The 243,793-nt window shown below is 40.9% G+C and overlaps 4 protein-coding genes across 13 annotated transcripts; 2 read left to right on the top strand and 2 right to left on the bottom strand.

Annotated features, from left to right (window-relative positions):
• Positions 1-1,493: 1,493 nt before the first annotated feature.
• On the top strand, positions 1,494-68,255 carry epx (eosinophil peroxidase). Its single transcript, XM_072592141.1, has 16 exons — positions 1,494-1,588; positions 10,090-10,180; positions 14,172-14,265; positions 22,970-23,145; positions 29,731-29,863; positions 33,058-33,187; positions 33,294-33,500; positions 33,592-33,952; positions 36,990-37,150; positions 43,333-43,591; positions 45,031-45,201; positions 51,377-51,614; positions 55,494-55,705; positions 61,469-61,633; positions 62,654-62,747; positions 65,165-68,255. The coding sequence occupies exons 1-16, from the start codon at positions 1,586-1,588 to the stop codon at positions 65,298-65,300; spliced, it is 2,631 nt and encodes an 876-aa protein (XP_072448242.1). The 5' UTR covers positions 1,494-1,585; the 3' UTR covers positions 65,301-68,255.
• Positions 68,256-71,446: 3,191 nt separating this feature from the next.
• On the bottom strand, positions 71,447-137,661 carry rab3il1 (RAB3A interacting protein (rabin3)-like 1). 9 transcript variants are annotated; one of them, XM_072592133.1, is made up of 12 exons: positions 137,235-137,656; positions 87,009-87,264; positions 85,371-85,466; positions 84,829-84,906; positions 82,531-82,746; positions 81,663-81,779; positions 80,393-80,521; positions 79,534-79,646; positions 79,414-79,437; positions 73,712-73,811; positions 72,581-72,647; positions 71,447-71,935 (listed from the first exon to the last, which is right to left on the bottom strand). In XM_072592133.1, exons 1-12 carry the CDS (start codon positions 137,387-137,389, stop codon positions 71,853-71,855), a joined length of 1,434 nt encoding a protein of 477 aa, XP_072448234.1. In that variant the 5' UTR covers positions 137,390-137,656; the 3' UTR covers positions 71,447-71,852. The 9 variants fall into 9 exon arrangements, 8 of the variants coding, with proteins under 8 accessions (XP_072448234.1, XP_072448240.1, XP_072448241.1 ...); XM_072592139.1 differs by lacking the exon at positions 137,235-137,656 and adding an exon at positions 123,095-123,221; XM_072592140.1 differs by lacking the exon at positions 137,235-137,656 and adding an exon at positions 122,121-122,239.
• A 9,382-nt stretch (positions 137,662-147,043) lies between these two features.
• Positions 147,044-191,490, top strand: LOC140493566 (bestrophin-4-like). Of its 2 annotated transcripts, XM_072592131.1 has the most exons (10): positions 147,044-147,436; positions 150,841-151,000; positions 155,270-155,364; positions 158,602-158,835; positions 159,876-160,030; positions 165,846-165,923; positions 166,972-167,124; positions 168,594-168,674; positions 171,119-171,270; positions 184,344-191,490. In XM_072592131.1, the coding sequence occupies exons 2-10, from the start codon at positions 150,849-150,851 to the stop codon at positions 185,662-185,664; spliced, it is 2,421 nt and encodes an 806-aa protein (XP_072448232.1). In that variant the 5' UTR covers positions 147,044-147,436; positions 150,841-150,848; the 3' UTR covers positions 185,665-191,490. The 2 variants fall into 2 exon arrangements, with proteins under 2 accessions (XP_072448232.1, XP_072448233.1); XM_072592132.1 differs by lacking the exons at positions 147,044-147,436; positions 150,841-151,000; positions 155,270-155,364 and adding an exon at positions 158,274-158,360.
• Positions 191,491-209,127: 17,637 nt separating this feature from the next.
• LOC140493564 (ferritin heavy chain) lies at positions 209,128-220,080 on the bottom strand. Its single transcript, XM_072592130.1, has 4 exons — positions 219,798-220,080; positions 216,615-216,761; positions 212,561-212,686; positions 209,128-209,492 (listed from the first exon to the last, which is right to left on the bottom strand). The coding sequence occupies exons 1-4, from the start codon at positions 219,897-219,899 to the stop codon at positions 209,334-209,336; spliced, it is 534 nt and encodes a 177-aa protein (XP_072448231.1). The 5' UTR covers positions 219,900-220,080; the 3' UTR covers positions 209,128-209,333.
• Between the last annotated feature and the right edge of the window lie 23,713 nt (positions 220,081-243,793).

The raw sequence follows: 243,793 nt of genomic DNA, 5'->3' as shown, positions 1-243,793 counted from the left end.
TTCAATGATGACTATTCACAGGGTTCACTGAGATAATCTCATTGGCTTGTCTAGACTTGCTGCTCCCCGACCATCCTCCCCCAGGTACTTGTACTTGGTAGTAGGAGGCAAACAATTAACAGTTCACGTTTATAAAGTCTCTGATTTAATGATTAAAACCTACAGCTTTCAGAAAATGATGTGGAAAATAAACTGGCTATCTTCAGGCTTGGTTTTTGCTGTAGAAAAAGGCCAGCTCCCTTCTTTCCAAATGTCCAGTGACTTGTAATCCAAACACTCACATTTACATGCTGTTCAACTGCCTGGGAGCCAATCACACAGTTGGTGGCAGGCAGATGGCTGTTTTCATCAACAACAGGTCACCATTGCACAGACCTACCAGCTACTTGCTGCCAGCCAAATCTCCATCCATGCAACCATTGGGGCTCCAGCTCATCTCTAACTTGCCTTCCTCCTACTGCTTGAACAAACAGCCATGTAAACAGCACTTACAATGAGTTTCAGGTAACTTGCCCTTAAAAAGGGCAGTAATCCTTTCCACAATCCTTGTTTTTTTTAAACCGTCCTTATCCCATTTTCCTCTACAATTAAAAATACTGAAAAATAAAAAGATCCAGTCTTTATCTTGTCTACAAATGCAAGTTCATAATGTTTTGCCTCATTGACTGCTGTAGGTCTATGATGACTACTGTTGAATTTCTTCTTCACAAAACCTTCTGTTGTCATTTTAATTTTTTTCAACAGTTACCATTCTAAATTAACTTTAGAAATTTTAGATACCAATTATCACAATTTAGTTTCAGTCTGTGGCCATTTGTTGGTTTTGTTGAGTGAGTTTCCAAAGTTTCTTTCTCATTTTAGATGGAAGAGAAATTTTCAACTATCAAGGGACTACTGACAATGAAGTATAATTATCAATGTACTTAAACATTTGCAACACGTGGGGGAGAAAAACATTACATTGCACAATAGGAATAAATCTTAATTTGATTGTTGCTTTGTGAATTATCACACAGTACTCAAAAATACTCTGCCATCATTTTCAAATGCGTGGAATCCCCAACAACATCCCTTATCCCTTATCAGAAGGGGAAAAGGCATCACTTTGACCTTCGTTGATGAATTCTGACAGAAGTTATGTTCTCCATTTTGATACAGATACTGTCTATCAATGCCCAAACCACAAATTTGAATATTTAGAGCTAGAAATCTTTTTGAAGTTTGTATGAATGAGACTATTATTTAGGAGTAGTTGATGCTTTGTTCTGAAGTAATGAATTCTGCCAATGCAACAGCTAAATCCAACAGATAAAAAGAGAACTGAACCTTATTGAACAAACACACAGGGATAAGTCACGAGTTATGAACACTGGTCTCGAATTAAACTACAGCAGGGGGAATCGTCACAGGAATCGAGATACAGAGCTGGAAATGCTGCTTCAAAACTGAGTTTCAGCTTCAAACTAAAAAATCAAAACACAGAACTGGGATCATTAGCTTCACCAGTGAGAATTCAGGCACCAAAAATTCAAGCTTTGGGAATCCTACTGAATAGCAAGAAACTGCAGCATCTCATATTAACAGAATGGTAAGGAATAAATTCTTTAATCTAATTATAACAAAGTTTCAAATAAACTAATGAAGAACTAAAGATTAGTTTGGCACTTCATACTGGAACAACAAATGACATGGAATTGGGATTCCACGTCTCATTCCTCGTTTTCCAGTCTATTGTAGCCTTCTCTTTCTTCATGTCCTTGTCAGTTTCTGTCTCATACCACCTTTCCTCGTTTCTCCACATGTTAATTTTCTAATTTGTTCAGAGTTGATCTGTTTGACGGAATGGGCTCAGGTCTTAGAGTCTGTGAAACAAAAGTGCCATCAAAGACTATTGTGGTTCAATCCACTTATACAGATACAGAATTGCTTAGATCGCTGATCACAAACCTACGATAGCTGTCAGTGCCTATTCCCACTCTCCATGTGTCGCTGTGTTGCTCATCCCAGTATATTCATTCTTTGAAAGTTTGTGACATCTCTGTAAAGGTTTCTGCCATTATAGCTGATACCTGCTTATAATATTTAAATCTCATCTTGTCGTTCTGTTATGTTGATTATTACGTGTTATTTCCACTCGAAATTTGTAAATGTTTCACAACCAAATGTTTATTTTTAAAAGGAACAAATAATACAGGTGGATGCAATATAAAATTGAAGAAATATAAAGTTAAATTAATTAGATTGTTAAAAATTAGCAGTCACAAAATGCTTCAAAATTGTAAGAATTATGAATCAATTTTCAGGATTTTACTTAGGAGATTTTATTTCCATGGTCTAATTTGTATGTTTTAGTTGTCCTTCAAAAAAAAGTTGAAAATATCTAGCCACAACTTTGTGACCAGTAGGAACTAAACAGACCCATTGGTTAAGTTCTATTTAAGGCATAGCTCACTTTAAAAGCAAGATTTATTTTGATACTTTAATCATAACTAATGTGAACAGCTTAACTACAATAAAGGAGAGTAAAATTGATAATCATCACAATCCTTGGCTTCAGAATTAGAAAAACTCAAAAATAAAAGGGCTCAGTCTAACATTTTGTAATTTAATTCAGAATTACAATTTTTTAGCTTCAACTCAGTTCAGTTTAATGTAGAATAACAGTGGTATATAACTTCATGGAATACCATACCTGCTTGGCAAAGTGTTCGCTTGCAGTTTATATTGTGAAGAAACAGGTGGCTTTCAGACTGTTTCTGTTTCAATCCATGTTGTAGACAATGATTTTAAAAAAGTACTCCACACTTTACCTACATAAAATCTTAAATACATTGTCACCTCTTAAATTGTTCAATGTAAATCAGCTCAATTTAAAAACCTGCAGCCACAGTTAGTCATTAACAAAGCTTTTGTTAAGCAATACTTAATTCATTTATGTCATCTAGAAATAAAAAACACTGAACAGGACACCACATGTAATGTATTTTTGCAAACTTTTCATGGCTGCATTAGATATGTTTGTGAAGTCTTTGTCTTACAGAACTTAGCTATTAAAAAAAGCAAAGGTTTATTAAAATATAAATATGGAACCTCAATGATGCATGATAAGCTTCAATATAGACTAATGAATTATTATTAGTCTGTTACTACTTCAACTATGTGTATATTAAATTTCTACAGTCACTCACCTTCTTTCCTAGGTGAATCAACTGTATTACTTACTTCACTTATTTAATTACTTTGATTACTGACCTTTTTCTTTCATCCTAATTCCATAGACCTAGCCAATTCTTAGATTTTGACTGTCAGTGACTTTCTTACTGAAATAACAGTGATCTTACAAGCAGTATTCAGAATGGCCTGCCAAACAGCATCAGGAGGTGAAGTCAACAATTCCCTCGTGAAGAAGGATTAATACCCGAAACATTGACTTCTCTACCTTCCAATGTCACCTGGCTTGCTGTGTTCTCCCAGCCTCCTGTTTGTCTACTTTGGATTCTGGCATTTGCAGTTATTTTTGTCTCTAAATCAGAACAGTGTGCTCAGTACTCGAATGATTTAAATTGCTGGAATTTAGTTTAATCTCAATTATAATTGATACATGAGTAACCACCCCTTTAATTGAAATTGTCTTGGGGATGATTCACATCTTGTGTTAAAGTGTATATATCATCTGCTGACCTATTAATAAGTTTATTGTATGAATCTGCCACACTCCCTACTTTGTTACAAGCTGAAATAGATCAAGAAATCTCCCCTTATTTGGAATCAGTGTTTCTCTTGAAAATTCATAAGCAAATTCATGAGAAGCACTTTAATAAATTCTTTATTAACTTCTCCAACATCCCTTTCTGTAAAGAATATGTATCATGGCTTCTAGCAAAAGGTATTCATCTCTGTCTGTCAATGCTAATATAGTGAATAGTGAAAACATCCTTCACATTTGCTCCTGACTATGTGATGGACATCTTAGTTCTTAATTTTTCGATTACATTTTTTAATTACAGCTTTTAAATATGCTTCTGCCTCCTCGTTTAGATTTTTTTTCACTTTTTCACTGAAGTTCAGCATTTTGTTTTATCAAATTCTCTATCCTTTTATTTCATTTTCACATTCAACAAACTTCTGACCAGGTGAGCTACTTTGACTGTCTGTTTGTTCTAACTTCTTTTTCATCTGTTCATATTCTGACTTCCTGTCGGAACTTGACTTCCTTCTTCTTCATTCTATTAACTTAAGGTTCTGTGCTAATGCTACTGTTCTTTAAGCACTGTTCAAGGTCGTTCATTTCCTTCTGTCTCAGCTTTTTTTTTCTATTACAAGTATCATGATGGGTAGGTTTTATGAATTTGTACTCTAAGCTGAGAGCTGTGTGCAATGGAATCAACTGTGTAGGCATTCAGATAGAAAATCATGCAAGTGCACGGATTTGTAAAATCTAGGTCAATACTTTCAAGTGTTCATTGTCTCACTTCCAGAATTTTATGACAGTAACAATACTACACTTTTGTGCATTTTTAATGATCTATATTCCCCAGTCATTAACTCTTCCTTTTGCATTTATGTGCCATCAGCATAGGAACATGGAACAGTTTATAAAGTTGGGGAGATAATAATCCCATCTGAGGAATGTGGGTGGGTGTAGATGTATCAGCTGTAGCAGCACAATGCTCTCTTATTCATATTCTGTACATGTAATGTTTAACATTGTAATTGAAGTCACTGCTCATTGAGATCCACCCCCCACCCCCAACCCCCGGTTAGTCTCCATCATCCAGCACCTTGAGTATGGTGGGTATTGCCTCATCTACATTATCTTCCTATCTATTAAATCTTCTAATTGTTTCCCTTTAGTTTGCTCTTTTCATAAATATCATGTCCTCCAATTTACTGACTGCTACTATCATTTACAAAGTTTTGTGCCCTTCTCTCTCATTAGCATTTTTGCATTTCTGTGCCCCATCTTCATGTTTTGTTTTTGTTTTTCTTTCCTGGCCTTCAATTTTGCTATCCCCATTTCCTAGTTGAATTCTAATGAGAAAGTTAATTCTGGGTCAGAGGTCACTATTATAATATGCATAGGTAGTGATGCCTGGGTATGTGATGTGGTTGGGTGGGGTTGCTGCCACCAAAGCCCCTGCCAATTCAAAGAGTCAGTTCAGTAGACAGGTAGAGGATGGACTACAAATAAGTCTCACAGAAGAGGCCCAGCAAGGTGTAGTTTACTGCTTAACAGTAACTATACACAGATTACATTAAATCCTAGCAATATGAACTATTACTAACAAGAAATAGAAAAAACATGTCTCCAACAGAGACTGTGCTAAACTCTGACTTATTCTCCAGCCTGTGGCTGAGTCAGTGTGACGAAGTCAGAAGTTATAGTCCAACAAGTTTACTTGAAATCACAAGCTTTCAGAGCATTCCTCCGTCAGGTGAAGGAGCAGCATTCTGAAAGCTTGTGATTTCAAATAAAGCTGTTGGACTATAACTTAGTGTCGTGTGACATCTGACTTGGCCCACCCAGCCCAACACTGACACCTCCACATCATCTTCTAACTAGTCAGAGCTCAAGATAAAATGATTCTGAAAGAATTATTGTCTTATCCAACAGTCTCCAACTTTATAATTAGTTTGCTATCACAAATCCTCTGAGAGCACAATCTGCTCCTTACTAGCCTCACAGCACTTAACCTCCTCTTAATGTTATGCAGATTCAACCAAATTGATTGGACAGTGCTAATTATGGTAGTGAGTCATCAACAAAAGGCCAAATAGGAGGACTTGGCTTCACTTTTAGCTGAAGATGCTGGACATTCTTGCATTCACATGCTGGTTTCACCATAGTTGAGAACAGGGCTGTTCCTTGAGCCGAGTGATACATTTCTTCGCTACCATGTTAGGTGCAGATTAGTAGAAAGTTTTGTTTTGATCAATTAGCTATGGATTGATTTGCTATCTACAGAAAGTGCTACATTTGGGTGTTTAGATTATGGGCAGCCTTGAGTTGCAGTTTCACAGGTTAGTGTCCAAGTCTGCATTATGGGTGCTACTGCTTCTGGGGCACCTTCTGTAATCCCCAATGAAACAAAGGTTGATTTTCCTTACTCACCATTAAACAAGAAAGAGAGGAGAAGTGGGCATTGTGCTAACTTACATAGTGGTATAACAGTCAGCTGACATTTGGTGGAAGCCCAGTTCATAGAATCATAAAATCCCGACAATGTGGATACAGCCATTTGGCCCATCAAGTCCCTGAAAAGAGCATCCCACCCAGACCTCTCTCCCTACCCTATCCCCGTAACCCTATATTTCCCATGTCTAACCCACCTAGACTGCATATCCCTGGACACTTTGGGTAATTTAATGGCCAGTCCACCTAACCTGCACACTTTTGGACTGCAAGATAAAACTGAAGCACCCAAAAGGAAACCCAGGGCACAGACAGAATGTGCAAACTCCACACAGACAATCATCCAAAGGAATCAAACCTGATGTCACACTACTATGTAAAATGCTTTGATCAATTAGACATGGGATGATTTTAACTAGTCACTTAGGTATTATCTGGAGTCAATTGAAATGAAAATACATGTGGATTATCTATTAACCAACTGTTCCCTATCCAGTGGGAATTATCTAAATCAACACTCCTGTTGTCACAAGCAGTGTAATTTGATCAACTCCTGTAAGTACTATCATGGACTGCGACACATTAGGGTGGTCAGAGGTCAAATAGGTTCCTTCCACAAATTGCTTACCTCACTCATTCAGAAACCAACCAACCCTGACAGTGGGGTTTACCTGGGCCTTTCATATTGGGAGACCCTGAAGTCACTGAGCCAGAGTACAATCTGCTTTCTCCAGGATGCTCAGAATGGGCAAGTTACTGATTAATCAGTTGATTGCGGACAAGAACTGATGACATTCAATTTAATTCAAAGTTTGGGAGAAGATTTGTAGCTCGGGTGCTCGTTGTTGTGGTTCTGTTCGCCGAGCTGGGAATTTGTCTTGCAAACATTTCGTCCCCTGTCTAGGTGACATCCTCAGTGCTTGGGAGCCTCCTGTGAAGCTTTCACAGGAGGCTCCCAAGCACTGAGGATGTCACCTAGACAGGGGACGAAACGTTTGCAAGACAAATTCCCAGCTCGGCGAACAGAACCACAACATTCAATTATTAGATCTATCTGATCTTTTCCTAATATTAAACTTTGTACTAGTTGATTATAACTGGTCACTTCAGAAGCTATTAAACACCTACTATGTAGCATAAGCCAGACATGTCGACCAGACCAACTCAAAGAGGTGGGTTTTAAGGAGCATTTTAAAGAGGAGAGAAACGTAAGTTGATAGTGAGACTCAGAGAGGGAATTTCAGAGCTTAGGCAGCTGCAGGTACAGATATGCAGGTTTCTTAATGTTGTCTTTAAGGTGTCAAATTTTGATACACAATACTGCAGCGAAGCACCTTGGGTCATGTTGTTACATTAAAAGCATTATATAAATGTAAATATTTGCTCTTATTGTTGGAGTGACTACCACACAAACTTTGTAGAGAAGTGGTGTCATCTTTACACTGAGAATATCCCGCATTATATCATGCTCCCCCCAGGCTGAATGAAATACATTCAGAACAAATCTAGCAATTTAAAACAAAGCATTCGTGAGGTTGTGTGAGCCATTGGGAACAGCAGAATTGTACTCCATCACAATCTGTAACCTCATGACCAGGCATATCCCTCAATTTACAGTTACCATAAAACCAGCGGATAAGCACTGGTTCAATGAAGAGTGCAAGAGGGCATCCCAGGAGTAGCACCAGGCATAAATAAATGAGGTGTCAACATATGACTACCTGCATACTTGACAGCAGAAGAAATAGGAGATGGGCAGAGCTAAACAACCCCAGATTTAGTGGATCAGATCAAATATCTACCACAGCCAATTGTGAATACTGAAGTACAATTAAACAACTAACGTAGGAATTTTCTGCATAAACACCCTCAACCTTAGCATATGTGCTGGCCAGTATGTGTGTGCATACAATATATTGGAAACATCTGCAACGGTCTTCAGCCAGAAGTGCCAAGTGAATGATTCATCTCAGCCTCCTCCTGAGCATTCAGTTCATTCAACTCACACCAAGTGGTATCAAGGAAGGGCTGAAGGTACTGGATATAGCAATGGCTGTGGGCCATGAGGACATCCCAGCTCCTAAGCTGAAGGCCTGTGCCAATCTCTGTTCCAATACATTCAGAATACCGTCGTTTATCTGATAAGGTGGAAAATGGCCCTACATTGTGCTGTTCACAAAAAGCAGAATAAATTCAATCCAGCCATCAATCATCAAAAACATGAGGGAAGATGTCATTGACAGTGCTATCAAGCATCACTTGCTCAACAATGACCTGCTGACTAATGATCAGATTGGATTCCATCAGGACAACTTGGATCCAGTCCAAGCATAGGGCGGCATGGTGGCTCAGTGGTTAGTATTGCTGCCTCACAGCGCCAAGGACCTAGGTTTGGTTCCAGCCTCAGGCCACTGTCTGTGTGGAGTTTGCACATTCTCCCCATGTCTGCGTGGGTTTCATCCGGGTACTCTGGTTTCCTCCCACAACCCAAAGATGTGCAACTTAGGTGAATTGGCCATGCTAAATTGCCCATAGTGTTCAGGGATGTGTAGGTTAGATGCGTTAGTCAGGGGTAAATGTAGACTAATATGGTAGGGGAATGGGTCTGGATGGGTTACTCTTCAGAGGGTCAGTGTGGACTTGTTGGGCTTAACGGCCTGTTTCCACACTGTAGGGATTCTTTGATTCAATGATAGATAAAAGCATGAAATTCCAAAGGTGAGGCAATAGTGAGTAGACTTAACATCAATGATTCATAACTGAGTGTGACACCAAGGGGTCCTAGCAAAACTGAAGTCGGTGAGGATTAGGGTGGAATCTCTCCTTTGGCTGGAGTTATATCTAGCACAAGAGAAGATGGTTTGCTATTAGAAGGTAAATTGTTGGCAGCTCACCACAACCATCTTAAGGACAATTTTGAATGGTCAATAAATACTGGCCTTGCCTTCCTGTGAAATGATTGAATACCACTTCATTGGGGGACATGCTTGCTCAGATATTTAGAAGTTAAAATGCACCTTGATGTGTTGGTTTCAAATAAAAGGTCAATCGCTCTTTGTTCCATCTTGGAAGCTCTCATATAACATTGGGTTGGATTTTCAAACCTGAATCTCTGTCAGAATGGAGGCAGGCAGGATTTCAGAAGGGTGCTTGGGATCCAACTCTGGGATTGTTGATCCCCATTCACATTTTTATGGCACAGGATAACAATCTGGCAACATGAAGTACTGCTGCCCTTACCTACATCATTTGAGACATAAGAATTTTAGGCCCCACTGCTATTTTCATGGAGTTAGACGCATTTTGATACTGGACATAGTTCACAGCATCTCATAGGAACTGTGAACCATCATGGAACCTAATCCGGAATCAAGGGCTTGGGCTGAGTGAGGGTTGAGGGCTTTTGTGGGTGAGAGTTAGGGTACCTCACACTCATATAAAGTGACCTTCTAAACTGCCAGCCTCAACCTCCATATGCCTCTGTTCCAATCTTGCACATGGTTCTAAAGGGGGAAGCCACACCTCCAGTCCATTTCTGTTACCTTATAATGAAATTTATTTCTGCTCACACCGCCCGGCAAGAGACAGGATCACAACACCAGCAACTTACAATTCCTGCCTCAAGGATAAGAATCCAGGTCATGTTCCAAATGATCTTATGCTTAAAGACTCATTTACATATGCAGTTCTAATCTTTTTCAGAGCACTTATAACTGAAAAACTGAGACACTCACCCACAAATCCACTAAAGTCTGCACATTAATGTTCGAAATGTTACTGTACAAATGTTTTATATACAGTATTTATAGGATTGTTCTCTGTCCACTATTTTAGTTCGTACAATCAACCTAATTTTAAAATGAGCCTGCTAATTAATTCATCATTCTTTATAGGCTAACATGCAATGAAATTACAGTGCTAGTACGGTGCTAACTGTTTATTTTTTTCACATGTAGGTACTAAACACAGGAATCCACCAGTTCCTGCTCCTGCTTAGCTGCCTGAGCTCCACATGCACATCAGCAGAAATGCACCCCAAAGTACCAGGTAAATGAGACTGTAAGTCATGTGTTTAACAACTTTGCTACCCATAGAGTTTTCATCGCAAGAGAGTTTCGTAGACATAATACTAAAGTTTGGAATTTGATGCGAATGGGAATTCAGTGCAAAGAAGGGATTTTACATTTATTATTTTTGAGTTCTTCCAGTTGCTTATGTTAAATAATCAAAAACGATAACCTTTTAAAATCTTAAATTCGTAACTAATCAAATAAATATAACTTAGGCTATATTGATGTGGCAGATTAGGTGGTGTGGCATAGCTTCATCATGTGATAGTTTGTGAAGTGAATTGGAATCTCCAACAACCATATCTACAGTTAAATGTTGACACTTTGATGAACTTCAGCTCAGACGTGTTGCGTTGAACTCAGAGCTGCAGCTAATGCTGGGCATTTTGAGCAGGAGAGCTACCACGACACATTATTCCAGAAGCCAGTTACATTAGGTCAAGTAGGACATTAGGATTGGTCAATAGACAGGGACTGGAGGTGTATAACTGTTAGTCAGGCAGGCAAAGACTCTACAAAGAGCCTTTATGTTTAGAATTAACCATTAGACACAAGATACTCTCTATACTCTCTGCCTGTTTGGATGAGAACAAAGACTGCAGTATGAATGATCAAATTAATCCTAACACTATAGTGTCAGAGTTCTGAATCATGTATCATCATCTAGGAGCTACAAAGATATTAGTTAGGGATCTGACCAGTCATGTCTAGGGGTTGCTTATTGAAGTTGTCCAGAGGCCTTGAGTAAATACAGTCTGGGATTGGGGGTGGGATGGGGAGCGGTCGGTGTCCATCCATTCATCTTGCAGGAAGGTTCAAAGAGGGGTGCCATAGGGGCAGCAAGGGGAATCACTTTCAGGAGGGATGGTGAGTCAAGGGTGTGGGGTGTGGAAACCAAGGTGTTGGTGGAGGTAGGGACAAGGATGATGGTGAGGGAGAATTCAAGGTGAAAAGGGAAGGGGGGGGTTAGGTAGGCAGAACAGCTTCAGCGGGAATAGTTGTGTGAGCTAAAAGGGAACATGGAGGGTTTGGTCTGGTACCTAGTGGCCAGATGAAGTCTGCTGCTGACAGTGTCCACCTCAAGCTACATGCTCTGCCATAACTTTCTATTGCCTAGATGCAAAGTGTTTCTAGAAAATGGCTGGGACAATGCCTAGGGTGGACTGAGTCAGTGTCAATTTGTTGTGTGAAAATGTGGGACCATATTTGTTAGACTCTAAGACATTGAAGATGCAAATACATAAAGCAGCCATTTGTAAAACCCCAGATACATTTAATTTGCAATCACTTCATCATCCATGAGCTGTGTATGTAGAGAGAAGATGCTTAGGCATCAGCTACAAATTGAACTTGGGTATCTCAATAATGGTGAAGTTAGCAGTAATGATATTAAAAAGGCCAATACTGGCCAAATGGGATTCATTATTCATGCAACTTCCAAGGTATTATATGAGCCCCAAACCATTACTTCATCATCTGTCACATAAATGTAATGATGGTTCTTACTGAATACAGGGAGAAACTGAGTGACCAATATAGGTCTGAGATAAGAAGGGTCTGAGAGAACAGAAGGCACTCCCTTTTTGAGGCAATGTGGTGGTCACTCATCCAGTGTGGCTCCTTCATCAAGTTGCTGCATGTGATGAAGCTGGATGAATGATAGAGACTTGGTCTCGTAATTGGTCTGCAGCATAACTCATCGTATGGTGAAGTGTTCTCAGTCCTTATTAGCAGAGTATGGAACTGATCACCCTGCTGAGATCCAAGAATCTCTTTCACACTTTCTGTTTCCAATGAAGGTCATTTCCACCAACAGCCCTGTACCCAGCTGCTGGAGGGACATTTCTTCCGATGGCTACCTTCCTAAGACGGTGAAGGTGCACATAGCAGGACCAGGGCCAACAGCAAGTCCAGGAGCAGCAGTAGGTTACAACAGAGGAGAAGGAGAACCCAGTTCAGGGAGAGGTTGCAGCTGTAGGGGTCCTCAGGATGCATGGGGTGTGTAAGTGGTTTAGATCCTTCTGGAGATGAATGAGACACAGTGCAGAGGGTCTACGTGTCCCAGGACACTGCGAGGAAACTGCTGAAATGGGACCTGAGAGCTGCAGAAATGCAAGGCCATCTTCTCCCAAGAGCTGTGAAGATGACAACCACTCGGAGTATCTGTGCATCTGGCTCCTTTTGGGAGTGACAGGTGACCTGTGTGGGATCTCTTGGTCATGCTCCTACAGATACATCAGGGCAGTAACCAAGGCTGGCTATGAAAGGTCACAGCCTTTCATTTTGATCTCCCATGATGAGATCAGTAGGATTTGGTAACATTGGCTTCCCCCATGAGTGCGCCACTATGGTTGTGACATGTGGCAGTGAGAGGGGACTGCACACTTTTCACACTGAGAGGACCAAGCCACTATGTTGTGGAATTCTAAAGGAATGGGTTCCATTCAATTAATGTCCAGGTGATTGGTGATCACTGTTTCCCCTTCCCAAAGAAGAGTACCTACTAACCTGGCAGCTGCCACATCTCCTCTATCCTGGAGCAGTGTGATGTACCTGCTCTGATTGAGGATGCAGGTGCCTTACAAGGCTGGATACTGGTGAAGGAGGGCTACTTCCACAACCATGACACCATCGTACAAGTCCCACTCAACTGTCACAGAGCTTGGGTTTAATGCAGCCCATGCATTAACGAGGCCATGAGGAAGCAGAGTGCAGGGCTCCTGAAGATGCAGTTCTGCTGTTTGTCCAAGTTCAGACAAAATGTGTCACATCACCCTGGCATGCTGTACTCTGCACAATTGGAGCAGGTAATGGGGCATTTCCTGGATGCTCAGGTACTGGGGCAATTGTAGCATTCTTCCAAGGATGAGGAGGAGGATGAGAACATATGGGAGAAGGAAGCCTGCATCCAGTGGCTTTTGATAAAATCCCATAGAAGAAGGAAGTAAACAAAATTAAAACCCAAGGGATTAAAGGTAATATACAAACATGGATTGAGGATCGGTTAACAGGCAGAATAAGAGGAGAAATAAATGGATCGTTCACAGGTTGGCAAGCTATGACCAGTGGGGTACCACAGGAATCAGTACTTGGACCCTGGTTTTTCACAAGCTCTGATTTAGATGTGAGGTCAATTATAACATTTTCAAGTTTGAGAATTATACAGAACTTAATGGGAATATGAATTAAGTGCAGCATGCAAAGAGACTTCAAGGGGATTTATGCATGTTGAATGAATGGGCCAGGTCATGGAGATGGAAAATAATGTGGCTAAGTGTGAGGTTATCCACTTTTGGTAGGAGTTGAATAACTCAATTATTAGCCGTTAACTAAAAAACCTGACTGACTTGTTCCAAATATTGAATCTGACACAGTCAGAGATAAATATAAATATCTACATCACCAACTGTGTTAAATTTAATAAAACAAAGAACTCCAGATGCTGGTGATGTGAAACAAACTAAAACAGAAATTGCTGGAGAAATTCAGCAGTGAACAGTCTAGAATCTCTGGTTCACTTTCTTTTACCTTGAGGGCAGAAACCTTTGTTAAACACATACCTGATATCAACCAGGTGTCAAGTTAACTCAATGCAGACACCACAAACAAACTTGTGCCTTTCTGGTTCATAGACCTCAGTTCCCACTGGCTTTACCAGCCTAGCCACCAGAAACACTTGAGATTTTTATGCAGTTTAATTCCATATCACTGACATGGAAACATGGACAAGCTTTCTGCTCAGACTAAAGCAGAGAGGATGCATTTTCAGCTGAGAATTCAACAGAAGATCACATTTCTATGTTTGGATGACCTAGTGTCTAAGGATAGCTTCCCAGAAATGGAATATACGGAACTAAATAGGACTTTAAAAATAATTAATGTAAATCTACAGTTTCTCCAAAAATAATACTATTGAATCTATTGCTTCACTCTTTAAACCATATACCAATTCCTTTCTGCTCTTGCAGGATTGGTGACTCAGCGTGGGAGCGGGCTTGTCAATGACGCAATTCAGCGAGCACTTGATCTTGTCAATGCAGCATATAAAAGATCAAGAGACAGGTAAAATGTTAAATAAAAGGGGCAAGTTCAGTTTTCTTTTATACTGCAAAACCAGTTCATGTGTCAGAGCCCACCAACAAAAAACTCCACATCAAAACGTGGAAAAGAATAGGCAGCAGGTTGAAATGAATCTAGTGTAATGCATTTGAAATTAATTTTACAAGAAACTGTAGAAGATAGAGACTCTAGGAGTTCTGAGCTCCAATAATGAGGCCACAGGGAGTGGAGAACAATTTGATAGACAATTGTGTTATTGTGAGGAACCAGATACACTGTAAATTACACACAAATTTCATTCAGAAAGTTCTCAAAGATTAGATTACTTACAGTGTGGAAACAGGCCCTTCGGCCCAACAAGTCCACACTGACCCGCTGAAGCGTAACCCACCCATTCCCCTACAATTACCCCTTTACCTAACACTACGGGCAATTTAGCATGGCCAATTCACCTGACCTGCACATCTTTTGGACTGTGGGAGGAAACCAGAGCACCCGGAGGAAACCCACGCAGACACGGGGAGAATGTGGAAACTCCACACAGTCAGTCGCCTGAGTCGGGAATTGAACCTGGGTCTCTGGCGCTGTGAGGCAGCAGTGCTAACCACTGTGCCACCGTGCCGCCCACCATCAGATAGCTGATGCAAGAAAGTAAAATGTTACTGGGTGAGATTTGCTATAAGGTATGTCATTGACAGACTACGCAAGGAGATTTACCTGATTTTCAAATATTGACTCAGTAGGTAGTGATTTTATCTCTGAAACAGTAATTTGTGAGCTGTAAGGCCACAGAACAGGACTCCCTAATCTAAGTGATACATTTAAAATATCTTACATTTTATGTAGGACCTTTAAATTATTGGAAGGTGTCCTATGGCATTTCATGCTCGATGCATCAGATAAAGTGCTGTCTTGCTGGAGGTGTAATTCTTTGAATTAGACTCTTAATTGGTGCCAAGAGTGTGGTGCTGGAAAAATACAGCGTCAGGCAGCATCCGAGGAGCAGGAGAATCAACGCTCTGGGCAAGAGGCCTTCATCTTGCCCAAAACGTCGATTCTCCTGTTCCTCGGATGCTGCCTGACTTGCTGTGCTTTTCCAGCACCACACTCTCAACTCTGATCTCCTCACTTTGTGCCACCTACCTCTTTATGCCAAGAAGTTATCCTGGTTAATATACTTTGCTCCGTCAGTACAGTTTAATTTGTCTTTAATCTTGCTGGGCTCTGAATTTATCTAAATAAATAACAATGACCACACTTCAAAGTTAATTATCATGTGAAATGATTGTTGATATTTCAGAGATCTAGCATCGCACTGCATATTTGCATGTCAGTTTGCTATCCAGATGGCGTTGTAAACTTGTCTCAATGGAGGGGGGGGCTGTGGGGCGGGGGTGATGTGGTAATGAGAAGTTTGCTTTGTACATACCTCATCCTGTACCTGAACTAGATGCGTTCAATAGGATCTGTGTGCTACTTGCTCCCAAGTATATCCTCGTTTACTGAACTTTGAACAACGGAAAATAAATTACAAGATATGAATGAAACTATACTAACTATAAACATGCAAACACGCACAACCATATGCAAATTCAGGCCACCCGCCACTTCCGTATCTCATTCGAGTCTCGATAACGCATCAGCAATCATGTTATCGCGACCTGTCAAATGTACAATAGTCAAATTGAATGGCTCTAATAACAAGCTCCATCTAAACAGTCTGGCATTTTTGTCCTTAAATGTTTCCACAAAATGTCAATGGGTTATGATCAGTGTATACGATTGTCTCAGATGAATTGCTGGTCATATAACCACTGAAATGTTGTAAGGCCAACACCAAGCTTAAAGTCCCTTTCTCTGTTGATGAATGTTCAGCTTCCTGGACAAATACCCAATGGGTCTTTCTATTCCCTCGTCATCCTCCTGCAGGAACACTGCATCAACACCCACATCACTGGCATCGATAGCCACCCTGAAACGTTTCGTGTAATCCGGTGTGGTGGATGCTGGGGCAGTGGTTAACACAAGTTTTAGGCGGTCAAATGCCTTTTGACAGTCCGCTATCCACTGAAACGTCTTGCCCTTTTTAACAATTCAGTGGGTGGAGCAGTCACACTGCTAAAGTTCAGCACAAACTTTCAGGAAAATCCACTCAATCCCACGAACCGTAGTACTGCTTTTTTCATTGACGATGTGGGAAATTCCCCAATTACTTCCATTTTTGCATCCTGTGGTGTCATTTGTCCATGTTCAATAACATGGTCCAGGAAGGTGACTTGGGCTTGGCAAATTCACTTCTAACGAGATTTACGACCAAGCCTGCCTTCTAAAGTTGATCAAACAAATCCGATAAATGCTGTAAATTTCCTTCCACAAGTGACTAAAAATCACCAGGTCATCAATATACACCACACAGTTGGGTAATCTGGCAATGATCTTATTAGTCAGTCTCTGAAATGTGGCGGAAGGGTTTTTCATACCAAATGGCATGACTTTGATCTGATATAGTCCATTTGGTGTTACACATGCCAAAACTGCCTTTGCTCTCTCTGACAGGGGTACTTGGCAGTAGCATCTGAGCAAGTCCAACTTAGAAATGTAAGTTGCTTATCACATTTTTTTGACACAGTCCTCCAACTGTGGAATTGGATATGCATCAGTCTTTGTGATAGTCCACACATAACCATTGAGCACCATTTGGCTTTGGCACCATGACTATGGGTGAGTTCTAATCATTGTAACTCACTTCAATTATACCATCTTGGAGCATGTGCTTGATCTCCTTCTGAACCTGTGTCAACTTTAGAGGGTTATGCTTATAAGGATGTTGCTTAATTGGAACAGCATCTCCTATATCTATATCATGATCAATTAGGTTAGTACTTCCCAGTTTATTTCTGCACACCTCCCCATGAAATAGTAATAACTCTCCAGGTCATTTTGATTTTCTTGTGGAAGGTAACTCAATAATTTATCCCAATTTTTGATAACTTCTTCATTGTCCAATTTGATTTGAGGAATGCCCAATTCGGAATCCTCCAAACTTGGTTCTTCCTTCTGTGCTGTAATCATTAATACCTTCTCCTCTTACTTTCCTCCCCTATCAAAATACCTTTTGAGTACATTCACATGACACACTCTGTGAGATTTCTTCCTGTCTGGAGTCCTTATCAAGTAGTTCACCTCACTCAATTTCATCACAATTTGATGTGATCTACTAAACCTGGCTTTTAAAGGCTCACCTGTTACTGGAAGTAACACCAATATCTTATCACCAATTTCAAAACTGCAAATTTGTGATTTGTTATCTGCTTCCTGTTTCATTGTATGCTGTGATACTTTTAAATGCTGTCTACCAACTCTCCAGCTCTATACAATCATTCTCTAAAATTTGACACATAGTCCAAATGGGTGATCTCTGAATTCTGACATATTTGTTTCTCCTTAATAAATTTTAATGGTCCTTTTACTTCATGCCCAAAAGTTAATTCAAATGGACTGAATTTGGTTGATTCATTCGGTGCATCTCTGATCACAAAAACTAAAAATGGCACTCCCTTATCTCAATCATCTGGATAATCCTGACTATAAGTCCTCAACATGATCTTTAATGTTTGATGCCATCTCTCTAGCGCTCCCTGCATTTCCAGATTGTTTTGCCAGTGGGATATAGAAAGGAGATGCTGCGAGTGGTGCATGAGGTACCATTTGGAGGTCATTTAGGGGTGAAAAAACACAGGCTAAAATTTGAATTGCTTTATTCCCAAGTTTTTCATAATTTGGATAAGTTTGGATGTGAAGTTTGATCATTGATCTGACTGGATCTCTATTGGCACTCCGTATCTAGTTAAAAAACTTAAGTAATTCTTCTAACCCTTTTAGCTATGATGTTGCATAATGGGATTGCTTCTGGAAATCTAGTCAACACATTCATTATTGTTAATAAATCCTTATTCCCACTTTTTGTTTGATGTAGAGGACCTACGCAATCAATCAAGAGTCTTGTGAAAGGTTCCTCAAATGCTAGAATATGTATTAAATGTGCAGGTTTTATTACTGTCTGTGGTTTTCTGATTAGCTGACATGTATGACATGTCTAGCAAAATTCAACTCCATCCTTGTGTAGTCCAGGCCAGTAAAAATGTCTTTGTATTTTAGCTTGTTTTCCTCACCCCTAAATGACCTCCAAGTGGTAGCTCATGTGCCACTCACAGCACCTCCTTTCTTTACCCTCCTGGCAAAACAATTTAATGAATCTCTGCCCATTTCTCATCTGCTTGAATGTGTGATGGTCTCCGTTTCTTCAATAAGAAATCATTTGTTAAGATAACACATAGAGATGCATTCAGTTTCCTTCTCTGTAAATGCCTTTTGATATACCGGTTTTAACTCTTCACCTTTCTGCTGTAATTCAATCAGCTTAGCAGAGCTAAAGATATTTGCATGTATACCTATTTGTACCTGCTCTGTTCTACTTATCTGATCAAAAAAGGTATTGGATAATGCAATGTCAGCTTCCTTTTTTGTGCCGTTTGATCTCTCCTACTTCAACTTGTGCCTCTGTGATCTTGTGACCATACAATCGGGGAAAGTTCCTGCATAAACATTCTTCATATTTTCAGTTGCCTGTGTCTCCACTAGCTTTTCAACAAGAGTAGGCAGCATGCCTACCAGTGAATCAGCTATATAATTTACAAGGACAAATTGGATTCCTGGAGCTGAGAATTTGTCCAGTACTCTTACCAAAAATTCTCCACTCTTCTCTGGACTCTCTAGCCTCACTTTACATAAGTGAGCACTTTTTGTCTCACCATGAATTCCTGTTACCAGTACCTTTTCTGGAAATAGTCCCTCAGGAGTACATATCTCCTCATCCTTCAGCATTACTGACTGAGAGGATCCTGTGTCCCTTAATATTGTAACTTCTTTACCTGCTACTCCTAGCCTATGTGAATAAACTTTACCCTTGCATGTATATTTTTTAAGTAGATCTGGCACTTCCTCTTTAACCAGATTCTGATCATCTTAAACAGTCTGAGGCAATTGTCTAACTTCCCTTGTGCTTTTTGTTACTAGTTCAACAAAACTCCCAGGCTTGTCAGATTTTCCTACATCTGTCTTTCCCCTAGCCCACCAACACTATGATTTTGTGTGGCCCTCTTAATTACAATGAAAACACTGGAGCTTTTTAACTCCTTTGTCCCCCTCAAGGGTTTCCTTTTTACCCTGTGGTAATTATCCTTATGATCTTCACTGAGATCTATCTTTCCCTTTCCACGTGAGGATTTCTCTTTGCCCCAGTTTCTATCCCTCATGGACTGAAAATGATTCTGGAAGCCAAACCGAGTTTTATGAACTAGCTCATAATCATCAGCCACTTCAGCTGCTAACCTTGCTGTTTGAACTCTCTGCTCTTCCACATGAGTTCACACTACTTTAGGCAGTGAATTTCTGAATTCCTCCAAAATAATTACCTCTCTAAGGGCATCATAGTTTTGCTCGATTTTTAAAACTCTTATTTATCTACTGAAATTACTCTGTTTGATCCTTTCAAATTCAATACAGGTTTGACCAGGGTCCCTCCTTAGATTCTGGAAACATTGTCTATAGGCTTCTGGTACAAGCTCATAAGCACTTAAACTGGCTTTTTTCACCTCCTCATACTCCTTGATACCTCCTCTGATAGGGATGTCAACACCTTACTCGCCCTACCTATAGGTTTCATTTGGATCAACAAAACACCATTGCAAGTGGCCACTGCATTTGTTTAGCCACCCTTTCAAATGAGATGAAAAAGACTTCTCATTAAATTTAGGCAATGCTTGAACATACTTAAACAGTTTCTCACTTGGGTGTCTGATGACCAGGGGCTTGCTCATCCTCACGCTCTTCCTCACTCAGCCTTTATCTCCAGCCTTTTAAGCTGACTCTCCTTTTTAAGTGTAAGTTTTTAAAGTTCAAAAGCTCTTTTTTTCTTTCTGTTCTGCTGCTCTTTCTTTCCCTCTCTTCTGCTTTTAATTGTATATCAAACGGTTTCATTTCTGTTGCCCTTTCTTTACCTCTCACCTCTAACTCAAGCTGCATCATTTGAAATTGAATTCTTGCCATCTCTATAGATTCTGATGGTTTCTCCAACAAGTTTAAATGCTGAGCTACTTCTGTAATTATCTCTCCTTTCATCATAGAAACAGGCAGCTCCAATTCCAGTTTCTCTGCTAATTCCTGCAGCTTGGACTTTTTCACCTTTTGCAAAACTTCCAAAGTCACCACATCTACATCGAGAGAACTTTTGGTGGCTGAAAGAGCCATTCTTATCCCAAGCTTTGTCTACCCAACCAAACCAACACCCAAAATAAAGACATTGGCATCTACCACTTGCTGTTTAAAATCCCACAAAGAGACCTCAGTCTGTTATGGTCTAGGCCAGACTACTCAAAACATTCTTATGCAGACAGCCCCGACCATAACTTTGCAATTTGTTTCATTAAGTGCACCATGAAAATTACCTGGATTAAGTTAGCGAGGTTGACTACCAGGTTTTAAAACAGAAAAATAATTATTCACAAAATTACACAATGAAACATAAAGAACAGAATAAAGAACCCCTACAGAACTCACTCTATCCAAACTAGACTTAATTATGCTGTTCCAAATATACACAACAGTCCCAATAAGCAAATCTTCTTGAAACACAGTTAAGAAACGGAACAGATGCTTACAGGTTGGTTAGAAGGGCAGAGAAAGAGAGAGAGAGAGACAGAGAGAGAGAGAGTGAGTGTTTGTTTCCACACAGATCACTGTTGAACTCGCAAACAGTTCTGTACTGAACTAAACTGCTCAGCTAGAGAGCTCACCACTCCCCTTTCACTATATGGATCACTTCCAAAACATGACCATTTTGGCCTGAAGTCTCATCTGTTTACATATAAACAAAAAGACCTCTCAATACCTTTTAATCTCTGTTCCAAACCAGTCTAATCAGCACCAAAGTGGTTTATTACTCCTCTGAAAAAAACCAAGGACAAAATACTCTTGAGAAAAGGAACAACTTTTAGAAAAAAGAAACCAGCTTTGTGACAGTACATCCAGCTGTCACTGTGCATCTGTGGTAGACTGAAGGTTTAAAGTAGTGCTTATGGCTCCAATCAAGTGTGTGCCTTGGTTATGTGACCACGATGCCATTCGAAACTAATCCCATCTGCCCGCACCTTGTCTGTATTCCTCTATTCCCTGTTTGTTCATGTGTCTGTCTATATCTCCCTCAAACATAGCTAATGAATCGACTTCTATATTCTCCCCTGGCAGTGTGTTCCAGGCACCTACCACCGTCTGTGTAAAAACCTTGCCTCGCACATCTCCTTTCCCCTGCTCATTTTAAATCCTTGTCCCTCATCAATTATCTACATCACTTGCACAAAAATTCTCAAACAAGACCTCCCCTAAACAAAGCCATGCAGACTATCCCTAATAAGTCCATTCTTTTCCAAATGTAAGTAAATCCTGTCCCTAAATGTCCTACCATTAATTTCCTGGATTATGCCTGTTACTTTCTCTACAAAGGAGTGACATTTGATAATCTCTGATCTTCTAGGGCCTTTCTACTTTAATATTTTTCAAGACATCCAACACCACCTCCTTCTTAATATTGACACACTCCAGAATATCAGCATACCCTTCCCAGATCTTATAATCTATTTACTTCTACTTGGTGAATACCAATGCAAAGCACTCTTTAGGGACCCTTGCCCATTTCTTCTAGCTCAATGCATAAATTCTCTCCTTTGTCCTTGAGTGGACTTAGCCTTTCTCTAGCTACATTGAATATTGTTAAAAATCACACAACACCAGGTTATAGTCCAACAGGTTTATTTGGAAGCACTAGCTTTCAGAGTGCTGCTTCTTCATCAGGTGAGCAGTGCTCCAAAAGCTAGTGCTTCCAAATACACCTATTGGACTATAACCTGGTGTTGTGTGATTTTTCACTTTGTACATTTCAGTCCAACATCAGCACCTTCAAATCTTGAATATTGTTGGAACCATTGTCAAATGGAGTTTCGTAAAATGATGCCTCAAGCGATTTCTGGTTGGCTGGACAATGGCATCAGAAAGTGGCCAAAGCCATTTGTCAAAACATCCCAACTTGTCATTTGCCCAAAGTAGATTGGGCAGCCCCTAGTGGCCAAATAGCAATTTCTTGCTATTGCTTCATGTCATTGATGACAACTTTGAGTTGGAAATTAGGGAGTGTTGAGATTTTCTTCTCTCCAACTAACTCAGTAGAATCCCTTCAAATAAAGGACTGGAGGTTCGACAGGATGATGAGTCAAACTCGTGGACTGATTTATACATTTTATCTCCCTACTTTGTACACATTCTGTTGGGAAGGGTTCATACAAGATTTACACCACCGTGTGTAAACTATTTATTAGTCTAAGATAAAACAAAAAACTGTGAACATTGGAGATCTGAAACAAAAACAGAAAGTGCTGGAGAAACTTAGCAGGTCTGTAGAGAGAAAACAGTTAATGTTTCAAGTCCAGTGACTCTTCATCTGAACTGGACTGGTCAGAAGCTCAGTTCTTACAAAGGACCACTGGACTCGAAATGCTAACTCTGTTTTTCTCCCTACAGATGCTACCAGACCTGAGTTTCTCCAACATTTTCTGCTTTTATTAAATTGCTCTAAGATGTGTTCTTTGATTTCTAGGAGTAAAGCAATGCTGGCCGAAGGCTTCGTTAGTGCCAGTGACCTGCTAGGCTTCTTCAAACATCCAGTAGCAGAGACTCGCACAGCAGTGAGAGCAGCTGAGTTGATGGAAACTGCCATAGAACTCATTCGGCAGATGGTGTACACTCAGGAGAAGATATTCATGAATGTAACAGGTAAACAACAACAACTTATTTTTAGATAACAGCTTTGAAGTTAAAGTATTCTGCTGCATTTTACAAAATAACAAGAAATCCCATGTGGAAGACAGAAACAGAGATGGACTGGGGAGCAGATATTAAAATCAGTCTCGTTTTGCATCACATTCTGATAATATCATTTTTGGCCTTCTTATAGTCACTCAAAGATTTTGGTAAAGTTAAAACCTCACAAGAGACAAAGGAAGACTGAAATCAGATCTAGATATAATAGCAGAACAGGCCCACATCTAAAAGCTGGTATTTGGATGGATAAATGTAGTATTACACATAAGACTGATCTAACTGTAATATATTGCAATAATCGAGGATTTTGATATACTGAGCTCTCTGATGCCCTCTCTGTTGGGGAGGTGTAACTAAAGTTTGTTCAATAATGGCTATCTGCTGTGAGCTCACATACAATACAACATACACCACTAAGGGTTGTTATGGACCAGGCCAGACACTTTCAAAACATTAAGAAAGTGATCCAGACCCTAACATTGTTAGTTGTTTTAAGCAGGTGTAACGTGGATATTCCAGGAATGTTGCAGCTTAGTTGTAAACAAAACAGTTTATTTACAAGATTACCGCTTGTAACACAAACAACAGAGAACAGAATACTGAATAGCTTAATCTATCCAAAAATCCAACAGGTCATCCTAACTTGATGATGCTGTTCCAAATACTTGCAACAATTTCATGAACACCCCTTGGCACAAAAGGTAAAATCAAACACAGGGTCTTACAGGAGAGACATCAAAGAGAGACCAGCATGGACCTGCTTCTTTGAGTCCAGAAGCTTTCTCCACACTTCTGTTAAAACCCAAACCAAACCAGAGAAAAGCTCACCTGGGAGAACTGGCCACTCCCCTTTCATTGTACAACTGTGTATTTTAACTTGAAAGCTTTCTGTCTGAGGCAGTATCTGTTAGCTATAATCAAATTGGCCCTAAATTCCTTTAACCCCAGACTTTCAGAGTACGTGTCACTTATGACCTCTCTGAGAAAAAAGCCAAGGACATCATAATCTTGTTAAAGGAGTGGCTTCATCTCAGGTTTCAATACTAAAATCTTTTAGGCAGCAAGGACACCTAGATGTTATCATGAATGAGTCCTTAAAAGTATATGCCAATGTTATAAGGTTATCATGAAAGCAAATTGAAAACTAGGAGCCATTCCGACGAAGGGTTACTGGACTGAAAACATTAATTCTGGTTTTCTCTCTACAGGTGCTGCCAGACCTGCTGAGTTTCTCCAGCACTTTCTGGTTTTGTTTAAATCACCAGTATCCACAGTTCTTGATTTTATTATAGAAAAGTAGGAGCTATTGCTGGAAAGGTACGAAGCATAAATCAAGTTTACTTTCTTTATATAAGACCTTGATTAGGCCTCTATTTGCAATATTGTGTTTTGCTTGATCAACTAGAATGATATCTTATTTAAAGACTCTTACATGTTTATATAACCATGGTCCACTTAGTCGAGAAAAGCACAGTCAATGAGTTAACATCATGTCACATGATTTTACAGTTCTTAGATACCAAGTCATTTATTGCATGATAGCAATAATTACAGGTACATTTGGCCAAAACTACTCAGACCTGAGGGAGCTGGTACAGACAAATCTGCTCACTCCAGAAGCTGGAATAGAACTCCTCGTCTTCACGCTCACAGTGTGGTGTGACATAATAGAATATTGGAGTCAATGTTATAAGAACAGTAACTTCTTCAGAATAGTTACCTCATGCAGTACCTCCACACAAGATTTCTTTCCTCCTAGTTAACCCATTATATATTCATGTAAGGAATTATCATGCAAGATATCAATAAGTGCAATTACATTTAGTGAGGCATAATTATTAGGAATTTAGGGAGCTGTTATAGATACAGTTCCCTTCAAAACCTAAAGCAGAATAACCTGTCTCCATTCACAGACTGTGTGTGACCATCACTTGATTGGATGGAATAGTAAATTGGTGATTGATTAGCTCAGTCGCCTGGATACTGGCTTGCAATGCATAATGATGCCTACAGTGTGTATTCAATTCAAATATCAGCTGAGGTTAGCATGAATGTCCTACTTTCTCAACCTTTCCCCTTTCCTGGGTTGTGGTGACTCTCGGGGTAAACCACTAGCAGTTATCTCTGATGAAAACATGGGACTATAAGGATATTCCTTTACTTCTACAGATGAAGCAAATGTAACATGAACATCAACACCTTTGGAACAATTACTTTATATGACAGATTATTTCAATGTTGGTATTCTACGTAGAGTACTGTAAAGAAAGAACTTTAGGATTTTGTCCCAGTGATGATGAAGGCTCTAAGTCAGGATGCCTGTGCCTTGGAGGGGAACTTGCAGGAGATTGTCCCCACGTGGGAACATTGTCATGGTTTTGGAGGGGTTTGTTCTGTCCAGCTGCTGAAAGAATCAACTCGGTTACTAATCCATTTAATCTCTTAAAGAAACATTCAATGATTTTTGTTTCTTGACCAAATTAAAAATCTGTATTCATTAATATTATGCTTTTAAAGATCAGATATTTTCCTTGGCACTGCATTTTTAGCGACACAAAGATCATCAAATCCACTGTTTAAGCATTAGAATCATAGCTTTAATATAACTACATAACTGACCTTCGTTTATAGTACATGGAACAGCAAGATTTTTACCGATGTTTTGGGAAGTAGATTTGTCTCTTTTCTTGTGAAAACAGCAACATAGTAGATTCAGACAGAACCCTAAACCCCAGTTTTAATCAGACATTCATCTGGCTGTCTTTGCCCAGCGAAGCATTAGCTGTCGGACCTGCGAAACTGCTTATTGTTAGAGCGGAAAAGATCAAAGAACAAAGAAAATTTACAGCCCAGGGACAGGCCCTTTGGCCCTCCAAGCCTGAGCCGATCCAAATGTACTGTCTAAACCTGTCAGTCAATTCCTAAGCATTTGTATCTCTCTGCTCCCCACCTACTCATGCATCTATCCAGACGCCTGCCTCAACCATCTCTGCTGGCAACGCGTTCCAGACGCCCACCAACACCTGTGTGAAATACTTGCCACATGTATTCCCCTTAAACTTTCCACCTCTCACCTTGAAAGTCTGTCCTCTCGTTATTGAATCCTTCACCCTGGGAAAAAGCTTGTCTCTATCCACCCTGTCTATACCCTTCATGATTTTGTAAACCTCAAATCAGATCCCCCCCCCATCTTCTCTTTTCTAGTGAAAATAAATCTAACCTACTCAACCTTTCTTCATAGCTAACACCTTCCATACCAGGCAACATCCTCGTAAACCTTCTCTTCACCCTCTCCAAAGCGTCCACATCCTTTTGGTTATGTGGCGCCCCGAACTGTACACAGTATTCTAAATGCAGCCGAACCAATGTCTTGTACAATTTTAACATGACTTGCCAGCTCTTAGATTCAATACCCCGTCCAATGAAGGCAAGCATACTATATGCCTTCTTGCCCACTTGATCCACCTGTGCAGCAACCTTCGGGGTACAATGGATCTGCGCTCCCAGATCTCTCTGCCCATCAACTTTTCCCAAGGCTCTTCTGTTCATTGTATAATTCGCTCCAGAATTAGACTTGCCTAAATGCATCACCTCACATTTGTCTGGACTGAAAGCTACCTGCCACTTTTCCGCCCAACTCTCCAGTCTATCTATATCCTCCTGTATTCTCTGATAGTCCCTTATGCTTTCTGCTACTCCACCAATCTTTGTGTCATCTGCAAACTTGCTGATCATACCAACAGTGCCCCCTTCTAGATCATTTATGTATATTACAAACAACAGTGGCCCCAATACTGACCCCTGTGGAACACCACTGGTCACCTTTCTCCACTTCGAGAAACTCCCTTCAACTACTACTCTCTGTCTCCTGTTGCTCAACCAGTTCTTTATCCACCTAGCTAGAACACCCTGCACACCATGTGACTTCACTTTCTCCATTAGTCTACAATGGGGAACCTTATCAAATGCCTGACTAAAGTCCACGTCTATGACATCAACAGCCCTTCCTTCATCTAACAACTTGGTCACTTCCTTGAAGAACTCTATCAAGTTGGTAAGGTATGATCTCCCCTGCACAAAACCATGTTGCCCATCACCAATAAGCTCATTCCTTTCCAAATATAAATAGATCCTATCTCTCAGTACCCTCTCCAGCAACTTCCCCACCACCGATGTCAGGCTCACTGTCTGTAGTTACCCGGAATATTCCTACTACCCTTCTTGTACAGGGGAACAACATGAGCAACCTTCCAGTCCTCCAGCGCCTCACCTGTATTTAAGGATGCCACAAAGATATTTCCTCTCTCGCCTCCCTCAGCAACCTGGGATAGATCCCATCTGGTCCTGGGGATTTGTCCACCTTAATAACCTCTAGCATACCCAACACATCTTCCCTACTTATGCCAACGTGATCCAGACTAGTCACACATGAGAGAAAGATGATGAATCTTGAAATTAGAGATAGAAGATTCTTACAGTCTCAAGTCTCCACCTGGCTGCCTATTTGTTTTCTCTTCTGGTTCCCAGTCTTCTGCCACATTAGTTTAAAACCTCCCCAACAGCAGTAGCAAAAACTCCCACAAGGACATTGGTTCCGGTCTGGTTCAGATGTAGACCGTCCCTTTTATAATAGTCCCTCCTTCCTCAGAACCGGTCCCAATGTCCAACAAATCTGAACCCCTCACTCCTACACCATCTCTCAAGCCACATGTTCATCCTGCCTATTTTTTCATTTCTACGCTGGCTAGCACGTGGCACTGGTAGTGATTCAGAGATCACTACCTTTGAGGTCCTCTTCTTTAACTTCTCTCCTAGCTCCCTGAATTCTTCTTTCAGGACCTCATTTTAGATTAGATTAGATTACTTACAGTGTGGAAACAGGCCCTTCGCCCCAACAAGTCCACACCGCACCCGCCGAAGCGTAACCCACCCATACCCCTACATTTACCCCTTACCTAACACTACAGGCAATTTAGCATGGCCAATTCACCTGACCTGCACATCTTTGGACTGTGGGAGGAAACTGGAGCACCCGGAGGAAACCCATGCAGACACGGGGAGAATGTGCAAACTCCACACAGTCAGTCACCTGAGGTGGGAAATGAAGCCAGGTCTCTGGCGCTGTGAGGCATCAGTGCTAACCACTGTGCCACCGTGCCGCCCACAACTCGCTTTCTACTTGTATTTTTGGTGCCTATATGCACCAAGACAACTGGCTGTTCACCCTCCCCTTTTAGAATGCTCTGCAGCCGATCAGTGACATCCCTGACCCGAGCACCTGGGAGGCAACATACTATCCAGGAGTCCCGTTTTTGGCCACAGAACCACCTATTTACTCTCCTCACAATAGAATCACCTATGACTATGGCCCTACAAATCTTTTTCCTGCCCTTCTGAACATCAGTGGCCGCCACAGTGCCACGATCTTGACAACTGCTGCCCTCTCCCGGTGAGCCATATCCCCCAACAGTATCCAAAACGGTATACCTGTTTAGAGGAAGATGACCGCAGGGGACACTTGCATTGCCTTCCTACTCTTTTTCTGTCTTTTGGTCACCCATTCACTGTCTCCCTCAGCAATCCTAACCTGCGGTGTGACCAGTTCACTAAACGTTCTATCCACGATCTCCTCAGCATCATGGATGCGCCACAGTAAGTCCATTCGCAGCTCCAGAGCTGTCATGCAGTCAAACAACAGCTGCAGCTGGACACACTTCTTGCAAGTGTAAAAGTCAGGAACATCAGACATGTTCCTAAGCTCCCACATCAAGCAAGAGTCATATGCCACGGGTCTGAGGTCCCCTGCCATTGTAAGCTTAGCTTTATATGAACTAACTAAAATCAAACAATGCACTTAAATAAATGAAGAAATAAAAGCCTTACCTTACAGGGTCTTTTTCTTCCAGTTAGAGGAGGGGGGCCACTGCCCAAATATAAATTAAGCCCTTACCTTCCCAGCATCCCTCGCTTCACTCCTCCTTCTCTCCTTGCCACGCTGGCAAAATGGAGGAGTATCAGTCCAAATAAAAGTCTTACTTGACATGTTCATTGTTTACTCCCGACCTTTGACTTATAGCACAATTCCAGATCAATTATTTTAATATCTCAGTGGATAGCAGATGCACTGGTGAAACAACATTGGCCCAACCCCCTTTCAATACCAGTTACCTGTGGCACTGCATTTGGGGTGCAATGTCCAAATCCCTGTGACCCTAAAATGGAAGAAAGAAGACAGATTCACAACTCCTGAAGCTCTACTAGAAAATGAACATGTGGACATCAGATTAGTGCAGGAATGGAGGTCAGCTCTGATGCCCTTACTAGCGGATAAGTTTCCCAAATCTCCTGTCTCGATCCATATGAAAAGAATGATCACTCAGACAAGGAGTGAGATTTTGAATAGGAGTCAATGCCTTCGGGGCAAATGAGGAGAAGGGTTGCAATTAACAGAGGAAAAGACTTCAAATATCTTGCTGTTTCCCTGACTGAAATCAGACCTTGCTGTCTCTGATGAGAGAGTGTTTATTCCCCTTGCAGATCTGCTCAGCAAGCTCGATCTTCAGGTGCTGGCTGAGGCAACTGGTTGTACCAGCCAGTTGCGGTCGGTGACTTGCTCCAATTCCTGTCTACTGAACAAATATCGAACCATAACTGGCATCTGCAATAACAGGTATTGTACCCACTGGAATAAGTGTGTTGGTGATTTAATCAGATCTATCTGTTGCTAGGACAGTCCATCAATCTTGGTTGCTTCTTCTTAAGTTGATGATCTTAGCTGAAAGTCAATGGCACAAGAATACCAGCAGGTTTGAAGGGAACAGGACAGTTGAAGATGTATTGTTGAGGTGAAACCAAGCTTAGATTCAAAGAGCCAGTAAGGAGATAAGAAATTGTATAATTTCAAAGGGAAATATTGCTTTTTGTCATTTATATGGCAATGATTTGGATGTGAACATAGGGGGTATAGTTAGTAAGTACACAGATAACACCAAAATTGGAGGTGTAGTAGATAGCGAAGAAGGTTACCTCAGACTATAACAGGATATTGATCCAATGGGCCAATTGGCTGAGGAGTGGCAGATGGAGTTTAATTTAGGTAAATGTGAGGTGCTGCATTTTGGAAAGGCAAATCAGGGCAGGATTTATACACTTAATGGTAAGGTCCTGAGGAGTGTTGCTGAACAAAGAGACCTTGGAATGCAGGTTCATAGCTCCTTAAAAGTGGAGTCACAGGTAAATAGGATAGTGAAGAAGGCATTTGGTATGCTTTGCTTTAGTGGTCACAGCATTGAATAAAGGTGTTGGGAAGTCATGTTGTGCTATACAGGACATTTGTTAGGCCACTTTTGGAATACTGTGTGCAGTTCTGGTCTCCCTGCTATAGGAAGGATGTTATGAAACTTGAAAGGTTTCAGAAAAGATTTACAAGCATGTTGCCAAGGTTGAAGAGTTTGAACTACAAAGAGAAGCTAAATACACTGGAGCAGTTTTCCCTGGAGCATCGGAGGCAGGCGGTGACCTTATAGAGGTTTATAAAATCATAAGGGGTATGGATAGGGTAAATAGGCAAAGTCTTTTCCTGGACTGGGGAGTCCAGAACTAGAGAGCAGTGAGACGGAAAAGATTTAAAAAAGGACAGAAGGGGCACCATTTTCACGCAAAAGAGTGTATGGAATGAGCTGCCAGAGGTAATGGTGGAGGCTGGTACAATTACAACATTTAAAAGGCATCCAAATAGGAAGGGTTTAGAGGGATATGGGTGAAGTGCCGGCAAATGGGACTAAGTTAATTTAAGATATCTGGTTAGCATGGACGAGTTAGACTGAACGGTCTGTTTCCATTTCGATATGTACATTTGTATGGCTCCATGGCACTACTATTGTCTGGACTCCTTGCCTGATTTAATTCAAGGAAAGCAATTCAAACTAATTGATTCCAAAGCCAGATTTCAGGCAAGTAGTCTTGTGCGGTGGTCAACAGTTTGCAAAAGGAGCAATGTATTCTCAGAGGATTCACCTTGCTGGTGAGATGTTAAACTGAGGCTCTCTCTGTCAACATTATAAAACAAAACTACCATAGACATTTCTCCAAGAGTGAGGGCTTCTCACAGTATCCATTCATTCCCTAACCACTACCACCAAAGTAAATTCATTGGTCATCCTTCTCACTGTAGTTTCCACACCTCCCTATGTACAAATTGACTGACAAATTTGCATAAAACTTTTGAAATAATTAATTAACTGAGAAATATTATGAACAATCCACAGGTGATGTTCCCCAAGTTATAACATATCCAAATGGTATACATCAAATTGTTAAACTCCTGGAATAGGGGAGATGAGCTGATTCCCTTTCTTTATTCACCCACTTCCTTGGCTGGCCACAGCAAGGTTAATTAATATGGATCCCTTCACTTATGGATATCTTCTCCCTTACCCAATCAAGTTAGGTTTTAAAAGGAGCCAATTTATCTCAGCTTTCTGAGTTAGCCAAATAATTAGTTGGAAATGAAAAGTGAATCTAAAAAAGATAAAAGTTAAAAAGATACATAAATCAGCCTTTGGGTTATTTCTAACAGTACATGGTGGAACACAGCTGATAGTTGAACATGGATTTCTAGAGTCCTGGCTTTTCAGGTCATTTGAAATTGCCTTGTCCAGTTGTCTTTTGAACTGGCTTGCTGACCGGTTTCCAGCATTCCAAAATGAGGAAATCCCTTACCTGCAATACAGGGGTGACTTGTAGAAAGCTCCTTGACTGTGATTTTCACTGCACACTAGCACTTGAACCCAAGGTAGTACATCGGTGCCTCAGCTCACGAGCACAAACAGATCATGGTTGAAACTCCCTTTTAACTTCTGTCTTTGTGTATTTTTGAAGAGGAGCAAATACAAACTTGACTCCTTCCCAGCCTGTCATCTTTTCTACCATCGTGTTCACAGCCTGAGATACACACAGGAGACTACAGTTTGGTTTGTAGTGCATTTCTCTCTGAAGCTTCCTTGAGACCTTTCAGCGGTGACATTTCAGGGTTCGTCTATAGAACTTAGATGTGCAGCTAACTTTTGGCTGTATTACTACTTTTTAAGAAATGCTTTGGGACATCTTGAAGATGAGAATATAATAATAAGATGCAATCTGTCTTATTTCTTATTTTCTTCACAAAGATGCAATTGAAGGGTTATTTAAAAAAAACAAGAGCTGACAGGGTATAAAGTGTGAATGGAACGGGAAATGCAATGAATGAATTAGTTTGTCTCCTCAAAAGGAGACCATACCCATGGATTGGTCTACCAACATGTAAGCAAATTTACAGAGAGGAGAAGTGATACATAGTGACCCTATTATTTGAACAAGGAATAACTTTCAGGTGGATAGCTCTTTGTAAATCTGGGACAGCCTCTACATCGATGGATGGTGATCCTTTGAGATGCTGCCCAGCAGAACAGTCTCCTGTATACGAACCACTATCTTCACCACAGTACATAGCACACAGTATATGAGCTATGCCACTCTGTTCACTCGGGTTTTGGCATGTGCTTACTGCCAGTGGAATCTTGTAGAATCTGACCCACACTCTGGAGATCTGGCCGGATACATGTTCAATTAGAAATTGTCTTACTGACTTTATCAGTTGCTTAGATGTCATTAATGTTATAGCCTTACTTCCAGCAAATTAAGATTTCACAAAATCTCTTAGTAGCAGGTATACATTTGTCCCATCAATAGACGTACTACAATTTACTTCACACGTAGAGATTGATTAGAGTCAACATTACTACCTTGTCTAACCCCTTTTGGAATCCTTCAAATGTCTGCTCACCAATAATAAATTATGATTTGTTGTACTTTCTCTAACTATAGACAGCATTCCTGGTGGGGAGCAGCTAATGTCCCGTATACTCGATGGTTACTGCCAGAGTACGATGATGGATTCTCACTTCCGAAAGGATGGGTCAAAAGCAAAGTATATAACAGGTTCCCCTTGCCACTGGTATGTAGTGGGGCACACTGAGACAAGGTAGTTATATACAGTTAGTCAAGCTGTAACAGTAATGAGACAGTTTTCTGAGCTTCACCATTGCATTGGTTATTTCCAGGCCAGGACAGTGTCTACTGCAATCCTGTATACTGGCAATGAGAATATTTCTCTGGACAGCAGGTATGCTCACATACTGGTGGAGTGGGGACAGTGGATTGACCATGATATGGACCTGACACCACAAACTGCCAGTTCTTCTTCCTTTTTTGATAGCAGTGACTGCTCATCATCATGTGACAACAGAGGCCCATGCTTCCCAATACAGGCAAGTCTCTGTTCTACATCACTGATACATACCAGACGTAACATTTCAAATCCTATCCATTTTCCAATGATAAAATCTTGTTGTTTCACAGATCCCTGATGGTGATCCACGTGCCTGTGAAAGTGAGAAATGCATGCCCTTCTTCCGTTCAGCTCCAGCATGTGGGAGTGGCAAGTCTGGTGTCTTCTCCGGACAGCTCCATCCCAGGGAACAAATGAACAGTATCACTTCCTTTGTGGATGCCAGCATGGTTTACGGGAGCACAGACTCCCTGGCACGGAAACTGAGGAATCTTACCAATGATCTCGGATACCTAGCCGTGAACCAGGAATACTCTGACAAAGGCCTGGCCTATCTGCCCTTCATGAGCAAGACACTTCAAAATCCCTGTGAACTGACCAGAGACCAATCTCTCAACACAAAAAGGTCAAATGTTCCTTGTTTTCTGGCAGGTAAAACAATATCAAAGGTGTAAATGCCACAAATTTATCATTATACTGTGAAAGAGAAAGGGGCTGAAAGTAAAGAAAGGCCTTTGAACTTGGACCCAAGTCATCCCATGCATTTTAGACTTGCCAGATGTCTTGTCCAAGAAGTGATAATTCCTCATTTTGAATGCATTGCTGACTTGGTGCCTTCAATCTTTAAATATATTTCAATGCACATTACACTATTGCTGCTAATTGGATGGATCTTTCTACATTTGGCAAACATTGCATTTAGATTAAGCAAAAAAATGTCAAAGTTGCATCTCCTATTTCTTTCCTTTCTTTAAGTACTATCATCACAACCAGTTTGTTTTCTGGCTATAGAGGCTAATAGATAAAATCCCAACCTCTAAGTCTGGACCAAAGGATTTTGCTCAATAACAATATGGCTAACTGATGCCAAAATGCTATCTCCTGAACACAGGAGAACCCCCCTACACTGTACCACACATTGTTAACTGGTTCTATCCTTTACTTCCCATTGTTTAATAATTAAGCAGTACCTTTGTAACCTATAGACTTTTATTTCAGCCATTTGCAGTGTCTCCCTGGATGGTCACAGATCAATGTACGGAAAGCATCCCTTTCTCGTGGTCTCTGAGTCCCTCACTAATGATGGTATCCAGCAAGCAATTATTTCACCTAATACTGTCCTTCTGCTGCATTTATCTCAAGGTGCTCTTAGGTTCTTTACTGCTGGCATCTACTCAAAAACCCTATTTTATCATTATCTTGTGCACATTATTTTGAAGAATGGCTTGTTAAAGCTTTAGCAGGATTTTCCACTTAACCCAAGAGCCTGAAAGCCATTTAGTCCAGTAACTAAGTAATTAATCCAGTGCACTGAATTTCTGCAATAACTTGGTAGATAAAAGTAATGTGTGAAATTCACCCTTAAAGCTTAGAACACTCTAATCCATGACTTAATCTGTACGAAGTTATTTGGTCAAAATTGGATTATCTGTTGAAGTGCTCTGTTTGGCCTTAGTGCTTGAAGGGAAGGGGGAAACAAAAATCAATCCTGTGCCTGATCAGTGATCTCCGCTGGGATCATGTGTGGATGTCAGATTAAGACAGGTCTGCAGTTGCCTGTAACTCTAAGCGAATGTTCACAGTGAAAAATCTGCCATGGGCCAAGGCCGCACTTTCTCTTCTGAATTGGGATTGTACAGTAATAAAAATTCCAGACTCCTCAGACTCAATTCAGGCAGAAGTGTTCGGAGAGGATTTTTGTTCCAGATGGAAGGATCAACTGGAGTTGGGCATATCGCCACCAGAAAGAATATAGGAGTAGCCACAAGTCCAAGATTGAATTAGACTTTATTTCAGTTGTAAAACAAATCAGTTGATCTAACACCAATTCTCACACATTCACACCCATGTGCACGTGCACGGACACACACATATCCCCACCCCATGACTCTTCATGATCTGTGTCCCAATACTTAGCAAGCCATAATCCCACCCACCACCATTTGCACTTAATTCTTCCATGCCATATCCACCAACAGCTGGCCTCAGGAACCCATAGTGAGATAAATTAAAATAATGTTTTCGTATCTATTATAGAAGTAATTATATTTTAATGGAAACACATTCATTAATAAAGCCCATTCAATAAGTATAAAATACCTTCAAGTAGTTACCAAACATAGAATTTGCGTTCATTGTCCCACATCAAATATTGCTAATCTCTTCATAACCATCAAACTGAACTTGTTGTGATAATGATAGACTGTGGGTTGGGTCCAGTAACATTAATCCTCATGTCACTAAATGGTGAAATTGGCAAGCACATTTCTTTTCAACTGCAGATTGGATAGTTCCCCTTTTCAAAATATTATAGAGTTTGAAGAACTTGAATTACTTGAAAATGTAATTAATCTGCAGAAATTATCCATTTAATATGTATGTTCACGTTTTCTTTTAACAGTTGCAAAGGATACTGATCTCTCCCAAAGAGGCAACTGACATTCCCAAAAGAAGAGAACTTTACCTTTGCTCAGATTCTTTTCTCAAATGCCAAAAGCCCACATGGCATGTTTTGGAAATTCCAAGAATGAAAATTGCCCCTATTTGAAAGCAGATGCATACCACTGAGATGTGAAATATGTCCTGCCCAATTACCCTTAACACCATTCCCAGCTAAAATGGTAGTTGCTCAGACTGGGGAGAGACTTTTGGAATTAAGATGAGGGTAGCATGGTGGCTCAGTGGTTAGTACTGCAGCCTCACAGCACCAGGAATCCAGGTCCGATTCCAGCCTCGGGCAACTGTCTGTGTGGAGTTTGCACATTCTCCCTGCTTCTGCATGGGTTTCCTCCGGGTGCTCCAGTTTCCTTCCACAATCACAAAGATGTGCAGGTCAGCTGGATTGGCCATGCTCAATTGCCCATAGTATTAGCTGCATTAGTCAGATGTAAATGGGTCTGGCTGGTTTACTCTTTGGAGGGTCAGTGTGCATTTATTGGGCCAAATGGCCTGTTTCCATACTGTAGGAAATCTAATCAATTGAGTCCTTTATGGCTAAACAAATCCCCCATATTCCAGGAAACAGGAAGAGAAGATTAACATGCAAACAGTATGCAAAATAGTAGCTGACCTCTGTGATACCATTACCTTTCAGAAAAGACAATGGAAGAGACAAACAGTTCTCTCAGGTCAGACCAGTACATACTGGAGTTGAGACCAGTTCTTTATAAACTAACAACCAACTGTGAGAAATTAGTTACCTTGCATTCATTAACAGCAGAGTTAGTTTATAGATTTGAAAAAGGCCCCAGAATTTATAACTATAAAGTTAATGTGAAACATTAAAACGTGTGAACTTTATTGCTCAGAAAATGAACACTTTCCATTTGAGGCACTGGTACCAAGACAAGAGAAACAAAGGTTATTGCAGTAACCATTATGGCCAGTTTCTGTACCAATAAAATAGAAACATTACAGCAAGACTGGCCAGTTTGTCCAAAACCTGAGAATTTGAGAATTTGTCTTGCAGGAGATTCCCGAGCAAATGAACATTTAGGGATGCAGGTACTGCACACAATCTTCTTAAGAGAGCACAATCGAATAGCCTCAGAATTGCACCAACTAAATCCACACTGGAGTGGAGAGATTGTGTACCAGGAAGCACGGAAAATAATTGGAGCATACCATCAGGTAATGAAGAGAATTACTATTGGCAAGATAGGGACCTCTGTATATTCCAAGCAATTTCTTTACGTCTGCATTCAGATCCTTTTAGGCAAAGCACTGTGTTAGGAGATTGTGGCTGTGTGATTTTCTTCAATGCTTACATCTAAACTGCATTTTATCCAGGCTTTAAGAAATGCATGATAGATGCCTTAGTGAAGACATTTTGTTCAATGACAAAACAAATATATTTGTAGATAATAATCATGTCAAGTCTGTGTTTTTTAAATTAACTTGCCACAGTTTGTGTTTATAAATGGAGTTCAATGACCCAGTTATTAAGCATATGAACAAAGAGCAAGAGTAGGCCTTTCAGCTCCTCAAGCCTGCTCCACCATTCAACTGATTCATAGCAGATCTGACTGTAACCTCAAATCTGCATTCCCACCTACCCTGTTAAATATTTAGCTTTTTCCTGAACAAGGATCTACCGACCTCTGCCTTAAAATATTTAAAGGACCCTGCTTCCATCAACTTTTCAAGAAAAAACTTCTAAAGATTTATATCAGTTTGAAATGAGAAAAATGCCTAGTGTTGTTTTAAACATGTCTCTCCTGGTTCTTAAACAATCACCTTTAGTCTAGATTCTCCCATAAGAGGAGGCAACCTCTCCACAACTAACTTCTCAAGACTACATAGGATTTTACATGTCTCAATCAAGTTGCCTGTTAATCTCCTAAACTCAAGTAGAGCCTAACCTATCCAACTTTTCCTCATAAGATAACACACTCATACCAGGTATTAATTTGTCAACCTTCTCTGAGCTGCTTCCATCACATTTCCACCTTTTTCTTAGTAAAATGACCAATAGTGTGCACAGTACTCCAGCTGTGGTCTCACCAATGCCCTGTAATCCTAAAATGTAACCTTTCTACTTCAGTATTCAATTCCTCTCCCAGTAAAGGATAAAATTCTCTTAGCTTTTGAACTACGTGCTGTGTTTCATACAAATCTTTTGGGATTCATGTATACGGTCATCCAGATGCCTCTGCATCTCAGCACTTTCCAAAAAACTTTCATCATTAATAAAACATTTTTTTTTATTCTTCCTGCAAAACTAGACATTAGTTGTTACAAAGTAATGGCAATTCCATTTACACAACATCTGTCATGACATCCTGCATCTGAAGCACAATTGCCAACAATCTGTGGTTTTGCAGGGAACAATACATACACAATAAAGAGAGTTTGGCTCTTTTCTCGGAGTCTGGACGGGATTTGCAGTGCACATCCAAATGAAGCTATGACAAGAAAAGCAGCTCATAGGAAATTCTCATCCCATGTTCCTTAGACTAAGATTTTCCCAGACAATTTTCACATGAAAACCACAATGGTATGAATTTTATCACAAGAAATATTCAAAATTAAGAAGCCACAGGGTGATGATAACAACATACTATAGGTAAAAGAAAGGATTCTACAAATACCTCCTCCTTCAAGTATAGCTCTATAAAGAGGCTAAGACCTTTTGTGCACAAACTTGCTTTCCTGTGATGTGTTGCAAAATGTTTTACTCAACAACTACCAAGTATTTTCTTTAAATATTTGTGATTATTCATTCACCAGGCACAAGTCTGCAGTGTGATGGAATACTCTCCACCAGCCTGGATGAATGCCTCTCCAACAAATAATGCTGACCCTAACGCTGATCTCTTTTGCATGCCCTGTGCAATGTTACCTGTACTCTTCATTCTAAATCTTTTCTTCTGTACGTTTCTGCTTACTATGAACTGCCTGTACTGCTCGTAAACAAACCTTTTCACTGTACTTTGGTACAAATGACAATAATCACATCAATCAATTAACACCATTCTGGACAAAGCATTTCTTCTGATCCATTGACTACCTTAAATATTCATTCCCTCCACCAATAGCATACAGTGGAAGCAGTATGTAACATCTACAACTGCACAACAGCAATTTGCTAAGGCTTCTGCAAAAGTACTTTCCAAACCCACAACCTCAACCATCGGGAATAACTAGGGCACAGATAAATGGGAGTATCAATACCTGCAAGTACCCCTCTCAACCACACATCATCCTGACTTTGTAAATATCACAGGGGTCAAAATCCTAGAACTCCCTTCCTATGTGCACTGTAGCAATTCATCACAAAGACCAAAGTGGATTCAAAACATAGCTCATTGCCACCTTCTCAAGGATAATGAAAGGCCGTCAATAACTGCTGGCCTTGCTAGTAATATCTGGACCCATGAATGAAAAGTAGGAGTGTACACTGTAAATTAGTACAAGTGAATCAACCTGCCTTTCAGATTCCAGAGCTTGCCTGTATTGATTTTTGTCATCATTAAAAACCACGTTTCTATTGTCATTATTCTAAGGAGCTCCCTTTTTAACGATAGATTAATGATGATAAGCTGAATACTCTATCTCATCTTCAGCTCTGTGCAATTTTGTGAAAGCACACTTAACAGCTACCACCTCTGAAAGGCAAGGTGTATTGAGAGCATAACAATGCTGGAAGTGGTGCAAATTATTGGGCAGTTGGAAACTTGTAAAATGGTGGAACCGACCAAAGGATGTGACAAGGTTCTCTAATGTATGTGCTGGGCACCATGGCGCAAGAAATGCAATGGAGGAGAGGGAACTTCTTCCCTACTGGAAGAAGATACTGACAAGGCAGTGACAAGACAGTCAATTTCTGCCATGAACTGGATATGAAGTGAAATTTGTAATGATCTCATACGAGTGGTCAAGATCAGTAAATACATCCTTAGTCACTATTTCATTCCATCATTGTCCAGTACTCTAACCCAGGGTCAGTTTCTGTGTAATCCTCAATGTCTGGTACCCTAACCCACGGTTTGTTTCAATGTCACCCTCATTGTCTGATATTCTAATTATTCAAACAGGCAAAATATAGTTTAAAAGACTAATATTTCAAACTTAAGTGTAACAATTTGGCAGTCTGACAATTCATCCTAATACCCAGGATATCCATCTGGGGAGGTATGCAATGTTCTCTGTTGCAGTTGTCCGAGAATTCAGCTGTCTTGCTTTTCGTTTTTGCTTTGTCTTGCTCAGCCACTGAACAATCATAGTCATTGGAGTATTTTCCTCTCTTTTGTGTATGAGTGGTCTGCAGTTTATTAGTCTGAGCTGGTTTTCTTCACTGCAGATTCATGATCAATAATCATTTTGTTTTATCTGGATTGGTGGCATATTTTCAGAAACATTTGCACATATGCAAGTTATATTTGTATTTATAACTTATATTCTCTGTCTGGTGTGCATTTCTAGTAGATCTCCACCTGCTTACTCATTGTGTATCTCTTTCATTCTCTTCTTTCTTTGAAGAAGAATGTCCTCTCTCATAGAATGTTTGGACAAGTAGTTGCTGGATAAGGTTGCTCATACTTGCCTTCCAAGTCTAGTTTGTGCCTGCACTAGTAATTCTTTCACAATTGAGGCTGCATGAAAACTCAGCAATATAATGTGAAAGTCTTGTTTTGTTGCTCAACAATTAATGACTATTTGTTTAAAAGTATATATCATTTGAATGTGGATAGTGGGGTGATGACACGATATGGGTCACTCCCCACTTATTACATTACTGGAAATGGTATGCCGGTATATTGTGGTCCTTTGCCAGACACATACTGATCTAGGCCAGTGAATATGCTGAAATAGCATTCAACACGTCAGCAACAGTCATGCTCATTATTGCTAAGTTGTCAAACATTGGGAAAGTTAAAGAAGTAATCTGTCAAAAAGATGTAATCTTCTCCATAAATTGGGAATATGTTTGTTGCCAATTTAGTTCAAGGTTTAGATGGAACATTGTGTGGATGTACGCACCCCCCCCCCCAACACCCCACACCCACCCCCTCCATTGCTGGGTTGAACGAACTCCCAGAGGAAGTGGTCGCAGTGATATCGAAAAGATATTTGGACATGAATAGGAAAGGTTTAGAGGGATATGGGCCAAATGAAGGCAAATGGGGCTAGTTCAGATTAGGAACCTAGTCAGCATGGACAAGTTGGTTCAAAGTTGTATTGTATGACTATTTGTTGTGCCTCACATGGGATATCCTGATTTATCCCACCACCACATGCTAGCCTTCATGTGGATCAATACTTGTGATATACCAAGTTCACCTTTGTATGCCCAAAATAAACAAATCTTTTTAGGTATTTCTTTTATACTTTCAGGCCACCACAGAAAGCTGTGCTCATATGTAGCCCTACTACTGCATAGGTATCTACCAGGTAGAAGATTTCAGGACATGAAGGCAAGATTGTATATTGGCACTGCAGTGTGATTCTGCCAATGCACAGAATTGCTGATTTGTTAAGGTGTGAGATGGCCTTTCAAATGTTGTACCTCAGCAATGGAACTCAATGGCACATCTTTCAGGATGCATAGTGGCGACATATTGGTTTCCATCTTAATTTTAGCTTTTAGTGAGTGTGTTATCCTACCTTTGGATATCAATGGTAATAAAAGTTTCTGATCACCTTATACCATCTTCTGACATTTGCCATTTCCTTGGCAGTCTCTGAATCTGATATGTCTGCATTGGTATACCTTGTAAAATAAAAGATTAAAAACATCCTTGACGACCAGCTCAAATTAAGAATTAACTCAGGATTAACAGATTCCCACTGAAGTCATACAATTAATAACCCAACAGCCTACTGACCCGGTTTCTGTGACATGTCACCAGGAAAAGTTAGGAGTATGAATTTTTTTTCCAGAAACAACTGACAGAGGATGAAAGAGCAATTTCCTTGATGCCAGTGTTGTGGCATTGTTCCATATTATTGGTTACTGATTACTTGCTGGGAATTGTCTTGGCTTTTGGAACCTGACTTATAATATATCGGCGAAAGTGAGGACTGCAGATGCTGGAGATCAGAGTCTAGATTAGAGTGGTGTTGGAAAAGCACAGCAGTCAGGCAGCATCTGAGGATCAGGAAAATTGACATATTTCAGGCAAAAACCCTTCATCAGGAGTGAGAAATAAACGCCTAATATGCCTTGACACCACTTTCTTATAGATATCAAGAAAAGCTGGACAGTCTTCAGGTACATGTAGCAAACTGCATCTGTTACAGATTTTGTTAGTTTAGTATCCACAGTAATGATGCTGGCTGCACCTAAAGCATTTAATTTTGTTGGCCTCCCTCTTTGGCCTCATACTTGCATCTATCCTCAAATAGTGTATTAATATTGTTTATTAATTAATTTTCTTGCCTAAAGATCCTTTCTCAAGATTGAATTAATGCAGACAACTAAATGACTAACTCAGTGAGCCTCTCAGAGTTCTTCTTTGGAAGAATCGCACTCATACCCTATGCCGAAGCATCTTCCAATAAGCTGGTCAATAAACTCTTGAGGTTGCTAACTATATTGCCTAAATTGAAGCCCACTAATCCTCAAGTCAATTCGTACTTTGAGCTGGCCTTTGAGAATCTTCCAGGTCTTTATATGGATCTTTCTGATCATCTATAGAAAGGCTGGGTGGGTTACCTTTGTAAAGCCCCTCCATGCCACTGCACTGATACTTTTAGAGCAAATTTTCATAGGATCACCGATCACTCGATCTGTAAAGTAGAACTATATATGTTGTTTGAACAATTATAATTCAGTCGGGGTGTCACTGATTGCCCAATCCATAATAACGTTTCTGTTATCCAATAATTCTGTTTTAACAATATTACATTATGTCACCATAAGCCATGTGTCCCTGTCTGTGTATCAATTCAAGTTAAAAATGTCCTTTAGAGAAGGAAACCTGCCATCTTTACCTGGTCTGGTCTCCATGTGACACCAGCCCCTCAGTACTATGGCTGCTTTTTAACTGCTGCCTGGGCAATTAGGGGTGATCAACAAATACTGGCCTAACCAGCAACACTCACCTCATAAACTAATTAAAAATGGTCAGCAAGAACAGAGATTGTGACAAGGCAAATAAAAAAAAGGTGAAGACAAAAATTGAAGTACATACAGAGAGATGGAAGTCATTATTAATGGAGACACAGGGCAAGACTGATCATTACTGAATTTCAAATCTATATACTAACAGTGTTGAGATGCCATTTTGCTTTCAGCATCTAAGATTTATGCTGGTCAATGGGCTGAGGAGAAGGAAATGTAACTGGAGCTTCCCTTCCCGTTCCGACAGGTTATAAACTGGAAGGAATATATACCTAAAATACTCGGGCCAGATGCCACAAAGCAGCAGCTGCCTCCTTATAAGGGTTACGATGAAACAGTTGACCCTCGGATTTCTAATGTATTTGCCACAGCAGCATTTCGTTTTGCTCATGTTACCATCCACCCAACAGTGTTTCGACTAGATGAAAATTACAGAGAGAGCCCAGTCTACCCCAGCATCTCTCTGCACAAGTCATTCTTCTCTCCCTGGAGAATTATTGAAGAAGGTAAGAACTAAAAGTTACACATTTTAACATGTATAGTATCAGGAGCAAAATCCATTAATGTTGGGTTTATCACATACCTACTATTTGGTTCCAGAGATTTGTAATTCTTTACTCAAACCATCATGTTCGTCTGTAAATCTGACCAGAGAGTGTTAGTCAGCCAATGCAATCCTCTTCTCATCCTGTATGCAAACTTATTGGGTTAGAATTTTCTTTTGGGAAGGAATCCCGATGTTGGATGATATTCCAAATCCACTCGCTGCCTCATATCAGTACCAGTCACCAAATACAATTTGACCAAGAGGTGAGGATGTAGGGAATATGTTTTCCCAGCACCTGAACTGGAAAGTCCAAATGCAGTAAGAGGACACCTTGCTATGGAGGTACTTCTGAAGAAAGGTAGAAAATTGACAAGGTAAGAAAGGCCACAGGTGCCAGATCATCTCCCCTCCTGCCACTGGTTGGCAAACAGCCATGACAGTTGTCGGCTTATCTTCCCAGCAGTGTGGACAGATGTTGTTTACAATTGGAGGCTAATCTGCTACCACCTGTGATCTGGAAGGGGAACAAAGGGAAAATTCACCCCCACACTCTGTTTCAGTGTCACCCTCATTGTTCAATCCTCTAACACAGTGTCTGTTTCAGTGTCACCCTTTTGTCCAGTGCTCTAACGCAGGGACTATTTCACTGTCACTGCCATTCTCCAGTTCTCTAACGCAGGGACTGTTTCATTGTCACCGCCATTGTCCAGTGTTCTAACGCAGGGACTTTTTCACTATCACTGCTATTGTCCAGTGTTCTTACACAGGGACTGTTTCACTGTCATTACCATTGTCCAGTGCTCTAACGCAGAGACTGTTTCACTGTCACCGACATTGTCTAGTGTTCTAACACAAGGACTGTTTCACTGTCACTGCCATTGTCCAGTGCTCTAATATAGGGGTTGTTTCACTGTCACTGCCATTGTCCAGTGTTCTAACACAAGAACTGTTTCACTGTCACCAGCATTGTCCAGTGCTCTAATATAGGGGTTGTTTCACTGTCGCCCCCCATTATCCAGTGTTCTAACACAAGAACTGTTTCACTATCACCCCCATTGTCCAGTGTTCAAACACAGGGGCTATTTCACTGTCACCCCCCATTGTCCAGTGTTCTAACACTGGAGCTGTATCACTGTCATCCCCATTGTCCAGTGCGCTAACACAGGGGCTGTTTCACTGTCACCCCCATTGTCCATTGTTGTAGCACAAGGAGCTGTTTCAGTGTCACTCTCATTATGCAGTGCTCTAACCCAGAGTCTGTCACTGCCATTGCTATGTGGTCTAGCTCAGGGGCTGTTCAAGTATCTGCCACATTGTCTGGTACTCTAAACAAGTGTCTATTTCAGTGCCATTCTCAATGTCTGGTACTCTAATTGAGGGTGTTGCATTAAACTGCAGGAGGTATTGACCCTATCATTCGAGGAATTATACTGAACTCTGCCAAGCTTCAAACACAAACACAGATGATGCCAGAAGAGCTGACAGAAAAGTTGTTTCAGCCCAAGGAATCCTTAGCATTGGATCTGGCAGCACTGAACGTCCAGCGAGGGAGAGATCATGGACTACCAAGTGAGTATCAGCAGGTAAACCAAGTTCACAGACAGCATGACCAATAACATTGCAAAGCAATAACTTTACAATAACATTGCAAAGCAACAGCTATCTTTATGTTGGCTTCCAACTTATTCCAGTAAACTGTTTAGATGTGGGGCAGTCCTTTGTTGACTCAAAGTATCATCCTTTGGAGAAGTATAGAATTACCAATGTAGCTTTGCATTTTCACATTTAACTGCACACGTGCAGACTCCAGAAACAGAAGCTGACTTCAGAACAGTAAAGAAAAGAATAGAATAGAATTGGCTTTATTGTCATGTGGAGTCGAATGAGTGCAGTGAAACTTTTGCAATGTCGCCACATATGGCCCTATGGTAGGTACAGAATACTGAGGTACAAATACTCAAGTATTGTTCCAGAATTGAAAAAATAATGAATAAAAGTCCAGCATAGGAATACAGAGATTTTTATTTAAAAAACCCAAATTGCATTCCTTTTCACAAGCCCATGCCAGCACTGAGCTCCAGACCACACCAGACTTCAAAACACTAGGCCTCACTGCCAATCCACAAGGGCCTCATTTCCCCTTGAGGCCTCCAGGCCACGACTCGCCTCCTGGCATTCACCCCCCACCTCCCCCCACCTCCCCCCCCTCCCCACCTCCCCGCCACTGCAGCCAGCCTCCCGTTCCAGGACTCACCCTCCCCACTATCTCCCCATTCCCACCCCACCCACCACAGCCAGATTCCTGCTCCAGGAGTTGCTACCCCCCACCACCACAGCCGGGCTCACACTGTGGAGCTCTCCCAGACAGCAGAGACAGCAAAATCTAACCATCACAAAGAATACATTACATGGGTGGGTAAAAAGACATAAAGAAATCTGGGAGTCAGTTGGGGAGGGAGGTACATGTGATTCAGATTACTGCTGATATGGGAATAAAGACTAACAGAGACTGGTTTCATCAAACAACTACTTTTTGTCTAAGTTCCATTTAATTCTCCAGCAACCAATCACATTAACAAATGGCTAAAGTGTGCCACAAAAAGGATAATATATAATCTGACATGTGTAACAATTAGGAACTCTTTGGATGATATGAATGAGATTGTTCTATTTTAGTAAGATTCTTTCTCTTCCTGTTTGGAACCTGGAATTGCCTGTCTGCCAGCAACATTCCTTTTGGCCATTTACTGCAGCTCAAGGAAAGAACAGCACTGACTCACTCAGTGTTCAACCTTCAGGAAAAGTCATGCATAAAAATATACCTACTTCATTCTCAAAGGCTAACTGGTAAAGCAGGTATGAAATGAATATTCTGAGAATAGGGACTTGTAAAGAGTTATCTTGCAATTCGAGGAGCAGTGATAATGTCGAACCTTAACGATGCCTCAGGCCTGGAGATATCAAACCACAGGTCAACACAGAAACACAGAAAATAGGAGCAGGACTTAGGCCATGCAGCCATTCATCCTGCTCTGCTATCTATTATGGTCATGGCTGATCATCCAAATCAGGAACATGTCTCCTGCATCTACACTGTCCCATCATAACATCATACAGCACGGAAACAGACACTTTGGTCCAACTCATCTGCATCGAGCAGATATCCCACAGTCTGACCTGTCCCATTTTCCAGCACTTGGCCCGTATCCCTCCAAACCCTTCCTCTTTCCACACTTGCACCACCCACTGTATGAAAAAGTTACCCCTCAGGTCCTTTTTATATCTTTCCCCTCTCATCTTAAATCTACACCCTCTAGTTCTGGACTCCCCCACACCGCGGAAAAGAACCTGGCTCTTTACCCTATCCATGCCCCTCATGATTTTTCAAACCTCTATAAAGACTCCCTCAGCCTTTGATGGTCCAGGGATAAAAACCCTAGCCTGTTCAGCTTCTTCCTATAACTCTCTTCCAATCCTGGCGACATCCTTATAAATTGTTTCTGCACCCTCAAGTTTAACAACATCCTTCCTATAGGAGGGCGACCAGAATTGCACGCAATATTCTAAAAGTGGCCAAATCAATGTCCTGTACATCCACAACATGATGTCCCAACTCCTATATTCAATGTTCTGATCAATAAAGGCAAGTATACCAAGCGCTTTCTTCACTTTCAAGGAAATGTGCATACGCACATGTACCTCTCTGTTCATCAACACTCCCAGGGCCCTACCATAAACTGTACAAGTCCTGCCCTGACGGAGGTTTCAGTTTCTAAATGATATCCTCTCATTCTTCCTAAATCCAGTGACTATAATCTTTAATGCATTAAGCTCACCACATTCATCAGTCCTGCCATTTTGGTAAGTACCAATGGAGCAGAAAATATGAAAAGAAGTAATTGCATTGATTTAACACATTACATGATCTTACAGGCAATTAAGTACTTGTTTGAAGTGATGTCACTATTGTAACAGAAAATATGACAGTCAGAGTGCACACAGCAAGCTGCCTCAACAGCAATGTGACAAGAGTCTTGGGTCTCCTATTAGCATTCAAACAATACAATTAGGTGGTAAAAGGAAGCGTGAAACCAATTAGGGATTATAAAAGGAACTTATACACAATGGCTGGAGACAACTTGAAAGACTAATTTACTATTTTCCATCTGCATTTACCAAAGTAACTTCATGGTGAAAGAGGAAGCAATGTAGGCACCTGATGGGCATGAAATTAGAGTCAAAGAGATGCATAGAATGGTAACAGACCCTTCATCTATGCTGACCATATATCCTAAATAAATCTAGTACCATTTTCCAGCACTTGGCCCATATCCCTCTAAACCCATTCTCTTCATATATCCATCCTGATGCTTTTTGGCAGCACAGTGGCTCAGTGGTTAGCACTGCTGCCTCACAGCACCAGGGACCCAGATTCAATTCCTGCCTCGGGTGACTGTCTCTGTGGAATTTGCACATTCTCTTCGTGTCTGCGTGGGTTTCTTCCCAGTGCTCTGGTTTCCTCCCATAGTCCAAAGATGTGCAGCTCAGGTAAATTGGCCATGCTGAATTGCCTATTGTGTTAGGTGCATTAATCAGGGGTAAAATGTAGGGGAATGGTCTGGATAAGTTACTCTTTGAAGAGTTGGTGTGACTTGTTGGGCTGAAGGGCCTGTTCCACACTGTAGGGAATCTAATCAAATGCTGTAGTTGTACCAGCCTCCACCACTTCCTCGGGCATCTCATTCCATACACACACCACCCTCTGTGTGAAACAGTTGCCACTTAGATCCCTTTTAAATCTTTCCTCTCTTATCTTAAACCCATGCCCTCTAGTTTTGGATTCCCCACCCTGGGGGAAAGACCTTGTCTATTATCCTATCCATGCCCCTCATGACTTTATAAACCTGGATAAGGTCACTCCTCAACCTCCAATGCTCCAGGGACAATAGCCCTTGTCTATTCAGCTTCTCCATATACTTCAAGCCCTCCAACCCTGGCAACATCCTTACAAAACTTTTCTGGACTGTTTCAAGTTTCACCACATCCTTCCTGTAGGAGGGAGATCAAAATTGCATGCAGTATTCCAATAGTGGCCTAACCAATGTCCTATATATCCGCAAAATGACCACCTAATTCCTATACTCAACACACTGACAAATAAAGGCAAGCATACCAAATATCTTCTTCTCTATCCTATCTACCCGTGACTCCACTCTCAAGGAAATATGAACCTGCACTCCAAGTCGCTTCTTTCAGCAACACTCCCCAGGACCTTACCATTAAGTGAATAACTCCTGCCCTGATTTGTCTTTCCAAAATGCAGCACCTCACATTAATCTAAATTAACTTCAACTCCCACTCCTCGGCCCATTGGCCTATCTGATCAAGATCACATTGTATTCTGAGGTAACGGTTTTCCCTGTCCAATATAGCTCCAATTATGATGTCACCTGCAGATTTATTAACTATACTTCCTATGCTGACATCTAAATCATAAAAATTGAAAGAGAAGCAATATTAGATCAGTTTCTGTGCAGTATTCAAAGTCGATAAGATGCTGCATAAGAAGATGCATTTAAACTTGATGAGGGAAGTAGAGTTGAAAATTGAGGAGGCATACTCTATAATATTCTGAAATCAAGTATCATCAATACATAAATGAAAGATAATTAGGGAAAATCTGCACCAATATGCTAAGGACAAATAACATTTAACTAGGGTGTTCAGGTTTTTTTAAAAAGGTTACTCAGAAAGCAGAACCTTCACAGCCTATCAATATGGTCATTAGTTAGGCCACTGTTCAAATATTGCATGCAATTCTGGTCTCCTTCCTATCGGAAAGATGTTGAGAAACTTGAAAGAGTTCAGAAAAGATTTACAAGGATTTTGCCATAGTTGGAGGAGTTGAGCTATAAGCAGAGGCTGAACAGGCTGGGGCTGTTTTCCCTGGAGCATTGGAGGCTGAGGGGTGACCATATAGAGATTTACAAAATTATGAGGGGCATGGATAGGATAAATAGACAAAGTCTTTTCCCTGGGGTCGGGGAGTCCAGAACTAGAGGGCATAGGTTTAGGGTGAGAGGGGAAAGATATAAAAGAGACCTAAGGGGCAACCTTTTCACACAGAGGGTGGTACGTGCATGGAATGAGCTGCCAGAGGAAGTGATGGAGGCTGGTACAATTGCAACATTTAAGAGGCATTTGGTTGGGTATATGAATAGGAAGGGTTTGGAGGGATATGGGCCGGGTGCTGGCAGGTGGGACTAGATTGGTTTGGGATATCTGGTTGGCATGGACGGGTTGGACCGAAGGGTCTGTTTTCATGCTGTACATCTCTATGACTCTATAACTATGGCAAAAGAGTTAGGAGAATCATGAGATCGAGAATGAGTGCTTCACACCATTGAGAACAAGAAGTCCTAATTTCCAAGTGTTGTTTGGCAAGATGAGATTCTAGCTGATGACTGGCAAGAGGTCTATTTGAATGTATGGGTTTGTATTTACATGATTAATTATGTAAACTCGCCTCAATATAGTTTCACATTCTCCGACCTACCACATAGAAAGTAAATGGTAACAATCCCAGTGTGAAAATCAGAACAGTTATTTGGTGACTCCAGCTCACTGTTTGCCCCTCCAGACCTCTATCAATTACCAACATCTCAGGACACACTCCATGGGCAGTAACAACGTGCACCTCCATGAAAAGGAAACACTCCATCAAACTAGTCACAATCGATATTTATTTAATTTTTGGTAAGATTGGACCACGTGTTAATTGGCTTAATGTCATTAATGTTGTGTATATGGACTTCCAAAATTATTTGATAAATTAATGTAGAACAGACTTCTGAAAAAGGTTAGAACTCATGGAATTTAAGAAACTATAGCAACTTATTGTGAGCAACAGAAAATTGAGAGTAGTAGTTAGGGCAGTCCTTTTTCATACTAAAGGGAGGTTTATAGTCAGGATTCAGCATTGAGACCCCTGCACTTCCTAACATATTAAGTATCCAGACTGTGATGCACAAAGCACAATTTCAAAATTTCCACATAAAGCAATATTTGGAAGAAATGTGAACTCTTGAATAATATAATGGTTCTGAAGGAGTTAATGTTCTTGTTTCATTGAGTTCCACACATTACAGTAGCCAATTCAACAGTGTTGCATGGGCCTGGCTACTACACCCACACTCAAGAGGTCCATCATAATATGTATTGATTCAACATATTTTAAATCATTAACAAGAGAAATTTACCCTTTGTTTACCCTCAATAAGAATTTTGCCAAATTGTCTAAAAATATTTTTGCTAATCAAATCTGATGCCAACAGTCGGTTCTGAGAGGAGCAAGACTACTTACGATATTTTTCACATTATTTAGGAGATTTTTTTCGAAGATTGCCATTTGATCATCTCAGCACCAGAAATCTTCAAACTTTCTATTTCCAATACATCAAAAGTATTAGTTGGGGTAATATGCCACACGAATGGCTTATTGATACACAGGAACCAGTCTAGTGTCCATACGGTTTTGAAACGCTTTCTGGCCAATAGGCATACCCTCAATGACAAATGTGAATTTTCAAAGGAACGTATTTGCTTCCTGGGCCATATTGTTGACAAAGATGGGGTAAGGCTGGAAATTAGTGCATTATGCCTGCAGAGCATTATGCAAATGACACAGAATGTGGTTCTTTTTTGTTCCAAAGAACAATTTGAACATTCTTTATTTTCTGGATAGGTTACAGTGCTTGGAGACAATTCTGTGGACTACAGGAAGCCAGAAACCTCTCCGAATTGATACAAATATTTAACAGCACATTCTTGGCCAAGAAGCTCCTATCAGTGTACAAGACACCTGCCAATATCGATGTGTGGGTCGGTGCAATAGCAGAGCCATTACTGCCCAAAGCTCGGGTTGGAGAACTCCTGGCCTGCCTTCTCGGAAAACAATTCCAAGTTTTGAGGGATGGAGACAGGTTTGTATAGGAATTCCCAGTGCTCCCCTAACCAAAACAGACTGGTTAGGTTAGAGTGAGTCAGAGACTAATTTCAATGATCTGCAAAGTTTTTAAACATTTTATGCTCGTTAATGTGTTTATTTGTTTTCACCCTAGCTGCGTCTAAGTCAAGTTACACATATACTCTTGATGGCTTGATACAAAGTCTACACACAGACTCTCCATGAGGATGCTCCATACTTTCCTAAATCCAATGACTGGCATACACCAACTGGGTTGGGAAATCAAATAACAGAAGGGCAAATTTCAGAATATATAGGATAATTGTGAAACTGGTTGCCAGGATCCATGTTTTAGATGTCCTCAGAAGTATTCAAGCGTTGTGCTAGAGTTTAAAAAGCAAACACTTTGTCCAGCTCATCTATACATTCAACAAGGATCACCAAATCATTCTGAGCATTGATCTTCTTGATTATTGGAAGCTGAAGGGAAGAATCCCAAACCTTAGTGACAGGCACACCCTCTGATGCCTGAACTCCTGCAGGGATTATGTATTCTCTATATGTTTCGCACTAGAGCCCCATTCGTTCCTCTGGGTCCAATTAGTTCATAAACTAAGCTCATGAGTAGTCAATGCTATAAAGAGTTAAATGTCCTAATGCCCTCAAAGTTACTGAGCTTGGGCAAAAGGAAGTATGTCATGGTGATGTCAAATCACATGGTCAGAGATTTGACAGAAGAAAGCACCAGAAAATCTCTAGTTATGTATTTGATAATAAACATTAAAAGTTTATCCCAGGCTTGTGTTCAGTCAAAACACCTTAAAAATATTCCAGCATAGAGGCAAGTGGTAACCAACAACTTTCCCTCTAAGCTGGACATGCTACACTATCCCTGGTATTGACTTCTGGCTTTGGAAACTGTTGCTGCATATGGATGGTGGAGAAAAAAGAAGAAAAGAACACTGGGGAGCTTTGGTAACCAGATCCAGAGAAAATGGTGGTAAGCAATGAGGAGAAGCCTGCAGAAAAAGCCAATGTTAACAAAGAGCAGCAGGCTGACCTCAAGGCCACGCCAACAATAAGAGTGCAAGAAGGAAACCCTGCCAGTATGCCCAGCAACCAGCACAGACAGCACCAAAGAAGACATGGCCTTCAATTCAGGTGAGCAATGAACTCACCCAGAAATATCCAGCCACTTTCCTGATTGTAGGTAGCCCCAGACAGTGAAGCCAAGGGCAAAGTGCTTTGAAGATTATACATCTCAGTGGGGACAAAACCAAAAGCACACCAGAACAACATTATTGGAACCATCCTGAAAAAGCACCAAACGTCATTTTGCAAAGTTGTCATGGCTTCAGGATGCCCACAGGCAAAAAGCTTACTCCCACACTATCAGAACCCATGGCTATAACATTAGCAGTTGTTTTAAAACAACAGATTGCTTCAAAAAGTTTGTGTTTATAAACCACTAGGCAGAAGCTATTAAAGAAAGCCCTGTACTAAAAATCACATTTAATGGGGACATCACAAAGAATAAATAACAATATTAGAGGGCTAAAATTAAATTCAATGGACATCATACCAATTTTAAATTAAACACAAGTGTGATACTTACTGTTCTGTTGAATGGGCTTGAACAGTTGCAAATTATCTAGCAGTCTTCCCCTGGCAAAACTTCAAGGTCCAGAAGGAATCAGCCTCAAAGTAAGAGATTAGTTTCAGGTGATATTAAAGGCAAAAAGACAGAGAAATCGCTGAAACTCAATTAGTTATCCACACAACCAGTTAAGTAAGTCTGTAAGGGTTTGTCCTCATTCCCAATGTGGTAGAAATCAACAAACAATTAAAGTGAATTTAAATGACAATTTCCAAAATATTTCCAATGCCTTAGAAACGTAAATGCTGCATACAACGCAACACCGAAAGAAAATATCATGACGCATCTGTTTGTTTACACCCAGGAAGGTTTACAATTATTTCTACAAAAGGGGAAGAAGTGGGATTGAGATGATGCTTCTGAGCAGGTTATTTCACTAGTCACAGAACCCACAAAGCCTTGTGATCAGCTATTGCCAGTTCCCAAACTGGATAGATCTACTAGAGATTACATTAATTTAACGCATTTGAACAAGACAGAACCATGAGAAATGCACCTAATAGCATCTGGTTCACAAACAGCACAACTTTCACTAAGCTGAATACAAACATTAGATTCTGGTAATTTCCATTAAATGAGGAGTCCAAACTCTAGTCACCTTCATTGGGGTGGCATGGTGGCTCAGTGGTTAGCACTGCTGCCTTACTGTGCCAGGGACCCAGGTTCAATTCCTGCCTTGGGTGACTGTCTGTGTGCAGTTTGCATATGCACCCAGTGTCTGCGTGGGTTTACGGTGGTTTCCTCCCACAATCCAAAGATGCCAGGTGAATTGACCATGATAAACTGCCCATAGTGATAGATGCATTAGGGAGGGGAATAGGTCTGGGTGGGTTACTCTTCAGAGGATCAGTGTGGACTTGTTGGGCCAAAAGGCCTGTTTCCATACTGTAGGGAATCTAATCTATAACACTCTTTAGATGTTGTTATTTCAAAGGTCTTACTTTTGCAACCACATCCTCACTGGGGATTCTGGAAAGACAAATGTTTAAAATAGTTGATGTGGAAGGTGTCACATGCCACATGAATGACAGACTCATCCATGGATCCACCAATGAACAACATAACAATAGACAACATGGAGTGTTGAAAATATTACAAGATACCGGATTAAAACTTAATGACAACAGTCAATGTTCAAGGCCCACCACAAACATTTGAGCCATAATGTCCTGGCAAAAGAGAATATGTTGCACCCTCAGAAAGTAAAATTCTCTGGGAATTTCTACCACCCAGGAATATTATTCATCACCAAAGATTTATGGATCTGTGAACTAAGTGGAAAAACTCCAGCCTTAGGGAGTCAAAGTAAACAAACTTTGAGGCAAGGCTTCCCAAACAATGGGTCATTAGCTCCAATGTAATGATGACTACCACAGAGCTCTGACCAATGACTAAAAGCTGTATGGTCTAACCACTGAACCTTGAGGCATGAATGCAGCATTTAAAAATCATGAGAGAAGAATGTGCTCTTCTAAATTAAAAACTATGAATGGAACTCCTGGCCCCTTCACTTCAACTAGGCTCAGTTTCATCGCCCTTCCCCAAACCACCAAACACCCACCACCATCAGGGCACCCTCCCCAATGTGACTGCCAGTGCCACTGCTCCCCACCCGATTCCCATAGGTCTGGGGTCACAGCAATTGTAAAGCACCAAAAAGGGGTCATAATGGCAAAACATCTGTGAAACACTATTCCAGGCAGCTTTTGAAACAAGGTCAGCTAACTTATTGGACTGAACATCACCAGCAACTATTTGACTTAATCAAAGAAATGCTGATTTCTTCAAATTATGAATTCTGACAAATTATGAACCTGAGCTTCACATGTAATTTTATTTTTCCTCATTTTTCTCTCCACACAGCAGCACATATATTCTCGGCACATTTTTTGCTGCTTTTTTTGTCTCATCACCAATCCCTTTGTTCTGTAAGGCTAACATTCTGTCATTTCATCTCTTCTGTCTTGTGCTGTATTATAGATCTTCCTTTGTCCTTGTCCCACCCACTCCTTGCACAAAATCAGTTAATGTTTCTCACTTTTCTCAGTTCTGATGAAAGGTCATTCACCTCAAACATTCTGTTTCTCTCTCCAGACATGCTGTCAGAGCTGCTGAATACTTCAGCATTTTCTGTTTCTACTTTTTTTTCAGATTTCCAGCATCTGATAGTACTCTACTTTCCAATTTTGTGCTTTCTTCTCAGTCCTGCACCTTACTCTGCTGTATTTTTCTCCTCAGGTTTTGGTGGGAAAGTGATGGCATGTTTACCAGCCAGCAGAGAGAAGAGCTGAGCAAAGTCATCCTGTCCAGAATCATATGTGACAACACCAGGATTCAGAGAATTCCAGTGGATGTCTTCTCACGCAATGAATATCCCGATGACTTTGTATACTGTAACAGTTCAGCTATTCCCTCACTCAATCTGTCTCTATGGAGAGAGAACGTCACCGGTAGGTAAAAGCTACCTGTCAATTCTAAAACCAGATTAGAATCTGGTGAGACTTGGGTGCCGGGGGAAACATGGCAGAAAGACTGGGAGAAGGAGAAAGGCGAAGAAAAGGGATAAGGAAGAGGACGGGGAGGGGGAGACAAGACCATGCAGGAAGAGGATGGGATCAGGACAGCACAGGATTGGACAGAGAAGATAAGAGAGAGTTAGCATAGGGAAATGGCCTGGGATAAGGTCAATAGAGATCAAAGTGAGTGCTGGGCAGGAGTACCAGGAATGGAAGTGGTTGGAATAAAAGGAAAATAGTGAGTGAACTCAAATAAGGGAGGGATGAGATTACAAGATGTGTACTGTTGTTTGGTTTTGTAATGAAAATATTTTCAATAGCCTATTCTAACCTCAGTATCAACACATATGCATCAAGAGACAGAGAAATAAAACCGAGGTACTGCATAATATAATCTCCAGCCCAATATCCACCAACACAAAATAGCCTCTAAAATAAGCCCAAGTCTGATATACTCTGTCCCATGATATCTCCCTGACAGATGTACCCCTTTGCCCAATATGCTGCTGCTTGTAGTTAGTCCTGCCAGGAGATCTGCTGGCATGCTGTGTCACACCCATTTGTCTTGGCCCATCCTCTCACACACACACTGTAGCTCTTCTGCAACCAGTGACATTCCCCCATCCAACAATGCTTCAATTAATGTCTTCATCTATTACCCTGCACATTTCTGTACCTTTTCAGATCTAATCAAATGATCAACATTTTCTAAATGTCACTTTTGTGGAGTTCTTTTTGATCTTGCAATATTAAGCATCCTTATATTTGTCTAATGGACTGTGTTTGGAACTTTTAGTGTACAACTTAGTATCCATATTTCAAAGACAGCTTTCTTCCACAGATCTTTATCTATTATCCGAGTTTCTGAGGCATACAGAAAGGTGAATAGAATGTATCATCTTCTGAGTCATTCCTTTGTTACAAAGTGGAGTAAAACATCCTTGATCTTCAAAAATTTATTTCCGGCTATTTCTGTCCTTCTAACCTTTGCATTACATATAAAATACTTACCTCATATATCAGCAGACTCCGTTTCAGCAGCAGGTGTTGAGAGAGCACAAGCCAGGTGGCAGCCAGGAAGGTGTTGAATATAAAATACTTACCTCGGGAATCAGCAGAGCACAGGCTGAACAGGAGTGGAAGCAGATACAAGGACTGCTGGGTTACTGAACTCATATATTCGGGCTGTGGCGAAACTCAAATACTATACATGTAGTGTCTCCCACCCGTCCTCCTCCTCTAACCAAATTAAAGACTCTGTGTAGAGGGTTGGTACGGTAAGTATTTTTTAAAAATCTCTTTTGGTAATTTAGAGCAGAGAGGATGGAAGCTCAGGCAGTTACATGCTCCTCTTGCAGGATGTGGGAGGTAAAGGTCACCACGGGTGTCCCTGCTGACTTCACCTGCGAGAAGTGCATCCAATTCCAGCTCCTCACAGACCATGTTAGGGAACCAGAGATTGAGCTGGATGAACTTCAGATCGTTCAGGAGGCTGACAGGATGGTAGCGAGGAGTTATAGGGAGATAGTCTCACCTAAGTTACAGGATATGGGTAGCTGGGTGAGCATCAGTAGAAGGAAAGGGAATAGGCAGCTAGTGCAGGGACTGTGTGTGACCGTTCCCCTCAGTAAGAAGCTTACCGTTTTGGATACTGCTGAAGGGGTGAGGGAATGACTGACCAGGGGAAAAGCCACGATGGCCAAGTCTCTGGCACTGAGCCTGGCTCTATGGCTCAGAAGGCAAGTTGGGAAGGGGGGGGGGGGGGGGGGGGGGTTGTGGAAGGAAGAATAGGAGAGTGATAGTGAAAGGAGATTCAATGGCTAGAGGACAGCCTGAAACAGGCTGATATGCTCAAACATGATGGTGAGGAGGAGACCATGCTGGTTATTTTGAAAACATGAGGATAAATAAGTCCCCTAGGCCAGATGGAATATATTCAAGGTTCGTATGAGAAGCAAGGGAAGAGATTGTTGTGCCTTTAGTGATGATCTTTAAGTCCTCACTGTCCACTGGAGTAGTACCAGTTGATTAGAGGGTGGCACATGTCATTCATTATATTTATCCTTGATCAAGAAAAGGAATAGGGATAATTATGGGAATTATAGAGTAGTCAGTCTTATGTCAGTGGTGGGCAAAGTATTGGAGAGGATTATGAGAAACAGGATTTATGATTATTTGGAAAAGCATAGCTTGATTAGTGATAGTCAGCATGGCTTTGTGAGGGGTAGAGCATGACTCACAAGCCTTATTGAATTCTTTGAGGATGTGACAAAACACATTGATAAAGTGGATGTGGTGTGTATGGATTTGAGCAAGGCATTGATAAGATTCCCCATGGTAGGCTCATTCAGAAAGTAGCTGAAAATGTGTTGCTGGAAAAGCACAGCAGGTCAGGCAGCATCCAAGGAACAGGAGAATCGACGTTTCGGACATAAGCCCTTCTTCAGGAATGCCTCATTCAGAAAGTAAGGAGGCATGGGATGCAGGGAGATCTGGATGCCTGGATACAGAATTGGCTGGCTCACAGAAGGTGGTAGTAGATGGAAAGTATTCACCCTGGAGCTCAGTGACCAGTGATGTTCCACAGGGATCTGTTCTGAAACTTCTGGTCTTCGAACCTTTTATAAATGATTTGGAGGAGGAAATGGAAAGGTAGTTTAGTAAATTTGCTGATCACAGAGTTTGGAGGAGTTGTGGACAGTGTGAAGGCTGTTGTAGGTTGCAATGGAACATTGACAGGATGCAGAACTGAGCTGAGAAGTGGCAGGTAGGGTTTAACCTGGAAATGACTCATTTTGGAAAGTCAAATTTGAATGCAGAATACAAGGTTAAAGGCAGGATTCTTGGCAGTGTGAAGGAACAGAGGGACCTTGAGGTCTTTCATAGATCCCTCAAAAGTTGCCACCCAACTTTATAGAGTTGTTAAGAAGGCATATGGTGTGTTGGTCTTCATTAGCAGAGGAATTGAGTTTAAGAACCACAAGGTTATGCTGCAGCTCTATCAAGCCCTTGTTAGACCATACTTGGAGTATTGTATTCAGTTCTGGTCACCTCAATGTAGGAAGGATGTGAAAACTTTAGAGATGGTGCAGAGGAGATTTACCAGGATTCGGTCTGTGGTGGAGGGCATGCCTTAAGGAGAAAAGTTGAGGGAGCGGAGGCTTTCCTCATTGGAGCGAAGAAAGATGAGAGGTGACTTGATAGAAGTGTATGAGATGATGAGAGGTATAAATAGAATGGATAACCAGAACATTATCCAATGGATAATGGAACACTTTATTCCAGGGTGGAAATGGCCCTGGAGGCATCATTTTAGGGTGATTGGAGGAAGGTTTAGGGGAGATGTCAGAGGTAGGTTCTTTCACAGAGTGATGGGTGCATGGAATGCATTGCTAGCAGTGGTAGTAGAGGCAGATAAATTATGGACATTTAAGTGACTCTTAGATAGGCACATGGATGATAGGAAAATGTTGGGTATGTAGGTTAGGTTGATCTCAAAGTAGGATAAAAGGTCAGCACAACAGGGGGCTGAAGGGCCTGTTCTATATTCTATGATGAAGAGCATTCCTGATGAAAAGCTTGTGCTCGAAACGTCGACTCTCCTGCTCCACAGATGCTGCTTTTTCAGTGCCACACTTTTTGATTCTGATCTCTAGCATTTTTAGCCCACACTTTCTCCAGTTCTATATACATTTGTTGTTATCATGTTCCTAAAACAGACAAACTCTAATTTGCTCCAGTGTGACACCATCCACTCCATTCTTCACACTGGATTCTTCTAATTAGAATTGTTTTGGTCTTTTGTTGGTCTTCTAATCTTTTCAATTTTACTTTAACAGTAGGTTGTAGAGCCTTCTCTAATTCTGTAAGTAATGTTGTATCTTCACTGTAGTACAAGTTCGTATTTGCTCTTGCCTCCAATTTCTAGATTTAATTGTGTGTAGATGGAATAATTTTGATTAGTTATCGAGATTTATAAATCATGAGGGGCATAGATAAGGAAAAGGCCCTTCCTATTCACCTTAAGGTGGGAGAATTCAAAACTCAGAGTCATACTTTCAAGGTGAGAGCTGGAAGATTTAGAAAGGACATGAAGGGCAACCTTTTTCAAAGCAGAGAGTGCGCTTCGTGTATGGAATGAACTGCCAGAGAAAGTGATGGATATAGGTAATTAGAACTTCTAAATGACATTTGGATAAGTTCATGAACAGGAAAGGTTTTAAGGGATATAGGCCAATGACAGGCAAGAAGGACTAGTTTAGTATGGGAACATGGTTGGCCTGGGCCGGTTGGACCAAAAGGTTTATTTCTATACTGTATGTCTCTCTGACTCTACAACTATATGACTGTACGATTTTACTCTTACCTTCACGTATAGAGTCATAGAGATATACAGCATGGAAACAGACCCTTCGGTCCAACCCATCCATGCAGACCAGATATCCCAAACCAATCTAGTCCCACCTGCCAGCACCCGTCCCATATCCCTCCATACCCTCCCTATTCAAATACCCATCCAAATGCCTTTTAAATGTTGCAATTGTAGCAGCCTCCACCACTTCCTCTGGCAGCTCATTCTATACACGTACCAGCCTCTGTGTGAAAAAGTTGCCCCTTAAGTCTCTCTCATATCTTTCCCCTCTCACCCTAAACCTATTCCCTCTAGTTCTGGACTCCCCAACCCCAGGTAAAAGACTTTGCCTATTTACCCTATCCATGCCCCTCAATTTTGTAAATCTCTATAAAGGTCACCCCTCAGCCTCCAACGCTCCAGGGAAAACAGCCCCCAGCCTGTTCAACCCCTCTCTATAGCTCAAATCCTCCAACCTTGGCAACATCCTTGCAAATCTTTTCTGAACCCTTTCAAGTTTCATAACATCTTTCCAATAGGAAGGAGACCAGAATTGCACGCAATATTTCAACAGTGGCCTAACCAATGTCCTGTACAGCCGCAACATGACCTCCCAACTCCTGTACTCAATACTTTGACCAATAAAAGAAAGCATACTAAACGCCTTCTTCACTATCCTATCTACCTATGACTCCACTTTCAAGAAGCTACGGACCTGCACTCCAAAAGGTCTTTTTGTTCAGCAATACTCCCCAGGACCTTACCATTAAGTGTATCAGTCCTGCTAAGATTTGTTTTCCCAAAATGCAGCACCTCACGTTTATCGGAATTAAACTCTATCTGCCACTTCTCAGCCCATTGGCCCATCTGCTCAAGATCCTGTTGTAATCGGAGGTAACCCTCTTCACTGTCCACTACACCTCCAAGTTTGGTGTCATAATTTTCCTTCTTCTGGTCTGATGCTTGCTGTTTGGTCCTAGTATACGCTCTGGATAAATCTCACATCTTTACTGAGCTGCACAATTCAGAAGTGCACCAGCTGACCAATAAAGCGGGGATTGTTTTGTTGGAGTTATTCAAATATAATAAGAATGAGCTGGCACAAAGATGAACTGACCTGGCAGAACAGCTCAGACACTTTTTAATCATTATGATTGTCAGCGAGGCATTTAAATAACCGAAGCCCTACAGGAATTATTTACCAGGTCAGCCAGATGCTCAAAAACAAAATGGTTAAAATCCCAATAAATCCTAGATTACTCCCATTCCATTCTCTTTATTCCACTGCCAAAAGAATATCTGCATTTCAGGAGTTGGTTAAAGTTGTATCTTCTGATTTTTGACAGATACTCCTTGTGGAGAGGTTCCTAAAGCAGAAGGAGCACACTACTTCTTTTGTAACACCTCCATCCATTTTGAATGTTACATGGGGCTTACACTCATTGGACCTTCTTCGCTAACCTGTGACCTCCCGACTGGAGCATGGAGCTCTACAGCACCTATATGCCAAGGTACCTAGGGATTTGTTGTCTTAGGTCTGAGCAGTGACAGTGCACAGATATATTAAAAAAAAACTGGTTAGTGGGAATACCAAATACACCAATGATTTCCTCCAGTGGAGGATCCGCCCCCACTTCTAGGTGCAAGTTCCCTATCAATTCTGAATAGCCATTAATATCTTCAGTTGTCAGCTTAGTTAACAGTGTCAGTCCATGTCACGTTACAACGAACAGTGATTTTTGATCATTTGCATAGTGTTTTTTTTTAATTCTTGTTGTTAGAGAATTTGAGGCTTATTTTACAGGGCACCACAAAGTTTGGAAAAAAGTGGAAGCCAAATCAACAGCTCATATTTAAGCGATGGCAAGCTCAGTTTGTACAAAACCTATAGATTTAGGAGCAAGGAAGGACATGGGGGATGGTAAGAAATTCTGATGTCCAGTGTAAAAACCAATGCAATTTGTATTATTTCAATATTAAAGGATAGTGAGAAGAGGAATGGGAGACAGATTAGATGTAACAGGAGAGTTTTTAAAAAGCGCTGACATTAGTAGTTTAAATAGTAGTATGACAGATTGTAATGGTAATAGTGTTCTTAGCCTTAAGTTGAGAGATAGGCCTTTGGTCTTTTCATATATTCTATGCAGGGGTCTGACAGAGACTGCAGAAGCTCCCTCAACATTGCCTAGCAGTTATTTTGCAAAAAAAAAGTGACCATGGCTGACTATAGTATTGGGGAAATGGACTCCATTTAAAGCAAAATAAAAGCGGAATCATAATGGAAGCTGAATCAAACATACATAAACTCATTGTGTTAGAGCACCTTCTGTACTTACCGTAAGATAGATAGAGCCATAATTGTTCAACCAGCAAGTTGCAACTCAACATTCCTTCTGTAACATCATTGATGGCTATTAATATACAGAAATCTGATTCACTAATAGATAGAGGTCCTCCTGTAATTTCACTTATTTTTAAAAAAAACTTGTGAAATAGTAACTAACAAACTTATTTTAAAATCTATCAAATAGATACCATCTCAAAGAGTCCAAGTCTTATCAAAATGGTGGTCATTGTCTGTGGCTGTGTTTTCAGCATCATTCTTATGGTTACCTGTTTCCAAAGGTAAGATTCTACTGGTAAATAGCTGTTCATCCATCAGCATTGACTATGGTGAGGTGAACATAGGCACACGCACATTTCAGCACTATCCAAAATTCCGCATCTTACCCCACCTTACCTAAAAGATGACTCATGATAAGACATGAAAATCATTTATACAGTCAGTCTGTATTTTGCCAAAGCTGAAAGTCTAGATAACTGAGTGCCCATGAGGTGTTTATTATGGAGACCCGCAAAGCCAAGCCCTTTCCTCGTTTAACATCCATTCACATGCACCTATTACTTAATCTTTATCAGAAATGAGTCCCACTTTCCAGTGCTTAGCATTTCAAGTGGATTTCTCAAATCCTTCTAAATCTTCTGCCTGTCTCATTAAAGTTATGACACCTTGTTACTGACCCTTCAACTAAGGCAAACAGCTGCATTATATCCACCTTGTCCACTGTTCTATCCCAAGCAATCTCCTCTGCAGCCTCTCTAGTGTAGTCACATCCTTCCTATCGCATGTGGACCAGAACTGTACACAGTACTCCACTATGGCCTAACCAAAGTCCAATACAACTTCACCATAATTTCCCTGCTCTTACGATCAATGCCACAACTGATAAAGGCAGCGATCTGTAGGTCTTATTAACCATTCTATTAACCTGTTCAGCTTCCTTCAGGGATCTGTGGACAAGCATTGCAAGATCCTTCTGTTCCTCATGTCCTGCCATTCATCGAGTACTCCTTTGCCAGAGTTAAATTCCATCTGCCTCTGATCTGCCCATCTGACCAAGACCTTACACCCTCCTGTACCCGAAGGCCTCCTTCCTCACTGTCAACCACTCAGATAATTTTGTCATCCACAAATTTATTTGCATCCCACCCACACTGGCCTCCAGTCAGATTACTACTGTTTCTGTCTAGCTCCTACCACTAAGCCAAATTTTGGATCTAACTTTAAGTTATCCTGGATCTTACAGGTTTTTTATCTTACTAGTCTCCCTTGTGGGAACTAGTCAAAAACTTGCTAAAATCCATTATCCTCAATGACATACCTGGTCATCACCCCAGAAAATTTAATTAAATTTGTAGGCATTATCTCCCTCTGAAAAAGCTTGCTGATCAAATCTTGCCTCAAGTGAAAGTTAAGTGCATATCTTCAGAATTTTCTCCAATAGTTGGATTTTTAAAAAAAATTTCATTGCTAGCCAGAACAACTACAGCTAATGTGTGTGGTATTGCAAACTGTGAGGAGGATTATGATAAATTTCAAAAGGATAGTCAGTCTGGTGGAATAGGTGAACAAGTAACAGAAGATAATGCAGAAATGCTTGAGGTGATTGATTTTAGTTGGAGATTAAGGAAAGACAATAAAAACATAACTCTAAAGAAAATGCAAGACCAATGGGACATATGTGCACAAATCATTGAGTGTGGTAGGGCAATTCAAGAAAGCTATTAATAAAGCAGATAGAGTCCTAGACTTTATAAATACAGGCATAAGGTAGAAGAGGCAATTATAATAAACCTGTGTAAAACACTGTTCATTCTCAACTAATTCTTATTAAATGACACAGCAGACTCAAAAGGCTTGATGCCCTACACAGCTTCTAACTTGTATGTTCATTTTTAAGAATGCAATATTCATGTATGATGCCCATCTGTACTTAAATTTGGTAAACCTAATTAGCACAAATCCTGTGGAGTATGAATTTCTGGAATGCATGCAAGATGTTTTCTAGAATAGTATGCTGAGAAACCAAATCAAGAACAAGTTATTTTAAATCTAGTAATGCAATAACAATGCACTGATTAATTGCAAAAGGGGATGTAGGGATAGAGTGAACATTCGTAGAATTTTACATTAAGTTTGAAAGTAATGTAGGTCAGTCCAAATGGATCTTAAATCTAGAGAAAAGGAAACTATAAAGTTATGAAAGGCTGGTTGATTGTGGGGAATCTGCAGTAAAACATGAGACAATTAAATATTTACAGCACTTGTGCATTCCTTTTGTGCCGGTCTTAAACGTGCCTACCTTAGCATGCCTACACAGTACAGACTCTGACTGCATATGGAAACAGAGCAGGTCAAATAGAGAAACAAAAAGGTGATCCAGATGAGCTACAAATTGGAATGGTTGAAACGTTGTTTCATTACCATTTCCTCCTTCAAAGGTCATCCTTTGTTATTTAATCTCTCTCATCTTCCACCCTAATCACAGACCTTCTCTTTTGTTCTTTTCCATTCATCCTCCACTTACTCTATACAGGTTTAAAACCAATTTAATCTCCACATTTTTCAACTTCTGACAAGAGGCTTGACTTTGTTTCTTTCTTTCACCAGGCTACTGCCTGACTGGAGTATTTTATAACAAAAACAACTTTGGGTTTTTAAAAACTAGGGGAATGCTGTAAATGTTTTTCTTTCTGTCTAGATATCGGCAGAAACACCAGGATAGGGGTGAGACAGTGATTAAATGCGAATTATGCATCAAATACTTCTCATCTGATGATACCAGACAAGGCACTAGCATTGGACACAACACAAAAGCTAATTCAGCATCCACATGACTCAGCAATTCCATTTGCTAATTCATTGCTGCACTAATTCATCATATGGACTTCCTTTCCTGCAAAACCTGTCTATTCAAGGGCTACAGCTTTTTCCACGTGACCATGATACTGTCACAGCCTGAAGCCACTGAATCCCAGAGGCAAGTGTTCTGAGAACCTATTTCAGCCTCCCCTTTATTGGAACCTCCAGTCACTTCCTGACGGATATCTACTATAACTCCAGAAGATGAAACCATTTGAGGTTGTGCAGACAAAAAAAAATGTAAGTAGTCAGATAGAATCTGCCTCTGCTGCTGGAAAATATATTGATTTTGTTGGGTGTCATTCTTGCTCTCTTTGTAAGTAGTGTTGGGATTTCTCTCTTTCTTTCTATATAGTGTACTGGGATGGAGGAGAAAAACTTACTTCATTCCCTCTGACCCTTATACTCGAAAACATACAGTACAGAGTTTCAGGAAAAAAAACTATTGTGTACCTTTATGGATTAGAATATGTCTCAAACAGAGCAGTTGGATTCCCAATAGCTTGAATGGGGCTGTGGAATTTTGGGAGTATTTTGCTGGCTTTTTAAAAATCAAACCAAAGTCAGTAATGTTATAGCATCACTGCTTGCGAATCTAGTTACACAGCCAGTCATCTGGCTGCCAGGACTAACACCACAGATTCAACAAGTACCTCACTTATACAGCAACATCTAAGTAATTACACAATGAATAATCCTGGGCAGGAGAATATCCATTAGTGCTTAGCCATTACATTCAAATTGCACCAGCAATTTTGCCTGTAAGAATGAAAAGGACATCATTTAAGATTTACCATTTAAAATGTTGTAAATATATATGCATTAAAAAGTAGCACATCTTAGAGAATTCACAAGAAACAAAGTCAGTCTTAACAGGGGTAATTCACATATAACATTTGGTTTATTTTAATCTCATCACCTTATCACAATCAATCAGTGTCCCACAATTCCAACTAATGTCTGGGATGAGGAGCTCTATCACAAAGTGAATCAGTGCTCTACAAGTCCCCTCACATCTCTCGGCATTAGTGTGTGGATTACTGGCATTTTCCAGACAAGAAGAAGAAAAATAAAGAGGCAAATAACTGAATGGTTAATAGTTTGAATGAATACTTATATTTTAATAGGGCCCTTTCACTCAATGTACAGAAGCTTGGATATCTGTGCCTCCAAAGACCACTGTTGTTATTCTGAGGTGCAAAGGGAACCACTCTGAATTGAAGCTCAGTCAATATCCCCCACAGTCCAACCTGCATGAAGGCAATAAATCATTACAAAGATGAATATTCAAATAGGCACAGGCGAGTGGGAACCTAACAACCTAATCACCTTTTAAGATATAAATTACCTTAAATTTCTGGATACATAATTTATACTATTTCCAACCTGGAGAGTTATTTGCTAAATTAACAGAAAACACTGAATAAAGTTCAAGATTTATTCAAACCCCAATAGCCATCAATAGGCTGCTTCCCATGGGACAAACTGTGGCTGGATTATAAATAGCTGAGCATTTAAAACAGAATAACGATTGTTACAATGATCTTGGGATCAAAATTTTCACAAAGCAACAGTAAACATGATGGTAACGTCCAAGAGAATACTAAGTTCATTCTCTCCAAAGTCAATGTCGAATGACAAAAGTAGATGGGAATGAGGTGAGCCTATTGAAATCTTCCAGAATAGGAGGTAGTTTTACTTATTACTTTCGCAACTGATGGTGGCATTTGTTAATTTATTTGTAAACAATTTCACTCAAAAATTCAGATTTCAACAAAACTTGGTACACAGCTGTTGTATGACCTAAGGAAGATTAAATTTTTTTGGATGATATGGCTCCAAATCAGAATCTTTGGATTTAAAAAAAAAATCCATTGACATTGGGAAAAGGACAAATTGACATCGTTTTTTTTTTAACAAAAAAAGATTAAGACTGTTACGATTACTTTGGAATGCTGCGGATGATGGAATTCATCACTACTATCAAAATCAATGCTGAGTTTTCAGAGCAGGTTGGTGGATGTAAATTGGCTGAAGTCTCCTCAGGAGAGATGAAAACTCTGGATAAAAGATTTTTTTTCAGTCAAGTCACTCAAGGTGGTAGGGAAAATTGTCAAGGAAGAAACAATGGCCACAACATTGAGTAAACAGTACAGCTGTGCTGGAACAAAATACAGTGGGTTTCAACAGGACGGAGATTTTATCTTGGTTTTAGCATAAAGGGTAATTGAAACAGATTATCCTAATTGGTACAGAAATAAAATGAAGTGAGATATTGAGATGTCAAAGTGTAGTTGTAGCACCTGTATAATCACAAGAATTGCAATTGTGTAATTATCAAAATCTGCATAGTCATCCTGTAAGGGTGTTAGATGATATAGCAAGTCTAAAATAAAATATTCAGATATTCAGAATCCCTACTTAGCATTATATATTCTTCCCACTGCAATAGTTTATTCCATATGTGTTTATATACTCCAATAAAACTTTCAAAAACATATCTTGCAACTAGGCTTGTTTCATATAAAATTATTCACGTTAGGAAATAACGCAAGCTACCATTAAGAATGTTTCAACACGCCAACATTGTCTTTATATTAAAGTCCCATGTTATGACCTGTTGAGTCAGAAGATACTTTCACCTGATTTGTCAGGTGATGTTTCTTCAATAGTAGAAACATTTCACTTACTGTCATCAACTCACATTGTATCCTGCCCAATAGTTTAATGCAATTAGTCAACTATCAAGGTGCTATATAACTGCAAACTGATGTACTAAAACATCACAAACCTTTACAGGAGTATCAATAACCAACAAAATGTGACAAAGTATGATTAAGATAGGGAAAATCAATTATTTAAACCTTTAGCTAATTAGCAAGATTCAAAACAAATAAACATTGAAAGTTTCATTTGACTACAATAACAAAATGAAAAGGTCACGCTTTAATTCATCTTACTCAGAATATTGAAGATAAATTAATATCTGATGCTACCTAATTAATTTAAATGAGATGTAAGGTGAGCAAATTTATCCATATTTTAACTTTTTTTTAAAACAAAGTCTTTAGGTTGAGAGAGAAGTTTTACTGGTTAAATTGTACTTTCTGGCCACAGTGATTTTAAAGCACGAGTGTCCTTTTATGGGGTTTTAATCATAGAAAGAACTTTGAAAAAATGAACAAAGTAAGCAATTGTATATTAGGCTTTAAGTTTAGAGGGTCAGAGATCAAATTCTCCAAACTCGAAAATCAACACAGCCAAGTCAAACCCTCTGTGACACAAAGTAATTCTCTATAATGTTTGGGTACTATAAAAAGTAGTGTTGTTGGTAAATGATTGAAATTCAGAGCTTTTCCAAATCTTTTAACTTGTGTAAATAGTTTGGTCCATTCTTAACTTCTTCTGTATAATGAATTTTTATTTTATTTCAACGAAAACTGCAGCATTGCATGCTTGCAATTCTGTGAAAGGCTACATCATTTAAAATCAAAAATAAACATGATCTATCAAGCCAGATTTCAGTCTAACATCAAACATGTCCATTAAGTCTCAGTTGGGAATCATAGCTTGTGGAGTTGGCACCCTTAATATGAACACTTTAGTGATGGCTGACCTATTTAAAATGAAAAGCTCCAAAAAGCATTAACTGCTGCTCAACAATTTTGAACAATGCCAATAGTCTCCTCGTGTACCAGGGACATCAGAAAAGCAGCAAACGGAAGTGATATAGATTGTGCACATAAGATAGTGCTATGCTAATATTAGAGACATCCAATATTTTTACAATAAGAAAGTTATGATACTAGAAGACAGAGAGTCTTGATTGGAAGTACAGCAGCTTTGCGTCCGTGACTTTTGTTCTATTCCACTGGAAGGTTCGGGTTTCTGATCACATCAAGTAAAGAAACTCCTTCCAGATTCAGACTGGAGTCCAAGGGAATACGTAGAACATCAATGCAAGTCAAAGAGTTAAATGAGCACAGTATGTTCCATGCATAACTTTTGCAGCAAAAAACGTACAGAATAGGAAGACACCCTAACATTGTAACTAAAATAACGTAGATTATTTACTTCTATAAGCCATCTGGAGCTCCGAATTAACGCCAGTCTACAATTCACATTGCAAAAACATTTCCTTCAAATATGCCCATCAACATCACTTTGTTCAAAGAAGCTAGTTGTCAGTTTTATAATTAGTATTTATTCATACATTGTAGAAACGTACTAGACATTTATACAACTATGCAGTCAGTCCAGCCCATTGAAGGAAAGTTCCAACTGATTTTCAGGGAGGCATGGATCCCCCACGTCCAATAATCATTAGATTGGCAAGTGGTGAACAATTCCCCACAATAAACACTGGAATTAATGATACCTGAAAAAAAGTCATTAAAAAAATTTTAAGCATGCACCATGCAGTTTAAAGGAGCACAACCTTTAGGAAAGGTGTGTGGCAAACACCTCTTTTGCAGGGTATGGAAAAGGGGAAAGGAAATACTGCGTCATTTTTGGGCATTTGAGCTCTCACACAATTAGATATTTTTACAACAACAAAAAAAACAACTGGATGCTGGAAATCAAACAAAAAAAACAAACTGCTGGAGAAACTCAGCAGGTTTGGTAGCATCTGTGGAGAGAAAACAGAGTTGGTGTTTCGGGTCAAGCGACCTTTCTTCAGAACTGATTGGACAGCCATGAGTCCTGTCTCCCTATTACTATCCAGCAACCCCCGCTGGAAAGTATATCTGTGGTTAAGAGGAGGAGAGCAGGCCACTTGTGAACCTTGACATTTGAACTGCCTGACAGCAATCACTCATTAGTCACTTAGGTCCAATGCTGACGGCAACAATTGCTGCTCACCCTGGCAGGAGACTTCACTTTGAAGACAAGGATGAAAATTGGCATAGATTAATTTTCAGATTAATGTTTGCCAAACATTTGATGGTGCTCCTTTAACAGTAATGTATGGATTATAAGGAATTTTGTAGTGATTATAATACTCTAGTACAAGTTAAACATGTAGAAGAATGATACTTGGCTCAAGCCAGTTTGTAATCAAAGATTAAGAGCTGAAAGTCTAGGCTCCCATCCTCAGAATTCTGTGCCGCACAATGAGGCATTTGGAGACATTACTTAGTCACAACATTTATTGCTTAGGAGACTAGTCATCATGGCGACAGTGCATCCAAAAAGGAAGGAATGCAAAAACATCATTGTATGGTTATGGAAGAGGAGATACACACTGTGGAATGTGAACGGAAGAGTATGGATGGTTAGTGTACAGTCCATGTTTGTATAGGGCCAAGGCTTACAGACGTACAGAAGCAGAGTCAATGCTTCCAAACATCACTGAGTATCAGCTGGTAGTTTAAACTGTCCAACACAATAAATACTAAAAATGGAGTAGTCTGTGTACAATAATGGAATGCACTGCACATAAACAAACCAACAGGTCATAGCCGAATGGCTCTCAGCTGGAAGATGACAGCATGGACAGTTGAAGATGTATTTTGTGGGACTGTGTAAAGGAACAGTGACAAAGAGTTGCAGGAGCTGGCAGAAAGCACGATGGCCATCTCAATGATTCATGGAATTGATAGGATCAGATCATTGACTGAGATACTTCATAGTCATGGTAATCCATGAAACCTTCATCCAATTAAGCATCCCTTGCACTAGCACAAGTGCAACATAGATGACATTTCATGCACCTATCACCACCAACCCCACATCCCACCCACACCCCCCCCTTCCCCACCCCACCCAAATCCCTCCTTCCCAGTTTGTTGAGGAACTCTTCTGTAGGAGTAAGTGGCCTTTCCACTATCTAGTTGGGAGAGGAGGCAGTGGGTGGTTTAGGAATCAATCTCTATACTTGTACTGTAGATCACTGCCACATCATTGCTGCTATCTGATGTGATGTAACAGGACTATTTCAACCAACTCAACACTGGCCCTACCCATGTATTCCTTCCAAAACAAAAAGTAGTTGGCGAATAGCACCTCAGAGAAGGGAAATAAAAAAAAAATCAAATTGCTGCAATCATGGCTGGGCTTAATGCCCTAGCTTGAAGTCCAATTTTTCCGCTATTATTACATTGAAAAGGAAGAAACTTACTTTTCCTTCAAAATGGTCCTCCAAGAACCACTTTTCTCCATTTTATACCAGTTTACCAAAAGGAATTAAGCCGCTGAGGCCTAACAGGCACAAAGGTTTGTGGTGGTTTTACAATTCTTGGTTGTTGCAACAAAGATCCAAATTACGAGACCTTTGATCAATGGCTAATGAGATAAGATTACCCTGTATATTATCCATAGTCATGCCTTGGCATTTAAACATAACTTTTAATATAGCCCAGGTCACGGAGGCAGTCATTCATCCACCCTAGGAACATCACCATCCTTCCTGTTCATTTCCTGCTCTTATTTGTGATGGCATTTTCCATATTGTTTAAATCCATTGTTTAAATGAATGGCCCCTTGACTTGAAGCTTAATTCTGAATCTGGGGCATCAACCCAGAGATTAAGACTCCTCGGTGTAGTATCCTAGTTTAGCATTAGACATTTCCTTCCTCAGCTTCATCACTTCCCAGTACATCTGTTCCACTGCAAAAGGGAAGAAAATAAATTAGAGTGAAAGACTTGCAGTTATCTAATACCTTTCCCTAACTCAGATGTTCCAAAACACGTTATAGCCAAGGAAGTACTTTTGAAGTGTGGTCATTGTTCCAGTTTGGAAAAGGCAGCACCACCCAATCTGCACACAGTAAGCTTCCACATACCACAAGTGATAACAACTAGACTTTAACAATTATTGCTGTGGCTGGGGGATACATACTAGTCAAGATACCGGGGATAACTTCCACAGCCCTTGAGGAGTCTGTCATGGGATCGTTTACAGCTACCTCAGTGAGGACACTGGACCTTTGTTTAAATGCCTCACCCAGACCACAATACAAACAGAGAACTGCATTCCCTCAGTATTACAATAAGTGGCAGCCTTGTTTTCCTGTGGACACAAGTCTCTGCAATACGATCAAATCTCAATTTTTTTTATTCAGACCAATCCTGGTTCACCCAGTACCCACTCAATCACTGTGGTAATCCTATTGCTATAGGAACTCTACATATCCCTTCAGCTTATAATCAAGTTGCTATTAAAAATTGCTTCTATTCTAATGTTAATCCCAGAAATGCTGAAAAGGCCACTATGAACTTTGAACATTCATAAGCGATGCTTTATAATCTTACCATCTTGTCGGACTAAACCTTGTTGGATATAACGAATATACGTGAAGAAATTGCAAACAGCAGTAATCTGTGAAACAGACAATATCACAATTACAAATGTCAAATCCACAATCACAAAAGAGCCCAGCCTCCTCTTACCCTCCCATCCCCTCCATACCCAAAAACTGACTCCATGTCCTCTTACATCCCATCATTCCATTTCCATACCCATTCAAATCAGTAACCACGAGGAACAGAATTCATGAGCCCTTTGAAACTCTCACAAACTTAAAGAGAAGAGCTTTCGAACTCCAGTTGAGAAAAAAAACTGTCCCTTTGGGAAACTCAATTAGCAAGCATAACCATTGAAACACCACTTGGGGAAAAAAATACACTTTCCTTGACTGCTTATAAATCTGACAAAATAAGAGATACTGTCATTTAAAAAACTTGCTCAAACATTTAATCCAGCTAGTTGCTCAAAAAGTCAAATTAAACAGACCCTCCATTGTCATGTAAACAGCTATGGAGTTAAATCCATGAGCAGGGATTGGAACTCAGTCTGTTGCACAACTGAACAGACAAATCCTCCAGAGCACAATGCAATCTTTGACTGAGTCTTTGAAGTTGACTGCTGAAAATGTGTTGCTGGAAAAGCACAGCAGGTCAGGCAGCATCCAAGGAGCAGAAGAATAGACGTTTCGGGCATGAGCCCTTCTTCAGGAATGAGCCATTCCTGAAGAAGGGCTCATGCCCGAAACATTGATTCTCCTGCTCCTTGGATGCTGCCTGATCTGCTGCGCTTTTCCAGCAACACATTTTCAGCTCTGATCCCCAGCATCGACAGTCCTCACTTCCTCTTTGAAGTTGACCGTTCAGTTTTCTTTCAAAAGGTTCAACTGTGTCTGGACAACAGATCAAAGAAAACAAAAAAAGGGGGAAAAAAAAATCTATGTTGTCCAGATGATCAATTTAAATCAGATTCTTCTTTAAAATACATACTTTTTGTTTTTCCAAAAAAAAAGTATTTATATCGGTTATTGGGCAATGCAAAAAAGTTATCCTTCACATCCTGAAATTCAAACAACTGTGTGTTAAATCCTGTTTGCAACACACCATAACACAAGTCTTCTCCTTCTGAGTTATACATACCCTGGACCTGCAGGATGGTGAAATGTAGAAATAATTTCCAGAGTCCCCCAGTTTGATGCGATGCTTACAGGTTCTGGATAGGCCACTCAGTGCACATTTCCTGAGGAGAAGGAACAAAGAGTTGCACAGTAAAACACCAAACTAGCTGACAAGTGGATTATCCTGGCAGGAAGTTAACAACAGTGTGCACACTATTTAAATAGGCAAGGATCCACCAGAGTCTAAACTCGGCCTTTTCAAATTTGGGCAAGACTTGAATACAGGAATTAATGATGGCATAAATCTCAAAAGTACATTTCTAATGGATAATGGTCAAGCATCTCCAAGGTAGGCAGCAATGCTTTCTACAGTTTGGCTCAGGTTCCTGAGAGCAAAAGGTTCAAATTTCTTTAGAGCAGAGGCAGTAGAGGGAAAACCTAGATGAGACGCATGAAGTTCTAGGAGGTTTGAGAGCGCAGCATGGTGGCTCAGTGGTTAGCACTGCCACCTCATAACACTAGGGAACTCAGGTTCAATTCCACCCTCAGGATACTATGTAGAGTTTGCACAGTCACCCTCTGTCTGAGTGGGTTTCTTCCTGGTGCTCTGGGTCTTTTTCCACCCCCCCACCTCAGTCCAAAGATCTCTTGGCCATAAGAAATGTAGGGTTACTGGGATGAGGTTGTGTCTGGGTGGGATCCTCTTGAGGGTTAATGTAGATTTGATGGGCCAAATGGCCTGCATCCACACTGTGGGGATTCTATAGAATACATACTCTATTCCTCTTGTTGAGCGATCCATAGCCAGTCCACAGATTTAGAGTGATAGGCAAGAGATTGAGAGGACATTTGACATTAACCTTCTCAAACCAGAGGCTAACTGGGGGCCTGGAAATCACTGCCAGAGATGGTAGAGGCAAAACTGTCATAACATTTAAAGACTACTTTAAAAGTGCAGTAACCTTCGAGGCTATGATCTAAGAGCTGGAAAACAGAATTAGTTTGGGTGGCCATAACAGCAGCATGATGAGGACCAAAATGGCCTCCTCCTGTGCTGTAAATGTGATCTGTAACCTCACTTGCCCTCAAAATGACTGCATTCCACACACCCCCTCCAAACCTACCTTGGCAAGCAACATATTAACCTATTTTCTTCTGTACTTCCCATAACTTGCCACAAGTGTCACTTGTGAAGCTACCTATCTCTCCAATAACTTGCCCTTTTAATACTTCAGGAAATTAATCCAACACTTTTGCCTTCCAGAACTCTCTTCAGCTTCAGTAATTGCATGCAAATTGATTTCAATATCCACCAGTATGAGGATAACATGATACAAGAGGTTTGATTCTATTGTGTCAAAGTTAAATGAGTTTAACAGGATTGAAATCAAAGTTTCTTTCTATCAAAGTCAATTGGGCACAGCGCAAAACTGGCTAGAAAAAGCAATTGCTGGGCTTGCGCTTCCTGGTCAGCAGATTTCTGTACATTCTGCCTTGACTGAAAAAAAGAGTGACAGTTGATGTATATTCTTCCACAACAGAAGAAACATCTGACCTGTACTAACTCCAGGTGTAGGATTTCTCATCCTGAACCATACCTAGGACGGACTATTAAAGTGACTATAGTGTTGAAGTAAAGTGGCCAACTGTGTGTGTCTGTTATCTACGTCAAGGAATCAAGTACTTTCAACATATACTTCTACCCTCCATCTTCCTCTTCCAGTATGTTTATTTTCCTGTACTTCTCTTCTACATTTCACAGCCTGCCTGACTGTATGGTGCGCAAAAGCATTCTTTTATTTCTTCCTCTACTGTTGTGGTATCATCTTTCTTATCTGGCATCATGTCCCTGGGGTACAGTACTTCCTTCTTGTACAATCATGGAAAATATTCCAACAATCTCCAGCCCCGTCAGATACAAAGAGGCCCCTCCATTAATCCTTCGAGCAGCACATTCCTGAAGCAGAGATTTTACACAATTTTAATTTATGCTGAAGGTGTTGATTTATAAGGGGTTGCAGTCATGCTCACTCCCAGCAGTCCTCTTGTACTTTCCTTGATTAGTTAAACCCCCACTCTGGCATGTAAGTGTATTGTGCACACGTGTAGGTAAGCATCCGTGTTTTAATCTCTATCTCCATTAAAAAAAAACTTCCAAATAAAATGTAATTTCCCAGTGGTTAAATCTCTTTCCTTCCCGAGCCACGGACAAGGACAAATGCAGAAGCACCTTGACCTGCTCCATACTGCAACAGTCCTGGTTCACTGAACCTAGATAGAACAAATCTTTGGTACTAAAGGGATTGATCAGTTTCTTCTAGTTCCAGGAAAAGGATAAGTGGGGACAGTACACCACGTAACCAGTTTTGGTTTCAAATACTGAAGTAGCAAGCAGGGATGAACATACCAGATCCCTTGGGTAGACTGAGCTGAAGGGTGACCTGAAAAGGTAGTGACAGTTTGGATTACGCGGGCGAGCACAGAGACAGAGATAACATTGCTCACAGGGTCATCATGTACTGCTGTTGCAGGCTGTGTCTCCTACACTTGTCTGTCCACACACTAGCAGAGGAAGAGAAGGTGTAATAGCTAGAGATAACTGTTTTGTGCTGATGTGATATCACTGAATATTTGCCAGCTTTGATAGATTTTTTTATAACCTTAATTTCAACTCCAGTAGAAACATCACAATATAATACAAGGTTTCAAATTTGAGAAATTACTTGCATTTATGTTATGCCTTTGGCAACACTGGCAATATTTTTCAGCCGCTAAACTTACTGAAGTACTCTCCGAAATGCTGCAGCGATTTTGTACGAAGTAAGACCCCAGAACAGCAAAAAGTGACTAGTTAAATCTGACCTGGGTGGTGGAGTTCTACATTGAAGATACTGGGAGAACATGGTCCTCTTTCAAATAGAGGCAATGGGATTTCTTCCAATCAAATCAATTCAAAAGATGGTACCACCCTCAGTACTGCACTGAAGTGTCAGCCTAAGTTTGAACACAGCAATTGAGCGTGCTCCCATCAAACCAAACTTGTAAAAAAAAAGATTGTTGACTATTGTTTTAAAAAGTCAAATAAAAAAAAGTGCCTGTTCCTTTTTCACCAAAACCATTAAGCAGTTTCAAAAGAATTATAATTTTATTAAAAGTCAAAAGAAATCCTAATTTAAACTAAATTGCGTTGGAATGAAGAGAGTTGGAAAGAGGAACGTTCATTGGGACACTTCACACAAAGTACAACACAGATAGGAGGATATTAATCCAAGATCACGAAAATGAACTGTAAAAGCATCAAAAAGATGCGTTTGAGAAAGAGAAGGAATGAGATATACAGTGAGAAAATGTGTAGTTGAGGTAGATTTCTGAATAAGGAATATTATGTTTAAAAGCTTTTCCTAAATCATTAGAAGTGTACATACAACACATGCTCAGCATGTTTATCTGTCTGCATGTGAGTGCCTCTGGGAATAGTCTAATTTAGAAATCATACATTTAACAAATTTCATGAAGCTGGGCATTTACCACCCTCTGCAGAACACTGTCAGAACTGCAGTCATAATTAGAGGAGAGAACAGTGAAATGAAGACCGTTCAATCCACACAATTTCAATTTAGAATTAGGAATCTGGCCCCTGGTTCATCCTTACTCCAGGGATCAACAGGGATTTATTAAAGGACTAGGACAATTAATGACAGGGACCAGATTTACCATATTAGTAAGTACAGTGGGCAGTGCCCTGGGACTGGAAGGCCAATAGGAGACCCTCCAGAGACAGACTGGCAGCCCAATGGACTAAGCTGGAAGCTGATGAGCAAGGGAGGAGGAGGAAAAGGAAAAAGGAAAAGGCAGGTCAACAATTTTAAAACTTCAAATAGCCACAGCTACCTGGCCATGATCATGAGGGACAGCCTGTCTAATGAGGTAGCTAACAGTCACACCTCTGGCCTGGCCACCATTATGGGTCATGGGGGAGGGGCAGATCCTTTCTTGATCCATCACCACTGTCTCCCACCATTGTTTGCTCCAAGTCCATCCTGTTGACCTGGACAACTCAGGATTTGGGATTGTGGCAGTGAGCCAGCACACAGAGGCTAGCCACAAAGTCATACCCCTGACAGCCTCCAATCCAGACCCCGCACCATTTAAAAATTCAGCCCAATAGCTATAGACATCCCCCCCACACACATTTTCTACGAGAGATATACTGCATAATAAACACTCCCAAATCCTCAGATAACCAAAAAGTCCATTAAACACCGATTGAATTATCTCCATGTGCAAGATGCCCACCCATTGCTCACATCAGTAGACTACATGCCAAATGTTCCCTTGCAACCTACTGATATGCCCAACCCCTCATACAGGTAACTGTGGCTGTCCTAGGTTTAAAATTGTTGACATGCCTTCTCCTTCTCCCTTACTCACCGCTTCGTCAACTGGACTGCCTGTCTGTCTCTGGACAGTCTTCTGTTGGCCTTCCAGCCCCAGGGCACTGCCCACTGTACTTACTAGCATGGTAAACTGGTCCATCATTAATTGTCCTAGTCCTTTAATAAATCCCTGTCGATCTCTGAAATAGACCACGTGAGGGCAGAACCTGGGGTGAACCAGGTGCCAGATTCCCAACTCTAAATTGAAATTGCGTGAATCAAAACGGCCTTCATTTCATGACCAGCCTCACTGTTCCAGTAACATGCAGAAGAAATAATTATCTTCATTATAGATCCATAGGCCACACCTCTGCAGCTACAGGAAAACAAACACAGGGTTCCCCTCCACCCACCACCTCATCAAATAACGTTGATGGGCTCAAGTCATTGCTAATGCTGTCTTTCAGAAGCAATGCAAAGAGTATTATAATTGCTGAAAACAGGTTTCATACAAAAGAGGGAAGCCAACAAATACATACAATTACAGAAGCCATGCAACAAGCAGACAAAGAGGAGTCTTCTATCCATTTATGGGAATGAGTGTTACTGGCAAGGTGAGAATTTATTCCCCATTGCCTGGGGAGAAGGTGGAAGTGAGCTACATTCTTGAACTTTTACAGTCCCTGGGAAGATGATACTCTCACAATGCTATTAGGAGCAAAAAAGGCCAGGATTTTAACCCAACGACAGAAAACCAATATGTTTCTACACCAGGATGGTCTGTGACTTAAAGGAGATTGGTCTTGCAGGTTGTGGTATTCTTGTGTGCTTGCTGCATGTTCTGCAAAAACAAACAGTCTGACCCAAACATATCTAGTACATTTGCATATGGGTCCCAAAGGTCCTTGAAACAAGTTTGAATACATATATGCTTCTGTGTTAGCTATATAGATCAGCACCACCCAGGGGAGAGAGAGTCATCTGCTGCACAAATTCGGGATTATCCATTTTCCCAAAAAATATCCTGTAGCTAGCTCTGTCAGGGTTAGCGGACTTGAAAGCCTGCTATATAGCTAGGACAATAGCCAATAAAGATTTAATTGAAAAAGCGTCCCCTACATTTCACACTGGGAGATTAGCTGCCTGCTGGTTTCAATGTGTTTACTGCACCAATACAACTCCGAGCCAGAATCCAGAAAAGTACAGATTGCAAGACCATATAGCCCCAGTAGGAATAGATTTCAGCGGCACTATGGAGTTTACAGAAGCTGTATTAATACTGTGAGTAAAGGGTGATTAAAAAAAGTTAGTGTTTATTAGGATCAGGAATATCCATGTAAACACTTACGTCAACACTTCAGCCCGCCACCCACTAAAAGAGAGAAAGAACATTAAATCAAGAGGAGAATCAGACCAAATTAACAATAAATCAGATCAAAGGCTATAAGAGTGAAGAATGTGCTCTTACTTTGGTCCTCCACACTCTATTGCTGAGGCCTTGACGACTGGTAATGCCTGGGCAGCAGCTGGCTCAATACTCAAAGTATTGTTCTCCACAGCAGCTTGGACTGCTTCAGTCAGCTGTGAGAGACAGGGAGAGAGAGAGCACGCAAACAAAAAAAAGACACAGATCGTGGGAGAGCAGAGGCAAAAGTAAACAGGACATATAGCAAGGTAGAGTGCAAGACAAAATCAGAGCATGCAAGTCAAGCAGGACAGCAAGAAAGAGAAACAGAATAAACATTATTAAATACAAGCGCAATTCAATATTTGTTCACAAGAGTTTTATTTTACCTGTAAACCAATTGAAGTTAATAAAAAGTCAATCATGTTGCTCATTCTCTGGTCCCATCCCCAATGCAGACAGTCTCTCTAGGCAGGGAGCAAAAGCAGCCCACAGTCTCCCTCCAGTTTATTTGCCTCACTTGTTAGACTTCTTTGCCATCCTGCTGCTGAAGTGCTCCAGTCAACACAAACAGTGCTTTTGAAAAGTTGAACCACCAAACACTGGGAAGAAGTTTGGAAGCAAAAAGCGGGATAAAGTATGTGTTAAATAACTCTCAACTGCAGTCATCAGGAACTCCCAGAAGTGGTAAACAGAAATCAGGTACAAAAAAAACCTCAAAAAACAAGGAACTCATTCTCATACACCATGAGCACCAAGCTGCCCCTTAAAGGCACCAGTCCAGGCACAACGTGAGGTCTATGGGCTTTCCAGAAGCTAAAAATTCATCCTCCAGAACTCTATTTGCCATCAGGCAATCATTGTGCTCTGTCTAACATCAGCTCATTCCAAATAGTTATCTACTTTCAGCCACTAAGCTCACCTCATGTTTGGCAAAGGAGAGGCATGGGCTGATATCTTCCTGGTAAATCCTCTCCAGAAATGGACAAGCCTTATCCAGGGTTGGATCCTCCTTCCACAATTGGAACTCCTCGAATAAAATCAGGTCGATCTGCAAGGAGCAAGACACGAGCATCAGTAACAGCAGTATTACCTTGAAACCAGAGGTCAGGCAGGTAAGCAAGCATCTCCTTCTAATCCCTTAGTGCCAAGGCTACTTGTATTCTCCCTACTCCCCAAACATTAACCCTCAATGACTCCATGAGCACCAAGCACACACTCCTTCAGTCTCATCACTTTTTGTAAGTATGGATGTGGAATGGCAGTAAACCGTCAATGGCTTCACATTACTAATGGGTAAATGAAATGATAAGGCTTTTGCCCGAAACATTGATTTCGCTGCTCGTTGGATGCTGCCTGAACTGCTGTGCTCTTCCAGCACCACTAATCCAGTATTTGGTTTTCAGCATCTGCAGTCATTGATTTTACCTTGTTGATTTTAACCCTACTGCGAATCCTCTTGCAAGGATGCCTGCCTTGAAGAAGTTTTCCTCCTCTCTCTACAAGAATCTCAGGGAGTCCCTCTCCCACTGCAACTCCCAGGTCATTTCCTCTGCTCTGAAGCTCTTCACTCAGTTACTGTCTCCTTGACTTGTCAGACCTGCCTATCTTCTTTTCCACCTATCCACTCCACCCTCTCCTCCTTGACCTATCACCTTCATCTCCTACCCCACTCACCCATTGTACTCTGTGCTACTCTCTCCCCACCCCCACCCTCCTCTAGCTTATCTCTCCATGCTTCAGGCTCACTGCCTTTATTCCTGATGAAGGGCTTTTGCCCGAAACGTTGATTTCACTGCTCATTGGATGCTGCCTGAACTGCTGTGCTCTTCCAGCACCACTAATCCAGTAATGAAATGATAAACCTGTTCTGACTCCAATAAGTCACTTACAACACAATTATTCTAGATGCACATTTTTCATTCTTCTAGTGGCATTCCAAAGTCGTGCCCTTGCTTATATTGTACCATAAATCACACTGGGAAACAAAATAAAGAAACCCTAACTCCTTTCAGCTCATTTCTGTCTCCGAGATAGCAGAATAAGCATTAGCCATTAGCCTGGGCTGGAGGGTTTAATTCGCCACAACACTCTGTCCTTCAATTCTTTTTAACCCTAGTTTAACATCAAGAGGAGTAAACACAAAGTACATCGCTATGACAGGACAATTGGGGCACAAGCGACAACTGTACCTGATGCTCCTGCATTGACGATGGCTTGGTAAGATGCCCATACGGCTCAGGTGTGACATAAATCGCCCTCCCAGGTACGATGCAGAGCAGCAGAGAGAGGAGAGTAGGCACCCCTGCCTTCAGGAGCACCATGAAAAATCAGTGTTAGCAGAGTTAGAATATTAGAACAGACAGACAGGGAATTGACCATAAACCAATAGTCTCAAGGAGCACTTCTTGTGAGTTCAACTCAGCATGCCTTTTAAGATAGCATCAGGTCCCAGTTGATGAATAAATTTAGTCGTTAATTGATTGTTCACCCATTTTTAAATTCTAAATCAAACACTATTCTCTCAAAGTGCCAAACGCGTTCAGGGGTCACTAACAACTCTTGAGCATTTTTGTGGACAGTTACAAGTATATGTTGTTGTACACTTCCCTTAACCCTCCCCTAATCAGGGCTGACAAGGGGCTTCCACCACTTGCTTTTGAGCGAGGCCAGGTATTAGGTCAATAAACATGATGCCAACCCTCCAAAATCAATTTAGTACCGAGGTTCAGGTTTACCAGTGGCAGAGCCATTAGAGAGTTATAGCAGACAGATTCAAGGCCCCAGCTATCTCAATCTCTGCAAACCTACAGAATTGCCCCAGTGGTGGGTTGGTGGAGTTAAAATTACCCAGGATTTGTTCTGCTGATGTCACATTTAATCAAACAAGGTACTGAATCACATTCCCACTGAGGGGCACATATCTCGACCCAGACAGGTAGAATGAGAAACAAGCAGACAAGACAGCAAGGCAAGCAAGCCAGGAGAAGCAGACAGGAGAAGACTGCTAATGAGACAGACAAGTGGACAGAGAGTGATCAGAATAGTTTCCACACTCACCTCCCTACCATCTTTGCTGATTGGTTTTAACTGGGTATTCTGCGTCGCTGCTGTCACAATGGCACTACTCAAGCTTTTGTTGCGACTATGGCCCTTCTTAAAGACCACCTTAGAGGGGCTCTGGAGCTGGGGGTGCAGCTCCCTATTTGGAGAAGATGGTGTAGATGTAATCACAAGGGTCTTCAGTGCTGTTACCTCAGCCAAAAGCATGTCAATCTAAGATGGGGTGGGTGGGGAGAGGAAACAGAGAAAGTCAAACATTACCCAGCCAATCACTTGAATATGGTAGTGGATGCTAATCCTGAAGAACAAACCAATTAATTTCAGACACCCAAGAATTGATTGTAACAAGACCTGCAATATGGAAACTGAGCAGATGGGGTTGGGACTCAGTTTAAAATTGCTCAGAGGATCCGTGCCAATGTCCTGCTCCTATCCCACATTTTCCCCCAATTTAAATGTACTTTTCTGAGCACATGCATTAGACACTTGTAGGGAACTGCAGGATATGTCTTCGTGTCAATTAGATTCTGATGACTTCATTGAGCTGAATTTGTTATTTTAACTACTGATCCACAGGAGGAAAATATCCCCATCGAGTGAATCAGGCAGGTTAAATGAAAAAAGAGAGTCTGGACTGAGAGGCATCCAAAGAAAGTTAACTTATATTTACATTTTCATATAGGAACAGGACCATCGACAATCTACAAAAGGACCATTAGAAATCAGAGATTTGTTGATACAGCAAAGATGGCCATTAGTTCCACTGTGCTTGCACCTCTTAAAAGAGCTATCCTCCTCTTCCCTCACAAACCAGCAAATGCTTTCCCTTCCAAAAAAAAGGTGTTAGTGAATTACTTTTTGAACACGGACATTTATTCAAATCAGCCTTCCCGATAATACATCCCAGACCATCATGACTCATTCAGCTGAAATGTCATAGCCAACGTTGTATTTGGCTTTTGTTTGACAATCACCTTACATCTGTGCCCAATGATTGTCAAATCTTCTGCCACTTGAAACAGTTTATTTACTCTACCAAAACTACTCAAGATGTTGAATACCTTCAAATTGTCCGCAGTCTCTCCACATACAAATCTTTAAATCACTGATACCATTCTAATAAACCCCCTGTAAACCATCTCCAAGCCCATCCTATTCTTCATGTGTGGGACGGAGAGTTGGCCATAATCTCCAGCTGTGAGCTAATTAGCATTTTGTAAAAAAAAGATTAGCACAGCTGCCTTCCTTTCACACACCAATCTTTCCAATGAAAAAGCCTGCATTAGATTTTTTTAAGGAAATGGCCATCTCATCTTGCCATGTCACCTTTGAAGGATTTGTCTCTTCATATCTAGATCTCTATCTTCTTGCACTATTTTAATAGTGTCTCATTTCCCTCATTGCCTCTTCTCATTCTTAATGAAATTAATCACTTCACACTTTTCCCTGCCAGGTGCTTATTTATTTCACCAGTTTGTTTATCTCCTCAAGTTACTGCCCCCTCACCACCTGCTTTAATTTCTAAGTTTCATGACATTTGCAATCCTTAAAATTATAGCACATTCCTAAATCCAGGTCATTACTTTTATATAAAAGAAAGCAGTGGACCCAACTGTGACTTCTCAGGTCTACCATTGCACACATGCTTTCTCTAGTCTGAAAAACAACTATGCATGGCAGTTTGTGGTCTCTTAGGTAATTTCACATTCACTCAGCCACTGTCCTTTTAAACCCACTGTTTTGCTACAAAATTTTACCACAAAATAAATTCTAAGTTTGAGATCCAGAAAATGGTATAAAGAATCCTGGAACATCTTGCATGTACTCAATGACACCCAAACGTTATTTGAACTTTTAACAAGCAGAAATATAGAAAATAAAAGTAGGCCATTTGACCCTTCAAGCCTACTCCACTATTCAATATGATCATGGTTGATCATCCAACTCACTACTACATTTCCACTTTTTCTCCATAGCTCCAAAGTAAACATATGACTCCTTGAAAGCATTCAATATTTTGCTGTCAACTACTTTGTGGAAAATAATTCTATAGGCTCACCACTCTGGGTGAAGAGATTTCTCATCTCAGTTCCCTCTTCCTTTAATCACCTCAACCACTCAGGAGACTACACAACAAACTATGGTCAATATTGAAGATCAGGGTCAGCTCCTTCTGAAAAAGATGTTGCTATAACTTGAAGCTTTAATGCTACAGATCGTTCTGAATCACCCTACAAGTCATCAGGTAGCTTGTGGGACACATGTCTGACCACATGGTGGGGAGAAGTTACCTACCTTGCCTTGGGCTTCTCTGAGTTGCTTCTCAGCTGTGGCCTGTTTAGTGTTTGCTTCCCGCACCATCTTATGCGCTTCCTGTTCATAAGAAACAGTAACAATTACTGACCATGAGCAAAGAGCATGGGTTAGATGACAGGGTCAAAGGACAACAGCTCAAGAATATATGGGCATCAAACACCCAGGTTTGAAGCCCCAGAAATCACAGACCAGCTCAAAGGACGCAGCTCCTTTGTCAGTGAGAGTCCACTCAAAACCTACAAGTCAAACCTGATCCTTCTACTCTCCAAGTAGTCAAGTGGAGGGGAAGAACTTTATAATATAGAAAATCATGAAGGAGTCAGGGAGGCCAACAGAAGTTAATTACAGGAATTAATCCCAAATGAGTATTTGCCCATTTTAGAGTTTTGTTTTTAAAAACTACAGTTTTCTTCCAATAGTCAACGTAGCAAACAGCATGAAGTAAACCTATCCGATTAGGAGGAAAGTACATTGCACAGGCGCCATTTTCCTGACTGACTGAAGCCTAGAGTTGGCAATACCTCAAAGAGACTGGCTGTCAGCTCCTCCAGTTCCTGCTCCAATTGCTCCCGCACTTTAGATAGTTTCTCACATTCTTCATCCTTGAGCTTCAGCTCCTAAAACAAGGAACAAAGACATGTCAGTCACATCAATGGCTTAGGAGAATAAATGGAGCGTCCAATGCAGTACAGAACCAGGAATGGCTCCAAGCTTAATATCAATTTGGTGATAATTTCACCCAGGATGGAAGTAAATTTGGCAATAGTCAGCCATTCTCTGGGTGGACTAAGAAGTCACATGACACCAGGTTATCATCCAATGGACTTACTTGAAATAACAAGCTTTTGGAACACTGCTTCTTTGGTACCTGACAAAGGGGCAGAGCTCCAAAAACTCGTCATTTCAAATAAACCTGTTGGTCAATACTCTGTATTCTCAGAAGTCACACGACACCAAGTTTACAAGAACAGTACCTGGACTTCAGGGGTTAAGTTAGGAGGACAGATTATATAAAATATGCCTGTTTTCTCTAGAATTTAGAAGGTTAGGGGTTAAGCAAAATCTCCAAGCTACTGACAGGAAAGGACATGTAGATAAAGATCAACTGTTTCCATTAGTTGGAGACTTTAGAACAATGGGGCTTAGTCTGAGAATTTAGGCTCAGACCATTTAGGAGAGATGGTAAGAAGCACTTCAAAGAGTAGTCAAGGTTTGGAACTTTATTCCACAAATTGCAGTTCATTTTTAAAATTGGAAACAGATAATTTTTTGTAAAGCCAAGGTCTGAAGAGGTACAGGCCAAAGTAGGTATATAGAGTTAGATCACAGATCAGCCATGATCTCATTAAGCAGCAGGAAAAGTCAGGGGCTTCTGTTCCTTGGCACCATTTCTCTCATCCTTACCCTGTACCCCACATATAATCACCCCTGTCATGCTCCAAATCCCTGTCCAGATGCACTTATTCGTAAATGCTTATGTGCGTGAACATCAGATGTGAGCTAAGAATGGAAAGATGACAGGACTGTGAGGTGTAGTCCATAATAGCTTTAACAGGCGAAGACTGCTAAAAAGATGGAATGAGTTCTAAAACAAAGGGTGGCTAAAATACACAATGATAACAATGCTACTGTATAGGAGTATCAGCTGTGTCAAAAGTTGACGGTAAGGTGATTTGATGCAATGCAGACCAAGAGGCTACACAGTCTAGTCAACTCTATGCTGTTCAGCTGTCAAGGTAGAGGTGTGTTTCACATCCCAAAGTGGAATCCTCAAAAATAACCAACCAGCTCAATTAACGGATGCTTCCTGCTGCATGGTAATGTTTATCCATAGATGGGTTAAAAAAAAAGGGGTAAATTATCAGATGGTCAGCTCTAGCTTTTATATCGTCTTTACTACATATCTAAAGTGCAAGATGTCTCCATCATATTCAGTTATAAATATTTGATGCTCAGGAATGATGTGCTAACATTTCATTTGCCACAATCAAAAATGTAGAGCAGACAGTAAACTCCAGATTCCTTTAACCCAGTTTTATTCTATCTACTTGTACCCTCTCAAGTAAGCATCATTCAACAAAATACATGAATATTTAGACTAAAACATTAAGCAGAACTAGAAAGCTTTTGAAGTCATACACTGCAACCTGCACTCTTACCCTCTGTGCCTTTGCCAGCTCCTCCTTCAGCCGTTCTGATCCTTTCTCCCGTATTTCCACAGAAGAACTCCGCAGCCGGGAGAGGTGGTACGCATTGCGAAGCATCTCCTCGCTCATGGGTTCAGAGGCTTCCTGCTGAGCTTTTGCTGCATGCTGCTCAGATCCTGCTTCATCGTCCCCAGGCATTGCCTCCTTCCAGGTGCTGAGCACAGTTTTACTGGCCAAACACTGGCTCCCAGCAGTTAGCTTCTGATCCCTGATGAGACGAACAAATTAGGACCATCAGGAGTAGGTATAACTCAGTCAAAGCAACACAGCACAGCTTCAATCTTTCACAAAGAGAAACAAACTCAGCTGGTCTGGCAGCATCTGTGGAGACAGAAACAGTCAACATGGAAGCCAGTGACCCTTCCTCAGATTTCTGTTTTTCTCTTCAAAGATTAGTCAGATCAGCCAAGTTCTCTTGAAACTTTTATTTATCATTTGTCTGAGATCTCCAGCATCTGCAGTTTTGTTGTTTCATTTTAGTGTTAAATCTTTAACTGGGTACAAAATGAGAGGAGAGGAAAGAAAAACGATACAGGAAGGACAAGAGAAAGGATGGAAAAAGAGGTAAAGACTCCGAGAATGAGCAAGGGTGAAAGAATAAGAAAAATAAAGGGATTAAAAGTAAAAGTAAAAGAGGCATTGAGACCAAAAGATTGAGAATAAAGATCTACAGTGGAAAGAAAAAGAGTAGCAGAGCTGAATAGGAAAATGACACAAGGACAAGTAATTGAAAAAAAAACTTCAAATGGTGAACAGGGACAGAGTTGTGAATCCACACATTTATAAAACATTACAAGTTGTGAAGATAAAAGTCAACTGCAGGCCACAGCCTGTAACTGAAAAATCAGAATTTAAGAAACACTAGATGGCGACCACACTCCATTGGGAAGACTGGGCATTTATCCTCAAATTTTCTTCCCTTACGGGAATTGGTAGGGTGCAGAGTGAAGCCATTTGGCCGATTGTGTTTGCATCTTCTCGTCCATCTGCACAGATGACAGGATTGAGATGGAAAACCTGGCAAGAGATTTCCGAGCTTCTAAAGCTGGAGTCATTAATCATTTTGTGCTGCAGGATTTGCATATTGCAGAGAAAAAAAAAACTTTTTCAAAGCTTTTCATCAGGACAATTTGCAATAAATAGCAATGTAAAAGGAAATCAATTCTTTCATTTCACGCTGTTACTATGCAGTAGCACTGAGTGGAGAGCACCACTAACAAGATGTAGACATCAAACTAATCACGTGTGCTGCATGAATTTCAGCATCATGGAGATATTAGGTACACCACAAAGACTGGCAGATTACATTAAACAGTTTATTCCTACTGTCGTTTGCAACTAAACTACCCAACCAGGCAATGCTTGCAAAACTCCCAATGAACAACATTTACTAAATAAAGTCTGTGCACACAAAAACCTACACAAACAATTGGGAGATTGCCAGTCCCATTTGCAGTGTGGTACACCTTCACATACATAGCACCCTAACTTTTGCAGACAGAAAGAATGTGTACTCACTGCATCCATTTCAACTCAAAACCGGTGACCGCTTATTCCCTGGTTCATTTCCCAGGGGACTGCCTTTAATGAGCATCAACCCGACTGTTTAAATTTAAGCAAGTTTGTCAATTAATGATCAGTCATTATCTAGGAAAAAGCTTATTCACTGAACAGATTAATTTCTAAATGAATTAATAACGTCAAAAACAAGAAAAAAGGTGAATAAGATCAGCTTCAAAAAAAACAGATTGGTCTCCAAAATTATTCATAAAAGAGCAGATGATTGAACATAGCAGCTATTGTAGTGGACATCTTATAGGTAGCACGGATGTTGACAGTTGATTTCAATATCCTTAGTTTTGCAGAATAGTTACAATTCTATAGGTCTTATCCCTTTTGACCATGACTGAATTCCATATGCAGGGTAAGGGAGAGTCAATTTATTGTCCTGTTTCCTTTAGTTTAAACTAGTTTGCGGCACCCAGATTTTAAATCTACAACACAGGAGTGACTCAGGAGTAGATCTTGGACTGTAAAAAACGCTCACACCCAAGCTAGTACAGACAACATTCACTCCTACTAGTACACTCCAGTAGAGTTGAAACTGGTTTTCTAAGCCTTGTTCTTATGTTCTTCAAAAGGAACAACATTTCTGCAGTTTGAGACCTAATCCACAGGGGGGTGGCTTGCTTTTGAGCACAGGATCATCAGCCCCTTTGATTACTTCTGACTACAAAGACAACATGTCCAGTCCATTTGAAGTTTCTAGCTATTGCATCCTATCAGTCCCACACAATTTTTCACATTTGCAGTTACTTGGTCTCTGTAGATGCCCTTATTTAGAAACAAAAAACACATTTTAGAACCAAACGCTAAACATTCCAGTTTTACTTTGGGGGTTCCAACCACCAACTGGCATTACATCATACAGAGAAACAGAATGCAAAGTGTTCATGGAACAACAGGAAAAGCAGTGCTTTCAGGGCGAAATAGAGGGCAGAAAGCCAGCCAGGCCAAATAAAAAGCCACACACCAACACGGAGACTTAAAGAACCATCCCTGGGCTGCGACCCACAGGAATGAAGAATCAACATAGGAATCACTCCATTCCCCAGACATTTGGACTGAGGGGGTTGCCAGTGTCAGTATCAATTGCTGCTATCTGCTGGAACTACAGTAGACTCAGGCCTATTGCAGCTGCTTTATAGCCAGGCCAATAGTTTGTTCAGCTCTCAGAGGGACATTGTTACTTAGGCCACACAGCAACAAAATTACACAGGTAATCTCCCAACTAAATATCCATGGGTGCGCATACACATTGGTCTCACCCAAGGACATTCTTACGGGGCATAAAATGCCCCAGTTATCATATTCCAAACTAAGTAGAATTTACATATAGTGGACTTTTTTAAAAAGTGATTCACTTGCAGAAGGGATGGCTATCAGGTGGTGATCTTTTGTGGTTTCTATACAGGAAGGTTTAACTCAAAATTTTTAGGATCTATGTGATTTGAATTGATGTCTCAGGACACTAACCTGGAGTTCTGGACAGCTACCTCAGTGACATGACCACTACTGCACCACCCCCCACCTCCCCCTCCGAGGAGGGGTGTCTGTTATGGCACTTACACTTTTGGGAATGTGTGTGAATAACGATCTTTTTTCCTTTGGATTTAAAAATACCAGTAGCTTACCTTCAAGTCTATTCCTAAAAGTCAAAATACCAGGCAATTTTAAAAGATTCACTTTAAAATAAACATTTTATGAATGTATAAGAGATTTTGTAAGACAAATCAGAGCAGGACTTATCTACTTAAATGGTAGGGTCCTGGGGAGTGTTGCTAAACAAAGAAACCTAAGAGTGGAGGTTCATAGGAGAGCGAAGGCAGTGTGTCAGGTACACTTGTTTTTGTTGGTCAATGCTTTGACTATAGGAGTTGGGACGTCATGTTGCAGCTATTCAGTACATAGGTTTGGCCATTATTGGAATAGTGCACGCAATTCTGGTCTCCCTCCTATAAAAAGGATGTTGTGAAATTTGAAAGGGTTCAGAAAAGATTTACAAGGACTTTGCCAGGATTGGAAGATTTGAGCTATAGGGAGAGGCTGAATAGGCTGTGGCTATTTTCCCTGGAGCATTAGAGGCTAAGGGGTGACCTTTTAAAGGTTTGTAAAATCATGAGGGGGCGTGGATAGTCTAAATAGACAAAATGATTTTCCCCAGGGAAGGAGAATCCCAAACTACAGTGCATATGTTTAAGGTGAGGAGGGAAAAATTTAAGAAGGGACCCAAGGGGCAACCTTTTCACAGAGTGTGGTGAGTGTGTGGAATGAGCAGGCAGAGGAAGTCGTGGAGGCTGGTACAATTACAAAATTTAAAAAAGCATCTGGATGGGCATATGAACAGGAAGGAAGGGTTTAATAGTGATATGGGCCAAAAACTGGCAATTAGGGCTAAGCTCATTTTGGATATCTGGTCCAAATGGGGTCTGGTTCCATTGCTGATGATGTGCAACGGGGGAATGTTACCCCACCACCTCTCTCCTATTAATAGACATTCTATTTGTACTCCATAAACCCAATTCACAAGTTTAGTCAGCAGGAATACAAGTTATGTAAAGTGAACATTTCAGTATCAAGTGAGGAAGAGATCAGGGTTTGATCAGGCATGCAAAGGTGCCATTTGAGGTGTCCCACTGTCACTGCAAGATTGCTGGCAGCGATAGAATTGCAGTCAAACAAGAGTCAGTGCCTGCTGCAGTGCAGACAGAAAAATGGAAAGAAATGGAATGGAAGCAAGCCAAAAGCATGGGATGTGTTTCAGATTAGTAAGTGAAATGGCTGCTTATGCTGGCCACATTTTAAGTGGTGTAAGCAACTTCTTTGAAAAACACGTACCCTCCCATTTTAGGAACAAAATGGGATTGTAAACTGGTGAAAGATTCATTAAGTGCAGTCAGTTTCGTACAAGACCATTAGACCGATTCTTCCTGCTTCAAAAAACATTAGGTGAGAGGACAAACTAATCACAAGACAGGCACTCACTCAACGTACAACATCCCTATACAGGCCAGTCTGGATAACAGGAAAAAGCTCAAAGAGTTTTGAAAAGCTAACATAATAATACTTAATATGTGAAAACAAGTAATTCAATAGTACATGCAAAGCAATGGGATCGCCAACCCATGACCTTTACTGTCATTTGGCACTTGCTAACAAGTATGATTAACCAGCGACAGGGAATTTCCTTGGTGGACATGGGCTCTGGCGGCCCCCATGTGGCTGATGAATTTGATCCTAGATGAGCATCTCTGACCATGAATTTGGCACGTGATTCAAGGAGCTAGAATTGGTCCTTGGCCTGGAGACCATTGGAATTCCTTTTTCCCAGTTCATTTCCTGCATTTCCTCTTGCTGCCCTATGTTCTTAAGAATTGCCCCTTCACACAGGAGTTTCCTCTAAGTCAGTCTCTTCTGAATGTTAGTGTCCCATGGATTGACATCTATGCTCTATTTCTTGAGTGAAGCCTTCAAGGAATCTTGGAAACACTTCCTTTGTTCACCTCTCACATTCGAGTATCTTTCTTGAGCAGCTGAATGAAGATGGTTTTGTTTTGGCAGTTGGAACTTGGGCAACCGAAACACATGGCCAGTTTATTCCAGATGATCATATTCTTGATGCTGGTGTTGTCAGCTGCTTCAAGGATGTTGTTGTTAGTATGGCTGTCCTCCTGCTGATGTGAAGAACCCATCACAAACAAATCATGTTGCTGGTACCTCAAAAAAGGCCTTGATGTGACATCTATATCCAAGTAGTCAGAGTCATACAGAACAGTCAGAAAGATGACCACCTTGTATAAAAGGATCTGGTACTAGCACAGACGTCAGTGGAAGATTCTCATCCTTCGGCAGCACATGCAGACTGGATAAAATGTTGAATTACCCCATTGATGGCAAGTGAGGACTTTGTCAATCTTAAAAAGGAGGTGAACTTGAAACTGACCTGGCATGAGTCGCAAAGGACGCATGATTTCCTGAGACGGAGGCTAATTCTTCCATAACTTTCCGTGAAAGCTGTAAGTGAGGCTTGAAGATTCCATTCAGACAGAGAGCAAAGGTGATATTTTCATCTGCATACTGAAGTTCCACAAATGAGGTCAATGCTGTTTTCTACTGGGATTTCAACTGGTTGGAGGTTGAAAAGTTCTCTGTCCATCCTGTAGACAATGCCCACATCACTATGAAGCTTGTTCTTGACAAAGATGAGGAATGATGGCAGTGAAGATGAAGAAATGGTTGGGAAGGGGTGATGATGCATCTCTGCTTGATCTCAAAAAAAAGTGTTATATAACCACTGGTGAGGATCACTGACATAGTGCCATGGATGAGATAAAGGATGTGGGTGGTCATCCAGCCTTTGATAGGACCTTAAATACCACTTCCTGATTGGAGTGAAAATGGTTGGTCAAGTTGATCAAGACCATGTAAAGAGTGGTTAGTATTGGCCCTGGCATTTCTCTTGGAGTTGCTGAGTAGTGAAAAATCATATCGGTAATTCCATGGTTTGTTCAAAAGTCACAATGGCTTTCAGGAAGGATTTCTATCGGAATTATGATAAGGTGCCTAACAAGAATTTTGGTGATGATCTTCCCAGTATTACAGAGTCGCGATTCCTCTATAATTCCCATAGACTGTCTTATCTTCTTTCTTGAAAAAAAAAGAGGTGCTGATGGTGGCGTCCCAGAGATCGACAAGGATTTCGGCCTTGTCCCAGATTTTCAGGAACAGTTGTTGTGGATGAAAGGTAAGCTCAGCTCCTTCAAGTTTGAAATTCACCATCAGAAATCCAACTACTCCTGCAGCTTTTCTATTCTTCCTGTGTCTAATAGAGGCTTTAATGTCCGCCACACTGGGTGAGAGTCCAAGATCATCTTTGATAGGGGATTTCCTAAAAAAAAATGTCCTCATTGATGACTGCATGACTGTTTCAAATATCTAAAACTGTCTCTCCCTCGGAGACCGATGTTTTGTCTAACAAAGTGTTCCATTCTTACTCTGCACTGGTTTGAGGCCAAGGGAGTTGAAAGGAATCATCAGGAATGTGCTTTGGCAAGCTTATGCCCAAAACATTGATTTTCCTACTCCTCAGATGCTGCCTGACCTGCTGTGCTTTTCCAGCATCACACTTCTAATCTCCAGCCCTCACTTTCTCCTTGAGGCCAAGAGACCTGGGTTTGTATATCACCTTGGTGACACTGAAAAAAAAAAACCCAGGTAAAGTCAGAGGAGGAACAACCAGACAAAACACAACCCAACCCAAAACAGGTCCTCAACTGGCAGAAGATATTTGAGATATAAAATCAACCTTTGCTGTCAGACACAAAGTACAGTTCACTTCACTGAAGGGGGAACCAAGCAGCGAATATGCAGAGTGCGTTCTGGGAAAGTCTGCTCTTTTCCCTCCTAAAGAATTCTGGGCTCTTAGCTTGAATTTACCAGCATCTTGAACCTGCCATAACTCAAAGTAGTTCCTGAAAACAATTTGTTGTTTCAAAAATGTAAATGAAGTAGCTGCACAGACTTCAATGAAATTTTACAGGAAGCTCATTCCCACACTGCGCTAAATATGGGTTTTTTAAAAAAAATCTCAGCCCATATCTACAACCATCCTAGGAGCAGTGCTTTCAGAATGCAAAAATCACAATGTCAGTTCCAGCCATTGGTCAAGATCTATCAAAGGGCTGATCAGGCTCAACGGCTAAATGGCTAAACTCTGTTCCCAAGTTTAGGGCAGATGACAAACTGAAAGAGGGGGCATAAAATGGCTTAGATTTATAAAATGCAGGATACCTCAAAAGTTCTTTTCCAAAAACAAAACTGAAAGAAGTCCAGAGGCAAGTGGCTGATTAGAGTCATACAAAATACTTATTTAACTAATTAAAATGTATTTTAAGGACAAATTAATGTCACAAAAATGATAAAAAGGTTCACTATATATTTTTTCCTCTTTCATGAAGTTGATGAACCATAAAATATTCTTTGGCTTTACAACATTGTAAACACATGTTTTTCATCCTTTCAAAGCACTTAGGTCGGGGTTTCTTTTGATGCACCGTACAAGACTGGATAAGAACCTCTATCTAACAGTCTAGGAAGTTTGGCCAGAACCTGGAGACATCACTGGCTACCAGAGGTATCCAGGTGTACCTGCTGTTGTTGCTCTAGCACTATATAAAGGAAAGCAGATAGTTTCAAAAAAGGGCCATAAAGGCCTCAAAAACTGAAGCAAATTAATTTACTGAAGGCTTCACCATGGCAGAGCCAAAATGATCACAGTTCCAGTCTAATGGCTGGCATAGAGATGTTACTGCACAGTTGTATGGAGCAAGGGTTTGCAATCCATAGCACTGAAAAAGGCCTGGAATGCTGCATATAGAATCACAGACTCAAACAGATGCAGATGTATCCTTGCCTTGTTCTGGCGTGATAGTTGACTCTTCAAAAATCAAGTCACAACACAGAAGACGAATTGCCACCATTGAGCTCTTTCATAAATTTAAGAGAAACGGCATCAGAAATCCCACTTTATGTGTTATCTTCCCGGGGTTGTACCACTGGCTGGCCAGTTACAGCAAGTGAAGGAATTTAAGAATTCAGAATTAAGTGTCACTGTCATGTGTACTCATAGGGATACTGGAGTAGCAAAGAGTGTACAAAGTTGCCACTTGGAGCACCATTTTAGCTACAAGGTAGTTAACTACAAAAAGAAAACATTACGTACATTATTGACTTTGAACTTAGCTTTACAGTTCTTCTCAATATAAAATGAGGGGAAGATTCCCCAACAGCTGTTCACTCAAAGCTTTACTGCAGACTAAAATCCTGAAAATATTGAAGACTCAAACCAGCAGTATGGGATTGTAGCTTAATAATGCTACCAACTGATTCAAACTAAAACAAGAAATTGCATATTTATCTTCATGCAATATTTAATGTTCCTTTCAATACCATTACTGGAAAAAAAACTGTAAATCAACATTCCAATGAGAATTCAGAGTATTGTTTTATTCTTCAGAGAATGTCTTTGAAAAGTCAAAGCCAGAATCCCATTTGGTTAGAATTAAGGAAAATAAAATAAAATGAGCCTTTGCATTACTTGGTGCATTTTTTAAGCCACCAAATAGCAGGAGAAACAGAGGGAAGCAAAAGATAAGGAGTTGCTTAAGGTGTGCAAAAACTACACGTTCATAGCAAAAGACTTCAACTAACGCAATACTGAATTCAATTTCCTGACACAAAAAGTGAAGAAGAATTTCAGAAATGTGTGCCCAGTGGCAAAGAAGTTATTATATGTAGCCCTGGGAAATGAAAGGAGTCAAGTGTAAAATGTCAGTTGGCAGCACATTAAAAATATAATGTTCATAGCATCAAATTTTAGATTAACAAAGAAATTGAATACAAAATTGGCTTGAAGGCAGAAAGTAGAGGGGGTGGTGGTGGTGGAGGGCTGCTTTTCAGACTAGAGGCCTGTGACCAGCATATGCCACAACGATCAGTGCTGGGCTCACTTTTGTCTGTCACTCAAATGTTGTGGATGTGAATATAGGAGGTGTGGTTAGTAAGTTTGCAGATAAAACCAAGGTGGTGTAGTGGACAGTGAAGATGAATATCTTAGAGTACAATGGAACTTAATCAGAAGGGCTAATAGGCTGAGGAATGGAAGATAGAGTTTAATTTAGACAAATGTGAGGTGTTACATTATTGATAAGTCAAATAAGGACAGGACTTATACAGTTAAATGCTAGAGCCCTGGGAAGTGTTGACGAATGATGAGACCCAGGTGTATACATGCATGGTTCCTTGTAAGTGGAGTCATGGTTAGACAAGTTAGTGAAGGTGATTGGCACACTTGTCAGATCATTAGTCAGAACATCGAGTACAGGAGCTAGAATGTCACGTTACGGCTGTGTAAGACATTGATGAGGTTACCTATAATACTGCATATTATTCTGGCCTCCCTTCCACTGAAAGGATGTTGTTAAATTGGAGAGGATGCAGGAAATATTTACAAGGATGTTGCTGGGACTGAAGGGTTTGAGTTTAAAGTGAGACGATGAACAGGCTGAACATGGAGAAAGAGGCTGAGGGGTGATCTTTTAAAATCATGGATAGGTTAACAAGCCAAGGTTTTATTCCTCGGGCAGGGAGTCCAAAACTAGAGGGCATAGGCTTAAGGGGAGGGGAAAGATTAAAAAAAACAAAAACCTGAAGGGTAACTTTTCCACAGAGGATGATGCATGTCTGGAATAAGTTGCTAGAGGAAGGGATGTTGCAGGCTGATACAACTGCAACATTTAAAAAGGCATCTGGATGGGCATATGATTAGGAAGGGCTTGAGAGTGATATGGGCCAAGTGCTGGCAAATGGGACAAGGTCAGATTGGGAATGTCTAGTCAGCACAGATGAACTGGACCAACGGGTCTGTTTCTGTGCTATGACTAAGTCAGCTGCAATTAAATTCCAATTATTTAATCTAAAATTATGATGGCATGGATTGGTTTGATCAGCTCCAACACTACAGGTGGGAGAATGGAATAACTATGTTCAAGCTATATAATTCAAAAGATAAGCAATGTTGTAGGGTTGGTTCAGTTATGTTTACAACCATCAGCTCCTTTAAAATTCAGTTGTCAGTTATTTAAAATCATGGGCTCCAGCACCTGTGTGTCAGAATATTTCAAAGAACCAAACATTTGAAATCAGAGACAGTCAGAATAGAAATTTCAAGAGATACACGATATCAGTGTAGCACCTATAACATTAGGCAAGAGAGGAAATGAGCACTCCGCATTCAAAGTGAGTTCCAAACATTAGTAATTCTGTCAAGAAGCTACAAAAATAAAAAAGTATCTTATGTCATTACATTTAGAAAGTATGTTTCTGTAAATAGAATGCATTTAGTCACCTTTTTTGATGATAAAACTCAAAGTCTGAAACAAGTTCTAATGATGTGATTCACTCCCAGCTATTTTTAAATACAAGATAGAATCTGTGCACACACTGTCGTACTTAAAGATAATTAATGGGAAAGGTTTTCTTAGTTGCCACCTAGGCATGTTACTCAAAGCAATTAGGGGGAGTGAGGGGGCAACAGAGCTCAACTTAAGATCAGTGATCCAGCTCTGCTCAGTGGTTAGTACTACTGCCTCTCAGCGCCAGGGACTCAGGTTCAATTCTCACCTTGGTCGACATTCTCCTTGTGTCTGCATGGGTTTCCTCCCACAAACCAAAAGATGTGCAGGTCAGGTGAACTGGCCATGCTAAATTGCCCATATGGTGGAATACAGCTGTATTCCTGATGAAGGGCTTTTGCCCAAAACGTCGATTTTACTGCTCCTCTGATGCTGCCTGAACTGCTGTGCTTTTCCAGCACCACTAATCCAGAATCTGCAATCATTGTTTTACCTAAATTGCCCATAGTATTAGGTGTATTAGTCAGGGGTAAATGGGTAGGGGAATGGGGCTGGGTGGGTTACTCTTCCGAAGGTTGGTGTAGACTTGTTGGGAATCTAATAATATCAAAAGAAATATGGTCACAGGATTGAGGATGCCTTGGCAATGTGGGAATGAAAGAAGACAGTGCCATCTGGAGGTTCCCCCCCCCCCCCCCCACAATCTTTAACATCATCAGGAAACCATGAGAAGTTACTCTATTTTATCCCTAGAGTTCAAACCCTTGGCCCACATGGATGTTTATTTTCTTCTTGCTATTTTTCGAAACCCATATTCTCTCTACAGAACTACACTGTCATGTGAACGTGCGGGTTTGGGATAAAGCGGATATAATTTAATTCCACATAGAAGCTTAGTTAACCAGGTTGAATACTTATGGGAAGAATAAGATTATAAACAAGCTATTTTTGAGCTTAGTACATAAAATCTGGTGTAAGTTTGTATTACTATCCAGAATTAAAAAAACAAATTGACCTTTTATGAATAAAATACTCACTTTAAAGCACGGTTTCTGTCGTGCTTGGGATTGATTAACCATGCACTCCTCCCAGTCTCATAAGCTATCCTGTTCAACTTAAATTAAGTTTGCTTTCCAGTGATTTAATCAGAGAACCTCAAACATAAAACACAAACTTTATTTGAAATGTTTTCCTTCTGGAGGGAAAACATCTACCTTGAATGCACGTGGACAGATTCATTGGCTATGTGCCCAGCAAATTGCCTAATTCTCAAGTTAATGGAACTACTTGATGGTAGGGCATATTTACATCAGCTACCCCTAGAAATAAATGCCATGAAAAAATCCCAATGGGATGAATTTTAAAATAAGTCTGAAAAAATGCTCAGGAGGTATTGCAAAACTGGAACATATACAAAAAGGCAATATGACATTGACTCAAACGTCCCACCATCCATGGAGATTTCCTCAGACAGTCAAATGCAACATACAGCAAGATCTAATCCCAAGCAGATGGAAAATAGTGTTGGCCCTCATTATAATGCACCATGATATTTTAGTGAAGCTGTGAAGCATTTTTATGAAATGATGTGCCAACAGATGACACTCAGCACTAAAACAATGCAGACCTGGCCACAAGGAGCAGACCCAGATTTTTATGACAAAGCAACTGTTCTAGTCCAACAATAGGGACTGGAAAACATACCCATTAATAGGGCAACTCTTTAAAAAAAAAAGACCAGGCCTCCTTCAATTAATCGTGCTCCATCTCTAGAAATGCAACACTATCATGGCAAAAAACATTAAAATTATGCTCTTGCTTCCCAAGTCTCTCAGATGGTTAGCAATCGCCTGGTTTTACATTTGAACAACCTTATAGAGTCCAGAGTGGAAAGAGCCCAAGAAGCAATTACCACAAAGACAAACTGGCTACTAATCTGGAGAATTAGGAAAAGCCCTTCTCAGACAGATGAAAAATTAAGCCAAGACACTTCAGTATTTTTCAATTCTCCCCTCAACTTTGACTGATCTTGGACTTTAACTAGGAATTGGGTTAGATCAAATGGTGGCACGGACTTGAGAGAGGATCAGGATTAGGATAATGGACTGTGACAGAGAGTGGGAGCAGTAAGAGATAATAGAAATTAAAAGCTATAAAACTAAAAGAATAGGGAAAAGGAAGTATTAAGAATTTGGAGTATTGGAAAGTTCCGTCTTGGCAGTAGGATTAAAACTTAGCATTAACCTAAAAATTAATCCGGAAATGGGTTATCTAACACTGCTTTGACTTACAAATTATATCATAATTCATCTCATTGAAATCTTTGTATCTGCTACAAAACACAGGGGCTGAAGTAATTTGTTTAGCCCAAGGCACTTAACCAAGGAATATCCAATAATATTCCATGATCAGATGTCACATTACAAATTAACTAAACTTCCAGTACACTGTCCAAGGTGGTCACCTCTTCCTGTAAAACTGGGATTTGTCACACCAAAAGTGACCAGATTTATCTGGAATTTACTTACTTCATGTCCTGAAATTGCATAATTCAGAACCTGTACGTTTATTAATTCTTGCACAAAAAAAAGGTAAAACAGAGAGGGGCAGGATTAATCAAACTACCTACAAACACTCAGCACAAGCACGATCATCCAAATGATGTTTTTTGTGACATATCATTTTGATTGTCATATTTGGACACTTGTCCTGCCTGAACTCAGGATTAATTTATTTTTAAAGTGGCCAAATCATCTCATTTTCACAATACTCTCAATGTATCTATTTAGATAAGGTTCTGCCCAGACTCGCTTTCCATAAGGTCAAAGGAATGGGTCCCTGAAGCCTGCTCCATTATTCAATAGGATCATGGCTGATCCAACATTCCTCACACTCACTTCCCTGTACTTTCTCCATAACCTTTAATGCTCCTACAGATCAAAAACTTTTTCACCCTTAAAATATTCCCAATGTACACTATACATCAATTCACGATAATGGAGCTGATTTTTAAAAAAACATCCAGTGGACACTGACATTAGACATCTTGAAATGATTTCATTCTCTTCAACAGTGGGAGACAGCAATCAAAAGGAAGTCAGTACAGTGCTAGCAGACCTGATTGGCCAATCATAGACATGGAGGGGCCACGCCTTGGACTTGTGTCTACATGGAACATTAGCAGGACGTGCAGAAACCAGGCAAGCAGGCAGGAAGAGAACACTATGGGTAGAGAAGAGCTAAGAATGATCAATTGCAATCTGCAAATGTATATACATTTTGTTTCCTGTTTTGAGAAGCAAACAGATTGAAATTCAAAGGGAAACAATAATATGTTAACTTATGTTACACATAAAATAATGTTGTCTGATAGGGTTTTAATGATCTAAGTCATGACAATCAGGTCACCACATGATACAAAATTGACCTCTATCACTAGCACATATTTTGTAACAATCTTCCAGAGATTGCCTGGATTGAGGGACAGGACTAACTGAAGGTGAGCAATAGTATGCTGCACTGTGAAGAGCAGTTCTGCCAAAATATGTTTACAGGAACAACTAATCATTGCACAGGAACCAGTTGTGATGCAGCAACTGTAAAATATTTCAACATGCTTTCACTTCCTTCAAATAGGGCCCTCTTTACCACATTCTTTAATGCAGAAAGGGTACAGGCAATGTTAAGGATTGTTCTGCTTGTTAGATTTTCAGTTTTCAAACCATGGCTAAGTATCAGGCAGAGTCTAAGACTATCCTCAACTGAACTGATTTCTGCATGGTCCTAATGCCCATCTGATGTAAAGTCTGTGGCCAAGCATATGACTATAATTAGCCCTTGTGGATAATGGGGAACATACTTGGAGTACTGCATGTAGCTGTGGTCACTCAACTATAGAAAGAATATTATTAAACTAGAAAAGAATGCAACAATGATTTACTAAGATGCTACCCAGACGGGAAGGCTGGGTTGTAAAAGGAGGTTGGGACCATTTTTCCCTTGGGAGTACAGGAAAGTGAGGGATGACCTTATACAGGTCTATAAAATTATGACAGACATAGATAAGGTAGATAGCCAATAGCTTTTCCCCTTGGTAGGAGAGAGTAGGACTGGGGGGGGGGGGGGGGTGGTGGTGGTGATAGGCTTTAGGAGAGAGGGGACAGATACAAAGCGCACCCAGAGAAGCAGTCTTTTCACACAGAGGGTGGTGAAGGGTCAGGAATGGGCTGCCAGAGGTAATGGTGGAAGCAAATACAGCTTTGCTATTTAAGAAACATTTAGACAGGTACATGGATGGGATAAGTATGGAGGGGTATGGACCATATGCAGGCAGATGGGACTAAATTATGAAAACTGGGTGGCATGGGCACGTTGGGCCAAAGGGACTGTTTCCACGCTATGGACCTCTATGACTCAGGATAGAACATCATAAATCAGCCTGTTAATTTACAATGGCCTCAATCACTGGAGTTCTTAAAAATCAACCTTTAGGAAGATAGAATGAATGTAATGGAAACGTGTGAACTTAGTCACCAGAGAACAAAGGCTGTTGTGGTTACAGCTACGTTTTCTGTTAAGGGACTGAGCCAGAGCTTCACAAACATTTTCCCCACTGTCCCTCCATTTTAAAGCTTTTTCTAATTTATTCCTGGGTTGTGTCAGCATTTATTGCCATTCCCTAAATCGGAGGATAGTTAAGAATAAATCATATTACTGTGTTTGAAGTCACATGTAGGCCAGACCAGGTTAGGACAGCAGATTTCCAATGAAAAAACAAAAATGGCATCAGTGATACAAATGTCTTTATAAAAAAGAAAAATTGCCAGTGGTGGTTAGACCTTTAACTTTTTTTAATAAATTTAATCTGCCAAGGTGGGATTTGAACCCATGTCCCCAGAAAAAAAACACCACACACCTATTCATGCTTTTTTATTGGACCTCGGAGCACAAATTTAAAAAAAAGAGAAGTGACCCAAACTGTGGTCATGTTACACAGGTTAAAAGAAGCACTACCCTAAACCCTGGAAGTTCCTTCTCAAATATCTCCACTTCTCATTTTATTAAAGGGTGTTTGACCCACCTTTCGGTCATCAAATTTGAAATGTACTTGGTGTAACTTTGCTTTATCACCAAAAAGGGGTCAGAGGGGGTTATAGGATGGCGTGAGGGAACCTGTTTTAATTTGTCCATTGCAAGTAGCAGTCATGTGACCAAGGCAGCACAAACTTCATGGAGGATCAGGGTTGACCAGTAGGACAAGATATGTACATTTGCATGAGAAGTGTTTACGGAGTCTGAATGCTGCCAGTCTTTAAAATACACACTTATCACATATCTCATGGCAAAAAAAAATGGATTTTTGCCATCTCTAGAAGCTGTCTATTTCGTGGGTATGATTCTAGAAGCAGCAGCTCTCAAATCATTTTAGTGATCACTTTTCACTTGTGATTCCAGGCAATAAGCACCAGTAGGATTTATAACTAAGAAAGAGCACCATGACACATGCATTTCCCAAAGCTCCAAATACAAGCTGGAAGTGTTCCAGGAGAAAGTGAGGACTGCAGATGCTGGAGATCAGAGTCGAGAGTGTGGTGCTAGAAAAGCACAGCAGGTCAGGCAGCATCTGAGGAGCAGGAGAATTGAAGTTTCAGGCACAAGCCCTTCATCAGAATTGAGGCTTGTGTGTTGGGGCTGACACATAAATGGGAGGGGGGGGGGGGGGGGGGGGGGAAGCAATGGGGGATGAAGGGGAGAGAGGAGGAGATAGGTCAGAACAGGGAGTGAAGGGCGGGTCCAGAGGACGGTGCCGAGTTGGAGACTTGGGACTGGCATAACGTGGAGGGAGGGGAAATGAGGAAGCTGTTGAAATGCACATTTATCCTGTGCGGTTGCAGGATCCCAAGGTGCAATGTGGCGTTCCTCCTCCAGGCGTCAGGTGGTAATGGTTTGGCAATGGAGGTGGCCCAGGCTCTGTACGTCCTTGGAGTGGGAGGGGGAGTTGAAGTGTTCAGCCACAGGGCGGTGGGATTAGTGGGTGCACGTGTCCCAGAGATGTTCTCTGAAACAATCCTCAAGGTGGCATCCTATCTCCCCAATGTAGAGGAGACCACACCGGGTGCAACGGATGCAGTAGATGACATTGGTAGATGTACAGGTAAACGTCTGATGGATGTGAAAGGATCCACTGGGGCCTTGGATAGAGGTGAGGGGAGTGGTGTGGGCACAGGTTTTGCACTTCCTGCATTGGCAGGGAGTGGTACCAAGAGTTGGGTATGGGCTAGTGGGGGGTGTGGACCTGACAAGGGAGTGGTGGAGGGAATGGTCTTTTCAGAACGCTGATGGGGTGGGGAGGGAAATATCTCTCTGGTGGTGGGGCCCATTTGCAGGTGGAGGAAGTGGCAGAGGATGATGCATCGTATGCAGAGGTTGGCGGGGTGGAAGGTGAAGACCAGGGCAGTTCTGTCCTTGTTGCATTGGGAGGGGTGGGGTTCAAGGGCGGTGGTGCTTGAAGCCAGAGGAGATGCCCTGGAGGGCAGCGTCAACCAACTGGGAAGAGAAGTTACGATCATGGAAGGAGGCAGTCATCTGGAATGGTTACCTGTTCCTCTGCTACATCAATGACTGTATCAGCACCACCTCATGCTCCCACGAGGAGGATGAACAGTTCGACAACTTTACCAACACCTTCCTCCCTTACCTCAAACTCACCTGGACCATCTCGGAAACCTCCCCATCACCATCTCTGGCAACCATCTAACCACAAACATATCAAGCCCACTGACTCCCACAGCTACCTAGACTACACCTCCGCCCACCCTACCTCCTTTAGGAAATGCCATCCCTTATTCCCAATTGCTCTGGCTCCACCGTATCTGTTCTCAGGATGACCAATTCCACCTCAAAGTCAGCTAATTGGTATCCTGGTGGCTAGCTTCCTCCCTGTCTGTCCAATGTAAATGTTTGTTGTAGTTCTTGCCACTCCACCCACTCAACCCAAGACACCAAAAGGTAGAAGACGACAAGTTTCCTTCAATGTGACGGCTCTACTCATACCAATAAACATCACCCTGACCATAGAAACACTGGCCTCAGTTTGAGACAAACCAGGGATACAAACACCTGACAGCACCAACGCCAATCAGCACAAACAGCATCCTCAAACTATTAGACCTGTGCCTCACAACCCACTTCACCTTAAACGATATCACATACAAATCAATGGAACACCTATGGGATCACCAACATCAAGACTATTAGCAGAAGCAGTTATGCAGGACATTAGAACGAACAACCCTTCCCATAATCCAGCCCAAGCTTTGAGTCCACTATGTGGATGACACCTTTGTCATCACAAAACGGATTAAAATTTGAAGAAACCCACAAAACAACAACATCCTTACTAGTTCACCAAAACAGGAAGAGAACAATAACAGACTCCCCTTCCTAGATGTCACAGTAGAACGAAAAACCAATGGATAGCCGCAGACCAGCATTTACAGGAAAGCCACACACACTGACCAGATACTCAACCACAGGAGCAACCATCCCAACACCCACAAACAGAGCTGCATCAGGACTTTATTTAAATGGGGCACAATACACTGCAGCACCCAGGAACTACAAGCAGCGAGGGGAAAACTCCTATACAACATATTCAGGAACAAGTACCCAATAAGCGCAGTCTGCCAATTCCTACATAGACCTAAACAAGACGACGACACGCCCAAAGACTCTCGCCACCCTGCCATACAAAGACATTTCAGAGATGACAACCAGTCTACTCCAGCCCCTAGACATCATGGTAGCCCACAAACAGCTCCTGATGAATTTAAAAGGACCCCTTACCAACAACCAGCAGAATGAACATCATATATAAAATAAATACCCTGCAAGGACTGCAATAAACATTACATTGGACAGATAGCAGGAAATTAGCCACCAGGATACACGAGCACCAAATAGCCACCAAAAGACATGACCAACTATCACTAGTACCCACACAAACGAAGAGGGACACCAGTTCAACTGGGACTATACATCCATCCTAGGACAGGCGAAACAAAGGCACGCACGGGAATTCCTAGAGGCCTAGCATTCAAACCAGAACTCCATTAACAGACAGGTTTGGACCCCATTTACAAACCTCAATAACAGAACCGGAAAACGATATCACCTACCACAACAAGCCGAGACAGAAATAGCAAGCAAGACAGGACACCAACACTTCAGAGGCTCACTGATAATGTTACCTAGCATGGTGACAAAATATCAGAACAAATCTACTAGCTCAGCAAGCAAAACTTTACAACCTGACAATCATTATTCTTATTTTTCCCAAAACAATATTAGACTTGTTTGAGAAACAGGAATTCTCGCTGCCTCTAAAACATGCCAAGTCAGCAGTCTTCATGCAAAATCTCAGCAAAAGGATTTCTGTTACTTCATGCTGGAGATCAGAGTGACAGAATACCATACAAACATGATGTAGCATCATTAACATGCAGTCCTTTGTCTTTGAAACAAAATAGAAACCTGGCAATTTTTTTTTTGTTTTGAAGTAGTGGTGGGATTTGGGCCCAATTACAACAATCCAGACCCAGCTGCTGCTTCCAATCTCTAGTGAGTTAGCTGATATCAGCTACAATGAGCAGCAGGGACACACTAATTTGACTATTTCTAACATCAATGGGTACAAATCAACCAGATATCCAGTTAGATGTTGCACAAAGTTTCTTTGTACTATTCTATCAAATACTCCGGTCAGATCAGGCAAAGTAGAGCTAAATCGCGAGCCTGATTCAGCTGCTAACACATGCGAATGAACAAAACTATCATACATTTGTGCATGAAATTCTGAACTTGAGTGATTCAGTTGAAAATGTTGACCTTTGACAGTATTTATTTTTAAAATGTGATGACCCTATCACACTATTCGAAGAATAGCAGGAAGATTTCCTGCATTTTTGTCAGATTGTTCTCTCACTAAACTAACACCACCCTTCAGAGCAGTGTAAATTGCTGCTTTGCGTGCAAACTGAAGGGAAGGAACAGTCCCTCTACAAGTCATCACTCCAATCTTTCTAATTTTCCAATGTTCACTGTAGCCAGTCAATCCAGCATAGGCCCAGCATTGAAGAAAGATCTTACAATCTGGAATGTACTGCTTGAAAAAGGGTGATGAACACACTTGCAATGCCAGCTTTCAAAAGGCAAGTGAAGACATACTTGAGAAAGGAGATATTTGTAGGAGATGGGGAAAGCAAGCAGAGATTGTGACTATTTGGGCAGCGTGGCATTTATCAATACATAATTCCATGAAGTTTTAGAGCTTTAAAAACTATTAGAGGTTTTTGCAAACTAAACAGATTGTTATAAATACACATCATTCAGAGCAAGACCAAAAGTAGGGTACTTGAAGCATCTGGACTGACAGCACCAGCAACCTGCTCCAGCAAGACTGGAGCTCCTGCTTAGACCCAATTCAGACCAACAATGGTGTATTGTGCAGACTAGTCACGTAAATTTAGACAGATGCTTCAAAAAAGGGACAAGGAGTTTGTTAGGAGGTCTAGGGGATTATGAATTATAGCCAATTATTGATCCCCTAACCACCTGTTGTTTTGGGCATGCACAAATTTTCCTCAGCTTCTGGGATTTCTCACCTGGAAGCTGCCCACTTTTCCACAAACTAGAGAAACAAACACAAACAGTTCTTCCCTGCACTTATCCCAACAACAGCTGGCGAGGAACAAAACAGAAAACAAGAGCACTAAGACTCAGGTTGCAATTGAAGATGCAAGAGACGGCACCCAGAAAAAAAAAGTCTGAGCTATTTGCAACAGAAAACTTAGTACAAAATAAACTCTTTTCTCCATTAGAACTTTCTCCCCCCTGGAGAATGCTACCCTGAATGTCTCTTGTCCTTCCAAACCCAAATTTCCTAACTATATTCTTTGTCCTTCTTACTGCTGTCAGTGTTCTGATCTCAAAGCCAAGTTCTCCAACTCTACCCTAACCAAAACATTAACTCGTTCAAAAATGTTTCTTCTTTCTCCAGTTCAAGACTATTACATTGCTTAAATCACTTTCACTGTTCAGCCTTGTTCCCGAACCCTTTATCTAATGTATCTTAATAAAACTTAATGATTTAAAATTGAAGCCATACATTAGCAAATAATGTATATGGGAACCACCCAAGTCATGGCTCCCTTTGTAGCAGGGTTAAAATAATAAAACTATAACTAAGTGATCCCTGGCTTCATTCCCAATCCACACAGAGTTGGTTTATATTGATCTAGATGGTGTCAAGATTCTTAACCATTGATGATTTCATTCCCTGAGCTGGGGGTGCAGGCAAGAGTCAGCCAGAGTTCAGATTTCATGTTGACATTTAGTGCCTCTTTCTAGAAAATGTGCAAATGTAGGCTTGGGTCACAAAAAGGTTTGTATTTTTCAGTGATGACTCAGATGAATAGTTGAGTTCATTGTTCTGCTCAAATAAAGACTTTTGTACATTTAGATCAGAGTCATACATATGTGGACACGAGTTACAGACTGGAATCTAATTGAGAAGTTTGGAGTTTTTATTTAACAGAAACAGAGTGAAACCGTGATTCTAGTTGATCTAAGAGAAAACCAAGCAAGCCAATCCACAGCCCTAGAAAAAATCACAGCAAGTTATTCCTCAAGATATTCTCCTCAGCTCAACACTTTGTTTTGGGCTAACAGACTAGGACTCAAAACAAAATGTTTAAACTTAGTGACAGATATTAACACCAGACCCTGCCAGACGAACAGTGGCCACCTTCCACAAGATGGAAAGACCTAACCACCTCAGGCTGACCTCCTTCATCCCTCACCCATCAACATCCAGGGGAAACCATTGATCAGATACTTAACTGGAAGATTCATATCAGCAAATACTACAATATCAAGAGAGAGGCTGTGACAATGAGGGTCACTTCCTGATCCCAAAGTCTTTCCGCTATTTAGAATATGCAAATCAAGAATGAGAAAATGTTAATGGCTATTCAGCATGCAAGGAACTTTTTACTGAGAAATTAACCCACTTATTTGAAGTGTGCCATTGGTCTTAATATCCACCCCTCTGCCAGCATACATTGGTTGCCTTATACATTATATATCCACAGAAACCCCAGTGTTTATTCCTATGCTCAAACTTAAATGGATTCCAGTACTGTTCAGCACCCCTGGAGATATTACCTTCAAATCTTCTTGAAGTTCAAGTTGTTTCTTATCCAAGAACTTTCCTATTACACTGAAAATATGCCCACTGCATGCTACTCATCTTACAATGTAGTCACTTCAAAATATTGGCTTCAGAATTTGTTAGCAAGGCTATATAGTGGTGAATATATAGAGTAAAAGGAAGAGGAGAGAATGAATAAGTTTGCAAGGATAAAATGTTTATTGAATTAAAATCCCATCCTTTGTGAACAATGTGACAGATGTGATTGAACAATATTTATGCTTTTTTATAAAAGACAATGCCTTGTTACTGTTAAGTCTTTCATCTATAGATTGCCTGGAGTAAATTCCTCACCTGAAAACTTGCCTAAGGCTAAAATTTCTAATTCATTCATTTCCAACTATTATCTCAAAGTCCAAACAGATTCACTCAGTCCTCCTTAATATTTACAGAACTGGAAATGTTTTCTTCTCATCAAAGCTTAATTCTGAACGTATAACACACAGGAAAAATTTCTTTGTTTTTGTACAGTCCCAGGGTTTGGCAAGAGATGGTCAGGAGTAGAGGAAAGAAAACAGGATCAGTTTCCACAAAGTTCTTCTGGCCACAAAATATTTTGTCAGAAAAGCAAAGATTTCCTGTGAAGAGAGAAAGCAGTCCCATTGGAAGCTGCACCGACACTAAGGTCTATCAACTGTGTCTGGAAAACAGCTATGGTTTAATCCTGCTGGTTGCAACAACAATTTTTCAGCCTAACATTCAAAACTATTCTTCCTTCGGATGATCAGTTCTTGCTTGTTCTGCAAAAACTTTGCCAAGCATGATGCTGCTTTACTGTTAGTCACTATACTCCTTTGGACAAGAGGGGAACAGATGGTTGTTGAAGGGATTACAGCTGTGAAAATCCTGTGGTGCTCATAAATTACCCAAGTCTCCAGTTAGAGCTGGACAATAAAATAGATAGATAAAATAAATAAATAGATAGATAAAAGGAACTTTTGCTGTCTGCCCATATTCTGTTTTTACTGAAGTCAGGAGACAAATTTCACGGGTGAGTCAGAGAATTCAGTATAGTATAACTAAAGTGGGTGTTTGTCCACTGGTAGAATTGAGTGTTTTGGTCTACAATGGAATTTTCATTCGATAAATGTTCAGTGAAAACAGCAAATGGAAGTTATTATTTACATATTTCATTTTTAAACCTCACTTTAAATCAAGAATACATTGTACAATGATGTGCAAGATGTGACAACTGAAGTTCTTATCTCGAGGCCCTGAAATATCAGCCTTTGTAGTGAATTTGGGGCAGGACACATTTTCCTTTTTTAATTAATCAACAAAACACAGGAGGTAAGCAAATGATAATTAGAAGTTTTATTTTCTTTCTATATTCAAGTTCATTTGCCAGCTTCTAGATTTCTCAATTTGAAATGTTTTATAAATTTAAAATCCAAAAGCTTCAACATGCATATAATTAGTATTGTCTTACTTTCTCAATTTGAAAAGAAACTCGAAAGAAAAACTAAACAATGTTTTTGAAATAGATTTTACTGGAAAGCAATGAAAGTTAATGTATGCAGGGTTTCTCTACAGCAATGGCCATGTATTTTTATTTTGCGCTTCGTGGTTGTAGACAAAATTAGAAAATATTTTTAAAGATGAAGAAGTGTTTTAAGGAATTGTTGCATATTTTGAAAAGTAATTTGACACTTATGGCAGGCACTGGATTTGTACAGCTGTTTGAACAAGCAGCAATGGAAGAGGACTCAATTGTGACCATTGTAGCCGGATGGCAAGATGTTAATTGACCTATGGACTAGTGATCACTTATTGATACAAAGTTCTTTTGCCTGCCAACAGCTATGTAATTGCTCTCAGGTAACTAAGTGGCTTGGGACTGGGAACTTGTCACCTGCCAGCTCAGAAATGGAGTCTGTTCTCTGCAGTCAAAGCTTACCTTAAACCTGAAGAAAACCAATTTCTTTCCTCCTGCAGTTGCTGCAAGTTATAACTTTAGTTAATAAATCATAATTTTACAATTGAACAAATCAACATGTCTCTTAAAAAAAAATCAGTGAAAGCATTCAGAAAAGGAAAGCCAGGAAGAAACTTTCAGACCAGCATGACAGAATTTGTGGACAACAACAATTGATCTCTTTCCAGTTTCCCCTCAATTCCATCCATCTTTTTGCCTGTCTCTACATCTGACCTATATGAGGAGTTTAAAAAGGGAATAAAAAGGTGCATTCCAACAGTTTAACTGTTTACTTATAGCTACAACCTAATTACTTTTAATAAATGGTAATTCTTGTTCAGTACAGAAACCTGGGCCATGCTTCCTATCAAACTGGGTCTAAAAAAAAAATCAGAAATTGAAGCACTTAATGTAATGTAACGACTGTGTGGAGTTTGCACATTCTTCCAGTGTCTGTGTGGGTTTCCTCCGGGTGCTCCAGTTTCCTCCCACAGTCCAAAAATGTGCAGGTTAGGTGAATTGGCCATGCTAAATTGCCCATAGTGTTAGGTGAAGGGGTAAATGTAGGAGAATGGGTCTGGGTGGGTTGCGCTTCGGTGGGTCGGTGCGGACTTATTGGGCCAAAGGGCCTGTTTCCACACTAACTAATCTAACCTAATGTACTTATTTTGAAAGTTTTTACTTCTGTGGCAAATTCAGGAACAACAGGTCTTGATTTCTTTCACATAGCCACACTGACTCATGACACTAATCTGTCACAACTGAAGTGCATGAGCCATGGAAATGCTGGCAAAACAGCATAGGCATAGACAAGACCCCTCCCCCCACAGGAATCCTAACCTACCCTTACAATGCTGCAGTCGCTGAAGAGTGTACATTATACAAGTGCTCAAACAGATTAATAGTATTCCTACTCTCGGCAAATGTATAAGTCCTAGGATTTTGAAAGAGACTCAAAAGTAGAACCTTCAATGAAGACATTTTAAATTAATTTAAATTTAAATCCATCACAATAAAACATCATTTCAACATTTTAATTATTTGATGTTTAAAATATTTGACATTTGAAATCAGCAATTTAAGATAATTTAAATGATGCAAAAAAAATCACTCTTTCTCAAACTGTTTAATTGCTAACAGCTGATAAAATTACAAAGTTCAAAATTATGACAAAGTATGGCTTCTGAAGTTAAAATTTTGTGTAAATCAAAATTAGACTACATTTTATACCCAGCTTCCTCAAACACCATCCCTCACTCAAAGGTTCTGCTGAGCTGCAGTTAACTCACTCTGGTACCTCAACCAGACTTTGTCAGCTTTCACATCTGTAAATGATCAGGGGTCAAACATTGACATCTGCCTGATCAGAAACAGACCCCAACTGAAGTCAGCAACTTTTGCAGAAAGCGTAGAGTTGGGCAACAATGCTAAGAGATCTTACGGAGCAACAATGTTTCCACCCAGTGGTCCACCATTCACCTCCTCTCCTCTACAACCAATTACATTCCAATTGCACACCAGGCTGTGTTCTCCCAGTTCCTGAGGCTATACAACTGTGCCAGTAAAAGCAGGAGATGGAACAAAGTTGCACAAATTCTATTGTAATTACACTCAAAAGAAAAAGGAAATTACATTTGAATAGCATCTTAAAGTGGCTAGTAGGCCAATTAAAATTTCAAATCATAGTAACTGATGTAGAAAACATGGAAGCTAACTTGCACACAAAACACCCACAAGCAACAGAGGTAGGACAAAATACTTTGGGGAAGACATTCAGCTCCAGCTTTTGATCTGAAATGGAGGCTGCTACAAAAAGGGATTTTTAAAAAAAATAAGTTCAGCAACTAGCAACTAGTTAAACAACAGGTTTTTCAGCTGGATTTCCATGGGTCTGGCTGTGTCTGTGGGTTTGTTTCAAAACAGTTTGCCTGCACTGCAGAGCACAAACTGGAGTTTGGCAGTAACAACTACAGTTAGTGTGGTTAAAGTGTGTAGGTGGTGAACAGGCCAATTTGGGACAAATTGCCCAACTTCAGTTCCAGTGCTCAAGTAGTAAATAACTCACTCATGCAAAATCTACAACAAAGTCACAAAGACTTGCACTCTCAAATATCCTCCCATCCGGGACTAAACATTGCCAAATAACAAAATTCCTAAACTCCACTAAACAGTCAAATACCCTGTGCCAATAAACTCCTAAATATCCCCAATCCACTAAAAATTCAAATTCCCTCACATGAAATCTAACTCACACTCTCAATCCACTAACACTGAATTACCTCAGGTATTATCTATTCTCCAATTATATTCAACTTTGCCCATGGCTATTGCAAGAGAGTTACCAGCACCGCACCCGCCTCACCACCCCCCCACCCCAAAACCCCAGTGAATCTAGACAAACAGAACAGGATTTTCAGATCCCATTCAGTTTGGAATCAGACCAAGCCTGAAAAATGAGGCAGCCAAGCAATTATGCTCATTAAGAGCCATGTTAAATGGTAACTTTAGGAGGCTGACTCAATAGTGTGCAACAAAAGACCACACTGTAGAGGAGACCCAATTCTACCACAGCTGTGGTTTTCTTGATGTAACTTACATCGTAGCTGCAAGAAAACTGCCTTATTGTAACACAGTCGCAGTTCATAGAATCCCTACACAGTGTGGAAAAAGACCCTTTGGCCCAACAAGTCCACACCGACCCTCTGAAGAGTAACTCATCCAGACCCATTCCCCTACTCCATTATTCTCTATTTACCTCCGACTAATGCATCTAACCTATACATCCACGAACACTATGGGCAACTTAGCATGGCCAATTCACCAAACCTGCACATCTTTGGATAATGGGAGGAAACCAGACCACCTGGAGGAAACCCACACAGACACAGGGAGAATGTCCGTACTGCATACACAAAGTTGTCACAGTCTGGAATCGAACCTGGGTCAATAGACAATAGATGCAGGAGTAGGCCATTCTGCCCTTTGAGCCTGCACCGCCATTCAATATGATCATGGCTGATCATTCCTAATCAGTATCCTGTTCCAGCCTTATCTCCATACCCCTTCTTAAATGAATCCAAAGACTGGGCCTCCACTGCCCTCTGGGGCAGAGCATTCCACACAGCCACCACTCTCTGGGTGAAGTAGTTTCTCCTCATCTCTGTCCTAAATGGTCTACCCCGTATTTTTAAGTTGTGTCCTCTGGTTCGGCACTACCCCATCAACGGAAATATGTTCCCTCCTGCCAGAGTGTCCAGTCCTTTCATAATCCTATACGTTTCAATCAGATCCCCTCTCAGTCTTCTAAACACAGGGTCCCTGGCCCTGTGAGGCAGCAGAGCTAACAACTGAGCGAGGAACCACCTCCGCTTCAGAGGAGTACCAGATTGATTATCCAGCTTTCATAGCCCCTCCATTGCCCTTATTTGGACTGGTCTCCTTGCCAGTTGAGGGGTCACCTCAAATTCTCAGTGGGTAACTACTTACTCCCTATACAATCACATGGGGAAAAAAACTCCCCTAGCCCCACTCCAAAAGCAATTCAGCCTGACACTGAGGACTAGAAGAGAGTGACAAAGCTATGTTGCCCAGTGAATATTTCACTAGGCCATTAGGTGGTGAATTACCCCTCCCCCAAAAAAAAGCACTGTAGCTCAACTATAAGCTTTACTCTATTTAACGCTAGCCAACAGCACAGGCTGCTAATAGATTCAGACACACAAGCCCACATAACTTGACACTATAACCAAACAATGTGTTTACTCAGTAAATTAATCAGTACTGCAGTGAAAGTGAGCTTAACTTATTGACAGACATATCACAGTAAGTGTGTGTATTATTCTCAATCTGCACACAGTTCACTCCCTCATCTTCTGATAATCAGCCAAAGCATATACAAAAGAAGAAGAAAAAGCCATCCACACGACAGTCACTGACCAGAGTGCAGAGCTGTATTAATACAGCATCAACTCACTTATTCCTAGAGCCAGCCGATTCCCCTGCAATTCCTCCAGTGACGTGTTTGTTGAAGTTGGCTCTCACTAAAAAGAGTGAACGCTTGCACAGCCTGCTCCTCATTTCAAAGTTACTGAGAGATCTGTGATTTTGAACTGTTTGAGTGGATTCATCTGTGCAGACTGGCAGAGTGGAACCACACTTCCTCTTCCAAATCCCCAAACCACATGCAAAAATAACATTGGGCGCAGAGTCAGGAATTTGTCTTTGAAATTGCAAACCCTTCAAAAATAAAGGAAGAGAAAAAAAACCTCATTTCCAAAGTCACATCTTTCAGATAGAGGTCAACCTCGCTTATAAAAATGGGTGTTCGTGCGCCATTACTGCAGTCATGGATGCTCACAGTTAGGCCACCTTCAACTTTATCTTGAATCCAGATATTCTCTACACTTTTAAGCACACCACCTCATGTTCAGTCCTACCAGAACTAGGACCTTACTCAGTACCAGTCATGTGCTGGCTGAGAGGCAGTGAGCTGCAAAACATTTCACCGCTTTAGAACGTGATTTTATCTTGACCCAGCATCAGCACACACTGCAACCAGCTAAGAGTCATTTCATAGTGAATTATCATAACTGGACAGTCTACTGGTTAAATAACTATTTCCCAAAGAGAGTTTTGGGTCTTTAATTCAATAAAATTTGGTCTTTTGCAGGTTATCATGACACAGGAAAGCTGAAAGACTGCAATTTTAAAGTTAACCTTTTGCTTGGTCTTTACAATAACTCCAGTGGTTAACTTTTAATACCCTCTATGGTCTAACAAACGTCAACCATTCGCTTCATACAGCCACATCCCAGTCGTGTCCGTATTAAAAAAACATCAGGAGCAAGACATGAATAATCCTCCCTCTCCTTAGATCAAAAGGCATTGTCACAAGCCTTTTATGTACTACAAAAATATTTACATGGAAAGATTTACAATTCTCCAATTTTTCCCTCAGTTTAATAACTTTTCACTAATTTCAACAAGTTTAAGGATGTTCTGAATTGCCAAATGCTCAAAACATTAGGGGTTAGAAGCTCAAATAAAAAGAGTGCATTATGTACTAAAGTTAATCATTATTTGATACTTGGGCCAGTACAATGACCGTACATAGATACTATCAGTACAAGTGTCCAAAAGTTGTTTAGTACATTTCCAAAGAATTGTACTAAAGTTGATTAGATACTGTGACATTGTTTGACGTGGGCTACAATCAACATTTGGAGCCAAGGAATTGTACATTCAAAGTGGGACCAGCTGGACCTTTTGTCCTTAGGATTGTATCAGAATGTCAAAGAGAAGAATAATCACCTTCAACCTCCCACAGCATACTAACTAAGCAACCTATGGTCTGTGCTACAAGGACAAAGGTAGTATTATCGTACTAAAAATGCTGCAATTCAGAGTATTCAGAAAATTAAACCTTTGGGAAATAGGGTGCCTTAATAGTGTTTAGAACAGACAATTGAGGGAGATAGATTTTGTGTTTGACATATTTTTCTCCCTTAGTAAGAATCTTTTAAGTGGAAACCATGATTGGGCATAATGCCAGAAGTCATTCTTCATCTGAGTCTGGACAGCTCTTCACTTCTTGGAGGATCACAGTCAAGGTCCAATTTGCACTGTCTTGCCATTCACTTCATTACACTGTACAATGCAGACCAATATATAATGATCTGAAGTAGGAACAATAACTGACACTTCATCCTAGAAATGCATTGGTTAACTTGCACATCAATTATTGTCCCAGCATCCCAAAGAATCAAGCCCTATTCCAGAGGATTGAGCACATCAGGTACTGAGGGGTTATTGTTTCAATGGTACAGTATGTTAGAGTGCAGTCTGTTGTCGGAGGTTAAAAAAAATCCCAGGGCAATACTTGAACAAGGGTAGAGCAGTTTTCCTGACGTTTTGGAAAATATTTATCCTCAACGAACATCTTTACAAACAAACGTGTCTGTCTGTGGTGTGAGAAAGAACCTTTATGGCCATATTCAAAGACACCTTTCTAGTTGTGAAAACCAGTTGAGATATCCCAGGCAAGTGAAAAGGACTAATTTGGAGCAATATTTTTCCTTTACAATGGTGGGATATAGAGTTAAGTCCAATCTGTAAAGCATTCCCAAATCAAAACACTGTCTGGTCTGAGGTTTTGTTTACTAACCCCAGGAACATACCTCAGTCTTAACCCTACAAAAAGGGTCATCCTATTCTGTCCACTTCATATACCAATTATCCCATTCTCTCTAACGCAAACTGACGGTTTATTGTGGTCTGGGTTCAAATCAGTTAAGTCACACCATGGTAAACTGTTGGACCCAAAGCTTTGTGTTTTGAGATTTCCAGCACTGGTGTATTTTGCTTTCGTTCAAGATTATTGTTGACATGAATTGATACTACATCAGCATCTCAACAAGCTCAGAAATACAACCATTCATCAAGATCATAAAGACACTTACATTTCATATGTCACGTATTTCTAAAATGGTTTAGTTGCAAGCACCTGCTCATTGTGTTAATTATCATAGGCAAAACCTAACTGATATCATCTGATACTCAAACAAGTTTATGGACTTTAAAAGTCATTGGATAGAAGTTAGGAGTAGGAGTCTTCATTGATTTTCCCCTCTTAGTTCAGAGGCTTGGAAATCAGTTTATGATACCCTTAGTTGGGATAAGCACATATCATGGAACACTCAAGCTGGTGTCTTTCTACTCTCAGTCACTCTTTACCAAAAGAGTCAGTCAGTCAGTCGAGGAGACCCAGCTATGCCCTTAAAAGACTGTGCCCAGATGAGCACCTTTTTGGGTATGCAAGGCTTAAACAACCATCATCCATACCAACAAAGGGATTTAACACAATCTTGCTTGGGATTTGAAGTGCCACCAAGTACATGACACCAAAAACATTTCAACACAATCTGAAATTCAGTACAGAATTACTTGCAAAAGTTGAGGTTTACTAAATTCTTCTTCAGGATTATGGTATCCCTTTAAGAATGTGTATGGTTAAAAAGCATTGCAGAGTTTCTCAATATTACATCAAACCACAGTTATGTTAATCTCACAGGGTGGAAAAAATTCTAAAGAACAGCACCCAGCAAGAGAACGATCCAGACTCAGTAAGTCAGTACAGGAGCAATCTAGCATCTTATTTAGGGAATGACCATCCATTGCAATATAAAAATCAGAAAACTGCAGTTTAACATGAAGTCTGAAGAAGCAATCTCAGCCAGATCAGCAGCAGGGTAACTACAAAGGTCTCAGCAACCCTGGCTAGATAAAGGAAAAACTGTTTCGCCTTCCTTTCCCGGATCACAATGATGACCCACTCTGCGAAGTGCAAACATGTGACTAGATGAAGACAATGTTGGCTCAGTTGTGATGCTTCCACAACAGAATAATCCAAATGTCACTGTCGAGATGCAAACATCAAGAATGGCTCCTATCCCATGGTGCCTGAAGTTGTCTGTTGACCATGAAGCTGTATTCTATCAATTACTGAGAGAAAACTGGAGGAAAGGTTAAAGTACATACATATGAACAGTATCACTGTTCACATGAAAAGTGCAAAGGCTTCACATCCTTTGAACAGTACAGTAAAGATCACTCCTTGATTTAAACAAGGGATAAAGCAAAGAAAATAACTGCCAATGTCAGGAACAAACCACAAAGTTATTCTGTTGATGCACAAGTATCCTTCTCATTCCCTAGTCTTTTACTTGCCTTTCTAGCTTCAAATTGCTAAGACTGTATATCTATTTAGAAATAAGCTTGAGTGGCTTAATGCCCCTTTCTCATCCCTGACTTTTCTAAAGTTCCTGCGTTTACAATTACATCTTTGTGAGGTTCTATGTATTTCAAATACAAAGATGGATAAAGAGCTCCTCGTCAGAAGTCACAAATCAAATTTAATTTACACCTTTCACCAAATTGTAGTGTCTGAAACACATCAACAAACAGCAGCTTAAAATCATTGCCTGGTTGTAACTCTGGCAGAAAAAAAAAGCAGGATTTAATATAGCAATACCACTACAAAATGTAGCCCAGTTTCCCATCCCACACATTTCCAGCTCCCTATCTACACTAGCCTCAAACCTCCCAAATACATTTCCTGTCAGAGACACCACTAGGTTTGCAATAGAACTGGTGACGACAGGACCTTCCCTACTACTAACACAGGAAAGAAGCTGTAAACTCAACAGGGTTCAGACTTACCGTTTCCACATAGTAGTGGGGGCTTCCCCTCACCCCACCACACCTAGCTGTCCACTGCGACAGTTTGCAGCTGTTGCTCCATTACACACAGGCCCACGAAGGGCCAGGATGCCAGCTTCTGGCACCGAAACAGCAGGGGAGCGGGGGGAAGATTTCCCCCATCCACCGTCCTCCACGGTCCAACAGCCCCACTCTGCGCTCAATTCTTTCTCTCTCCACTTCACTGCATCCGACAGCACCGGGCACACACAGAACAGCTCAGCAGCCCAGACAGAATATCACATGATCAAATGCAGCTAGCTCACTCAGGGGTTTTTTTTGAATAAGGGAAACATGTGACCTTCCCTCCGGAATCTAATGACAAATAGACAGACAAGCAGCTCCAGCTGACAGAGAGCAACAGAATAAAGGTCTGACTGAAAAAACAGCTTTAACTTTCACCCAAAATGCCTAGGAGAGAGGCTTCCCTTTCCAAGCAAAACTGACACCCACATCCGGCCACCTGAATAATAGAAGGAGCTGCCGAGTCAATGGCTCCAGACTTCTCTCTCGCACACACTCCATCAGCAATTTCCAACTTGTGAAACAATTTGCGTCTCAGAAGCTCGGCAGCTGCTCAACTCACAGCTAGAGAAGTGAACTTGAAATACAAGTAATCCAGCCTGTTATTTAAATTTAAAAAGTTGTTTCAGACAGAGCAATTTTTTGCCTCCTTTTCAAAGGTACCCACTTCAACTTAGTGGATGTAATTATATGGGGCACCGGTCACCGTCCATCACTTTCTTCACGTGGTCAGATTTCTACATCCATTAGTGGCTGTATCCTGACCCCTCAATATTCACCTTCCTTCAGAGTATCTTGCCTGATTTTCCTAACTCAGGGACTAACTGTGGATCCAGCTAACTCAACCCAGAATAGCACTCAATTTCCAGGCACCTGGAACTCCGTATTGTGTACATGAAGACATCAAGGTAGCTGGTGAAAGTGAGTTGTTTGCTGTATATTCTTACAAAGCTTCGAACATAGCTAATTAAAATTATGCACGAGGTTACAAAGTGTAGAATTATTACTAATGCCAGGGCACAACTGACATGAACGAACCTATGGAATTATAGAATCCCTACAGTGCAGAAACAGGATATTTGTGCCATCAAGTCCACACTGACCCTCTGAACAGTATCTCACCCAGGAGAAAATGTGAGGATTGCAGATGCTGGAAATCAGTCGAGAGTGTGGTGCTTGAAAAGCACAGCAGGTCAGACAGTATCAGAGGAGCAGGAGAATCGAAGTTTCAGGCCAGAGTCTGATTCCTGATGAAGGGGTCTAGCAGGAGCATCTATTCTCCTGCTCCACAGTATCCCATCCAGACCCACCCCTCTACCCTATCCCATAGTGAAATCAACCTAACTTACACATTCCTGGACACTATAGGCAATTTAGCATAGCCAATCCACCTAACCTGCACATCTTTGGTCTGTGGGAGGAAACCCATACAGACACAGGGAGAATATGCAAAATCCACACAGTCCCCCACAGCTGGAATTAAACTCTGGTATCTGATGCTGTGAGGAAGTACAGCTAACCACTGAGCCAATGTGCCACCCCAAATATTGTTCTATGTATGAACTGCTACTACCAAGCTACTATCACAGGGAGTGTCCACCTCCCTTATTCTTCTTGGGTTTAGAGACCCTGTCAGGACAGTTGGAACATATGTGATAGCATTTACACATCACACACCTACCTCACACATAACAATACAATAATCAATCAATCAATCAGAGTTGATAGCAGCATAAAATACTGCCAATGGGTTTCAATAAGCACCAGTAAACAAAAAACAAAATCTCTTCCAGGTAATGTTTCAGCCATTAAGAAATCTCTGTTGATAGATTTCTTAGCTCTGAGTCAGGAAGTCATGGATTCAAGTCCCACTCCAGAGTTGTAATCTCAATAAACTCCCAAGCCAAACTGCCCAGCATCAAGGCAGCAATTACACAAGTTCAGTTTGATTGAGCAGGATACTTCAATTCTATGCCTGATACCAGACATCCAAAACAATTGCTTTACTCAATACAGAGTCACTGAAGGAGCCTCCAGGAAGGACAGCAGGAATGCTTTAAGGATATAATCAAATTTTCTCTGAAAACATCTCCACCAACTCATGACATTCCCTAGCCTGTGACTGACTAAAATGAAGAAAACCCATTTGAAGAGCTATGTCAAGAACACACAAACCTCCCAACAACTCATCTGCCTGACCCTTCAAATGCCATCTCCCCAGGCATGTGACTGAGTCTACAGACCATGCAATAAACTAATCAACCAGTTGAACTCAATGAATCAGAATTCAAACAAGTTCATCCTTGATCCAAAGGGACTGCCAAAAAACAAGAAACTGTGTGTGGGAGCTTGTTGCTAATCTATTGGCTGCCTTGTTTCCTACAATACAACACTGACTATACTTCAAAAGTACATCATTGGCTGTAAATTGCTTTGCAAAGTCCTAAGGTTTTAAAAGACACTTTCTGCCACCATGCAAAGGTTTTAAACACTTTTTTTTAAAAACTTCTAGCATTAATAGGAAGGGTTTAGAGTGATATGGACCAAGTGCTGGCAAATGGAATTAGGTTAGAATATCTGGTCAGCATGGACCGAACGGTCTGTTTCCGTGCTGTATATCTCTATGACTCTATATTGCCCACAAACAATATCGAGAGGGGTCTAATTTGCTTCAATTCTATCCTCTTTTTGTCATCTAACTTTACCTTACATGAATCTAAATTTAATTTCCAATGTTAATCACAATATAAAATTCTTAAATCATTTGACAAACTGTCCTGTGACCAGTTTTACTTTACCAGTCCCTAATTCCAGTCAATTATCTAACCTTATCCACACTGATCCACCTTGTGACCTTTGTGGGTAATAGCTCATTTACAGAAAAAAGGTGCCATCCAGTGCAGGATCTAATTTAATGACATAAATTAGAAAAAGGGACTGAACATAGAACAGATCCTTTGAGCAGTCCCAGAAACTTGGATATACAAAATTAAGATTACCATGATCTTCTGGCAAAGTAATTCAATATATTTCGCAATTCAATTGTCCTGCATTCTGTACGGTCTGGATAGAAGGACATTGTAAAACTACCAGCTCACAGGCCTTCTCCAAAAACGCAAATCACCAACCTGATTCTCAAGTGTGCAAACTGGTTATTGTCCTTGGACAGGATAAGGCCTGCCCATAAAAGCTCAGCCTCTGGCACTCCCCATTTCTACAAATTACAATCTGTGAGTGAAATTTGATGCACACATACAGAAAAGAAGGCAATTCCCTTAATGCTGGACCTTGACAGTATGTTGCGATTAATTTGAACAAATCCAAAACGCAAAAACAAACTGGATCACTGTGAAGTGAGTGTCAGTAACTCCTCCCAGACAGCACTGTCTTACTCACCACACCTCCGATGAGTCTAATCCAGTCTCGTCACATTGTCAGGCTTAATAACTACTCCAATATTACTGACGGTATCACTGTTGATATTACTTCAATTACTTTGCAGTGTTGAATTAGTCATAATTCTTTACAATAAAGGCTTTGAGACTTCACTTGTCCATTGAATCATTTGGTGTGGTGCTGAACCACACAGACCAACAAGTATCAGATTCAGTTGTTGGTGTTCAGTTTGCTGATCTTAGCAGTCAAAGCATTACACTTAGCTTCAGAGCCTTAGGCTGACAATAAGAGTTGGATAGGATTTCTGCTTCACCAATCATTTCTGCAAGAAAGTGAATCTCTAAGGGCACCCCAAGCCCAGATTCCCCAAAATTGAATTAATTGTAGCACATGGTATTCAGATTCATACAACCCACTTTTGGAAACTCCTAGGAGACAATGTCTTCTGAAGTGGATGGGAGAAAATTAATCAGGTGAAGTGAGGTTTTCGGGAGACTGGTTACTGCAATCAGGAGCAAAAGCTGAACAACTCAAAAAAAAAGCAGGGGTAAACCTATAGATAGTTTACAAATAATGTATATTTCTGAAATTTAAAAAAATGCACATGCATCATAGTCAGGTTCAATTTTCAAAGGTCATGCATACTTTTCAAAGGGGTATGTGGATCCTGGTCAGCAGAGGATCCCAAACTAACTGCTTTCCTTACCTGCCCAGATGTTTAAAGTCAATTGTGGAACCACTGCCATTGCAATGAACAAAATCAACATGGATGATGAAGTAACCTTTTATTCTGTGGAGCAGTTAATTTACTAAACCATCAAGAGAGCTCTCCTTTCGGTTGTTCACCATAAGAGAGACACCCATTCCGGGTAGAGGTGTTAAGAGAGCCTGACACAAATGTGATAAAGAATTTCATTAAAAAATACTTTGAACAAACTTAATCAGCGCATACAGACTTGCAACATCACCCAGACATTTGCCAGAGTCACTGAGTGCAATGGTAGAATTCTAGGTCATGATAAACAAGATAATTATTGTAAGTTACAGTATAAAGCTGGACTATCCGATAATGTACCGCACCTAAAACTGATGCAAGTTTAATCCCTCTCCTACTGTAATGCAGGAATAACATAGAGAGTGGGTTTTAACCAGTACAAAGCTTTGTACTCACAGAGAAATCGTGCCTCAAAATAAATATTGAAGGGCTATTGTGAGAACAAATTAAGACAAAGTAAATGAGCTATGGTGAAAGATTGGACAAACCTAAATGGTACAAGATTAAAGAAAAGAGAGGAACTATCTCTATCTCTAAAGCGAGGAACTATCACTATATCACTTCATGATTTGGAGATGCCGGTGTTGGACTGGGGTGTACAAAGTTAAAAATCTCACAACACCAAATTATAGTCCAACAGGTTTAATTGGAAGCACTAGCTTTCAGAGCGCTGCTCCTTCATCAGGTGGTTGTGGAGTACACAATTGTAAGACACAGAATTTATAGCAAAAGATTACAGTGTGATGTAACTGAAATTATACATTGAAAAATATCTTGATTGTTTGTTGAGTCTCTCTTCTGTTAGAATGAACATGATAGTTTCACTTCTTTCATATGTAAATCACAAGACTTTTTTTAACCTGAGAATTTTGTGATTTACATATGAAAGAAGTGAAACTAACATGGTCATTCTAACAGATGAGAGACTTAACAAACAAAGTATTTTTCAATGTATAATTTCAGTTGCATCACACTGTAAACTTTTGCTATAAATTCTATGTCTTACAAATAGACATTTTAAATGTAAATATCCTGGTATTTCCAAAATAACAGCACATAACCACACAGACTGAAAAAGTTGATCTCCACATAGACTGAAGTAGTTCAACAATTCAGCTCAACGCTGTTTTCAAGGGCATTTAGGCATGCACTTTGAATACAGGTCTGACAGTGAATAAATGAACAAATAAAAACTTTAAACAGCAAAATACTGCAGATGCTGGAGACGTCATCTAAAAACATAAAGTTCTCAAGAAGTACACAATGTAAGACAACATCTGTGGAGGGAGGAATGAAATTAATGTGTCAAGTCAATGTGACTTGTAAAGGCCCTCACTACTTTTGTTTTTCTTATTTCTTTTGGTTTGCAACTGTGAGATGTGCTTAAGAGTTGAACTTGGAATAACAGCTTGTTCTAAAAATGAGAACAAAAGCAGATGTTGGCTGTTGGCAACTGGCCTTAATCAACTTAATTACTGTTTTAAGGACACTGTAGAGAAATCAGTACTGAGCTGTTTCAGTGCTCAGGCCTGGCAGCTGGATGGATCTTGAAGAAGGGAGAACCAGCACTAACAAAGCAACCACCAAAATCTTTTTCTGATTAAATTTCTGATGAAAGATCATCAGCCTGAAGTATTAACTCTATTTCTCACCCACAGATCCTGCCAACTGACTGGCTGAGTATTTCTAACATCTTTCAAGTCTAGTCAAAATTCCCAACATCTTCAGTACATTCACATTCATGATTGATGCAAAGATTAAAAGTACGCAGTGCTAAATGATCTTATAAAGATGAAAGTAAGGTCAGTTTGTTATCATTAAGGCTGGTTTGCTTGAAAGTTCTTTTCAGGAGGAAAATGGATTGAGACCATGAAGCCAAATTTCCGTATTTATGATGGCTTCTGTAGTCAAATAGCTTAAGGCTTCTCCCGTGAGTAAGCAGAGCTGAACAGGTTCTGAAAGAAAATTAAGGAATCTTTACTTCACTTTGAGGATAGTGTGCTTTGTGGCCTTTGGTGGGGTAGTGCAGTAGTCTAGTTTGCCTTCTTCCATCTCTGTTGAGAATCTGCTTAGATGGTCTCTTCTTGGAATTCTGAAGAAGTGGTCTCTCACAGCCTGTCTTATCACAACCAAAGCAAGAAGGTTACCACATTAACAATGATGAGTCATTGTATGACAAAGGTAAGTCAATAATGATGAAATTCCTTATGGTGTCCTTCCAGTCTCCTGCTTTCCCAGGAGCTTTGAAATCTCACACCTCCAGGAGGACCAATTGGGTTGTCCAGGGTTAATCAAATTCTAAATGTGTTCCTTTGTGATTGATGCTGAGATAATATATCAGTCTGACTGTTTCATTGGCTGTATCAGCAAAGGCAGTAATGTCACTTCAGGAACCACATTACAGGTTTCTGTGTAAATCTTTACAGATTAACCTAGTTTACAAGTTATGTATTAAAGTTACAAAGTCATGATACTTGCCAAAGAGTGCTGATGATAATAAATGCTGTACCACTAACATTGCCCCTCATTGGAATTTAGATAACTCAACACTGACTAGGAATCAAATCTAGATCCATTTGATCTAGACAGTTCAATATCAAATCAGTGATTCCCTCTAATTAAATGACCACTGGTGAACAGAAACAGCAGTGAAAGCGTAGGAATTTTAAAAACTCAAATGCTGATAACTTAAGTTGTGTTCATAGCATTTAGAATGTGGCAATTATCAGATTACATTTCTCCTTCAAAGTTAATCTTTCATGATCTTATATTTACTTAGACTTTACACTTCATAGTAATAGTCAGAACACAAAGGACTCTGAATAAGGTTTCTATTTGCAAGAGAACAGATTAGGATATCTGAAAAGAACTTGCAGTCCACTGTATATGATGTTTATATTGGTTGCAGGCCAAAGCTCAGTGAATGATAGAGAGCTAACTCATTTGTTTGAATAAGGACAATTCAGCATTGACCAAGGTGAACTTGGGCAATTTGTCTATTGTGAACAGCAACTGCTCAACTTCAGTGGAAGTAAATATATACTCCCACAATTTATATATATATACTTTTTGTATCTTTTCTACTCATCCAGTGATAGAGTTCAGAAGCCAGGGAACTGGTTCCAAACCTCTTCCATCCTTTGGAAGGCTACAAAACTACATTGCTGCTACCCTACTGTTCAAATTACACCACAAGCTACTCAGGGTATATTTCCCTGAATAATCAAATAAGTGAACATTGCACATTACATTCCACTGCTCCGGCCACTTAGAGCACACGATATATTCTGTCTAATGTATAATTCAGCCAGCAACACCCTCAATCTGCAGTTTATTGCAGGTATAATAAACTTTAGACATTCTTTTACAGTATGAAATGCGCTCCCACATGGAATGATGAGGTGATCAGCGTAGGAACATTTAAAGGAAAGCTAGATTAGTATAAGAGGAGAAAAAAATGAAGAGAAGGATATACCTGGGAACAGATAAAATAGGTTGGGAAAGAGGCTTGTGTAGAACATAAACACTGGCAAAGGATTGTGCTGCTGGATGGCCTGTTTCTGAATTGAAAGATTTTACGTAATTCTATATATTAAGCAGCCGAGCTGTCTTGCAGTCAGTAGTGTACTAATACTGCCCAAACATAATCATTAAAAAAAATTCAGGCTGTTATGATAGTATCTCCTTGTGTTCCAAACAATACTTTGTCTGCATGTCTTTCTCCAACATGTGGTCTGAAACAATTTATGAAAATATAGCCAGATATAAATCATGAAGTTCCTTTATATCAGAAAGCAGGTGAACACAATAATACCCACAGAAAATTTCTCTTACTTAATCTCATCTCATTCCTCAAAAATGGGGAAGAAAACAATAAGCCTCACATTCTGTCCTTATTGTGAGCTGACTAAATCATATTTTGTATTACAATTCTTCCTCGGCCATTCAAACGGCAAAAGCTGCCTCTATTTTTATCCAAAAGTCTAGCCTCTCGACATACACCTAACAGTCCCTTGATAAAAATTGATTCCAGGTTCCTTTCTTGTCTGTTCCTAGCAGGAGAGCTTTAAAATCCAGGCCTTTTCCCTTCTCAGTTATTTGTCAGTAGTCCTATTAGTAATGCCAGCTGCCTAGGTGAAGCCAGCCAGAGGTTTGGGTTCAGGTTTAATAAGTATTTTGGAATAGACAATGAGTTGTGATACTCCACCAATTAGCTATTTAGATTTAACGCACATATAATATTCAACACCCACAGCAATTTTGTTGACAACCATGTGAATTTTTAAACACAGCACTTAAAACATGTCATGCCGAGCTCATGAGGTCTGGAATCCCCTATTCCTGGAAAAATTACCGAAGGTTTTGATTACCACCCTTAATGCCTCCTTGTGGGGCTCAGAAGCAATTTTTGCTTGAGATGTTTCACTGCATTGAACATATGGAAATGCAACTTAACATTGTTTTCATTAAATAGTCCCAAAACCTTTTCTGTTAAGAAATTATCAAAATTACTGAAATCTGTTAAGAGCAAATATGACACAATAAGCACAAAAAAAACTATAATTTAGAAGGGGCTAATTTTTCAAGTCTCCTAAACTGATCAGGGTTCATCACATATTGCAAATTCCTCAAATCAAAACTCAAGATTTCCTAAACCTATAGTTCAAACTTACCTCAATCTTCCTCACAAGAAGTAACACTTAGTGAATCTTTGCTCAGTGACCCTAGTTCTTCCCTAGCTGTGCAAGTTTGTACCAATATCTATTGAACTTGCAGCATGGATTGGTATCTGGGACTTTGATGTTGTGGCCATTTCGGAGACATGGTTAGAGCAGGGACAGGAATGGTTGTTGCAGGTTCCAGGATTTAGATGTTTCAGTAAGAACAGAGAAGATGGTAAAAGAGGGGGAGGTGTGGCATTGTTGGTCAAGGACAGTATTACAGTTGCGGAAAGGATGTTTGGGGACTTATCAACTGAGGTAGTATGGGCTGAAGTTAGAAACAGGAAAGGAGAGGTCACCCTATTGGGAGTTTTCTATAAGCCTCCGAATAGTTCCAGAGATGTAGAGGAAAGGATAGCAAAGGTGATTCTCGATAGGAGTGAGAGAGACAGGGTAGTTGTCATGGGGGACTTCAACTTGCCAAATATTGATTGGGAACACTATAATATTAGTACTATAGATGGTTCAGTTTTTGTTCAGTGTGTGCAGGAGGGCTTCCTGACACAGTATGTAGACAGGCCAACATGGGGCAAAGCCACATTAGATTTGGTACTGGGTAATGAGCCCGAGCAGGTGTTAGACTTGGAAGTAGGTGAGCACTTTGGTGATAGCGATCACAATTCTGTCATGTTTACTTTAGTGATAGAAAGGGATGGGTGTATACCACTGGGCAAGAGTTACAGCTGGGGGAAAGGCAATTACGATGCGATTAGGCAAGATTTAAGAAGCATAGGATGGGGAAGGAAACTGTAGGGGATAGGCACATTAGAAGTGTGGAGCTTATTCAAGGAAAAGCTACTGTGCGTCCTAGATAAGTATGTACCTGTCAGGCAGGGAGGAAGCTGTCGAGCGCGGGAGCCGTGGTTTACAAAGGAAGTGGAATCTCTGGTCAAGAGGAAGAAGAAGGCTTATGTTAGGATGAGATGTGAAGCCTCAGGGCGTTTGAGGGTTACAAGGTAGCCAGGAAAGACCTAAAGAGAGAGCTCAGAAGAGCCAAGAGGAGACATGAGAAGTTGTTGGCTGATAGGATCAGGGTAAACCCTAAGGCTTTCTATAGGTATTTAAGGAACAAAAGAATGACGAGAGTAAGATTAGGGCCAATCAAGGATAGTAGTGGGAAGTTGCGTGTGGAGTCAGAGGAGATGAGGAAACACTAAATGAATATTTTTCAACAGTATTCACTCTAGAAAATGACAATGTTGTCGAGGAGATTACTGAGATACAGGCTACTAGACTAGGTGGGATTGAGATTCACAAGGAAGAGGTATTAGAAATCCTGCGGTGTGAAAATAGAAAAGTCCCCTGGGTCGGATGGGATTTATCCTAGGATTCTCTGGGAAGCCAGGGAGGAGATTGCCGAGCCTTTGGCATTGATCTTTAAATCATCATTGTCTATAGGAATAGTGCCAGAAGACTGGAGGTTAGCAAATGTGGTTCCCCTGTTCAAGAAGGGGAGTAGAGACAATCCTGGTAATTATAGACCAGTGAGCCTGACTTCAGTTGTTGTTAAAGTGTTGGAAAAGGTTATAAGAGATAGGATTTATAATCATCTAGAAAAGAATAATTTGATTAGGGATAGTCAGCACGGTTTTGTGAAGGGTAGGTCGTGCCTCACAAACCTTATTGAGTTCTTTGAGAAGGTGACCAAACAGGTAGATGAGAGTAAACTGGTTGATGTGGTGTATATGGATTTCAGCAAGGCGTTCAATAAAGTTCCCCACAGTAGGCTATTGTACAAAATGCGGAGGAATGGGATTGTGGGAGATATAGCAGTTTGGATCAGTAATTGGCTTGCTGAAAGAAGACAGAGGGTGGTGGTTGATGGGAAATGTTCATCTGGAGTCCAGTTACCAGTGGTGTACTGCAAGGGTCGGTGTTGGGTCCACTGCTGTTCGTCATTTTTATAAACGATCTGGATGAGGGTGTAGAAGGGTGCAGCAGTAAATTTGCAGACGACACTAAGGTCGGTGGAGTTCTGGATAATGACAAATGATGTTGTAGGTTACAGAGAGACGTAGATAAGCTGCAGAGCTGGGCTGAGAGGTGGCAAATGGAGTTTAATGCGGACAAGTGTGAGGTGATTCACTTTGGTCAGAGTAACTGGAATGCAAAGTACTGGGCTAATGGTAAGATTCTTGTTAGTATAGATGAGTAGAGAGATCTCGGCGTCCAGGTACACAGATCCTTGAAAGTTGCCACCCAGGTTGACAGGTTTGTTAAAAAGGCATACAGTGTTTTAGCTTTTATTAGAAGAGGGATCGAGTTCCGGAACCATGAGATTATGTTACAGCTGTACAAAACTCTAGTGCGGCTGCACTTGGGGTATTGTGTACAGTTCTGGTCACTGCATTATAAGAAGGATGTGGAAGCTTTGGAAAGGGTGCAGAGGAGATTTACTAGGATGTTGCCTGGTATGGAGGGAAGGTCTTACGAGGAAAGGCTGAGGGACTTGAGGCTGTTTTCATTGGAGAGAAGAAGGTTGAAAGGTGACTTAATAGAGACATATAAGATAATCAAAGGGTTAGATAGGGTGGACAGGGAGAGCCTTTTTCCAAGAATGGTGACAGCGAGCATGAGGGGGCATTGCTTTAAATTGAGGGGTGATAGATATAGGACAGATATCAGAGGTACTTTCTTTACTCAGGGAGTAGTAAGGGTATGGAATGCTTTGCCTGCAATGGTAGTAGATTCGCCAACTTTAAGTACATTTAAGTTGTCATTGGACAAGCATATGGACATACATGGAATAGTGTAGGTTAGATGGGCTCCAGATTGGTATGACAGGTCGGCACAACATCAAGGGCCAAAGGGCCTATACTGCGCTGTAATGTTCTATAACAAACTATGTTAAAACTATCACTTAGTGGTGCAGTGAATGAGAAAAAGGCTTCATATCTTTGTGAGTTAGAGTCAGGTCTACAACTATTGTTGGTTCCACAATTTGTATAATAAACAAACAAACATTTAAAGGTATTAGGTAAGAACTTGCAAAAGTTTTTTGGGGCAGATGATGGCAGGTAAATGGAGAGCTGGAAAATGGGAAGCCTTCGAAAATGAGATAACAAGAGTCTAGAGACAGTATATTCCTGTCATAGTGAAAGGCAAGCTGGTAGGTATAGGGAAAGCTGGATGACTAGAGAAATTGAGGTTTTGGTTAAGTAAAAGAAGGAAGCATATGTCAGGTGTGGACAGCAGAGATCAAATGAATTACAAGAGTGTAAAGGCAGTAGGAGTATACTTAAGAGGGAAACCAGGAGGCAAAAAGGGGACACAAGATAGCTTTGGCAAATAGGGTTAAGGAAAATCCAAAGGGATTTTGTAAATAAAGACAAAAGGGTAACTAGGGGGAGAATAGGTGCCTTAAAGATCAGCAAGGCAGCCTATGGGTGGAACCACAGGAGATGGGGGAGATACTAAACATATACTTTGCATCAGTGTTTACTGTGGAGAAGGGTATGGAAGATATAGAATGTGGGGAAATACATGGTAACATCTTGAAAAATGTTCATATTACTGAGGAGGTGGTGCTGGATGTTTTGAAATGCATAAAAGAGGGTAAATGCCCAGGACTTGATCAAGTGTACCCTAGAACTCTGTGGGAAGCTAGGGAAGTGATTGCTGGACCCCTTGTTTAGATATTTGTATCATCGATAGTGACAGGTGAGGTGCCAGAATGCTGCAGGTTGGCTAATGTGGTGCCACCATTTAAGAAAGGTGGTCAGGAAAAGCCAGGGAACTATAGATTGGTGAGCTTGATATCGGTGGTGAGCAAATCTTTGGAAGGAACCCTGAAAGACAGGACTTACATGCTTTTGGAAAGGCAAGGATTGATTAGGGATAGTTAATATTGCTTTGTGCATGGGAAATCATGTCTCACGAACTTAATTGAATTTTTTGAAGCAGTAATAAAGAGGATTGATTAGGGCAGAGTGGTGGATATGATCTATATGGATTTCAGTAAGGCATTCAACAAGGTTTCTCATGGGAGGCTGATTAGCAAGGTTAGGTCTCATGGCATACAGGAAGAACTAGCCATTTGGATACAGAACTGGCTCGAAATTAGAAGACAGAGGGTGATGTCGGAGGGTTGCTTTTCAGACTGGAGGCCTGTGACCAGTGGTGTTCACAAGGATTGGTGCTAGGTCCACTGCTTTTCATCATTTATATAAATAATTTGGATGTGAACATAGAAGGTATAGTTAGTAAGTTTTCAATGATACCAAAGTTGGAGGTGTAGTGGCCAGGGAAGAAGGTTACCTCAGATTACAACGGAATCTTGATCATATGGGCTAATGAGCTGAGGAGTGGCAGATGAAATTTAATTTAGACAAATGTGAGGTGCTGCATTTTGGAAAGGCAAATGAGAGCAGGACTTATATACTTAATGGTAAGGTCCTGGGGAGTGTTGCTGAACAAAGATACCTTGGAGTGCAGATTAATAGTTCCTTGAAAGTGGAGTCACAGGTAGATAGAATAGTGAAGAAGGCGTTTGGTATGCGTTCCTTTATTGGTCACAGCACTGAGTAGAGGAGTAGGGTAGTCATGTACAGGACATTGGTTAGGCTGCTTTTGGAATATTGTGTGCAAGCTTGGAGTCCCTCCAATAGGAAGGATGTTGTGAAACTTGAAAAAGTTCAGAAAAGATTTACAAGGATGTTGCCAGGGTTGGAGAGCTGTTTTCCCTGGAGCATCAAAGGCTGAGGGTGACCTTACAGAGGTTTATAAAATCATGAGGAGCATGAATAGGATAAATAGACAAGGTCTTTTCCCTGATTTGGGGGAGTCCAGAACTAGAGGGCATAGGTTTAGAGTGAGAGGGGAAAAATTTAAAAGAGACCTAAGGGGCAACTTTTTCACACAGGAAGTGGTGTATATATGGAAAGAGCTGCCAGAGGAAGTGATGGAGGCTTTACTCATCAGGACTCATAATAGACTGTGCATTGTCCCTGATATGAAGGGATCACAACTGTATCATCCACTGCTACTGCAACACCTCCTCCAGGATCGACTTGGGTAGACAACAAGAAGAACGAGTATTTATTTAAAATATTGTTCCAAAGATGAAGGAACTATGAACTCCCTCAGGTAAAAAATTCTCTTTCTGTAGATAGTGGCATTACTTCCACATGAGGCTGCCTGTCTGCCGACAATGATATCATGAGAACTCCACCTTTGTCACAATTGGGATCAAGAAGGAAATCCCAGGTGGTATTCTGAGTCCCAGACTTGAATAAAAGATACATTGAGAAACATTAGCACCAGGTATTTCCTCCATAACAGCTTTACTTGCATTAGGAAGGACATCGCAGCTTAATATGTTTTAGGTACTTACTCTATTACCATCATAATCTATTGATATTCTTTATGTGGAGAATCTGCTTCTGCTGTATGTCATTTTCTTCTGTTTCACTATTTCTAATGTGCAAACACCTCTCTGTTGCTTGATCATGCTCTGTGGCTGCCATCTTCTGTGGAGTCAGGTTCCTCTCGTAAATGTTCCAGACTATTCTGTTGTAAAATAAAGCACTGATTTTCTGCAGAAATCCTGTTGCCTCCTTTTCAACCTCTTGCTGCATAAGCAACTCCTCAATGATTGTCTGAAAATCCACCCCATTTAGTTTACAATATATATAATATGGAATGTCTTTGATTTTCTGGGTTGAGGCATTGTGTGGTGCCATGCCACACATTGGTGTAAATAAATTACTTACAGCAATGTCTGTCTCCTGTTGAATCTCTATTATTTCTAGCTGCAGTGGGTGTACTGCAGTTTGTATTGGAGCTGTGGCAATTTTACACAGATAACAAGCTATTCCATATCTTCACATGTAAAATGAGAATAAAATCTATTTAGTCCTTCCTTCAACCCTGCCTTTTGATTCAGTGACTCGTTCTGCAACATTTCCCACAGTGAAATTCAGAGACTCCTGTGTAGCTTGGGTGTTTTACTTATTTATATATTTCTCTTCCTCAACCGTTTGCAAAACAAATGTGGTTCTGTGAGTTTTCCTTCGCAAAGTTGCTAATTGCTGAAATAATCTTTCAGTGCTCGGGCTTTCTTCAGCAATATACCGATCCTCTAAAAACAGACATCATGGACAGATAATGAACATCAACTACATTGTCTTCAAAAAGCAAAGCAAACTTGAGGGTCTCCTCCAATAAAACATCCACATCACAGCCATTGTCATTTCTTTCCACTCTTTTATGAAAGAACAAATGAAGCTCTGGCATGTCATCTTGCAGCTGGTGAACTTCACCCTTGGTGCTCCTCTCCTTTGCTTCTTCTGGCCTCTCCTCACAGAGAATTAAATGATAACAATTTCCTCCAATGGGCCGAGGATGGAGTATCTTCAATGAAGAGTGATATACAATGAATATGAACAACTTGATTTTCTTCGGCATCAGATAAATAAAGAAGATTGAAAACCGTAATGGTTTCTTTGCTCAGTAGGAATAATGCTGATCAGAAATCACATGCAAAATATTAGTGATCTTTCCTACACTATAACAAAATGTAATATGTTTTTAAAAACTGAAAGAACTGCAGATGCTATAAATCAGAAATAAAAACAGAAGTTGCTGGAAAGCTCAGCAGGTCTGGCAGTATCTGTGAAGGGAAATCTGAGTTAACATTTCAGCTCTGATGACCCTTCCTCAGAACTGATGGTATTGAAGAAATGCAGGCATCACCCATAGTGTTCTCTCAAAAAGAATGGACATTCCTGCACCTGTGTCTAGTTCGAAATTTGTATTCCTGCTATCAACTATGATATCTACATATCAGAAATGCTCTTGTAGATCCACCACATCCCCCAGGAGAATACATCTTGTTCTTCAGTATGTCACAGCTCACTGCAGTGGCTTACCAGAGATGAAACCCCACTATTCCTGAAGTCAGTTTAAAAATTAGAAACACCGCAATTTACCTGTTTTTCAGGCCCAGGTCGATAGAGGGCATGAAGCAAGTTTCTGTACTTAACAACAATTATTATTTAATCAAGTACTTAGAATTCAACTACAGGTAAACAGTTATAAATTATCAGCATATAAACTACAAATTAAAATTATAATCTCCTTATACCCATCTCTTTACATATACACACACAAACACAAACTTGCAGGCAGACATGGAAGAATAGAGCAGAGCGAAACTGGAAGGCATTTCAGTGGTTCCTATTCACAAGTTGCTGAAGTGATCCTTATGATTTATCTAATAGTTATAACATCGTTTTCAGTTATCTTTCTCCAGATGCTTACACCGGTTTGCAAGAGATACAATGTGGCTGGTTCGCTTAGAAAAGGTCTCTGAATTATCAGCTAAAAGTCACAACTTACAACAACTGTTGAAGGAAAGATGAACTGATTTTCTTCAAGGTTAACTTGACAAGGTTAACTAGAGAACAAAGAAACAGCTCCTGAGCTGGTGAAGATCAAAACACTTCACTCTTTGTCTTGTTTCCAGTCCGAAGATGTTCAGTTATCTAAGAACTAATCACATGGTTTTGACAGGCAAAAGGTTTTTGTCATTGATAAGTGGACTCTAGGCCTTAGACCAGTCAACTTCTTAGCACCACCTAGCTGCAACTGTACTCAAACCTACTCGATTGCAATTCATCTGCAATCACTTCAATTACTGCTTGTTCCATCAGCCATTTGCACAATGTTTGCCATAGTGCCAAGTTAATTGCTTTTCAAAATATACAGGAATCTTCTAAAATACGCTGGTTTCAAGACAGTTCTTCCTATTTCAGTCTGTAATTTTTAAAAAGTGCAAAACAAAAAGACATAGTTTTTACAAGTCTCATTACTTCTTGGACTGCTGCAAATTGGTCTGGTTTTAAGTTTGTCCTACAAATGGAAGTTTATGGTTGATCTGACAAGCCATCTTCAAATGACACCTCTATTATTATGTGAGGTAGTGCGAGCTATTTTATTAAAGGGATCAATAGTCTCCCCAGCTCCTGGCTGCATTGACTGGACTTCACCAAGTCCATTATAAGGTTGGAACTTAGATGAAAATAAAAAAAAACCAAAGGACTTAATGAGGGGCGGTGTGGACTTGTTGGGCCGAAGGGCCTGTTTCCACACTGTAAGTAATCTAATCTCTTGACATCTTCATATTTAACAGTTTCTCCTTCAATATCCTGCCTAATTAGGATGGCATAAACACTGCAACTCATTGCATTCAGCAGTGTCCTAACCTAACACATGCTAGGCTTATGAGATCATCAGGAGGTACCTGCTAAAGTGGTTGGTCAAGGTTCTCCTCATGGTCCAGGTATTAGTAAAAGAGTAAAGCTTTTTCCATTGCTCTGTCTACCCTAGTCAACTGCCTTGGGAATTCAGTAATGATTACTTGCTTTGATTATTGCTGTGTGTTCTGCTATGCCACCAGTTTTACACATTAGCAGAATAAGCCCAGGTCCTCAATAAATAGTTCACATACCACTGCCACTATTTTTTAATATCACACCTACATTCTGGATGCTGTTGATAGATGAGGACTGAAAAATAAAGGCGTGCAAACGAATGAACATTTATGAACAGAGACATAGTGAAGCAGGACTTTACTAGAACCTTCTTCCCACACATCCCAGTTCGTATAATCTGAAAACACCAGACATCACTGATGCTGCACTCCAGCCATTAAGATAACAGCTATGAACCCTTTATACCGCAAAAGTGCTTCATAGGAAATATGAAACAAAATGTGAGATCCAGCCACATAAGGACGTATTAGGTTAGATGACCAAAAGCTTGGTCAAAGGGGTAGATTTTAAGAAGTGTCTTAAAGGAGGGAAGTGAGATAGAGCAGTGCCTGGTGGGAGGAATCTAGAACTTAAGGGTGATGGGCATCTGAGGTGATGGCCTCTATATGGAGTTATTAAAATCTGGTAGGGTTGTGGCTAGGACTGGAGCAGGAACAGAATAGGAGTAAAGGAGAATGCAGTTAGGTCAGAGGAGCTGAGATCGTGGTTCAAGCTTGGATGACCATTTGGTCTCATATAAAAATTCATCAGGAATCTTAAATTAGTATCTCCAAATTACAGCTCATGAAATACAACTCCAGATGATTAAGGTGGGCTTCAAACTGATTACTGTTCTGTTTATATTTCAGAAGCCACTCTACATAACTTTTTCTGTAACATAGCTTAGTGACTTAGGACCATGAAATGTCCTTGCAGTACTTTGACTGAGAGTATTGATCAGACTCTGGTCTGAAAACATTGGAATATGTAAGAAGCACTTACACTGTTCCCCTTCACCCCCACCCCAAAAACACTCTTTCTGACACACACACACACACACACACACATAACCTCTGTTTATTTTACAATATTTCCTACCTGTCATTAGTTGGCTGCTCTTCACCGTTTAGCACTGTGCAAGATTCGAGACACTTTGTACCTTCCGGATAGGGCTCTGCAAACCTGCTGAGAAGGGCAGAGGTGGTGCAGTGCCCTAAAACAGCTTTTTCTGTCATCACCAAGTCCAGATTCATTCTCAGGGAGTTGGAAGCAGCTGCATTTACTTCACAATCCTGTTTATGAGACCTCCCAGAGTGTGAACTCCTCTTGATCCCGGCTCCATTTTGCAATCCCTAACTCTGTTTCTTTGTCTCCTTTTCCCACATAATAAAGCAATGGAGACCTCGCACAGCCAAAATGAACTTGGAAGCTTTTTTGGGAGTTAGTTGGTTGGTTGAAAGTGATAACAGACACAAGCTCCTCATATTCTCAGTACTCAGCTGCAGCTTTTTACTGACGCAAGGACACACTGAAAGGCACTCTGACCCTTGGCCAGTCAGACTCAGACTGTAATAAGAAACCAGCTTCATTCAGTTATTGCCCTATAATAATTAACTCCAGGCTGCAATGGCTAAGCAATGAAACACTCTCGGGAAAGACCAAAAGAAAAGAGATAAATAAGTTTGAAGACAACAATCAAGCTTAAATCCAAAGATTTCAGAAACAGGTTTATTAATTCAGGAAGACTATGGCTTTGTAGTATTATCATCAAACTATTAATCCAAAAACTCAGCTAATGTTCTGAGGACCCAGATTTGAATCCTGACATTGCAGATGGTGGAATTTGAATTCAATAAAAATATCTGGAATTATGAATCTATAGATGACCAATAAATAATTGTTGATTGTTGGAAGAACTTATCTGGCTCACAAAGTCCGCTAGGAAGGAAACTGCCATCCTCACCTGGTCTGGCCTACATGCGTCTGAAGTCATGGCTTTTATATGGAGTCATTAAAATCTGGTAGGATTGTGGCTAGGACTGGAGCAGGAACAGAATAGGAATAAAGGAGAATGCAGTTAGGTCAGAGGAGCTGAGACCATAGTTCGAGCTTGGATGAGCACTTGGTCGCATGTGGCTAACTCTCAATTGCCCTGTGGGCAATTAGGGATGGGCAATGATGCCCTTATCTTGTGAATTAATGAATTTTGAGAATTGATATTAAGCTCATGCCCCAGCAAAATGTCAGAGATCACAAGGTTACAAAGGAATGTTTCTAATTGCCAGTTACTAAGATAAATCATGCAATCACAAAACACTGCTCAAGAAGACTAGTCCTAGAAAGCTGAATGAGTAAATCAATCAGAGCTGGGGAGAGAGAGAAGCCTAAGACAGAAAAGCAGAAGAGATTTCCACTCCTGCTCTCCAAGGTCCCACAGCTGTAAGCCCCTGGTTCTGCAGGTTCATGCATCTCACTGTTAATGTGGTATCAGGGATTGAATCACATCATTGGAACTTAAACCTTTGATAATTAATATTAACTATGAAGATGATCTCAATACTCTCAAAAGCCCAGAAGTGAAAATGCTAAAGAAATGCAGTGCACAAGACCATAATTTAAACTTCTCCCTCGGAAGTAGATCCATTCCTCAATGAGAGCAGAGTAAAAATTACCACTGGGACATACAAAGTTTGTGCTGAGTTAATTGATATTTGTTGGGACCACTAAATTCATTCTTCAGAAGAGTTAGATTACAAGAACATTTCTTCTGCACTGTCACCTCACTGAACCGCTCTCTCTTACCAAAACATGGTTTGACGGAGCTGACTTTCCCACACCATTTCTTTTGTTTAAACTGTAGTGGCAATCTTACAATCTCTTTCCTAGTCTTTGGATAAGAATATTTCACATTTCTGATGGCCTTAAATTTTCTCAGTTCCAACAATTTGAAGATGTCTACCCAAACTCTCCTTACTTGGAAGCATCACAAACCAGAGTATGCTTCTGCTGTTTGATAGTTCCCCTGCACTGACTTGATTTCTTTGAAAGGAGAGATTGTTCTACCTTCCTAACCAAACTCTGGGTTCTTCTGAACTAAAACTCCGAAACTTCTATTCTGAAATCAAAACAAAACAAATTGTCTAAACGTGTTTTCTGTCATAAACCCAACAGTATAAATATTTTACCCAGGTAAAAACAATGACTACAGATGCTGGAAACCAGATTCTGGATTAGTGGTGCTGGAAGAGCACAGCAGTTCAGGCAGCATCCAAGTAGCTTCGAAATCGACGTTTCGGGCAAAAGCCCTTCAGGAATAAGGGCTTTTGCCCGAAACGTCAATTTTGAAGCTACTTGGATGCTGCCTGTACTGCTGTGCTCTTCCAGCACCACTAATCCAGAAATAAATATTTTACCCGTCAGCACCACAAGGGATCTCCCAGACATTTGAGTAAAATCACATTCTTTCTTGGAACTGATTGCAGTCACTGCCCAAAATGATTTTCTGACCTGTTTAAAAAGAACTGTCTTCACATAACTGACCCACATCCGTCTGCCCCTGTTTTGAAATCCACCTTCCATCACAAAGACAGTGACATAGAGAGGTGGAGCAGTGAATGGAGGTCTTCCAGAGTTTAGGACCTAGGCAGCTGAGAGCATGACCATAAATGATGGAATGATTATAATGAAAATGCTCCAGAGGCCGAGAGGCCAGAATTAGATATGTGAGAGAGTTGTAGTATTGAAGAAGATTACAAGGAATGTGAAAGGGGATGCCATGGATTTAAAAACAAGGATAAACATTTTAAAACTTAGACATTGCTTAACTATGAGCCAGTGTATAATGCCTTAAGATAAGGGCAACAGAGTTTTGGATGAACTCAAAATTAAGGCATGGCATTGGAACAGACATGAATGAGAGTCTCAACAGAGATAATCTGAGAAAAGAAGATTAGGTGAGGTTAAGGAGATGGAGATAAACAGTCTTAGTGATGGCACAGATATGTAGTCAGAAGCTCAGCTCAGGGTTAAGTATGAAAGCAAGATTGTGAGCAAACTAGATTATTCTGAGACTGTTTCCAAGAAGAGGGATAGAGTCAGTAGCTAGCATAAGAATCATGACATTTTTTTGTTTTTGTATCTGTAAGAACTGTGGACTGCAAGGAGAAAGAACTGTTTTTAAAAACAAGGATTTACCAAAATGGCTACGTAATTTCACAGCAAGGAATCCGATCCTGCTTGAGAACTCTGTTTTGTGTGGCTATGGGTTTTTTCAATGTGTGGATGATTAAGAGCTGAGGAGTTGTTTACAAGTGAAGCTGCTTAGTTCTCAGCTAACTGAGCAAGTTTGAACTGAAAACAAGTTACAGAGATGCAGATACAGAGAGAAAGAGAAATGCAAAGAATTGCTGTTTTTCTTCCCAGCAGAAGCTGCCTGTTCTCTGCAGTTAAGAATTTAGTCTAACTTGAAGAAAACCAGTTAATTTTCCCCCAGCAGTTGCTGTGAGCTGTAACCTTTTAACTGATAAATCAGAGATATATTCCAAATGAATCAGTTGCTCTATACATCTTATGAAGCTTCCAGAGAAAGACATCTAAACAGCAAGGGGTCTGGCTAGTTATAGAGTCATAGAGATGTACATCATGGAAACAGACCCTTCGGTCCAACTCGTCCATGCTGACCAGATATCCCAACCCAATCTAGTCCCACCTGCCAGCACCCGGCCCATATCCCTCCAAACACTTTCTATTTATATACCCATCCAGATGCCTTTTAAATGTTGCAATTGTACCAATCTCTACCACTTCCTCTGGCAGTTCATTTCATACACATACCACCCTCTTCGTGAAAAAGTCGCCCCTTAGGTCTCTTTTATATCTTTCCCCTCTCACCCTAAACCTATGCCCTCTAATTCTGGAGTCCCCCACCCCTGGGAAAAGACTTTGTCTATTTACCCTAACCATGCCCCTTATAATTTTGTAAACCTCTACAAGGTCACTCCTCAGCCTCCGACGCTCCAGGGAAAACAGCCCTAGCCTATTCAACCTCTCCCTATAGCTCAAATCCTCCAACCTTGGCAACATCCTTGTAAATTTTTTCTGAACCCTTTCAAGTTTCATGACATCTTTCCAATAGGAAGGAGACTAGAATTGCATGCAATATTCCAACAGTGGCCGAACAAATGTCCCACACAGCCACAATATGACCTCCCAACTCCTGTAGGAGAAAGTGAGGACTGCAGATGCTGGAGATCAGAGCTTAAGAATGTTTTGCTGGAAAAGCGCAGCAGGTCAGACAGCATCAAAGGAACAGGAGAATCGATATTTCGGGCATAAGCCCTGAAGAAGGGCTTATGCCCGAAATGTCGATTCTCCTGTTCCTTTGATGCTGCCTGACCTGCTGCGCTTTTCCAGCAACACATTTTTAATCTCCCAACTCCTGTACTCAATACTCTGACCAAGAACGGAAAGCATACAAACGCCTTCTTCACTATCCTATCTACCTGCGACTCCACTTTCAAGGAGCTATGAACCTGCACTCCAAGTTCAGCAATACTCCCTAGGACCTTACCATTATGTGTATAAGTCCTGCTAAGATTTGCTGCAGCACCTCACAGTTGAAGTAGGGTCACCTCATTACTAAAATCAGGAAACAATGATAACTTAAGTGACTTTCAAGTTCTTCTGTACCTCCACCAATAATCTATTTTTCCTATCTATTTGTGTGCATACATATACTGTATATGTATATATGTGTGTGTGTGTGTGTACAAAATGGGGAGCTTATAAAGGGATTACGGTTTTAGTTAGTCAGGTTATATGCCAATGGTTTATATCCAAATAGACAGGCTGGAGGCTGGAAGAGCACAGCAAACCAGACATCATTAGGTCGTGGAAAAGTCAATGTTTTGGGTTTGTCTCTAATGGTTTATATCTGTTTACTTGTAGCTATAGTCCAATAACTTATAAAAAATAATAATTCGTGTTTGTTTCAGAAACCTGGTCCATGCTTTCATCAACCTCAATCTTAAAGATAGGCAAATTGGGATGATTTGTATTGCTCTGGGAATAGCAGGGTTTGATATATGGCGTGCTACTCCAGCAAGTTTTAACACGATAGAACTGAATTTGGAACCGGGTCCACAAACAATGAGCTGAATCTTACATTTCTTTGAGTAAGTCTCAATTTCATCAGGTTTCGTGGAGGGTTTCTTCACATAGGCTTTCATGGGTTTTTTCACTGCAATTGTCCAAACTCACCACATAAACTATCCATCCTGCTCCTATCATCTAACACAAGCTGAATTCTCCCATTGGCCATAGCCAATGCTTGGATATTGGAGAATAGACCAGCATACCTGGTCCAGTGCCATCTTTAAAAGGCTGCTGTGGACCCAGACAAGTAATGTAAGTCCAGAGCTACCCTGCATGGTTCAGGACGTTTGCCCCAGGAATGGCAGAGAAGGGGGATTTGGCAGCATGCTTTGTGGACTGGCACCTGGAGGTCCTGCCAGATGATGTGATGCAGTGAAAGACCAATCCCCAGGCCTGGCAGATGAGGCCACAACACCAGGCTCTGCTGGTCTGGTCTGAGGTTACCAGCTAGATCAGTGCAGTTTGTTCCATCTGGAGGAACATCCAGCAGAGTAAGTAGAAGGTTAATGACCTTTTCTCTCCCATTGGGGTAAGTGCCACACTCTTCTTTCTACCACCTCACACTCACTCCATCTCTGCTTCTGCATCCACTTTCTGCCAAGTCTCATGCTCTACCCCTTTCACTATCACATACAATATCTTTCCTCACTTGTTCTCACCCACACAATCTCAACACTGCTAACCCTGCATTGCCTACTCACTCACTCTGGACACCTCACCACATTTCTCTCATCTGCTCCAGGGCTAACAGCTGTACAACTCACTATCATAGAACATAGAACATAAAGAACATAGAAAAGTACAGCAAAGAACAGGCCCTTTGGCCTACAATATTGTGCGGAGGGTTAATCCTAATGTAAAATAAAATAACTTAACTTATGGTCCCCTCAGCTCACTGCTATCCATGTGCATGTCCAGCAGTCGCTTAACTGTCCCTAATAACTCTGCTTCCACCACCACTGCTGGCAATGCATTCCATACACCCACAACTCTCTGCGTAAAGAACCTTCCTCTGATGTCCCCTCTACACCTTTCTCCTAATATCTTCAAACTATGACCTCTGTCATTCTGCCCTGGGAAAAGGTCTCTGGCTATTGACTCTATCCATTCCTCTCATTATCTTGTATACCTCGATCAGGTCATCTCTCTTCCTCCTTCTCTCCAGAGAGAAAAGTCCGAGCTTATTCAACCTCTCTTCATAAGGCAAGCCCTGTAGTCCAGGCAGCATTCTGGTAAACTTTCTTTGCACCCTCTCCAAAGCTTCTGTATCTTTCCTACAGTAGGGCGACCAGAACTGGATGCAATATTCCAAGTGTGGTCTCACCAGGGACTTGTAGAGCTGTAGCAAAACCTCGCGGCTCTTAAACTTGATCCCCCATTAATGAAAGCCAAAATACCATATGCTTTCTTTACAACGTCATCCACTTGGGTGGCAATTTTGCGGGTTCTATGTATCTGCACACCAAGATCCCTCTGTTCCTTCACACTGCCAAGAATCTGTCTTTAATCCTATATTCAGCATTCGAGTTTGACCTTCCAAAATGCATCACTTCGCATTTATCCAGGTTGAACTCCACCTGCCATTTCTCAGCCCAGCTCTGCATCGCTGCAGCCTGCAATTGCCTTCGATACTATCGATGGCACCACCAACATTTGTGTCATCTGCAAATTTACTAACCCACCTATCAAACTCCTCATCCAAGTCATTTATAAAAACTACAAAGAGCAGAGGCCAAAGAACAGAGCCCTGCAGGACCCCACTCAACACTGACCTCCAGGCAGAATACTTGCCATCTGCAATCACTCTCTACCTTCAGTCAGCCAGCCAATTCTGAATCCAGGTAGCCAGTTCTCCCTGTATTCCATACTTCCTGACTTTATGAATGAGCCACCCATGGGGAACCTTATCAAATGCCTTGCTGAAGTCCATGTACACCACATCCACTGCTTGACCTTCGTCAACCTGTTTTGGCACCTCCTCAAAGAACTCAATAAGATTTGTGAGGCATGACTTGGCCCTCACATAGCCATGCTGACTGCATTTAATCATGCTATGTTTTGCCAAATAGTCATAAATCCTATCCCTCAGAATTCTTTCCAAAACTTTGCTGACCACAGACGTAAGACTGACTGGCCTGTAATTGCCAGGGATTTCCCTATTATCCTTCTTGAAAAGAGGAACAATATTTGCCTCCTTCCAATTCTCCAGTATGACTCTCATGGACAGTGAGGAGGCAAAGATCTTCGCCAGCGGTTCAGCAACCTCCTTTCTTGCTTCCTGGAGCACCCTAGGATAAATCTGGTCTGGTCCTGAGGACTTATCAATCTTAATGTTTTCCAAAATTTCCAGCACATCAACTTCATAAATCTTGATCTGGTCAATCCTGTATCCCAGCTCCTCAAAGTTCTCATTCACATCTCTCTTAACATTGCCCCTTCACTCATTTAAGGAAAGAGAGAGTCCATGATAGAGCAGGAAGAGGTAAGACAGGGGGTGGGGGTGCCTGACATCCTGCTGCTCACCACCTTACAAGGGGATCCTGACCCTGACTGCCCCAAGCAGCTGACTGACCATTTCCAAAACTTTGGATTGGTATTGGAAGCTGCCCTTGATTTATTGTGTGAAGACCCTCTGACTGAAAGGTGTCTCCCTTGGACCTAACTGAGGACAGCTGATAGCCACTGCAAGCTTCCAGGCCTTGTGACTGTGCTGAATAGCATGGCAAATCACAAGGCAAGACAGGTATACTGTGAGTCTGCTAATTCTGGCAAATGTGGCAAATGCAAAATGGCAAAGCAAGGTATGGCAGCGATGTTATGAGCATCCTGGTAGACACAAGGTGAGTATGTGTGAGTGAGTGAGTAGGAAGGAAGCAAGTCAGCAGCCAAGTCCAGTCTGTAAGCAATCCTTGTACACAGTGTCTTTGCAGAGCATTACAATGATAACTCCCAGTGAAGCAGCATGGTTCAAATGGATTGGAGATGTGCTACAAAGATGTGGAAAGACTGTCAAATATCTAATGCCAATGACCGTGGACAAGGGATATACACGGTCACTACGCATAGAGCATATGCCGAGATGCTGGTGCCATGTATTCAAGATGGAAGTCCAGAAATGGAGCTAGAATCACCAAGTCCCCACTTTCAAATTGGGAATTTGTGGCATCTAGTTTCCTCAAGGCAGGTGGTAGGATGGGAAGCTGTATGTTAATGAGGTGAGATCTGTCGTTAATGAAGCTGACAACAAGCCATAATAGACAATTCACAACGCTGTTGGAAAATACAACTAGTTACTTGTGACATCAAGAAAGACCTCACTGGATATCTCAGGTAATTCTCCCTGATTTATTGTCATCATCCACTATATTTAGGCTCCTCTCAGATTGTGTTCAATGGCTTCAGTCCTCCCAATATTTGGTTGAAATAAATTTAAGCTCATCCAGCTCTGTTAACAACTAGGCCTCGGATAAGATTCTCCAAGTTCCAGACAGAGTATCCCAAATTGTCATGTTCCCAGGTGAGGATGGATGAAGTGACACCCATTCTTTATTCAGCAACTTTCTCATTAGTCACTACTTAAATTACAAAGGATCACCTCCTTAGTGGATACTCTCCATCTGACCAACTGAATTCATTCTAAAAGGAGCCAATTTAATAGACCTTCTTGAGTTAACAAAAGAATTTATTATTTACAAAACACAAGATGAACTAATAATGCAGCACACCTATACACAGATTAGAAATGAGAAGTGAATCTCTCTCTCTCTCTCTAAATGAGAGGCATAATGGTGGCAGATTTAATAGAGAGAGGGACAAAACCTAAAAGGAAGAACAACATTAGGGTGTCAGGCGTATAACTTGGGTGTAGGGTCAAGGGAGTTCAAGTGGTTTTTATCAACATGTTTTTGTGAAGAAGCTATAATACTGAAAATGCTGCATATATACAGCATGTCTGTCAACATCTAAAATATTGGGCTAACATTATTAAATTGCAGTTCTGTCAAAGGCAAAGCCCAAACTGCTAACCCTTTTTATTTTCCCTTTAACATGCTGAGTAGCCTGCTGTGTATGTCCAATGTCTTCCTTTGCTCTCTGAGTAATAACAAATAAAGTTATTAGCAATTTTTGAACTGCCAAACAAAGATCTGCTTAAAGAAATAATCCAAGCTAAGATTTCTAATCTCCATGGATACAATAACAGCTGATGTGTGCAGTTGGTTTCTTCGATGTATGAGAGTTTATTCCATCTGCCCAGCTCCATGTTTAAAATACAGCATGACAAATCATATGAAAGAAAAATCATATTTTTGTTTGGAAAAATAGTCTGAGAAAGTGATGAATACTGAACCTGCCTCTTAATGAACTGTTGGACTGGGTTGGAATCCTACCCAGTGGGACTAACTGGATTGCTCTTAAGAGAGAAAAGAGAAAATACCGTCCTTCTTTCTCAGAATGACACAATGATCCAAAGGCAAAACAAGGGGCGATTTGAAAAAAAGTAAAGAACAACGTGTGTTTGGGGCTATGACAGGGGAGCTTTCCAGGAAGTTTAGCTCAGTTGGTTCATGATAAGGAGGGAAGGAGCAGAAGCGAGACCTAGCAGCAAATGGATAAGCCATTTGTTGCTATTATCTTCCACTTAAGTCTGTGCTGATGGGCTTAAGGGAGTGAAAATTGTGTCCATACTAGGTATAAGGGAAGGGAATGTTTTTAATGGGAATTGGGGCATCAAAGGTAGGGGAGAGGCTGCAAAACTGTCATGACAAATAGAGCTAAAGGTTAGATATTTTGGATTTTAATAGTGCAAAATATGCAAAGAATTATGTTTTTAAGGTCTTATACCTTAACGGTCAAATATCAGTTTGGTCTTTTACAGTTTATACACTTAACCACCGAATGTTGTGAAATAGCAGTAAAAACCTAACAGAATGTTAGAGCAAGAGATTAATACATAAACAAAGCAGTGCTGTAAATCTGCAGATTAGCTGATCAAGTGACCACCACTACTTGAAAGGGTTTTCAAATTCCACGCACTTTTCTTTTGCCATATTACTACGCGCACACACAAAAAAATGAGCCTTCTGGAACCTTCCGACAGTCAGAACATGAACAGAAAGAAAACGGAGAGCCCATAGCCCTAACCTACAGTAAGTACCACTTGTAAAGTGACATCTAATTGTGTTAAAACTAATTAATATTAGCAGCATCTTCGCTCATGGTCTGTCCAGATAGCAAATCTGACTAAGTACAGTATATCTAAAGAAAGGTGTTCTATATCTGTTGTTTATCCTAAAATTGCAATGGTTTATCTCAGTTTTGAACTGTCAATGATTTGTGTCAGCTGGAATAGTAATTCTGCTTTCAGAAATCCAAGCCAGAAGAGAGAAGAACCACTTTACAAGAAGCAAATTATCCCAAAAAAGGCAAAAATTAATTCCCAAACAAAACATTCAAGGATCATGTGGATCAGAATCTGTTTCAAACTTGTCTAAATATGTACCCATGTAACACTGTGTTACATTCTTATAGACTTATTATGTTACAACCTGACTTCATTTACTATCACTATTGATATACTCTTATTCTATTCGTCTTATACTGTTACATTTCTGATGTGTTACAGTTTGATATTCCTCATGCTACTTACAATCTGTCTGTTACTATATGATGTTCAGATTTGTCACAGAATTGCACTTGATACTTTTACCATACCAAATAATTTTATAATTGCTTAGGTAATACTAAAATTTAATATTCCCCTAGAATTCAAACACATACATGACACTTTTCAAACTCAGCTACCAGAGCTCCACTATCCACAATCTAAATCCATCTATCCATAGAAACATACATTCATGTTGAAAAGAAAACTTTCATTCATAGCAGGCCTTTATGAACTCAAGATATCCTGAAGAACGTCATAGCCCAAGAAACATTGTGTGAAGTGTAATCAGTGTTTTAATGTAGAAACAGTGGCAGCCAGCTTCGGCACTGCAGGTCCTTCCAACAGCAATATACGGACTTTAAGTATCAGTTTGAGGATGACTGATGCCCAGTGACACTGAGATCTCTCAGGCTCTGCCACAAGAAACTGAGTTGTTTAACAGTCCACAGGTTAGATAGGGCTTTGGTTTAATCTCTCAAAGTTATTGTTTCTCCACGCTTGTCACTAATGTGGATGGTAAATATTGTAATTTTAAAACATGCCAGGCTGAATGCTCAGTCAGTTTAGAGTTAGCTGATATCAGATTGGGTGCTCATAGGTGCACTGGTCAATACCTTCTGCTGAATTAGTGTTAATTAGGCACGCCTCATGGCTGAATTGTACTTACAAAAAATGATGCAGTCAATTCTTAATCATGGCCAAATGCATCCCAAAATGAATCAATAGCTTCAGACCATAGTGTCATAGAGTCATACAGCATGGAAACAGACCCTTTGATCCATCTAATCCATTGTGACAATTATCCCCAAACTAAACTAGTCTTACCAAACTTGATTGAGTTTTTTGAAGAGGGAACAAAGGATTGATTAGGGCAGAGTGGTGGACGTGATCTATATGGACTTCAGTAAGGCTTTCAACAAGGTTCCTCATGGGAGACTGGTTAGCAAGGTTAGACCTCATGGAATACAGGGAGAACTAGCCACTTGGGCAGAGAACTGGCTCGAAGGTAGAAGACAGAGGGTGGTGGTGGAGGGTTACTTTTCAAACTGGAGGCCTCTGACCAGTGGTGTGCCGCAAGGATCGGTGCTGGGTCCACTACTTGTTGTCATTTATATAAATGATTTGGATGTGAACATAAGAGGTATAGTTAGTAAGTACACAGATGACACTAAAATTGGGTGTAGTGGACAGTGAAGAAGGTTACCTTAGAGTACAACGGGATCTTGAACAGATAGGCCAATGGGCAGGGGATTGGCAGATGGAGTTTAATTTAGATAAATGCGAGGTGCTGCATTTTGGAAAAGCAAATCAGAGCAGGATGTATGCACTCAATGACATGGTCCTGGGGCGTGTTGCTGAACAAAGAGACCTTGGAGTGCAGGTTCATAGTTCCTTGAACCTAGAGTCGCAGGGTAGATAGGATAGTGAAGGAGGCTATTGGTATGTTATCCTTTATTGGTCAGTGCATTGAGTATAGGAGTTAGGAGATCATGTTGTGGCTGTACAGGTTAGGCCACTATTGGAATATTGTGTGCAATTCTTGTCTTCTTCCTATCAGAAGGATGTTGTGAAACTTGAAAGGGTTCAGAAAAGCTTTACGAGGATGTTGCCAGGGTTGGAGGATTTGAGCTATAGGCTGGGGTTGTCTTCCCTAAGCATTGGAGGCTGAGAGGTGACCTTATAGAGGTATATAAAATCATGTGGGACATGAATAGTGTAAATGGACAAGGTCTTTTCCCTGGGGTCGTGGAGTCCAGAAGTAGAGGGCATAGGTTTATGGTGAGAACGTAAGATGTAAAAGGGACCTAAAGGGCAACTTTTTCACACAGAGGGTGGTGAGTGTATGGAATGAGCTGTCAGAGGAAGTGGTGGAGGCTGGTATAATTACAGCATTTAAAAGGCATCTGGATGATGTATGAATAGGATGGGTTTAGAAGGATATGGGGCAAGTGCTGGCGAATGGGACTAGATTTGGTTAGGATATCTGGTTGGCATGGACAAGTTGGACCGAAGGGTCTGTTTCCATGCTGTACATCTCCTTGACTCTCTATGACTCTACCTGCCTGTACTTGGCCCATATCTCTCCAAACATTCCTTATTAGTATACTTATCCAAATATCTTTTAAACATTGTACCTGCATCCACCACTTCCTCTAGAAGTTCATTCTACAAACAAACAACTCTCTGTGTGAACAAATTGCCCCTCATCTCTTTGTTAATCCTTGCTCCTCTCACCTTAAAAAAGTATGCCCTCTGTCTTAAAATCCCCAATCCCAGGGAAAATACCTAGGGTGTCATTCACTTTATCTATATCCCTCATGATTTTATAAACTTCTAAAAGGACACCCCTCAACCTTTTACGCTCTAGTGAAAGAAGTCCTATCTTTTGTAACCTCTCCTTATCAGTCAAACCTTACATTCCTGACAACATCCTGGTAAATCTTTTCTGAATCTCTCCAGCAAAATGATATCCTTCCTATAACAGGGCAACTAGAACTGTATGCAGTATTCCAGAAGAGGCCTCACCAATGTCCTGTACAACCTCAGCATGATGTCCCAACTCCTCTACTCAAAAATCTGAGCAATGAAGGCAAGCATGCTAAATGCCTCCTTAACTAACCTGTCTACCTGTGACGCAAATTTCAAAGAATTATGTATCTGAAATCCGAGGTGTCTCTTGGGTTCTACTTCATCACCAAAGGCCCTACTTTTAATTATATAATCCGTGCCCTTATTTGCTTTTTCAAAATGCAATACCTCATATTTATCCAAATTAAACTCCATCTGCCACTCGTCAGTCCATTGATTAAAAGGCGAGAAAAAGTGGTGACAAAGAAAATGTTGAAAAGTGTGCTACAACATTTGAAGTCATGTTTCTCCTTCTAGGCTGTGCTATGACCGTAACCTACACAAGCCGCGTGGCTAATGCCCGTCTGTGCGGCTTTTCCAAGTTGCTGCTACAATGGAAGGGGAGCATATACAAACTACTGTACAAAGAGTTCCTCATCTTTATGCTGCTTTATCTCACTCTCAGCAGCATTTACAGGTAAGAACAGTCTCTCACTAAAAAGAAGAACTGGGTTAGAGAGTGTGGGGTACAGTGATGGCAGATCATGTCAATGATATTCTGTAGTTTGTGTAGATCATTCTACACAATTTTCCTCTGCCCTCCCTTTTCTTGGTACTTGTTCCTCTTCTTTTCTCCTCATCTTCCCGTTTGCTTCAATCACTGGTACAAAATGAAGTGACAAAACAAAAAGAAAGACATCCATTTTCCTGACATCTTACCACCAGTCTTAGTGCTTCACGTGACAAATAGTTACTTACAAGCACAGTTACTGTCCTTCAAGGCCTCAAAATAGCAGTGAAGTGAATGACCCTTTTAAATGTGCTTTGTTGGTATTGGTTGAGGAGGACAAGTGTCCAAGTCACCTCTCTGCTCTTGTACAAATGACATTGCAGAATGTTTAATGAGTGGAGAATGCCACATCCATTGTTTATCACATCATGTGGAGGACCATAACCATGACCAGGCCCTCTCCCACACACACAATCTCTCTCTCTCTCTAACACACACACACAATACAGTTATTTCTATGTTGTAAATGCAAGTTTAAGCTTTGCCACAAACATTCCTGAAGAACTTTAAGAGGAGGGTGGAGGTGGAGCAGTTAACGATTTTGTCCATACAAGGCAATCATTCAAACCCTACATTGATGGCCTGTGAAATCAGGCTGAAATCTTGATTCAGCCAATGCATAAACACAAATCATGACTGATTAAATGTACTACTTTCTCAAAGCGAACATCTGAAGGCTTTCTGGGGTTGGATTTGCTTTGGTCTCTATTATGTCACTGATATACGCCAATTAAATAAAACCTTACCCATCCAAGATAGCATTTTTAACAGTTGCACCATCACCTTTACATCACAGTACCAGAAATCTTTGATCAGCACATAAATAGTAAGCAGTTAGTAAAAGGTGGGCTATTTCGGACAAACATTATATCACATGTTTAGAAGTACAAGACAAGGTTAGAATACATAATGAATATTTAGTGTCAGTATTGATTAGGGAAGGGGATATGATAGAATATCGTTAGAATCAGAGATGGCAGAAGTAATGGATTGGGTAAAAATTGATTGGAAGAATGTACTGGAATTGCAGGATATACTTAGGGTGGATGTCACCTGATCTGGATGGTTTTAGGAACAGTAATTGGGTGGGGGTGGGGGGATCAACAGGCACTTGGAGGAACTTGAATTAATTAAGGACAGCCAGCAGGTATTTGCATAAGGCAGACCATGTTTGACTAATCCAGTTGAATGGAGTAACAGAAAGATTGATGAAGGGAATATGTGAATGTTGTCTGTATAGATTTTAGAAAAAAGGAACAAATTACTAATCAAAAGTCTAATTAATAAAATTGAGGCTTATGGAATAGGAAGGGCAGTGTCAGTTTGGATTAAAAACATTGGCCTCTGTTTTACTAGAAACTACCAAAGTCCCATTTTTGGTAATTTTCGTGGGGATTTATCTCAGTGAGCTCGAACACATTTTCTCACGATAACTTCCCAAACTCTCATCATTACCATTGCACCACACCCCTATAGTGCCCTGCTCACCTTTCTCTCCCAAATACCACTAGTGGAAACATAAGAATTCCTGGCACCTGGCAGCATCCTGAAAGCCCAGCCATTCATCTAGTCAAATGCCGGCAATCTGCTATTGCCCCACGTTGTTCTTCTCAATTTCCCTGGACATGACATACAGAAGGATATTGGCACCATGCTTTGGCGATAGGGACCTGGAGGGTGATGGGTATGGTCACGGTAACTGGTGCTTACCTTGAAAGGTTACTGCCTGGTGTCCAGGATGGAGAACCAGGAGAGCTCGAGTCACCAGGATACCACTCTGACTTCCATGTCTTGAACTGTCAGCATTTGGTTTGGGAGAATGGGCAACTGCACATCAGTGAGGTGAGATGATGTGACCAGAAGATGGTGGGAACCTGGAACTCACTGTCCAAAAGGGTGGAAAAGGCAGAAACACTCAGAGGACATACTTGAATATCCATTTGCAAGGCTGAAGCATTCAAGGCCATGGGCTGAGTGCTGGAAATTGAAATTAGAATAATGAGGTGGATGTTTTCATTGGTATAGACTCAATGTGCCAAAAGGCTTTTATTCTGTGCTGTAGACCTCCATAACTCTACCCATGATCATACTGAGTGGCAGAGCAGCCTCAAAGGGCCAACTATCCTGCTCTTACTCCAGCTCCTAGTTTCTGTGTTGTTTTTTTTCTGTATTGGAACCTGGATTCTATATATAGAGGTATTAAGTACAAATAAAAATCAATGTTTTGCTGAATCTTTACAAATCCCGAGTGAGTCGCAGTTGGAATACAGCACCTACTTCTGGTCACTGTACTTTTGGAAGGATGCGACGATCTTTGAGAGGGTGCAGAGGGGTTTTACCAAAGCAGGACTAGTGCTGAGGGATTTTAGCTACAAGGTTAGATTGAAGCTGCACAGGAGATGTACAAAATAATGACAGGTTAAAAATGGCGGACAAAGAAAATCTGCCCCCATTAGCTGATGATACAAGAATGTGAGGTCAAAAAATTAAGATTTTGGGTAAGTGAAATAGGTGGTAATTTCTGATAGAGCTTTTTCACATGGTCAGTGGTAATGATTTAAAACTCAATGCCTGTTAGAATGCTTGAGTCAGAAACAATTAATGATTTCAAAAGAAAGTTGATTTGATGGAAATGAATTTGTATGGCTAGGAGGATACAAAGGGAAAGATTAGACTGCTCCACAGACAGCCAGCACAGACTTGATAAGATGAGTCAATCGTTTGTGTGCCAAATGATTCTCTATGAAACTTTAATCTCCTTCTTGTTCATTCCTGCTGACACAGTGGAAATCAAGACTCATCGCATCACCGCTTAGTGTCAGTAGTGCAGAAATATTTCGAATCAGAATTGAGGAGGTGTAACCGTCAGGAAATAATAAGCAGGCTGAGGATATGAAAAAGACTAAGATGTAAATGAACTGGGCCTAAATAAATGACAACCATTATTATCAGAGGAATTACTTTGCACAAGAGTGAGGAAAATGTGGAACTTGCTGCCACATAGAAAAGTTAAAAATTGCAGAATGACAGAATGAAGGAGGAGGAAGCCATTCAGCACATTGTTCCTAAACGATGGATAACATTGATGCATGCAGAGAGAGCCTAATTCAATTAAGAGGCAACACAGGGCCAGAGAGATTTGAGAGCAGGAAGGAAATTGAAAACTCTTATGGAATGTAAACACTAGAATCATTTGTGAGAAGTTACATAATTCTCTCCTGTAGATTCCATGACTAGAATCTTATTAGGGTGTGAGCAACATGGGCTATGATGAGATGTGTGCACAAGTTCAACTAGAACAATTTTGACCTCAAGGTCATCATGCTCCACCTTTTCTTCTTTTCACAAGTGACATAGGTTTTGTTTGGCAAGGCTGAGATGCCAAATTACACTCATTAATGCTTGCTAAATGTTTTATTAACACTACACCTCACTTCAATAGTATCAGACTCTCTTCTGTCTGCATGACGGGCTGTTCCCTCACACCCTAGAGATGACACTGACCTAGGTGGTGATCTCAAGCCAGACTGGTAGGACCTCCAGGTTTCTGTTGGAGAATCACAGGTCCACACCCCCCCCCCCCACCACCCCACTTCTCTGACATCTTATACAAACATTCTTAGTCGTGCAGGGGCTGCATCGGAATGCTAGTGCTCATCTGCATGTTTTGCAGAGTTTTAAAGACAGAACAGGCACAAGGGCTGCCAATCTTTTGGCAGATATCCATGGTGGCAAATTGTACTGGGAAAGTTTTTTTTTGTGGTAAGACACACCATGGAGTGGGGTAGATAATTGATGAGCTAAGTTCAGTAAAATAGGATGAGAAAGTTTGGTAGGCCTTGCAGCGAGAAACTCCAAAAAACCCAACACAACTTGAACTTATCCAAAAAAGCATAAAATTCAGCCGTTTATGATTTCCTCGCATGATATGAAAACTGGAATTCATTACCTCCTGTCTTTCCTCTCTCTCTGTCTCTCTAGACAACCTTTAAAATCCAAGCTAGGCGGCAAGTAGCCAGTACTAACTGATATATCTACTCTTTCCAAGTCTACTTGTTCAAGACTGTATATTTTGGCTGATCATTTGGTTTCACTAAAATACAATATAAAATGAGCAAGTTGTGAGTTCTGCTTCGCAGTTTTGTTATTTTGAACTTATTCCTGGAATATGTGCAGGTTTATGCTGGAAGAGAGCCAAAAACGTTTCTTCGAGAAAATGGCCATCAACTGTAACAATTATGCTGACCTAATCCCAATGTCATTTGTGCTCGGTAAGAATTCCATTCGTTATCAGCCTGTTCTCTTGATCTTCCCTGCACTTGTAAATTAAGGTATGAAATTTTTTGGCAGAGTATGCATTCAGATCATTTGCCCTAAATATGTTCTCAGTATAACACTTTTCATGTGGGGGACCTCAATTCAACATCATTAGACACATTGTGTGGTCTTACAGCAAGCCACCAACAATAACCTATTTAGCAAAACAGAGACTCGCACTCCATCTGCACAGGCATTTGAACTACTGCAAAATTGGCTGGGATCTGTCTTAGACAACTCTGGGAATATTTGAAGTGAATGGTGGCCTGTTTTTGATAAAAAGAAGTTTCCTACACCTTTCTCAGAGCACTATGGGTAAATTCTTTGGCCATTATTGCAGTCTGTGCTTCCATATCCTGAAAAGCCCAACCAGCAGCCACCCTAAAAAGATCCCTAAACCTTCTGAAGTATAGACTCTCTTGGAATCAGAGGAAGTTGGAGCGGTACACTGAGCTCCACAAAACACCTGTAGCTGCTTCTGGCCAACTCACTGGTCCAGTTGTGTCTTATGGCAAATCTTGTCCCCAGAACAGGCAAAGGTTTCATCTTACTATGCAAATATATTTTGATTAGAGATCCTTATCAATGATGGTAGCAGACAGGTGATACAGATGGCAATATTTTAAGGACTCCCTATGTTTCAATATTATATGTTATCTCTTGAGGTAGAGAAATAATGCTGAGATAGGAACATAGGAATAGGAGTAAGCCATTTCGCCATTCAAAGCTGTTCCACCATTTAAGGAGCTCACAGTGGATCTGTGACTTAACTGCTGCACTTTGCCTGTGTCATTTAATTCTTTCTTCAAAATCCACGTCCTCTACAAGATAGAAGGATAGGGCTGCAGATGCATATGAGCATCACAAATTCCCCTCCAAGCTATACACCATCTTGATTTGGAACTGTATTACCATTCCTTCTGTTGCTGGGTCAAAATCCTGGAACTCTCTTCCTAACAGCGCCTACCTGTCATACACTATCATACAATGATTCAAGAATGCAGCTCACCACCGCCTTCTTCTGAGCAATTTGGAAAAGGCAATAAATACTGACCTAGCCAGCACCATTAACATACCCCAAAAAGAAAACACCTTTGGATAACAAACTTTGGCAATCTGTTTAAAATTAACAAGAGATCTCACATTAATTGCTAGTTATGGAAGAGAACTCCAAATTTTTATCACCCATTTTGTGTTGACGTATTTCCTAAGTTCACTCCAGAAAAGTCTGGCTCTAATGTTGAGACTATACCCCAAAAATTCTACGTCCCACAGCCAGCAGAAACAGTTTCTCTCTAATTATTCTATCTGTTTCACTTATAATCTTAAAGACTTTCATCAAATCACACTTAACCTTCTGAATATTGGGGATGTAAAATCTTAGTTTATGTAACCTTTCTTTAAATTTAACATTTAGCAACCAGACATAATTCTGATAAATATATTCTGTACTCCCTCCAAGTCCAAGGTATCCTTCCTCAGGTGTGGTGCCCACAATGGGTCACAGTACTCCCGGTGTGATCTAATCAGGACTGTGTACAGATAAAGCATGATTTCTACCCTCTCATATTCTAAACCTCTAGATGTCAAGGTCAGTATTCTATCAGTCTTTTGATTACTTTCTCTACCTACTCATGACGTTTTATTGATCAATGCACCTAAACAATAACATAATCCCAAAATGTGTGTTGAACCTCCATTGATTCGGCTTTTCAGCATTTAGAACATCACCTGTTCTGACTCTTTTAGATTTAATGTGGGTGACTTTGGGATTCATTTGCTACAATTTTGTCTATTCAGTTAATCCATCAATATTACTTGACAATTTTATGCCACCGTCTGCAAAATCTCTGCACAATTGACAGATCTGAAAATTTGGATATCCCACTTTCTGCCCCTTCATCTAAGTCAGTTATACATATGGTCGATGATTGAGGCTGCAACACAGATTCTTAAGGGACACCAGTAGTCACATCCTGCCAATTAGAGTGTCTTCCTATTATTCCCATTCTGTCTGTCCCACCATTGAACTAATTCAGTAGAGTGTCAATTTTTTTGCATTCAATTCCCTGGGTTTCAAGTTTGCTAGTTTCTTAAGAGAAACTTTCTCGAATGCTCGCTGGAAGTCCAGATGAACTAGCATAAACTCACATCTCTCTGTCATCATTCCAGTCACCTCTTCAAAAAAATCAATCCTTTACAAGTTTGTACAAGCTCCCTCTGATCACCTGGAAGTTTTAGGGTGTTTCATCACCCTGTCCTTTAATTATAGGGTCGACCAATTTCCTGACATCTGATGTTGGGTTAACTGGTTTCCAATCTGAAGAAATGTTTTCAAACTGAAGAAACTTTGGAAGATCATAATTTGATCACATTTAATGTTCTTACCTACCTCTTTTAAAACCCAGAGCTGGAAACTATCAAACCCTAAGTACTTGTCACACTTTAGTAGCATTAATTTATCCCTGACTACTATTTTGATTTTAATGAATTTCTGTCCCAATTATTCAATGCATTCACAATTTCCTTTTATTTCTTTGAGAATGTTATCAGATGTCAAGATACTCATAAGATTCATGATCTCTCATTTTCTGAATATAATTTTAAATTGTGCGTTGAAAAATTGAAAAGCCCAAATGGCTATTTGCTGCTCAACTGTATTAGAATAAATAATTATTCACATTGCTGGTCAGTTCCAGAGTAACATTGCTTTGCGCATCTACCTTTCCACATCATGATGTGACAACTGTCTGATTTTAAGTGCTGGTAAAAAAATAATGTCTTGCAGTTTGTATGTTTGTAGCTTTCTGAGGGCTTTGTTTTCACATCCATTATATACCACAAGCAGACAAAAGAAAATAGTTTGTGACCTGCCAATGTTGCTCAATATTTCCATTCCCAATCTATTGGAAAGCAAGCCATATAAACCAGCTTGAAAATTCCAACCCAGGTCAGTCCTCCTTGTTTTGACAGAAACATTATATCTTTTCACTTTGGGATAATTTTCCAAACCTTCTTATGAGCTGTCTCCCTCTATATGACTGTATAACCAGTATTTCCCCTTTGTCCTTGTTCCCAATCGAGATTTTTATCTGCAATATGTTACAAGACAGGATTTATATCAGATGATAGCCAGTCTACCACTAGACTTTACTTTGCTATTCACTGTGATGATATATATCTTTCCTTAGGTTTCTATGTGAGTCTAGTTGTGTCTCGCTGGTGGAACCAGTACCAGAGCATGCCATGGTTGGACCGCCTAATGTGCACTGTTTCCTGTCATGTCCAAGGCACGGATGAGTACGGCAGAATACTGCGGAGAACATTGATGCGCTATGCCAACCTGGCCTCCATCCTCACCTTCCGCTCAGTCAGCACCGCTGTCTACAAACGCTTTCCAACCATGAGGCACATGATGGAAGCAGGTGAGCAAACACTACAGTGGCTAACCATGAAGAACCCAGGGCCAGAGCCCCCAGTCCAGGCACAGCTCCACATACATCTGAGGAATAGGGGAAGAAATAAGTAAGAGGTTGGGGAATCAGGATGGGAGTGGAGGATGTGTGGGGATTGGAGGTTGAGCAGGTGGAAGTAGAAGTGCGAAGGGAAATGCGAAGTGAGTGGGGAGATATCTGACACAAAAATAGAAACCAGAAGAGGATTGGAAAAGAAAAAAACAAGGTAAAAGCAAATCAGCACAGCGAGCTGGAATGGCTGATGAGGGAGTATCAGATAGGAGCAAGACAGATTGTACAGATGAGAATCAGTCCTTTGTGTATCCTCAGTCCAGGAGACTTTAGCAGCAGTCAGCCAAGCATCTGCTGTCTCAGCTGCAGAAATGTCAGCTCAGGAAGATAAAGGAGGTGGGTAAAACTAGAAAAAAGGGAAACACTGCCACAGAAAGACAGGAAGAAGTCTCTATCCAACTGAGCTTTAAGCCATACAGATCACAGGGTATCATGCTCATTCCCTGACCTATTCTGGTCTGCGTTGGAGCAGCAGCTGTGGACATAGTTGATCTTAGAACCCCTGAGTTACACAGGAGACAGGTCAACTGAAATTTTCACGAATCATAATCATTCAACAACCCATGTTGCAATTGTTTCTGTTAGTGTTGAATGAGAACAGGAGTGAGTTTTGTTTGTGGTGTCCCAGTAGTGAAGTATTTTAAAGATACTCACCACCTCGGTTCCCAAATTTAACATTAGCACTTGATGAGTCACTTTAAGGCAGCCAGCCTTCAACTTGAATTTATGCCTCCAGGAAAGGAGCAAGTATAACTGGATAGAATTGTTTGCCAGGCTTTGCACTTTTGAGCTCACCAGTGTTTAATTTCCATCCCCAACAAAATGAGAAATAATGGAATATTTCCCATAAATCCCAGACATGGAGTACACCAACTATATAATAAATGAAAAAGCAATTTCCTCACCTTGTCCTTTGTCTGTCATCTTTGTGTTTCCAGGTTTTATGACTCCAGATGAGCACAAGAAGTTTGAGAGCCTGAATTCTCCTCACAATAAATTCTGGGTTCCCTGTGTGTGGTTCGTCAACCTTGCGGTGAAAGCAAGGCAGGAAGACCGAATCAGTGACTATGTGTCTCTGGCCCATATCTTCAGAGTGAGTATCTTCACCCTGTTGCAACCTTTTCCCTTCCTTCGGACACATCTGACACCTGCCAGCACCTTCCTTGGGTGAAATCATATCCCGAATGATTTTTTTTACAACTCCGCTATTTTTAACTTTCAGAGAAGTGAGTGGGAATAAGGGAGTAATAGATAAAATGTGAACGCTTAAAGTGAAGGGAAATTATACAGGAAATTTATCACAGACACATGGGCTCAGATGGATACCAGCTGAAATATTAGCAATATTTTCCACTACCGGCTGAAAGACTCATTGAGAAAATGAGTTTTGGCATCTCACCCAGTTTCTCATGAGTGTAGACACCTTACTATAACATTAGTACAAAAGTAACCATCTCACTTAGGTTGGAGGATGGGCTCAAGTGTGCACTGAAGATCACGGAGTAGACCTTGCCCTGAACAGAGATTATCTTGGTGTCCTGGCCTCACTATTGGCAGCTACTGAGGCAATCAGTCAGGTTACAACAGATTGAATAAGTGGGGCAGCCCACCAGCTCCAGCACCGGCAGCTCAGGCTGCTCATTCTGACCCTAACAAATTACACACTTACTTTGCCTATTCTGAACTCAAAATAGCCATTGGGTTCCTACTTGCACCATCGGGCCTTAATTATGAGCCTACTTTCTCAGTCAGGGGACTGTTCAGTGATCGACCTTTGGGTACATGATCTTAGCAATGGCGACAATTGCCATTGTGGATGATTTAGGCCAAAGAAATGAAAATTCAGCCAAAGAATTTCAAGTAACATGTCCCTAGGCACTTTGTAGTGCTCCTCTGATGTACATAAACATGGCCCAGATTGACCAACTCATTCTTTCCTAAGGGCAAGCAGTTCTTAGATGCTTAGAGTCGCCATCATGCTTTCTTTTTAATCTGCTCTTAAATGGGTTACACAGAAATTTCTAAAATGTAAATCACAGATCATAAATCTAATTTATAATGCAGAAGTTTAATTTTTACCCAACTCTGAATTATTGTCGCCTATGATTCCATATCTGCAATCCTTATTCTTATCCCTCTGATCTATCCTGTAGCAAAAAAAAATGACAATCGAACCTTTGAGTCAAACTCAAATCTTTAGGTTTGAATCGTACCCAATAAGAAATATTCGCAACCATTACTGGTTCTGCATAACATATCTATTTACCTGTCTGTCCATCTACCCATCATTTATATGTTGGTTTCTTTAAAATCAGCTTCCACCAGTTTTCAGGAATAATTCATAGATTTTGTTTTATCATTTGTTTAATCAGTTTTGAGCAGGGAAAAAAATACTTGAACATATTCCTTAATGCTTTTATTGCCAAAAATCAGGTCTCAGAGTTAAACACACATTGCTTACTTAGGATGCATGTTGAACAATATCAATCAGGGCTATAGCAACTCTAACAAGCTGGATACACTAAATTATGAGCACAGTTCAAGTAGACTTTTGAACTGACATTCAGACTTTGGAAATATTTACACATCATGATGGCAGCAATGTGCAACATTAAACATTGATTTTCTGACAACATTTTTGGCACGTACCGCAAGTCAAATACAATGAATTTATTTTACTGCTTAAATATCTTGGCAGTATTTTGCTTTTATGAATATTTATATAACATTACTTCTACTATCATTGAATTATTAGAATGATGCAACACGGAAGGGAGCCATTTAGTGTATTGTGTCCGTGATAGTTCTTTGAAAAGTCCTCAAATAGTCCCATTGTCTTAACGATCCCTTGGCCCTTTTATTATTTCAAATATTTATTCAATTCCGTTGTAAAGTTAGTGTTGAATATGCTTCCAGTAATCTTTCAGGCAATGCAGTCCAGATCAGTTCATTGCTGCCTGTGTTTTTTCCTACATCTCTTGGTCTTTTTGCAATTATTACAAATCTGTGTACTCTGCTTACTAACCCTACTGCCACAGGACTTTACCTTCATTTGCTCTGACTTTGAGTACTTTTATAAGTTTTCTCTTAACTTGCTCTGCTCTTAGGAGACCAAACTCCAGTTTCTCCAGTGCCCCCATATGTACTGAAGTCTTGGATTCCAGATGTTCTTCCAGCATAGGACTAGTTAGCACAGTTGCCTGAATAACTAACTGTGGTTCAGAATAAAGTCAACAGTTTCGGTTTAATACCTGATCCAGCTAATGTACTTTTCAAACTTGCCTCTTTTCTCCTGGATGTGGAAAGCAATGGAAAATTACCACTGCCAAAAAAAACTGCCGAGAAAACAGTTGAGAGTGAACAACAGCAGACAATGAGCCAAGGTCACCTTCAGCTAGAGCACACATAAGGTTCTAGGAAATCTCTTCAGCACACATTCCAAGGCCTTGACTGTAAGGTGTGGTGGCGAAAATTATTCTGCACTGCTCCAGCTGTGGGCGAATCAGTTTTTCGTGACATTGACCAAAATTTCCTTGTTTTTGTGTTTTGTGTCTGTTTATAAATTCATGAACGGCCTTTGCAACTTACTTTTGCTACGTTCAAGGATTTTTGTTCTGACAACTTCTCAGTGCACCATTTAGATTACATTACTTCTCCTCACACTTCCTACCAAATGTGATCATTTCACACTTCTCTATATTAAATATCATCTGCCATTTCATCAGCCGATGAAAGTCTGTCACTATACAGCCTTGTCAGTATTTATTATTATTACCTCTGAGTTTTACATCATCCACAAACCTTCAGCTCAGGTCATTAATACATATCAAAAAGAATAATGGTCCAGCAACAATACTGCATTAATAATAAAAGCTGATAAAGCTGAAAAAAACTCAGCAGGCAGACAATATCCGTGCAGAGAAATAGAATTAACTTGTTAATTTTAAATCTGAGCTAAGATAAATTTTTGTTAAACAAAAATATTGAGGAATATAGATCAAAGGCTGGTCTAAGGAGTTAGGCCATAGATTAGCCATTGATCTCATTGAATAGTGGAACAGACACAAGGGATGAATGGCCTTTTCTTGTTCCTATATACTTATGTTCCTAGATTAACAACAGTTCAGAAGAATTGGTAAAAAGGCACTCCACTGACAGCATGAAAGTGACTGGCATTCTATTCTCCCACACTCCAAATTAACTTGTCCAAGATTAACGTGTCTCAAACCTTTCCCCTGGCTAATCTTAGGCTGACCAACCCATACTGACTGGTTTGCTAATACTCACATAAACAAATATTGCTGGAGAAATTCAGCAGATCTAACAGTGTCTGCAGAAAGCATGCTGAGAAAATGTTTCGAGGCCAGTGACCTTTTTTTCAGAACTGAACTTGCAATTCTAAATATTTATTCTAAATCTCCGTTTTCTTTTTACGTTTAAACTCAATTGCTTTATTCACCCTTGGGTTTGCAATTTTGGATGCCATTTCTTCCTCCCTTTCTCATCCCCCGTAGGAACGTGCATCCATTCTGAACCTGTACCATCTTCTCTTTAAAGGCTTTCTATTTCCCATTTCATGTTTTACCTGTCAACTTTTAATTCTATTCAATCTGGGCCAAATCCCTTTTCAACCAACCGAAATTAGCCCTTCACCAGGTGAATATAATACCATTTTATCTTTCCATGTCCTTCATTATAACTACTTTAAATTGCATGATATTGTGATCCTTGTTTTCCAAGTGCTGTCCCATTGGAACTTTGCCACTTCAATCACCAAAATTATATTCAGCACTGTTTCCTTCCTTATTGGCCTAGTTAAATATTAGTCAAGAATGTTTTCCTGTTTACCTTATAGAAATTCGTCCCCATCTTTGCTTTATATATCTTTAGCTTTCTAGTCTAGTATAATTGCTGTGCCCCTATTATTGTTGCTTCAAGGTTATTGCAACTTTCTCAAATTTGTCTGCATAGTTACTCCATCATCTCCTTCCCACAATTTAGTGTCTCACAGCATATACCCCATAGTATAATTGCTCATCTATTGTTCCATCATTCTAGCCAAATAGATTACTTCTCTGAACCTCAAATACATCCTTCCTTGCTGTTTTTGTCACAGTGTATTTGATAAGTACTACTAGCCTCCTCCATTTTGCCTTTACTATCTTTCCTTCATACACAGGAATATTCATTGCACTTTTCTTGCCCTGTTTAAGTTAAGTCTTTGTAATTGTCACTCTATCCCATATGGCTAGTTGTCCCAGCAATTCACCAATTTCTTTCACTCACATGCACTCAAACCCACAATAGCCTAACCTCATTTCCCCCAATCTCTTCCCTCCCATTTCTGAACTCCTCTTTATACTGATGTTTCTCATTCTGAGATCTCTCAACATCCTGTATCTACTCCATTATGTTTCATCCTGGTACTCCCCTGCCAAATTTAAATCTCCATCCTAGTCAATCTCCCACAGAGATCCAAAGTTCCGATTGATTTCTGCACATGTGCCATGTACAGGTCTTTCTGCCCCAGAACAGGCCCCGAAGCCTCAAGAATCTTCAGATCTCTATTTTGTGCTATTTCCCAATCACATGTCATTCTTTCCTAACTGACTGCTCTTAAACTCACTAATATACAATACTGTAATTCAGAGATTACTAACTTTGAGGTACAGTGCTTTAACTTCCACCTTAGATCCTGAAACAAATAATTATGGCACCTCAATTCTTTTACATCCGTAATGTGATGGCCTATGAATTTTTAACCATTGCTATTTGCCATTGAAGCTTTATTGTACCTCATAAGTTCTGTCATTGGTTTGTTTGCAATTGAATGTTGTTCAAAATAAAAACTGGCTTTGTTTTTTCTGAGTTCATCCTGCACTTTTCAGCTACGTTTGTTCTTGAATTTGAGCCAGCTTAAATTTTTGATCAAAACAAGCATTAAAAATCCTTATCTACATCAGTAAAAATCTGATGAGTACTCCGACTTTCTGTAACATTTTCCCGAGATGGCTGCCTCTCTCGCATTCTGATTAATGCAGCTATGGAATTTTAACCTAACGCTCAGCAGGAATTTAACACAATCAGGTCAGCTGCCTGTTTTAAAATCCTGCCACATTTTATTTTCAATTACTTCTGGTGGGGTGTGAAAAACACACTTGATGCCATCAGTTTCTTGCCGAATTGGTTAGGTTAAAATGATCGCCTTTCCCTGCCCAATGATTCAAAGATGATGTTGCTTTTATGCTTCCCTTTGGACCTCTCAATGTGTTCTTCAGTTGAGTACTGCCATATGCCTCAGGGAATTTGGGCTTGTGGCCATGAACAAGCCTTTGGTGCCATACTGTTAGCCCAAATGTTATACCTCAGCTTTATTTTGCATGAACCTCAGATTCCCAAGCTCAAAAGTCAAATTCTGAAGTTTCAACACTCTATCCCAAACCTGCATCTGTGGCCATTGATAGGAATCAGATTTCAGAACCTCAGCACATTTTAGAGGGACTTCATCAGTTTGCAGTGAGGGAGAGATGGAAGGAGGGATTTGTTACAAAAGGAGTGATTGATTGTGGTGTAATCCAACTACAGGTAAACTCTAGTTATGATACAACAAGTAAATTGAGTAGGTTACCTAACATCAAATCGGGAAATTCTGTATCTTAAAGAGTGAGCAACATCGAAATCAAATCAGATCTCAGTTCCGTTCACAGCAAACTAAAAGGATGTGATGACGCAGGGTGAGCAGGCGTTGCAAAAAGGAACAGCATGATCCGTATTCTAAGGACCACTTTGTAACTACTCATCAGATGAAGGAAGAATGCAATGGAACCATACATGTTGCAATGTTCTTATTTTGGAAATTGAGAAGTGGGGATAGGTTCACTGTACATCTAACTGTGTTATTCCTACAGGAGGTGAATAACTTGCGCAGCCAGTGTGAGAAGCTATACAGTTACGACTGGATCAGTGTCCCACTTGTTTACACACAGGTAAGATTCACAGATTTGGGTGAATTAGAGCTGCTTTGGGCAGATACACCAGTCCACACATAAAGAGTGTAACTGAGGCTGACAGATTGGGCAGGTTTACTGTTTTGTCTCACTTTTGATAATTCTAACAAGAAGGAAAAATACTTCCTGCTGTTGCTTCTGAGGATTTGTAGCTACGATTTGATATCAGCACAAGCACAGGTAAGTTGTGGTGTAATGGTAATATCTGTAGATTATGTTCTGGAGAGACAGGTTCAAATCCCTTAACAGCAGATGTCAATGTTTGTTTTAAAAAGTTGGTTACATGTAACCACTATCAATTATTGTTAAAATCCCTCCCGGCCACCAATATCCTTTAGGGAAGAAAATTTGCCAAGCTTACATAATCTAGTCTACATGTGACCCCAGACCCACAGCCATGTGGTTGAATCTTTGAGCAGTTGATGATAAATGCTGGCTTGGCCAGAGTAGCTTGTATCTCAGGAATGAATAAAAACAATGTCAGCCTGACAGCACTTTACCCTTCCTTGAAAGATAAACAGCTGTAATGCAAAAGATGAAGTAGTCGTTTTGATTTTAGGAAATCTACATCTGCATCTTAATAGTTTAAAATAAAGTTAGATACTTAAGCAGGTTTAACCTGAGTAGCTCTAAATCAAACTGGACAGGATTTTACAACTCACTGATATATTTAAGACCGACATGATTAAAAATTTGAATGCTTATTAATTCTCCATGCAATGTAGACTGCACATCATCATAACTATTAATAGTGTCAACAGCAAAACCTGATAACTCCAAATTAGCAAAGGAGATGTATAGGGCAGATTGATTCTGCTCTTGGTTAAAGCAATATATTTGTTAGACTATTCTTAGTTGCTGGAAAAGCTGTGTATGATTCTTGTTCACAAACAATCATAAATTAAAACTTCCATGAAGTAATTTCATGATTGATTTGTAAAATAAAAAAGACAACAGGCTCTGATTCTAGCTGTAATGATGGATCTAAATTGCATTCATCTTCCTATTTGTGTTTATTATATCCCAGGTTGTGACTATTGCTGTTTACAGCTTCTTTCTGGCCTGCCTAATTGGTCGGCAGTTTCTCGATCCAAGTCAGGGTTACGCAGGCCATGAGCTTGACCTCTACATCCCCGTCTTCACCTTGTTGCAGTTTTTCTTCTATGCTGGTTGGCTTAAGGTAATGTCTCAAACTGGATGCAATATGAAATAATTAACAGGTGTGTAATCTTGAGTGAATATTTAGTGGATGTCAGAGAATGAGAGGCCTTCTCAGAAACCCTGTTAGCAAATCCTCAGATGAATGGTTGATAAATGCACCACACTGAGCTGGACTGAGTCAAACAGGTAAGCCTGAGGTTCCGAATCCAACCTGTACTACATTAGGGAATCTCATCCAGAATAGCAGTCATAACACAACATCTCCACACTCCTGTGCAAAGGATAGAAGTAGAGACAAGAGCAGAAACAAAATTCAGCCAGGGTTGCCATAGTGATTCATGCTGGAAAGTACATGCCTCGGGCCAATAAATGAGAATACTTTTATGCCTTATTATGTTTGATTTCCTATTGATAACATTTCTTCAGATTGACACATGAAGAATAGCTGAGGTACCCTAGGTACTTGTATAGCAAAGTAGATGAGGAAAGAAATAAACTAAATCAAACTTTCTTTATAATGGTGTAAAAATGTCCCCTCTAATTTACTCCAACGGACTTGAGTTGTAAATATTGATCAGGAGTGAAAATACATTATTGCATAAAAATAACTGATCATGTAAATGGGCCTGAACTCCAGCAACCACAAGATTCCATAATCACTGGTTTGTATTCAGTTCATTGGTACTTTTATAACCAGACACACAGTGAGGCTCCCCAGTGCATTATGGTTCCAGACAAGACATGCCAAACTGTTAAGTTCTGACTTCTTTATTCATCCATTCCCTGGGTTGGATGTAACAAGGTTAATTTTAAAAGGGTCCTTTCCTTTGTGAATACCTTTCTCCCAGATCAAACTAAATTTATGTTTTAAAAGGAACCAATTTAATCAAATCAAGCCTTTTAAAATTAACATATAGGGAGTTTGTTAATTACTCCACATGGGAAGAAATACTAATGTCACACACAGATTAGAAATAAGATGAGTATTACATCAAATCAGTTGTAATGACACTTTGATCTTTTACTTATAAATTCTGTATCCTATGTATCCTGCCCCATTAGCCATCTGATGAAGGAGTAACGCTCCGAAAGCTTATACTTTCAAACAAATCATTCTGATGTGTTGCATCAGTATTTTATCCCATGTGTAGTAATTAACAAACTTTCTATGTGTTAATTTAAAAAGGCCTGATTAAATTGGTTCCTTTTAAAACATAAATTTAGTTTGATCTGGGAGAAAGATATTCACAAGGCAAGGGATCCTATTTAAATTAACCTTGTTGTATCCAAAAGTGTGAGGTCATGCACTTTGGTAGAAAGAATTAAACTCCAGCTGTGAATTTCTGGCAGATCAATAATCCACATCTTCAGACAAGCAGGAGAGGAATTGAAAATATGGCCAGTCTTTCCTGTATATTGAGTACATGTAAAAGGGAAAGCAGGAAAAATAAGGCCAGTCTCACTATTAACATGATTGAATCTTCATAGGTGGCTGAGCAACTGATTAACCCTTTTGGTGAGGACGATGATGACTTTGAGGCGAATTGGCTCATTGACAGAAATTTCCAGGTAATTAATAAACTGTCATAGTGACTACTGTTCAGAAACTGGAAGATTAAACAACCTTCATAGTCCTGTCAGTAAAGGGGAAGTTTCAGAAAAGTCAACCATTTGTAATGATTATAGCATTCTGTTTGTGAACATATAATACAGAGTAATAACTAGGAGAAAGTGCCTGCAATACTGAGAATACCACCACCTGCAAGTTCTCTCCCAAATCACATATCATTCTGTCCTGGAGTGATATCATTATGCCCTCACTGTCGCTGGTTCAAAATTCTGAAACTGCCTTCTTAACCAAACAGTTAGAAGACCTACCCTCTGTCGACTGCAGCACTTCCAGAAAGTTATTATCCACCACTTTCAAAGTCGTTTTGATTGGCCACTTTCAAGGCCAATATAGACTGGCTTAGCCAATGGCATCTACCTGCAATGACAGAATACCAATAAACAGGTGAATTATGAGTTATTGACCATCACTTTCAAAGTTCTTTTGATTGGACTGGAGATGCTGATGAAAGGCTTTTGCCCAAAACGTCAATTTTCCTAGCTCCTCGGATGCTGCCTGACCTGCTGTGCTTTTCCAGCACCACACTCTCAACACAGAGTATTAACTGTCTATTGTAGTAGATATTAGACCATTTATAGATATTAAAGCCTTGCATATAATTAGAATGGCAGAGACAGCAACAAAGGTTTAAGCTTAGAACTTTATCATGAGGCTCAAACATCTCAACTGTTTCAATGGTTTTCCTTCCATCATGAAATCAGATATGAGGATGTTCTCTGATAATTGCCCTATGTTCAACACATCATGTAATGAAGCAGTCCATGTCCATGTGCAGCAAGTCTTGGATAACATTTAGACTTGGACTGCTAAGTGGCCAGCAACATTCACATCACAAGTGCCAGGCAATGACCATCTACGACTATTCAGAATCTAACCTTGACATTCATTGAAACCCCCGAGAGTTACTACTGACTCGAAACTGAACTACATCAGCTACGTAAGTATTTGGCCACAAGAGGAGCTCAGATGCCATGGATTCTGCAGTGAGTAACTCACTTACTGATTCCTAAAGCCTTTTATAAGACAAAAGTCAGGAATGTGATAAAATACTCATCACTTGCCAGGATGGATGTAGCTCCAACAGCACATGAAAACATGACACCATTTGGGGTAAAGCAATCCACTTGACTAGCACCCCATTCACTATCTTCAACATTTACTTTCTTCATCACCAAGGCAAAGTGACAACAGTGTGTACCATCAACAAACTGCATTGCAACAACTCACCAAGGGTCCTTTGACTGCACCTTCCACACACATAATTTTTATCACTTCAATGGACAAGGACAGCACTTACCTGAGAATACCACCACCTGCAAGTTCCCTCCCAAATCACAAATCATTCTGTCCTGGAGTGATATCATTATGCCCTCACTGTCGCTGGTTCAAAATTCTGAAACTGCTTTCTTAACCAGACAGTTAGAAGACCTACCCTCTGTGGACTGCTACAGTTCCAGGAAGTTATTATCCACCACTTTCAAAGTTCTTTTGATTGGCCACTTTTCAGGCCAATAATGACTGACTTAACCAATGGCATCTACCTCCAATGAAGGAATAAATATAAATAGATGAATTATAACTGTTGAACCTGGTTCATGATGTAGTGGGGCAATGGATAGTAATATCTTACTATTCCCGCTGATGGAATCTTGAACTCCACTGAGTTGAGCTGATAGGACCATAGTCTGGACGTATTCTAACATTCTGTTAGAGAAGCTTGAGCTGCCAATGAATGAACTGAAGAAGGTTGAGACTCCAGCACTGGAGATCTTTCAGACTTGCTGCCTTTTGCAAGACTGTTGGTTCATAACTTCCAGGAACCAAGGCTGATTGGAGCTTAGCCTTATTTTATTAAATCACTCTCAAATGAGTTGAATTGTTGGTCTCTTAACCTCCTAAATTATATAAAATTACCTTCATCACTCATCATGTGAGCACTGTCTCTAATAATGGGGATGGAGACGTGAAGTAGTCTTGAAATAAAATGAAACAGAGCATAGTGTTAAATGTAGCTGTGATTATTGCATTAAATTATGACTAATATTTCCATAGTTGTCTGGATTCTTCTAATTTGATGACTGTAAGAGAGTGCAAGGCGCAGACAGAAGAACAAAGAACTGTGAACATTTACACAGTTCGTAAACTTTAAGCTGCTGAATAAACAGTAACTCATACTCTTGTTCAGAACTCTGAACAGTTTATGCTTAGTCAGTGGATTAATTAAGTTTAACTTGTAACTATGTAGAATTTCTGTTTATGCAGCACTGTAGAAAAAGCTTGCTAGACTCAAAGGATTCCTGCTTATTCAATATTGTGAGTTACTGATTACATAATGGTACTCTTCAGCTGACTTGATAATTTGTATATTCTGACTTTTTTTAAGGTTTCCCTCCTGGCCGTGGATGAAATGCATCAGAACTTACCTGCTCTTGAGAAGGATAAATATTGGAATGACAATAATCCAAAGCCTCCATACACAGCAGCAACCACAGAACACCGGAAAACCTCCTTCCTGGGCTCCACTTTTGATATCAGGTTAATTATTTTCACAGTGAAATTCTTCATGAATCACAAAAAACACACACATAATTACAGTGGCAGTAGTTACCTGTCTGTCAGATGAGATATAGTCTACATGCCTAAACATCCAGCATGTTTCCATGGCAATTAGCCATTTGTACATGTGCAGTGTGTTTGATTTTTTTGTCCATTGTTATCTTTCATTGGAAGAAAAATAAGCAAGGTCAAAGAAAAGAGGAATGTCAGTAAACTTATAGGAGGGAAGGATCCCTTAGGAGAACCCAACTCCTTTTCTTGAAATTGTTCTTAACAATGTACACAGCATAAACCTCCAATCCATTTTAGGACCCTTTCCCTCTCCTGATCCACACCTACAAACTGGCCCTTAACCCGCCTGACAGGCTTTCTTATGTAATACAGCCACCACAATGTAAAATATAGAAGTCCTACAGTGTGGAAGCAGGCCACTTGGCCCATTGATCCACACTGAAGCTCTGAAGAGTAGCATCCTACCCAGACCCACTCCCTTACCCTGTCTCTGTAACACTGTATTTCCCGTGAACATTCCTGGACAATGTAGCATGGCCAATCCACCTAACCTGTACATTTTTAGACTGTGAGAGGAAACTGGAGCACCTGGAGGAAACCCACACAGACACAGAGAGAATGTGCACATTCCACACAGACGGGTGGAATCAAACCTGCGACCCTGGCACTGTGAGGCAACAGTATCACTGAGCCACCATATCGCCATGTGGAGCATAATCCTATCACTTAGCTTCATTCTGCTCATCCAGAGCTTGAGTTCCTGCCAAAAGCGACTCAGACCTCCTGCTGTCACGCACACACAAATTTCCAGCACCTCAGCGGAAGAGCAGAATTTGAATAATCATGGTTCATATGTCTAAGTAGAACATAAGCAGATGGCTGAATAATAACGTAGTAGTTTAAAATTCAGGTCAGCTGGAGATAGCTTCATGAGATTAATGCTATCAGTTAACTATATCAATTGTAGTCCATTTAATTTGAATTGTTGAAGTTTTTATTAAAGAGTGGATAAAGTAATATGTTTCCAGTACATTGTGATAAGTTTAATAAAACTATCAATCCCTTTCTTGTGAGATATGCTCAGTCTGAAGGGGTACATGTGAAAACAGAAGTTCAAAGGGTGGGGGATTTCTGGTATAAAACTGAATTCCAACATGGTGCAGCATTCCCAAGAGTGAATTTCAAACCAGGCAGAGATTAGGCTTGTAGCTGAGTATACTTTAGCATTATTCTGTGGTGAGTTCCTGTCCTATGCAAACAGCAATAAGTGCTAAACAAAGATGAGAGATTTCCCAGAGAGATTGAATCTCTGGGCTATCTCTGTACTTCACTTTCTTCTGAAATGTTTTTGTTCCTCTACTTTTCTTTGCCAATGTGTCAACTCTTGTACGCATGACTAAAAGGGGAAAATAAACATGCTGGTGACCCAGAAGACTTCAAACAAAATAGATACTGTTGATTCTTGACAATGGTGTACTCCAAACACCTTGTGGCAATGCTCAGTGCAGAAGAATACTTCAAAGAACAATATAGAGAGCGTTTTAGACCTGGCAGAAGATGTGCAGTTCAATAGGAAATGGGAGGTTTCAAGGGAGAGGTGTAGGTTGCATCATGAAGTGGTACTTTGTGGGAGTGCTCCTCAGCCAGTAGAGTGACTGACCAGAAGTTGAAGATTGTGAGAGTCAAAACTAAACGGTCCTTGCAGAAAAGCAGAAACTTCAAACGGAGCAGTAATAATGAAAAGGCTGTAATTTTTCTTTAAAATGTTACAGTTTTGAAAGAGTGTCAGTGCCATAGCACACAGATGCTACTAGACAAGGCTTGAAAAATTAAGCTGTAAAGGTCAATAAAGAAACTCATACTTCAAGAGCAGAGAACTGGGGAAATTGCTAACTTGGCCATTTAATCAGATAAGCACTGGATAATTTACAGAAATTTGAGATTCCGGTTTAACATAATAATCTTTAAAAACAAAAAATAGTTGAACACTTTTGGAAGTTATGGCATCAGAAATGTTTTTGTCAGAAAGATTTAGTTTCAGAAATGGGCCAAATAGAATACAAACTATACATCCTTGAGGTATAAAACAGCTTCTTAGCTGGAATGTAAGTCAAGAGCAGAACAAGAAAATATACTTCTGCACACAATTGGAAGTACTGCTGATGATGTCATTCTTCACCATATTGATATCAAGTCATAGAGATGTACAGCACAGAAACAGACCTTTCGGTCCAACTTGTCCACGCCGATCAGATATCCTAACCTAATCTAGTCCCATTTGCCAGCACTTGGCCCATATCCCTCCGAACCCTTCCTAATCATATACCCATCCAGATGCCTTTTAAATGCTGTAACTGTATCAGCATCCACCACTTCCTCTGGCAACTCATTCCACACATGCATCATCCTCTGCATGAAAATGTTGCCCCTTAGGTCACTTTTAAATCTTTCCTCTCTCTTCCTAAAGCTATGCTCGCTAGTTCTGGACTCCCCCACCCCAGGGAAAAGACCATATCTTTTTATCCTATCCATGCCCCTCATGATTTTATAAATCTCTATAAGGTCACCCCTCAGCCTCTAACACTCGAGGGAAAACAACCCCAACCGATTCTGCCTCTCCTTTAACTCAAATCCTCCAACCCTGGCAACATCCTTGCGTATATTTTCTGAACCCTTTCAAGTTTCACAACATCCTTACCATTAAGTATATAGGTCCTGCTCTGATTTGCTTTTCCAAAATGCAGCATCTCACATTTATCTAAATTAAATTCCATCTACCACTCCTCAGCCCATTGGCCCATCTGATCAAAATCCTGTTGTACTCTGAGGTAACCTTATTTGCTGTCCACTACACATGTAAATCCTGCCCTTCAGGATTCCCTCCAATAACTTGCCCATCACCGAATGTCAGGCTCACTGGTCTATAGTTCCCTGGCTTGTCCTTACCCCCTTTCTTAAATAGTGGCACCACGTTAGACAACCTTCAGTCTTCCAGCACTTCACATGTGACTATCAACGATACAAATATCTCAGCAACAGATCCAGCAATCACTTCCCTAGCTTCCCACAGAGTTCTAGGGTAAACTTGATCAGGTCTTGGGGATTTATCAACCTTTTTGCATTTCAAGAAATCCAGCACCTCCTCCTCTGTAATATGGACATTTTTCAAGATGTCACCATCTATTTCCCCACATTCTGTATCTTCTATATCCTTCTCCACAGTAAACACTGATGCAAAACACTCATTTAGTATCTCTGCCATCTCCTGTGGCTCCACACAAAGGCTGCCTTGCTGATCTTTAAGGGGCCCTATTCTCTCCCTAGTTACCCTTTTGTCCTTAATGTATTTATAAAATCCCTTTGGATTCTCCTTAACCCTATTTGCCAAAGCTATCTCATGTCCCCCTTTTGCCCTCCTGAGTTCCCTCTTAAGTATACTCCAACTGCCTTTATACTCTTCTAAGAATTCGTACAATCTCTCCTGTCTATACCTGACATATGCTTCCTTCTTTTTCTTAACCAAACCCTCAATTTCTCCAGTCATCTAGCTTTATCTACACCTACCAGCCTTTCCTTTCACCCTAACAGGAATATACAGTCTCTGGACTCTCGTTATCTCAATATTGAAGACTTCCCATTTTCTAGCCATCCCTTTATTTGCGAACATCTGGCCCCAATCAGCTTTTGAAAGTTCTTGCCTAATACGGTCAAAATTGACCTTCATCCAATTTAGAACTTCAGCTTTTAGATCCAGGCTATCCTTTTCCATCACTATTTTAAAACTAAAAGAATTATGGTCACTGGCTCAAAGTGCTCCCCTACTGATACCTCAGTCACCTGCCCTGCCTTATTTCCCAAGAGTAGGTCAAGTTTTGCACCTTCACTAATGGGTACATCCACATAGTGAATCAGAAAATTTTCTTGGACACACTTAATACATTCCTCTCCATCTAAACCCTTAACACTATGGCAGTCCCAGTCTATGTTTGGAAAATTAAAATCCTCTACCACAAGATTACAGATAACTGAAATCTCCATATAAATTTGCTTCTCAATTTCTCACTATTAGGGAGTCTACAATACAATCCCAGTAAGGTGATCATCCCTTTCTTATTTCTCAGTTCCACCCAAATAAATTTCCTGGATGTATTCCCAGGAACATCCTCCCTAAGTACAGCAGTAATGTTATCACTTTTCAAAAACACCACTCTTCCTCCTCTCTGACCTCCCTTTCAATCCCTCCTATTGCATTTTTATCCTGGAACATTAAGCTGCCAGTCCTGTCCATCCCTGAGCCATGTTTCTGTAATTACTATGATATCCCAGTCCTATTTCCTAACCATGCCCTGAGTTCATCTGCCTTTCCTGTTCGGCCTCTTGCATTGAAGTAAATGCAGTTTAATTTATCAGTCCTACCTTGTTCCTGCCTGCCCTGACTGTTTGTCTAGCTCCTTTTCCCAACTGCACCGGTCTCAGATTGATCTCTTTCCTCACTACTTCCCTGGATCCCAGCCTCCTTCCCCCCACTCCACCCACCCATACAGTCTGTGCCTCTGTCTAGAGAGACCCCTATCACAATTGATCACTTGGAACCCAATGTACCCCTCATTACATTAGAGCCAGTCTTGATACCAGAACCTTGGCTGTTCGTGCTACATTCCCCCTATATTTTCCAAAACAGCATACTTGTTTGAAATGGGGATAGCCACAGAAGATTCCTGCACTACCTGCCTACCCCTCCTACCTTTCCTGGGGTTAACCCATCTACCCGTGGCTTTGGTCCCTTCCTTTAACTGCTATTCCTCACACCCCTTAGCTCTTGTAAATTAATTATTTATTGCCTCTACCTGCATCTCCAACCAATCCATGCAATGTGATAGGATTCACACCAAAGACACTTCCTGAATTGATTGAATTGAATTAAATTTATTGTCATGTGTATTGAGGTACAGTGAAAAGCTTTGTCCTGTGAGCAACACAGGCAGATCACAGAGTTAAGTAGCATAGATAAGTAAATAATAGGTAAACAGTGGCAAAAACAAAAACACAGGTATAGGCGAATGTTAAGAGTTTGCGAGTCCATTCAGTATTCTAACAACAGTAGGGTAGAAACTGTTACGAAACTAGATGGTGTATGTGTTCAGGCTTCTGTACCTTCTCCCTGATGGTAGAGTTGTAGAAAAACAGTGCCAGGGTGGGATGGATCTTTAAAAAAGCTGGCGGCTTTTCCTTGACAATGGGTCTGGTAGATGGATTCTATAGATGGGAGGTTGACCTTTGTGATTGTCGGGGCCGAGTTCACCACTCTCTGTAACAGTCTCTGATCTTGAATGGTACAGTTGCCATGCCAGCTACTGATACATCCAGACAGGATGTTCTTGACGGCACACTTAAAAAAGTTGGCAAGGGTATTCGCTGTCATGCCAAATTTCCTCAGCTGCCTGAGGAAAAAGAAACATAGTTGGGCCTTTGTAACCAGTGCGTCCACATAAAGAGTCCAAGAAAGCTTGTTGTGGATGACCATTCCCAGGAGCTTGACACTCTTCACTCGTTCCACCTCCGTGCTGTTAATGTGTAAGGGGGGAAAGTAACATCCCGCCGACAGTCAATAATGAGTTCCTTGGTTTTGCGGGCATTGAGGAGTAGGTTGTTCCCAGTGCACCATTTTTCAGGTCTTCCACCTCCGTTTTGTAGTCTGTTTCGTCGCCATCTGAGATTCGACTGTCATCAGCGAACTTGTAAATGGCATTATGGTATTTGGCGACACAGTCATAGGTATACAGTGAGTACAGGAGAGGGCTGAGTACGCACCCCTGGGGGGCTCCAGGGTTGAGTGCTAGTGAGGATGAAATATTGTCCCCAGTCTTCACTGATTGTGGCCTGTGGGTCAGGAAACTGAGGATCCAGTTGCAGAGAGTGGGGCTTAGTTCGAGATCACTAAGTTTAGTAATCAGTCTCGAGGAATAATAGTGTTGAAGGCTGAACTGTAGTCAATGAGTAGGATTCTTACATAGCCGTACTTGGTGTCAAGATGTTCTAAGGAGGAGTGAAGGGCAAGTGATATGGCATCTGACATGGATCTGTTGATCTGATGGGCAAATTGGAGTGGGTCAAGAATAGTGGGGAGGCTGGAGTTGATTAATGCCATGATCAGCCTTTCAAAGCACTTAATGACCACAGAAGTTAGGGTCACTGGGCGGTAGTCATTGAGACATGCTGATGAGTCTTCTTAGACACAGGGATGATGTTGGCCCTCTTGAAACAGGCAGGGTCAGTGGTCTGTTGCAGAGAGAGGTTGAAGATGTCCAAGAAGATCTCTGCCAGTTGATCTGCACATGCTCTGAGTGCACAGCCTGGTACTCCATCTGGTCCCAGCGCTTTCCTTGGATTCACACAAAGGAAAACTAATCTGACCTCTGATGCAGTCACACTTGGGATAGGTTTGTCAGGACTTGTCGGAATAGGTGTTACCTCTCTGCTGAAATTCTGCTCAAAGCGAGCATAGAAGGCATTGTCTGCTATCTTGCACTGTCTCTTTTTAGAACCTGTGATGTCATTCCTGCAGGCATAATCATCAATAACATGGAAACTCTCCCTAAACTCCCACATCTGACAGGAAGAGCATATCACTCTGCTAAAGGCCATCTTTGCTCCTCTACATTTACCAACCCAGAAAATAGCATTGTCTTTTTGCTCTAAAAAAGTTATCCAGGCTAACTTTGTACTTATGGTTTATATTTTTAAAATTTAATCAAGAGACAAGTCTCAATAAAACATGTAATCAAGAAAGAACCCACTCTACTCACTATTGTAGAGTTATAGCAAGGTTACACTTAAAAACTATACACTAATCTGCTCCTGTACTGTTGGCTCTCCCACACAGATTCCTCAAAGGTCAACTGTGAATGTCACTGTTTGTTCATTTTTCCTAAATGCACTACGATGTCCAGAGATACATGAACTCAAACAGCAAAGGCAGTAACTGTGCAGATTCACTGCTGTGTCAGTTAGCAGTGTAGTTAGCAGTCTTTCTCTTTCTCCCTCATTGACCATGTGGTCACTGCCTTTTGTCCATCTTCCTCCTTTTAAAAGTGCCGATGTTTTGATCTTTTTTCCCCAAAAGTTCCAAAACAATGCAATAATATATAACACAGTAATTGTTGCTCCTGGAATTCAAGGGAATCACCTCCGATACCTAAAATACCTCAAAGAAAGGAGCAGCTCTTACAGCCACAATCTTTTCTTGTCCTCCATTTTGGATTACCTACCACACAAATTTAAAATGGTACCGAAGGTCTTTGATCATAATTTAAATCTAACATCTAATAATATTCTTGAAAGGGCAAGATCCAATAAGAGTGCAGCATCCAGGTGAAGCTATAAATGATTCCATTAATGGTCTCTTCAGGCTAGTGGAGATGTCATTATGATGATTTAAAGTCAAAATTTGTACAAGACTGGATTGCTGAAGGCATTACTGGTGAATCTTTGTCAAATTAGTTACAGTAAAAAATAACTAACCCAAGAGAAATCCATTCACCAGATGGAGATTAAAGCAGAAGTCCAGAAGGAAACAGGTCAATCCTTTGAGGAGAAGGTTAAACCTGGGACAAGAGAGCTACAGAATTTATGCATTTCTTAAGATACAAAAGATATACAGATAAACCTATGCAGCATGCTGGATAAACAGAGACAAAGTCATTGCCAGAGCTATGGAGTAAAGAAGCATAGATGTGAACAGTGCTCAGATTTTAGAACTGAATGCTCTTATTGTAAGGAAGTAGGTCATTTTCAGAAAATGTGCCAAAGCAGGACCCAGCCAGAGAAAAGAAAAATACCAATGAACTACCCAAATAAAGAGATAAATAAAGTGAAATATTCTCCACTAGAAGACAAATCCATAGTTCTCCTGGGCAAAATCAGTGACTGAGACAAAACACTTTGACGTAACTAACATTTGTATCAAAGTCCAGAACGTTCAAGAAGATAGAAGTTTTAAACCACTTTCCATAGAACAAAGCTCTGTGCAGATTGGGAAAGGCAATTTAAAGATATGGTCCATTCAATTCCAAGGAAGACACCACTAAGAACAGATATGAAATATGCAAAGAAAAAGAATTACCTACAATAGCAGGGATTATACTGACATTTATAAAGAATAGGCGTACATCACCAAAGTCTTTCATGAAAGAATTACAAGAGATTAAAGACCCTTCAATTCAAGAGGAAACCACAGACCTCAGACCATCAGGAAGACAGTCCAAGTCAACTACCTCCTACAAGTCCAAAGAGAACACTTTACGGCAAAATAGTGGAACATGCAAATTTGAATTTGTAAAGTCAAAATCTTGGTGATAGTTGGGATGTATAAACACATGCATAACAGTACAATCATTATGGGGATAATTGGCTTGGGGGGAATATTATTTATGGGATTAGAAAGATGTGGAAGTGTTCATAACTAATTGAGTTCAGTAAGTGTCATTCACTGTGGTGATATCACAGGGACTCAGGTAGTATAAAGAAGGAGCTTGTAAGGCACTGGTCTGAGGTTGATGTGCTCCTAATAGACTCTGTAATAATGAAGGCCATATTCATGTAATCTGTAAATAGTTGCAGTAATGCAGTAAACTTCATATTGTTTGTATAACAAGTTTCTTCTGCTTAACCCAAAAAGGTGAATATTCTATTTCACACGAAAACAGTTCAAGCTCTAGGTGAGCACTTCGGGGGCAGTGACCACAACTCGGTGACTTTTACTTTAGTGATGGAGAGGGATAAGTGTGCACTGCAGGGCAACAGTTATAGCTGGGGGCAGGGAAATTATGATGCGGTGAGGCATGACTTAGGATGCGTGGATTGGAAAAATAAGCTTCAAGGGAAGAACACAAATGATATGTGGAGATTGTTCAAGGAACAGCTAATGGGTGTCCTTGATAAGTATGTACCAGTCAGGCAGGGAGTAAAGGGTCTTGTGAGGGAGCCGTGGTTTAATAAGGAATTGGAATCCCTTGTGAAAGGGAAGAGGGCGGCCTATGTAAAGATGAGGCGTGAAGGTTCAGTTGGGGCGATTGAGAGTTATAAGATAGCCAGGAAGGATCTAAAGAGAGAGCTAAGAGCAGCGAGAAGGGGACATGAAAAGTCCTTAGTTGGTAGGATTAGGGAAAACCCAAAGGCTTTCTATAGGTATGTCAGGAATAAAAGGATGACTAGGGTAGGTATCGGTCCAGTCAAGGATAGAAGTGGGAAGTTGTGCGTGGAGGCGGAGGAGATTGGTGAGACACTAAATCAATACTTTTCGTCAGTATTCACTCAGGAACAGTTCACACTGTTGCTGATGTGAATATTGAGTCACAAGTGATTAGAATGGATGGCCTTGAGGTACATAGGGAAGAGGTCTGGGGAATACTGGAAAGGATGAAAATAGATAAGTCCCCTGGGCCTGATGGCATTTATCCTAGGATCCTCTGGGAAGCTAGGGAGGAGATAGCGGAGCCATTGGCCTTGATTTTTATGTTGTCGTTGTCTACGGGAATAGTGCTAGAAGACTGGAGGATAGCGAATGTGGTCCCCTTGTTCAAGAAGGGGAGCAAGGATAGTCCGAGTAACTATAGGCCAGTGAGTCTCACTTCTGTTGTGGGCAAAATCTTAGAGAGAATTGTAAGGGATAGGATTTATGAACATCTGGATAGGAATAATGTGATCAAGGATAGTCAGCATGGTTTTGTGAAGGGCAGGTCGTGCCTCACAAACCTTATTGAGTTCTTTGAGAAGGTGACCAAGGAAGTGGACGAGGGTAAAGCAGTAGATGTGGTGTATATGGATTTTAGCAAGGCGCTCGATAAGGTACCCCATGGCAGGCTAATGCAAAAACTACGGAGGTATGGCATTGAGGGTGCATTAGAGGTTTGGATTAGGAATTGGCTGGCTGGAAGGAAACAGAGGGTAGTAGTTGATGGTATAGGTTCATCTTGGAGTGCAGTTACTAGCGGTGTTCCACAAGGATCTGTTTTGGGACCATTGCTGTTTGTCATTTTTATAAATGACCTGGAGGAGGGGCTTGAAAGCTGGGTGAGCAAGTTTGCGGATGACACGAAAGTCGGTGGAGTTGTGGACAGCGAAGAAGGATGTGGCAGGTTATAGCGGGATATAGATAAGTTGCAGAGCTGGGCAGTAAGGTGGTAAATGGGGGGAATTCAATGTAGCGAAGTGTGAAGTCATTCACTTTGGTAGGAGTAACAAGAAGATGGATTACTGGGCTAATGGTAGACTATTTGGTAGTGTGGATGAGCAGAGGGATCTTGGTGTCCATGTACACAGATCTTTGAAAGTTGCCACCCAGGTAAATAGTGCTGTGAAGAAGGCATATGGTGTACTGGGCTTTATTGGTAGAGGAATTGAGTTCCGGAGTCCTGAGGTAATGTTGCAGTTGTATAAGACTCTGGTGCGGCCTCATCTGGAGTATTGTGTACAGTTCTGGTCGCCATACTATAAGAAGGATGTGGAGGCACTGGAACAGGTGCAGAGGAGGTTTACCAGGATGTTGCCTGGCATGGTAGGAAGATCGTATGAGGAAAGGCTGAGGCACTTGGGGCTGTTCTCATTGGAGAAAAGAAGGTTTGGGGAGATTTGATAGAGGTGTACAAGATGATTAGGGGTTTAGATAGGGTTGACAGTGAGAACCTTTTTCCGCTAATGAAGTCAGCTGTTACTAGGGGGCACAGCTTTAAATTAAGGGGTGGTAGGTATAGGACAGATGTTAAGGGTAGATTTTTTACTCAGCGGGTTGTGAGTTCATGGAATGCCCTGCCAGTAGCAGTGGTGGACTCTCCCTCTTTATGGTCATTTAAGCGGGCATTGGACAAGCATATGGAGGTTATTGGGCTAGTGTAGGTTAGGTAGGCTTCGGTCGGCGCAACATTGAGGGCCGAAGGGCCTGTACTGCACTGTATTTTTCTATGTTCTATGTTCTATGTTGAAGGAATGCATACACCGCAAGACCTTCTCTTCTTCCTCTTCTAAAGATGTGAACTCATGTTTAACCCTTTGGTAACAATATAGTAATTCTTCACATTATGAACCTGGTTGGTAAATATTAGCAGACTATTTCATCATGGGGCCATCACAGATGAACACTGATCCAGCAGAATAGCTACAAAGGAAATTTACACCCAGGCTTTGGGCCTCACTGGTCCCACTACTGGTTACAAACATTGGCACAGAAAAAGATCAATTAGCATTCCATGTCCTAACAACACTGTGTAAACATTATTTTTGCCTTAAATTTCTCTCTGTACTTTCTCCAATTGTATTAAATTCACACATTCTAGTCTCTGATTCACTTACCAGTGGAAATGGATCTTTATTTTTGCCTGATTACTTTGTAAAAATCCTTATAATAGATCTCTCCTTGTTCAAATACAATAAGCTCCAGTTTCTTGACTTTTACTCATAACTAAAGTCTATCAATACTTAGGAAATCTATTTCGCATACTTTCCATAACCTTTGGTATAACTCCAAGTGCTCAAAACAGAGCACACTATTCTAACTGTTGCCTAGCTTTCAATTTGCATAGATTTAATATTACCTTTTTGTCTTTGCCCTTATCTATAAGACATAGGATGCCAGATACTTTTTAGCGACAAGAAAGTAAGTCAGGTCAGGCTGAAGCAACTGTACTTTTACATCCATCTTTTGTACTTTGCTCCATCCCTCCTTTCTCTCAGGGCCCAACTGCCTATTCTTACTGTGTTGGACATTGTGTAATGGCAGATTATTCAACAATCTTCACGATCTTCACCTGTTCCAACACAAACACATTGTCTAGCAGTTTCGTCACAGGACTATGAGTAAAAGCAGAAATCCTGTCTGATCTTCGTCTCCCTACCCCACAGCATTTAAGCCATGAATAGAATGCCAGCTGTTGCCCTGTGACTTGAAGTTGGATACTAGGGAACGTATGCAGTTTCCACCAGGACCTTAGGGCTCCAAGTGCCTCCCAGCAGTTTCCATGAACAGACAGTGAACTGAAATGCAGTGCTATTCAAGAGCTATAGGATTAACAATGATCATTTTCTTTTCTGTGATATCAGCCACTGGTGATCTTGTAAGATGCCACATGTTCCACATACTTTTCTAAAAGCTGTACACCTTTTAGACCAAAAAGGATACATAAAAACTAATTGCTAGATTCATATACAATGTATTACTGCTCAGAAGCAGCCTATAAATTAAATGTTCAAAATAATAAAGGTAGAGAGATTCCACATGAGGTTAAAATCAACCTTTTGGAAGATAATTCTTACATTTCTTGATAAGTTAGAAGCATTCAATGGAACCCCCAATGTCTGAACTTCACCGACTATCATTCAGCTGTACCTGAGTCCATCAACAATCTGATACCTCAGGTAGATATATAGTACTAGCAGTAGCCATTACCTCTCTGCTAAAATCTAAGCAATGAAGAACTGCCAGCCTCTGATTGACCAAAAGCTGTCATCAAGTGGGCTTCTGTTACTGAGATCAAGGATCTTAGGGAGGGTCCAACAGTGCCCACTTAAATGCCTGGAAAAATGTGTCACAGAGCTCTTGCTAGCTCTCCAGGTGGTAGGCAAGATCTTTGTTTCCTCCATGAAATAGCACTAGAGAGGGCACTAATACTGAGAAATTACTATTTCTACAAACATCTTCCTTTAATGGTTCGCTCATCGGGAAAATCTTGTCCATGTAGAAGTGTGTATCATAAAATTTAGTGAACATCGTATCCATATAAAATTGTTGAAGAGTGATCAGTTTTCATATTGTGGTGAATATATTTCTCCCTAGCTGAGGAACATGGGGGCTAACTCCATCCAATCAGAGGTGGGAAAATATGGAGGATCTAACTTAGTGCACTCTAGGCCATCAAGGGCAGACGTACAATAACTTTGCCAATTGATCCACTTGTGAAACCATTAGAAAACACACTCTTTTTATGCTTTGACAGGTACAACATACTTGATTATATATGCTTTCTTAAAACTTACATTTGCCCTTACAGCATGCTTAAAGAGGAAATGGAGTTCCAGCCCCTGGAACAGATCAATGAGAATGAAGAAGTAAACCATGCCACTCCACTTCTGAGTAACTTAGGCCGACTCCTCGGAATTCCATCAACAAACTTGCAAAACATTTCCAGATCCACTCCTCGAATTAATCTAATGAGGAAGAGGAATGGTGCTTTGTCGCAGGCTGCTATGTACAGCTTCTTGAGCTCAGAGTCAACCCCCAATGGTTTCCATAAGCCAGGATGTCTCCCTCCAAATAGACCCTTTGCAAGAATCCACCGAGCCTCCTCATCCTCGCATTCACCTTTAGGGTCCACTCAAGGTTGTGCTGCCTTGGATAGTGAGTCAAGAGATTTTGACAGCTTCATCTCTTCTTCACTTTATGACAGACCTGGCTACTATAGTGCCCCTCAAACACCCATCCAATCCATTCCCATGACATTTCCTCTCAAAAGGATCCCTTTAATGAAGCCCTCTATGCTGACCAACATCTCTGTCTCCTCAGCTGGAAATCAAGGCAGTAATAGCAATGAGTCAGCCTCCAAACCCAATGAGCTGGACATAGGAAACAGTATTCTTGCCAATAAAGGAGCCTCCCTGAATGAAACATCGACAGAGGTAACAACAGTGGAAAATAGTCAAATTGCATCTGAAGATGAAGCTGTTACAAATAGTCACTCTAAAAACTGTAAAGAGACTCTTATACCAACAACCAACAGCATGAATCCTAACAGTAGTAATAACCTCCTTCTGGTTCCTGAAAGTCTACCCTGTCTCCTGACAGACAGCTCTTCAGACACTGATAAGCCAATCGAATTGAAACAAAAGCTCAATACAAGCATTGGTTTCCGAGCACGCAAGCATCCTAGACTGACTCTTGAGTCCCTTGGACATGCAAACAGTCCAGACCCTCCAAATCCTTCACTCAACACACCAGGCTGTGGCTCAACAATGTCCACCTTTTCCTTCACACCAGTGTCTTCCCCAATGCTGGGGAGGTCAAGGATACTAAGTCACAGTGGAACAATCTCTGGTACTGATTATAAGGCAGGAAGCACACCTTCCCCAGGATTTTCTGAAATGGGCATGTCCTCCAAGTACCTCAATATAGCCACTCAATCCATGACCACTGCTGATTGCACAACTGACATCAACATGAAGGCACATCTGAAATATGACACCGTGCCTCCAAATGATGCGAGATTCTCACTCAATGATGGGGACCTAGTCAACCTGATGGATATCATAATTGAAACAGCAGAAAACATTTCAGAGAATGGGAAAATGGATAAGCACACAGAAGCAAATGACTGAGATGAAACATTAAAGACTCCATGTATCATTTTGCTTTGTTGAGCCTATATAGCTTTATTTAAACCATACCTTGAACATAGCAAATTTTAAATCCAGCTCCAATGTGGCATATAGTGAAGCAAGCTAACACAACACAACGTAATTGCTACATGATTTCTCACTGCAGAGGCTTTAAGAAGCAGCTCTGGTGGAATGAAAGAAGACACAAGTTTATAGACTGGCTTTTCATCTTTGAGCATATCAGCCTGCCAGCTGCAAGATTCCTTTGTGAATTAGGTCTGAGCAACCTCAAACTAGATCCGAATTATCAAGCTCACAAAAGCACCAAATTGCCCCTAAATTGGCAGCTGTAAGCCATTGGATGACTTGTGTAGGAAATGGAAATTGTCACACTGGTACAGTACAAGTGTTATTTTGGTTTGAGATTACTTTTCCTTTAAAAGAAAAATATAGGGAAGGATTTACACCTCAGTTGTGTCTATAGTGGGGAGTATTTGATCCTTACACTCATTGCCAAAATAACAAGTATTCTGTTCCCCAATACTAACATTATTCACAATGAGAAGCATAAACTTCACCATTCATGTCTCATTTCCTTAAAAGATTATCACCCTCCAAAGCTAAGCTTCAGACAGTCACTGGATCCACAGTTAAAAACAGCAACTTTAAGAATTTATTGGCTAGATTTTGTTGGTGGTGACATAACAGTGTCCAATGGTGACCTGAAAGAACGTTGTCCACAATGATTTACTGCTTTCTGTGGTCTGAATTATTTCTTTCCCAATGCTAATTTGGACCTAGTGCCTAGTCAAGGAGATTTCTGTCCAGTAACTGTGATGTCATTATGCAGGGTAAGCCACCAATTTCACTGAAGTAATCTTACAGACAGAAAGCAAGAAAATATCTTCACTTTGGATTGTAAAGTTCACTGTGAGTGTTGATTACCCCAAGATGCTGTCAAAGATGGCAACTGGCCATATGTGCACATAGAGATGGTGCTGATCACAACACATTGCAAAATTGGAGTCTCCTGGCCACTGTCTCCTTGCTGCTGGCTTCATGGTCCTTTCACCTTGCTGTAAACTGTAAATCCCCCCAACACCCCTGCTACTTTTGCTTTAATTCATCATTGAAATAAATACATGGAGTGAAAATATAAATTACGTTATCATAAACTTTTAGAAAAGACTATTTTAATTTTTTTATCACATTGGAGAAATCTGACATTCAACAAGTGAAATTATTCTTTCAGGACCAGTGAGAATAGCTAGCCATAATTACATATTTCTAAAAAACCTCTTCTAACCAGCCTGTTCAGAGATGTTATGACACACTTCTGGGACTTGAATCCAAACTTGCTAACTCAGAGATAGCTACTATCACTGCACCACAAGAGTCCCCTAATTCCAAACTTTAAGATATTAAAAACCTAATTATACCAATTCAATGAAATGTGACAATTTCAAGTGCTTTTACAACGGGATTAAGAGCCTAAGAGTGGAAGCTCACTTTAGGTTTAGTGATTGCTAATTGATTGCATTCTTGAGTGCATCAGTACGTTTGCTATAATTTCTCTCCAATTGGGAGGAAAGACACAATGAAAGATTAAAGGTGAAGATGATGTTATCATCCACTGCTTGTAAACCAATAAGGTGATCCAATGGAAGCAAATTCCCTTTCTGTTACTGAGGTTTCCAGTGGTAAAAGTCCTTCCCATCAACAGCTACAGCCGATCAGAGGTCAGCACCTTTTAATCGCTACTTCCTAGTGACATAGCACCCAACTGAGGCCCAGAGCCACAGAGAGACCACAGGTAATAGGTAATGAAGGCAAAATGATGGCCATGTTAGGGGATGTGGGGATTAGAGGCAAGAGCAGATGGGTGGCTTTCAGTGACTGCTGCTCAATGCCAGATCCCTTAATCAGGTAGAGAATGGCCTGATAGCAAGCACCCCTCCCTTTCATGGAAGGCCAATAATAAACCTGACAGGTTTTGCGAATTGGGTTTTAGAGGGCCAGGAGACCAGCACAATCTCCACGACACCTTAGGGGGCTTAAGGATAATGGATGCCATTTGACTCATGTCTGAGCTTAATTGACATCCTGCCCACACCAGCCCCATACTTATCCCACTTAATTAGATGTTGGTGTGAGGCCTCTTCCATCATGATGGTATCAGCCTGACAATGGGTTCTGCCGCATAAAATTTAACCCACAATGAGGTATTGGAAATGGGGGCAGGAAGGTATTGAACGACTGGCAATGGAAGCAGAAACCTGCTGAAACGTGGGAAATGGATGTGGAAACAAACTAAAATACATCGAATCAGAGTAATTTATTGAATAGAAGAACATTGGATTACTAAGCGTTTGCTTGCAAATCTCTCCCGTGAAATCCCTCAAATTGAATGTGGATCAAATGGGCTGAATTTCATACAGTTGGCTTTTTGAATGTGCTATAATTTTATATTCAGAAAGCAACAGAATTTTTTTTATTATTACTTAATGTTGTTTCAATTTCTTAATTGTAAACTGTTTCTGCCAGAGCTTAGAAACTAGTTGGCTTTTTGAATGTGCTATAGTTTTATATTCAGTAAGCAACAGAATTTTTTATTATGACATAATGTTGTTTAAATGTCTTAATTGTAAACGGTTTCTTCCAGAGCTTAGGGACTAGGGAGCTAAGCACAGCCACCAATACCAGAATAATTAAGAGGCTAAAACTGGAAATCAACAAAAATCTCAGAGAGCAGTAGTGATGAAGAAGGTTATGAAAAGGGGAAAAGCATGACCCTGGAGGGATCAAAAAACAAGGATGAGTATTTTAGAATTGTAGCTATGCTGGACCAAGATGCAGCAGATCATCGACACTGCTATCAAGCAGTGCTTGCTCAGCAATAACTTGCTCATTGATGCTCAGTTTGGGTTTCTTAGCTCTTGACCTCATTACAGCCTTGGTCCAAACGTAGACAAAAACTGCTGACTATCAGGGGCGAGTGTGATTGCCCTTATCATCAAGTCAGCATTTGACTAAGCATGTTATCAAGGAGCAGTGGCAAATACAGTTTGTGCCACACCTGCCTGGCAATGACCAACTCTGAAAATAAAGAATTTAACTATCTCCCCTTCACATTCAATGGCATTATCATTGCTGAAGACCCCACTATCAACACGAATGAGTGTGGATGCTGGAAATATAAAACAAAAACAGAAATTGCGAAGAAACTCAGCAGGTCTCACAGCATTGTGGAGAGAAAGCAGAGTTAATGTTTCAAGTCCTGTGCCCCTTTTTTCAGAACTTAACACTACCAGCTGCTCCCCTCTGAGCCACTCAGGGCTCAAGTCTCTCCACCTATCTCCCAACCGAGGGTTCCCTTTGAAATAACTCGATGGCCACTTTTTGATTTTAGGGGGATAACTTTTTAGTTTTCAGGGACTAAGTTTTAAGTCTCATGAACTCTGTCATAAGGCGATGCAAACACTTGGTAATCACACTTCCTGTATTTGTGTTGATATGTGATTGTTGTGGACTAACAGAGAAGCAGATTATGATGGGCGGCACGGTGGCACAGTGGTTAGCACTGCTGCCTCGCAGCGCCGGAGACCCGGGTTCAATTCCCGCCTCAGGCGACTGACTGTGTGGAGTTTGCACGTTCTCCCCGTGTCTGCGTGGGTTTCCTCCGGGTGCTCCGGTTTCCTCCCACACTCCAAAGATGTGCAGGTCAGGTGAATTGGCCATGCTAAATTGTCCGTAGTGTTAGGTAAGGGGTAGATGTAGATGTAGGGGTATGGGTGGTTTACGCTTCGGCGGGGCGGTGTGGACTTGTTGGGCCGAAGGGCCTGTTTCCACACTGTAAGTAATCTAATCTAATCTAATCTAATCAGAATTAAAAAGGTTCATCAATATTCCCAATAAGCATCACAGGGCTTTCAAATATAATGGCAAAACACACAATGAAAACATTAATTTCCCAGACATGGCAGTAAGTAGATACAATAAAAGACATTAATTAGCACTCGCACTCTCGCATACTAAAAGCCACACTTTCCACAGACTGGTGAAGTCACAGCTAAACCATTGCACTTTTGCCTCTAACATACTTCAAACAATTCATAGTATGTAAGATGTTTTGAGATTTGATAACACATAAATACAAATCTTTTGAAATGAAACTGTTCAGTGTTAAATGATACAATTGACACAGTGTTCATTACAATAGTGTCCACTACATTTTCCCCATAGATAACTCTTGAACATCTGCAGCTTTAGTCTAGAGACTTCACTTTAATTTGCATGGAATTTATTACCTCCATTTGCCTGTTCTCTGCTGGGTGAGTATTCCTTCCATTGAAAAGTTTTAACCTGTTTTCTCCTCTTTGCAGCCCTTGTATCCTTGCAGAGCTTTTCCATTATTTGCAGACCCTTTCCTCCATTTTCAAACCCTCTATTCCCAATAGTTTCAGATTTCAAAACAGTTAAGTGGAGGAAATTTCTGCTTATCCAGTGCTTGTTATCAGACAAATAATGTGACAAATCAAATTCACTGGAAGATTTGATAGACATGATGCTGAGACACACTGAAGATTAGAAATGAAACGCAACATACAGTGAAGGCTTAGAGATTTATACAAAAGAGTTAGAGGTGGAGATAACCAATATACCAAAGGGCCAGAGATGAGAAGAGAAAAATGTAAAGAAAAGTATTATAATTCTTTACAGCGACATTGAAATACACCGAAGAAATAGGGCAGCATAGTGACTCAGTCTCTGTCCCTCCCATCTGCTTGGGTTTTCTCTGGGTGCTCCAGTTTTCTCCCACAGTCCAAGAATGTGCAGGTTAGGTGGATTGGCCATGCTAGATCATCTGTAGTTTCCAGGGATGTGCAGGCGAGGTGGGTTCACCATGGTAAAATATGAGGTTACTGGGATAAGGTGAGGGGATGGTTCTGAGTGGGATGCTTTTCGGATGGTCGCTGCAGACTCGATGGACCGAATGGCCTCCTTCCACACTGTAGGGATTCTATGATTCTAACTGGAGACAGAGGGAGACGTAGACTGAAGGGTTGGAGATAGAGGGAGATGGACGATATAGTTGACAAAGTTAGAGACAGCTGGAGAAACATATTGAAGGTCTGGGGGTGAGGTAGGAAACACAGTAAAGAATCAAATGGATAGAGAAATATATTGATATTCCTTACAAATTACTTTGAATTTTAGACTCTTATAAATGTAACAAAGTTCTCTGGGTTAGTTGGGTGCCTGAAATATTTCACACCCACCTGTAAAATGCAGATAATGTAAACATAAATGCAGGTAATGTCAAGTAGTTTCAAATAATGCCACCAGTTGAAGAAAGAAAGTTTTATTCAGGATGATAATGACTCAATTTCTGTAGATTCCAGAAACTCTCATGGACAGATTTAAAACTTAGTCATCGATCATTACTAAACTTCAGCTAGAGACAGCATTTCTTCAATAAAATGGTATAAACTCTATGCTGTATAATATTTAATGCACAACTTTGAAATGTCTGATTTATTGTAATTTATCATATTCAGCATTTACAATTTTGTCAATTAAATAATTATGTAAGAACAGTCAATAGTTATTCGGTTGAGGATTAAAGTCACCATAATTTGATCCACTATGATTAGAAATATTAGCTAGCTTGATTGTTACTTATTGAGTGCAAAGGATTTAAAATATAATATAGTGGAAATGAAACTCTGGCATTTTTTTTATCATAGTCATTTTACTCTGGTCATACTAGTAATGAGTATCCTTGCAGAGAGAACTACATGATTTTTTTCTGCTAGTTATTTTCATCCTCAGTCAAACATCCTATCTGTGAGAGTTGGTGACTCTTGGGAGAATTGAGTGTAAGTGAACCTGCATGAGCAGATTTGTGTCTCTGTGGCTCTGAGAATGGGCATGGATACAATTGTCTGTGAACATGGCCAGTCTAGCTGAATGTGTAAGTTTGTATACATGTTTATGAAGAGATATATTTATGAATGTGCATATGTGTGAAAGTAGAGGGTAATGTAATATATATAATACGGGAGGGTGATAGTGGTTGAATGCAAGGCTAAATGAGATACATAATGATGAGTCTCTGAATTGATATCTGGCTTATATTGGCATATCATTATCATTAATAAAAAATTGAAGATTAGCACCTATACAAGTGAACCAGGTTGGGGGTGCTGGCAGAAATATCACTACCAGTAAAGTAATTCCCACTCTTTTTATCGTTTCTCTGACACTTAACTACAGTTCAGTGCGATGACACTACCAACAGTCACACTGGTAGTCATTTTTCATGCGTGACCTATTTTGAGTGAGTGCAGTTTACAATTTTTATAGTATCTTCACTGGATAATCTAGTGCGTGAACAGAGGAGGTAATATTAACAACTGCTTAATTGGTACATGGGTGTGTTAGTTGAACCATTCACACCAGGGAAATCTCAATAATTTAGTCCTGTTTTGTGCTAAATTAGTTTCCTTTAGATGGTGTGGATGCGGTGCAAGACATGGCGTATTTGAGCTAGAAAAATCAGACAGTACATCAGCTCATGATTACTTTTGAGGGACCTCTGTTGCAGAGGGATGACTGACACTTTGACTTAGTTGTGATGTTCCATAGACAATAGCTGCACTAGCAAAATACTGCAGATGCTAAAAATTTGAAAATCAAACATGAAAAGCTGGCAATAATTATTAGGTCAGTCAGCATGGGAAACAGGGTCTGAAGTTTCAGCTCAGTTTTCTTCAGGACTGGAAGATATTACAGGTGAACAGAAGTTTTAAAAAACAATAGAAGAATGAAGAAAAGCTAGAGGGGAAACACAGAGAAAATGAAAGACTTTGACTACAAAAGTGCTTGGAACAAAAGCAAGAAATGGTTAAATGACAAAGTTAAAAATCACACAACTTCAGGTTATGGTCCAACAAGTTTATTTGGAAGCACTAGCTTTCGGAGCACTGCTCCATCATCAGTTGGTTGTGGAGTATAAGATGATAAGACACAGAACTTATAGCAAAAGTTTACAGTGTGATGTAACTGAAATTATATATTGGAAAAGATCTGGATTGTTTGTTAAGTCTCTCATCTTTTAGAATGAACATGTTGACTTCAGTTCTTTCATAGCTGAAAAACGTGTTGCTGGAAAAGCACAGCAGGTCAAGCAGCATCCAAGGAGCAGGAGAATCGATGTTTCAGGCATAAGCCCTTCTTCAGGTCTTTCATGTAAATTGCAGGACTTTTTAAAAATTACATTCTTAAGTGAACTTTAACAATTGGTGTCCTATCTGCCCAGATAATGCATTGAAGGTGTGAGGTGCCCTGTGTGAGACTATCCGTGCTCCAATGTTCAGACTGATTCTAATCTAAAAATGGATTTACACAATCTTACTTGGATTCATGCAGTTTTTGAACAAAGTAAAATGTAATTCTGCAAGTACAAGTTCACCCCACACACTTATATGTATGTGTGTGTGTGTGTGTGTGTGTGTGTGTGTGTGTGTGTGTGTGTGTGTGTGTATGTGGTGGGGTGTGGGTTTTGGGTTATGAGTGTCAGCGAGAGAAAGTGTGTATGTGTGTGTGTATGTAAGGGGGTATAAGTCTGCGAGAGGGTGTGTGTGCATGTGTGAGTGTGGAGTGTATGTGTGAGCATATGAGAGAGAGCTTTTATATGAGAGAGGGTCTGTAGGAGTGTGAGTGTGTCTGTTGGAGTTCTGTGTGTGCGTGTGTGTGTCTCTCTCTGTGAGTGTGTGTCTGTCTGTGTATGTGCATCTGTCTGTGTGTGTGTGTAGTGCAGTGGGGTCACCTGTAGTGTGACATGAACCCAAGGTCCCGCTTGAGACCATCCCCATGGGTACCGAACTTGGCTATCAGCCTCTGCTCAACCACTTTGCATTGTTGCCTGTCCCGAAGGACGGTCACCCAAAGATCCGAGGTCAAATGTCCCAGACCACTGAAGTGTTCTCCAACTGAAAGGGACTACTCCTGTCTGTTGATTGCTGTGCAGTGTCCATTCAACCGTTGCCATAGCCTCTGCTTGGTCTCATCAATGTACCATACTCAGGGCATCCTTGCCTGCAGCATATGAGATAGACAACATTGGCTCAGTCGCATGAGTACCTACCCCATACACGGTGGGTGGTGTCCCCGTGTGTAATGGTAGTATTCGTGTCAACACTCTGACATGTCTTGCAGCGTTTATGGTACAAGGTTGTATGGTGTTGTCCTGAAACCAGGGCAGTTTGCTACGATCTATGATGTGTTTGAGGATTGATGGTTGTTTAAAGGTGAGAAGTGAAGGCATGGGGAAGGTCTTGGCAAGGTGCTCATCCTCATTGATAATGTGTTGCAGGCTGCAAAGAACATGACGTAGCTTTTCGACTCCTGAGAAGTACTGGACAACAAAGGGTACCCTGTCGGTTGTAGCTCGTGTCTGTCTCCTGTGAAGGTCATTACGGTTTTTCACTGTGGCACGTCGGAACTGACGGTCGATGAATTGAGCATCATACCCTGTTCTTATGAGGGCATTCTTGAGTACTTCCAGGTGCCTGTCATGTTCCTCCTCATCTGAACAGATTCAGTATATGTCTAAGGCTTGTCCTTGGGGATGGCTATTTTAATATGTTTTGGGTGGAAGCTGGAGAAGTGTAGCATTGTGAGGTTGTCAGTGGGTTTGCGGTAGAGTGTGTTGCTGAGGTGTCCATCCTTGATGGAGATGCATATGTCCAAGAATAAGACAGATAGTAGGAAGTAGTCCAGGGTGAGTTTGATGGTCAGATGAAACACGTTGATATCACTGTGTAGTTTTATCAGTGACTCCTCGCCATGGGCCTAGTAGAAGAAAATGTCGTCAATGTATCTGGTGTATCATGTTGGCTGGAGATCCTGCATAGAAAAGAAGTCTTGTTCGAACCTGTGCATGAAAATGCTGGCATATTGGGGTGCAAGTTTGGTCCCCATGGCTGTCCTGTGTGTCTGGGTGAAGAACTGGTTGTCAAAGGTGAAAATGTTGTGGTTGAGGATAAAGCGGATGAGTTGTAGGATGATGCTCAGAGATTGGCAGTTGTTGGTGTTGAGTACTGAGGTTGGTGCCACAATGCCATCATTGTGGGGGATGCTGGTGTAGAGTGCTGAAATATCCATTGTGATGAGAAAATGGCAAATGGTATTAGCAGAAGGAAAAAAACTAGAGAAATGAGAAGATATAGCAGCCAAAGCGTACAAATATCTGGAGGAATTGATAGAAAGGCAAGTGTGATAAAGCACCACTTCAAACGGACCCTGATGATCAAGGATGTCGAAGAGTGTGGTATTGGAAAAGCACGGCTGGTCAGGCAGCATCCGAGGAGCAGGAGAATCAATGTTTCAAGCAGAAGCCCTTCATCAGGAATGATCCTGATGAAGGGCTTATGCCCGAAACGTTGATTCTCCTGCTCTTTGGATGCTGCCTGACCAGCTGTGCTTTTCCAGTACCACACTCTTTGACCCTGATCTCCAGCATCTGCAGTCCTCACTTTCTCCTGATGATCAAGGAGTTGAGCAGTGGAAAATAAAGCAGGTTGACACCAATTGATTGATACTATCTAGATTCACATAGGAGCACTGGCCATCAGAGAATAGTACTGGAAAGCTGAAATCGTGTGATGAATCCTAACTTAAAAATAATCAGCAATTAGATTACATACAGTGTGGAAACAGGCCCTTCAACCCAACCTGTCCACACCGACCCTCCAAAGAGTAACCCAACCAGACCCATTTCCCTCTGACTAATGTACCTAACATGGCCAATTCAACTGAGCTGCACATCTCTGGACTGTGGGAGGAAACCGGAGCACCCAGAGGAAACCCATGCAGCCACGAGGAGAATGTGCAAACTCCACACAGACAGTCACCCAAGGCTGGAATCGAACCTGGGACCCTGGTGCTGTGAGGCAGCAGTGCTAACCACTGAGCCATCGTGCCACTCCAGGAGATGACAAGAAGATTGAACAGTAAAGAACAGTAAATTAATATTTATATTATTTTTTGCTAGCTCAGATGCACTTTAGCTACAATGATCATTTTTATTCAGCAATATCCCCAGGCCACGGGATAAAGAGAGACGGCTGCTCCATGGACCGAGATACAGCCAAGGATGTATTCTCACAAAGCAACCCAAAAGAAGGAGGGGTACTCAGTTCACCCAAATTGGATCAGAGATTTGGATTACCAATTGCCAAGCTGCATTCTTTGCCTCAAAGATAAATCCATGCGTGGTGCTAATCAGAGCCTCCACACCAGTCCTTCACACTGAAACCAATGTGAATAAGGCAAGCACTAACTCCCATATCTTAAAAATTGTCACAAACTAATGGAAATGGTGGTTTAACAAGTAGATGAATCATGTTGATGATACAGGAGCTAATTATCCAGTATTTGTAAAGAATAGACCAGGAAAAAACTGCCTTCATCTGATAATAAAACACCAGTTCACTTACATAAAGCTATGTTTCCGGCAAGTGGTTTATAACTAGCCAATCTGTAACCCAATCTGAGATATCCATTATGCCATATTAAACTGTTAAAACCCATTAATTCCCAACATTCAATGCACTGGTAAGGGAATGCTGCATTATCAGAGGTGCTGACCTTTAGGTGAGAGGTTGAATGAATGATACAACACTTTTTTCTTTCCCCTTGCCTCTTCTCCAAACTTTTCTTCGTGAGTTACATCTGCAATGAAAGCAGCTTGATAGTCCTGCTCCAACTTATGTAAAAGATCCGTTGGTGTTTCAAAAGTAAATAATTTGAATCAAAGTACATTGGAACATCCTAAGAAAATGAAAGGTGCCACATAAATGCTAGTTAATTCTTTCTTCAGCCTGTAACTCATTTCTGGATGTTTACCATTTCTACATATAAAGATGTACATTATCACTAAAAGATCAATATTCCAGGTGTCATGGACCCCACCCAGAAACTTCTTCATAATGAAGTCGAACACTGACTGTTAGAAACTAACTTAGAACTGTGGAATATATGCTCGTCCCGATGACTATCACATATGGAAGAAACAATGTTCTTGCAATATCAATAAAGCACCTCTTTCTATAAATATAGACACACACACACACACTACACACAGAACACTAAAACATAAACCACATTCCTGGGGATGATAATGGATGAACACAGAAGAAGAAATAGCCAGGAAAAGCTACTGACCTATTGAGAGATGTGACTGCAATCAACCAGACTTCCAGTAGTAAGAATGCTCCTGCTTCCCAATCCAACAAAACTATAGACACAAAGTAAGAAGAAACAGACTTAAATCTGAATTTCTCTCAGTACACATAAAGCAAACTTTAATATATTATTTATTGTTTCACTATGCTCAATTGTTATGTAATTTATTACCTTCAAAATGAAATTAAAAACAGGCACCACGGGAATCACAGCTAATATCCCGAACAACTAATATGACTTAGTGTTTGTAGAATACTTCCTGTTATGATCTTTAGGCTGCTCCAGACATTGTTCTCACACTGAATACCAAGAGCCACTCCTATAAACAAACTTTCATCCTGATGAAATAAAATGTTATTTTGCATGCACACTATCTGGGAACAAAGTGCTTCTTTCAACCAAGTGGAAAAGCTGTCATATGTTGTCATATGTCTTCTTCAATACTGCATTGTCAGATTAACAGGGAAAGCATAGTGAATGGAATAGATACTATTCTTTGCAGCAAACATAGAGAATCCCGACAGCTGTGTTGTCTACCTGGTGCCAAGGTTACAAACATCTCCTTTGGGCTGGAGAAGAACCTGGGGGTGGAAAGGGAAAGATCCAATTGTCCTGGTCCATGTAGCTACCAATGAAATAGGTACAACTAGGAAAGAGGTTCTGCTGAGGGTTTATGAATGCCTTAGCTATAAATTGAAAAGCAGAACCACAAATGTAATAATCCCAGGATTACTATTTGAGCCACAAGCAAAGGATGTTGTGTAAATAAGATTGAAAAGGTAAATGTGTGACTCAAAGTTGGAGGAATGGATTCTGATTCATGGGGCACTAGCACCAATGTTGGGGAAAGAGAGACCTGTTCCATTGGGAGGGGCTCCATTTGAACCATGCTGGGCCAGGTATCATGGCAAATTGTATAACCAGAATTGTAGATAGAGCTTTCAACTAAAGGGGAAAGGAAGGGAACATTAAAGGATCATAAATAAATAAGAGAAAAAAGGTGCATTGTAGTGAAAAGGCAAACAATTAAGGCAAAAGTCAAGTGGTCATAATCCTCCCAGACTACAGGGCTGCTCTCTCGTTAGATAGAGAAGATTGGTGGTGGTTTAACCTGAAGGTAACAACTGGTGAAGAGGTTGAGAAGGAGGGTCCTTCATGGTGACCCCACAAACAATAATCAAAGTATTACAGTTAGGGGCAGAAAATATAAGCACAACAGTATTGGAGAAATTAAAGCCAGAATAAATCATAAGGCAAAAGGTCAAGGTGAGTTGTGAACTAGGTGCAATAGATCATGATGTAATTGGGTGAAAGTAAGGAATAGCAAGGAAAAGTGGTCAGGATGGTGTAAATATATATGTCTTCAAAGAGTTGCCTCACTGACAAAGTATAAATTGGGGGATAATTAAAGTGCATACTTATCTGCATACTAATAACACAAAATACATGGGCAAAAGTAATACGGGTGGCAAATTTGTAGCTGTATTTTTTCCACACTATCTTAGATGGAGTAACATGTAATCAGATAGATAGAGATCTTGTTGGTAAGGATTCTCCAGGCAGTAATGATCAAAAAAGGGTAGAATTCAAATTCAATTTGAGGGACAGCAATTCAGATCTCAAACCAACCTAAATAAGGGCAATGACAAAGGTTTGAAGAAAGAGTTGGGTAAGGGATTTAGATGTTCTTGTGCGTAAAACACAGAAATTAGCATGTAGGTGTAGATGGCAGGGAGATGACATGAAAGAGGAGTTGAAGCCAGGGTTGATGAGCCCTAAACTTATACAATATCAAGGCAAGCTTGAGGAGCTGAATGGCCTGCTCCTACTCCTATTTCTTCTGTTCTTATAACTGATAACTCTGCCAGACCATAGGCCACAATCTGTGAATTAGATTTAGTAGAAGTAAACTTTAGGCAGCAGCCAAAACAAAAAATCGACACCAGCTTCCTTTGGGTTTCACAAGAGTTTAACTTGCAGCTTCTTGGTTCACGAGGAAAATGTGGACATGCCTAATCTGGCAGGAAGCATAGGAAAGCAGCAAATGGAGAGAGATTGCAAAGCGATACAGAGGGAAATGAGTATCTGGGATCACTTAAAGCTAGTGTGCAGGTACAGCAAACATTGTCATTCATTGTAAGGGGAGCAGAATATGAAGGTAAGAATGTTTTGTTATAGTTGTAAGGGCATGAGTGAGGCCATTATGTACATTATGGTTTCCTTATTTAAGAAATGATATGAATGTGTTAGAAGTTGTTAAGACAACGTTTACTCGGCTGATTCTTGGGGTGGGATGGTGTCTTATAAGAAAAGGCTAGGCCCGTATCTATTTTTAGTTTAGAGGAACAAGAGGTGACTATAATAATCCTGAGAGGATTTGGGGTTTGCAGATAATCACTGCCTAGACATAAGCATGAAAAATGACTAGTTGACTAAAGTGCCAAAGGGTGACTGATGAGAATGAGCATCTCCAAGAAAAGGTGGGAGAAAGAGTGAAAAAAATGCTACAAATAGTTCAACACGACCACTAGATGGCGCAAAGTGGAAGCTGACAGCATTCCGAAGCATGGAAACTTTTATTAATGTCGTAAGTGAAAGTTTTAAATGGAAAACTGACTATTTGTGTTGCCCCTAGGATTTATTTGTGCCAAGTTATTTGGGCAGGACCCTGGAGATTAATTCCACAAAAAACTTTAGGAAGATAAACAACCCCAAAATTTAGCAAGAAAGCAACAGAACAGATGTTATTTACTGATGCTCTGCAATGGGTTTGATAACTAATGTAATCATTCAGTGTGAAGGAGAAACAAATTCCAAAAAGGGAACAAAATAAACTGGTATGAGGGATTGAGCGGCAGTGCCTCCTCTGCCTGCACCATGGCCGAGATAGAACCAGTGCAGGGAGCTCGAAGTAAAAGGTTATCACTTGTAAAAGGTTATGATTCGGAGATGCCGGTGTTGGACTGGGGTGTACAAAGTTAAAAATCACACAACACCCAGGTTATAGTCCAACAGGTTTAATTGGAAGCACACTAGCTTTCGGAGCGACGCTCCTTCATCAGGTGATTGTGGAGGGCTCGATCGTAACACAGAATTTATAGCAAAAATTTGCAGTGTGATGTAACTGAAATTATACATTGAAGAATTGATTGTCAAACACAGGGCCTGATGAACCATTTCAGTATTCAGAGTAATTACTCCATTAAAATAAAAGAATGAAACGTTCTACTTCCTTTGCTTTGACATTGATGGGCTACCAAGTGGCTCATGCAAATGTCTCCATAACAGCCCCTGGCATACAAACTCATCCCAAAATTTCCCAACTGCTCTTTTATTTGAAAATTACTTTTAGCTCATCTAAATCTGCACCCACACTCAGAAACACACCCATCCATAGGGCCTACTGTTCATCATGGAGAGAATCTGTGCCCAGTAGCAGTGATGGCCTGATCATCATGGTTTGTGATGATAATTTGGCCTTGGTTTGGACCAGCTAAATGTTAATATGGTGGGGTGAGTGCATTAATGCAGATTGGAGGTCTTTTCTGCATCTACCTCTGTGATTGGTCAGAACATTAAAACACCATAGGTTATTTAGCCCTTTAAGCTTCCTCAGCTCTTCAATAAGGTCATGGCTCATCTGATTGTGGCCACTTTTCTGCCTGAGCTGCCATAACTTAAAAGATATGTCTCACAAACAGTTCTTGGTCCCTCCATCTCACTCAATCGCACAGGAACATTGCCAGTCAGATATTTTCTCTGTATTCCCATATGTTTAATGTTCCTATCCTGAGTTCCTCTCCCGAAGTCCCCAACAGCACCCTCCCATCCTGGCACCTTCCCCTGCCACCACAGGAACTGCAAAGCCTGTGCCCACACTTCCTCCCTCACCTCCATCCAAAGCCCTAAAGGAGCCTTCCACATCCATCAAAGTTTTACCTGCACATCCACTAATATCATTTATAGCATCCGTTGCTCCCGATGCGGTCTCCTCTACATTGGGGGACTGGACGCCTCCGAGCAGAGCGCTTTAGGGAACATCTCCGGGACACCCGCACCAATCAACCACACCGCCCTGTGGTCCAACATTTCAACTCCCCCTCCCACTCTGCTGAGGACATGGAGGTCCTGGGCCTCCTTCACCGCCGCTCCCTCACCACCAGACGCCTGGAGGAAGAACACCTCATCTTCCGCCTCAGAACACTTCAACCCCAGGGCATCAATGTGGACTTCAACAGTTTCCTTATTTCCCCTTCCCCCACCTCACCCTAGTTCCAAACTTCCAGCTCAGCACTGTCCCAATGACTTGTCCTACCTGCCTCTCTTCTTTTCCACCTATTCACTCCACCTTCCTCCCTGACCTATCACCTTTATCCCCTCCCCCACTCATCTATTGTACTACATGCTACTTTCTCCCCATCCCCACCCCCACCCTCCTCTAGCTTATCTCTCCACACTTCAGGCTCTCTGCCTTTATTCCTGATGAAGGGCTTTTGCCCGAAACGTCAATTTTGCTGCTCCTCGGATGCCGCCTGAACTGCTGTGCTCTTCCAGCATCACTAATCCATAGTCTGATTTCCAGCATTTGCAGTCATTGTTTTTACACAGGTGACGTCACCACTTCTGGGGAATGTCTGCTTTTAAGTGACAAGGGGAGTGGTTTAGAAAAAAGTACAAAACCAACACTGACTTTTCATCCCTTTCACACCAAAGTTGCTACAAACTAGGTAAGGAAATAGCTCAGGTCCTGGCTGGTGCTTTACCAAAGTAAGTGTACCAAATGTCAAAACTCCAAACATGAACCAAGCCAGTACTAGAGATTGTCTAAACTGGTTTTTAAAAAGTTATACAAAACTGGACATCTGATTACCTCCACTCCTATCCCCAGATTTTGATTCATAAATGTGTGGTCACCTTACACCAGAATTGCTTTTATCGATTTTAATTTTTGTTCAGTTAAAAAATTTCTGAGATATAGTTGGCACACATTGTTTCATCCAATAAACTAGTTGGTGTAGTAATGTAATGGCTGCTTTAATCTCAGTCTCTGTTACATTTTTCAGGCAAAGTTCCAAAAGAGTATGCAAAGAGACTTGAGTTTAAATGCTGCAAGACACCTGCTTCTTTCAGCAGGAGCCTTTAGTGTTCAATTAACATGTAAATATACCCTGTATCATAAGACCATAAGACATAGGAGTGGAAGTAAGGCCATTCGGCCCATCGAGTCCACTCCGCCATTCAATCATGGCTGATGCGCATTTCAGCTCCACTTGCCAGCGTTCTCCCCGTAGCCCTTAATTCATAAGAATAAAAATGGAATAGACAAGAGCCAAAAAAAAAACTTGCATTGAAACAGCATTTTCCACAACCACTGGACATCTCAGGATTATGCAGTAACTGAAGTACCATTCAAAGTATTGTCCATTCATGTTGTAATATGGTAAATTTGACATCTAATTGGAGTTAAACTTCCACAAAGAGATAGTGATCACATAATCTATTTTCTTCTGCGATATTAATATCATGTCATTCCAACCAGAACTCTATCAATAAACACATTGACTTGGATCCAATTCACCACCCCCTGAGAAAAAGAACAGGAAATTACACCACCACAGGAAATGACATAATCAACTCAAGAAACCATGAACACTAACTAAAAAGCGAAGGCTCAGTGATGATGTTATCTGGTATGGTGATGAAACCTTTGAAAACAAACCCCCCAGCTCAGTGAGCAAACTTACATCCAGAGATATCTCCTTGGTTTTCTTCAAAATAGTGACTTTCGATCATTTAAATGGAACTCAGCAAGCAGATACAGCTTAGTTTAATTTCTCATTGGAAAAAAAAGGTACCTTCAATGATACTACACTAGTGTGTCAGCTTTGATTTTGTGCCGAACTCCTGGAATGGAACTTGAACTCAGAATCCTTCCAACATTCTTCATTTGAAAACTTGTGGTGTTTTTGTTATGCAAGGACGTTCGGACCATGGAGTAACCTTGTGATGATGTCACAGAATTCCACAATGTGGGCAGTGAGAACTCACTAGAACTCTGCATCAAGCCAGACTACAACATAGTCATGGACACAAGATAGATTAGGCTTTATCTAAAGTAACCAATGTCAGACCCAGGTACATCTATGATTACCATTTTCAGTAGTATTTAGAATTAAAGAATTCTGGGTAATCCAAGATGGAGGACGGGAAAAATTTCTGGCTGTAACAGATGCTCTTTTTTTTGAGATATTTTAGGAGTTGGAGGTGGTTTCCTCAAATTCCAGGAGCAGCAATTACTGTTTTATATGCTGTTGCATTGTTTTGGAACTTTGGAGAAAAAAAAACTCAAAACAACAGCACTTTTAAAAGGGAGAGAAACAGACAAAGGAAGCACATGGTGAGGTCAGTGCAGGAGAGAGAGAGAGAGAGACAGACAGACAGACAGAAAGAAAGAAAGAAAGAAAGAGAGAAAGAAACCCACACTGCTCCTACACAGCAGTGAACCTGTGCAGTTACTGCTTTTGCTGTTTGAATTCATGTATCGTTGGACATCGGAGTGCATCTAGGAAAATTAACAAACAGTGAAATTCACAACTAATCTGGGAGGAACCTGTTTAGGAGGTGTCACAGCACAGAAACAGAAGTGAATATTTAAGCGTGGCCTTACAGTAAGTCTGCAGTAATGAGTAGAGTGGGTTCTTTCTTGATTATGTGTTTTATTGAGAAATGTCTCTTGATTAAACTTAAAATATAAGCCATAAGTATTATGTTAGCCTGGAGCAGTGTTTTGTAGAGGAATAAGACTCTGCTATTTTCTGGGTCTGTAGATTGTGAAGGAGCAAAAATGGCCTTTAGTAGAGTGATATGCTCTTCTTGTCGGATGTGGGAGTTTAGGGAAAGCTTACGGGTCACTGAGGATTATATCTGCAGTAAATGCTGTTGGTTGCGAATCCTATCAGATCGAATGGATTGGTTGGAGAGACAGTTAGAGCAATGAGGAATTTACAACAGCAACGGTATGTGATAGATGGCAGTTATAGGAAGGGGGAAAAGTCACGTAAATGGGTTAACTCCAGGAAAGGTAAGAGAGGTAGGCAGGTAGTGCAGGAGTCTTCTCTAGCTATCCCCATTTCAAACAAGTATGCTGTTTTGGAAAATGTAGAGGGTGATGGATTCTCAGGGAATATAGCACAAATAGCCAAGTTTCTGATATTGAGACCGGCTCTAATGCAATGAGGGGTACATCGGGTTCCAAGAGATCAATTGTGTTGGGGGACTCTAGTCCAAGGTACAGACAGACATTTCTGTGGCTAGCAGCAAAATATCAGAATGGAGTGTTGCTTCTCTGGTGCCAGGGTCAAGGATGTCTCATAGAGAGTGCAGAATGTTCTCAAGTTGGAGAGGGATCAGCAGGAGGTCATTGTACACATTGGAACTAATGACATAGAAAGGGAAAAGGATGAGATTCTGAAGGGAGCTTACAGAAATTTAAGCAGGAATTTAAAAAGGAGGTCCTCAAGAGTACTGGTTTACTCCCGGTGTTAAGGCCTAGTGAGAGCAGGAATAGGAGGATACAGCAGATGAATGCATGGCTGAGGAGCTGGTGTATGGGAGAAGGATTCACATTTTTGGATCATTGGAATCTCTTTTGGGGTAGAAGTGACCTGTACAAGAAGGATGGATTGCACCTAAATTGGAAGGGGTCCAATTTACATGCCAGGGAGATTTGCAAGAGCTGCTCAGGAGGATTTAAACTAGTCAGGTGGGGGGCCTGGACCCAGGGAGATAGTGAGGAAAGAGATTAATCTGAAACTGATACAGTTGCGAACAGAAGCGAGTCAAACAGTCAGGGCAGGCAGGGACAAAGCAGAGAACAAGGTAAGACTGATAAATTAAACTGCATTTATTTCAATGCAAGGGGCCTAACAGGGAATGCAGATGCAGTTTAGAAGGTTGAGGGGAGATCTAATAGAAACTTACAAGATAATGCAGGGTGGACACTGGGAAATTGTTTCCATCAGGCAGCGATACTAGGACTCGTGGGCACAGCCTCAGAATTAGAGGAGGTCAATTTAAATGGAAATGAGGAGACATTTCCTCAGCCAGAGAGTGGTGAGCCTGTGGAATTCATTGCCATGGGGACCAGGACATTAAATGTCTTCAGGGCAGAGATTGATAAATTTTTGATCACGCAAGGAATTAAGAGACACAGGGAGAATGCGGGTAAGTGGCGTTGAAATGCCCAGCAGCCATGATTGAATGGCAGAATGGACTTGACGGGCCAAATGGCCTTACTTCCACTTCTTTTTCTTATGGTCTTACATCCAAAAGGGCACTGATTTAGGAAAGCTTGAGAATATTACTGTTCCTGTATTCAATAGGCACTATTGCATACTCGAGGGAAAAAATCTGGGAATAATTGAATTAGTTGCTCAAGTACTATGGTCTTGGCTCAGTGTGTACCACTTAACTGAGGTAAACAGTTCCAGGTCCTATAGACAATGGGCTGAATAGCCAACTGTTGTGCTGTAACTGACAGACCTATGGGAGCCTTCCAATTCATTAGAATGTACAGATGCTTTCTTTCACAAGAATACTGATGAATTCCTCTTCCTGTTGTGTTAGTATCTGTATGAGGTAGCACTTGAATATTGTAACATTTAGGGGCCCAGACAGATCAAGTCATTACATTCAACTGTCACTGCCAATTGTTATATTTTACTATTCCAAAATGTCAGTTACGTGGTTATTGCAGATTCTGGAGTTTAGATGTTTCAGTAAGAACAGAGAAAATGGCAAAAGGGGGGTGGTATGGCATTGTTAGTCAAGGATAGTGTCATGGTTGCAGAAAGGATGTTTGAAGACTCATCTACTGAGGTTAGAAACAGGAAAGGAGAGGTTGGGAGTGTTGGGAGTTTTCTATATGCCTCCAAATAGTTCCAGAGATGTAGAGGATAGGATAGCAAAGCAAAGATGATCCTTGATAGGAATGAGAGCGACAGGGGGATTTTAATTTTCCAAATATTGACTGGGAATACTGAAGTTCAAGTACTTTAGATGGGTCAGTTTTTGTCCAATGTGTACAGGAGGGTTTCCTGACACAGTGTGTAGACAGGCCAAGAATGGGTGAGGCCACATTAGATTTGGTACAGGGTAATAAACCCAGCCATGTGTTAGGTTCGGAGGTAGGTGAGCACTTTGGGGATAGTGACCACAATTCAGTTATGTTTATTGGTGGAAAGGAATAGGTATATACTGTAGGGCAGGAGTTATAGCTGTGGAAAAGGCAATTATAATGCAATTAGGCAAGATTTAGGATGAACAGAATGGGGAAGAAATCTGCAGGGGATGAGCACAATTGAAATATGAAGCTTATTCAAGGAACAGCTACTGCAGATCCTTGATAAGTATGTACCTGTCAGGTAGGGAGGAAGTTGTAGAGTGCAGGAGCCATGGTTTATTAAGGACATTGAATCTCTTGTCAAGAGGAAGAGTTAGGTTAGGATGAGATGTGATGGCTCAGTTTGGGCACTTGAGGGTTACAAATTAGCCAGGGAAGACCTAAAGAGAAAGCTAAGAGGAGCCAGGAGGGGACATGAGAAGTCATTGGCAGATAGGATCAAGGAAAACCCCAAGGCTTTCTGTAGGTATATCAAGAATAAAAGAATTCAAAGTTTGGGAGAAGATTTGTAGCTCGGGTGCTAGTTGTTGTGGTTCTGTTCGCCGAGCTGGGAATTTGTCTTGCAAACGTTTCGTCCCCTGTCTAGGTGACATCCTCAGTGCTTGGGAGCCTCCTGTGAAGCACTTCTGTGCTGTTTCCTCCGGCTGTACTCAATATACCGGCCACTACAGCAGACAGCTGGAACTGACAACCGGAAGCGGCAGAGACAGGCCACTATAAATGCCGGAGGAAACAACACAGAAGCGCTTCACAGGAGGCTCCCAAGCACTGAGGATGTCACCTAGACAGGGGAATGAAACGTTCGCAAGAAGAATTCCCAGCTCGGCGAACAGAACCACAAGAATAAAAGATTGTCTAGAATAAGCGAGGGCCAAAGATAGTAGTGGGAAGTTTTGCGGGGAGTCAGAGGAGATAGGGGAAGCACTAAATGAAAACTTATCAGTATTCATACTAGAAAAAGACAAAGACAATAGTGTCAAGGAGAACATGGAGACACCAGCTACTAGGCGAGATAGGATTGAGGTTCACAAGACGTTAGCAATTCTGGAAAGTGTAAAAATAGAAGTGCCCCCTGGGCTGGATGGGATTTAGCCTAGGATTCTGAGAAGCCAGGGAGGAGATTGCAGAGCCTTTGGCTTTGATCTTTATGTCATCATGGTCTCCAGGAATAGTGCAAGACTGGAGGATAGCAAATACTGTTCCCTTCTCCAAGGAGGGAGGTGGAGACAACCCTAGTAATTTTAAGAGTAGTGAGTCCTACTTCAGTTGTGGCTAAAGTGTTGGAAAGGGTTACAAGAGATGGGATTCATCTAGGAAAAGATGAAGTTGATTAGGAGTAGTCAACACTTGTGAAGGGTAGGTCATGCCTCACAAACCTTCAAGTTCTTTGGAGGTGGTGACCCATCAGGTGGTTGAGGGTAAAGTAGTTGATGTGATGTACATCAATTTCATTAAGGTGTCCCACAGTAGGCTATTGCACAAGAGGTGTGGGATGGAGAGCGATTTATTGGTTTGGATCAGAAACTGGCTAGCTGAAATATGACAGTAGTGGTTGATGGGAAATATTCATCCTGGAGTTCAGTTACTAGTTGTGTACCACCAGGATGTTTTGGGTGCACTACTGTTTGTCATTTTTGTAAATTACCTGGTCGAGAGCATAGAAGGATGGATTAATAAGTTCGTAGAAGATACCAAGGTCATTAGAGTGGTGGATAGTGACAAAGGATGTTGTTGGTTAGAGGGACATAGATAAGCTGCAGAAGTGGCAAGTGTAGTTTAATGTGGAAATAAGCATGAGGGGATTCACTTTGGAAGGAATAACAGGCATGCAGAGTACTAAGTTAAATGATAAGATGCTTGGTAGTGAGCAGAGGGATCTGTGTCCAGATACATAGATCCTTGAAAATTACCACCTCGGTGGATAGGTTTTTAAAAAGGTGGCATACCTTTTATTGGTGGAAGGATTGAGTTTCAGAACCACAAGGTCATGCTGCAGCTGTACAAGACTGATGCAGTAGACTTGGAGTATTGCATACAGTTCAGGTCACCCTATTATAGGAAGGATGAGAAAGCTTCAGAAAGAGTTCAGAGACTTACTAGGATGTTGGCTGGTATGAAGGGAAGGTCTTACAAGGTTGAGGGACTGGAGGCTGTTTTTGTTAGAGAGGTTAAAAAGGTGACTTAATTGAATAAAATCAGAGGGTGAGATACAGTGGACAGTGAGCTTTTTCCTCAGATGGAAATGACTAGCATGATGGTACATAGCTTTAAATTGAGGGATAATAGACATAGGACAGATATCAGAGGTAGTTTCTTTACTCAGTAGTAGGGGCATTGAACACCGCCTACAACAGTGGTAGACTTGCCAACTTTTGAGGGCAATTAAATGGTCCATGTACCTATCCAATGACAAGAATAGAATAATGTAGGTTAGATGGACTTCAGATTGTGCCAACCCGTGAAACCAGAGGGCTGAAGGGCCTGTACTGCACTACATTCTAGATGCAATCTTGTAATAGCTTTGCCTTTCCCTGGACAAGGTTTCAACAGGGACACAGAATTGCAATTCTGGGATCATTAGCAGAATAATATGACAGACCAAAGCAAGCTCCATGCAGAAAAGAATAAGCTGTCCTGCTGAAACAGCAGCTGCACTGCACACACAACCTAGCTGGGAAATCCAGCAAGTCCAGTTAAATAGCTGTTTATAAGCAGAATTTCTAAGTGTTAGTAGGTTGTTAGCAAAAATCCTTATTTACTTAATTTATGGCACTAAGGGAAGGAGGATGTGGGAAGAATGCAGGAGAGGGACAGACTTAAGTATAGCATCTGAAACAGTTGACTCAATTCTGATCTAATGGCTTACTCCTGCTAAATTTTCTGTTAGAACAGCTGAGTACATGGAAGCATGAAGATAAAGATCAGACTCAGCAGTGACTCCACATACAAGTCTACATCCTATACAGCAGGAAAGCCTTCTTTCAAGTAGCACTTTTGCAAAGAGAATGACAGGCAAAAAAACCCAGAAAGAGTAATTGTTCAAATTGCTTTATTTGGAGATAAGCCAAAGAATGTTTTCTACAAGTAGACTTCAATAATCAATTAGCTTATTAGAAACCATTCAAGTTTTCAGGTTGCACAATTACATAATTGGGGTAGTGTGAAAACTGGACTACAAACATAACTTAAAACATGCACTGAGCTGAGTGCTTCAAGCAGCAAGGAAGAATGCAGGTGTTTAGCTGCTGTCTTCACCCAAGGTGTGCTTGTCAAATAAATATTCAGCCATTCCATTTTCAGGAGCACCCAGTCTCCGCAGGTTGGTTACATGATCTCCTAGGAGCTTGATAGATTTGACCTGTTCATCCAAATAGTGGGTCTCTAGGAAGTCACAGAGCTGTGGAGAAAAGTCAGACAAAATGCATTAACCTTGTGGGCAAAACTTCCATTATGATCCAGGCAAGTTGGCATCAAGGCTCAAGAATTGCCAGTTGGGGGCAGCATTGGAAATGCCAATGGTTTAGAATTAGACTCCAGCATGAGAGAGAGTCACCATTTTGTGAAAGGAGACAAGTAGAAAGAATTTCACAATACAATTTCTCAGACTAGAGTCAAAAGAGTGGTGGGCCAAATAGGACATCAGATACAATAATCTGATGATCTAACCAATTAGAAGTGAAAGCAATTAATTTGCTACAAAGTTAAGTGCACAAATTGCCCAAGGTATTACTTGTATAATAACTTGCAGTTTGGAAACAAATCTTTCTAACAAGCTGCCACAAACACCTTAACTATGGCAATTAACTGAAGCACAAATATTGTTCTGTTGAGAATGCACTGGTATGGCTCTATAAATGCCTAGAAGTGTATTAAATGACGAAATCTGGGTTGGATTTTGAAGAAAATCAAACCAAGCTGTTCAAAGATACTCAAGTGTCTTCTACCTTCAGAAGATTTAATTCTGGACAAATATAGGCATGTATTGTTTTAAACTTTAGAATAAAGAGACTGATGACATTACAAGTCAAAAACAAATGAAGGTGATACAAAAGTATGATTAAGTATCACATTCAAGGTAGACAAAAATGTTCCATAAGGAGATAGATATTAAGGAAGTGGATAAACTGAAGGTGAAGGAAAGAGTGATTAAAACCAGTATGGCAAGGATTAGTGAAACAATTGGGAAAGTTTCAAAAGCCAAAAAAAAGGATAAAAAAAGGCAAGTAACAAATTACACAGCAAGTGCTTTTTGAAGATAAGCGAGAAGCCAAAGTCAACATCAGCCCCTTAGTGAATGAAGCAGGGAAAGAATGGGAATCACAAGAGATAAATAAATACTTTGCATCAGTTCTCAGGTAAGAGATGAACAACATTTCCCCACATCTTAAAAATTTGCACCAAGAAAACAAACTGATGGAGCTAAAAAAAAACTGACAAGTTTCTGGACCGAATACTTTTATTCTAGTACAGAAACTAAGTAGCTACAGAGATCAAGGTGTGCTGGTAGTAATCTCCAATCATTTAGGCTTTTCCAGAATCTAAAGTGCTAGAAAAAACTATTAGAGTTTAAAAAAAAAGACAAAACCCAGCAACTGTATGCCACAGTTAGGATCACATCTGATTACTGAACATGTCTGATCCCAAACATCTGTTTATCTTTTGGTTTTAGTTAAGTTAGGCAAAAAAAATGAAATTTAAAAAAGTGACAGCTTTTGAAAGATGTGAAAACAGACAAGTCATTTGTGCCTCCTATAGATAAATTAGGAAAATCCTAAAGATTATTTCAGCAAACCCTGTGGACAGATTTGAGCTGCATGCAGTTCTGTACCCTAGGAGATTTAAAGAGGATCCAAGTTTTAACTAGACCAGTTGATGGATCATGTTATGACTAAAAGTAAACTTATTCACTAGAGTTTGAAAAGCATAATCTTTGGTTTGTTGGACTGGGCATGTTCAATAGATAAAAATGGGGCCTTAGAAATTTCTAAAATACAAAAAAAAGTTTGAGGACAAAAATAGTAAGGTTCAATTTCCAGCACACTGCCTCAGTTAGCAGTTTATTCTGCCTCTTTAAAAAGGTAATCAAGAGGAAGTTTATCCCAGTGGCTAAACTTTTAGTCAGTTAAGAATGAGAAGCAGCCTGGTGTTGCCAGCTCAGACCAGGCTTTAGTTTTAAGGATTAGTTTTAAAACAGAAGCTTTGGAATCTCAAATTGGAAGTTTCAGTGAACCTCTCCTAGCTGCTATTCTGAACACTTCTCCCTGCCCCCCCACCCTTTATTGGAGAACTGCACATTAGAATCCGTCTCAATTTGCCTGTTTGCCACAAGGTATGCTTATGGGATATTACTATAAGCATTAGTTTAAAAAGTTACTGTATATGTTTATTTTCCAAAAGTTATTCTAAATTCCTTACTTAAAACACTAAACGAATGAGGTATGTTTTGCTTGACAATAGTTTGACCAGTCACATTGCACTTCATACCTACCTTTGAAAAAAGTTAAAGTCTAGACTATAAAATATTGGGTGGGGGGGGGGGGGGGTGCTCTAGTCCACAACTAGTGACTAGAGAGCAAAATTTAGACTTAAAGGATTTGTGGAGAGCATGATTAAGGAATTTCTTTAAGGATAGTGAACTTTGAATTCTTTACTACTAAGACTCATTGAGAATAGACATTTTTAAAATCAAAGGAAATTAGGTAGCCCAGGAAAATAGGTTTGAGAATAGCTGATTAGTGAGCTGTTTATTCAGATAGACGATAGATAAATGACAGAAGATCAAAGAGGTTCTCATGAAGGGTTATGAGACTTGAAACATTAATTGCTTTCTTCCCACAGATGCCAAGTTTCAAAGCAATTTCAAATCTCCAACATCCGTAGTTTATTACAGAAAACTGGAAGGGTGTCCAACACTTTAGGGTAGAGAGCAAGATACTGCCTTCAGAGATTGACAGTCCATACCAGCTGCCTATTCATCCTGGTATAGGAGTCATCCTAAATTATCAGATTGCATTTACTATCTGAACAGAGTTTAAGTTTTAGGACAGTCATTAAAAGGTTACCAGGCTATCAGGTAATTGGTCAAACCACCAAGGTCTAACACCTACAGTGTTTAGTTTCAACTGCCACCTCTCTCCCTCTTCCCCCCCCCCCCCCCCCCCCCCCCCCCCCCCGCCCCCAAAGTCACTGACATCTACATTCCATTAAAAGATTAACAGCTTAAACCTGCTAAAACATCAAGTTTTAAGAGTACAAAAATATAGCTCTGAAAACTGACTTTCCCATCCACAAACAGGAACTTCAACTGAAATTAAAGCATTAATTCTAAGAACTCCTTCACCATTCTTCCAACTCTTTGCCTGAAGTCACTACACCCTACTTTCTAGTTAAGAAACTGCCTAGATGTGCATGAGCTATGAACTAAGATAAGCAACCCACTGCTAGACAGAGTTAAGAAATACATACATGTGGATCATTCCTGTCTGTAGCCAGTTTATGCAATTCCAAGAGTGACTGGTTTACACTCTTCTCCAGCTCCAGAGAGCACATCATTGCATCCAAACCACTTCCCCATTCATCACGATCTGGTTTCTAAGAAAGAAAGTCAGTTATTTCACTAGGAAAGTAAAATGCAAGTGAAAGACAACTGATGCGGTCCTTTGCTAGGTCTCAGCCCAGATGGAAAGCCCAGATGTGTTGCTATCACAGCAGGCTGTGGCAAACTGTGGAATCTGGAGATCAAAGTATACAGGGTGAATACTTAGGTCTGAGAATGTGCTGTGCTGGCAGATTATTAGTTGTAATTTTCACATGCTATGGGTTTCTATTTTGGAAACAATTTGTGCCGTGGTAGAATAACCTAACTTTTCCATTTAAAAAGTGGTTCATTGGTGTCAAAGTATTATTGCACATTCCTAGTAGCCTTTCAGAAGGTGATTAGCTGCCTCCTCAAATCACTGCAATGCATTTGATGTAGTCATACCCATCATGTTGACAGGGTGAAAGGGGTTGGTGTGTGTGTTCAGTGATAGGGGTTCTAGCATCTGTACTAAAGATATTTTCAAGTTAGGATGTGTGGCTTGGAGTGGATCTTGAAGGTGGTGTTTCCATGCAACTGCTGGCCATATCCTTCAAGGAAGTGGTCATGGTTTGGAAGGAGCTGTCTTAAGGAACTTTGGTGCATTTTTGTAGTTTTTCTTAGATAGTATTCTGCTGCCACAGAATGTCAGTAGTACTGTGAATAGATGTGGTGCCACTCAAGTGAACTACTTTGCCCTGCATGATGGCAAGCTTCATCATTACTGGAGGCCTGATGCATTTAGGCAAGTCTAAAGTATTGAGTTATCCTGAGTGCTATCTCCTTGTAGATGGTGGACACAGTTTAAGGAAGTGAATTATTCACTGAAATATTTCCAACCTGACTTGCTCTTCAGGCTGCACTATTTACATTGCTAGTCCATTTCAGTTTCTCAGTGGTAACCCCTATTGTATTCATAGTGATGGATGAATCTCCTGTTGGAGCTGACTATGGCCTAGCATGTGACAAGGGTTTCCCCACCCACCCCCTCCCCCTAGGATGGGGATTTCAAGATTAGGTGTATTTTTTTTCAAACAGAAGATTTCAAAAAAAAAGGACATGAAAGGCAATTTATTAAAATAATTGCCTAGAATGAACTGCCAGAGAAAAACAGCAGAAGGTATAGTTACAACATTTGGATAAGTTCATGACTAGGAAAGATTTGGTAGAATATGGGTCAAGCAGAGACAGGAAGGGCTAGTTTAATTTGAGATCATGGTTAGCATGAACTGGTTGGACTGAAGGGTCTGTTTCTATGCTGAGACACCATGCTAAACTGAAGTGTTAAAGAATCAGTGAATCATGCAAAGCTCAAACAATTGTTTCATTGAGTAACCGAAGTGAGTGACTCAATGAATTCTACTTGATCCCACTTGAAACTAGACTAAAAGAGGCCAAGTAAATGCAACCATACATTTCACCAGATCAATGGCAAAAATAAACTGTACTATGCGACAGCATCAGCTTCTTAAAACATTACCTTATGCTAAAAAGTACAACTCCCAGATGTCAGGGTTCTGACAAACTCAAATTAAGGCTGAGATTTAAAGAAGACAAAATGAGCCATAAGTGAATATTTCTCTATTTTACTAAAACTGCATTGTCTGTCAAAGGGTGATAATTTAATTCAGTTGTGAACTAGGAGATTTATCCAGATGTGGTATCAAAATCATAGTCCTGTCCATTTGCTGTCAGGTCAACTTGATTGATATGGGACTGTAGACAGTACAGTCAGCCATAGCTCAAGCTGGCTAAGTGTATAGCCATTACCTAATCCACATGATCTCCCTGGTGATTAATAGACATGAATGCTAACAATTATCCCAAACACTCCTACATACAGGTGTTCTAAACAATCTGCTCAGTGATTGTGTATGCACCTCTGGAGCAGATAAGACTTTAATGTCTCCTGGACACTGCATGAAATCTTTCAGAAGTGATTGGATTCTAGAAGAATTAATAGTGTTTAATAATGCAAATGCAGAGAAAGATCAGTTGTTCAGCACCTTGACAATTAAACACCTGCTGAGCTGAAAATGCGCAGGTCAGGCAGCATTCAAGGAGCAGGAGAATGTTTCAGGCCTGACCCCTTCCTCAGGAATCATGCCCGAAATGTCGATTCTCCTGTTTCTTGGATGCTGCCTGACCTGCTGTGCTCTTCCAGCAACACATTTTCAGCTGATCTCCAGCATCTGCAGTCCTCACTTTCTCCTCAAAATAAGCACCTGCCTTAAATAAAGACAAAACAACTGACTAAGGAGGAAGATCTTGTGTAGTAATATCCCTATGAGCCAGGAGGCCCAACTACTCCCAGTGTTAGCTGGTTAACAGAAAATCTGATCTTTTACATGGATGCAAATTCAGGGGGTTGGTAGTGAAGGAAGACTGGGAGGGTTGATGAACATTTGTTTCCATAACAGAAACCATTTTAAAAACTAAAACCAAATGGTATACTAATACAAAAGCACTGTTATCCTGGAGGTACCAATGACTTGAGAACCCAAAGATAACCAGCTATTTGGAACCACAAGCTTTGAAGGATCAAGGCATTTGTCTGATTGTAGCTCACCATAAATGGTTCAATGCTTACCAATTTTCTGCACTTTTCTCAATTGGGAAAGGGTTTGACAACTCAGCCATGTGAGTATCTCATAAGTGCAATCATAGCAACACCAAAATTTTGTTCAGGAGTCAACAAATAATTAGAATCAGAAGCCCTGGGAGACTACCTTTCTAGATGATTCCTTTAAGATTATTACAGCAGCTCCAGCTTTCTAAAACACATTCTAAACCTCTACCACCTAAAAATGACAGGCTATCTGGTAGGAAGAGGAACACCTCTAGCCAAAACGTTCCCTTCAAGTCAGCAATCTTGAAGCAGCTGCATTGCCATTCCTTCAATGGAAGATCCTGCAATCCTTTTGGACAGCATTGTGGGTGTACTGAACCCCATGGGCTAAATGACAGCTCAGTCACCTTCATGATTAGTTAGCAACAAAATACTACAGATGCTCACATCCCATAAAGTGCAGACAAAGTACACTAAACAGAAACAGCATCTAATTTGCCAAGGTGGGAGGAAAAGAAAGGCACTAAGTGCATCAAACACCCATTTAGCTCAACATTTTAGTATAAGGAGCTGAGGCTTGCAATTGACCTATCAAGAAGACTGCCAAACTGACAACTTTAAATGCTAGCAAGCAGTTAAGTTGCATTTGTTACACTTGGCCTAACCCTCCAGGAGAGAGAGAGAGAGTGAACTCTTGAAAGCAAAGATATTTAAATACTAGGACCATTGTAAGTCAAAGACCAGTGCTACAGAAAACCCATGCGTCCTTCCCCAAACTTCTGAAAGATCTGTTGGAATGTCAGTTCACTACCTGCCCCCTCCCCTCCCAAAGTGGAATGGGTGTGCAGACACCCAGATTGCTCCAATCCAAGAAAATGAGATCTAAATCTGCAATCAACATTAAGCCTGCAGTTGCCTGACTTAACAGTGAATTATATTGCGTAATCAGAAAATAGGAGAATGTGAGGACTGCAGATGCTGGAGACCAGAGTTGAAAAATGTGATGCTGGAAAAACAGCAGGCCAGGCAGCATCTGAGGAGCAGGAGAATTGACGTTTCGGGCATAAGCCTTCAGGGCTTATGCCCGAAACTTCAATTCTCCTGCTCCTCGGATGCTGCCTGGCCTGCTGTGTTTTTCCAGCATCACATTTTTCAACTCTAATCAGAAAGTAGGTCTAAAAGTTATGGCTTTAAAAAAAAAGTAAAAATCAGACCATTAAACAAGTCAAACAATATCCACAACCATTACCACTACTCAAGACTTTGCTTAGTACAGCTCAGTTATTGTAAGAATCAAACCCCTAGACAACATTCTAGAATTAAAACAAACCTCAGTTGAATAAGTCTATACAAAAGTTAGCAAGCTTCTTAACCTTGATATCCTGAAGTAAGATGCGCCCTCCTCGCTGATTTTGCAGTTTCATGAGTTTCTCAGCATGTTCACGCTCTTCATGAGATTGCTCCAGGAAGAATTTGGCAAAATTCTTCAATGCAATGTCATCCCGATCAAAGTAAAAGGACTGAAAAACAAGAATCAAGTTTATGTTGGGAACATTGAAAGTGAAGTACAAGCTTAGAAAGGTGACATTTATTGTATATAGTCTCTGGTTCTAGAATCCAAATTTAGACTTTGATTAAGGAGACAACAATTGAAATAAGTTGCATGTACAATCAAAAGTTAATAACCAGTAGGCTCCAATTCACAGTATCTATTCATATAGACCAATGGTTTTAAGCCTCTGCTTAAAAAAGATCCCATAATCCTAAAGCATGGCACAAAGATTTTTTTTAAACTACCCACAGTTGAATGAATAATCAAGGACATACATTGGTAATGTCAAGCATTTTTAATGGAGGACTTGTGATGGTATTGGCAACATCTGCAGCCTTTCCTACCAAAGGAAAAAGACAAAAATGCAGAGGCAACCAGAGCAGAGAACAGGAATTTAGCTGAGTGTACAATGAACAGTACGAGAGTCTCAATTTTCAGAAGCTAAAATGAGAGATTCAACTACTCATTTCTTCACCTCACCCTTGTATAATGCTTGACAAGATAGGTACTCAACTCCAACCCACTTGAAAATGCCAATTATTCTTAGTGTAAAAACCTACAGGCTCTTTGGATTGACTGGAATTTTGAACATGCCGATTTAGCTTAACACCTCCACACTGCTGACATGGAGTGAAAACAGAAGAGGCTAAAACAGCATTTAAGATGGTGCCAGACCTATTGAGACTTTTTTTAAAATAAAATAAATTTGTTTTTGTTCACGATTTAACTCATGAGAGAATGGATTTCTTGCAGATGCAAGAACCAAAAAGGTACAGACCAGGTTTAAAAGGAAAACAAACAGCATTTAAATCAAACGTAAAAATGAGACACCCATGCTAGGAGGACCTTGCTACCACATTTACAAGAACTTAGAATACAGCAGGGGTCCAGTGGCTGTTACTGTGGGTTAACAATTCAGAGACTGGACTACTGATCCAGCGATAGTATCTAAAGTCCACCACAGTAACTGAGGATTTTAAATTTTTTCCATGTACATTTGTAAAGGCAAGAACTGATTAGGGATAGTCAACATGGCTTTGTGAATGGGAAGTGTCTCAAACTTGACAGATTTTTGGAGTAGTAACAAAGAGGATTGAGGGGGGCAGATCAGTATTGGTGATCTATAGGGACTTCAGTAAGGCATTCAACAAGGCTCCCCTTGGAGACTTGTTAACAAGGTCAGATCTCATGGAATACAGGGACAGTAGCTATTTGGATACAGAATTGGCTCCAAAAAAAAAGGTAGAAGACAGGGTGGAGGAGAGTTGCTTTTCAGACTAGAGGCCTGTGACCAGAAGAGTGACAATGATCAGTGCTGGGTCGACGTTTTTCATCTTTTATATAAATCGTTTAAATGTGAAGATACAAGGTATATAGTTAATAAGTTTGCAGATGACAAAATTGAAAGTGTAATGGACAGTGAATGAGGTTACCTCATTACAACAGGATCTTGATTAGATAGAGTTTAATTTAGATAGACTCAAAGTGCTGCATTTTGAGTATTCAAATCTTAGCAAGACTTGCACACATAATGGTAAGGTTCTAGGGAGTGTTGCTGAACAAAGGAACATTGGAATGCAGGTTCCTAGCTCCTTGAAATTAGTCATAGATGGATAGGATAGTGAAGGCAGCATTTAATATGCTTTCCTTCATTGGAAAGCATACTGAGTACAGGAGTTGAGGGGTAATGTTGCAGCTGTACAAGACATTGGTTAGGCCACTGTTGGAATATTGCATGCAGTTCTGGTCTCCCTCCTGTTGAAGGATGTTGCAAAACTTGAAAGGGTTCAGAAAAGATTTACAAGGATGTTGCTGGAGTTGGAGGATTTGAGCTTTAGGAAAGAGGTTGAGTAGGCTGTGACTGATTTCCCTAGAGTGTCAGAGGCTGAGGGGTGACCTTACAGAAGTTCATAAAATCATGAAGGGCATGGATAGGATTAATAGACAAAGCCTTTTCTCTGGAGGAGAGTGTCCAGAACTAGAGGATATAGGTTTAGGGTGAGAAGGGAAAGATATAAAAGAGACCCAAGGGGCAACACTCACTCACAGGGGAGTAAAATGTATGGAATGAGCTACCAGAGGTGGTACAATTACAATATTTAAGAGGCATCTGGATAGGTACATGAATAGGAAGGGTTTGAAGGGATATGGGCCTGGTGCTGGCAGGTGGGACTAGATTAGGTTGGGATATCTGCTCGACATAGACGAGTTGAACTGAAGAGTCCTGTTTCCATGCTGTACATCTCTATGAACAGGCTACTTATTCACAAGTGTGAGCACAAAATTACAGCAGTGTTTAAAACTCATTTGGTTCACCTATAGCCTTCGTTCAGACACATGACTTTAGACTCAACAATCGCTTTCTAAAAGAAAGAAAAGATTCGAGACGGCAGCGCACAAAGGCCTTCTCAAAAGGAGACCAGTCTTATTGTCTCAACAATGCACTTGCCCCCATCCCCCCCAAACATGTGGGCAATCTGGTATCCATCCAGAGAGATATTAAAGCTGCCTTGTTGCTGTTCAGAAACGCCTCGAACAAAGGCGGAGAGCTCGCGAGCGAGCAGCCACCACACAAATTAGCCAGCTTTTCATCTTAAAAAAAAATGTTTGAAGCAAGCAGACTTCGGGGACAAAACGGTTGCTGCGCTCCGCCAAGGCACCCACTTCGAAAGTGAATTCGCTATAGGAATTCACGAACACCGCTCGCATTTAGCGCGTTATAAATGGAGACCGGCTCCTTCACACCGCGCCCATTATGCTCGCACTACCGAGGAAACAACATGATCAGGTACTAGCCATCAAGGCCCAAGGAGATGGAGAGAGAGCCATCTTCTCTAATCCCCCCCCCCCCACCCCCACCCAATGTGCTCTCCTCGTACACTCAGCCCACACACACATCCTTTTGCCCTTCACCACACACCCAGCTCCATCTTACTCTCCTGGGAGAAACACAAGTGTTGATCGGCCTCTTTCTGCCTGAGGGCTGCGGACGGTACTCACTCACCATAGAGAGATAAACGTAAGAGGCATAAAGCTCCAGGTTGATCTGGCGGCTGATGGCGGCCTCGCAGTCAGGATGATAATTCTGTCGCACCTGGGAACTCATGGCATCGGGCGGTTCAGGCGATAACGAAGGCGGGTACGGCACAGAGAAGCTCGCGGACAGCAGTTGGGAATGAAGGTTCCGTTCAATCACTGTTGAAGCAGGAACACTACCTTTCTCCCTCACTCTGAATCCGCTCCCACTCTCAACAGCCTCTTATGGCAGGAGTAGGCGCGCATGCGTGAACCGAGGGGCGACCGCGCACGCGAGGGGATGGGCTTCCGGAAAAAAAAACCCGAAACGTTCGCGCGCGCCGCCCAGCTCCCGGTGGCGCGCGACACGCTGAGCCCCGCCCACCCCATCCACGCGCAACCCCTTCAGCCCCTGCGGCGCGCGACGCCATCAGCCCCGCCCTCCCACTGAGGCGCGCGGCCCGCCCAGCCCCGGCATCGGGCGGCGCGCGGCACCCTCAGCCCCGCCCTTAAAGGAGCGCGACACCGTGAAGCTGGGCTCCTGCGCGTGCCTTGGGCGTATCGCAGGATGGTGGCGTGTCCAGTTATGAGGGCTGTGGTAAAACAGCGAAGTGCATTTGGGGAGATTTCTTAAAATCTCCTTGAAGGGCACGTAGATGATTTTATATTACCATTTCATCAGTGAAGAGAAACTGTACCATGACAAACTGGAAGGGGAAAACGTCTCACATTCAGCTGTAACTTTGGACAGACGGACTGTGATATCAGATATTCCGCAGGGACCCCACCCCCATAATTTCTGCCGAACCCCAACAATTTACCACAGCAGTTCACATACAGATGTTTCAAGGGGAAAACATCTTCATGAACAGCCTTTGTCTAACAACACGGGTATTATTAGGATTCACCTTTCTTCTTTATCTCTGCCTTAGAACGCCTGACGAGATTAACGCAAAAACTCATGCTTCAACACCCCATACCCCGAGGGGAAAAAGCGACAATGTTTTTCAAAGCACATTACCAATCTGTGTTGATGCAATGTGGACTTTGTTCCTCTTCGTTTGACCTAAATCTTGACACTTGTCATGTGACAAGTATAAGTATTCAAGGACAAAGTTAGAAATCACACAACACTAGGTTATAGTCTAACAGTTTTATTTGGAAGCACTAGCTTTCGGAGAGTTGATCAGATGGAAACTAGTGATTCCAAATAAACATGTTGGACTATAACCTGGTATTATGTGATTTCTAACTTTGTCCACCCCAGTCCAACACCGGCTCCTCCACATCATATTCAAGGACAAGTTACAATCATATTCAGACTGGACAGGACAATCACATTCACATGCACACACTCTTTCAGGAATGAAGGGCTTATTCCCAAAACGTCGACTCTCCTGCTCCTCGGATTCTGCCTGACCTGCTATGCTTTTCCAACGCCACACGTTTTGACTCAGAATCCACCATCTTACCTCGTTTAGAGGAACATAATTAGGGAAATATGCAAAGCAGCATTTACCTCTGAGCTAAATTTTAAGCAGGTTGCCATTGTTTTTTTAAGGAGGCACTGCCTGAATGTCCAGAAAGATTCCTGTGAAGATTCTTAAATGTACACCAATTCATCCTATTTTATCATCTGATGCCATCTTGAACTTGCTCACATTGCTGCCTGGTTCTCAGCCACTTCAAGTTCAAGCTGTGGTGCATCATGTTGCTGACTATTCACACTTTCTCCAAGTTCTCAGACTGCGGCCAGGTGCATTATTCTCCACCTGCAGAGAGCTGAGTGTGAAACTGGGTAGTTAAAACCTGGTTTGGAATAAAACTTGTTTCTGTGTACCCTATGTTTCAGCACTGGTTCCATATCTGGTCAAGAAATGCCTTGCTGTATTTGTGATAGTGTGCTAAGGATAAAATAGTGCAAAATTAGTAATTACATTTTTTTCAGGTCAGCATGGCTGGGTTGGTTTGAAGGGTTTGTTTCCTTGCTGTACATCTCTATGACTCTATGACTCTACTAAGAACCTCCTGAGGAGAACAGGAATATTTCAGACTTGGAAGGAAGATACAGAGCAAGAACTGACTTTGTTCTGATGCCTCTTGGCTGGCAAGTTCTTGAGGTTCTGAACTGAACATCAATTCATTCCCAAACCTATATGAACTCCAACCATGGTACATACTTCAACCTACATACCAAGGGGTCTCCCCATCCAGCCATGATTCACAAAGTTCCTGGTGTTCTGCAATATTCAAGGGGAACTGAACTGCAGAGAAAATACTTTGACTTTTGCCCTCCTCAGAGCATAATTATTATAGACTCGCAGTGCCTTGGCCATTTTGCTCAGTTGTAGGACCCCTGTATCTGCTCCAGAAGGTTCAAATGCTACAATGGGACTTGAAGGGAATGGAACCCAGAGAGAATGACCATTTGACTCAAACATCCTCCCCTTTTCCCCTGCCCCAGACGACCCTCACAGTGACACATCCCTGTAGCAGCATCCATTGTAAGCCTCAGCCAATTTCTTATCTGATTTTTTTTTTGCCCTGAATCTATGCAGCTCAGAGTTGCAAACCAGACTTGTTTGTCTTCCGTATTATTTTTAAAAACCACACACAGACTCCAGAATCATTGGGGAATTTAGTGTATTCTTCTCTCTCTGCTTTTGTGAAGTTTTGAGTTCTCTATCTCTCTGGATATGTTTAACCTACTAATATGGAAAAAGGACACACACCAGGCCAATTTCAACAGCTGCCTGAGGTCAGGGTCTGAGCACTGCACAATCCCTGAGTTCTAGGAATAGGAGGTCTCTTTCTTTACCCTTGCTGCTGAAGTAAAAACCTGGTCACTTGAAAACTTAAGGTCATTTCTCTTTGACCCAGGTTGTAGCTGCATTACTCTATGATCAGGTAAACCATTGGGGGACAGGGAATAGTATAAAGCTGAGGTATATATCCCTTTAATTGGAAGAGCTAGTGAGACATAGCAATATAATCTAATGTTTTGACCTCTTTCAAGTATGATGTTGCAGTTAAAAATGGGGTATCCAGGATTGTATCCACAGAAGAACATCAAGAAGAAAAATCAATTGCAGTCCCAATATCTTGGCAGGGTATATTGTTTGATGGATCCAGGAAGCAGTGGCAAGTTGGAGGGCGATGACTTTATGGGATATATATGGAAACCTGATGATCTGCAAAGCACAAAACATGTTGTTTACAGGTAAGCGAGTATTCAATGCAGCAACATGTGTCAATTGCAAGACCTTTGATTAAAATACTTGTGCGTCCCATCTCTAGACAGAGTCCTCCAAAGAGGTAAAGACAAAAAGGGAAAAGCATAGTCTGCTGACGCACCTATCTCAGCTTGCTGTGCAAAGTCAGGGAGTGCTGATTATGTCCCCAGTCTAAGCAGGATCATGCTGGTGAAGAGCACATTTGAGGCCACTGGTGCAACCAGGTTAAGTGCTTGAGCCACTCATTTTGTTTTTCAAAATTATTACAAATTTGAGGTTTGGTATTACAAAACTGCAGAGACTCTTGTGCAAATTATAAATGGTGTGTGGTATTGTAATCCCTCCCCAGTACCTAAAATGTAATCTTGAATTTCTCTTTTGTGCCCTGGCAGAAAGCACCCAAAAGAAATTTGCAGACCCTTTTGAATGATTTTATGATGCCCAGATGTGCTTCAGAGGCCAAGACTGAGTTGGCGGATGTAACACAATGAGGGTTTTGTGTCAGGGATGTGTGAACAAAATGCCCCTCTGCCAAAGGTGGTAAACATTCCATTTTGAGTATGTCTTTTCAAAGGTGAAGAAGAGAACAGTTTCCGGAGGGTATTTCACAAAGTAAGGCTGATTGTGGCTCAAATTTGCCAGTGTCAATGGGGGTAGGTGTCCTAGTGTTGGAACCTAAACAATCTCAATAACGTGGAACAGTATACCTCTTTTGATCTTTTCTCCTGCAGTCTTAAGATTTTTAAAATATAAGTTCAGTATCACTGAAATCATTTACTCTTAATTTATTTCATTATTAATTTGTATTCTATTTGACTTTGATATTGCCAACTTTGACCCTTCACTTAAGTTTTTCAATTGTAATATTTATGCATGCAATAAAACTTTTACATGGATGGGTTGGACCAAAGGGTCTGTTTCCATGCTGTACATCTCTATGACTCAGCTTTTGGAAGTTGAGTCCTAACATTTATACCTTCACATTTCATTCCATACATCTATGGCAAATTTGTAACTATTATACATGAACTACAAAGCATTATCACAACATATTCCTTTCATTACATAGAAATAATTACAAAATTAAATTAGCCAATGTTCATTGCGGTCGGAGAAGAAAATTTTACACACTAACAACTGTCTGAGAAAAAGCATTTTTCCACAACTCTTTCTTAAAACAAAGTCATCTTATTTTTAAAATGTTTTGCCAAGTTCCAGTTTCCTGCACAAGCGGTAACACCCTTCTGCCAGCCACCTTATCAAGTCCTTGCAGGATCTTGTATTTTGATAAAACTACTCTTCATTTAAGCACTGGGTTTAATTCGACATTTATTCATAAGGCAAAGCCTACATCCCGGGAATGAGTCAAGTGAATCTTTTCTGAACTGTTATCATTTTTCAAGTCCCTGTTGAGCTGCAATAAAATTTCTCTGCTTTTATATTTACATTTTTATATTGTATTCCCCTTGTAATAAATACCAACATTCCAATTGACCTTTATCACTTGCTATGTCTCTATAATAATGCTTTGTGTACCAGGACATCCAGATTCCTGTATGGGTTACAGAAGTCCATCCATGATCCCTTTTCTTCATGACTTACAAGCCGTCTTTCAACAATATTATCGGGAAGCAACGGGGTAAGCTACTTCAGATTGTGCCTAAGCCATGAAAAGTAACCACTTGAATGAGGAACTGCAAGAGTAGAGAAAAAGATTTGAAGAGAAATTAAATTGGGGTAAATTGCATCATGCATTGAAAGTTGCATTCTATTGTGGAGAGAGTGAAACCTCCCTGGGAATAACAGAAGTAAAACAGAAGCAATAATGTTAATTTTGGTCAGCAACTTTAGTAAAAGTGTTAGGAACACATAACAGATCACATTCACTGAATGATACTAGAGCTGAACACAACTGATGGTTGTAGGCATATCAACATTATACAGTGGATAGAAGCTACAAGAAATCTTTTGATACTGTCGCATAGAGATAAGAAAATCACAAGGGGAAAGAATTAAATCCTCATAGAAACTTAACCAGAAATAAAATTCCACTTGTTATGAAAATGTGTTGTGTCAAATATTAATCATTAAGTTCATCAGCTGATTTCACATATTAAATATTTTTAAACTGTCATTGAATACCCTAAGAGGTATGCTATACTTACTTGCATCTTAAAGCCTTTCAAATCACTCGAGGTGCAAAGTGGATTACAAAAAAAAAATTTAAATGATGCTGGGGACTTTCACACATGTTAATATTGAGGATTACTGCAAGAACAGTGAAAATACTTTCCTGATAGTGACTCAATGTTAGAAAAAACTCCATTGACACATTTGTTGTGAGAGAATGCAAATCTACTTTGTTAAGGAGCAAAAATTTCAGTCCTGGAGGCAGTGGGGGGCGGGGAAGGGGGGGAGAACCAAATTGCTTGATAAGATTACACTGATACTATATTTGGGACCATGACTTTGCAGTTTGAAAGCAAGTCACCTGACACCCGCCATTTTTATTGCAAAGTATAGAAAAGGCACTGCAAGCTGTTCTCTCACCAGAAGATGTTAGCAGGCTTGAGGAAAAGTGTCCATCTATTCTTTGTTGATTCCCTTTCTGTTTCCTTTCAAACTAACAGCTTCTTTGGGTTTGCTGAATCTTCTTCTATTCCTATGTCCCTGCAAGCAGACGAAGAATTCTAACAGAAAACCTTTTGAATTTCTTCAGCAATATCTCCAGGAGAAAGATGGACATTCTGGTTACGTTTTTGAAATATCATCTCAGTTAAGAACCAAAAGCCTGCAAATTACAGCAGTCAGAATACTAAATATAAATTGTGAACTGACATTACTTGGTGTTTGTCCAAATTTACCTACTTCTATTTTTAATTTGTAATTGTGTGCATGGATATTGAGTGCATATGTTCTATTTTGGGTCTTGTATTAACCATTTAATGTTCTTACCCAGGTTAGTTTCAGAAAAATATATTGACTCCTTTCTTTGTTAAAAACTCAAGAAAAGCTGTCTGGTTAATCCTTTACAACCAGCATATAAACACAGTCAGTACATACACTAAATCGACAAATCCATCTTTTAAATACACCACCTTTTCCTTACCTTAATTCCCTGAACCTTACTTGTTTTAGTTCCAAACTTTTCTTTAATACTTTATTAACTGACCATATTTAATTCATGACTGTAAATGGTGAATATCAGCAAAGTACTTGACCGTCAAAGCATTATATGAGTTTGATTCTTACCTAACATCCTCCCAAATATACTTTGGCAGTGCTTACTAGACAGTGATAACAAAACATTAGGGCAGTTGCCTAACAAGGACTTTATGCACAAGTGTCACAGTATCCCAGAACAGGTAAAATTTTGTGGTTTATTATTTTCCATTTCCCATTGTAAAATATATGACTTACATAAAACAAACTGAAGGCTAGCTGCGACTGGGAAACTCTGCAGCAGTCAAAAGCCTGTGAAGACGCTGTTGAAAACACGCAGGAGGTAGTCACGTGATATTCCGTGTCGCACTTGGAAGAATGCGAGGCGGTCACGTGACTTTCAGTTTCGCGCTCGGAAGAGTGCGAGGCGGTCACGTGACGTCCCGTTCCGTGCCCGGAAGAGTGCGGGGCGGTCACGTGACGTTCCGTTTCGCGCCCAGGAAGGGTGCAGGGCGGTCACGTGACGTGCCGTTTCGCGCCCAGGAAGTGGGCCAAGGAGGTCACGTCATGATCCGTTTCGCGGGCAAAAGAAGCTCACGTGGGGTCGGACATCCGGGAATGCGAGGAGGCGGGGAATGGAGTCAGATCAACAGCCAATGAGAAGATGATTCTACCTCAGTGTGTGTATGACGTTTTTTATGGTATAAAAGACTGGGGCAGGGACAAAACGAGGTCTTACTTTTTGAACTGCCACACGTGGTAGTTGGTCAGGGAAAAAAGGGTTAGACCCAGAGCTCTGCATGCTTTGTCCACTTACTGTTTAAAATAAATCAAGAGTGTGAGACTGAATATCTTCTCCTAGTGCTTCATTTAAAAGAACACGCAGGACGAGGCTCACACATAGAAGAAAGTAAATTGGTAGATTGAGCCAAGTCCTACACCATGTTTATATTTTATGTTTTCACTAACTTGTGAAAGATACATGAACACTTAAAATATACAAGCTATGTCTGTGTAACATTGCAGTTCTCGAATCAATAACCCCTTATTTTGAGTAAACATTTTGCCAAATAGTAGTCGTAATTCAGACAAGTGCAGTATTTAAAAGATGTGATACAAATGTCCACACTACACTTTGAGTTGCAGCAATTAAGCCCCTAATGAAAAAAAGAGGCAACTTTGCCAATAATTTACACACACTGCTGAGAGTTACTGCTTTGGGGTACAATCAGAAATCAAGATGCAAATCAGCCTGGATTTCATGAATTTTTTGCTTAATTTTCCATAAGACATCAGATCTAAAACAGAAATAATTTTAGAATATAATTTACATGATATGCTTGATTAAAAATATTCTTTGATATTGCTGGAGCAATAACTGTAGTTGAAAATATACTCATTATAAAAATTGTACCATTAATCTACCAATCTTCTATTTCACCACATTTCATTTACAAAAAGTGACTTTAAACAAGCATACTACACCGTTTCTAAGCTACATCTGTGGACACAAGTCACTTTGTTAGTAAAAGAAAAGGTGCCTATTTATGGCTTTGCACTTCATAAGACTTAAATTATGTCAAACATTCCTCCGTGGTTAAAATGATTAGAAGAGTTCGCCAGTATTGCGGGTGTGCCTAGAATCTAATAAGATGTTTATTAAATTCTGGCAAAAGATCAAGAAAACTTAATTTACTCTGAATGAGATTTACGATTGCAAATCTGCAATTGGAACATAGGAGTAAGGATAGGTCATTCAGCTCCTTAAGTATCTTTTGCATGATTTTTCCCAAGATCCACAAACCTGACTGCCCTGATTGACCTATCGTCTCTGCCTGCTCCTGCCCCATTGAACTTACCTCCTTATATCTCGACAACGTCCCACTCCCTTGGTCCACATACATTCAGACCACCACTCATGCCCTCCACCTCGTCCATGATCTTCATTACCCTGGCCCTCAATGCCTCATCTTCACCATGGATATCCAGTCCCTATATACATCAATCCACTATGGCGAAGTCCTCAAAGCCTTCTGTTTCTTCCTCTCCCGCTGATCCAACCAGTACCCCTTCACCGACACACTCATTCAATTGATGGAACTGGTCCTCACCCTCAACAACTTCTCCTTCAAATCCTCCCATTTCCTTCAGACCAAAGGGATAGCCATGGATACCTGCATGGGCCCCAGCTATGCCTGCTTCTTCACAGGATATGTGGAACTGTCCATCTTCGGCAGTTACCCTGGCAAAATCCCTATCTTTTCCTCCGCTGCATCAATGACTGTATCAATGCCACCTCGTGCTCCTATGAGGTGATTGAACAGTTCATCAACTTCACTAACAGCTTCCACCCTGACCTTAATCTGGATCAACTCAAATACCTCTCTCCCCTTCCTGGACCTCTCCGCCGCCATCTCCAGTGACCAACTCAACACAGACATCTATTTCAAACCCTCTGGCTCCAACAGCTATCTAGACTACACCTCCTCCAACCTGGCCTCCTGTAAAAACATGATCAATTACTCCCAATTCTTCCTCCTCTGATGCATCTGCTCCCAGGAGAAACTATTCCACTCCAGGACATCCCAGATGGCCTCCTACTTCTAGGACTGCAATTTCCCCTCCCACATAATCAACAATGCCCTCCAGTGCATCTCCTCCACTTCCTGCACCTCCACCCTTGAACTCCACCCCTCCAACTACAACAAGGATTGAACTCCCGTGGTCCCCTGGTCCTGCACCTTCCACCCACTAATCTACAGATACAGCATATTATCGTCCACCATTTCTGCCACCTTCAATCAGACCCCACCACCTGAGATATATTTCCCTTCCTACCTCTATGAGCATTCCACAGAGACCATTCCTCCGTAACTCCCTTGGTAAGTCCACCTGTGCCCACATCTCCCCTATCACCTGCATCCAAGGCCCCAAAGGACCTTTTCACATCTGGCAGAGATTTTCCTGCACGTCCAAACACCTCATCTACTATGTCCGTTGCTCTCGATGTAGTCTCCTCTACATTGGGGAGACATGATGTCAACTCATGGAACATTACAAGGAATATCTCTGGGACACACACCAAGCAACCCCACCACCCTGTGGCAAACCACTTCAACTCCCGCTCCCACTCTGCCAATGACATGCAAGTCCTGGGTCTCGTCCACTGCCAAATCCAAGCCACCCAATGACTGGAGGGCCTTGAGATCCATCAACCATATCTTCCACCTTGAGACCCATCAACCATATGGCATCAATGTTGACTTCATCAGTTTCCTTATCTCTCCTCCCCCCAACTATTCCCAGATCCAAACCTCCAACTTGGCACTGCCCTGTTGACCTGTCCTACATGTTTATCGTCCTTCCTACCTATCCGCTCCATCCTCCCCTCCGACCTATCACTATCACCCCCCACCTGATTTACCTATTGCCTTTCCAGCTACCTTCCCCCTCCATCCCCACTCTCCGATTTATCTCTAAGCCCCCTTCCCCCACACCCACATTCCTGATGAAGGGCATATGCCTGAAACGTCGATTCTCTGCACCATTGATGTTGCCTGACCTGCTGTGCTTTTCCACATTACACTTTTCAACTTTGCATGATTTGGCCAATTACAGATAGTCTGAGCTGGGAATACCTAAGCAAAATGATAAAAGCTCTAAGACCCTCACTTTATGGGCCTAATTTTCTGAACTTCCAGTGGCTGATAAAGGGAGGTTAGGCAGGGAGCTTTCAAATCTCCATGCTGCAGCATCAACAGCCTTCTCTCAGAAAACCCCAGTTCAAACTCTGGGTTCTTCTGTCAGGCTGGTTGTTTCCCTATGAAGCATCTGTTACCATCCAAACATCTGCCGTCTGTTTGAGCATAATACATTTCTGGAGTTGATTTGTCTCTGTAGCACTGTGATCAAGAGCCAACCTGCAATTAACCTTCAGGTCTGGCCTCACAAACAAATATTTTTTTTCACACAAGCTGCTGCCCATGTTCCAAAGATCATTGTCAGTTCACAGTTCCAAGCCAAACTTGATTAAAAGAAAAGATGATCAGTGATGGTTCCAACATGAGCAAGGCAGACTTATTAGAACATCCCAACTTTGATCGTCTTTGTGTGAGTTACCTGACCTCAAATTTGGCAGCAAAATAGCAGTTGGGCTTTGACAGTGTTTTCCACTGTGTCAATGTTTTAGGTTCATGTGTTGTCTCCACCACTGGAAAGGCTGCCCTTCAATTGCAGAGAAGGTTGTGGTAAAGATAGTGTTGGGCTGTCTTTTGAACTGCTGGAAAAGCACAGCAGGTCAGGCAGCATCCAAGGAGCAGGAAAATCGACATTTCAGGCAAAATACCTTCATCAGGAAAGGGCTTTTGCCCGAAACGTCAATTTTCCTGCTCCTCAGATGTTGCTTGACCTGCTATGCTTTTCCAGCACCACTCTAATCTTGACTCTGATCTCCAGCATCTGCAGTCCTCACTTTTGCCTGTCTTTTGAACTGTAGCAATCCTTGGGATATAGGGACATCCACAGTGCTTTCAGGATGGGAGTTCAGGATTTTGACCCAGCATTATTGAAGGAACGGTGATATACTTGCATGTGGCCAAAGAGGACTTTGTAGGTAGTGTTATTGCCATGTATCTGCTGCCATTATTCTTCTGGTGGTAGAAGATATGAGTTTGGAAGGTCTTGTTGAAGGTGATTTGGTGAAATGCTGCAGTGCATCTTCCAGATGGCATATATTGCTGCAACTTTGCATTGGTGGTGGAGGGAGAAATTTTGGAACTAGTGGTTGGGGTGTCAGGCATGTGGGTTACTTTGGCTTAGATGGTATCAAGCTTCTTGCGTTTTGATGAAGCTGCATTTGTCTGGGCAAATGGAGAGTACTCCATCACACTTCTGACTTGTCTCAAAAGATATGTTTGGCACTGTGGCTCAGTGGTTACTACTGCTGACTCACAGCGCCAGGGACCCAGTTCAATTCTAGCCTCGGACAACAGTCAATGTGGAGTTTACACATTCTCCTGTATCTGCGTGGGTTTCCTCTGGGTGCTCTGGTTTCCTCCCATAGCCCAAAGATGGGCAGGCCAGGTGAATTGGCCATGAATCATTCAGAGGGAAATGGGCCTGGGTGGGTTACTCTTCAGAGGGTCGGTGTGGAATAGTCAAGCTAAATGGCCTGTTTCCACACTATAGTGAAGCTAATCTAATCTAAAATGTGAGAAAAAACAGCAGTCTGTGCCTTGGACATGTCCTATCTGTTTCCTTTTCAAGAACACACAAGAGCAAGGCCAGTTAAAAGCTAGTTCAACACTGATGTGCATGTACAGTCATAGAGACATAGAGTCATACAGCATGGAAACTGCCTCTTCAGTCTAAATCATCCATGCCAACTATGTTGCATAAACTGTATATGTCTCATTTGCCTAAGTTTGACCCATATCTCTGTAAACCTTTCCTTCCATGTACCTGTCCAAATGTCTTTTCAATGTTGTAATTTTATCCACCTCTACCATTTCCTCTGGAAGCTTGTTTAAATATGCCTCACCCCCTGTGAAAAAGTTGCCCTTCGGGTCTCTTAAATCTTTCCCGCCTCACCTTAAAACTATGCCCTCTAGTTTTGGACCTCCCTACCCTGGGGAAAAGACCTTGGCTAAGCACCTTATCTATGCCCCTTATGATTTTATAAACCTGTATAAGGTCACCTGTCAGCCTCCTATGCTCCAGAGAAAAAGGTCTCAGCCTATCCAGCCTCTCCCTATAGCTCAAACCCACCAGTCTCAGTAACATCCTTGTAAATCTTTTTAACACCTTTTCCAGTTTAATAACATCCTTCCGATAACATGGTGTCCAGAGTTGTGCACAGTAATTCAAATGTGGATTTACCAATGTCTTGTATGGCTGCAACATGATGTCCCAACTTCTGTATTCAATGCTGAGACTGATGAAGGCAAGCATTCCAAATGCCTTCTTCACCACCCTGAGTACATGTGACACCACTTTCATGGAACGACGTACCTGAACCCCTAGTTTCTCTGTTCAACAACTCTCCTCAGGGCCCTACCGTTAATGTGTAAGTTCTATACCTCATAATAATCCAAATTAAACTCCATCTGCCATTCTTCAACCCATTGGCCCTGTTGATCAAGATCCCATTGTACTCTGTGATAACATTCTTCACTATCCACTATCCCAGCAATTTTGGTGTCATCCACAAACTTACTAACAAGCCTCCTATATTCTCATCTAACTCATTTATATAAATGATAAACAACAGTGGGTCTAGGACTGATCCTTGGCCCAACACCATTGGTCACAGGCCTCCAGTCTCAACAACAATCCTCTACCATCACCCTCTGTCTCCTACCATCAAGCCAATTTTGTATCCAATTAGCTAACTCTTCCTGGATCCTACTTGATCTAACCTTACTAAGCAATCTACCATTTGGAACTTTGTCAAAGGCCTTGCTAAAGTCCATATAGACCATGTCTACCACTATGCCTTCTTGGCCAACACTTCAAAAAACTCAAGTTTGTCAGACACAATTTTCCACAATTAGCCATGCTGACTATCCCTAATCAGTCCATACATTTCCAAATGCATGTAGGTCCTGTTTCTCAGAATGCCCTCCAACAACTTACCCACCACTGACATCAGGCTCATCAGTCTGTAGTTTTCCTTGCAGCCTGGTTTTTCCTCGCAGCCTTTCTTAAATAACGGCACAATGTTAGCCACCCTCCAATCTTCCGGCATCTCAACCATGGTTGTCAATGATATAAATATATCTGCTAGGCACCCTGCAATTTCTTCCCTACCTTTCCATAATATCCCACGGTACCTTCTCTTACGGAAGAAAAAGTACTAGTGGAAGAAAGTGCGTTACTGAGCTGAGTGTGTGTGCTCATGTGTACTAGATTGGATTCCAGTGCTAGTATGCTGTGAAGGTCACAACTGAAGAACCATCCACCCTTTGCAGGTAAAGGACTAGAAGTTAACTAGCCAGCAAATCATTCAAGAGGAAACAGGACAAAAGAATTTCAAACGACCTGCAAAGCCAAGAGTCTAAAAGTCATTGCTTGACTATCAACGTTTTGCTATTTCCTCTTCTTGAATGAACCAATTAACTTGTATCTATTTTGGACTCACTTCTCATTTCTAAACTGTGTGTATGTGTCTTATGTTATTAATTCCTCTCATGTTTCAGAACTAATGTTAACTCAAGGGAGCCTTGTTAAATTGGCTCATTTTAAAAAAGAAGTTTATTTGGATTGGGAGTAAGATATCCACAAGGTGAAGGATCATTTATAAGTTAAACTTCTTGAGACTAACCGAGGAAGCAGGAGAATAAAAAGAGGAGCCAGTTCATCTCTCCTGTGGCCAGATAACCCAGGGCCTGAATGGCTAAGTCTGAAACCAGAAAGAGCAATCTTTGAGCAGCCAGGCCTAATGAGACTTTCGGATCAGGTGAAGCACAAAGCATCTGGTCCAGACAAAGGCAAGCAAGGACAAGCCCATAGTTGGTCTGAAGGAGATTGGTTTGTGTATTGAAGTCTTGATGAGAAGACTTGCTGGAGTCATGGGTCCCTGCTATGACCATGTATGGAGAGGGGGCATGCCCTTGACACATTGGAGGATGGATACCAAGGGCACCCGTAGCAACTTCCATATATGGCATCAGGGATCTCACTGGATGCTGTGAAATTAACTGGACGGATCAATTGACAATCCAAGATGGAATTTGGGAAAAATTTCTGACTGGACCAGGCTGCTCCTTTCTTGAGGTATTTTAGGAGTTAAGGTGATTTCTTCAAATTCCAGGAACAGCAATTACTGTTTTCTATGCTGTTGCATTGTTTTGGAACATTGGAGGAAAATAAGTCAGAACAACAGCACTTTTAAAAGGGAGAGAAACAGACAAAGGCAGTGCATGGTGAGTCAGTGCAGGAGAGAGAGAAAGAGAGAGAGAGAGAAAGAAAGAAATCCACACTGCTAACTGTCACAGCAGTGAACCTGCACAGTTACTGCCTTTGCTGTTTGAATTCACGTATTGCTGGACATCGGAGTGCGTCTGGGAAAATTAACAAACAGTGAAATTCACAACTAATCTTGGAGAACCTGTTTGGGAGAGGTCACAGCATTGAAACAGGTAAGTGAATATTTTTAAGTGTGGCCTGACAATAAGTCTGCAGTAGTGAGTAGAGTGAGTTCTTTCTTCATTATATGTTTTATTGAGATATGTCGCTTGATTAAACTTAAAAATATAAGCCATAAGTATTAAGTTAGTCTGGAACAGTGTTTCATAAAGGAATACAACAGTGCTATTTTCTGGGTCTGTAGATTGGAAGAAGCAAAAATGGCTTTTACTAAAGTAATATGCTCTTCTTGTCGGATGTGGGAGTTTAGGAAGAGTTTACATGTTACTGAGGATTATATCTGCAATAAATACCATTGGTAGCGAATCCTATCAGATCAAATGGATCAGTTGGAGAGACAATTAGAAGCCATGAGAAATTTACAAGAGCAAGGGGATGTGATGGATGGCGGTCATAGGAAGGGAAGAAAGTCTCAGATACGGTCACATAGATGGGTTAACTCCAGGAAAGGTAAGAGAGGTAGGCAGGTAGTGCAGGAGTCTTCTGCAGCTATCCCTATTTCAAACAAGTATGCTGTTTTGGAAAATGTAGGGGGTGATGGATTCTCAGGGAAATGTAGCACAAACAGCCAAGTTTCTGGTACTGAGACCGGCTCTAATGCAATGAGGGGTATGTCGGGTCCCAAGAGATCAATTGTGTTAGGGGACTCTGTAGTCCAAAGCACAGACAGATGTTTCTGTGGCCAGCAGTGAAAAATCAGGATGGTGTGTTGCCTCCCTGGTGCCAGGATGAAGGATGTCTCACACAGGGTGCAGAATGCTCTCAAGTTGGAGAGGGACCAGCAGGAGGTCATTGTACACTATGGAACTAATGACATAGGAAGGGAAAAGGATGAGATTCTGAAGGGAGAATATAGAGAGTTAGGCAGGAATTTAAAAAGGAGATCCTCAAGGGTAGTAATATCTGGATTACCCCCAGTGCTACGAGCTAGTGAGGGTAGGAATAGGAGGATACACCACACGAATGCATGGCTGAGGAGCTGGTATATGGGAGAAGGATTCATATTTTTGGATCATTGGATTCTCTTCTGGGGTATAAGTGACCTGTACAAGAAGGACAGATTGCACCTGAATAGAAGGAGACTAATATACTGGCAGGGAGATTTGCTAGAGCTGCTCAGGAGCTAGTAAGGTGGAGGGTGGGGTGGGACTCAGGCAGTGAGTCAGGGCAGGCAGGAACAAAGCAGAGAACAAGTGACATTTTTGACAAAGGATAGCAATACGGCTGTACTGAGGGAGGATATTCCCGGAAATACATCCAGGGAAGTTATTTGGGTGGAGATGAGAAATAAAAAAGGGATGATCACCTTATAGGGATTGTATTATAGACCCCCCAATAGTCAGAGGGAAATTGAGAAACAGATTTGTAAGGAGATCTCAATTATCTGTAAGAATAATAGGGTGGTTATGGTAGGGGATTTTAACTTTCCAAACATAGACTGGGATTGCCATAGTGTTAAGGGGTTAGATGGAGAGGAATTTGTTAAGTGTGCACAAGTAAATTTCTGAATCAGTTTGAATGTGCAAAACTTGACCTACTCTTGGGAAATAAGACAGGAAAGGTGACTGAAGTATTAGTGCGGGAGCATTTTGGGGCGAGTGACCATAATTCTATTAGTTTTAAAATAGTGATGGAAAAGGGCAGACCAGATCTAAAAGTTGAAGTTCTAAACTGGAGAAAGGCCAATTTTGACATTATTAGGCAAGAACTTTCAAAAGCTGATTGAGGCCAGATGTTTGCAGGTAAAAGTCCAGTTGGAAAATGGGAAGTCTTCAGAAATTAGATAACGCGAGTCCAGAGACAGTATAATTCTGTTAGGGTGAAACGAAAGGCAGGTAGGTGTACGGAAGGTTGAATCACTAAAGAAATTGAGGGTTTGGTTAAGAAAAAGAAGGAAGCCTATGTCAGGTATAGACAACGTAGATTGGATGAATCTTTAGAAGACTATAAAGGCAGTCGGAGTATACTTAAGAAAGAAATCAGGAGGGCAAAAAGGGGATATGAGATAGCTTTGGCAAATAGAGTTAAAGAGAATCCAAAGGGTATTTACAAATATATTAAGGACAAAAGGGTAACTAGGGAGAGATTAGGGCCTCTCAAAGATCAGCAAGGCAGCCTTTGTGTGGAGCCGGGGGAGATACTAAATGAGTATTTTACATCAGTATTTACTGTGGAAAAGGACATGCAGGATATAGAGTGTAGTAAAATAGATGGTGACATCTTGAAAAATGTTCATATTACACAGGAGGAGGTGCTGATGTCTTGAAACACATAAAAGTGGATAAATCCCCAGGACCTGATCAGGTGTACCCTAGAACTCTGTGGGAAGCTAGGGAAGTGATTGCTGGACCCCTTGCTGAGATATTTGTATCATCGATAGTCAGAGGTGAGGTGCCGGAAGACGAGTTTGGCTAACGTGGTGCCACTGTTTAAGAAAGGTGGTAAGGACAAGCCAGGTGGTAAGGACTACAGACCAGTGAGCCTGACATCGGTGGTGAGCAAGTTGTTTGAGGGAATCCTGAGGGACAGGATGTACATGTATTTGGAAAGGCAAGGACCGATTAGAGATAGTCAACATGGCTTTGTGCGTGGTAAATCATGTTTCACAAACATGTTTGAGTTTTTTGAAGAAGTAACAAAGAGGATTGATGAGGGCAGAGCAGTGGACATGATTTATATGGACTTCAGTAAGGTGTTCAACAAGGTTCTCCATGGGAGACTGGTTAGCAAGGTTAGATCTCATGGAATACAGGGAGAACTAGCCATTTTGTTATAGAAGTGGCTCACAGGTAGAAGACAGGGGGTGGTGTTGGTGGATTATTTTTCAGACTCGAGGCCTGTGACCAGTGCCACAAGGATCGGTGCTGGGTCCACTACTTTTTGTCATTTATATAAATGATTTGGATGTGAGCATTCGAGGTATAGTTAGTAAATTTGCAGATGGCACCAAAATTGGAGGTGTAGTGGACAGCGATGAAGGTTACCTCAGATTACAACGGGATCTTGATCAATGGGCCAGTGGCTGAGAAGTGGCAGATGGAGTTTAATTTAGATAAATGCAAGGTGCTGCATTTTGGGAAAGCAAATCTTAGCAGGAATGCTAAGGTTCTCAGGAGTATTGCTGAACAAAGAGACCTTGGCTTGCAGGTTCGTAGCTCCTTAAAATTGGAGTCACAGATGGATAAGATAGAGAAGAATGCGTTTGGCATGCTTTCCTTTATTGGTCAGAGTACTGAATACAGGAATTGGAAGGCCATGTTGTGTGTGTACAGGACATTGGTTAGGCCACTTTTGGAATATTGCATTCAATTCTAGTCTCCTTCCTATTGGAAGGCTGTTGTGAAACTTGAAAGGGTTCAGGAAAGATGTTGCCAAGGTTGGAAGATTTGAGCTATAGGGAGAGGTTGAATAGGCTGGGCCTGTTTTCTCTGGAGCATCAGAGACTGAGGGGTGGCCTTATAAAGGTTTATGAAATCAAGAGAGGCATGGATAGGATAAATAGACAGAGTCTCTTACCTGTGGTAGGGGAGTCACGAACTAGAGGGCATATCTTTAGGGAGAGAGGGGAAAGATATAAAATAGACCTAAGGGGCAACTTTTTCATGCAGAGAGTGGTACGTGTATGGATTACTTGCAACATTTAAAAGGTATCTGGATAGGTATATGAATAAGAAGGCTTTGGAGGATATGAACCAAGTGCTGGCCGGTAGGACCAAATTGGGTTGGGATATCTGGTCGGCATGGATGAGTTGGACTAAAAGGTCTGTTTCCGTGCTGTACATCTCTATGACTGTATGACTCTATGGTTGAGGGCCAGACAACATACAAGATGGAGGACCGGAAAATAATTGGGGTGTATTACCTCCTACCTGTTCCTTTTTTGAGGTATTTTCAGTGTTGGAGCTGATTTCCTCAAATTCTAGGAGCAGTAATTACTATTTTATAAGCTGTTGCATTGTTTTGGAACTTTGGGGGAAAAAAGATCAAAACGACAGCACTTTTGTATGAAGACAGACAAAGGTAGTGACCACATGGGAAGTGAATCAAACAGAGAAATAAATCTGCACTACTGTCTGACCCAGCAGTGAATCTACAAAGCTGACTGTTCTGCTGTTTGATTACACGTAACTCTGGATATCAGAGTTCATTGTAAGTATAATTAATAAACAGAGACATTCATAGCTGACCTTGGAGAAATCTGTGTGGGAGAGTTCACAGCAGGGAACAGCTAAGTGGCTTTTTAAAGTGTAATCTTATTGTTTTTATTGTAAATCTACAATAATGAGTACAGTGTTTTTGATTATATGTTTTATTGAGGTCTGCCTCTTGATTACCCTATAAAAATATAAAATATGGTACTAAGTTAACCTGGAACAGAGTTTTTTAGAACAGTAAGACTGCTATTTCTGGGTATACAGATTGTTAAGTTGCAAAGATGACCTTTAGTAGAGTGATGTGCTCTTCCTGTCAGATGTGGGAGATTAGGGACAGTTTCCATGTTATTGATGTACATCTGCAGGAAGTGTGTTTGGGTTGTAAATCCTATTGGATTGCATGGATGGGCTGGAGTGGCAGTTGGAAGCAATGAGGAAGTTGTAGGAAGGGAAATGAATCAAAGATACAGTCAGGTAGATTGGTAGGAAAGGGAGGCAGGTGGTGCAGGAGTCTCTTGTGGCTATCCCCATCTCAAACAAGTATGCTGTTTTGGAAAATGAAGGATGTGATGGTCTCTCAGGGGAATGGAGCTCTGACAGGCAGGTTTCTGGTACTGAGATTGGTTCTAATGTAATGAGGGTTATGCCAGGTTCCAAGTAATCAACATTAATCGAGGACTATCTAGCCAGAGGCACAGATGGACATTTCTGCCGCCAACATCAAAACACAGAATAGTATGCTGCCTCTCTGGTGGCAGGATCAAGGATAAATCAGAATATTTTCAAAGGCCAAGGGGGCCAGGGAAGTCATTCTACACATTGGAACTAACAACATAGAAAGAGAAAAGGATACAGTTCTGAGGAGAGAATATAGGAAATAGGCAGAAATTTAAAAAGGAGATCCTCAAGGGTTACTGGATTACTCATGGTGCCATGAGCGAGTGAGGGGAAGAATAGGAGGATACAGCATGGCTGAGGAACTGGTGTGTGGGAAAAGGATTCACATTTTTGGATCACTGGAATCTCTTCTGGGGTAGAAATGACCTGTATAAGAAGGACAGATTGCATCTGAATTGGATAGATATTAATATACTGGCAGGGAGATTTGTTAGAGCTGCTCAAGAGAATTTAAACTAGGAAGCAGGTATGGGGATGAGGGTGAGATCCAAGGGGATAGTAGGGAAAAAGATCAGTCTGAGACAGGTACAATTGGGAAAAGGAGTGACTCAAACAGTCAGGGCAGGCATGAACATAGCAGAGAACATGGTAGGACTGATAAATTAAACTGCATTTATTTCAATGCAACAGGCTTAACAGGGAAGGCGGATGAATTGAGGGGATGATTGGGAATATGAGACTGCGATATCGTTAGCAATTACAGAGACATAGCTCAGGGATGGACAAGATTGGCAGCTTAATGTTCCAGAGTATAGATGAAAGGAAAGATAGAAAGGGGGGAAAGAGAGGGGAGGGGTGGCGTTTTTGATTAGGCATAATATTACGGCTGTATGTGTGGAGGATAATCCCCTAGGAATACGTACAGGGAAGTTATTTGGTTGGAACTGAGAAATAAGAAAGAGATGATCATCTTCTTGAGATTGTAGTATAGACCCCAAATAGTCAGCAGAAAATTGAAAAACAAATTTGTAAGAAGATCTGTTATCTATAAGAATATGAGGTGGTAATGGTAGGGGATTTAAACCTTCCAAACATAGACTAGGACTGCCATAGTGTTACGAGCTTGGAATGGAGAGGAATTTGTTAAGTGTGTACAAGAACATTTTCTGCTTCACTATGTGGATGTGCCTCATAGAGAGGATGCAAAACTTGACCTATTTTTGGGAAATAAGGCAGAGCAGGTGACTGAGCTGTCAATGGGGGAAGCATAATTCTATTAGTTTTAAAATAGTGATGGTAAAGGATGGATCGAATCTAAAAATTAAAAATCTAAAAAATTGAACGGGTCGGACGTTCGCAGGTGAAGGGACAGCTAGAAAATAAAAAAGTTAGATCACAAGAGTCCAGAGACACTATGTTCCTTTTAGGGTGAAGGGCAAGGTTGGCAATTGTAACAATGCTGGATGACTAGAGAAATTGAGAAAAAAATTTGATTAAAAAAAAGAAGCAAGACAGGTATAGACAGGAGAGATTGAGTGAATCCCTTGAAGAGAATAACAGCAGTAGGAATATACGTAAGATGGAAATCGGGAGGGCAAAAAGGAGACACGAGATAGCTTTGGCAAATAGGGTTAAGGAGAATCCAAAGGGAATCTACAAATACGATAAGGACAAAGGGGAAATTAGAGAGAGAATAGGGCCACTTAGAGATCAAAAAGGCTGCATGTATGTGGAACCACAGGAGGTGAGAGAGACATTAAACGAGGGAGGGAGACATTATTTTGCATCAGTGTTTACTATGGAAAAGGATATGGAAGATACAGAATGTGGGAGATAAGTAGTGACATCTTGAAAAAATGTCCTTATTACAGAGATTAGATTAGATTAGATACCCCACAGTATGGAAACAAGCCCTTCGGCCCATCAAGTCCACACCGACCCTCCGAAGAGCAACCCACCCAGACCCAATCTCCAAACCTATATTTAGCCCTGACTAATGCACCTAACACTATGGGCAATTTAGCTTGGCCAATTCACCTGGCCTATACATCTTTGGATTGTGGGAGGAAACCCGAGTACCCAGGGGAGAATGTGCAAACTCCGCACAGTCACTGAGGCAGGAATCGAGCCCGGATCCCTGGCTCTGTGAGGCAGCAATGCTAACTACTGAGCCACCATGCCACCCAAGGAGAAGGGCACGGATGGCCTAAAACATATACAGGTGGATAAATCCCCGGGACCTGATTAGGTGTACCATAGAACTCTGTGGGAAGCTAGGGAAGTAATTGCTGGGCCCCTTGCTGAGATATTTCTATCATCAATACCAACTGGTGAGGTGCTGGAAGACTGGAGGTTGGCTAACATGGTGCCACTAATTTAAAACGTTGGGAAGGAAAAGCCAGGGAACTATAGACCGTGAGCCTGATATCGGTGGTGGGCAATTTGTTAGTGGGAATCCTGAGGAACAGGATTCATATGTATTGGGATAGGCAAGGTCTGATTAGGGACAGTCAACATGGGCTTGTGCATGGAATCATGTCTCACAAACTGCTCCTTTTTGAGGTACTTTAGGTGTTGGAAGTGATTTCCTTGAATTCCAGGAGCAGCAGTGTTATATGCTGTTGCATTGTTTTGGAACTTTGGGGTTAAAAGATCAAAACAATGACATTTTTAAAAGGAAGAAGACAGAGAAAAGGCAGTGACTACATGGTCAGTGAGGGAGAGAAAGAAAGACACCTACACTGCTAACTGACACAGCAGTGAATCTGCGCAGTTACTGCCTTTCTTGTTCGAGTTTATGTATCTCTGGACATTGGAGTGCATCTAGGAAAAATGAACAAACAGTGAAATTCACACTGACCTTGGAGGAACCTGTGTGGAAGAGCTCACAGCACAGGAACAGGTAAGTGCATAGTTTTAAAGTGTAAACTTGCTATAACTCTACAGTAGTGAGTAGAGTGGTTTCTTTCTTGACTATATGTTTTATTCAGATCTGTCTCTTGAATAAATTTTAAAAATATAAACCATAAGTACAAACTTAGCCTGGAGCACTATCTTTTAGAGCAAAAAGACAATGATATTTTCTGGGTCTGTAGATTATGAAGTAGAGGGATATGGTCTTCCTTTTGAATGTGGGAATTTAGGGAGAGTTTCCATGTTACTGACGATTATGTCTGCAGAAAGTGCCTTTGGTTGAGGATCCTATCAGATCGCATGGATTGGTTGGAGCAGCGGTTAGAGGCAATAAGGAATTTACAAGATCTCGGGGGTGTGATGGATGGCAGTTAGAGGAAGGGAAAAAAGCCTCTGATAGAGCCAGGTAGATGATTTAACTCCAGGAAAGGTAGGAGGGGTAAGTAGGTAGTGCAGGAATCTTCTGTGGCTATCTCCATTTCAAACAAATATGCTGTTTTGGGAAATGAAGGGGTCGATGGAATCTCAGGGGAATGTAGCACAAACAGCCAGGTTTCTGGTATAGAGAATGGCTCTAATATAATGAGGGGTACATCCGGTTCTAAGTGATCGATTGTGACAGGGACTCTGTGTGTTTCTGCGGCCCAGAGCAAAAAATCAGAATGGTGTGTTGCCTCCCTGGTACCAATATCAAGGATATCTTGGAGAGGGCGCAGAATATTCTCAAAAAGAGAGGGACCAGTAGGAGGTCATTGTACACATTGGAACTAACGACATAGGAAGTGAAAAGGATGAGATTCTGAAGGGAGAATATAGAAAGTTAGGCAGGAATTTAAAAAGGAGGTCCTCGAGGGTAGTAATAGCTGGATTACTCCCGGTGCTACAAACTAGTGAGAGTAGGAATAGGAGGATAGAGCAGATGAATACATGGCTGAGGAGCTGGTGCAGGAGAGAAGGGATCACTTTTTTGGATCATTGAAATCTCTTTTGGGGTAGAAGTGACCTGTACAAGAAGGATGGATTGCACCTGAATTGGAAGGAGATATTAGCAGAAAGGTTTGCGAGAGCTGCTTGGGAAGATTTAAACGAGTGAGCTGGGCAGTGGGGGGGAGGGGCCAGGGAAATAATGAGGAAAGAGATCAATCTGAAACTGGTACAATTGGGAAAGGAAGCAAGTCAAACAGTCAGGGCAGGCTGGAACAAAGCAGAGAACAAGGTAGGACTGATATATTAAACTGCATTTACTTCAATCCAAGAGGCCGAACAGGGAAGGCAAATGAACTCAGGGCATGGCTAGGAACTTGGGACTGTGATATCATAGCAATTACAGAAACTTGGCTCAGGGATGGGCAAGACTGGCAGCATAATGTTCCAGGATACAAATGCTACAGGAAGGGTAGAAAAGGGGCAAGAGGGCGAGTGGTGATTTTGATAAGGGATAGTATTTTGCTTTACTTAGGGAGGATATTCCTGGGAATACATTCAGGGAAGTTATTTGGGTAGAACTGAGAAATAAGAAAGGGATGATCACCTTATTGGGATCGTATTACAGACCCCAAAGAACCAGCAGGAAATTGAGAAACAAATTTATAAGGAGATTTCAGCTATCTGTAAGAATAATAGGGTGGTTATGGTAGGGGATTTTAACTTTCCAGACATAGACTGGGATTGCCATAGTGTTAAGGATTCAGATAGAGAAGAATTTCTTCTGATTCAGTATGTGGATGTACCTACGAGAGAAGGTGCAAAATGCAACCTAC

The sequence above is a fragment of the Chiloscyllium punctatum genome, chromosome 22, assembly GCF_047496795.1.
Source record: "Chiloscyllium punctatum isolate Juve2018m chromosome 22, sChiPun1.3, whole genome shotgun sequence".
In the NCBI taxonomy this organism is placed as follows: domain Eukaryota; kingdom Metazoa; phylum Chordata; class Chondrichthyes; order Orectolobiformes; family Hemiscylliidae; genus Chiloscyllium; species Chiloscyllium punctatum.
The sequence above is the reverse complement of the archived record's forward strand: the minus strand, read 5'-3'. Positions and strand labels throughout refer to the sequence as shown.

Coding starts and splice junctions, on each gene's coding strand:
- epx (XM_072592141.1), top strand. Junction 10,181..14,171: donor AATGCACCCCAAAGTACCAG/GTAAATGAGACT, acceptor CTGCTCTTGCAG/GATTGGTGACTCAGCGTGGG. Junction 29,864..33,057: donor ACTGGCATCTGCAATAACAG/GTATTGTACCCA, acceptor CTCTAACTATAG/ACAGCATTCCTGGTGGGGAG.
- rab3il1 (XM_072592133.1), bottom strand. CDS start 137,389: ATGAATCTGGACTTGGTGATGACAGAAAAAGCTGTTTTAGGGCACTGC. Junction 85,467..87,008: donor AGCTGGCAAAGGCACAGAGG/GTAAGAGTGCAG, acceptor TCCTTGTTTTAG/GAGCTGAAGCTCAAGGATGA. Junction 79,647..80,392: donor TCTCCTTTGCCAAACATGAG/GTGAGCTTAGTG, acceptor TGTCTCTCACAG/CTGACTGAAGCAGTCCAAGC.
- LOC140493566 (XM_072592131.1), top strand. CDS start 150,849: ATGACCGTAACCTACACAAGCCGCGTGGCTAATGCCCGTCTGTGCGGC. Junction 167,125..168,593: donor TCTATGCTGGTTGGCTTAAG/GTAATGTCTCAA, acceptor GAATCTTCATAG/GTGGCTGAGCAACTGATTAA. Junction 171,271..184,343: donor GGCTCCACTTTTGATATCAG/GTTAATTATTTT, acceptor TTGCCCTTACAG/CATGCTTAAAGAGGAAATGG.
- LOC140493564 (XM_072592130.1), bottom strand. CDS start 219,899: ATGAGTTCCCAGGTGCGACAGAATTATCATCCTGACTGCGAGGCCGCC. Junction 216,762..219,797: donor CTTACGTTTATCTCTCTATG/GTGAGTGAGTAC, acceptor CTTGTTTTTCAG/TCCTTTTACTTTGATCGGGA. Junction 209,493..212,560: donor CAGACAGGAATGATCCACAT/GTATGTATTTCT, acceptor TTTTCTCCACAG/CTCTGTGACTTCCTAGAGAC.